Here is a 280,561-nt window from a genome sequence, read left to right on the forward strand (position 1 = left end):
AGGGGAAAAAAGACAGCAGGTACAAGGTGGGAGCTTCATCCCAGCAGGGACCGCTGGGCAATAACTGGGACAAGGATCTCAGAGTCATCTCACCTGAGAGGTGAGGGAGCTGGGACATGTGTACACCAAGTTCAAGGTTTTGGTTGAGGGTTGTTCCAGGAAGCATTTTCCCCCTGACACTTCTCACCTGCCATCTGCCAAATAAGGAGGACTCCAGTGGCAGCTGCTGGCCATCGGAAGTCACTGAAAATGTGAGGACCAAGGATGTAAGCTGGACGTGACCACATCTGCTACACACAGGATTCTATCCTTGGGGTTTCCCTGGTGGCTCAGTGGTAGAGAATCTCCCCACTGATGCAGGAGATGTAGGCTCCATCCCTGGTCCTCGAAGATCCCACAAGCCCTGGAGCAGCTAAGCCTGTGCTCTAGATCCAGGGAGCTGAAACTGCTGAGCCCATGTGCCACAACTACTTAAGCCTGAGCCCCCTAAAGTCCATGCTCCACAACAAGAAAAACCACCACGAGAAAAGCACACAACAGTTAGAGAGTAAGCCCCGCTCCCTGCAACTAGAGAAGAGCCCTCACAGCAACAAAGATCCAGCACAGCCAAATAAATAAATATCTAAATTAAAAAAAATTTTTTTAAGATTCTACCCTTGACCCAAGAGAAGTTCTTAGAATCTGGCAGAAGTTCACAAACCACCTAAATGTAAATGTGTTGTTTGCATGAGCATTTTTTCTTCCCCATCTCTAGTAACAATAACTCCTTCTTTTCCATGATTTGAGCGGAAAACCTTGGAGTCATTCTTTACCCTGCTCTTTCTCTCACACCGAGCATGCAGTTCATCAGCCAATCCCACTAGCTGTATCTTCAAGATGTAGAGTTCTTCCTGCCTTTGCCATTAGCTCCCAGGTCCCCATCACCCCTCACCCGCATTATTGTAACAGCCCCAGGAGAGCCACAGAGGACCATCAACAGAGCCAGAGCCCAGTTCCTTTTCTTCTACCCCAATCCAGGATGTCTGTTCTACCACATCACATTGTTCCTTTCCTAGAACTGCAGTCTGAGGCAAGAGTTACAAGGTTAGAGTTTTCAGGGATAATTCAGGTTTGTAGATAGCCCTTTGAAAGGCAGAAAGTGATATAGAAAAAAATCAACCATGCAAGGCACATCGCTTTGCCAACAAAGGTCCGTCTAGTCAAAGCTATAGTTTTTCCAGTAGTCATGTATGGATGTGAGAGTTGGACCATAAAGAAAGCTGAGCACTGAAAAATTGATGCTTTCGAACTATGGTGCTAGAGAAGACTCATGAGAGTCTCTTTGACTACATGGAGATCATACCAGTCAATCCTAAAAGAAATCAACCCTGGATATTCATTGGAAGGACTGACGCTGAAGCTGAAGCTCCAATACTTTGGCCACCTGATTCGAAGATCTGACTCACTGGAAAAGACCCTGATGCTGGGAAAGATTGAAGGCGGGAGGAGAAGGAGACAACAGAGGATGAGACGGTTAGATGGCATCACAGACTCAATGAACATGAATTTGATCAAACTCTGGGACATAGTTGAAGGACAGAAAGCCTGGCATGCTGCAGTATATGGGGTTGTAAAGAGTCGGACATGACTGAGTGACTGAACAACAAGAAACGCAGAATCCAAATCCCAGCTCTGCTCCTTATCCACTAAATGATGATTGACAAGCCATGAGGCCCCTCTGAGCCTCAGCTTTCCCTGCTATAAAATAGGGCTGGTGATTTTTCCAAACTCAAAGAACCATCATGAAGATTAAATGAAAGCTACTCCATCTATCTAGTGCACAATATATGCTTGATAAATCATGGCTTTTTTATGGCTGGTTTGCATTTTTGTGTGGCAGAAACCAACACAATACTATGAAGCAATCTGCCTCCAATTAAAACCTATGGCTTATTCATGTTGATGTTTGACAGAAAACAACAAAATTCTGTAAAGCAATTATCCTTCAATTTTAAAATAAATAATTTTGTTTTAATTGTGGCTTTTTTTTAACCACCAAGAATGCCCAACCTTTGGTCCTCTGGACCCAAAGTGTTAAAGAAGACCTCCTTCATGTTTTCCTCACTACCTGAAATTGGACAATGGTGAGAGATGCAGAAGGGAGATAGTTCCACTGTGAACCACTCCCCCACAGTGTGACTCAGAAAAGTGACCACAGCCCCCTTGCTTCCCCATTTCTCAACACACGTTTTGGAAGAAACTGGAACTTCCTCTTCTGAGATGGGCGAACTTTCCCTGACCCCAGGTAAACAGTTGCTTGGGCCGATGGTCCCCAGGGTGGAGAGCTTAGAACAGGATGCCCACCCACTCTGAAGTCTCTGGGCTGTTGTTGTTGTTCAGTCGCTAAGGTGTGTCTGACTCTTTACAACCCCATGGACTGCAGCACGCCAGGCTTCCCTGTCCTCCACTGTCTCCTGGAGTTCAAGTTCACGTCCACTGAGTTGGTGATGCTATCTAACCATCTCATCCTCTCCCGCCCTCTTTTCCTTTTGTCTTCAGTCTTTCCCCACATCGGGGTCTTTTCCAATAAGTCACTTTTCGTATCAGGTGGCCAAAGTATTGGAGCTTCAGCTTCAGCAACAGTCCTTCCAATGAATATTCAGGGTTGATTTCCTTTAGGATTGACTGGTTTGATCTCCTTGTAGTCCAAGGGACTCAAGAGTCTTCTCCAGCATCACAGTTCGAAAGTATCAATTCTTTGGCCCTCAGCCTTTTTAATGGTCCAACTCTAAGGGCTGTGTAGAGCATTAATTTTGATACTGATGAGCTAGGGGCAGGTGTGGAAATGGGAGGAGACAAGTACAGAGGGAATAGGAAGTGAAGTGAATGCCAATCCCCTACCCACTACTTCCCCTGCTCAGAATCTGCTTGCCTTAATCACTTGCTCTGAGTCATAACAGGAATGATTGTACTAACTCAGGGCACTTGTTGATCAATACATTGATTGGTTTATACCCACCCCGATGCAGGGACTATCTGAAGAAACTGATGTATTGAGCTGTGCTCAGCTGGGGGTAGTACCAGCTCTCTGGTGGAGGGGGGCTGATTGCCACAGTGACTAGGAGGGGCACCTCTGGAATTTAATAGGTTTCACAGGCTGAATTGGGTCACTCCAAATTCACTTGTTAAAGTCCCAACCCCCGACACGTCAGAATGTTAAGACATTGGAGATAGTGTTCAAAGAGATAATCAAATTAAAGGAAGTCATCAGGGTGTGTTCTAATCCAGTATGACTGGGGTCCTTAAAGGAAGAAGAGATTATGACACAGAATTTATAAAGGGAAGACCTCCTGAAGACATAGAAGACAGCCACAGACCAGCCATGGAGAGAGGGCTCACCAGAAATCAACCATGCCAACACCTTGATCTCAGACTTCCAGGCTCCACAACTGTGGAACTTCCCTTGTGGTCCAGTGGTTAAGAATCCACCTTCCAATGCAGGAGACTCGGGTTCAATCCCTGGTCAGGGAACTAAGATCCCACATGCCTCTGGGCTACTAAGTCTGACTGAGCCTGCACACTCTAGAGCTAGTACATTGCAACGAGAGATGCCCACACTCAGCAACGAAGACCCAGTGCAGCCAAAGATTTTTAAAAATAAAATACATTTCTGTTGTTTAAGTCAGTTGATGACACTTTTTATGACAGTCCCAGCAAACTGACACAGTAGGCAAGGACCACACAATGAACTGATATTTTGAAAAGATCTAACACTGCAAGAGGGCTTCCCTGGTGACTCAGTGGGAAAGAATCCACCTGCCAATGCAGGAGATTCGGGTTCAATCCCTGGATTGGGAATATCCCCTGGAGAAGGAAATGGCAACCCACTCCAGTATTCTTGCCTGGGAAATCCCATGGACAGAGGAGTCTGGTGGCCTACAATCCATAGGGTCACAAAGAGTCAGAGATGACTTAGCAACTACACAACAACATTGCAAGAGCTATTGGAGACAGTAGCATGGAAACATATATATTCCCATATGTAAAATATGCCAGCGGGAATTTGCTGTATGATGCTGGTGCTCTGGGACACCAGGGGTGGGATGAGGTAGGAGGTGGGAGGGAGGGCCATGAAGGAGGGGAAATATATATGCCTATGGCTGATTCATGTTGATATATGGCAGAAACCAACACAATATTATAAAGCAATTATCCTTCAATTAAAAATAAATAATTTTTTTAAGAGATAATAGTCCAAGAAGATCCATCCATAGTAAAATGAATTACTACATCAAAGAGCTTCACAAACCACCTAAAGGCACAAGAGGGTAGGAAGATGTCTCCATTATTGTCCTGAGGATCTCACAAAGTCATGGCCTGGCCTGGGTGAGGAATTTTGACTTTCAGCTGGTCTGCCTTTCTAGAAGTTCCACAGCTCAAGTCTTGGCAGAAGTCTGATTCCACCAACTAGGTTGGGCAAACCTCATCCAGGACATGGAAACAGCTGCATGTCAGGAATTATTGCCCTTATGCTTCCCAGAGGGAAATGGTAAACCAGTCCAGTACTCTTGCCTGGAGAATCCCATGGACAGGGTATTCTGGTGGGCTACAGTCCATGGGGTTGCAGAGTAAGACACGACTGAGCATTGAGCATGGCATGGCTTCCCAGAAGTTGGTTCACATCAGGTAGACAGCAAAGGGTCCGAGTCCCATCACATTATGATCATGGTCCAAAGGAGCCATAGTGCTTTCAGTCCCAGCACAAATAATGTCAGATCTGGAGCTCCTGAAGTCCATATGGTTTCCTAAGAGCCATGATCAGGGACCCAGTGAGTTCCCTCCAGATCCCAGAACTGGGAGACCATTACTAAGACCTGGTGTCCCTCCTGCTCATCTACTCTGGACTGAGTTGTGTCCCACCAACCCCGCCCCCCCCCCAAAAAAAAACTTCCATGTTAAATCCCAAACCCCAATTAGGCCCTATTAGGATGTAGGGCCTTAGGGGTGATTAGGTCTTGGGGTGGGTGGAGCCTTCATGAAAGGGATTAGTGTCTTTATAAAAGGGACCTCAATATGATATGACAGCCCTTGTATGCAGAATCTAATAAGAAATGATGCAAATGAACTTACAGAACAGGAAGAGACTCACAGACTTAGAGAATGACCTTAAGGCTGCCCGGGGGGAAGGATGCAGGGGAGGGAGAGTTAGGGAGTTTGGGATGGACGTGTACACTCTGCTCTATTTAAAATGGATAACCAACAAGGACCTACTGTAGAGCACAGGGAACTCTGCTCAATGTTATGTGGCAGCCTGGATGGGAGGGGAGTTTGGGGGAGAATGGATACAAGTGTCTGTGTGGCTGAGTCCCTTCACTGTTCACCTGAAACTATCACAGCATTGTTAATCGGCTATACCCCAATACAAAATAAAAAGTCTTTAAAAAATAAAAATGGACCCCAGAGAGTTCTCACCCCTCCCAGCATGTGAGGACACAGTGAGAAGATGACATCTGTGAGCCAGGAAACAGGTCATCACTAAACACTGTATCTCCCTGAGCCTTGATCCTGGGCTTGTCAGCTTCCAAAACTTTGAGAAAAAAAAATGTCTGTTATGTATAAGCCATCCAGTGTACAATATTTTGTAACAGCAGCCTGAACAGACTAACACAATGCAACTGAACACGCCCCCAAGTCCTCACCCCAGAAATGATCTGACTCGCACCCCAGAGACCTTGCTGCGTCCAGGCTGCTGGTTCCACCTTGGGTGCTGTCAGTTCCCACTGTTCACATCAGAAGGGCAGGAGGTTCTCACCTCCAAGAGCCGAGGGGCATGGTGTACGGATGGACCTCCACCCAGCCTCAACTCTGGGGTTCAACAGGAACATTTCCGCTCACAAATCCAATACGTAGTTTTGTCGCAGGAGAGGTCATTCCAGGTGCCACCTTTGTTCATGCTGGCACAGTTCTCATTATTATAGAGGTTGTTGGGCTCCTGTGGGTCCCAAAAGCTGGATAAAGGAGAAAGTGGATATAGGGTGAGGTGAATAAATGGAGCACAGCGGATTTTTCAAGGCAGTGAAACTGCAGTTCTATACAATACTGTGATGGTAGATACATGACATCATGAGTTTGTCAAAACCCATAGAATTTTGGGAAGGTCCAATGGTTCAGCAGGTAAAGAATCCACCTGCAGTGCAGGAGCTGCAGGAGACATGGGTTCGATCCCTGAGTCAGGAAAATCCCTTGGAGGAGGTACGGGCAACCCACTCCAGTATTCTTGCCTGAAAAATGCCATGGACAGAGGAGACTGGTGGGCTACAGTCCAGAGGGTTCCAAAGAGTCAGACACTACTAAGCAAGCATAGAATTTTACAGCACTAAGTGTGAACCTTAATCTGACCTATGGACTTAGGTTCATAATAATGTGTCTATATTGGTTCATCAATTGTAACAAAACTATGCTAATGCAAGATGTTAATAATGGGGGGAAAATGTGTGCAGGAGAAAAGGGATGTGGGAAACAGCGCTCTGCACCTTCTGCTCAATTTTTCTAAATAACGCACTACTCAGCCATAAAAAGAATGAAATTTTGCCATTTGCAACCACACGGGTGGACTTGGAGGATATTATGCTAAGTGAAGTAAGTCAGAGAAAGACAAATACTATACAATATCACTTACATGTGGAATCTAAAAAATACAACAAAATAGGGACTTCCCTCCTGGTCCAGTGGATAAGACTGTGCCTCCCAATGGCAAGGGGTGCAGGTTTGATCCCTGGTCAGGGACTAAGATCCCACATGCCTCTTAGCCAAAAAACCAAAACATAAAAAAACAGAAACAATACTAAAAAATACTACAAAATAGTGACTACAGCAACAAAGAGGCAGACTCACAGATGTAGAGAACAAACTAGCGGTTACCAGTGGGGAGAGGAAAGGAGAGAGGGGCGACATAGGGTTAGGGGAGAAAGTGGTGGAAAGTATTAAGTATAAAATAAGGTACAAGGTCCTTGTTGGTAGCACAGGGAACCCTCCTCAATATTCTGTAATAATCTAAATGAGAAAAGAATTTAAAAAAGAATAGGTATACTTATATGTATAACTGAACCACTTTGTGATACACCTGGAAAGCAAATGTAAAGCAACTATACTCCAATATAAAATAAAAGTTATTGGGGACTTCCCTGGCAGTCCAGTGGTTAAGAATTCACCTTCCAATTCAGGGAGTGTGGGTTCGATCCCTGGTCAGGAAGCTAAGAGGCCACATGCCTCAGTGGCCAAAACACAAAACAGAAGCAATATTGTAACAAGTTCAATAAAGACTTCAAAAATGATCCACACCAAAAAAAATCATTAAAATTAAATAAAAATTACTTTTTAAAAGTAAACAATTTTTAAAATAATAAAATTTAAAAATAAGCTTTAAGGATATATTGTACAACATAGGGAATATATCCAATATTTTATAACTTTAAATGAAGTATAACTTTAATAATTGCAAATCACTATGTTGTACACCTGTGACATATAATACTGTTTATCAACTATACTTCAACTTAAAAATAATGATAAAAGGAAAAATAAAGTCTATTAATTTAAAAAAAAATACCAGAAAAAAGAACAAGAAAAGCCTTCATGGCTCAGGGCTCTTTCTTCCACCCGAATCATTCCTTCAGCCTTTCAGAATTACATGAAAATGTTGTGTTGTCCCCGTCACCCCAGCAGCTTGTCTGTGCTAACCCCATGTCCCTGTTCACCAGGAATTCTCCAGGTTCCTGAATCAGTTTCCTGCATCTGGTCAGTTTCTGTTCTCTTCCAAAGAACACTTTTGTTAAACCACATCCCTCTCAACCTTCCAAGTGATGTAGTGTTTTAGGTCATGTTCCCTTTTTTTTTTAATTGGGGTATGATTGCTTTACAGTGCTGTGTTGTTTCTGCTGTACAGTGAAGTCAACCAGTTATATGTATACATATATCCCCTCCCTCTTGGACCTTCCTCCCACCCTATCCCCCGTCCCACTCGTTCAGGTCATCAGAGGGCACACAGCAGAGCTTCCTGTGCTTTATAGCAAGTTCCCACTAGCTATCTGTTTTACACGTGCCAGTGTATACATGTCATTTGTCTGGTTTGTTTTGTTCTGCTTTTATCTCACAATTTGTTCCACCCTCCCCTTCCCCTCAACCACCACTGTGTCCACAGAGCCAGATTTGGCAATTCAGGTGCATGGGATTTATTAAAGGGTGTTCTCAGGAGAGGGGGATGGAAAGAAGAAGGATGAGGCAGGGGATAGAAGTGAGCAAGGATATGGGTTTAGCCTGGTCTAGACTCAGCCTGAACCCACAGGGAGCTCTGGAATTTAAATAGCACAACAGAGTTTTTCCAACTTGAAACAAGGGGTCCAGGCAGCTCTTAGCCTGTCATTGTCTGTGGCATGACTTCAGTGGGAGTGGAGTAACCTCCTAGCTGAACAGGCTTCCATTCAGCTGAGGTCACCTCTCTGGAGAAAGCGTAACTGTGAGCCTTTAGCAGCCAATGCCCCCTGCTGGGGGGTGCCTGCACCAGCCCCCAAAAGGGATCTGAGCTGAGGACCTGCAGTGACACACCATCCCATGCCATCTCTATTTACAGAATTCTACCTCCCTCCAGGAATCTTCAATAAAAAAATAAAACCCGCAGACAAAACACTAATATCTCTAATATATAAAGAGTTCCCCAAAATCAATAAGAAAAAGACCAAAACTCCAATATAAAAAACACACAAAAACCTTTCCATGTGCTGCAAGGAAAGATCCCATGTGCCACAACTAAGACTCAACACAGACCAATAAATAAATATTTATTTAAAATACACAAAAGATATGAATAGATAATTCACAGAAAAGTTAATACATATGGCTATCAAACATATGAAAAGACACTCAACCTCAAGCATAACAGAAATGCAAATTAATACTACATTGGCCTCTCAGTACCCTGTAATGACCAATATGGGAAAAGAATCTTAAAAAGAGTGAATATACGTAAATGTATAACTGATTCACTTTGCTGTACAGCAGAAACTAACACAACATTGTAAATCAACTATACTCCAATAAAAATTAATTTAAAAAAATACTACATTAGTATTCCATTTTTCACCTATGATTAAAACAACAAAATTCCAAAAGTTTGATGAGCGTTTGGGAAAAAAAAAATGTAAGTCAAGCTGGTGAGAGAATAAATTGGTATAATCATATGGGGGACAATTTGTTAATATTTACTTAAAATACAAATACAGACATGGCTGTATTTGTATTTTAAATAAATACAAATTTAATACATACAGTATAAATAAATACAAATTTTCCCTGGTGGCTCAGTGGTAAAGAATCTGCTTGCCAGTGAAGGACACATGGGTTCGGTCCCTGGTCTAGAAAGATCCCACATGTTGGGGAGCAGCTAAGCCTGTGCACCACGCCTACTGAGCCTGTGTTCTAGAGTCCAGGAGCCGCAACTACTGAAGCCCTCACCCCCAGAGCCTGTGCTCCGAAACGAAAGAAGCCAGCACAATAAGAAGCTGGTGGACTGCAGCTAGAGAATAGCCCCCACTTGCCACAACTAGAGAAATCCCGCAGGCAGCAACAAAGATCCAGCACAGCCAAAAATTAATTTGTTAATCAATTAAATTATTTTAATAAATAAAATTAAGTACAAATACATATTCTCCTTAAGAAGATAGAGCATGGTGGCTGACAGCATGGACTCTGAAGCCCGGGTGTATGGCACTACCACCTGCCAGGTGTCTGACCTTGGGACGATCACGTAACCTGTCTGTGCCTCTGTCTCCATGTCTTTAAATGGAGAGGATAACAGTACTTTCCTTATAGAATTACTAAGAAAATTAAATAAATCAGTTAATACAAAGAATGCTTCCCCAAATGAGATCCTGCTCATTCTTTTGGCAAATCAAAAATCTTCCTCTTGGGACTTCTCCAGTGGTCAAGACTCTGAGCTTCCACGGCAGGGAGCACGGGTTTGGTCCTTGGCCGGGGAACTAAGACTCCAAATGCCATGTGGCATAGCCAAAAATAAATAAATAAAAGATCTTTAAAATAAAATTAAAAAGCATGCATCTTTAAAAAAAAAAAATCTTCCTCTTCCTCTCGCCCTATAGCCATGGCATCTTTTCTCTCTTTTTTTCCCCTCAACCATTGGTCTGGGGACTCGATATGTTTGAGCAGTTGTGCTAAAAGGCTGAGATGTTTTAAGGAGGAAAAAAATGTTCAGGCACCAGAAACCCTATCAGAAAAAAAGCACCCTTGTGCTTCCCTTGTCCAGCTCTGCCTGGGATGTGTGTGTGTGTGTGTGTGTGTGTGTGTGTGTGATTGCTTTTGTTTACTGTTTTAATTTTTTAATTTATTTTTAATTGGAAGATAATTGCTTTACAATATTGTGTTGGTCTCTGCCATATATCAGCATGAATAAGCCACAGGCATACATATGTCCCCTCCCTCTTGAACCTCCCTCCCACCTCCCGCCCCATCCCACTCCTCTAGGTTGTCACAGGGCACCAGGTCTGAGTTCCCTGAGTCACAGAGCAAATTCCCACTGGCTAGCTATCTTACATACGGTAATGTATATGTTTCTACTCTGATCTCTCAGTTCAACCCACCCTCTCCATCCCCCACTGCCTCTTCAAGTCTGTTCGCTATGTCTGCATCTCCATTGCCGCCCTGCAGATAGGTTCATCAGTTCCATCTCTCTAGATTCCATATATATGCATTGATACATGAAATTTGGTTTTCTCTTTCTGACTTACTTCACTCAGTATAACAGACTCTAGGTTCGTCCACCTCATTAGGACTGGCTCAGATGTGTCCTTTCTTATGGCTGAGTAATATTCCACTGTGTATATGTACCACAATTTTTATTGAGTGTAGTTGCTTTACAATGTTGTGTTAGTTTCTGCTGTACAGCAAAGTAAATCAGCTATACATATACATATACCCCCCTTTTTTGGATTTCTTTCCCATGAGGTCACCACAGAGCACTGAGTTTCCTGTACTATGAAGTAGGTTCTCATTAGTTATCGATGTTATACATAATATCAATCCCAATCTCCCAGTTCATCCCACGACCCCTTTCCCCCTTGGTATCCGTACATTTGTTCTCTACATTTGTGTCTCTATTTCTGCTCTGTAAATAAGATCATCTATATTCATTTTTTCAGATTCCACATAAATGCGTTAACATATGAATTTGTTTTTCTCTTTCTGACTTACTTCACTCTGTATGACAGTCTCTAGGTCCGTTCACATCTCTACAAATGACCCAATTTCATTCCTTTTTATTCAACCTGGAATTCTAAAGAATCTGCTGGTTTGGACTTCACAAAGACCTACAAGGAAGAGAGACCCAATAAGCCCTGGATACTTGCCTCAGTGTCACGGGTGACCCATCCAGCCACCTCCAGTCCCCTTCGACATTTCTGTCATTCAGCCCCAGCCAGTACACCCGTGGAGATCCGTGAGCCTTGGCCACAAAGTCCTGCAAGTACAAATATCATTCAGCCGTCAGTTCTTCTACATATACCCTGCTTGTCTCACATATATTCAGGGCTTGTGAATGCCACCCCAGTACCCATCCCAAATCTCCATGGCATACAGAACAAGATCAAAACCTTCCTCCCACTTGAGCACCTGCAGTGGGAATAGTCATGCTGCTTTCTCGAAAAACCTATGAGCCACTCTGTGCCTCAGTTTCCACCTCTGTAAAATGGGATAATAGTAGCTACCTCCTTATAGAGTTATTGAGAGGATTGAATGGATTAATATGCATAAAGAATTCAAAACAGTGTCTGACATGCTGCAAGTCCTGTGACATCCTATTTCATGGGAGTATAGAATATGTTCGATGTTGTGTTAGTTTCTCCTGTACAACAAAGTGAATCAACTATATGTATACATATATCCCTTCCCTCTTGAGCCTCCCTCCCACCACCTCCATCCCACCCTTCACAGAGCAGTGAGCTGAGCCCCCTGGGCTCCCTGTGCTGTACAGCAGCTTCCCACTAGCTAGCTATTTTACACACGGGGGTGTATATATGTCAATGCTACGTTCTCAGTTCATCGCACCCTCTCCTCCCCACCCTGTGACCACAAGTCCATTCTCTATGTCTCCATCTCTGTTCTTGCCCTGCAAATAGGTTTGTCACTACTATTTTTCTGTATTCCATACAGTACTGCAACATCTTAACATTTAACGTATAATTTAAGGAACAATTCTAACAATAATAACTGATATCTTGGATTTCCTGGTACTTTCACACTCCCAACCCCTGCAGTCCTAAGCGACATCCAGGCAGAAAAGGAATTCATTGCTTCAGAAAAAGAACGTGGGGGAGGGGAGAAATAGGAGATTCCCAGCTTTGGATTTCATAAGCCCAGGCCTTTGGGAAGAAAGAAAGGACTTGGATCAAAGATGAGAAGAAAACATCATGATTTAAAGCAACTCCTGGAGTTCCTGATGGTACAGTGGATAAGAACCCACCTGACAACATAAGGGACACAGTTCGATCCCTGATCCAGGAAGGCCCCATCTGCCGCAGAGCAGCTAAAGCCCGTGTGCCACAACTACTGAGCCTGCATGCTGCAACTACAGAAACCCATGCACACAGAGCCCGTGCTCCACAACAAGAGAAGCTCCCGCGATGAGAAGCCCAAACATCTCAACGAAGAGTGGCCCCTGCTCAATGGAACCAGAGAAACCCCACATGCTGCCATTTGCAGCAACGTGGATGGACCTAGAGAGTGCCATACTGAGTGAAGTCAGACAGAAAAGGAGCAAGATCGTATGACATCTCTTATACATGGAATCTGGAAAGAAATGACACAACTGAACTTATAAAACAAGAGACGCACAGACTTAGAAAAGGAACTCATGGTTGCCAAAGGGAAGTGACAGTTCAGGAGTTTGGGAAGGTGATGTACACCCTGCTATATTTAAAGTGGATAATCAACAAGGACCTATTGTATAGCACAGGGACCTCTACTCGATGTCATGTGCCAGCCTGGATGGAAGAGGGGTTTGGGGGAGAAGGGACACATGTATACGTATGGCTGAGTCCTCTCACTGTTCCTTGCACCTGAAATTATCATGCCATTGCTAATTGGTTATACCCCAATACAAAATAAAAAATTTAAAGTTTGAAATAAATCAATAAATTTTTTGAAGAGAACCAACATAGCCAAAAATAAATAAATAAAAATTGAAAAATAAAGCAATCCTCTCCAGGTAAACTGATCTATGGTAAGGAAACCAGATGTGTAGTTTCCTGGGGTGGGCGGGGGTGACTGGAAGATGGCATGAGAGAACTCCCTGGGCTGTGGAAACATTCTAAATCTTGGCTGGGTTGACAGTTACACAGATGCCTACATATGCCAAAACTCAGTGAATGTACACTTAAGATCTGTGCATTTTACTCCATGCAAATCATATCTCACTCACTCAATCTTATTCAAGACCAAGATTTCCTAAAAGGTAAAGACAAAAGATGGCAATGGGAAAGAAGCTATGGAGATGTAGACGTGGTGGGTGCCAGGAAGAGGGCTCTGCATTTCATTCTCTGGTAAAGCCCGAGGAGATAGCCAAAACCCCAGATGGATATGAAAACTCTAAAAAGTAGAGGGACTCTGGACCTTGTTTCTTGGGTAAAACCCCAGAGAAGTATCAGGAAATCAGAAAGAGCAAAGTGCTGCTCAGCCCATCAAATCATCATAGTGTCCTGAAGCTGAAACTCCAATACTTTGGCCACCTGATGTGAAGAGCCAGCTCGTTGAAAAAGACCCTTATGCTGGGACGGATTGAGGGCAAGGGGAGAAGGGGGCAGCAGAGGACGAGATGGTTGGATGGCATCACCGACTCAATGGACATGAGTTTGAGTAAACTCCGGGAGGTAGTGGAGGACAGAGGAGCCTGGCGTGCTGCAGTCCATGAGGTCACAAAGAGTTGGACGTGACTTAATGACAAGATAACAATGACACCTAGCACATAGGAGGTGTTCAAAAAATGTTGATTGAAATAACAAGTTAATAAGTGAGCTACACAAGCTTCCCAGGTGGCTCAGCAGTAAAGAATCCACCTGCAAATGCAGGAAACACAGATTCAATCCCTAAGTCAAGAAGATACCCTGGAAAAGGAAATGGCAACTCTCTCCAGTATTCTTGCCTGGAAAATCCCATAGACAAAGGAACCTGGTGGGCTACAATCCATGGGGTCACAAAAGAGTCAGACATGACTTAATGACTAAAAAAGTGAGCTACACACTTTGCACAGGTTATCTCATTTGATCTTCATGGTAACTCACTGAAGCAAGGATTGTTAACCCCATTTTACAGATGGGAAAATTGAGGCACAGAGCAGTTAAGTAATTTGTCCAGGATCATTCACCCAATGGATGTCCCAGTGGATACCAGCTTGGAACAAAGATATTGAGGACCAGATATGCACTCCCCTCCACCTTGACCCCATATAAGCCATCCCTATTCAGAAGAAAAACAGATAATCCCAACTGATTGAGATGAAATCTCCACCACCTTGGTATAATAGGAGCGCAAAGAGGAAGGAAATGAGTTATTTAAAGCAAAGTTATATTTCTTAACTATCTGAGTTTAGCTGTTGTTTAGTTGGAATATGACTTACACCTGCCCCATTCACATCATCTAATCTAATCTCCAAAAAAAAAAAAAAAACCTGTATTAATTACTCAATACAAATGATGCTATGAAACAGAAGGAATTTTTTTAAAACAGAGAAGATAAAGAGGGAAAAAATAAGATGGTAGCCTAAATCTAACCAAATCAATAATTACATTAAATTTAAATGATCTTTTGCTGGGTCATATGGCAGTTTTCCCTTTTTTCTTTTTTTTTAATATTTACTATTTTTATTTATTTATTTGGCTGTGCCAGATCGCAGTTGTGGCATGTGGGAATCTCCAGTTGCAGCATGCGGGATTCAGTTCCAAGACCAGGGCTTGAACCCAGGCCCGCTCCATTGATAGCATGGAGGCTTAGCCACTGTACCACCAGGAAAGTGAAAGTCGCTCAAGTCATGTCTGACTCTTTGTGACCCCATGGACTATACAGTCCATGGAATTCTGCAGGCCAGAATACTGGAGTGGGTAACCTTTCCCTTCTCCAGGGGATCTTCCCAACCCAGAGATCAAATCCAGGTCTCCCTCTTTGCAGTCAGATTCTTTACCAGCTGAGCCACCCGGGAAGCCCAAGAATACTGGAGTGGATAGAAGTTCCCATATGGTAGTTTTATTCCTAGCTTTTTAAGGAATTGCCATGCGTGTGAATGCTCAGGCGTGTCCAACTCTTTGCAACCCCATGGACTGTAGCCTTCCAGGCTCCTCTGTCCATGGGATTTCCCAGGCAAGAATACTGGAGCAGGTTACCGTTTCCTACTCCAGGGGATCTTCCCGACCCAGGGATCAAACCTGCATCTCCTATGCCTCCTGCATTGGCAGGCAGATTTTTTTTTTTTTTTTAACCACTGAGCCACCTGGGAATTGCCATACTATTCTCCATAGTGGTTGTATCAGTTTACACTTGCATCAACATTGTAGATAAATGGATAAAGACAATGTAGTACATATGTACAATAGAATATGACTCAGCCATAAAAAGAATGAATTTGAGTCAGTTGCAGTGAGGTGGATGAACAAAGAGTGAAGTAAGTCAGAAAGAGAAAAATAAATATCGTATATTAATGCATATATATGGACTCTAGAAAAATGGTACTGATGAGCCTATTTGCAAGGAAGGAATGGAGACATAAATGTAGAGAATGGACTGTGGACACAGCTGGGGAGCAGAGGGTAGGACAAACGGAGAAAGTAGCATTTTCATATATACACTATCGCATGTAAGACAGTTAGTGAGAAGTTGCTGTGTAACACAGGGAGTCCAACCTAGAGCTCTGTGACAACCGAGAGGGGTAGGATGGGAAGGGGGAGCAAGGCCCAAGAGGGAGGGATATATTCATATAGTTATGACTGATCTGGGCTGCTCTGATAGCTCAGTTGGTAAAGAATACGCCTGCAATGTGGGAGACCTGGGTTCGATCCCTACAGAACCAACACAACATTGTAAAGCAATTATCTTCTAATTAAAAAATTTTTTAAAAATTGTAAATGATCTTACAATACCAATTAAAAGCCAGAGATTCAAAGATTGAATTAAAAAAAAATAAGACCCCACTATATGCTGTCAACAAGAAATCTTAAAATAATGACATAGGTTGAAATTAAAAGGATGGGGGAAAATAAACCTGGCAAACACTAATAATCAAATAGTGCTGTGAGTTTTATGGTCAAGAACAAAACTAGCTTCCTGGGCTCCAACCCCAGCTCTGACATTTACTAGTTGTAACAAGCAAGCTGCTTGAGTGAAACAAGCCTCAGCTTTGTCCTCTGTGAAGTGCTGATAGGTAATGATATGCACAGCTTTGGTAGTATTAAGTCATTAAAGTTATCTACACTTATTTCAATTCTCCTCGTACATACACACAGATGAAACTGTCTCTTTCTATCACCTTAAAACATAAGAGTGCCCATGTGACTTTCTTTGTGAGTGCATGTAGGTAGAAATTTTGCCTCATACACTTGCACCATTGAGCTATAGGGACTGGCTGTCATTTTAACATAGCATAACCTCTCCTGACTCTCACCTAATTTATAGGTCTGTTGTTAGAATTATGTTAATGCGTGTAAAATATCTGGAATACAGCCTAGAGAATAGAAAGTGCTACCAAAGAGATAGCCATTATTATACCTCCATGTTAGAGAGGAAACTGAGGCTCAGATTAGATAAGTCAGCACAATCGAGATTTGAACTCAAGCAGTAACCTCAATACTAAAAGGTCTAGTGATTCAAAAGCAATTCCAGTTTCTTTACATTCAGGCCAGGGAAGGATGTGTAAATCCTAGGAGAGAGGCAGGCTGGCCCTGCTGGTTCTCAAGGGTGTGGAAGGGACAGCTCACCTGTTCATCAGAGTTACTGATGATGACCAAGTGAGAGTAATTCTCCTGGCAGAACTTCCGGGCTTCATCCCATGACTTGGTGCTTGGAGAGAAGTAGTAACACTTACCCTGAAAAGGGAGCCAGCCTTCAGGGCAGGTGACCCTGGTACAGTCTGGGGACAGGATAGGATTCTGTCAGAGTGGCCCCAGAACCAGAGTAATGTACATGGTATGCCATGTACAGGTGTTCAGGCTGGGCACTGCTCAACTCTAGAGGGGGTTGGGAGGGAACCACGCACATAGATTGCACTGAGAATCACTCCCAAGGATTTGTGCTCTGTACCGGCTCCACCACGCCCCCCCCCACAACTCAGGGAAGTTCCCCAAGTCCCACTTACCTAATAAGCCCCGAAGTTCCAGCACGGACTTGTTGGTGTCAGCTCTTATGCGCTCAATGTCCTTCTTCAGGCCAGCTAACCCCATCATGCCAGTCACTGTTAGCAGGAACGGGCTGAATGGTTAGAGACCCAAACCCCCATCTACCCACCTACCAATTACTGACTACAGACACACCAGACAGAGGCAAGAGTTTTGCTCCCCACCACACCCATGTTCTAGTGGGTGAAACTCAAAAAAACATGGTCAGTGCCCAAGAGGAGTCCTAGAGTTACTCAGAGGAGAGATTAATTCCTGAGGCTTGAGGGAGAGTAGAGATGGTGGACTTCCTGGAGCAGATGGGTTTTAAAGGGAAATGGTGGTTCTGTATTAGTGAGGAGGCTCAACAGTCAGGGGTCACCTTGCCACCTTGGAAGCAAAGATCCAGAGGCAAGCATGTTGGGAAAGGCTCATGCAGTAAAAGTCAAGGAGAATCTCACAGGAGCTTGAGCTCCAAGTGGGATGAAGTCTGGTATCTGGGTCCTTGAATGCCAAGCCAAAAGTTTTGCACTGGACTCTGGGCAGTGAGAAGCTGATGGTTTCTGAGTGTAAGAGTGGCTTGGTCTGAAGTGTGGGGTGAGGGAGTGTGGAATGGAGCAACTTTCAGATATCACCAATCATAGTGAAGGCCTCTTCTACAACTAATGTGTTCCCACTACTCTCAACAAATTGGCCCTCCGCCAATACTCCCCAGGGCCATCAACAGATGATGCTTCAATTAGACAAAATAGAAATATTAGATAGATAACTCAATAGGTAGGTAGATAGATGATCTATAGATGATTGATAAATAGGTAATAGATAGATGCTGCTGCTAAGTCGCTTCAGTCGTGTCCGACTCTGTGCGACCCAATGGATGGCAGCCCACCAGGCTTCCCCATCCCTGGGATTCTCCAGGCAAGAACACTGGAGTGGGTTGCCATTTCCTTCTCCAATAATCTATCTGTCGATCATCTATCTATTATCTATTTATCAATTGTCTATCATCTACCTATCTAGTTTTCTATCATCAATTATCTATTTCTTCATCATCAATAGATAGATAGATGATTGATGAAGAAATAATTGATGAGAGAAAACTAGATAAGTAGATGATAGACAATTGATAAACAGATAATAGATAGATGATTGACAGATAGATAATAGTAGACAGACAGACAGATAACATATATGTTATCCTTGACACTCTTTCCTCTCACCCACCACCATTCCCACTCACCCATCCCCAGGGTCAGTCAATTTTACCTCCTAAACCTTTCTACTCTACCTACTTCTCTTCAACCCCTTGACTTTTACAGCCACAACCCTCAGCTAAGCAACCATTCTCTCTCAACTACCCATCCTCCTCCCTTGTACTTAAATGTTGCCTCCTACTACAGGACCTCTGCACATGCCTGAGACTCTCAACTCCTTACCTAGTTAATTCCACATTTCCTGAGTCTAACAGATTCACTGCATTCCCTGCCCTCATTGGCCATAAGGTTCCTGATGAAGCAGACAGTTCATCACATAACTAACTTATGATAAATGTCACGAAACAGAAATTCAAGAGGCAAGGAGAGACCATAACAGAGTCCGAGCCTCAACTGGAGGCGTGGAAAGGCTGCCCTCGCTATGGTGAGTTAAAGAGGGCTGCAAATTCTTTGCCCTTCCCCCAAGGGGTGGCAGGATTACCTACTCTCCTTCTGAATCTAGGCTGGTCCTGTGACTAGTTCTGACCAACAGAGTGCAGTGAACCTGTGGCTGTGTAATTTCTGAAGCTGGGCCCTAACACCACCATGCTATGAGGAAGCTCAAGTTACGCATGTGGATAGAGGTGCCCCCAGGCACCAGCCATGTGAGTGAAGCTTTCTGGGACCTTCCAGCCCAGCCCAGCTACCCAATGACCCCAGCTCACCCCATAAAGAGTGGATATACCATGCTGAACTGTTCTGAATTCCTTCCTTGTAGATTTGCTGGGATTATAAGTGACAACGCTGGGAGGAAATAAAATCCATGTTTCTTTGCAACCACCCCCCAGAAAAATGACCACATTTCCAGCACTTGACAACCACAGTGACTCTTGGCCACCATACTGAGAAACAGTGGAGGTCTATATACACGCATGTACATGCACACACACACACTCTACAGGGACAGGGACTCTGTCTGTTGTGTTCACCCCTCTATGCACCTGTCCCCCACCCTGGAACCTAGCACAGTGCCTGGCAAACATGGGGTTGGGGTTGGTGATGAAGCTGGATTTGACAGTCATGTTGGTGCTCAACGTGGCTTGAAGGGATGATTGACACCACTCACCGTTCGCTCGCCATGCCATCTGCTGAAAGGTCAACATCCTCAGCTCTTCCACCACCTCCTGGTCTATGAGAAGGAGTCCAGCTTGAGGCCAGGTTGGACTACATATCCTCCCATTTGTTGTTGTTGTTCTTGTTTAGTCACTAAGTCGTGTCCGACTCTTTTGCAGCCCCATGGACTGTGGCCCCCAGGTCCTCCCATACCCCTTTCCCGGTTTCTCTGCAAGCCCCTTTCTCGCCTTACTCACACTTGATCAGGGTCACAACCAGACCGGTGCAGCCCATGAGCAGTGACACCACCACCAGCAGACACAGGCACACCATCAGTCTCTCCTGGTAACACCTAGGACCTCCGAACTTCTGACTGATCCAGGGCACTGGAGTTGCTGCGGGGTGAAGACGGGGACAGAGACACTGACGCTGGTACGTCATTGAGGAAAGGACCCTTGAACTTTTCTCCAAGAGTGGGGATGGGGTGGAGGGGGGCAAAGGATTAGGGTAGTGACTATATCATCAGGTGGGGTCAGCAAGAGAATGTCAAACACAGCAAACCCTGAAGAAGCCCGGAACATTTGTGGAATACATCCTATGGGCCCAGCATTCTGTCACACCCTTACTATCTTCTTGAATCCTCACCCTTATGACAGAGGTTTAATTGTTCCCATTTTGCAAATAAGTAAACTGAAGGCTTAGAGAGGTTGTGCATAACCTGGACCCAGTTCTTCTCTTTTTCATCCTTTTTTTTAATTGGGGTATAACTGCTTTACAACGTTGTGTTAGTTTCTGCTGTACAGTGAAGTGAATCGGCTATACACACAGATCAGTATATGTACAGTATACATCTCCCTTCTCTTGAGCACCCCCCACCCCCCATCCCCACCCCTCTAGGTCATCACAGAGCACCAGGCCGAGCTCCCTGTGCTATACAGCAGCTTCCCACTAGCTGTCTATTTTACACAGGGCGGTGTATACACAGCAATGCTATCGCTCAATTCATCCCACCCTCTCCTTCCTCCACTGTGTCCACGTATCCATCTTCTACACCTGCGTCTTTATTCCTGCCCTGTATATATCTGTACCATTTTTCTAGATTCCATGTATATGTGTTAATATGCAGTATTTGTCCTTCTCTTTCTGATTTACTTCACTCTGTATGACAGACCCTAGCTCCACCCACATCACTACAGATGACCCAGTTTCATTCCTTTTTATGGCTGAGTAATATTCCAGGATATATATGTACCACACCTGCATTATCCATTCATCTGTTGATGGACATTTAGGTTGCTTCCATGTCCTGGCTATTGTAAATAGTACCCAGCTCTTCTCTTTAACATTTAGGATGTATCGTCTTTTATGCTCCAGCAGCCCCCCACCCAAGTTGCTCTGCAGGGGCCCAAACTATGGACACTTGCATCCCCTAACTTACATGCAAACAGGAGGTAGGGCTTGAGGAGTACCTGATAGCCATCCTGGGTCCCTATGGGTCTGGTCTAGACTCAAAAAGGTGGAGCTTCAGAGAGGAAATGTTTCTCTCCAAGGGTCTTACTCCAGAGCTCACACACACTGGCCACCATGGGAGGGGAGACAGAGGCACATCCCCAAAGTACTTACTGGCTATGGGCGGCTGGGATGCAGGATATATTGGATCAGTGCCTAGGAGAAAGGCAAGAGACGTTTATTCAGAAGTTACTGAAAGACTTTGTCTTCCAAGATTAACAACCTCCCCGAAGCCCTCTGATTTGCTCTTTGGTTAGAATTGGGGAATGGAGGGGAGTTCCCTGGTGGCACAGTGGTTGAGAATCCGGCTGCCAATGCAGGGGACACGGGTTCTATCCCTGGTCTGGGAAGATCCCACATGCCTCGTGCACCACAACTACTGAGCCCATGCTCTAGAGCCCAGGAGCCACAACTATTGAGTTTGAGTGTGCCAGCTCCTGAAGCCCACGCACCCTGGAGTCCATGCTCCAGGGCAACAAGAGAAGCCCACCCTTCCCAACTAGAGAGTAGCGCCTGCTCGCCGCAACTAGAGAAAAGCCTGGGCAGCAAAAAAGACCCAGCTGAAAGACTTTGTCTTCCAAGATCAACAGCCTCCCCCCGAAGCCCTCTGATCTGTTCTCTGGTCAGAACTGGGGGCTGGAGTAAAGACTTCCAAGTCCCCCTCTAGGACATCGTAATGGGCTTACCCAGATGAGGAGTCAAGCTGGTGACAGGGGTGGCATTCAGGCCTGGAAGGGATCAGAAAGACAGCAGTCAGGCATAGCAGGATCTCAGCCAAGGGAACAGGATGCTCCCGGCCCTGGATCCTCACCCGTGTTCTTCAGGAGCTTACAGGGAAGTGGGGGTCTCTCCGATTTCTTTCCTGAGGAGGGAGGAACGGTTGCTCAGGCTCAGAGCAGGACCAAGCCAGCACTGGGTCTCTGATACCCCCAGCCCCAGCTCACCTGCCCTGGGAGGTCTTGGTGGAGCCATCCAACCTAGAGAAGAGAAGCTCAGAGTCAGGGCTGGTCCAAGGATGGGAATGGGGTGGAAGTCAGTGATGCAAACAGGAGTGAGATTGCAGTGGAGGGTTAGGGATGGGGTTGTGCATGAGAATGGCTCTGGACTTAGGGATGGGGACAGGGTTAAGATGCAGTGACCAGCGACTTCCTTTGTGGTCCTCCCAATGCAGGGGGCCCGGGTTCGATTCCTGGTCAGGAAAATAGATCCCATAAAAGAAAGAAAAAGGTGAAAGTGTTAGTTGATCAGTCGTGTCTGACTCTTGAGACCCCATGGACTGTAGCCCACCAGGCTCTTCTGTCCATGGAATTCTCCAGGCAAGAATACTGGAGTGGGTAGCCATCCCCTTCCCCAGGGGATCTTCCTGACCAAGAGATTGAACTCGAGTCTCCTACATTGAAGGCGAATTCTTTACTGTCTGAGGCACCAGGGGAACCCACAAAGATTTGGCTTGATGAAACTAAAGAAAGATCCCCTGTGCCACAATTAAGACCTGGTGGAGCCAAAAAAAAAGAAAAAGATACAATGACCAGCCATCCTGAATTACTAGGACATTCCTAATTTTAAAGCTGGAAGTCCCAGATTCCAGGAAATCTTTCATCCCTGGATAAACTGGGACAGTTGATTACTCTAAGTTAAAGACACAAGTGAGGTTGAATATGGGAATAGAGTGAGCTTAAACTTGGGGGTCTTCCTTGGTCCAACAGCTAAGACTCCATGCTCCCAATGCAGGGGCCCAAGGTTCAATCCCTGGTCCGGGAACTAGATTCTGCATGCCATAGCTAACTGTCACATGCCGGAACTAAAGATCCCATGTGCTGCAACTAAGACCTACTGCAGCCAAATAGATAAATAATTTTGTTAAGGTTAGGGGTCTTCCCTGGAGGTCCAGTGGTTGAGAATCTTCCTCCCAATGCAGGGGATACAGGTTAGATCCCTGGTCAGGGAACTGAGATCCCACATGGGGCAGCTAAGCCCACAGACTCTAGAGCCTGAGCACCACAAGGAAGAGACCCACATGCCTCAACTAAGACCCATCTTGGCCAAATAAATTAATTAAAAAATTAAAAAGGTTAGGATTGAGATGAGGGTTTGGATTGAAATGAGGATGGGGCTGAAAGAAGGCTCATGGGAGTAGGGTGATGATTCAGGATGTGGTTGGGGGGAAGAATGCAGTTGTAGCTGCATTTGGGGATCGGAGAGAAGCTGAAGCTGGTTTGTAGTTGTGTGGGGCCTGGTGACGGCTTTGGATCTGGACATAGAGATGGGACGGAACCAGGCCTGAATTTGGAGATGATGGGGTCTAAATCTGGGGAAGAGGTGACCCTGAAAACAAGGACTTCCCTGGCAGTCCATTGACTACAATTCTGCACTTCCACTGCAGGGGGTGAGGGTTCAATCCCTGGTCAGGGAACTAAGACCCCCTATGCCACGTGGCACAGCCAAAACAAATAAACGCATTTTTTAATTTAAAAAAAGACAGGTATGGGTTGGGGGGCATGGAGTTGGGCTTGGGAATCATCTTGGGACCAGGCTGGAGTTGAAGACAGACAGTAAAGAGCCAAGCCCAGGGCACCTCCCAACTCCTACTGAGCCCATGGTGCTCTGGGATCTCCCAGGCTGACTCCTCTCTGGACTCATAAGTCGGGGACATGGATCCACCTGGAATGCCAGCCGCCCCCCCCCTTAACCCCATCCAAGGACATTCAGGGGCCCTGGTGGGAGTTGGTTCAGGGAAACCTCAAAGCCTCCACTTCTTTTTTTTTTTTTTTTTTGGCTGCACCACGTAGCCTTCAGGGCTTCCCTGGTGGCTCATCAGTAAAGAATTCATCTGCCAATGCAGGAGATGCAGGTTCAATCCCTGAGTTGGGAAGATACCTTAGAGAAGGAAATGGCAACCCTCCTCAGTATTCTTGCCTGGGAAAATACATGGACAGAAGAGCCTGGCAGGCTACAGTCTCTGGGGTTGCACAGAGTCAGACACGACTGAGCAACTGAGCACACGTACGCGTAGCTTTCAGGATCTTAGTTTCCCAACCAGGAATTGAACCCAGGCCAAAGCACCAAGTCCTTACCACCAGACTGCCAGGGAATTCCTAAAGCCTCCACTTTTATATACACTTATCAGATTCATGTTGAATCCCCAGCCGGGCGTGGATCACTCAAGTCTAATTTGGGTCCTGGGTGCGAATGGAAAGAGATTGGAGAAATACTGATCCCTGCACAGCTTCTAAAACCCTGTCACTCAGGTCTCAGAGCTTTGCATACACCAGTTCTTTTGGGAGCTTCTTTCCTTAACAAACTCCTATTCACTCAAGTCTCACTCCAATGACCCTCGTCTGACCCCCAATCCTCCCACTAATGCAGGCAGAGCCCTCAATTACCCTTAGGATTTCCCCAATTTCCTACTCCCTCCCCTCTCTGACTTGCTCACCCAAGACTGTACACAGAACTGAGTGTGTGTGTGTTAGTTGCTCAGCGACCCCATGGACTGTAGCCCACCAGACTCCTCTGTCCATGGAATTCTCCAGGCAAGAATACTGGAGTGGGTTGCCATTCCCTTCTTCAGGGGATCTTCCTCGCCCAGGGATAGAACCCAGGTCTCCCGCACTGCAGGCAGATTCTTTACTCTCTGAGCCACCAGGGAGGCCCCTGTGCACAGAACTGCCTCCCCTGTCAGACTGAGAGACCCTCAAGATGGAGGCATGGACGCTCCCACCATTGCGGTGCCCAGCATGAGCAGGCTGACTGTGTGTGTCTGCTATGCCCAGCTAACTCCCCCTGGGGAGTCTGCTCCCCACCCTTCATCCCTCAGGCTGCTCATCTCTTCAGCCGGCCTCAGAGAGGTCCTCTTACCTGGCTTGGGAGGAAGGTCCTTGTAGGGTGGCGTCATGTTCTCGTAGTCATCATCATCCTCTTCCCTGGACCCTTCTAGAGGAAAGGCATGTGAGAGGCAAGCCCACCCTCTCCTCTGTCCCTCACACCCTGGTCTCCAGCCCCAAGGTGGGGACACTGCAACCTGGGTCCTGACCACCCCCGGCCCCCACTCCACGCCTGGCCAGGGCCCTACCCGGCAGGTCTCGGCACCCGGCATTAGTATACAGGGCACACATGGCTACAGCTAGCGCCAGGAGCCTGACGGAGCAGGCAGAGCCTGACAGCTTCTGCTCCTTGTGTCCCCAGCTCAGGTGTCTGGGGCTTTTCTCAGTTCCTTTTTTCTTTTTCTTTAATAGTCAAGAACATGCAAATCCATCTGGAGGGAAACACCCCTAACCACACACACACACACACACACACACACACACACTTGTATTTCCCCCCAGTTTGAATTCATGCATAGAAGTAACAATGACAACAGCCCCTGCATTTGAGTTCCCACAGAGCACCAAGCCCTGGGTGAAAAAGATGGAGAAGCTCCTTTCTTCACGGAACATCAGTTGAGACAGGAAAGACGATACACCTGTAAAGAAATACAGAAATAAGCGATACAGTTTGTTTTTTCATTTTATTTCCAGTAGTAACAAAGTATTATTTTAAAGTAAGATAAAACAGGGTAAAGGGATGGAATGGGGGCTAAAGTAGAGAGGTGATCAGGGAAGGCCTCCCGGAAGCAGTGACATTTGCAACAAGTTGTTAAAGTGATTGGTGCTAAGTACTCCCACATTCCACAGTGAAGTTCTAGGCTCCCTATTGCTACATAAGACATAACCCCCAAAACTTCATGACTGGGCTTCCCTGGTGACTCAGTGGAATCCACCTGCCAATGCAGGAGACACAGGTTCGATCCCTGGTCCAAGAAGATCCTACATGATGTGGAGCAACTAAGCCCGTGTACCACAACTACTGATCCAGCATGCCCTAGAGCCCATGCTCCGCAACAAGAGAAACCCTTGAACAGCAACTAGGGTACCCCCCATTTGCCACAACTAGAGAAAGCCCAGCACAGCAATGAAGACCCAACACAGCCAAAAATAAATAATTTTTTAAAAAAGGCAAAAAAAAAAAGAAAGAAAAAGATGTCCCCACTGAAGCCTCAGACAGACAGTGGTCCTGCTGACCCCTTGGTCTCAGCCACATGAACCAATTTTGAACTTCTGACCTCCAGAACTATAAAAGAATTCATTTTCATTGTTTTAAACCACTACATTTGTGATGATTTGTTTCAGTAGGCATAGCATATTACATACCCCAGAGGGCAAGACCCCAATTCCTCTTTTGAGGGGCTTTCCACTAAAAGTTAAAGGAAATGCAACTCAGATTGGCTTAAACAATAAGGAAACCCCGTCGGTCACATCCTTGTACATGTTAGAATATTGGGCTGGGTGGTCATAACAGAGATTCAGAACAAAAAGGTGACTTAAATGAGGTGGAATTTACTTCTCACCTCACGGTCTCAGAATAAGCAATTCACAGTCTCCGCCAGCGGAAACTCCTCACCAGCACATGCACAGGGGGATGGCCCCAGCCCTACTTGAGGTGGGAGGGCGGCAGCCGAGCGGCCCCCCTCTCCAAAGAAAGCTCACCCCAGGGGCTGGACTTTCCCGTTTCCATGATGTCACACACAGAACCTCTCCCATCTACCTGAGGTGTAGGTGGGCTGTTCCCATTCTACGGATGGGGAAATGGAGGTTCACCTGAGAAGGAAGACCCTGTCTGCCCAGCAAATACCCACTGAGCAATGAGTATCAGATTCCAGATGGATATGGGGGGTCAGGGAGGAGGGGTAAGGAAGGGATGGCTGGAGGCACCAGCCAAGAGGACAGCGAGAATCTCTGGCCATCAAGAGCATCCTTTAAGGAGTGTGAGCCTGGGGAAGGTAAATAAGGTGAAGGCTGGATGGTCTCACTATGTGAGGAGACATACAAGCCAAGGTCCTGCCTTGAGACTTGACACACAGAAGCTATGCAGGAACTGGTAGTGAAATCCAGTCCTATCAACTGGGTATAATGTAAAGCCATGGGCTCAGGCTGACCCAGCTCTGTCCCTCTTGCTGTGTGACTTCAGGGGAGTAGAACAACATCTCTCTGAGCAAAGGTCTCCTGATATGTCCAATGGAAATTGGGAACATTTATCCATTCAACATTTATCCATTCATTTATCCATTCAACAGATGTGTACTGACCACCTACTACATGTTAGGCTCTCTTCTAGGAACTAGGGAGACATTGGTGAACAACAATAACAACAAAAATCCCTACCCTTGGGAGGAGTTGTTGTTGTTCTGACTCTTTGCGACCCCATGGACTGTGGGACGCCAGGCTTCCCTGTCCTTCTCTATCTCCCAGAGTTTGCTCAAACTCATGTCCATTGAGTTGGTAAATGTAGGGTAAGGGAGTTAGAGAAGACAAGGTTCGGAAAAAGAACGAGACCGGCACTTTACGGGAACAGATCACCTTTAATGAGGCGAGAAGGGGCAGCAGTCAGATTAGTGAGCTGTTGCACTAACCCAAGAAAAGAGTAAGTATATATAGGCATATACGTGGAAAGCTACTGTCTTAAGGGAGCCTGTTCTTCTCCAAGGTTGCTCGGAGTAGTTATCTCTTAAAGGGCTGGGGCAAGGAATTCTGGACATCGGCCAGAGGCTGGACTGGCTGGGAGCTGGGTGTAATCAACCTTAATGTCCTTTTTTTTTTTCTTCCTTCGGGTGAGAGAGGTCTTTGTTTTGCTTAGAATGGTGGGGAGGACCTGGAGGGGAGTTTCAGCTCCAGGCTATTTCGAGCCATGTAACTTCCCTTCAGTGATGCCATCCAACCATCTCATCCTCTGCCACCCCCTTCTCTTCCTGCCTTCAACCCTTCCCAGCATGTCAGTGAATCAGCGCATTGACTTATGCTGGGAGTCATGAATCAGTGACTCATCTCTTCGAATCATGTGGCCAAAGTATTGGAGTTTCAGCTTCAGCATCAGTCCTTCCAATGAATATTCAGGGTTGATTTCTTTGGGGACTGATTGGTTTGATCTCCTTGCAGTCCAAGGGACTCTCAAGAGTCTTGGGAGTAGAGATAATGAATAAAATAAATTAATAAGATATCTTGTATCGAGAACAAACTAGTGGTCACCAGCAGGGAGAGGGAAGAGAAGAGGGTCAAGATGGGGTAGGTGATTAAGAGATAGAAACTACTATGAATAAAATAAATTAGCAACAAGTATATATTGTACAGCATCAGGAAATACAGCCAGTATTTTGTCTCTTTTTTTTTTTTGGGGGGGGGGCTGCACTGAATCTTTGTTGTTGCTTGAACTTTTCTCTAATGACAGCAAGCAGGGGCTACTCTTCCTCATGGTTCGCAGGCTTCTCATTGCGGTGACTTCTCTTGTGACGCACAGGCTCTAGCCGCACGGACTTCAGAAGTTCCAGCGCCTGGGCTCAGGAGCGGCAGTTCAAGGGCTCTAGAGCTCAGGCTCAGTAGTGTGGCACTCGGGCTTAGTGGCCCCGAGGCATGTGGGATCTTACCAGACCAGGGATCGAACCTATGTCCCCGGCATTGGTAGGCGAATTCTTAGCCACTAGACCACCAGGGAAGTTCTGTTAAATGGAGTATAATCTATAAAAATGTTGAGTCACTATGTTGCACACTTGAAGTTTGTATAATATTGTGAACCATCTATACTTCAATAAAAAATATATCTTAGAAATGTTGTTAGATAGGCATAAGCAGAAAAAAGAAGAAAAATAAAGCAGGCAAGAGGAATCGAGTGTGCATAGTGGTGGGGCGCATGGCAATAGTAAGGAAGATCACAGAATATAGATCACACAAAACATGGTCTTGGACCACAACCAAACTACACTAGAAATCACAGAACAAGAACTGGAAAATCCACAAGTAAGTGGAAATTAAATCTCACCCACAGAGTCAAACAGAAAGTCAAAACTTGAAAATATCTTTAATTAAATAAAAGTGAAAACATACCATACAAACATGTGGGATATAACTAAAGCAGTGCTAAGGGAAAGGTAGGGAATTATACACATGTTTAAGGTGTTCCTTCTTAATTGGGGGCGTTCCCTGGCAGTCCAGTGGTTAGGACTCCAACTGCCATGGCCGAAGTTCAATCCCTGGTCAGGGAACAAAGATCCCACAAGGTGCATGGCACAGAAAAAAGGAGAAGAAGAAAGAAGTAGAAGGTGGTGACTGGGTATATCTGAAAGTTGGTAAAAGAGTAGATGTTTTTTCTTTTCTTTTTTTCCTCAAGTAACACTCATAGGAACATCTTTTTTCACCTGCATTTCTAGACATTTCTCTACATGCATTACAGAATTATCTACATATCCATTCACTAAAGTAAAACTGTTTACAACTGGATGAGCAAGGAACACTCAAAAAACATGGTTTTTGATTATTTGTTTTTGGACACACCATGTGGCATGTGGGATCTTAGTTCCCTCACCAGGGATCGAACTTGTGCCTCCCGCATTGGAAGTTTGCAGTCTTAACCACTGGTCCACCAGGAAAGTCCCCCCCCCAAATACATTTTTATACATGAGTTTTTAAATATACTTCTACAAGCAATGGGCTTCCCTGGTGGCTCAGAAGATAAAGAATCCATCTGCAATGCAGGAGACCTGGGTTTGATCCCTGTGACAGAAGATCCACTGCAGAAGGGAATGGCTACCCACTCCAGTATTCTTGCCTGGAAAATTCCATGGACAGAGGAGCCTGGTGGGCTACAGTCCATGGGGCCTCAAAGAGTCAGGCATGACGAGTGACTAACATTTTTTTTCACTTTATTTCTCCATGCAATAAAAAATGGTCAGCACATCATTTACTGATGTAACGCCCTTCTAATCTTGCTGAACAATTAGCACTCTTAGAACCACATTTTTTACATGTCTATATGTGTATTACAGTATAGCACATCCATGCCTTGAAATAATATCACTTTCATTGAGTAAGCAGTTCTTAAAAGTTCTCATTACAAGAAAATAAGAAGTGTAGCTATGTGCTGTTATGGATGGATGTTAATTAGACTTTATGCAGTGATCATTTCACAGTATATACAAATATCACATCATTATGTTTATACAAAAAACTAATATACTATCATATGTCAGTTACATGTGCATGCTCAATCGCTCATTTGTGTTGGACTCTTTAAGACCCTACGGACTATAGCCCACCAGGCTCCTCTGTCCATGGGATTATCCCAGGCAAGAATACTGGAGTGGGTTGTCATTTCCTTCTATAGGTGAGCTTCCCAAGCCAGGGATCGAATCCCTGTCTCCTGTGTCCCCAGCAATGGCGGGCAGATTCTTCACCACTTCACCACCTGGGAAGCCCATGTCAATTATATCTCAGTTTATAAAGAAGAAGAAGGGAGGAGGGGGAGGAGAAAGAGGAGGAGGAAGTGGTGAGAAGGAGGGGAAGAGAAGCTGATCAGGAAACACCTGGCAATTGAAATCCACAGAAGGAGGTGGGGGGAAGGCCCTGTAAATATGTGGAGAAAAAGCATTCAAGTCTGTGCAAAGGCCCTGAGGACAGCAAGCTTCTGGTGTCCTGCAGAAACTGGAAGTCTGAGATCCAATGTCTCCTTCTCAGTGAGACTTTATAAAACTCAAGTTCCAAGACTGCCCTTTTCCATACACTCCACTCATTATGTTTTTCCTCAACAGTTATCACCATCTTGTCACACATTAGGTGTCCAATAAGATGACTGTTGAATGAATGAGTGACCGTCCAGCCTACCAAGCCCTGACTAAAGTCAGGCCCCTCCGGACTCACTGATTTCTCCACTACCAGCCAGCCTCCTTCCACGTAGGCAACAGAATTCCAGGGCAGCTCATGCTACAACTGTTGTTGATGTTCAGTTCCTAAGTTGTGTCTGACTCTTTGCAACCCCATGGACTGTAGCACACCAGGCTCCTCTGTCCATGGGATTATCCCAGGCAAGAATACTGGAGTGGGTTGCCATTTCCTTCTATAGGTGAGCTTCCCAAGCCAGGGATTGAATCCCTGTCTCCTGTGTCCCCAGCAATGGCGGGCAGATTCTTCACCACTTCACCACCTGGGAAGCCCATGTCAATTATATCTCAGTTTATAAAGAAGAAGAAGGGAGGAGGGGGAGGAGAAAGAGGAGGAGGAAGTGGTGAGAAGGAGGGGAAGAGAAGCTGATCAGGAAACACCTGGCAATTGAAATCCACAGAAGGAGGTGGGGGGAAGGCCCTGTAAATATGTGGAGAAAAAGCATTCAAGTCTGTGCAAAGGCCCTGAGGACAGCAAGCTTCTGGTGTCCTGCAGAAACTGGAAGTCTGAGATCCAATGTCTCCTTCTCAGTGAGACTTTATAAAACTCAAGTTCCAAGACTGCCCTTTTCCATACACTCCACTCATTATGTTTTTCCTCAACAGTTATCACCATCTTGTCACACATTAGGTGTCCAATAAGATGACTGTTGAATGAATGAGTGACCGTCCAGCCTACTAAGCCCTGACTAAAGTCAGGCCCCTCCGGACTCACTGATTTCTCCACTACCAGCCAGCCTCCTTCCACGTAGGCAACAGATTTCCAGGGCAGCTCATGCTACAACTGTTGTTGATGTTCAGTTCCTAAGTTGTGTCTGACTCTTTGCAACCCCGTGGACTGTAGCACACCAGGCTCCTCTGTCCCTCCACTGTCTCCCGGAGTTTGCTCAAACCCATGCTCATTGAGTCAGTGATACCATCCAACCATCTCATCCTCCATCGCCCTCTTCTCCTCCCTCCCTCAATCTTTCCCAGAATCAGGGTCTTTTCCACTGAGTTGGCTCTTCGAATCAGGTGGCCTAAGTATTGGAGTTTCAGCTTCAGCATGAGTCCTTCCAATGAATATTCAGGGTTAATTTCCTTTAGGACTGACTGGTTTGATTTCCTTGCTGTCCAAGTTACCCTCAAGAGTCTTCTCCAGCACCACAGTTCGAAAGCATCAATTTTTCAGCGTTCAGCCTTCTATATTGTCCAATTCTCACAACCATACATGACTACTGGAAAAACAATAGCTTGGACTACACGGATTTTTGTCAACAAAGTGATGTCTCTGCATTAAATACGCTGTCTAGGTTTGTCATAGCTTTTCTTCCAAGGAGCAAGTGTCTTTTAATTTTGTGGTTGCAGTCACCATCCACAGTGATTTTGGAGCCCAAGAAAGTAAAATCTGTCACTGTTTCCACTTTTCCCCCGTCTATTTGCCATGAAGTGATGGGGAGCGATGGGACCGGATGCTCTGCCCTTATTTGGCTACAACTACAGGCGCCCATCTGGTCGGTCTTGGGCGTCTCCTCGGTGCCCGGCAGGAAGCGCTTTTCACGCACCCATCAAACTGAGGCGAGGTCTTCCCCAGGGACTGTCTAGGACACGCTGACTTATTTCGCCTCCTCCTCCGGAACTGAATTACCCAGAGCTTCCGAACTCCCATCCAGCGGACCGAGGCGAGGCTCAGACTCCACCCAGAATTTTCTCCCCATCCTTGGCCCCACCTGGGGCCTCTGAGGCCGACCTGCCCACAGTTCTAATACAGCCCTGCCTGGGGCCGAGTGGGCGGGGCGGCCGGCGCCGCCGGGGAGGAGGCAGGAGGGGCGGGGAAGCTGTGCGCTCTGATGCAGGGAACACGGGCGAGGAACACCGGAAACTCTCCTCGTCAGATGGCTGGTAGAGAAAAAATAACAGGAAGGCTGTGGGGCACGGGTGACTGAGGCCCGGCCCCTCCCTCACCCCTTAATACCGCAGTCACTCTAATATGGTCCCCCCCAGGTCTCCAACTCTGCGTCTAGACAGACCGGGCTGAAACATTGAGTCCCGGGCCTGCAGGACAGAATGGTCCAGAGTCACCGCCCCCCGCCCCCCACCTCCCCCAACGCCTCACTTGGACCTCCTCATTCTCTAGTGAGACGACTGGTCGTGGGACCCCCCACCTCTGGGGGCCCTTTTAGTTAGAGAAGTGAAGTGTCTTAGAATGGTCCAGAGTCACCGCCCCCCGCCCCCCACCTCCCCCAACGCCTCACTTGGACCTCCTCATTCTCTAGTGAGACGACTGGTCGTGGGACCCCCCACCTCTGGGGGCCCTTTTAGTTAGAGAAGTGAAGTGTCTCAGTCGTGTCCGACTCTTTGCGACTCCATGGACTGTAGCCTACCAGGCTCCTCCGTCCATGGGATTCTCCAGGCAAGAGTACTGGAGTGGGTTGCCATTTCCTTCTCCAGGGGATCTTCCCGATTCAGGGATCAAACCCGGGTCTCCCGCATTGCGGGCAGACGCTTTAACCTCTGAGCCACCAGGGAAGCCTGGTGGCTTAGTTAGAGAGTGAGCGCCAAATTAAAATAATAAGAGGGATAGAACTTCCCTGGAGGTCCAGTGGTTAAGACTCCGCACTTCCAACGCGGGGAGGCGGGGAGTGCGCTTAGAACAACAACAACAACAAAAGTTTTAAATAGAAAAAGTTAATAAACACTTTGATAGATAATAGTAGTGAGCGTGTTTGGGGCACATCCTAGGTGCCTAACAGGAAACTTGCCACACGGCCATCAAACTGACTCCTCCCTACCACCCTGTTCATGTATTCCTGTGTTGGTTTTGACAACTACTTACTAAGCACCTACTGTGTGTCTGTTCCATTCCTGTGTTCCAGTAATATAGCAGTGAACAAATCAGATGAAATTCCCTGCCCCTCAGAGCCGATATTCAAGAGAAGAGACCAACAGGAAATGAGATAAGTCAAATGGATCTCAGGTTAGAGGGTGCTAAGTGCTAACAAGGAGAATAATCATGAAGTGAGGAGGAGCTGTTTAGTAGGGACCCATTTTTCAGGTGAGTAAACTGCATCTTTCAAAGGGAAGTCACTTCCCAAGATCACACAGGGAGAGTGAGCTGGGCACGTGATTTGCCCCTCTGGGTCTCCTTCCTGCTCTGGCCGCTGAATGAGCAGAGAAAGGGAGTCAGAGGAGACACATGGAACCAGACGGCCTGGTACAGCTGTGGAGGCTGTGCACTGCACAACTCCAGGAGTGCCATTCACGAAGACCGGAGTGGGAATGCTGCCCCCTGGCGTCAGGAAGTGCACGGAATCACAAATCTATGCCATGTTCTGGAGACAGGGCACAGGTGGCCCTGGAAAGGACGTCTCAGTCACCCACTGGACTGTCCTCTATAGCTTGTGTTACTGTACTAGGCTTGTCTGCCTGACACACAGCAAGCCAAGCCTGAAACACCAAGATTTGTAGCAGAGAAAGGGTTTACTCACAAGGCAGCCAAGCAAGGAGAAGGGGGAGCAAATCTCAAACCCACCTCCCTGAAGGTGAGGGGCTCAGGATATTTATAAGAAACAGCTGAGGCTTGGGGAGCGAGGGAAAAGTGATCTGAGATTTTTTTCATATTTATTTATTTATTTGGTTGCACTTGGTCTTAGTTGAGGCCATGTGAATCCTTACTTGTGGCATGTGGGATCTAGTTGCTTGACCAGAGATGGAGCCCAGGCCCCCTGCATTGGGAGCACAGACTCTTAGCCACTGGACCACCAGGGAAGTCCCTGGAGCCAAAGAATTAAATTAAATTAATCCAAGACAATCTCATCTCAAGATCCTTAATTACATTTGCAAAGGAATGTTTTCCAAATAGGATCACATTCACAGGTTTCCAAGATTAGGGTATGGACATACCTTTTGGGGGACCATGATTCAACCTGCTGAAGGTCGTATTTAAAGCTCCACATGGGACTGAGTGTGCATGGAGACAGACGCCATCCAGCCCCACTCTGATCTTCTTGTTCACCTCTGTGTCCTCAAGGTCTGATGCAGCTGTTCATAAAAGAAAGATGTAGTAGTAATAAGTAACACTTATCTAATGCTTTGCCAAGAACTGGGCTTCCCTCACGGCTCAATGGTAAAGAATCTGCCTGCCAATGCAGGAGACATAGGTTTGATCCCTGGGAGGGGAAGATCCCCTGGAGAAGGAAAGGCAACCCACTCCAGTATTCTTGCCTGGGAAATCCCATGGACAGAGGAGCCTGGCAGGCTACAGTCCGCAAGATTGAAAAAGAGTCGGACACAACTGAGTGACTAAACAACATGCCAAGAACTGCTGTAAGTACTTCACATAATTAACACATTTAATGTTGCAACATAAAAATTTAATATTTCATCTTACAAAAAAGCTAAATAAACTCACCCAGGCCACACAACTAGCATTCTAATCCAGGACACCTGTTCTCTCAAATAGAGGAAAGCCCCTTGGCCCAAGTGGAGGGATCTGGCTTGCGTTACAGAACCACACATATTACAAACACAAAGTAAACTTACTGAAGGATGCCTGATGCTGCTGTCACCTGAGATCTTGCAAAGGAACCTGCATAGAACAACCATAACTCTAAACATGATATCTATGGGAATTCCCTGATGGTCCAGTAGTTAAGACTCTGTGCTTCCACTGCATGGGACACAGGTTTGATCCCTGATCAGGGAACTAAGACCCTGCATGCCTCGGTGTGGCCAAAAAACAAAACAAACAAATTAAAAACACATGACGTGTCTTGGTATCAATGTCACTCAGGCCCCAGGAGGGCCCTCCTGGGTGTGAGTGTGGTTCTGCATCTGCCAATGCTGGAAACAGGCTGCTTAGGAATGTGAGGAGGATTTAGGCACTAGACAAGTTTAGGTGTTAAGTTTCCCTGATGGCTTAGTTGGTAGAGAATCTGCCTGCAATGCAAGAGCCGTGGGTTCGATCCCCAGGTCAGGAAGATCCCCTGGTGAAGGAAATGGCAACCCACTCTAGTATTCTTGCCTGGAGAATCCCAGGACCAGAGGCACCTGGTGGGTTACAGTCCATGGGGTCGCAAGAGTCAGATATGACTTAGCAACTAAACCTACGAACCAAGTTTAGGTAAAAGAAAAGACAAATAATTGTGTCTCCATGTTCTAAGGCTGCCATAACAGGGTACCACAAAGCAGGTGACTTAAAACAAGAAAAAATTATAGTCTCACAGTTCTGGAGGCTGAAAGTCCAAAACAAGGTGTGAGCAGGGCCGTGCTCACCCCCAAGGCTCTGGGGGAAGAGCCTTCCTGGCGTGGGATCCTTGGTGTTCCTAGGCTTGTAGATGCATCTCTCCAGCCTCTGCCTCCAGCATCACGTGATGTTCTGGGTGTATGTCTGCTTCCACATTTCACTCTCAGGGCTTCCCTGGTGGCTCAGTAGTAAAGAATCCCCGTGTCAAGCAGGAGACGTGGGTTCCATCCCTGGTCCAGGAAGATCCCACGTGCTGAGGAACAACGAAGCCCATATGCCACAACTACTGAACCTGTGCTCTAGAGGTTTAGAGCTGCAACTATTGAAGCCCGCGCCCCCTACTGCCTGTGCTCTGCAACAAGAGAAGCCACTGCAATGAGAAGCCGGAGCACCACAACCGCTGCGACTCGAGAAAAAGCCCACAGCAAGGAAGACCCTGCACAGCCAGAAATAATACACAAAATTACAATTTAAAACATTTCCCTCTTATAAGAAGGGCAACAGTCATTAGATTAGGACCCACCCAAGTCTGCCATGACCACATCTTAACTTGATTACATCTGCAAAACCCTGTTTTCAAGTAAGATCACATTCGCAGCTTCTTCGTGGTTAAGACTTCAAGTTATATTTGGCAGGAGGTGGGGGATCAGAGGGTGGAAGATAGTTCGACCCACAGCACCTTGTCAAATGAAATCTAATCTTGCACAGCCAAGTATCATTTCCCAACACTGACAAGCATCCAGTGAAAATTTTTTCCTTTGTGTTCCAATCCTGTGCTGAGATTCCAGAGATAGTAACAAATTAACACATCATTTGCATTTGTTACAGCTGCACATGGAGGCAGCATTTGGCCCAGAAGTATTAAGCAATATATATGTGTGTGTGTGTATATATATATAATATATATACAAAAAATACATGTGTATATTTAAAATACTTTTAAATATGCACATATAGAAGTGCTAACCTAACAGATGTGAAATGTAATACCAATTCTTTACAGTGGCAAGTAGAGAAATACTAGAATCACAACTTGCTTCATTTTTACAAAGTATTCAGTAGGATTTATTTAAAAGCTCAGTTTAATAGGAACTTCCCTGATGGTCCAGTGGCTAAGATTCTGTGTTCCCAATGCAGGGGCCCTGGGTTTGTTTCCTGGTCAGGGAACTAGATCCCACATGCTGCAATTAGGACCTGGCACAGCCAAATAAATAAAAGTATTTAAAAAAAAAAAAAAACTCAGTTTATAAATAGTGTATTGATAAATAACTTTTATTTGCTTATTTAAATTAAAATATTTAATTTTATTTAAACCTTTTATATTCACTATTATATCATCAGCAACTGTGCAAGCGCTTATGAAAACTTTGAATGTTTTAGAATAAAGCTTTTTAAAATTATGATATAAAATATATTTTTCCTTCGTACTCTAGCTTCAGTAGACCAGTGGAGCCCAGGGAGGGTGAGAGGAGATCCCAGGCTCCTGTCGTCCACCCTTCCCGAGCCAAGATATATTTTCCGAGGCAGGGAGGCTCCCTCTGGCGGTAGCCAGAGTAGAGGGTACGCGCCTTGCTGTCCTCTCCTGGCCGCTAGGCGGCGCCAGAGTTACGTGAACCCCTCTGGAGTCATTCATCTCTATTATCCCTGCGGCGGCGCATGCAACCCGGAAGCCGTAGCTGGCCTAGGGGGAATGCTTCCGGGTAGGAATTAGGTGACCCCGGCTGCCGCTGGAACCTGCGGTGACAGCAGCCATGGGGGCTCACCTGGCCCGGAGATACCTGGGCGATGCATCGGTAGAGCCCGATCCCCTGCGGATGCCCACTTTCCCGCCCGACTACGGCTTCCCCGAGCGCAAGGAACGCGGTGAGGCCCAGTGCGCAGGAGCGGCCGGCGGGAGTGGGGCACGGGTGCGGGAACCCCTGAACCTCGGAGTCTCCACTGCTGGGCTCGAGCAGCGTGCGCTGTGTCTGGGTTCAGCCCTGACTTCGGCCCGGAGGAATTCAGAGGACGTTCGTGACCTTGCCGGAGTGTGGAGGCATTGCAAGCAGAGGGGGCTTTTTGTTTGAACAAAAAGCCTAGGGGGCAAGAGAGCCGAGATGCGGGGCTAATGAGGCGATCGAACCTGGGCTTAGTCCTGGAGTGAGTGGGGAGCCATGGGAGAGTTTAACACGGAAGAGATGTGCTCACTGTACCTCTGGGTAGATGTCACTGCTCTTTTTAGGTATGCCCGGGAAAACAGAAGAGGGGTGGGGGTCGAGCGGCGGGGGGACTCACGTCGCACAAGCTGTCCTGCAGTTTGCTTTTTTTAATGAGTTAATATCACAGACATATCGAGCGTCAATCCTGGACCAAGCCAGTTTGGGCACAGAAGACACAGCAGGCACTGACTAAAGAGAACTCACTGTCCTGTAGGGGAGACCGTGGAACCTGGGGGGTCTTCATGATGGTGCCTGGGAGTATCATGGCGGGCTTCCAGTGGGGGGAGCTATAACTGGAAGCTAGACGTGAAGGGGTTGCAAAAGAGCTGACCACACCGAAACTAAGGAGAGGGGCTCTCCCCTTAGTGCTTCGTGCTTCTAAGCTGAGGAGCCATGCGACCAGATTTGTTTTGTCAAAAGGTCACGTTGTTGGCTGCCTGGTGGGCGATGATGACTTGGAGACAGGGAGACCCCTAAGGGAACGTGCGTGGTGCAGAGAAGTTGGGATTTAGGACAACGTTGAAGGGTGCACTCCTCTCGATTCCTGGTAGTCCGTTCAGCCCCACCAGAACCTGTAGTCCATCAGTACGCCCACCTCCATGTCAGTCTTTCCCACTGCTCCATACACCCTTCTTTCCCTTAATGTTTTGCAGACACCCAGAGCCACCCCCACTCTGCTCTCTCTGGCTTAACAAGAGCCCTGGTTAAGGCCAGCTCTCCTCCTTGGCTCCTGTCCCTGTGCAGCTGAACATCATGGGAGAAACACACTCAGCCTCCCTGACTGGTCTCCTGATTGCTCCCCCACTTGTTCCCTAATGCTACTGGTTTTCTTGTCACATTCCCTGGCCTCTGTTCTCTCTTGCTCCCCCCTCGACCACAATGTCAGGCCATCTCTCTCAGACTCCAGCATCTCCTTTCAGCTTGTCACTTGGCATCCTCTTAAGAAAACAGATGCAGGGACTTCTCTGACATGCCATCAGTTAAGACTCTGCACTTCTAATGCAGGGAACGAAGGTTCAGTCCCTGGTTGGGGAGCTAAAAATTTTAAGAAAACAGATGCAGCCAAAACTCTCTTGGGCTCCCTTCATCCCTGCTTCCTGCTGGACTCCACCTTCTCTCCCGTTACTCAATCTGCCCCAGCTTCAGCTAAACCTCTGCTCCAGTTGAACTCTCTGATGCCCTTCATCCCATCCTCTCACCCACCCAAGCACTGTCCCAACCAGTCTCTCCTCGTTGGACATTGGTTTTCCCATCAGCATGCAAATACACTGTTATTTCTGCTGTTTTTAAAATACTCTCCTGCCCCGCCTCCCCATCCAGCTGTCTCCCCCCACTTCACTGACCGGGCTGTGGTCAGGCTTCCTCCCCACCACCACTCTGCTGTATTGCCAAACCCCATTGTCAGATTCTTAGTTTTAACTCCATTACAGCGGCAGCAGACACAGCCCTTCCTGGGGGCTCTCTTCACATGGTTCCAAGACCCAACAACTCCCTCCCAACTCCCTGCCTTGTAAATGCCCAGTGTAAATCCACACTGCCTTCTGTCTCCACTCACTCTCACCCCTCCCTGGGGGTCTCTGCTCATCCCCTGGTTTCAAAGGGCTTTTGTGAGGGCTGGAGTTTTTGCTTTGTTTTTAATTGGAGGATAATTGCTTTACAGTGTTGGTTTCTGCTGTACAACGTGAATCAGCCATAAGCGTACATATGTCCAGGCTACCCAGGTGGCACTGGTGGTAAAGAACCTGCCTGCCGACGCAGGAGACATGAGAAATGGGTTATTCCCAATCCCTGGGAAGATCCCCTGGAAGAGGGCATGGCAGCCGACTCGGGTATTCTTGTGTGGAGAATCCCACGGAGAGAGTCGTCCTTGGGGTCACAGTCAGGCACAGCTGAGCACGCATGCCCACGTGCAGTACTGAGCATTGCCAAGCATCTTACAGCATTTCTACCTGTTTGTTCAGTGTCTCCCTCCCAGAGCAGGATCCATTCTTGCATAGCATGTTCCCCTGTGGGTCCGCAGCACCTAGCACCGTGGGTGCCCCAGAAATTCTGGCTGCTGACCGATTATGCCAAAGCATCCGGTATGAGTGCCAGCACACTGACATGGGAGCCACCCAGGGCTGCAGGTGGACACGAGGCCTGGGGCTCAGACGAGTTGAGGGTGGAGGGCCCAAGATGGGGTCTAGGTTACAGATTGGAGACCAAAGCCATGAATTAGAATGAGCAGGGAGCTCTTAGCAGGAACCACCAGAAGCCATCGCTTCAGGTTTGGGCATAAAATGTATGGACAGCCATAGAGATGGGAGGAAACCTGGGGAGAATATGGTGGAGATGAGGGCCACGGGAAAAGAATGTTCGAGAAAGAAGCAAGAGGCTGAGGAAGCACGGTGCCCTGGGGTCCCGAGTGGCTCTGGAAAGAGCCAGCGTGTGGGCATTGCTGGGGTAGAGTGTGGACGCTGGTGGGTTGCAGACTCTGGGCCAGAGTGAAACAGAAACTCGGCTGGGAAGCAGAGGGGAGAGGAGCCAGTGGAAGTGGATTGCAGGTAAGCAGTGGACACTTTGTGATGCTACTTGTGAGGACCTTCTGAGACAAGAAAGATGCTGGTGTAAGCTGGGAGAGTGGTTCCCTTGATGCAGGAAGGCTGGTCCTGAGCGCCCCCTGCCAGAGGGCTCGGAGCTCAGGATCACCCACACAGCGGGCACAGGCGGGGGTATGCGCCTACTGTTTCTTAGGGCCCAAACCAGCCCCAGTTGAATGAAGGTTTATTTCAGCCGGGTCAGGTTTTCCGGGTGGGTGGGGCAGCAGGACCTGAGGATTATTAGTTCAGCTCTCCAAGAGGCGGGCACTTAAGCACTTCGGAGCCAAGTCTATGCAGTAGGGGAAGAAGCTGAGGCTCTGAGAAGTTACAGCTCCAACAAGGGCAGAGCTGGGATTCAAGTCCCACAGGCAGCCTGCCCGCCCCGCTCCCCACACACACCGGGTTGTGCCCAGCAGAGGGGAGTGCAGGCTTTGCTGGTAGGACTGTCTGCAGAGTGACCCTGGGGGTGGAGCAGCAAGAATCTCATGTGGGTGTTGAGGGCAGGAGAGGGACTCTGCCCTTGTTGCTTTTGTGCACATCAGAAGGATCCTCCCACCCTGGCTGAGCCTCCCTGGTTCCCCCTCCACCCGCAGAGATGGTGGCCACTCAGCAGGAGATGAATGACGCCCAGCTAGTGCTCCAGCAACGCGACTACTGCGCCCACTACCTCATCCGGTTTCTCAAGTGCAAGCGCGACAACTTCCCCAACTTCCTGGCCTGCAAACACGAGCGGCACGACTGGGACTACTGCGAGCACCTCGAGTGAGCCCCAGCCCGCCCCACACCCCCACCCGTCGGGGCCCTGGGCCCACGACTCCGGAGGCAGAGGACCATGAGCTCACACTGAGTTTCTAGCCAGGCCCCCCTTAGTAGAAAGAGGAGGCCGAGGGGCTGTTGGGTGGGCGGGCCTGGAGGAGTGGCCCAGCCCGGTTCCAGGTGGGAGCCCAGTCCTTGCTCTTGGCTCAGTGGTCTCAAGGTAGGGGGCGAACCCCAGACCTAAACCGCAGGCACACGGGTCTTCCCTACTTGGGGAGAGCCCCCCCCACCCCCCTCCCCAGGCCCATCAGCTCCCGGACCACAGGATGGTTGTCCTGACACTCCTCCTTGTGCTCTGCCTGCAGCTATGTGAAGCGCATGAAGGAGTTTGAGCGGGAGCGGCGGCTGCTCCAGCGGAAGAAGAGACGGGAGCAGAGGGAGGCGGACATGGCCCAAGGCCTGGGGCCCGGCGAGGTGGCCCCCGAGGTGGCCCTGTAGCAAACCTGCCCACCATTCTGTGGACCAGTAAAGAAATAAAAGCCTCCAGGCCCCTCGGCCCAAGTTCGCCTGCCTGTGGTGTGCTGGTCCCTGAACCAACCCCCCAAAGAAACACGGCCGAGTCCGAGTCCAGCCGGGCAGGCAGCTTTTATTCCAGACCCTGGAGAGCAGTGGTCCCCACTCTTCCTCCAGGAGTGGGGGGGAGGGACGGGAGCCGGACCTGGCTGGGCCCAGGTGTAGGGAGCCGCTGTTCAGAGCAGGAAGGGGATAATGGGCATGCGCAGGGGCGGGTAGTCCCGGAACTCCTTCAGGTAGCTGCGGTGCTTGCCTTTAGCCCAGATGGTCATCTGGGTGAAGCCCACCAGGGAGAAGAGGGCCACTGTGGGGTGGAACCGGGGAGTCAGGAAGAGCGGGCTGCACACGGAAGGGACCAGGGGGACCCCAGGGAAGGACGGGGCCAGGGGCTCACCTGGGAGACACTGGGTCATGATGGCAAAGCCAATCCAGGACCCCACCTGTGGGCAGAACGGCCAGGTGAGGGCAGGCAGGGGTGTTCTGTTGCCTCGCCCACCCTCGGGGCCAGTGGGGATGGCAACCGACCTCCAGTGCTAGAGCAGCCAGCAGTGAAGTGGGGGCTGCACGGTGAAGCTGCCCAGCCTGACAACCACCCACCCTAGGCCCCAAAAGGCCACAGTCTCCCTCGCCAAATGTTCAAGTTCAAACTGCAAAAGCAGCTACAGAGCCAGGCAGCGCACCCCCCACCAAAGCTAGCCCTCCCCAGGGGACCCCAAGCCCAGCGCAGACCCTCACCTCATAGGTGTAGTTGGGGCAGGACACCAGCAGGAAGAGCCAGGTGAAGGGGTTCCTGGTCGGGTACGGGATCTTCCTGGTCTTAGACCCTGGGAAGGCAACGCAGGATCAATGAGCCCCCGAGGGCCTGCTCCGGGGGCCACACCCCTGCCCGCGCCGGCCACTCACCAGCCGGCCGAAGGTCCCGAAGAGCCATGTGGATGGAGAAGTTGCCGAGCTGGCAGATCTGAGAGAGAGACCGGGTCAGCTCAGAGCACCCCCCACCCTGCCCCCCTGCCCCACAACCCCCCCCAACCCCCGCTGTCCATCCTGGCTTACTTACCACAAAGATGGCGAGCGCCAGTTTAACCTGCTGAGCTCCGTAAGCTGAAGAGGAAGCCCAGAGGAGAGACCCGTGAGGGGAGAGCCTGGGGCGGGGGCGGGGGGGGCGGGGGGGGGCGGGGGGGGGCGGGGTTCACAGGGGGAGCAGGGTCCCCGGCCACTTACTGGGGGGTGTGTAGAGAGGGTGGTTGATGTAATAGGCCATCCACGCAGCGAAGCCCCAGTAGTAGGTGCAGTTCTGAAAAAGTGGGGTGGGATGGAGGCCCCGTGGAGGGCAGGACCCAGGCGAGGGGCACCAGGGAGGGCGGGGCGGAAGGGCCTGGGCCGATGTGCAGCTGGGGGCTCACCTTGAAGATGTTTCGCAAGGGCATGGTGCCGTGGGAGAAGCGGTGCACGAAGAGCGTCTCCAGCAGGCGCTTGATGTAGTGGAATGAGTGGCAGATGCAGGCGAGGCTGGGGGCGGGGAGCCAGCTCAGCGCGGGCGGGTCCGGCGGGCCCCCCACCCCACACCTCCTCCCAGCCGGCCCCACTCACTGCACCACCGTGTGCCGACTGGACGTGAAGTCGTATTTGTGGCCGTAGATGAAGGGCACCCGGAAGTAGAAGAGCAGGTAGATAAAGAGGGGCCCGGCATACTCTGTCAGGAAGACCTGGGGAGGGGAGGGCGAGTCACCCGCGGGGCACCGGGAGGCGAGACTGCAGGGGAGGAGGGCTCGGCACTCACCGTCACCCAGCTGATCTGGGCCCCCAGGTCCCGGAAGTAGAGTGTGGCCGTGGTGCCCACGGGCAGCTTCTGCAGGACATCCTCATCCTTCAGGGACTTGCCCTCTGAGGAGAGTTGGGCCAGGGCTCAGGGGCTGCTGGGCCTTCGCCCACAGCCACCCTGGAGCCCGGGGGCAGCCCAGCAGACAGCTGTACTCACTGGGGTCCAGGCGGAGGGACTGGCGGGCGGGGTACCACTGTGGGTCTGTAGGGAGAGTGGGGTGTCATGGCACACGGCCTGGTGGGCTCCTCTGGGCCCCGGTGTGGCTCCGGGACACGGACCGGAAGCACAGGAAGAGCGGGATGTTGTCCTTCCGGAAGCCCTGCAAGGGCGTTCCTGCGGGTGGCCACAGGGGGGCGGCGGCCCCAGGCCAACCCCGAGAGGCTTGGGCCACACCAGGGGCATCTCTGCAGGGCCTTGAGGGAGAGGCAGGCAGGATGGGGTCCCACCTGGAGGCCCCTGCCCAGAGGGGTCACAGGGGGCCGTGTGTCTGGGCCCTGGACTTACGGGTCTTGGTGAAAAGGTTCTTGATCTCGGCAATGGTGGCTTGGGGCTCCACCTGGGGGAAGCACAGGCCGGAGACAAGTCAGCTGTGGCAGGGAGTTTGGAGGGCCAGGGGCCCAGGATCTCTCTTGGTGAGGTGGGATGGACTGGGGTCCTAGGCAACTGCTATGGGAGGGGGAGGGTTGGAGACCAGGCCCCCCAACCCATCCAGCAGACACCACAGCCATGGGCCGGAAGGCCATTTTAACCAGGCAGCTAGGACGCCTCTGGACCAGCTGGGGGATGGTGTGAGCATGGAAGCCAAGCCTGCTTTGCCCCTCCTCTCCACCCCACCCACAGCTCCTCCCAGAGTGAAGGCCCTCAGTCTGTTCCAGCCCTCCCTGGGATGGGACCACCCCTCTCCCCTGGCCTGGCCTCAGAAGGGGGCAGGTCTCAGGACCCCACCTCCTTCCCAGGCCCCAGAGCCCTGCAGGGTCCACTGAAGCTGCGCGGCCTCCTCATGCACCATGAGGCCAGCTCCAGACCACACCCAGGGAACAGGGCGCTCTGCCCCAAGGGGCCAGGCGGCAGGGGCAGGCCCAGGCACAGGGACACACCCGTCCTGCACACCCTGAAGGGCAGGGGGTGGGTGTCAGGACACAGGTGGAGGGGCATATCCATCTCCCCAGGGGCCAAGAGCTCAGGAAAGGAGGGGTCCCAGGCCCAGCACCCTCGGGCCCACGAAGCTGGCACCACGGCCGGTCCTACCTTGTCCAGGAAGCACAGCTTCTCCCGGGTCTTGGCATCCAGAATCTCCACCTCAAAGAAGAGAACGGCCTTTTTAGGTTTCTTGGTCGCTTTGGGGGGCGCAGGCCGGGGGAGGCCGTTGAGGCCAAAGACGGGGCCGAGGCCTTGGCTGCTGTCCCGGGCCGCCAGGCTCACACTCAGGTCCATGCTGCCCCGCTCTGCCCACAGCAGCCAGAGTCCCCAGCTGCCGGCCGTCAGCCCCCACCACAGACCTCCCCACGCGAGGCGCTCTGGGCCGGGCCAGTGCGATCAAATTCTGCCGCGGTGCTGGAAGGAAGCCCGTGCCTGCCCTGGCACTGCCAGCTTCTGTGCAGATGTAACCTGAGTGGCCCAGCAGCCACGGCCCAGCTAAATATAAAACTGCCCCACACGGAATCCCCCAGGAGCCACGCCGCAGACCTCCTGGGGAGGGGGGACCTGGGAGCAGCCCCCCCCAGGCCTGGGGGGCTCCAACTGTAAGACTTTCCAGTGGACATGGACCCCCAACAGCACGGTGGGGAGATGCTGAGGATGGGCACCGAGGCGGGTCCCAGCCCAGTGCAGAGCAAGGGCCAGTCCACCAGGAGGAGGGGGAGAGGTCAGCGGGCAGCCCAGGGCCCAGCACAGCCCTCAGCGCTCCCTGGGCTTGGAGAAATCCCAGCTATTCTGAGAATCCGTGAGATAGATCATCTATTTCCCCTTCTGAGCTGCAAGGGACACTATGGATTAGTTTCCTCGTGCATTCATGTTCCCAGGGAAGGTGACAGATTCCAGGGTTCCCGGTGCAGAGAGCCTTGCTCTAAGTGTGGAAAGGGTCTGGAAATGCAGAAGCTTCCAGCAAGCACCCCCAGCCAATACTGAGACCTTGGCCCCCACCTCCCTGGCCCCCATCTCCACCTACTTCTCATTAGGTCCACCCAGGCCTCATTCAAGGCCACCACCAGGGCAGTCCTTCCACCACACCAGCCCAACACGGCATCTTTGTCCAGGCTCTGAGCCCCCAGAGCCCAGAGCAGACATCCCAGGCACCCCCCAGTCTCTGAGCCCCAGGCAGGGGTGCACAGGGGCAATGCTGGGAGGCGCAGGGCTCCGAGGGGGTCTGACCCAGCCACCCTAAGCAGGCAGGCAGGAGAAGGCACGCCAGCCAGCAGTGAAGGGTGCAAACTTGGGGGAGCTGGAGTGAGGCCTAGCGGCCCCAGCCCATCATGAAAGGTCTGAGGGCCCCAGGGCAGGGCTTGGTGCAGATCTTCATCAGGCACCGGATGCGGCAGGCAGGACTGGGTCTGACCCCGTCGGCCCTTCCAGCCTGGTAGGCCCTCGTCGGAGGCAGCATGGAGAAAAGGAGTAGGACGTGGAACCCAGGGCAGGGCCCTGGACGAGGCTCCCTGAGGGCACACCCACCCACCCAGGGACCCCCACCCAGGGAAAGGGTTTCTCTCTGACACCCCCCACTGCCAGTAGGAGAGGCAGGGGGCACAGCAGGCAGCACACAGGGCTGATCCCAGGCTTCTCTCTCAGTCCCAGCCTGGGGGCAGGTAGGAAGGTGTGTGCCTTGAGGGGCTGGCGTGGTGCCTGACAGACCAGACGTACCCCAAAACCTCAGGACGTGAGGAGACCCCGAGGGCCTGCAAAGAGGGAAAGGGGATGGGCCTGGGTTCAGGTCCCGGCTCCCCGTGCCAGCCAGGGGTGGCTGTAGGCCTGTGAGCCATCCATGCTCCACCTGTCCCTCGTCACGGAGCCAGGGCAGGAGAGTCCAGAGCCCAAGAAGTGCTGGCCAACGTTCTTGTTACCATGCTAGAGCAGGAGCCTGCCATCACCTGGGGCACGTTACTGAATGCCTCGGAGTCACACAGATGACACAGACAAAAGGGCCAGGAGGAGGGGGCTGGTTGTGCCCCCCAAGAATCTAGCCCCACCCAGGGGACTCCCGGGAAAGGGGAGGGGCACAGGCGAAATGTGCCAGAAAGGGCACTGACAGCAGGTCCCCGGGCGGGCAGAGGGCCCGCGGCCCCGGGGCTGCAGGCATATTAATAGTTGCCGGGTCCCCGGGGGGCAACACCCACATGTCTTCAGGACCCGTGTGGTCTGCAGGACAGCTGCACCATGTCTCCTGGGAGAGCAGGCCTCCAAGTTCCTGCTGAAACACTCAACAGCTTAAAATACAACCAGCCCCTCTCCTGGCCGGCCAGCTGCTGGGGGAGGGCTGAAATCCTACCCTCTCCCCCAACCCGGGCACCAGACCAGGACCCAGGAGGAGACAGTGGGCTGTAGGAGCCCCAACTGGCTGCTGGGAAAGGAAGCGGGGCGGCAGGAGGGGGCGGCAGGGACAGGGGCCACCCCGCCCAGCGGCCGCCGCTGCAGCGGCCGCCACCACTGCCACCGCGGCGACCGCACCCGGGCTGCAAGGAGCAGCGGCGCCTTGCGGAGGTAAGCCCGCCCGGGGTGGGGGGAGGGGGGCCGGCAGCAAGCAAGGCCCCGGGACTGCTGGGGAGGGGGCGGCCCCAGCTCAGGGCCACTGTGGCTGGTTGTGTCCTTTCTCATGTCCTGTCCCCAAACCTCCACCCCAGAGAGGTCTGCAAGGCTCTGGGAGGGTGGGTGGCGGGGTGGGTACCTATTTTGCAACTGTCTGTGCCTCTGCAATTACTTCAAGAAAGGCAAATTTTTTAAGTTTAAAAGACAGGTAGGAGAATACACACACACACATGCACACACACGTATGCCAGGTAGAATACAGACACACACACACACACGCATGCGCACACACACATGTATGCCAGGTAGGAGAATACACACACACACACGCCAGGTGAAAAAAGCCAGACACAAAGGGGTCGCCTGTTCCTGTGAAATGTCCAGAACAGGTAAACGGAAGCAGACACACAACAGAACGGTGGGAGGGGGAGGGGAACGTCAGCTGATGGGGATCTGTCTCTTTCTGGGGTGACGAGAAAGCTGTGGAATGAGACAGAGGCTGCCCAACACTGTGAATGTACTGAATGCTGCCAAACCACTTACTTTTTAATGGTTTACTGCATGTTATGCGAAATTCACCTCGATAAAGTAGGTTTTTTTTGGGGGGTGGGTGTATAAACCAGTTCTAATTACCCGGAAAAAGAAAAGGTAAGAGACAAGGAGCAGCAAAGGCTCCCCACAACCCCGCCTCACCCAGACTGAGAGCCTAAATGTGGTGAACCCCACCATGCACTTCCAATCTTCAGCTCCTGAGTTACCCCCCACTGCACCCCTCCCCACCCTCTGCTCTGTGACAAGCACGCGCTCACCCCCATGCTTGTCACATACACACCCCAGTGCCCAGGCCTGAAGCCAGCCTGGGTGGGGGGCCCAGGACTGGGGTGAGGTGACCCAGGCGGCTGCCGAGCAGAGATCCTGAGCACAGAAGAGAAGGCAGCAGGCTCAGGACGCTCCCCGCCAAGGGAGAAGGCAGGCTAGGGACAAGGAGGAGTGAGTGGCAGAAGTTCCTGAAGGGGGGGCGTCTCCTTCTGTCCCCATGGAGGGAAGGGGCTGGGGGACGTGGAGCAGGGCGAGAGCTTGGAGGATGAATGAAACAAAGCCCATCAGGCTGACCTGAAGTCTGGGCACTGGTGAGGCGGGGGGTGTGGCCCCAAAGCCTCAGGCACCATGGCCAGGCAGAGGACAAGGGCAGGGCAGGAGTCTGGCCTGGGGCACAGGGGACAGCTCAGCGATGGCGTCACCCAGCCCAGGAGGATTTCTCGCTCAGAGGCCCCAGGCTCTGGGCTCCAGCCAACAGCGACTCATGGGAGCACAAGGTCAGGGCTGGTGGGAGGGCAGGATCGGACAAGGGGCAGGGTGCTGCTCACCCTGCAGGAGGGGTGGGGGTGGGGGGGGGCTGCAGACTTGCCCCACCCCAGGGGAGTACCCAGAGACACTGCCAGGCAGTGGGGCCCACCATTTTCCCTGCCTTCGTGGAAATGGGCAGATGCCGCTGATCAAGGCTCCATTGTAGAAAGGGGCACCCACTCCTTGAGTGCCTGTTTCAAGCTAGCTCAAGGACCACAGCCTCAGGGAGGCAAGGCTCCCGGGGTGATCCCCACATGGCAGATGAGGGAACCAGGCTTGAGAGCAGGACAGACTCGGGGCCTTTGCACATGCAGCTCTCAGTACCTGCGCCGCTCTCCCCCAGACCCCACAGGGTTCTCCCTCGCCACCTCAGCAAGGTCCCTCCTGACCATCACCTTAAAATAGCAACGCAGACATTTACCGTCTGCCTCCCACTGGATGGTCAGCTCCAGGGGGCGGAGACTGTCCTGTCCTCGGCCCTTCCCTGGCACCTAGAACACAGCCTGGGAAGAGCCATGCTCCAGAAACACCTGTGGGAGGCCCCCTGCCCAAGGCCACGGAGCTGGGGCATAAAGCCCCTTCCCCACCAGCCTCTGAGCCAACCAAGGCCTTTCCCTCACCCCTCCGTCACCACACTGGGGGGCGGGGGGGCCTGCCCACCACGCCAGACCCCAGAGCAGGAGCTGCTGCGGGGAGCTTTCCCCAGCCTCGTTCCAAGGAGGCCTCTGAGAGGCCTGCAGGCCACGGCCCAGCTCCGGTGACCCTGCGGGGCCCAGCATTCTGGCTGCCAGACCCTCCTCCCAGGCCCTGGGGCACCACTGACTGAAGCAAAGGGTCAGCAATGAGCCTGCTCTGGCTCCAAGGGAACCCTCTATTTTTCTTCACCAGCACCACCAACACAGAAGGGGTTCCCCGCTGACAGGCTCCACACACCCTGCCTGCAGGCAGCACCACAGGCCCAGCAGCCCCTGACAAGGAGGTGCTGAGGTCAAAAAGACTCACCTATTTTCGGGCTGTGTGGTGCTGGGCAAGTTACCCAACCTCTCTGAGCCTCCATTTTCTCAGCTACCAAGTGGGCCGCCCTCACCTGCTATCTCACAGGATTACTTTAAGACTTACAGGTAATCAGCACCACCATTCTAGTCTGTATGTGCTTGTGGGGGTGCGGGGGGGGGGGGGGGGGGGGCACAGACAACAGGGCAAAGTTTGTAAGGAGATGAGGGGAAAACAGAGAACCGGGGATCAGGAGTGGGGAGGACAGCCATTTTAGACAGAGCGGTCAGGGAAGGCCTCCCTGAGAAAGCACACAAACATGTCCGGTCTAGAATAACTCTCACAGAAAAGTAAATGTTATCAGACCGATACTAACCAAATACAAGTGGCAGACACACGGTGTGTCAGGCCTCTTTCCTGCAAAACCTGACGATGACCCTGAAGGAGCCCGACCACACCAAGGTCAGAGGGGTGGTGCGAGGAGCTGGTGACATTGAGCCCGAACCCTAACAATAGCAAGACACGTGCTGATGGCGGAGGCGGGGCGACCCCAAGCGTCCCTGCTCTAGCTCAGCACCAGCGCTCCGAGTCAGCAGCCGCGAACGCTGCCGCGCTCTCCACTGCCCCCTTGCGGCCACGGCCCGAAGGGTGCGCACAGCGGCCGGCGCTCCAGGTGAATGACCCGGGTACCTCCGTCCACGGCAGGATGAGATCAGGAGAATATGCACTGTTCTCCCACTCACCAGCCAGGCGGCCTTGGGGAGCCACTATCTCACGCTCATTCCTTCATTTGCGTATCCTTTCCCGCCTCCCCACTTCCCGCGGGCACTGCCGTGACCTGCATGCGTTCCGGCGAGGGCAGGGGACAGGGAGACAGATGATCAATAGTGGCATGTTTTAAACCAAGAGTTGTGGAGAAAAACAAAAAGGAGGCGGGGTGCAGGAGTCAGGAGCGGGGACGATGGCCACTTCAGAGTTGTCAGGAGGCCGGCCAGTGGAAGTGGGAACACTCCATGCACATGGCCACGTAGACAAGCGTTCCAGGGAGAGGGAGCAGCAAGTGCAAAGGCCCTGAGGCTGCACCAGCATGTTTAACTCATTGCTGACCGAGGGGTTTTTGCAGAAACTAACGCCTGTGGCTGGTGACCTGTTATGTAAGTGTTACTCATCTGTCTCTGATCAATAACAGGCAACAAAAGCCGTATTAATATGTCCCTGACCAATATAAAGCAAGCAGCAGACCCGGTGTGGCAGAAGCAGTGTGTGGAGGGGGAAAGCAGGAAGGCACAAATGGGGAGGGAAGGGGCTGATCACAGCGGGCGAGGGAAGGCGCAGGCACTGTGGGCCACAGGAGGGACTCTGGCTATTACTGACGCAGGTGGGAGCCACCGAGGGTTCGTTCAGAGGCACCCCCTGCAAAGTGAAAGACCAGGGCGGAGGCACCAATGGGGGCAGGAGCAGGGAGGTGACCATGGAGGGAGTAAGTGGACAGGCTGCGAAGACGGAAGTGACCAGATGTGCTGAGGGTCTGGATGTGGGGGTGAGAAGGGAGGGACTCTGAGGTTCTGACCTGGGCCTCAGAAGGGAGACACACCAAGCAGGAGGGTGGCAGGAAGGGGAGGCACCACCTAAGCCCGGGCTGGACGAGTCTGCAACTGCTGCTTTACCCCGTGGGAGCTGCCACACAGGGCCCAGGCGCCAGTTCCCAGGAGGGCTCCCGAGCCAGAAGCCGGACCCCACTCGAGCTTCCATTTCCCCATTTTCATTAACACAGCCAGGCCCAGTGTCCCTCTGGCCCCTCCTGGATGTAAACAAGACCCGGGGGCCCCGGGGAAGTCTACATCCCAGGCCCAGGCCTGAGAGTCAGCGTGGACTCCAGGTCACCCTTATCACCACCCAGTTCTGCGTGTCCTACAAGGGAACCCTCCCAACAGTAGAGGGTAAGAACTGCAGCTGTTACCCAGACACCTCTCCTCACCCCCCTTTATAGTCCCCAAGGCGGCCGAGGGAACAGGCGCCATTAACTCCATCTCACAGATGGGGAAGCCGAGTTCCGAGGGGTGCTCCCAGCTCATGCAGCAGTAAACTTCCCCCAGACTGCCCACCACACAGACTTCCGGAGCTGTGCCCCCAGCAGGCACATGCCCTGGGGAGACCCCCAGGCGGCAATGGCACAGGCCCCCTGTCTAGCGCAGGCTCTCGCGGACCCAACAGGGGCTGCCTGCCAGAGAAGGGCCCTTCAACCAGGCCGCCTTGTGCTGGGCAGCCTGGCACATCCCATCCGGTGCCAGTGCCTGCACCAGGCAGGACTGTCAGGGTTGGCAGTGGGGGGCTCCTGAGGCTGGGGTACAAGAGGCCTGTGGTGGGCGCAAGCCCTGCTCAGTGCAGCCTCAACTCCGGGTAAAGGGGCAGAGGGCCCCATGGGTCCCTCAGCCACTGACCTGGGCTCTCCCGGCCCCCACAGGCCCCACACGGGGCACAAGAGCGGCCACACTCAAAGGATGGATGGAGGCCTGGCCCTGAGCAGTGTGGGCCTGACCGGCTCACCCCATTCACTAATGCAGAGTCTTCAGCACGTTCACCTAAACTCAGCGGCTCAGCGCTTTCGGCTCCCTCTCCCTTCCACTTTCCAGAAATGTCGAAGTCACACTACTCCTGCCAGGGCAGCTGAGAAAACCTTGGGCTCAGCTGCCAGGAAGCCAGCACAGGCCGCACCTGCTGGGCCAGAAATACCTCCTTCCCCGGTGGCTTCAGCTCTTAACCCCATTTCTCCAAGGTGCCTGGGGGCACTGCATAGCCTCCCTGAAGTGCTGCAGTGGGGAGGCGGGGAATGTCACCCAGGGTAGGAAAGGCACAGAGACTGACCACCCACTCCTAGGGCCTCAAGCGGCCAGACGTCCCACCCCTGCTGGCCAGACGATTAATGGCAGGGTCTGAATGCCAATGTCCCTGGGCTCTGGGATCCAAGGCCAGAAGCTGGTGGAGCCCCCCCACCCCCCCCCCCACAGCCCAGTAGTAGTCAGCCTTGCAGGGCATTCTCTGGGCACCCAGGTGCCCTGGCTGGTTGCTATGACCACAGAAGGCCCAAGATGAAGGAGCTGGAGCAACACGGCAAGACTCTGGGTCTGGGGCCCAAGAGGGCCACCACACTCTTTGACCAGCAGCCCACTGGTGCCCATGGCTCAGACCCCTCCCTGGGCAGTTACAGGCCTCCGGGGCCTCCAGAGGGCGCTGTCCTAGACAGAGCTGCACCTTGAAGGCCCGTTTCATTGGCAGTGCCGCCTCTAGTATGGTCTATCAGATGCTTGCTTACCTTGTGCTGAGATCTTTACCTGCACAATCACCTGGGCCTGTACACTAAAGACTGCAACCCCAGCTAAGCAGCCCAGAAAACCAGGGCTGGGAAAAGGGGTTGCTCTTGCCTGAGGCACAGAACTAGGTCAGAGCCAGCCAACTTGGGCCGAAAGAATCCCACTGCCCACCCTCACACACACAAAAAAAAACCACTTGCATTCTGGAGAACAGGACTAAATGCTAAATAAAGAAAGGGGGAACAAAGCCTGGACCTGATTATCTGGAAAGCACCCTGCTCCTTGCTGATGTTAAGTTCCAGAGGTCTGGATTCTGCAGAACAAGTCACCTCCCCAGGGAGTGTCCTTGGGAGGCTTATCTGTTCGACTCCGGGCCCCCGCTGAACCAGGCCATGCCAAGGGCAAAGGGCCTGTAACCCCAACACCACCCAGAGGGGCACAGGCAGGGTCAGCAGCTGTTTTGCTGTTTTCTGCCACAGGCTAAAGCCACCAATGAGCTTGGAAAACCAGTGCTGTGGGGGCAGAGAGCTGCAGAGACCACAGCCAGACCAGCCTCTGTTCCTGCCTGCGCCCTGACACAGGAATGCTCGCAAGAGGGCCTGACAGAGAGCATCCCCGTGGCAGGTGTGGCAAAGGGCCCCGCCCAATGACCCTGAATCCTGCCCACCTAGGAAGCCCACCTCAAGAGCCCTGACCTGGACAATGCAGATGAGAAAATAGGGACCTCTGATGGAGTCTGGCACCCACAGCTTCGAAGTTCCCAGCGACAGATGGAGGTGGCCAACTCACCCTGGGCTGCCGTCCTCAAATAGGCTCTTGCCCTTTGGACAATGCTCCAAACCCTTATCATGACAGACAGACTGCCTGACTGACTGACTGACATGCCCTCGTTGAAAATCTCAGCCACCTCCCCCCCGCAGTCGCTCCCTACCCAGTCCCTGCCCCCTCCCTCAGCCGTCAAGCAGGGTGCCAGCACCCAGCCTCCACCAGCTCGAGCTGGCTTTGTCACCCCACTTTACAAACAAGGCAGAGAAGGCTCAGGAGTCACAGGCTCCAGGGGCAGGGCCCCACCTGTTTTTGCTCCGTAGAACTGAATGCTCGTCCTCCAGAACCGTCCCTGGCCCCAGACCCTGGGAGAATGGCCCAGATCTGCAACCCTGCACACCCTGGCCAGGTCAAGGTTGGTGATCACATCTGGTCTCTCTGCATCTCTGGCAGGAAGGCGCTGTCGGGCCAGGGACCTGGAAGAGGAGACGCTGGAGCCCTGTGGACACAGGCTGACAACACGCTGACCAGCAGGGGGCGCTCGTCCAGGCTGACTCCTGACCCGCGCACAACACGCCCAGCCCCAGGTGCAGCAGAAAGGTCAGTTTTGCGCGACAGCCCAGTATGAGACCCATGTGGCCGGCCTTAATGCCCACAGTAGCAGCAGCTAACACCTCCTGTATACTCACAACATGCAGGCGGGGAGGCAGGTCCTGACACAAATTATCTCCTTTACTATTACTCCCCTCTTCCAGGTGAGGACACTGAGACTCATTCCACTGTAAAAGCAGTGACTGAATAGTGACTAAATACCTACTACAGGCCAGGCACTGTTAGGGGCTCTGGGGGGGTTCAGCCCTGGAAGGACAGCCCGGAATCCTTGCCCGTGTGGAACTGACATTTTAGCAGGGAACACAGACCATAAAATAGTTATAGGGACTTCCTTGACCTCCAGAGGTTTAGACTCCATGCATACACTGTAGGAGACATGGGTTTGATCCCTGTTAAGGCAGTGGCACCCCACTCCAGTACTCTTGCTTGGAAAATCCCATGGACGGAGGAGCCTGGTGGGCCGCAGCCCACGGGGTCACTGGGAGTCAGACACGACTGAGCTACTTCACTTTCACTTTTCACTCTCATGCATTGGAGAAGGAAAGGGCAACCCACTCCAGTGTTCTTGCCTGGAGAATCCCAGGGATGGGGGAGCCTGGTGGGCTGCCGTCTATGGGGTCGCACAGGGTCGGACACGACTGAAGCGACTTAGCAGCAGCAGCAGCAAGGGAACTAAGATCCTACATGCTGTGCAGCATGTCAATAAATAAACAAAACAGGACCAGGAGTGGCAGGTGAAGGGAGCCGGCAGTTTCACATAAAGTGGTCAAGAAAGATCTCCCCCCAGAGGATGTTGAGCCAAGCCCTGAAGGTGATTAAGGAAAGGGCAGTTGAGAGATCGAAGGAGAGCGTCCATGCAGAGGAATGCCCTGTGCAAGGGTCCTGAGGTGCCACCTGCTCGGTGTGCTTAAGCAACAGAGCCAAGGCTTCTGTGACTGGGGATCGGGGTAGTGGGGGGAGGAGAGGAGGTGAGGACAGGGAGCTGATGGGTCATGCAGGGTCTCCCAGGCCTGGTGAGGACTGTGGCTTCTACTCTGACTTAAGTGGGAGCCATGGGGGTTCTGGGCACCGGAGGGATGTGACCCGACGAGTTCTTAAAGGACCCCTCTGGACTATATATGGGAGAATAAGGATGGAACCCGGAAGACCAATAAGAAGTTATCAAGATAAAAAAAAAAAAAAAGAAGTTATCAAGATAAAGGATGGCTTAAACCAAGAGGCCAGCAAACTATGGCCCACAGGTTAATTCTGGCCCACCACCTGTTTTTGTACAAGCTAAGATGATTTCTACACTTTTAAGTGGTTAAGAAAAAAATCAGAAGCCTATTGCATGGCACATGGGAATTATATGAAATTCAAATTTCAGTATCCACAAAGTTCACTGGAACGCAGCCATGCTCCTTGGTTGACGGATCGTCCAGGGCTGCTTCTGTGACAGCCGCAGGGTTGAGAAGCCGTCAAGAGGCTGTATGGCCAGAAAAGCCTCGGGCATTTACCATCTGGCCCTTCCCAGGTAGAGTCTGCCAATCCCTGGCCTGGGCCTCATGATGGCAGCAGGGTTGATGAGAAGCAGTTATATTCCACAAGTATTCCCAAGGCAGAGGTACATGATTTGCCAATTCCTGGACATGAGGCGTGAGGGAAAGAGCTGAGTCAAACAGCCTGGGGCCTGGTGATGAGAAGACTGGAACTGCCATTAACTGGCAGGCATGGGCGTGGGGAAGTGGGAGTCATGCAGAACATGCAGGCTGAGGTTGGGGTGGGGGGTGGGGGGGAATCCAGGCTCAGTTTTGGACATGTTAAGTCTGAAATGCTGACTGAACACCCCAAAGAGACCCAGCTCACTGAGAAACACCACTCCTCCTTCCTGTAATCACATGGAAGCATCTGTGAACAATCTGGGTGCTCTATGAACACTGGTCATGTATGTGGCTTCCCAGGTGGCTCAGTGGTAAGGAACCCGCCTGCCAATGCAGGAGTCCCAGGAGACGTGGGTTAGATCACTGGGTTGGGAAGATCCCCTGGAAGAGGAAATGGCAACCCATTCCAGTATTCTTACCTGGGAAAATTCCATGGACAGAGGAGTCTGGCAGGCTACAGTTCATGGGGTCGAAAAAGAGTCAGACTATGACTGAGTAAATGAGCACGCACACATATCCCTAAAATAATTTTGCTGATTGAATGTATCCCCCAACACATTTTTAAGTTGACAATACTTTTTCACCTGAGCTTGAACAGTTGCAAAAGATGTCATTTCCGGCCTACTGCAGATATTGCAAATTCTAGATAAAACTTATGGGGCTCTGTTAAATCTCACCAGGGTCTAAATACCTAAGTAGCTGCCTATCTACCATCATTCCACTTAAAAAAAAAAAAGGCTATAAACAAGCTCCTTAATATTTGCTCCTTTTTTGCCTTGAAGTTGAATTCTATTCGCTACCCTCCTGCATTGAATTTTATTCAAATACAGGATCGTGATTGAAGGTTTGTGGGGTGTTTTTTTTTTGCTGTGCTGGGTCTTCGTTGTGACTCACCAGTTACCTCCAGTTGCAGAGCACAGCGGCTACGCTTCGTGGTGCTCGGGCTTCCGACTGCAGCGGCTTCCACTGGTTCCACTGGACCACCAGGGAAGTCCCTGATTGAAGGTTATTTATTACTGAGCATCATATCTACTGCTCAAATTGAAATTTCTTAAAAACATTTTCATGACCTAAGGCTCTAAGTGTAAAGAGAAAATCCTTCAGGATGAGTTATCATTATATTATCAGCTAAACATAAACTATGAATCAACAACCGTCACTAAACATTAACCACAAACAGCAGGTTATCAGCACTGCATCTCTAGATGGCATGGATGTACCATTTTCCCAATCAGGTCATGTAGCCAAGGTGACTATTTCTTATTGCTAGAATGAGATAGAGCTTTTATTCTGACATTTCTTTATTCAAGTAAACACTAAGAAGCCATATTCACATAAATAAGCAGATGAGTATAGACAGGGTCTTGTTAAAGCAAAAAAGTCCCCACTTGCGTGAACCCCTTCTGAGTTACTGGCCCAAAGTCTCACGGTGACCTAGTCTCAGAAGTATCTGTAAGGTCTTCCAGCTACCGTTAGGCACCACTCCACTGTTTTTCTGAAAGCAGTGACTCGTGACCTGGTCCCAGGGCCTGGCACTGCTCACTTTCTCAGCCCCGCGCAGGTCCCCGAGAACACACAGTACGGCAGCCACTGCCCAGTCAGGGTGTGAGAGAAAGAGTCCGTTATCCCAGTCCAGTCTCAGCCCCAGGGGCTGCCCGGCTCCCAGGCAACACGTGGCCCAGAGGAGCTCCGAGCAAGCCCATCAAACCTTCCCGTACGTAAGCCAGAGGGCTCTGCCCCACAGCGATCCCGCTCCCTGTGCTCCTTGCAGACGCCTGGCCCAGGCCAGGAAGCCCACAGAGCCCTGGACCCTGTGTCCAGTGCCCAAGCAGAGCCAGGAAGGGGTTCCTACACAGAGACCTGCGAAGGGCTCAGCCACATATGGAGGGCATCTCAAACCCCCAAGAACCCCTTCTGCTGGCTGAGAAGTTCCCGTTCTTCATCTGCTCAGGCAACACTGACTGGGCCCCTCGCTGTGCCAGGCCTGTGCAGGGTGCTAAGCTCGATGATGAACAGAAAGACCTGTGTGCAGCATGCCGGGCACTGGCCCAGATGCTAGGATACCATGGCCAAGCGCCCCCCCACCCCCCGCCCCAGCCCACTGGGTCTGCTCAGGCTCAAGGGGAACATGGGCAAAGAATCTATTACATAACACGAGGTCAGGATGAACCAGCTGCTGGGAAAAAAAGAGCTGGGCAGGGAGCCCAGAGGACCACAGGAGGCGGTCAGGAAAGACTTCTCTAAGGATGTGTGACTTGAGCCAAAGTGATGGCCAGCATGAGGCTCCCGGAGGAAACTGCAAAGGCCCTGGGGCAGCACACAGGTCGGCAGGGCTCAGGAACATCCGAAGACTGGATGCAGCCCAGTGTGCTCAAAGGCACGCAGCTGCGGGGCAGCCTCGGAGTGGAGGCCGAGACAAGTCCTCCAGGTGTGAGTCCCGGGAGGGGCAGTGGCTCGAGTGCCACAACCTGGTTTGGTTTGAGAAGGAACCCTCTTGCTGCTCGGGACAAGCGTGGAAGCAGTGACCGTCTTGCAGACAACCCAGGCCAGAGACCCTGGCGGCTTTGATGAGAGCATGAAGGTGGCAAGCACTGAGAAAAACGCCCTAATTCCTGGATCCTTAAGTGTCACTGACTCAAAACAAGCTGCTAACTTTTTTTTTTTTTGAGGGGGGACACATATGCCAACATTAGATAAATGGGTGGACAGATACAAATCGTAAGATGCATCCCAACTTCAGGAACATGAAAATGCTGAGGGGGAAAGATGTACATTGTGGGACAAAGAGAGGAGAGTAACTACCAAGTGAAAGAAGACTCTGACGGAGGAGGGCAGGGTTTCTGGAATACTGAACAGGCCTAGCCATGTCCATAAAGGGAAAGGTAGTTTAAGAGAAAATACTCAGCTACAGCTATTGCAGGAGGGGCACTGGAAGCTGCCCTTGGTTGCCTGCCCCCGTCCAGTGCTGCCTGTGAGCAGCTTCACAGGTCAAGATCCTCAGAGCCTCCCCCAACCCCACAGGGCTCGGCCAGCTCAGCTCCAGCAGAGAGAGTGAAATGAAGCAAGAGGAAATCAGCCCCGGAGTCTTCACACAGACACCGCTCCCCACGCTTTCTCCCCAGATGGTGCAGGTTCGCAGGCCCAGCTGGAGAGACGGGAAATGCTGCCATCCACCGAGGCCCCCAGGGAGCCCGGATGCGGTGCTCAGAATGCGTACAGGTGCTCAGAATGCGTACAGTCGCGGGGCCCACTTCTCAGATGGCGCCTGGAGGAGCCTGGCAGGAAACATTACTGGGGCCTGCCCATCACGGTTAGTGCTTCCTGTAGAATTTCCATGTCATCCCTACATGAACATTCAGGATTCAAGCAACTTTGGAGTCAAAAACAGGGGGGCAGAAATGGCCAAGTTCCAAAGTACCAAAAGATAAGCAGGCGCCCACGCTAACGCACCGGAGCTACAAGTGCCCTCAGTTAAATCCACCAGTTCCAGGGAACTGCCAGGCACCCCGCAAGCTGGAGGTCCTCCTGATCGCTGGGTGTGGGACAGTTTGGGGGGAGGCATGGACGATGCAGCTAACTGCCTGAGCCCACCCAGCCTGTTCCCATGGGTCTCTACAGTCAGGGACACAATCACTTGATCCACAGCGCGGGTGACAGAGGACAGCCTCACACTAACAGCTCTCTGCAGGTGCTAAGTGCCACTCGGAAAACCAAAACAGGAGCGGTGAGAAGGTGACAAGTGTGGCCTGGGTGGCTCAGAGGGAGCCTTTCGGAGGAAGTGACATTCAAGTTGAGACCTGAATGATGGGATCTGAGGATGGGACGAGCAGAGCTACCTCTCCAGAATCTGGCCCAGCACTGGGATTTCCCGGCTCAACCCCAGCCTGTCCCTCTGTGGATGCCACCTCCAGCCAGGAGACTGCTGATCATCTGATTCTCCAGAGTGGACTCAACAACACACTGTTCCAGGCTATACGTATCTTCCCGAGAATTCCGCTGCTACCCTCACCACCCCCCACCAGAGACACGCTCTGCCAACCGCACCTCCTGAGAAGCATCAATTCGGCAACTCCCCCAATCCACCCCTCTTCTTCTAGATTAGCTTCCTGAGGTGTCCTGGGAGACAGCTTCTCCTAACAAGAAGACCAGAAGCTACAGCTCTCGGACCCGCTCCAGTTCAGCCTGCCTCCGGTTGCTCTATGAAGCCCCAGATGCTAGCATTAAACTGTGTGTGTGCTCAGTCTGACTCTTCAACCCCATGGACTACAGCCTGCCAGGCTCCTCGGTCCATGCGATTTTCCAGGCAAGAACACTAGAGGGGGTTGCCATTTCCTCCTCCAGGAGATCTTCCCGATCCAGGGATCGAATCTGCATCTCCCGTGTTGATTGGCAAGCAGATTGTTTACCACTGCCCTCCCCACCAGCTTGAAAGACCCACTCACACCCAAAGGCCAGGCAACGTTCCCTCAGGCCCCTCACACAATGGGCATGGTCCCCAGCCATTGCTCCCTGGTCCTTTTAAAGAGGAAAACAAGAATTCAGAAGGCCTTGAGACTGCAAGAACTCTGCAGTCTCCCAGGGTACCTGAATGGCCCATGAGCTCTGCTTACATAAGAGACTGGTTCGAGCAGGGACAGGGCAGGGGCAGGGCTGTGCCGGCCTGCCAGTCACCACAAGCTACTGAGAGGCCCTTTATCCCCCAGAGGACTGAGAGGCTCGTGGCCCATCTCTAACCACTGGACTGGGGGCGGGAGCAGGGAGTGCTGAATACCACCCACAACACAGTTGTCAGTAGTAAGGAACAACTATTGTCACACGTTTATATAACACACACCACAGTGGGAGCACTCTCCAAGGACTCAATTAACTGCTCTCTGAAAGTTAAGCTTTTGGGCAACATCAACAGGAAAAAGGACCTCCATCGCCAGTGAGTCCACAGATGTCGTTGCAAAGCCTGGCCTGATAGCCCCATCACTCATCATATAACCACTTAGCCTGGCCTCCAGACCTCTGCCCAAGCTGAGCTCCTCCCTTCCCGGAAGACTTCTTTCAGGCTTCGGCTTAGACGAAGAGACCCTGAAGGTAGAGGCTGAAGGTTCATTCAGTCCACTTTCCTGGCAATACAATAGGTACACAGAAGGAAAAAAAAAAATGTCAGAAGGAATGAACTAGTAAATAGACAATGGAGGACTTCTCTTGTGGTCCAATGGTTAAGAATCCACTTTCCAATGCCAGGGACCTGGGTTCAGAAAATAAGATCCCATGTGGCTCGGGGCAACCAAGCCCACTCACTGCATCTAGAGAGCCTGGGTGACACAACAAAGACCCAGAACAGCCAAGGGGGAAAGAAAAGGGAGATGGGCTGGAGAACATGTGATTGGAGCCTGCACAGAAAAGTGTCCAGACCAGCAGGAGATGCTAGCAACCTGTGCCAAGACGAGGAGCAGGCCCACAGGCGGGCTTGGCAGGTCCTGGGCTCGTCGTGCCCAGGTTCCAGGAGGAGGGGGACAACAGGGAACAGTGGCCAGGGTGGACCCAGGGCTTAAAAGTAAAGCCAACTTCCCTAGGTCGGGACCATTAAGGATGGGTCACACGGGGCCACCTCAGCCCAACACACGGGACACTGGACTCATCCAGTGCAGCAAGAACCCACTCACCCTCTACACCCGGTGGGCCTGACCCCAGGCAGAAGGTCGCTGCAGCAGGACAGCACTCACCCTTCTGTAGCCCGTAGGCCTGACCCCAGGCAGAAGATACATTCACCCACCCGTTCACAAACCTCCCTCAACCGTCCGGGTGCCAGGGAAGCTGCAGGAACAAGACACCAACAGCCCCTTCCCTCACGGAGCTCACTCTGTCCAGGAAGGAAGGCCATCAAGTTCCCAAATGAAACCACAACCACAGCCCAGGGAGGGCCAGAGGAGAGGAACAGGCTGCAGCAGTCCCTCTTCAGCAGGACAGTCAAGGAAGGCCTCTATGATGACAATGAAGGTAAGCTCTCAATGAGAAGAAAGCAGGCACAGGAAAAACAGAGGGAAGAGCATTTCTGGCCAGGGGAAGGGCTTATGTGCAAGGCAGGAATGTGGCGATAGATGTTCGAGATGAAACCAGCCCAGCAATGAGTGAGGTCAGCAGAGGGCAGAGAACAAGAAGCTCTGAGGGTGGTGTTCTGAGGTGCGGAGTGCTACGATCCTCCCTGCCCCAGAGACCCTCTGGCTGCTGCTGGGCAAGGGCCAAGAACAGACACAGTGGTGTGCCTGTAAGGAAGGAGGTTGTGACAGGCATCAGAGGGGACCAGGTCCATTCTGGGCACCTGTTTCCTGGAATGGTTCTTTCTCGCGATGTTAGAAAGTGGGTTCTGACTGTGCTGTGACTTCACTGACAGTCCTCCCACAAAGAAGGACAGAACAGCTCATTCCAAAATGTGCTTCAAGGTGTGTGACATCAGAACCATCATGGGCTTCTGGGCTTCTTCCTCTATCTCTGGGCATACTGTTTGGCACAACTCCATCTCCAGGAGCCCGCTGGGTCTTGTTCATTAACACATCTGGAGATGTTCTGGAAAGAACACATGCAGAAAGTATTCCAGGTGGCCTCACTGAAACAGCTCTGTCCTTGACCACCTAATGATCTGGACCTTGACCCTGGACCAGTGTGCTTTTGCTGGCACTTCAGATGGCCCAGGGGCTCCATGAGACAGGTGTCTTTTTTGAGGGGGGGGGGGAATATTTATTTATTCAGCCATTCTGGGTCTTAGCTGCAGTATACGGGATTGATGATCTTTGTTGCGGCACGCAGGATCTTTGGTTACAGCAGGTAGGATCTAGTTCCAGACCAGGGATGGAACCCAGGCCCCCTGAATTGGAAGCATAGAGTCTTACCCACTGGACCACCAGAGAAGTCCCAAGACAGGTGTCTTTATCCTGGCTTCACGGATGAGACAATTGAAATGTCCCAAGACAGTCAAGTAACTGTCCTGAGGGTAGAGCTGGTGGCCTGCCTTTAAAGGGCACAGCCACTGAGCCACAGTTCATTCCTTCCACAGCGCGTGGTCGCTTGGGCCCACCCACAGCAAAGCCCACTTTGGGTCTAGTAGAATCCAGGCCCTGCCATTCACCAGCTGTGAATTCACACTGCTTCCCTACTCTGGGTCCCAGTTTCCCCATCTCTCAAATAAGGGTAAGAGTACCAGCTTCACAGGTTCATTTTGAGGAGATGATAGATAAAAAGCACTTAGAGTAAGCACTGTATCAGTAGTGACTTTCCTCACAATGCTCTGGCTGTGGCCAGGTATTAAAACATTCTCAGCTGCCACTGTCAATATCAGGAGGGTGTTAAGATCTAGCTTGAACTTGACCAACCAGCCCAAGGTCTCCGGGCCTTTCTCATCCGGCCAAGCCTGTCAGTGAAAGTACAGGGTTTCCCAACCAAACTCAATTGCATTAACAACGTTACCACACTCACAGCTGTCAACTCTCCACTTTTCTCACTGCTCAGGAACCAGTTACTCAAGAGGCTCTGCCAGGCTCAGGGTTCCCCACCCCGACTCGAGCCCCTCACCAGTCTCTCCAACACCTGTCCCACCCTGCGCCCAGCTGCCCACCCACCACCACCCGCCACCCGTAATGCCACCCTTACCACTTTGGTTCTTCCCACCCACCTGCTCACCTCAGCCCCGCCTCCTCCCCATGCCCCGCCTCCTCCACACAGGCCCCGCCTCCTCCCCCAGGCCCCGCCTCCTCCACCCAGGCCGCGCCTCCTCTTCCTCTCTCAGGCCTCAGGATCACGGTGTAGTTCAGCTGCTGCTGTGGCTTCTAAGTTGCTTCAGTCATGTCCGACTCTGTGCGACCCCATAGATGGCAGCCCACCAGGCTCCCTCGTCCCTGGGATTCTCCAGGCAAGAACACTGGAGCGGGTTGCCATTTCCTTCTCCAGTGCATGAAAGTGAAAATTGAAAGTGAAGTCGCTCAGTCGTGTCCGACTCTTAGCAACCCCATGGACTGCAGCCTACCAGGCTCCTCCATCCATGGGATTTTCCAAGCAAGAGTACTGCGAATGGGGTGCCATTGCCTTCTCCGGTGTAGTTCAGTAGAACTAGTTAAATGTTAGCTGCTGTGCTGCACCCATCCAGAGCAGTAATTCCTTGAAGGGATAACCTGTGAGGTAGGGCCCATTGTGCCCAGAGGTGTGCAGGTCATGAGTAACTTGGGATTGGGGAAGAGGGAGGGTCTGCCTGTAGCATCTGCCTCAGTCCATGGTGTAAATACAACCCCTGCCCACGCCCTCTGCTGATTTCAAGCTTAGCAACCTGATTTCCCTGAAGGCAAGGTTGGGAAGACTGGAGCCAAAGTCAGCCACTGAGGGCACACCGCCACCAGGATCCCCATTTTATAGATGAGAAAATTGGCTCGAGAGGTTACAGAACCTACGGGCTCCATACTTTGTGCTGGGCAGTTATGGATCTGAACCTATCCCTGACCCAATGCTTGGTAGGCTTTTCTGTCTTCCTAGGGAGGACACCACCCCACCCAAAGGGGCCCCGACTGTGTGGCTCTGGGGAAGCACCCCTTATCTGAGAGTTCTAGAACTCACTGAGGCCTGGGGGCAATGAGATTCCAAGAAGCAAGGGGGTGAGTGGCTGAAGTGTAGAGCCACAGTTCTAATGGTCAGAGAAAGGGGCTCACCAGGAGAATCGCCAGTGTAAACTGCCACCTGCTCAGAGCCTGCGGGGCATAGAAAAGCCTAAAAACCACCCCAACCCCACAGGCTCCTGGTCTGACACATGCCAACACAAGAAAGGTCCCGAAAGCTCACCATGCTCTGAAGCTACCCCTTCCCAATCTAATTCACCTCCGGAACTCCAAGGGGCAGCCCATCCAACGTGAGGGCAGAGGGGCTCTGTCTGTCGGAGGACCCCACAGGGCCCCTCCCATCCTCCCTCCAGGGATGCTGGGTACTCAAGAACAGCACAGCACAGCCACCAACCCAACTAGCATCAGCAGGGAATCGTCACAGGGACAGAAACTGGAGTCAGGCAAACAAGAGACCAAGGCCCAGCACCACTGCTTGCTGGTTCCGTGACCTTGAGCAACTTAACTGACTTCTCTGGACCTCAGGTTCCTTCCCTGTTAAGCAGAAGTAACACTGATGCCCCCTGACCAAGTGCTCACAGGCCTCAGTAACCACCAGTGGCTGTTACTACCAGCACTGCCAGCATCCCCAGCATTACCATGGCTCTGGCTCTTCTACAGACAGACCTAGGTCTGGATCCTGTCTCCACCACGATGTGACCTTGGACAAGTTCCTTCACCTTTCTGAGCCTCAGGTTCTTTATCCACAAAATGGAGGAAGGAGGAGTATCCAACTCTCAGGGTTTTTGCAAGGACACAAGAAATGTGACCTGCCCCTGGTATCCAGCAACAAAAAGGAGCCCAGGGGCTTCCCTGGTGGCTTCGTGGTAAAGAATCCACCTGCCAACGCAGGGAACACAAGTTTGATCCCTGATCTGGGAAGATTTCACATGCGTTGGAGCACCCATTGAGCCCGCATGCTGCAACTACTTAAGCACAGGCAGAACCTCTGGTCTGCCACAAGAGAAGCCACTGCAATGAGAAGCCCATGTGCCGCAACTAGAGAAAGTCTGTGAGCAGCAATGAAGACCCAGCACAGCCAAATAAAAAGGAAAAAAAAAGTGACCCAGAAAGAGGCTGATCATAACCAGGCTCCCACCCCGTCTGTAATTAAACAATTAATCCCAAAAGCGTTTTCGGAAGGCCTGCTGGATGCAGCACACAGCAGGGTGTGAGTGAAGAGATCAAGCAGGCCCCATCTCAGAACACAATGCTGCTGCTGCTGCTAAGTCGCTTCAGTCGTGTCCCATAGACGGCAGCCCACCAGGCTCCTCCATCAGTGGGATTCTCCAGGCAAGAGTACTGGAGTGGGTCGCCATTGCCTTCTCCGTCAAAACACAATACCTTCCTACAAACAGGCACCAAATTTAATGTGCAGAAGTCAGAAACCTGCATGTTAACACAGTGCTTGATGGCTACAAAAACCCAAATTATCCCTCACCTTCTACTTCAAAGGGACCCAAGGATTCAGAAGGAAAAAAGTACATGAGACAGCAGACACTTAAGATCCCACCTCCCAGGTTAAACAGATTTATATTTTACTCTATTTATTACAACAGATTCCTTAAAAAAAAGAAAAAGACATAGCTGAAGCCCTCACTATGCCTTTTCCTCCCGTTCCATCCCTCCCCAAGCAATGGTTCCTCTTACTGTGTAATTCCCATACATTTCTAATCTCATATTACAATTTATCCTTTAATTAGGTGTCTATCCACAAAAAACACATATAAATCTCATTTGGTATGTTTTTTTAAATTAAAAAAACCTTTTGCTATTTGCTTTTTTCTACTCAACATGATGTCTGGAGATTTATTAAAAGTGAAGTGAAGTCGCTCAATTGTGTCCAACTCTTTGCGACCCCATGGACTGTGGCCCACCAGGCTCCTGCGTCCATGGGATTCTCCAGGCACGAGTACTGGAGTGGGTTGCCCTTTCCTTCTCCAGGAGATCTTCCCAACCCAGGGACAGAACCCAGGTCTCCCGCATTGCAGGCAGACACTTTACCATCTGAGCCTCCAGGGAAGCTTAAAGGACCAAGTAAATCAAACTAAATTGCTTTTCATATGAAGAAATCATGCACAACAATTAAAATAAATGAACCAGTGCTGTGTGCAGCGCCTCCTCTTCTATAAATACCCCTTATGATATAGTTCCAACAATTTCATAACATTATTACTGGCCTTTGCTGTCACAATTATTTTGCTCTGAGGAGCTCAGAGAGATTAAGTAATCTGCCCTAGGCTATTTAGTGAGTGGCAGAGCCAGGCCTATCCAAGGCCCAAGCACCTCTGACACCATTATACATGGGTCCACATTCTCCTTTACTTCCCCCTTCCTACCCAGTTCTCTGGCTCAAACAATTGCCTCTTGAGCAGAACTCTACTTCCAGAACTTTCACATACTTACTCCTGTGGAGGAAGCTGAAGCAAGAATTATATTATTAACAAGATGAGCACCAACAAAGCTACCCTTTTGAGGGGAGGCATGAAAGAGCAGGAGATTCTAAATGGGGACCTAAATGGGATCCTAAATGGAAGATCCTATTGGGGACCCCAGGAGGAAGAGGCTGCCTTGCCTCCGGGTCTCCAGCTATGGGAAATGAGCAGTGACCCAGGCTCAAGGAAGCTGAGACGGACCCATCTTCCCAGGAATTAGGAGATTCCTTTACAAGATAAGAGCTGAGCTGCTACTGGGATCATTACCTGGAACTCTCATCTGCAATGGCAAAACAAAATTTAAAAAAAAAGAAAAAATTTCCTATAGCTTTGGATAAGCAGTTCTCTTGATGACCTTGCTCTGACCCCAAGACAATCCCAAGGCCTGCTCTGCCTTCCAAAGACCTGCTTGGGAGAAGGCCCATGAGTAAACTGTTCTACCTGCCTCGTCTCAGTGAGGCCGCTGAAAAGTCACATTTTCCTCTGGGACCACAGAACAGAGAATGGTAGTGTCAGCAAACTGTTACCGAAACAGCAGCAAAAATCGCCCCTCCCGGAATCCTACCTGCCTCAAACATCAGATATCAACCCTCATTCACTTCACTGTGTCACTGAGCGAGTCCCGCACCTTTCTGAGCATCAATTCTCTCTCTTGTAAATTACACTCCATAGTTTCCAAGGTCTCTCTCCCAGTCAAAAAGGTCTTTCTGGTGGGTGTTAATCACCCAGTGGTTTAGGGGTTGCTTTGGGGGGGGGGGGGGCAGTGGACAGGTGGAGGGATGTGGAAGAACAGACTTAGTCCCAAATAGAAATACAGTCTTTCTCAAGGTGTTAAATGTGAAGGAAAGAATCTCTGCTATTTTTATTGATCTGCAACAAACACCTGTAATAGAGCTGATCAGCCTGCTGTGCAAACTGGGCTGAGAGATATTTTACCCCTGTACAGAAACCCTGGAGCTACCACCTCAGTGCTTACGTGGCAAATGTCAGCAGAGAATGATAACACAGAACATGGAAATATAACAACTTTATTTTTTTCCTCCAAGGTCACTTTGAACAGTGGGTTTGAAGCTTCTCCTTCCAAGAGGGACAGGGTTTGAGTGTCCTCCCGATCAAGCCATGACCCTAAGGCTGTGACAAGCTTGCAGAACTTAAGTGTCCACCCCAAGGATCCTCAGGGGCCTACCTTATCCGCCTGCCAACTACCAAAATTAACTCCATTTTGTCAAAGGCCACATGTATCGCCCATCCTCCATCTTTCAAACTGAATGTGGTTTTTTCTCCAGGGTTACAGAGAGGCTTTGAAAAGTAAAACTGTATTAGAAAAATGTATTAGAAGAATTTCACTCTACAATCATAAAGTTGAAAGAGGCATAAGAGATTACTAAATTCTACCTCCTCATCTTTGTTCCATGTCAAAAAATCATTAACAACTTCTGGGTTAAAGGTTTCAAAAGATTCTGGGTAAATTATCACAGAAAGTAATAACAATAACAGTAGCAGTAGTAAAGGGAGTGGGCAGAAGCAGTGGTATTTCACTAGCAAACAAAAATCAGACTGTCTCCTTACACTTATATGAACCACCTAACATGGTGAAATTCAAAGAGACAGAAAGTAGAATGACAGTTGCCAGGGGCTGGGCAGAGGAGAGAAGGGGGTTAGTGTTTAATGGGTAGGATTTCTGTTACGCAAGATGAAAACAACAGAGTTCTGGAGGTGGATGTGGATGGTTATGGTGGCACAACAGTGTGAATGTACTTAATGCCATTGAACTGCACCCTTAAAAATGATTAAGACGGTAAATTTTATGTGTATTTTAACACACTTTTTTAAACCCGGGAAGGGGGAAAAAAAAAAGTTTCTCAACTGGCTAATTTTCATTTGGGGACCAGTATGGCAAAGTGGTTAGCAACTGACACTCTGGAGTCCTGAGTTTTTCTCTGTCCTGCATTTACTAACTAGCTGGGGACCTCTGAGCAAGTCATTTGACATCTCTGAGACTGTTTCTTCATATACAGAAACAATAATAATAGTCTCCTATCTCACAAGGCTGTGAGGCTAAGAAAACAAGGTAACAGACACTCACTGGCAGAAACGTAACACTCTCTAAATTATTATTATGAACTTTAATAATAAATTAATCATTTAATGCTACTTATAAGCCAGCAATAATGAAATTATTAATATTATATTATCAGCTAGGTTGATAAGTTCATCAGAACACTTCGTTTTAAGGGTAAAAGAGGCCCCAGTTAGGAGTCAGAAGCCCTGAACTTCAAAAGTGGCTGTGGGTGTGAGATTTCTCCTCGGTGACAAGCAGGGCTGACGGAGATGATCCCTTAGATTAACAGAAAGCAAAGATCAGCTTTGCTATTCAGCAGGAGCCAGCACTGCAGCTACACCTCCTTCACCGCCTAAGCCGCTCAGGGAGCCGTCCCGGGCGAGGGAAGGGGTCCAAAGGTCATGCCAGAGAGGCCTGACTGCAAAGCCCCTTTCTAAGCCCGAGGCATGGTGCAAGGTTTGTGCAAGACACCCTCAAGAATGAGAGCAAGGGTTCCACACCCTCGTTCCTCCCCTACCAAAGTCTACAATTCATCCCGCAGGGGGAGTTGCGAGGAACCTGCAAGCCTCCCAGGTCCTGCAGAGACCCCAAGAAAAGGCACCCCCAAACCAGCCAGGGTAGCAGAATTATAAATACCTCCCCCGCACATGCGCACTGAAATTTACGAGTGGCCCTGGGCACAACGCGTGCCTACTGCGCCTGCGCCGTCCGGCTCTCTTTTCTGGGTACAGGACGTAAAACGGGGAGCCGACTGTCTCACGTAAAAGAAAAACAGGTCTGTGGCAGTCGCTCAATCCCCGTTTTCTCGTTTCTTACCTCATAGTGCTTCATGGCTCCCCCGCACGGCGGCTGCTGCTCCTGCTACCTGCGCACGATACACCACAGAAAACCTCACGCGGTGACGACCGCCGCGCGAGACTAACCGCGGACCCGCATCCGCCCCGCCCCTCCCTGCCGCTCGCGCCCCTCCAGCCAATCAGTGCGCAAGGCGCCCACCTTCGTCCCCGCCCCTCAGAGCCGGTCTGCGCAGGAACTAGCCGCTCTCGCCACGGGGCTAGCCAATCAGCTTCCGGAACCCACCGTGGGGGGCGGAGCACGGGCAAGAGGGAGGAGGATGGAGGAAAAAGAAGGGTCTTGGCTATCCACCAATCAAAGAGGGCCTCCGGTCGCGAGCGACCGTTGTCCCGCCCCTTGGTGGCGTCTCTGTGGAAACCAAGGGAAGCGACGGTTATTGCAAGGCGGGGGGAGGGAGCTAGCAGAAGGCAACATCCACATGGCCGGCAGCTCGACTGGGTGAATTCGGAGGTGGACGGCCCCCGGGGAGTACCGGGGAGCAACGGGAGATAGCTAGGGGTTGGAGGCATGGGCTGGGGCACCTGGATGGAGAGGCTGCTCCGGCGAGGGAACCCCTATCACGAATGGGAGGAAAGTAAAGGGGAAAGAGGTGGGGAAAAGCTCTCAGGCACACACCCCGCAACTTGTAACCTGAGCTCTCTCACTATTCTGTGGGTGTCTTCACTGCCCTTTCTAATGCACGCCCCCCCCCCACCTTGCTAGACCCCATAGGCAGGGAGCCCGCTTTTGTCTCTACCTGTACTGCCCGGTATGGTCACCTCTGGCCACATGTGGCTACTGAGTCCTTGAAACGTGGCTGATCAAAATTGAGATGTGCTGTAAAGGTGAAACACACAGGGACTTAGTATGAAAAGGAAGATGTAAAAAAAAAAAAAAAAAAACTCATTAATCAACTTTTATGTTGATTAGTGCTATTATTATTGATGATATTATCAACAATAATGTTATTAGTCATGTAACTAATGGTATGCTGAAATATTATTTTGGATATATTGGGTAAAAATACATTATTAAAATTAAATTCCTGTTTATTTTTACTTCTTTGATATGCCTATTGGAACATTTAAAATCAGACACAGCTTGGATGTGGCTGGCTTGGCAGTTGTGTGTCTCACACTGGACAGTGCTGGTTTGGGGTCATGTTGTGCTTTTGTTCCATTGATTGTTATGAGCAGGCTGGGGAGGTTGGTTGCCACTACACACACATACAGACTCAAGCAGACACTTAAAACAGGACTTGGCACCCCTCCTTACCTTATCTCCTTTCTCCTGGTTCCAGACCCCACCCCTGAGCCTTCTTCAACTGTTGAGCGCTCCAGAACTCAGAGGCCTGGCATCAGAGACATGGTGAGAAGTCCTCAAAGACAGATTGTTGGTTCACCGGAGAGCAGGGCGGGGAGAAGGTGAGTCAGTGCTCAGCACTTACTCATCCAGGTTAGGCTCTAGAAATTTCTGAAGCTACAACTTTTGGGGACCCCTGTCTCAGAATAAAGGAAGCTAAGTCATTTCCTTTTTCAGGACTTCCCTGGTGGTCCAGTGGTTAAGACACTCTGCTTCCACTGCAGGGGGCCCAGGGTTCAATCCCTGGTTACTGAAATAAGACCCCAAAGAAATTATCTTTTTCCTCGGGCCTATCTGGGCAAAACAGAGGATTTTTTTTGTCTTGGCTGCGTGGGTCTTCGTTGCTTTGTGCGGGCTCTCTCTAGTTGCAGTGAGTCAGGGCTACTCTTTGTTGTGGTGCTCAGGCTTCTCACTGTGATGGCTTCTCTTGTTGTGGGGCATGGGCTCTAGGTGCATGGGCTTCAGTAGTTGTGGCACACAGGCTCAGTAGTTGTGGTGCACGGACTTAGTTGCCCAGAGGCATGTAGGATCTTCCCTGACCAGGGATCAAACCCGTGTCCCTTGCATTGGCAGGTGGATTCTTATCCACTGCGGAAAGTGTTTTATACTTGTACTTTCCAAAGCACAGATCTTTTCCTGTTGGCAATTGTGGAGCTCATAGTATCATGAGACCCTTTGTGTACCAACAAGCCTTGTTTCCTGGCTTCATGGAGAAGGGTAGGAGATTACTCACTCAGAAGCCACAAGTTTAGCCACTTCCCTGGTGGTCCAGTGGCTAAGACTCCATGCTTCCAATGCAGGGGACCTGGGTTCCAATCCCTGGTCAGGGAACTAGATCTTACATACTGCAACTGAGGCCCAGTGAAGCCAAATAAATAAATAAATATTAAAAAAAAAAAAAAAAAAAGAACAAGCCACAAGTTAAAATCCTACCAGGTTGAGTTACTTGAAGCATCTACTTCTGAGATGCTGAGGGGGTAGGGTTGAACCCCTAAAATCTAGCCACGTTTTGCTAGCAATTTCCAGGTTCTCCAATGTGGTCTAAGTAAGTAGGTCTTCCCTATGGGTGGGTTCCAGCTAGGTAAGGCATGTTGTGTCCAAAGGGACGTCATTTTTGGAGATTCCACACACATTCCTACAGACTTGGGACATTCTGGAATTTCCCTTTGGAGGCTGCTTTCCTGAGCCCTGAACTCACTCAACAGGCACCAAATAATTTTGTGAACTGTGTGCCAGCTGGGGCATACGAATAGTTTCCACCCGCCTCCTCACCTACAAGAAACTGATAGAAAGGCATGATCCAGCCTGCAGAGGGGAAGTCCTCTTTGGTTTTGATGGGTATTACAGGTGGAGAGGTGGATTTCCCAGGTGGCTCAGTGGTAAAGAATCTGCCTGTCAGTGCAGGAGACGTAGGAGACTCAGGTTCAATCCTTGGGTCGGGAAAATCCCCAGAGGAGGAAATTGCAACCCACTCCAGTATTCTTACCTGGGAAATCCCATAGACAGAGGAGCCTGGTGGGCTACAGTCCATGGCGTCATAAAGAGTCAGACATGACTGAGTTACTGAACACACACAAGTGTGAGGACCCCTTGTTGGCCTCATCTGGCTTCCAGTAATCAGGCTGCCAGCACGAACAGAATTCATCCTCGGAACAAAGCCTGACCACTTTGTTCAAGCCATTCATGACACCATACCATGGCTCTGTCTGTACCTGTTGATAGGGACAGCTAGTTTCCCCAGCACACTGGCTGATTCCTAATGGTGACAAGTAAATACATTTGGTATTTGCTGAGCCAAATGTAACAGGCCCCTTAAAGCAGTTTCCAAAGGGGGAATTCCAGAAAGCTCTTATGCTGTGGCACTGTTGAAGAGTGAGCAGGGCCTCCTTAGGTCTCAGATTCAGGCGAACCCGTGATCGTTTGGACCTGGAAGATCTGGTGTGTTTGGTTGTGTCAGTCTCACAAATTCTTTTTCTTTTTTTTAATTCCAGAGTAATTGCTTTACAATGTTGTGCAGGTTTCTACTGTACAACAATGTGAATCAGCTAAAGTATACATATATCTCCTCCCTCTTGAGCCTTCCCCGCAACTCCCATCCCAGCCCTCTAAGTCATCACAGAGCACCGAGACAAGCTCTTTTTCTATTTCCCAGGTGCAAGTAAGATAGGATCTTGATTCTTCCAGGAACCTGGCTTGGCTTGTTTCGGGGTTTGTGATCAAACTGGTTCAGAGCTGTGTGAGGGAAGGTAGAGCCTACAGCAGACAAGCCAGGGCTGATTTGCAACTTTCCCCTGTGTCAGGAGCCCCGGAGAGAAGTTTCCCAACCTTTCTGCCTTTTGAATTTTTAAATTCATGGGATGGATTTTCTTTCTTTTTATTGAGATATAGTTGACATTCAGTAAAAATCACCTTTTCTGCTGTACAGTTCTGAATAAATACAGACATGTAACCACCATCGCAGTCAAGATATGGAACATTTCCATCATCCCCCCAGATTCCCCTGTCTCCCTTTGTCAAAGATCCCAGCCCCTGGCAACCACTGATCAGTTTCTGCATCAATACTTTTACCTTTCCCAGAAGTACCTTAAAATGGAATCACACAGTGCACAGACTTTTGAAACTGGCTTCTTAACATAATGCATTTGAGGTTCCTCTGCATTGCTTCCTATGTCAGTAGCTCAATCCTTTTTTATGACTGAATAGTATTCAGTTTGTTTACATTTCACCCATGGAAGGACATTCAGGTTTTAACGGCTGTTGGTAATGACAAATAAAGCCTTGATAAGTATTTGCTCACTGGTTTTTATGTGAACATAGGTTTTTATTTCACATGGGCATTCCACCAGGGCAGATTGTTAGCTTAGATGACTGTAATGCTTTTGAAGTTCTTTTTGATGAAGAGAGGAAGGGTTGAAAAGAGTGGTGATGCTTTTTTTAAAAAAAAAAATTAAGGCTTTATCATCATCTGAATCACATCTTACACAAGCTTACCATAAACACTCAATATGCTAAACAGTTTACACCTCAGCATTTTATTCACTAAGTGACCTCAGGCAAGTCACATAACCTCTCAGAGCCTTGGTTTCCCTACCTGTAAAATGAGGTCAACCTCATAGGATTATTTTTTTAAATGAAGTTCTTTTTGGCTGTGCTGGGTCTTCATTGCTGCACTCGGGCTGTCTCTAGTTGCAGAGCTTTGGCTTCTCATTGTGGTGGCTTCTCTTGTTGCAGAGCACGGGCTTTAGGCACAAAGGCTTCAGTAGTTATGGCTCTCGGGCTTAGTTGCCCCACGGCACGTGAGATCTTCCCGGACCAGGGATGGAACCCATATTCCCTGCACTGGCAAGCAGATTCTTAACCACTGGACTACCAGTGAAGCCCCTCACAGGATTATTGTCAGGATTAAATGAGTTCATACACATTGAGTGTCTGGAACCGACTTGACACAGAGTACGACCTTGTCAATGTTAGCTATTATTATAAGGTTTATTGCCTGGGCCCTCTCAAATTCACATAGCAACCTTGGGAGGTAAGATCTACTCTTATCCCAATTTTATGGAAGACATACTTAGCAATTACAGAGAACAAGTTGTGCAAGAGCACATGGGCAGTAAATAAGAAAAAAGCAGGTCCAGGTTTTCAACTAAGGCTGACTGACTCCAGACTGACCTGCTTAGTTCTTATATTCTTAGTTCTTAGTTCTACCAATGAAACAGAAGCAATAGGATATATGTGTTTGTGAATGTGTCTGTGTATTAAGAGACTTGTTTCAGGCATTGGCTCTCACAGTTGTGAGGGCTGGCAAGACAAGTGTGAAATCTGTAGGGCAGACCAGCAGGTCTTGGCCAGGAACTAATGCTTCATTCTCAGGCAGACCTCCATATTTGCTTCTAAGGTCTTTCAGTGTTTGCTTTTAAAGCCTTTCAAGTGACTGAATGAGGTCTACCCACAAAAGCAAGGGTCATCTCCTGTACTTAAACCCAACTGATTATAGATGTTAACCTAACCACATCTGCAAAACACCTTCACAGCAGCAGTTAGATTAGTGTTTAATTGAATAACTGGGTACTATTGCCTAGCCAAGTCTATGCATACAGCTACCCATCACATCGTCTCCTCTTCTCTGAGTTGATAGCTCAAACCTCTGCCAAGTTTCTGTGAAAGTCACTTTTCCAGTAACATTCCAACGTGCCTGGTGACAGAATTCCCTGGAAGTCCATTGGCTAGGACTCTGCACTTCCATTGCTCAGGCACAATCCCTGGTCAGGGAACTAAGATTCCACAAGCCACTCAGCCTGGCTGGAAAAAACAAAACAGTGCCCAGTGAGTATGTGTTCAGGTCAAAGAACATAATAAGAGAAGTTGAGTTTGGGCTCTTTTGGTTTTTTTTGGCGGGGGTGGGGGTTAAACAATTAAAACTTATGAGTATGATCCAGGCTTACTCAAGGAAGAGAGATTTCCCAGCCCTAAGGTTGCCCCCAAACACAAGGACACCCCTTGCATGATGTTTTTGGTCCACTCGAGCTATGTGAAGACCTTTAGAGGCCTCCACATCTGTTGACTTTTTTTTTTAGGGTGGGTTTATTAGTGGCATGTGGAATCTTAGTTCCCCGACTAGGGATCAAACCCACGCCCCCTGCAGCAGAAGCAGGGAGCCTTAACCACTGGACCACCAGAAAAGTCCCCACATCTGTAACTCCTTTTTTTTTTTTTTTTTTGCCACACAGCATGTGGGATCTTAGTTCCCTGACCAAGTACTGAACCCATCCCCCCTGCATTAGAAGCAGAATCCTAACCACTGGACTGCCAAGGAAGTCCCCACATCTGTAACCCTTAAATTTATAAGTGTGAAGAAATCCACAAGCTCTGGGTTTTTTCCCCCATGATGACTCCCCCACTATCTATGTAACTTTATAAAAAAAAAAAAATCAAACTCCCTCCCCTCCATGATTGGTTCAGGACCCCTGCAGTGCTGTGCCCCTGGGTATCCAGCCTAGACTCATCCTCCCAGGTTGGCTGGTGTGTGTGGCTTAGTCCAGAGTCCTTTGATGGTGGTGGTTTAGTCGCTAAGTTCTGTCTGACTCTTTTTGACCCCATGGACTATAGCCCACCAGGATCCTCTGTCCATAGGATTTTCCAGGCAAGAGTACTGGAGTGGGTTGCTATTCCCTTCTCCAGGAGATCTTCCTGACCCAAGGATCGAACCCGGTTCTCCTGCACTGCAGGCAGATTCTTTACCAACTGAGCTACCAGGGAATCCCTTCCTGACACGGTTACACTGGGGTCAGGGAGTGGCCAGGGATGGCCGGAAGGCCATGGCGTCTTTCTCAAGAGTTCCAGTTTGCATAAGGACAGTGGTTACCAGAAATGTTTTGCTGTGTCCTGCCAGGAAGGGGGATCCTCAGCAGCCCACCATTCAACTGGATGGTTAGTCACCCCTTTGACAGAACTTCCTCTAAGCTAGGTCTGTCCCGGGCACTTTACAAATGTTGATTCAATGCCAACTTCAAAGCCCTATGAGGCTGGTACAACTACTACCCCCATTGTACAGATGAGGAAGATAAAGGCCCTGGAAGGCTCAGTAACCAGCCCAAGATCACACAGCCAGAAAGTGCTAGAACCAAGAATGAAACGTGACTATTTGGCTCCAGCACCAGTGTCACACCGCCCAGACTTCCCAAGCAGTTCTTCCAAGAACCTTTCCCCACTGTAGGCCGCCACCACCTACTCCCCTCTTCCCTTCTCAGGTGGTACCTCTTTCTGAGCCTCCTTTCCACGTCAGCCCTGTCCTTGACCACAGACACCCCAGACTATAGGAGCCAAAAGGGATCATGTTGCCCAGAGATGAAGATACTGAGGCCCTGAGAGGTGTATTGCATGCCCATGTCTCCCCCACATCATGAACATAGTGGGGCGGGGGTAAAGAACCAGGTGCATTAAAAACAGCCAGGACGTTTTAGTCCGTGGATGGAGAGGGGCAATTGAGTCTGGCCTGGCCTGAAAGGTCGGGCAGGTGGAAATCAACGAGAACTTGCCCGCCAGAAAAACATGAAGAAATCCCAGGAAATTAGTAAGGGAAAAAGAAAAGAGGATAGCCTGACTACCTCTCAGAGGAAGCAGCGGGACTCTGAGATCATGCAAGAAAAGCAGAAGGCAGCCAATGATAAGTCTATGCAAACAAGAGAGAAATAATGACTATGTGGAAAACCTGGGTGCTACTGCAAACTAGTTGTATCATAAGCTCTATGATCAAGATTTTGTAGAGTGAACAGTCAGTACTTGCTATGCTAAGTCACTTCAGTCGTGTCTGACTCTGTACGACCCCATAGACGGCAGCCCACCAGGCTCCCCCGTCCCTGGTACTCTCCAGGCAAGATCACTGGAGTGGGTTGCCATTTCCTTCTTCAATGCATGAAAGTGAAAAGTGAAAGTGAAGTCGCTCAGTCGTGTTCGACTCTTAGCGACCCCATGGATTGCAGCCTAACAGGCTCCTCCGTCCATGGGATTTTCCAAGCAAGAGTACTGGAGTGGGGTGCCATTGCCTTCTCCGATGTTATACCTTATAAAACTATTTTAAACTTTTCCTTTCAACCTGACTTAGTGTGAGGTTTCAGAACCATTCTTCAAAGAATAAAACACTAACCATACATTTGAAAAAAAATAAATAAAAATAAAAACAGCCAGGAATATTTATGAAGCTTTGGTTCCAGACACTTCCTGGCACTGGAGACTCAGCAGTGACAGGACCCAGTCCCTGACCTTATGGTGATTCCAGGCTAGGAGTGGGGGAGACATTTAACATGAAAACCAAGGAACAATTTCAGATTTCAGTGGCAGGTGTTCTTGAGAAAACGGTAAAGTGAGAGGCTTGAAGGGCTGGACTGAGAAGACCTCTGCAGGGAGGTGAATTTTGGCTCCCGGTGCTCACCTCACTTTGCAGGGTCCTTTATGACTGAGGACGCAGATAGTACTGGAGCTCCCACCTTCATTCTGCTCGCAAAGAGTTGGATATGACTGAGCATACACACACAGCTGGTAGAACAGGGCGGGTGACTATTTTTATTTCCAGAAGGAAGCGGGTGTTTGGGGCTGGGGAAAATTAGGCAACTCCTGGAGACACCTGGCAAGAACTCATTCCTGGCCCTGTGAGATAGGGGCGGGCATATTTGCATCTGCTAGTGAAGGGGCTAATAGATGGGGAAACAATGGAAACAGTGAGAGACTATTTTCTTGGGCTCTAAAAATCACTACAAATGGTGACTGCAGCCATGAAATTAAAAGATGCTTGCTCCTTGGAAGAAAAGCTATTACCTACCTAGACAGCACATTAAAAAGCAGACACATTACTTTGCCCACAAACGTGCATCTAGTCAAAACTATGGTTTTTCCAGTAGTCATGTATGGATGTGAGAGTTGGACCATAAAGAAGTTGAGCACGGAAGAACTGATGCTTTTGAACTGTCGTGTTGGAGAAAACTCGAGAGTCCCTTGGACTGCAAGAAGATCAAACCAGTCAATCCTAAAGAAAATTGGTCCTGAATATTCATTGGAAGGACTGATGCTGAAGCTGAGGCTCCAATACTTTGGCCACCTGATGCGAAGAACTTACCACTGGAAAAGACCCTGATGCTGGGAACGATTGAAGGCAGGAGGAGAAGGGGACAATGGAGAATGAGATGGTTGGATGGCATCAACCACTCGATGGGACATGAGTTACAGCAAGCTTCGGGAGTTGGTGATGGATAGGGAAGCCTGGCGCGCAGTGAGGTCGCACAGAATGGGACACGAAAGAGCGGCTGAACTGAACTGTGAAGGGGCGGTGTCTTCCCCAGACCCGCCCCTTCCTGGAGTAGCGCGTCGTAACCTATTGACCCAAACAGGAGGCGGGCCGCAAGGCCGGCCCGGATGCAGGAAGCAATAAAACATGGTCGCTATTGGTGCCCGCTGAGGGTGGGCGGGGCCTCCGTCGCCCGGGGCGCGCGCCGCTGAGAAGCGTTGCCCAGGACGGAGCGAGAGGGGGCGGGGCCGCGCGCAGGCGGCCGTTGGCGGCACGACCCCGCCCCGGATGTCGCGCGTCGCAGCCTGGACGACGGGGATTGGCCAAAGCCGCGTGGGGGGCGGGGCGGAAGGTTCTGGAGGGGGCTGGCGGGCTCTGGAAGCTTCCGCCGGACGGGTATATAGAGTCCGGGACGGGGCGGTGGCGGAGCCGGGGGACGGCGACAGCTGGGTGGCGGGCCGCAGGCGGGGGCAATGGGAAAGGACTATTACCAGACGCTGGGCTTGGCCCGCGGTGCGTCGGACGAGGAAATCAAGAGGGCCTACCGCCGTCAGGCGCTGCGTTACCACCCGGACAAGAACAAGGAGCCCGGCGCTGAGGAGAAGTTCAAGGAGATCGCCGAGGCCTACGACGTGCTCAGCGACCCGCGCAAGCGCGAGATCTTCGACCGCTACGGGGAGGAAGGTGCGTGTGCGCGCGCAGCCAGGGGCGCGCCCTCGCCGTTTGACAGGCGGAGAAACCGAGGCAGGGCGGCCTCGCTGCAGCATCTCCGGGGGGCGCTTCGGACGCAGGGGTTGAAGCAGCCCCGGTCCTCTGGCCACACGGGCCTCCGCCTTCGGATTGGCGGCCGCCCGATGGGAGGAGGGGCCCTGGCCGCGCTGCTTGTTCAGAAGCTTCTAGTATGTCTGGGGCTGCCCCTCCCTGGGCGCTCGCCTCCACCCACGTCCGCGATCGGTCCGGGGGTGCGGGTGCGGAAGGAGAGGATTTGGAGGCCTAGCTTGGCTGCTGGCGTTGCGGGCCTGGGCTCACCTGGGCGAGGTGGGGGGCTCTGCCACCCCGGGGTTCAGGGCAGGGCCTCTGGCTGAACCCTGGGCACAGGCTGCGAGTAGTGAGCCTGCAAATGAGGTGCCAATTAGCGCCGAGCGACCTTCCGCGCCTCTCCGAGGGTGGAGTGAGGTAATCCTTGTAAAGTGCTTACCTAGTCGGCCGTCAAAGTGCAGGGAACAGTGGGGCCAGCCCTCTTCAGGGTAAAAGAAAGAAGCTTTCTTGTCCTGTCTCCCATTGATGACTCAGGCAGGTTGCTGGGCTTGGTCCTCAGGAAGAAGCGGCTTATTATATGAGAATGGGGGCAGTTAGTGCCAGGGTGCGAGAATTTGAAAGGCTGCATTTTGCAGTTTCACGTTCCTTTTACTCTCCCATACGTCTCTAGCAGTAGGGGATTTAAGAGGAAGCATTTAGTGAAAACTGATCGGGGGTTAAGCATTTTTTCATTGGATCTCTTAGTGAGTTTTTCGTACTCATTGTAACAGTGCAAGGGGAATGAGTTCCTCAGATGTGAGGACCTGGGTGGCCCCAAGAGATGCCCGTCTCAAAGCTTGAACCCTTCACCGCTGTCTTGCCACAGTGGACTACCTGCCATAAGTGGGTGGGGGTTCTGTTTCTGCTGCTACAAGTGGGAGGTAAAAGCTTGGAGTTCTTCCTTGTTCTTCCCTGACAGGCTAAAAAAAATTCCTCCCCCAATGGCTCCTAAGTTTTTTTCCTTGAAGGAAAGTTCCTGGAGAGTTAAGTTCCCAGCCCGCCATCTGATTTCTTCTGCTTTTGCTTTTCAGGCCTGAAGGGCAGTGGCCCCAGCGGCGGGAGCAGCGGCGGTACTAACGGTACCTCCTTCAGCTACACATTCCATGGAGACCCTCATGCCATGTTTGCTGAGTTCTTCGGTGGCCGAAATCCCTTTGACAACTTTTTTGGGCAGCGCAACGGGGAGGAAGGCATGGACATCGATGACCCGTTCTCTGGCTTCCCCATGGGCATGGGTAGCTTCACCAACATGAACTTTGGCCGCTCCCGCCCTGCCCAAGAGCCCACCCGAAAGAAACAAGATCCCCCCGTCACCCATGACCTTAGGGTCTCACTTGAAGAGATCTACAGCGGCTGTACCAAGAAGATGAAAATCTCTCATAAGCGGCTGAACCCTGACGGAAAGAGCATTCGCAATGAAGACAAAATCTTGACCATCGAAGTGAAGCGGGGGTGGAAAGAAGGGACCAAAATCACCTTCCCCAAGGAAGGAGACCAGACTTCCAACAACATTCCAGCCGATATTGTCTTTGTTTTAAAGGACAAGCCACACAATATCTTTAAGAGAGATGGCTCTGATGTCATTTATCCAGCCAGGATCAGCCTTCGGGAGGTAAGGCACTAGGCAGGGCAGCGTCTGGGGAGGGAGAAGCTGTTTTGTGATGCCGTTCAGTGTTTGTTTGACCGATGTTTCTGGGCACTTGGTGCGGCCAGGCTTGGACAGTGCAATGGCGACAAGACCGTCCAGGGCTCTGTTTTTCCGGAGCTTCTGTGCTGGTGACCTGGGTAGATCTTAAGGCGGGGTCTTAGCTGCAGAGGCCTGATGGCATTTACCCTCCAGTCAGCAGCCTCTGGGCAAGATGTGAGCTTCCTAAGCTACTCTTTCTAATACTGTCCCTTTGCTTTCCAAGGCTCTGTGTGGCTGTACAGTGAATGTCCCCACTCTGGACGGCAGGACCATACCCGTTGTGTTCAAAGATGTCATCAGGCCTGGCATGCGGCGAAAAGTTCCTGGAGAAGGCCTTCCTCTCCCCAAAACGCCCGAGAAACGCGGGGACCTCATTATTGAGTTTGAAGTGATCTTCCCCGAAAGGATTCCCCAGACGTCAAGAACCGTTCTTGAGCAGGTTCTTCCGATATAGTCAACCCGTGTTCCCCAAGGACTGACCAGGGACCTTTCCAGAGCTCAAGGATTTCCGGACCATTCCACCAACTTGGACCCGCGAGAGGGCGGGAGGGCCCAGGGAGGGCTTTCATACTGCTGAATGTTTTCCAGAGAATATATTACAATCTTTCAAAGTCGTGCACTAGACTAAAGTTGTTTTTCGAGCGGTAGGGCGGCAGGTGGTGGGGACAGCAGGCAAAGGCAGTGCAGTCTGCCCCACTGGGTCCTTGCAGCCCTCCTGGGTGGGCAGCACCCGCCTCCTCCCTCTCCAGGCCCTGCCCAGGGGGAGAGGCAGACCGCAGACCCACAGTTGGACTTGATCCCCGTGTTGTAGTCCCTCCGCTTGTAGACGTCCTGTGGTGTGGACCTGCCTTCATGGTTACCAGACCCTGTACACTCCTCAGTTTCTATTGTATGATCAGTTTGTGTTTTATTCTGTATTTGTCTCCCCCATCTTGCCCTTCCCCTAAGAAACCCCGTCTTCTCTTTTGCCATCTCAAATTGAGAATCTCAACTCTGGTTGCTGAACTGCCTGGCCAGCTCCCACAAGCAATACCTCCCTTGTTCCAGCTGGACCAAGGGAGCCGGCCTTCACTGAGTAACTTGTGCAACTGCCTCTCCCTCGAGGGTCGGGGACCTTGGCTGGAGTCCTGACCCCGGGCTCCCATACAGAGATTTTCACCTTCCTTTGCTGTGAGGCAATCTTTTGGCACACCTGGGATTTCCCCATGACCCAGGTCATTTTTTTTGTTCAATGGACTCTGGACTCTCTCAAAAGGATCTGATCCTTTTGAATTTTGCACAGGCCTAGCTATAATCCCTTTTGATAAAAGGGTCTTTGCTTCTGATTACAGGAGCACTGTGGAACGTCTGTAAATATGTTTTTATAATTCTGTGTAAAGTTGGTGTGCAGTCAGACGAAACTGGTCCACAGCAGCTGCTGCTCTCTGTATAGGGCCATGATGGAACTGAGAAAGAACCTGGGGGTGGGGGGTGGGGGGGGTGTTGGAACAAGTGTTTGTTCCTTGCAGGTCAGTCTGGTGCTCAGACTTTTAGACTCATTGTAAGTTGCCACTGCCAACACAAGACCAAAGCGTGTGACTTGTCAATGTGCAGCGTGACAGCATTAAAGACTGATGCTAAACCTCAGGGGAGCGGTCCTGCGACTCTGTTTGAGGGTTCTGCTGACGGGATGGGGTGGGGTCGGGGCAGCCCTCCAGAGGCAGCCAGGGTGGGTGGGAGGGAGGGGCAGGCAGGAGGTAGGAGTCCTCTGCAATGGAAAGAGAAGTTGCCCTCCTGAGCTAAATGTGGGGTGAACAAGAGAAACCCGCCAGACTGGATCTGGGCATCGGAAGAGCCCAGTGGATTCAGAGCTTGTTTTTTGGTGAAGGTTGGGGCCAAAGTTAAACAGATCCCTTCCCAGTCTTGTAAGATCTGGTTGCTAGGGCCAAGGAGATGTGTGTGCCCTACTCTCTTAATCTCCACCCACCCCCCAACCCCTGCTTTCTTGCTAGAACAAGCTGGTGTCAGGCAGGCCCTGGCCAAACCAGATTAGGATTCCAGCCCAGGGCCACCCCACCCTGGTTAGGACCTATTTCCTGCCCTCCCTTTATTTACAGGCCACTGAAACTGCTTTTACTTTGTAACTTTTTTTGAAGGAACTGGTTTTATTATAAGGTAAGTAATTACACAGGCCAAAAACCGCATTGCTATTTTGCTACAAGATAATCGGTGTAGAAACTTAAATAACCATATTTAACATAACCTTGGAGGGCTTTCCCTTCCCACTGAAACAGTTTAACCACTGGAAGCAATCTAAGTCCAGTGCTGTCCCAGAGAACCTTTTTCAGGGATGGAAATGTTCTTTTTAAAACAAATTCTTTAAGATTCAACAGAACACAAGTTGCTTAGTAGCTACAGGCACATTTCAAGTGCTCAGCACCCACCCCTGGTGGCTAGCAGTGACTATTGGACAGCACAGATCTTAGACGGCTTTTCACCCAAACCTAAGCCATGGGTCTCAGAGGAGTAGCTGCTTCAAGCCCAGAGAGGCCATCCTCGTTCGGAGGTGACCCCTGGAGTATTAGAGCCAAAAGGGACCCTATCACCACTTCCAGGATGAGGAATGATATTTACTGCAGAATTGGCCCTGGCCTCAACTGGGGTCACAGACCTCCTTGAGCCGCCATCCGCCTGCCCTAGCCTCCCTCATTAACATGGCTGGTCTGTATGGGCTTCTTATCCAAGGGCTGTGGACACAGATGAGCACAAAGCTTCAGTGTGTCACACGCAATCCTGGTAAGTTGGAGAAATAACCTTCCTGTGGTGGTGGATGGGACAGTGTCACTCTTCAGGAAAATGACAAGGACCCTAGTAAACAGCGGCCTGTCCCTCGGATGCACAGCCTTTGCCGACACAACCTTGCTGCACATGTGTGTCACGTGTTTGGTTTGTCCGCAAGCTGGCTTCTCCCCTCGCTCCCTTAGCTCCCCTCTAACGAATTTATTTTCCCACGATGCCTATCTGACCACATTTCAGAGTTGGCTCCTTCCACAACAGTGTGAGGGGAGCTGCCTCTGTTTTGCACCCACCTCATGGGGTCGCAAAGAGTTGGACACAACTGAGCAACTAAGCACAGTATCTTTATCCATCACACCAGGAGCGCTGCATTTTTCCCTGATTCAAACAGTAGAAAACAAAAATTCATGTTCAGCCTGTGGTGAGTAGTTTCCTCAGGACCACTGTAGACAAGCCATGGCATTAGAAATTTTTTTTTCTCCTCTTTTAAAAATGTTTTTTTGTGCAGCCTCCTAGAGACAATCTGCTTATATAAGCATAAACATAATTTCTAAATTTCCAGTTTCAATTTTTGGCTATGTAATCACAGTACTGAATTTGTAAGGGCATATAGAGTTAAAAATTCTCCTTCCCATGCTGCTTTTGGGTCCACCGCCAGGAAAATTTTCCCAGTTTTCTCCTGTGCCTTTCCTTCTGCAATGTTGCATGAAGACATTTTTCTTTTTTTACACAAGTGGTACATACTGTATGCTCTGCCCGCCCCCTTTTTTTCTTCTCATATGGAAATAGCTTCTCTTCTGTTTTTCCATATGTTGATTCTACCAGACACGTGCAGGTGGATGTGAAGATCTAGTTTCATGTTTGGTGGCTCCTATCTCTCCTCTATCATTGCTCCTGCTTCCAGGTTTGAATCTCAACCACTTTGTAGCTGTGTGACCTTGAGCGAGTGACTTGACTAATCTGTGCCTCAGTTTTTTCAACTGTAGAATAAGCACAAAAATTGTACTTCTACGGTCGTGAGGATTTTCAGGTATAGATACATAGAAGCACACAGCAGAGCCTGACACAGAACAAGTGCTGTGTGTCAGTTACTGTACCGTAATGTGAAAACGTCCCTCAGCCCACTCCAAGGAAACCTCTGAGTTGTGTCCACAGTCTTTCGGGTCTGTGTTCCTGGCTAAGCTCCAGGAACCAAACCCCCAGGCAAGCCCCTGAGACCCACAACTCCACCCTGGCCTTCACCCCACTTAAGGCTCACTCCGAAAAAAAAAAAAATAAAAAATAAAAAAAAAAAAGGCTCACTCCGGAAATTCTCCGCTGGTCCAGTGGTTTGGGCTCTGTGCTCAAACTGCCAAGGACCTGGGTTCAATACCTGGTCGGAACTAAAATCCCACAAGCCATGCAATACAGCCAAAAAGAAAAAGCAGGCTCACTCCCATGCTATTTGGTCACAGCCTGCTCACTTGACATCAGCAGTGGAACAACAGGCCCTAGGAATGAGCAGCCTGGGTTTGAGTCCCAGCTCTGTCACTCAGCTGCTGTGTGTTCTCAGGCAAGTGACTTCGCTTCTGTGAGTCTCAGTGGCCACCTTTGAAAACAGGGGGACTGAAGTTACAGACTTCATAGACGTATTGTGAAAACTGGGCAAGGTAGGGCACTGGGGAGGCAAAAGAACATGGCATTAAGAACTTGGTTTCCCGAGACTTCCTGGTAGTCCAGTGGCTAAGACTCTGAACTCCCAACTGAGGGGGCCTGGGTTCCATCCCTGGTCAGGGAACTAGATCCCATATGTGACAAGACCAGGTGCAGACAAATAAATATTTAAACAAGGAACTTGGCTTCTGAACAGTGACCGTGCTGAGTTCAAGTTCTGCTCACTGCATTCCCCTGGACAAATGAGAAACCTCTCAGCCACCGTTTCCTCTTATGTGAAACAAGACTAAGCATAGCCACTCCTACCTTCTCACAACCCCAGAGCCACAACTCAGAAAGCTAACCCCTGAGAATTTGACACAGGCCCAGCACAGGACAATTGTGAATTAACATGAGGAAAGAAATACTCATTCATTTTGATATTTGGCAAAACTAATACAATTATGTAAAGTTTAAAAATAAAATAAAAACTAAAAAAAAAAAGAAAGAAAGAAATACTAAGGAACTTCGGGAAAAATTTGCCCCAGGTCTCCTTAAATATTGGTTATTCTCATTAGCTGTTAATTATTGAAAAACATAGTATAATGCCTGATACATAATAAGCATTATCCATTCAATAAACATTTATTGAATGCCTCCAGTGTGTCCAGTCCTGTTCTTTTTTTATTATTTTTTTTTATTTTTGGCCACACCCTGAGGCACGTGGGACCTTATTACCCCGACTGGGGATTGAACCTGCACCCCCTGAAATGGGAGGTGGATTCCCAACCACTGGACCACTTAGGGAAGTCCCTGTTCAGTACTGCTCCTGATGCTGAGGAGACAGTATTAGACAAAACTGGCAAAAATTCCTGCCTTTGCAGAGCTGACAGTCATGTGGGGTGAGAAAGAATAAAACCAAAAATAAATGGTGGTGCTAGTGGTAAAGAGGGCTTCCCTGGTGGCTCAGACAGTAAAGAATCTGCCTGCAGTGTGGGAGACCGGGGTTCGATCACTGGCTCAGGAAGATCCCCTCTAGGAGGAAATGGCAACATACTCCAGTATTCTTGCCTGGGGCATCCCATGGACAGAGGAGCCTAGTGGGCTATCCATGGGGTCGCGAAGAGTTGGACATGACTGAGTAGCAGCAGCAGCGGCAGAGAGTGATGGAGAAATATGTAACAAGTAGGTAGAGAGTGTTGTGCTGTGTGCTTAGTTCTCAGTTGTGTCCGACTCTTTGTGACCCCATGGACTGCAGCCCACTAGGCTCCTCTGTCCATGGGTGTTGGGTGCAGTTTTAAGTGACACGGTCAGTGAATGCCTCACCCTGAAGGCAACATTTGAACAAAGAGTTGAAGGAAATAAGAGGAGAGCCACGTGAATACTGAGGGAAGGACTTTTCAGGCAGAGGAAACAGCCTGTGCAAAGGCGCTGAAGCAGGAGCCTGAGTTTAAGGAACAGCCAGGGGACTTCTAATGCAGGGGGTCTGGGTTCCATCCCTGGTGAGGGAATTAGATCCCACATACCACGATAACAACAACAAAAGATCCCACATGCTGCAACTAAGATCCTGCACAGCCAAATAATTTTTTTTTTAAGGAACAGCTGGGAGTCCAATGAGGCTGGACCAGAGTAAATGAGGGGTGCTGCTGCTGCTGCTAAGTCACTTCAGTCATGTCCAACTCTGTGTGACCCCATAGATGGCAGCCCACCAGGCTCCCCCGTTCCTGGGATTCTCCAGGCAAGAACACTGGAGTGGGTTGCCATTTCCTTCTCCAATGCATGAAAGTAGAAAGTGAAAAGTGAAAGGGAAGTCGCTCAGTCAAGTCTGACTCTTTGCAACCAACCCCATGGACTGAAGCCCACCAGACTCCTCTGTCCACGGGATTTTCCAAGCAAGAGTACTGGAGTGGGGTACCATTGCCTTCAAGTGGGAGGCAAAGGCAGACAGTACAGGGCCCATGGGCCACTGGAGACTTTTGACTTTTCCTGAATGAGGCAGGAGCTTGCAAAGATTTGGGGTTTTGTTCTGTCTTAATATTCCTTCCGGAGGTGGGGGTGGGAAGGGGAGAGAGTCATTTGATTATATAACAATTAAAAGTACCTGAGCTATATATATGATCAGTCTCTTGAAATTTCAACGCACCAACCTATTTCCAACTAGCATAACACAAATCTATTTTCTATTAAAATCTACTCCTTAAAGTACATGTTCCCCCCACACAAACCTGAGAATTCTTTCACAGTCTGCTGATTCCATGTTTGGTGGCGGAGAGGAGTGTGGTGGTGTCTGATTTCTTCTGAGTTCTGAAACTCTCTTGATTACTCAGATGATTTCCTCTTTGTCATGAAGAGAGGAGAGAGCCTCAGGAACACTTCAGAAGATTCTCCTCCTGAGCAACCCCAGTTTCCTTGAGATTACTGGGTCTGACTCTTTGTGACCCCAAAGAGGTCACTCTTTGTGACCGCCAGGCTCCTCTAGGGGTTTTCTAGGAAAGAATACTGAAGTGGGTTGCCATTTCCTTCTCCAGAACATCATCCCTACCCAGGGATCGAACCCATGTCTCCTGCATTTACAGGTGGATTCTTTACCACTGAGCCACCTGGAGAGTCCAAGGTCACCTACCATGCCCTAATAATTGTCGCATCACTGGTATCCAGGGTAGCACTTGACCCAGAGCTGCCCCTCTGAATGTTTGTTGAAAGAGTAATTGAGTGACAAAGTGATTCAGACAAGAGGACCTGCAACATTTGCCCTGTCACCGCTCATGTCAGGGAGTGTGCCAAGGAAGAACAACCCAGCCTTGAGGTCTGCTGGTGGTTCCCCCAAGAAAGGGGTCCCCCACACCCCACTGCCTCCAACTCCCACCTGGGAGAAATGGATATTCTGTCTGGCTCCAGGAAAGCCCCTTTTTCCTAGGATCCTGTTCCTACAACATGATTCATGCATCAGTCATTGGACACAGTTCCTGAGGGCCAGCTCACTAGCCCCAGGGGATCCAGCTAGAGGCAAACAAAGCAGCTGGGGGGGAACTCGTGGAGCTCATAGTCTTCCAGGAAACAGAGACTTCTGTTTTAGTTTCCTGCGGCTGCTGTGACAAAGTACAACGAACTGGGAGGCCTAAAACAACAGGATTTATTCTCTTGCAGTTCAGGCAACCACAGGGCCAAAACTAAGGTCTCAGTAGGGTTGGCTTCTGCTTTAGGCTCTGAAGGAGCCTAAAGTGAGTTCCACACACCTCTCCCAGTTTCTGGGGGCTGCCAACAATCCTTGGCCTTCCTTAGCTTGTAGCTACATCACTCCAATCTCTGCCTCTATCTTCACAAGAAGCCATCTATCCTTCCTGTCTCTGTGTTTTCTTTTTATTTTATTTTATTTATTTATTTATGGCTGCTCTGAGTCTTCATTGCTGCTCATGGGCTTTCTCTAGTTGCAGCAAGCATGGGCTTTCCATTGCAGTGGCTTCTCTTGTTGTGGAGCTCAAACTTTGGGACATGCAGGCTTAGTTGCTCCTCAGTATGTGGAATCTTCCCAAACCAGGGATCGAACCCATGTCCCCTGCATTGGCAGGCAGACTCCTAACCACTGGACCACCAGGAAAGTCCTCTGTATCTTCTTTTCTGTCTTTTAAAAAGGACACATTGGATTCAGGGCCCATTTAAATCCAGGAGGATCTCATCTTGAGATCCTCAATTTATTTAATTACTTCTGCAAGACTTTAATGCCAAATAAGGTTATAGTCACAGATTCAGGCACACGGGCATGTCTTCTAAGGGCCCACTATGCAACCGACTGTAGTGGGCAAAGTATGGTACTTCCCATCACCAGAGAGCTTGGAGAGAGGACGCATGCGTGGCAGGTCCTGGGCACACCATCCAAGGTACAGGAACTTGTCAGGGCTCAGAGATAGGCCATTGGAGCAGCAGCCCCATGGATAAAGCTCCAAGGAAGACCAGGGGCATGCATAAAGCAGGTCTGAGCTGAAGAACATGAGGCCCTGGAGGCCTGGTGTGGGTGGAGCAGAGAGAACAGGAGAGAGTAACGTGGGGTGTGCCCAGGAATGAGACAGGCCCAGAGTCAGGGCCCTGCTGAGACAGGCCCACATGCCTGAGGCAGAGGAGAAGCCAGTTGAGAATTTGAGTCAGGAGGGACATGGCATGATCTGCTTTTACCCAGAAATTTGAGCTGAGGTCTGGGTGGTTTGTCTCAATGGGGGCCCAACTTTCCTTGGGAAAATAATGCTGGACAGTGTGGCTGGGCCTGACTCCAGATGAAACATTTCACTGAAGTATTTCAAAGGCACATGGCCTCTTGGTGTGGGGGTCATCAGCAGTGAAAGAATGGGATCAGACTTGGGTGCTCACAGGTGCCCTCTGGCTGCCATGGGGGGAATAGATTGGGACAGGGCGGGGGTTGGGGGGGGTTGGGGGGGGCGGTGATCCAGGGTGGAGCTGGGAGATCAGGGAGAAATTGGTTGGGGCTGGACGAGGTGGGGGCCAAGGAAGTGGTAGGTAGTGACTGAATATGTATTTTGAAAGGAGACCTGCTCATTGTCCCTCCAGAAAGTAGTCCTACTGATTTAGGAGTTGTTGTTTATTTCTAAAATATTTATTTACAAACCCATTGGAAGGTTGCCTTTGGGGATGGGAGGAGAGTAGGAGTATTTGTTTCAGATATTTATTTTAAAAATTTCAAAGCTAGGGCTTCCCAGTGGTCTAGTGGTTAAGAATCTGCCTTGCAATGCAAGGGATGACACAGTTTGATCCCTGATCCAGGAAGATCCCAAATGCTGATGGGAAACTAAGCTCATGGACCACAACTACTAAGCCTGCACTCTAGAGCCCTCGAGCCACAACTACTGAAGCCCACGTGCCCTACAGCCGATGCTCCGCAACAAGAGAGGCCACTGCAATGAGAAGCCTGTGCTGTGCTTATTCACTCAGTCGTGTCTGACTCTTCCCAACCCCATGGACTGAAGCCTGAGTATCACAAATAGAGTAGCCCCCACTTGCCACAACTAGAGAAAGCCCATGCACAGCAACAAGACCCAGTGCAGCCAAAAAAAAAAAAATATATATATATATATATATATTTTTTTTTTTTTTTAATTTCAAAGCTTAGAAAACTTACACGAATAGTAAAGTGATACCCATATTCCACTCTCCTGGTTCAGCAGCAATTGTTATTATTTTGTTACATTTGTTTTCTCTGTCTCCCTATATGTTCATAGGGATGTATACAATATTATAATATGGTATATAAAATGATTTATACGTGTATAATTTTTTCTGAACCATGTGACAGTTGCAGGCATCGGGACTTTAACACTTAGTAATTCAGTGTTTGGACTTCTCAGGTGGTGCTAGCAGTACAGAATCTGCCTGCCGATGAAGGAGATGTAAGAGACCCAGTTTCAATCCCTGGGTTGGGAAGATCCCCTGGAGGAGGGCATGGAAATTCACTCCAATATTCTTGCCTGGAGAATCCCATGGACAGAGCAGCCTGGCGGGCCACAGTTCATGGGGTTGCAAAGAGTTGGACACGACTGAAGCGACTTAGCACACAAGCAAATCAGTGTGTATGTCCTAAGAATAAGAATATTCTCTTGTGTAACCCAGAGAAGGCAATGGCACCCCACTCCAGTACTCTTGCCTGGAAAATCCCATGGACGGAGGAGCCTGGTGGGCTGCAGTCCATGGGGTCGCTAAGAGTCGGACACGACTGAGCAAATTCACTTTCACTTTTCACTTTCATGCGTTGGAGAAGGAAATGGCAACCCACTCCAGTGTTCTTGCCTGGAGAATCCCAGGGATGCCGGAGCCTGGTGGGCTGCCGTCTGTGGGGTCGCACAGAGTCGGACACGACTGAAGTGACTTAGCAGCAGCAGCTTGTGTAACCACAACACAACACTCACACTTAGGAAATTTAACGTGGATATGGTATTATTGTCTAATATTCAGGCAACATTCAAATATCCTGGATTATCCCAAGAATATCCATCATAACTCTTTTACCATTCTTTGAAATTCTTATCAAGGATCCAATCAAGAATCAAAGACTGATTTTTGTTGTCTTCTATCTTTTATCTCCTTCAATCTAGAACCATTTACCAGTCATTTATTCATTTAATTAATGGATTGATTTTACCTTTCATGACATGGATCTGTTTGAAGAGTCCAGACCATTTTGTTTTTGTTTTTTAAAGAATGTCCCTCCATCAGGTTGTGTCTATTGTTATTGTTGTTTTCCCTAGTAATTAATTTGAGCAAACTCCGGGAGAAGGTGAAGGACAGGGAAGCCTGGCATGCTGCAGTCCAGGGAGTTGCAAAGAGTCGGACACAACTAAGTGACTCAACAACAACAATCAGATTCAGGTTAAACACTTTGGGCAGGACCAAGTTCTTCGAAGGTGATGTGTCTTTCTGAGTAATACATCACAGCAGTAATAGTGAGACAGCCTATTCTATCAGAGGTCATATCTTTTTATCACTTGGTTACGGTGGTGACTGCCAGCTTTCTCCACTGCACCTTTTCCAAGGTAACTTTTTCACCACTGAAATTAACAAGTGATATGTGGGCTGGTTCTTTGACAGTGAATATCTACTGCCCCATTTAACAAAGAACTGTCTGAATCAATCATTCCTCTGGTGGATGAAAAATGGTGCTTTTCTAACCTGATCTTTCCTTCTGCATCTATTAGTTGGCATTCCAGAACTCCACCCCCAACTCCCCACACACAAGGGTAGAGGCAGCATTCAAATCTGAGCTCCTGACAAGGGCGTGGGGGACGAATTGAGAGAGAAACACGGAAACATATACACTATCATGTGTAAAATAGATAGCCAGTGGGAAGCAGCTGTATAGTACAGGGAGCTCAGCTCAGGGCTCTGTGATGACCTCGATGGGTGGGATGGGGGTGGGTGGGAGGGAGGCTCAGAGGGGGATAATATATGTATACTTACGGCTGATTGTTGGACAGCAGAAACCAACACAACATTGTAAAGCAATTATCCTCCAATTTAAAATAAATATTAAAAAAAAAAATCTGAGCTCCTCGCCAGCTGGGCCTCCCAACCTCTTGAGCTATAGAATCAAGAAGGAAGGAGATACCCAGTGTTGCTCTGTGCCCTTGGGCAACCTGCTCACCCCTTCCTAGGCACTTCCTCATCAGTCAACAGGTGGCTTCATGTGGATTCTGCTCAGGACTCTGTTATCCCCATGTCTCACATACCATCTCTCCAGGTGTGTGGAAAGAAGCAGCTCAGATGTCAGGCACAAGCAGCACAGTGGAGACAGTCCCACAGAGGGCACTGGCCTAGCCAGAGGCAATTGATAGCTCAGTGGGGGTGGCAGAGGTCAGCAGAACAGGAAGAGAAGGACAATAGCTGTGCCCGCTGCCACAGCAGTTTCAGTATTTGCCAGCTGGGTGGGGCTGGCCAGGCAGCCCTCAGCAACAGCCCAGGGCCCACTCTCCCCTTCACTTTACCGCTCTGCAGGCCCTAGCCCAGCTGGAATGTGCAGCAGCTCACCCAGGGAACTGCAAAGACTCATTCCATGAGGCTTGAACAGTTGAAGTCTCCAAGAACTACAACTCCCAGAACACACAGTGAATCCTTGATCTGGCCCCAGCTGTCCGAGTGGCTGTTGTTCCTAGAACAAGGAAATGTCATCTGTCCTGGGAACTGACAGTCCTGGCCTATTGTTGTTCAGTCACTAAATAGTAGCTGACTCCTTGCAACCCCATGAACTGCAGCACGCCAGGCTTCCCTGTCCTTCACTCTCTCCCAATAGTGAGATAATCAAAATTATGATTTGCTCAAAATCATGTCCACTGAGTCGGTGATGCCTTCTAACCATCTCATGTTCTGTCGCTCCCTTCTCCTCCTGCCCTCAGTCTTCCCCAGCATCAGGGTCTTTTCCAGTGAATCAGCTGTTTGCATCAGGTGGCCAAAGGTGGAGCTTCAGTATCAGTCCTTGCAATGAGTATTCAGGGTTGATTTCCTTTAGAATTGACTGGTTCAATCTCCTTGCTGTCCAGTGGACTCTCAAGAGTCTTCTCCAGGACCACAGTTCGAAAGCATCACTTATTCGGTGCTCAGCCTTCTTTATGGCCCAACTTTCACATCTCTACATGACAACTGGAAAAACCACAGCTTTGACTATACAGACCTTTGTTGGCAAAGTGATGTCCTTGCTTTTTTTTAAATATGCTGTCTAGGTTTGTCCTGGCCTGGGAAGGGTGCATTTGTGTCTTTGTTTCTTGTACCTGCTTCTGCCTAAGAAATCTCAGTTACAAGCCAAACCTGGAGATGGTGAGATTACCTAGTTCTTTCATCCACATATGTATACTGAAACCCCGCTCTGTGCCATTCTCAGGACTGGAGGGTCGGGGACAGAGGGGCAACAGAGATGAAGGAGACAGACTCGTGAATGTCAGCTCCCTGAGGGCTGAGACTTGGGTTGGCTGGCTATCCTTTGCAATCTAGCACAAAATATGTGCTCAATAAATATTCGCTGGTCAACCAGCAAGCGAACAGACCGTTTTGCCCTTGTCTTTCGTACCACTGCAACCTAAAGATGCTTTGGTAGCTGCTTTGCAAGCTCCTTCGCTATTGCCCTCTTCTAAAGTGTGCTGTATCTCTCTGTCCGCCCTCCAAGCCTTTGCATGCCCTGTTCCCTTTACCAAGAGCACATTCATTCAGCTTACTCGTAGACGTATCTGTTGAGATAGGACAGAGCCTGGCACGGAGCAGGAGCGCCTTAAATATTTGATGAGTAAATGAATGAATGAATGAATGCCCTTGTCCATTGTCCATCCAGGACGCCGGACACGCGGGACCCTCCCTATTCATCTCAGTTCCCCGCCCTCCCGCCCAGAATGAATACATCTTTTTATCCGCCCTGAGGATGGCCGAGCTGGGGCATGGGCAGGCCGAGTGGAGGACTGGATTAGGGACAGCCCTTGGCTCCCTCCCGGTATCCGAAAGGGTTCCATTTTCTGGGCTTTGGAAGTTTGTATCCTTTTCCCCCGCACCCCCAAACTCAGTATCGGTCACCTGACTTCCACGACTGGTCCCCCGCCTCTTAGCACCCACAGCACCCCACACGGACACTTAGCCAAGAACACGTGGTCCGGGGCCCCCAGCTTCCCATTGGCCGCTGGCCTCCTTCCTCCCAGAGATTGGCTCGGGCTCGGCCTCAGCTCCCCCTTCCGCAGCCTCGCGGTGGTACAGCCCGCCGCGGCTTAGGAGGGGCGGGAAGGTCCAACGCTTCGCGGCGCGGGGGAGGTGTCGTGAAGAATCGAGTGAAGCGCAGGGATCCCTCTGGAATGTTTCCTTCGGGTTCCACCCGAAGGGGGGCGGCGTGGAGTGGATTGGCCGCGAGCGCCGGGCGGCCGCTTCTGATTGGCCAAATGTGGGCGCCAGCCCCGCCCCCTGGCGGTGGCTGCGGGAGAGGCCCGGGCCAGAGTTTGCCGAGAGAAGAGCTGGGCGAGCTGGGCGGCGGCTAAGGAAGCTCAGGTGAGTATACCCTGCAAGGAGGTGGGGAGAGGGGGTCCATCGCGACCGCTCGCGGGGACCCCGGAGCAGACCCGCGAGATCGCGGACCCGCGGGGATTAGGCCTATCCTGCGGGGTGGGGCCGGCCCCATGGACGCAGCTGGAGGTCTAGGCTGAGTTGGGTGGAGGGACGGGACGGGGGGAAACGTCCGAGTCCCATTCCGGGAGGGCCGCCTGCCTTCCCTCTAGGGTCAGGGGTGAACGCCTCCCGGCGCCGGGATGGCGTCTCCAGCCGCACCCCAGCCCCCTGCACCTCTGGAGAGTTCCCGTCCCCGTGGGGACAGGCGCAGAGTCGGTATTTCGGGCAAGTCCCCGAAGCTGGCCTTGTCCCAGAAGCTGGCCTTGTCGCAGAAGCTGGCCTTGTCCCAGTCGTCCAGGGCCTGGGGAGGGGGTGGGGTGCTTCTTGGGAGGATCGAGGTCCCGATTGTAATAATGAAAAAAATCACCCGGGCTAGCATTCATTGAACACTTCCGTGTCAGGTATTTACCATGCGGATCATTGAATCACCCCTCATGGAAGTTGCTGTTACTTCTTTCAGAGGTGAAGCAGCAGACCCAGAGAGGTGGAGTGTCTTGCCTAAGGTCACACAGCGAGTAAGTGGCAGATCTGGGACTCAAACCCATGCCTCAGAGTCCAGAACTGGAATCTCCGCCACTAGACTAGGTAACCAGTGGCTTCAGGGCTCAGGTGTTTCTGACCAGCTCCTCCCACTCCATTCCCTCCAACCAGACAGCCATCTGGGGCACACCTGCTGGTCTTTGCTTTCACCAGCTGCTCAGACAGGAAGCTGCCCCCATGTCCCTTTTCACCAAAGCTGGAAAAGCAAGACCAGAATACTGGGTCCTGAGAAGAGAGGGACATCTGTGGGAGAGATAGGTGGGTGGTGGGGACCACTGGGGTCCTGTGGCTGCTGGGCCCCTGGGGAGGCCTGGGCCCCGGACAGTAGGCGTTCTCCCTGGAAACACCCATGAGCCGGTTTTTCAAGACTGATTCAGAGGCCTCCCGCCCTCCTCTTCCAAGCAATACACTGCGGAAAAGGGGAGCATGGGCGTGGTGTCCCCTTCCCTATCTTGCGTGAGCTCTCAGGAACCCCCTTCCCCATTTCCTGCTCCTCCCATTGCAACTCTGTGTGGCTGTAGGCTTGTTAAGTTACGGGCCCTTCCCAGTGAAGAGAGGGTAGGGATGTGGGATTCCAGCCAACCTGCTCAGTGCCACTAGCTGACTTGAAGCTCATTTCCTCCATACCTGTGTTCAAGTTTAAGAGGAGACTGGGAGTGTGGTAGGGAGGTGGCAGTTTGAAACTGTACAGTAGGCATGTTCTGAGGATAGGGGGGCTCGGAGAGTAGTCAGAATGAGGGCATAAGACACATTATTCATTCGTTCTGTACATATTTATTAAGTATCTACTATGTGCCAGGTGGGCTTCCCTGGTGGTTCAGTGGTAAAGAATCCTCCCGCCAGTGCAGGAGACACAGGTTTGATCCCTGGGTCGAGAAGATCCCCTGGAGAAGGAAATGGCAACCCACTCCAGTGTTCTTGCCTGGAAATCCCATGGACAGAGGAGCCTGGTGGCCGTCGCAAGAGTTGGACAAAACTTAGCAACTAAACCACCACCACCACCACCACAGGCCAGGTACTGTTCCTGGCACAGAGGGTACAGTAGTGACCACAACAGAAATCCCTGCTCCTGGGCAGCTGCCATTCTACTGCGGGGTGAACAGGCAACAAACAAGTTGTTCAGTTCAGTTCAGTCGCTCAGTCATGTCCGACTCTTTCCGACCCCATGAATCGCAGCACACCAGGCCTCCCTGTCCATCACAAACTCCTGGAGTTCACTCAGACTCGAGTCCATTGAGTCAGTGATGCCATCCAGCCATCTCATCCTCTGTCGTCCCCTTCTCCTCCTGCCCCCAGGCCCTCCCAGCATCAGAGTCTTTTCCAATGAGTATGATGAGGTGGCCAAAGTACTGGAGTTTCAGCTTCAGCATCATTCCCTCCAAAGAAATCCCAGGGCTGATCTCCTTCAGAATGGACTGGTTGGATCTCCTTGCAGTCCAAGGGACTCTCAAGAGTCTTCTTCAGCACCGCAGTTCAAAAGCATCAATTCTTTGGCGCTCAGCCTTCTTCACAGTCCAACTCTCACATCCATACATGACCACAGGAAAAACCATAGCCTTGACTAGACGGACCTTTGTTGGCAAAGTAATGTCTCTGCTTTTGAATATGCTATCTAGGTTAGTCATAACTTTCCTTCCAAGGAGTAAGCGTCTTTTAATTTCATGGCTGCAGTCACCATCTGCAGTGATTTTGGAGCCCCAAAAAATAAAGTCTGACACTGTTTCCCCATCTGTTTCCCATGAAGCGATGGGACCAGATGCCATGATCTTCATTTTCTGAGTGTTGAGCTTTAAGCCAACTTGTTCACTCTCCACTTTCACTTTCATCAAGAGGCTTTTTAGTTCCTCTTCACTTTCTGCTATAAGAGTGGTGTCATCTGCATATCTGAGGTTATTGATATTTCTCCCAGCAATCTTGATTCCAGCTTGTGTTTCTTCCAGTCCAGCATTTCTCATGATGTACTTTGCATATAAGTTAAATAAGCAGGGTGACAATATACAGCCTTGACATACTCCTTTTCCTATTTGGAACCAGTCTGTTGTTCCATGTCCAGTTCTAACCGTTGCTTCCTGACCTGCATACACATTTCTCAAGAGGCAGGTCAGGTGGTCTGGTATTCCCATCTCTTTCAGAATTTTCCACAGTTTATTGTGATCCAAACAGTCAAAGGCTTTGGCATAGTCAATAAAGCAGAAATAGATGTTTTTTTGGAACTCTCTTGCTTTTTCCAGGATCCAGCAGATGTTGGCAATTTGATCTCTGGTTCCTCTGCCTTTTCTAAAACCAGCTTGAACATCAGGAAGTTCACGGTTCACATATTGCTGAAGCGTGGCTTGGAGAATTTTGAGCATTACTTTACTAGCATGTGAGATGAGTGCAGTTGTGCGGTAGTTTGAGCATTCTTTGGCATTGTTAATAACAAGTAAATAAAGAAAACACTTGCAGAGGTTGATAAATGCTATGAATAAAATATGAGGGAGTGGCATGGTAGAATCTGTAAGAAAGGGGGATCTCAGAAGAGGTAACTTTGGAGCCAAGATCTGAATGACAAAAAGAAGCCAGCTTTCTAAGGATCAGGTAGGGGGCACAGCCAAGGCAAAGCCTCTGAGGCTGGGCCAAGCTTGGCATGGTATGGCTGGGGCAGGAGAGAACCCAGAATGTGATTCTGTGGGGATCTGTGGGTCACATTAAGGAGTTTAGAGCTTTTCTTCTATCACATGGGAAACCGATGTAAGATTTGAGGCTGGGGAGCAACACAATCTGGTTTATGTTTTAAAATAGAGACATGAATTTAAATAACAGCCTAAGACTGGAAGACAAGAGTTCTGCCAGAACAGCATGTAATTAAGTCCATGGTCCTGAGTTGTCTGGACCACAGGGGTGGTTGTAACAGGCAGGGACAAGTGGAGGAGGCTGCTTGGAGGAGGTGGCCAGGAGTAAGCCTTGACAGGCAGAGAGGACTGGGATGTTCCTGGGCAGGGCAAGGGAAGAGGCAGTAATAACAGTGAGAGTAATAATTTTCTTAAATCAAATGTCAAGCAAAGTGCTAATTGAGTTACTTGCATAAACTCTTTGGATTCCTATAAGCACTCTGAGAGACAGTAATTCTGCCCATTTTTCAGATGAGGAAACTGAAGCCCCATCAAGTGAAGTGACTTGCCCACAGCCACTCAGCTGGTAAGTGATGGGTGGGATTTGAACCCAGGCCACTCTGCCTCTTCTGGCCTGGAAAACAAATTCATAAACCACCCACTTACCACCATTATTTCCCTGTCCTGGGTAAGATATGAAGCCAGCCTGAACCAGGGCATCAAGTGTAGGCAGAGTAAGGAAGTTGGGAGTTGGTGAGCAGGATGTAGGGGCCCTAGAAAAAGAGGGAGTTTGAATCTTGGCAGCTGACTAAAGATGGTACAGATAGAAATAGTAGTAATTGTCACCAGCCTTTGTGGAACTCTTACTGAGTCCCAGGAGCTGTTCCAAACACATGTATGATTTCTTTGGAACTCAGAAAGGTTAAAACATTTGCTCAAGGTTGCACAACTAATAAGTGGCGAATCCAGGTTTAATATTTATGTTCTTTGCATTCTGCTAAGATGTACGGGGAGTGGTAGGAGGGGAGCCAGGGGAGGTGATGATGTGGGGTTTTTTGTTGTTTTTGGTAGCATCATTAAGGGAGTATAGTGAAATAACTTGACAGAGCAGTACCAGTTTATTCATTCAGAATGTATTTTATTTCTAGTATCTAGAATATATAAAGAGTTCCCACAAATCAATAAGAAAAAAGACTAGGCATTGCAATTAAAAACAGACTGTGCAGTTTTAGAGACTTCCCTGGTGATTCAGTGATTAGGACTCTGCTCATTCACTGTTGAGGGCCGGGATTCAATCTCTGGTCAGGGAACTAAGATCCCATGAGCCACATGGCATGGCAAGAAAAAAAATTGTGGTTTTTAAAAATGGGCAAAGACTTAAGTAGTTTACAAAAGGGCAAATCCAAATGGTTTCAAATGTTTTAAAGGTTGTTTAGTATCATTGATTAGAAGGGGAGTAAAAAACAAAATCTCAGTGTCTTCATGGTTAGATGAAGCACCTACTTTGTGTCCAGAATTATGCTGGGAAGCAAGGAATAAGGGACCCCAGAGGTAGGACTTATACTGTTGCTGGGGAGACAAGATCCTACTGAGGGCAGATGCTACGGCCTGTGCTTCTTTGTCTCCCCAGAACTGGGCATAGAGACCGGTGGCTGGTGACTATTAGATTCATTAATCCATCCACTCATTAATTCCCCAAGTATTTAGTAAGCAGCTGCCCTGTGCCAGGCCCTGTGTTCTCTGAGCTAATAGAGGAATGAGTAAGACAGGCAAAGTTCCCTGCCCTTTTTGGAAAACAGACAATGAACAAGCTAAATGAATGAAGTATGGCTTCCACCTGAAAGAGGTAAGAGAGTGAGTTGGATGGCTACCAGAGGGCACAGCCAGTGCAAAGGCCCTGAGGTTGAACTTCATCCAGTGTGTTGAAAGACCAGGGAGGGGGCCCTTGTGTCTGCAGGGAATGAGCAAGGGGGACAGAGGCAGGGAGTGAGGGCATATGGCTGATGTGGGCTGGTCATTTGGGGCCCATGGGCCAAGGCGAGGACATTGACTTTTACTCCAAGTGAGGTAGAAGCCCTGGGAGGGGTTGGAGCGAGGACAAATGTGACCTGACTTATGTTTTACAGGATCACTCTGGCTGCTGTGTTGAGAGACCATTGAGGGCAAGGGCAGAAGCTGGGAGACTCAGAGAAGGCAGCCGCAGTCGTCTAGGTGAGTTGTTTTTGCTTTTAAGATTTATTTATTTATGGTTGCTCTGGGTCTTCATTGCTGTACTGGGGCCTTCTCTAATTGTAGTGTACAGGCTTCTCATTGCAATGTTTTCTGTTGTTGTGGAGCATGGGCTCTAGGACATTTGGGCTTCGGTAGTTGTGACTCATGGGCTGAGTTGCTCCATGGCATGTGGGATCTTCTGAGCCCAGGGATCAAACCCATGTATCCTTCATTGGCAGGGGACTTCTTTACCACTGAGCCACCTGAGAAGCTCTAGGTGAGTGTTGATAGGACTGGACCAGGTGATGTTAGAGGAGGTGTTGGAGAACAGATGAATGAATGAAAATGGGTACAGCTCAGGGGCTCTACTGAATCCAGGAAAGCCCTAGGGAAGAGGTGATCTGAAAGGAGGGAGCAAGAAGTCCCCCTTACATAGAAAAATATAATTTGGCATAATCTGATCCTTACCACAACCTGGCCAGGTGGATGGAATGTCCCCATTTACAGGTGAGGCATCTGAGGCCCAGGGAGACTGAATCACCTAGGGGACAGCATCACTGTGATGAACTTGGGCTTGGGAGTCAGACCTGAGGGTTGGGGCCAGTTTCTGTGACTTTGGACTTAAACATGAACTCTTTGCTAGTCTATAAAGGCCTATACAGTTGACCTCCATTGCTTCTTTATTTTTTTTTTCTTTTTTAATATTTATTCATTTGGCTGCACCAGGTCTTAGTTGGGCATGCAAACTCTTAGTTGCAGCCTGTGGGATCTATTTGCCTGACTGGGGATCGAACCTGGGCCCCCTGCATTGGGAGCATGAAGTCTTAGCCACTGGACCACCAGGGAAGTCCCCCTTCATCACCTCTTTTACCTGCCCTCTTCATGTTCTCCCATTGCTCACTCCACTCTAGCCACACTGTTTGCTAGCTTAATTGTGAATCTGCTCAGAATCTCCCATGACTGCCATTTCACTCAGATCAAAAGCCCAAGTTCAGCCTCTGGCCCACAGTGTCCAGTCTGCCTGTTACCTCTCAGTTCAGTTCAGTTCAGTCGCTCAGTTGTGTCTGACTCTTTGTGACCCCATGGACTGCAGCACGCCAGGCTTCCCTGTCCATCACCAGCTCCCAGAGCTTACTGAAACTCATGTCCATCAAGTCAGTGATGCCATCCAACCATCTCATCCTCTGTCGTCCCCTTCTTCCTCTGCCTTCAGTCTTTCCCAGCATCAGGGTCTTTTCCAGTGAGTCATTCCTTGCATCAGGTGGTCAAAGTATTGGAGTTGCAGCTTCAGCATCCGTCCTTCCAGTGAATATTCAGGACTGATTCCCTTTAGGATTGACCAGTTTGATCTCCTTGCAGTCCAACGGACTCTCAAGAGTCTTCACCAACACCACAGTTCAAAAGCATCAGTTTTTCGGTCCTCAGCTTTCTTTATGATCCAACTCTCACATCCATACATGACTACTGGAAAAACCATAGCTTTGACTAGGCGGACCTTTGTCGGCAAAGTAATGTCTCTGCTTTTTACGTCTCTGCCCTCACCTTTTCCCACTGTCCCTCTTACTTGGGGATCCAACCACACAGGCCTTGCTGATCCTCAAGCATGTCAAGTAAATCCCCACCTCAGGGCCTTTGCACTAACTGTTCTCTCTGCCTGATGTTCTTGCCTCATATCCTCCTATGGATATTTCCTGCTGTATTTCAAGTCTCAGCTTCGCCTGCTCAGAGAGGCAGGTCCTCTGTGACCTTGTCTGTAAAACTTGTTTTATTGTCTTTATAGCACTCTTAGAAATTATATTGAATATTTACACATTTGCTTGCTCACTGTACAGCTTCTCTGAACTGTATGCTTCTGGACAGCATGGACGGAGCCCCAGCTAGCTCACCTCTGCAGCAACTAGGAGTGAATTCGAAAAATGCAACCCTGGGTCTGGTGCTTTGGCACAGTGAACAACCTGTGTAACTGCTCATGATGGCCCTAGTCAGGGACCTTACTGCTTGTCTTTTTTTTTTTTTTTTTTAATAATTGAAGTTATTTTAATATTTGCAGCATACATTTTGCTCAGTGGTTCAGTAATGTGCTTGAGTCATTCACAGGGGTTTTCTCTTACCTTCACAGGTATACTGTTTAGCAAACTTTTATGAAATTATTAATTACAGCTTTGAATTATTAAATAAAGCATTTTTTTTTTTGACTGCACCACATGCTTGTGGGATCTTAGTTACCCAACCAGGGATTGAACCCATGCTGGGTCTTAACCACTGGACTGCCAGGGAATTCCCTAACTAAAGCTTTTAAAAACATATACACACACAGACACACACACATGTATCCACTTAAACACATACACCCATGGTGTATACACACACACACACACACATACATATGTATGTGTATTTGTAAACTCTTAGAATTTATCCATATAAGATTGTTTTCTTCATCCATTAACCCTTCATCACAGGCTCCTTATTTACTCTGGGTAGGGAAATGTGGGACCTTGCTTATCTTATTGAAGGCAGTATCTACAGTGGTGCATGAAATATAGTTAGTGCCCAAAACATATTTGTTTGAAGGGAGGGACGGAGGAAGAGAGATAGAAAAATAGAGTGGAGGGAAAGGAAAGAAAAAACATGTATCAGTCAGGATAAGTTTTGCTGCAGTAATAAGCATCCCCCAGAATCTTAGCAGTCATACTCTACAATGGTTTATTTTTTGTTCCTGCTGCATGTCCATTGCAGCTTAGCAGGGGGGTTTCATTCATTGTAGTCACTCAGAGCCGGCCTGGTGGGGCTGCCACCACATCAAATGTGGCTGGTCACCCTACTGGGAAAATTAGATCTGTGGAGGTTCTTGCTCCAGTAATTAAATGCTTCAGCCCAGAAATGTCACGTGTCACTTCCTCTCACAACTCATTGTCCAGAACTGGTCATATGCTTACCCAGTCATAAAGAGGCCAGGAATGCCATCTGCTTACATGCTTGGAAAGGGAAGAGTCAGAAATTTTTTGTGCACGATTGCAACCAATAGAAAAATAGAGAAACGTAGACCGTGAGCCTCCATTTTCTCATCTATTAAATGGGCATAATCACATATTATGGTACATCATGTAATCACATCAGGACAATAATATGGTCCCCATGATATGATGTGAGGATAAAGTAAGATCACAGAGCAGTTAGCAGTTATGGTAGATATTAGCTGATATTATTTCTGTGCAGGTGTGTAAGTGCTAGGACCAGGTTTTTTTTGTTTTTGTTTTTTTTTAAGTGAAACAAAGTATTTATTAGGAGGGAAAAGAGTGTGAATAGGCACACATGAGGGACTTAGAGTGTCATGCCCTCGTGGTAGTTTGAATCACTTATATGAGGCATTTTTCCCAGGTTCCCTTTGGCCAGTCATCTGGCTGGGTGATTGCCTGGCTCTGAGCTGGCACCCGATTTTGAACTGAGGCCAGCCTGTTCTCTGAATAACTTCATTGGGCCTGTAGGGGCAAGGCGGCGTGAATTTCAACGCAGGCCCTGAACACCTTTTCCTGTCCTGCAGATTTCCTGGGCGCGCCCCCTCCTCTCACTGCTCATGCCACTAGGACTGGGGCGGCGGAAAAAGGCGCCACCTCTGGTGGAAAATGAGGAGGCTGAGCCAGGCCGTGGTGGGCTGGGCGTGGGGGAGCCGGGGCCCCTGGGCGGAGGTGGGGCGGGGGGCCCCCAAATGGGCTTGCCCCCCCCTCCCCCCGCCCTGCGGCCCCGCCTCGTTTTCCACACCCAGCTGGCCCATGGCAGTCCCACTGGCCGCATCGAGGGATTCACCAACGTCAAGGAGCTGTATGGCAAGATTGCTGAAGCCTTCCGGCTGCCAGCTGCTGAGGTACCTACTGGGGAGCTGGGCACTGGGGTTCCCTGATGGTGAGCTAGAGAGAGGCCGGAGTATGCATCCTGTTTGTGAGCTGTGGCTCAGGTGCTGAAGCTGCAAATACTGAGGCTTTACCCCAGTGACTTATGGGGAACTGGAGGCAGGGCTGGATGGTGAATTTCATCAGGCATTGGGAGGCCTATGCCCCAGTGGATTATGGGGGCTGGTGGCCACAGCTGGATACTGAGTTCCAGTCAGGCATGCATTAGGAGACCTGCAGCCCAATGTATTGTGGGTAACTGGAGACCAGAACTGGGTGCTGAGTTCCCGTCAGCACTGGGAGGCCTCAGCCCCAGTGGATTGTGGGAATGGACAGCCAGGGGTGGATGCTACATTCCCATCTTACATTGAGGGGTTTGTAGCCCAGCGGACTGTGGGAGCTGGAGGTCAGATGCAAGATTCACCCCGCTGTGATTCATTGGGAGGTCCAACCCTAAGGATTTCAGGGGCCAAAGGAATGGAGGAAGCAAGGAGGGTGACAGTGAGATCTTGCAGGAAGTAGATGCAGGGGTCTCAGTAGGCAGGATGGGTATCTGTGCCCCTTCATTCATTCCAAAAGCATTTTCTGATCACCCACTGCATGCCAGGCTCTATGCCCTGGAACCAGTAGGGAGTTTTTTCTAGGACAGAAACCCAGCCCTAGCAGAGCTGACATCCTAGTGGGGACCTTGACTGAGCTCTGGGGTGGTCAGGCACTGGGGGGATACCTCTAGGCCCTTCCCAGCACCCCTTCCTTCCCCCTCAGGTAGCAGTTGGCAAAGGGCATGGGAGAAAGGTGAGGGTTTAACGTTTCCCACTCCTGCAGGTGATGTTCTGCACCCTCAACACCCACAAAGTGGACATGGACAAGCTCCTGGGGGGGCAGATCGGGCTGGAGGACTTCATCTTTGCCCACGTCAAGGGGCAGCGCAAGGAAGTGGAGGTGTTCAAGTCGGAGGAGGCGTTGGGGCTCACCATCACAGACAATGGGGCTGGCTATGCCTTCATCAAGGTACCTGGGGGTGGGGCACCCAGAGTCTGGAGGGTAAGGCCTAGCCTATGATGGTAGGACCCAAGGGTGGCACCACAGGGGCTGACAGCTCCTTTCCCCACAGCGCATTAAGGAGGGCAGTGTGATCGACCACATCCAGCTCATCAGTGTGGGTGACATGATCGAGGCCATCAACGGACAGAGCCTGCTGGGCTGCCGGCACTACGAGGTGGCCCGGCTGCTCAAGGAGCTACCCCGAGGCCGCACCTTCACACTGAAGCTCACAGAGCCTCGAAAAGCCTTTGGTGAGGGGCTGCTGCCTACCCCCTTGCCAGCCGCCACCCGCCACCCCCCACCCCACGCCCGCTCCTGCATGCAGTACCAAAGGCCACCAGCAGGTGGTGCCCAAAGCCCAGCTGGTGGTAACGGGTGGGAGAGGGGGTGGGGCAGCCCCACCCTTTCTGCGGGGAGAGGGTTGGCTCTCTGCCCAGCTCAGGAGGAGGATGGAGGCAAGGAGGAAGTTGCCCCCACACCCAGCTTCCAGAAGCCATTAGCCTAGCCAAGCGCCCCCAACCTGGCCAACCCCCTAGCCCCAAGAAGCCAGGCTTGGCTGCCCTATGCCAGCCCCCCTACTTTTCTGTCCAGCTTCATTAACTCTCAGGAATGGGCTCAAGGTCCCTGGCATGGGGGTGGGGGACTCTAAAACACTTTCCCAGGCAGATAAGGTTGGTCTGCTGCCCAGCAGCTAAACCCCCTTGGCCTTGGGGAAAGTAGCTAAAGACCCAGGACCCATTCCCTTCCCGTCCCTCTGGCCCCAGGGACAGGAGTGGTCCCCTCCAGCCTCCCAGCCCTTTTCCATTCCTAGCTCCTGGCTGTGCCTCCTACACCCCGGCCAAGCCAGAGTCAGGAGACCTGCCCTCCTGGGGTCACCTCAGCCCCCAGCACCCCAAAGCCTACAGAAGCTTGGAGAAGGTGGAGGGCGGTCTGAAGCCGGGATGTCTGGGTTTCTGCCCAGAACATGCTGGAACTGGGCTCCTCCAGTCCTCACCCCTTCCCCCTATCTCCCACAGACATGATCAGCGTGCGTTCAGGGGGTGGCCGCCCTGGCTCCGGTCCCCAGCTGGGCACCGGCCGAGGGACCCTCCGGCTCCGATCCCGGGGTCCAGCCACAGTAGAGGATCTGGTGAGTGTTCCAGCTGAGCCTAAGTCCCTCCCCACTCCCCACCCCCCCCCACCCCCCCCCCCCCACAACCACCACTTTCCTGTGAAATTCATAGGTGGCAGCATCACTCTTAGCTGAGGGCCTCTGGGCACTGGATGTCCGTCCACCTCTGCCACCTCCCAGCTCTAGGACCTTCCTTGAGCAAGTGGACCTCAGTTTCCTAATCTGTGAAATGGGGCTAATAATACTGCCACTTTTGGGGTTGTTGTGAGGAAGAACCATGGGTTTCTATACCAAAAGTGGTGTTAAAAAAAAAAACTGCGCTCAGCGCTCAGTATAATTACAGGTATATTCACATTATCATAATGTCGTCATCCCTCTTCCCACCCCCAGCCTTCAGCCTTTGAGGAGAAGGCCATTGAGAAGGTGGATGACCTGTTGGAGAGTTACATGGGCATCAGGGACACAGAGTTGGGTAAGTGAGGAGGGGGTCATCAGGGTCTGGGGATGGGTGGGAGTGTGGGAGAAAGGGGCTTGTAGGTCCTGTGGGGCCGAGTCTGCCCTGAGTCCCTCTGTCATCTGTGCCTCCATTCTGCTCCCCCGTCCTTCCCCCTCCAGCGGCCACCATGGTGGAGCTTGGAAAGGACAAAAGGAACCCGGACGAGCTGGCTGAGGCCCTGGATGAACGGCTGGGTGACTTCGCCTTCCCGGATGAGTTTGTCTTTGACGTCTGGGGGGCCATCGGGGACGCCAAGGTTGGCCGCTACTAGGCCTTCCGCTGGACCTCAAGATGACTTGGGCCAGTGGGCCAGGCCCGGTGGGAGCCTCTGGGGCAGAGACACCGTAGCCGGGACCCCAGCGTCTGGCTCGGGCCCAGCTCAGTAGCCCGGAGATGATGCGGAGCGGAGGTGGGGCCGGGCCTCTGCCCCTCCTCCAATCGGTACCACCCCCTCGCCAGTTCCCAGCCTGGCTGGGGCGCCCAGCCCCCTGCCCCCGCCCTTCTCCCCACCTACCTCAGCCAGGGTCAGGCACAGCGGCGGAGAGGGACCAGCCAGATTGGGTGGCCACCCCCACCTCCCCGCCCCCAATACTTTCCGCCTCAGCTGCCAAACTGGTCCCTCCTATCTCCCTGGGGCCTCGGGTTCTGTTTGGGGGTCGTGACCTCCCTAGTTTCCTGATGCAGGGAATGCAGGAGGGGGTGTGTCCCCCCCTCAGCAAATGCAATAATACCCTCCTCTTCCACTCCCCACCCCCCACCCCCATCTCCCCAGAGGAACCCCCTCACTGTGGAGTCTGTTACCTCCACATTTGAAACACTAGTCTGCTGTGAAACCCCCCCAAACTCCCTCCCTCCCCAGCCCCCCTCATGTCTCCCTCAGCTCAGCCCCAGACTGAAGGGGCAGGAGGGAGGGATGATGGTGGTGGGCTTTTGTACCTGAATTTGCTGTCTGGAACATAAAGAATCTATCTGCTGTTGGATCTGTGTGGTGGCTTCGGGGTGGGAGAGGAGGGTGGGTCGGGGCTGGGAAAGAATGCAGCAGCTGAAATCCATCTTCTTCAGGCTCCAAATTGAATTAAGAGCTGGCCCCAGCCACCCACCCCCTCCCACCCGTTCCGCCTGATGAGGCTCTTGGCTGCAAGCCACCAGGCTTCCAGGCAAGGCCGGAGCTTCTTCGCCTACTCAGGGTGCAAATCTTGCTCCCTTTTGAACAAAGCTTCCCGCCACCCTCTGGCCTGATGTAAACAGTGGGCAAGAAGCAGTGGGCCCTTGTCTGTTCCGACCCAGTGGCCCGGAGAGCCCCCAGGCCAGAAAGGGAAAGTGTTACTCGCTCAGTCCTGTCCAACTCATTGTGACCCCGTGGACTGTATAGCCCGCCAGGCTCCTCTGTCCATGGAATTCCCCGGGCAGGAATACTGGAGTGGGTTGCCGACCCAGGGATCGAATCCCAGTCTTCTGCATTGCAGGCAGATTCTTTGCTGTCTGGGTCAGAAGGTATGGAGAAAGAAAGATGAGGTGGGCTTCAGATGGGGTCTCAGCCTGCCCCAGTCAGTGCTGATGGGGAGGAGCCCACCCCAAGGCTCTGCGTTGTGGGGGGAGCAGTCACGATGCACCCTCACTCACCCCACGCCCCCTGCTCCACCTAGGCTGACTCTGGATGTGTGGGGTCTGCCAGCGTCCAGGGCACACCATACTTCTGTGCTGGATGTAATAAACCTGGAGTGCTTGTTCTGACAACCCACTTCATCCTTGAGGATTGAGGGGGGACCAGGGCAGGGGTGGGTGGGACCCTCGCCAGACCTGGAGGGAAGAGCAAGGATTGAAGCAAAGGGAACCCAGCCAGAGGTCCCCACAGAGGTGAGCTGAGAGGCAAGGTGTGAGCCTCCCTGCTCCCCATTTCCAACATGCAGGCAATGGGTCCTGGGAGGGGGGCACAGGGACAGAGGTTACTCCAGGATTCCCCGGGCACCTGTGCGCACTTTGTATGTCTGTGTTAATTGCTCAGGTTGTGAAGGGGTGAGCCTCTGAGTCTGGGTGTTGAGAGGAGTAGGACTGTCTCTCGGTGTTGGTGGTTTGTACTGTGTTGAGGGAATAAGGTGTGACAGCTGTCTCTGCATTCCAGGGTGTTTGTAACTGGCAGGGCTTGTGTGTGGAGTGTGGCTGTGTGACTGCATCTTGGGGTGTCCAGTGCCGTAAGCAGGCTTCTCTGGGTGTTGCTGTTACTAGGGGTGTGACCAGCTAGATCTCGGAGTATCTAGGGGGTTACCATCCTTATGTCTCAGGCATATACAGTGTGTAACCTGTGGGGCCTGTCTTGGACTGTTAGGGGGCATCTCTGGATGATTTTGGGTGTGGCTGGGGGGCTCTGTCAGTGTTAGCGGTTGTGAGCACTGCTCAAGGTGCTGGGTCAGCCTATTTGATGGCACTAAGGGGTGTGATGGACTTCCCAGGTGGCTCAGTAAAGAAACCACCTCCAATATAGGAGTCGGGGGTTCAATCCCTGGGTCCGGAAGATGCCATGGAGAAAGAAATGGCAACCCACCCCGGTATTCTTGCCTGGGAAATCCCATGGACAGAGGAGCCTGGGGGGCTACAGTCCATAGGGTTGCAAAAGAGTCAGACACAACTTAGTGACTCAGGAACAAGGTATGTGATGGTCCCTTTCTCAGGGGCCTGTATTTCAGGCTGTTGGAGTCTGTAACTATGGGTGTATCTGGTGTTGGGGGTGACACTGTCTCAGGGTGACAGAGGCTGACGCCAAGGGTCTGAGGAATGTGGCTGCTGCTGGGCTGGAAACAGGCCATGATGGTGGCGGGGTCTTGGAATGTTAAGGGATACAATTGTGTATGTTTGGGTGTGAGACCATTGTGTGTGCGCGCGCGCATGCATGCGCACATGTGCCCCTGCAGGATGTGATTCTGCTTCTTGGGGCAGGAGGTGAGGATGCAGCTGTGTGCCCACAACTGTGGCTGTGTGTGTGACTTGGGACCGCATCCTAGAGCAGGATCTAGGAGACCGCTTACCAGTCACCACACCTCCTGGTCCCCCTGCCCCGCTTCGGCCTCCTCCTCCCTCTCCCTTCCTGGGGGATGACTGGCTGCACGCCTAGGCTTTAAGCCCCTGTGTAAATAATGGGCGGATCTCCTAGGCTGGCTGGACCTGATCCAAACTGATCCACCCAAGGCTCTGCCCACCACCACCCACCCAGCATCCAGGAAGGCACTGGCAGGGCAAGGGGCTGCCACTGGCCCCACTCAGGGCTCGCTCTCCCACCTCACAGCCCTGCTGGGGGTAGCGGCAGCCCCCCTAAGCCACTCCCGCCTGCCCTGGGCGACACTCACATTTTCCAGTGTTTAGATTTTATCCGCTTTATTAATGAGGCAGGCAAGAGGCCCACGCCTGGGGGGCGGGGAAGGGGGCTGCTCCCGTCCCACCAGGGGAAGAGGGTCACGGGGCAGGGAGGACAGGCCAACTTCCTGGAGGCCCCCACTTACTCAGGAGGGGAGCTAAGGTCTGGGAGTGGTCCCTGACCATTGCCAGGAGCGCGGGGGGGTGGTGGTCCCTGCCAACCCAGGTCCCCCGAAGGCATACACCGAGTGGAACGGCCCCTGGAGGCTGGAGTGGGCAGCGGGAGGAGGCAGGGAGCGGAGGAGCCGCCCCAGGAGGGAGGGAGGGGGGAGGGAGCGGCCTGCCGGAGAGCAGCGCAGCAGGCTGGGGTGCAGCTGGGCAGCGGAGCAGCAGGGGCCAAACGGCAGGCGATGGGGACCCTGCGTCCAAGGCAGCACTGGGTAAGAAGGCTTGGGCCTGAGGACCGTCACTGGGGGAGGCAGGCATGGAAGGATGGGGTACCCCCAGCCTGTGCTTCCTGTGTTCTTTGACTCTCAGCCCATCTGTCTGTCCCAGTTGATCTTATCCTCTGTCTGGCCTCTCTTTCCAGAAGACCTAGCAGTTCTGCCCTCTCAGCCCTCACCAGGGGGTATCAAGGAAGGGATGGTGATGGGTCAGCCTTGAGGCCTCTGGGGCAGGGGGTGGGGAGCCAGCAGGAGGAAACTGGGCAGCCAAGGGGTGGCAGCAGTGGTCAGAGGTAGGGTCTGGGTGGGAGACAGCAGGAGAGCTCAGAGGTGGGAGTGTGGGGCGCAGGGCTGGGGCTCTGAGGACAGGCCAGAGGTGCCGAAGGGGCAGGTCTGTGGGCACAGAGATGGGGCCTTGAGGACAGAGATGGAGTGATGGGGACAAAGATGGGGGCTGAGGGGACAGGGAATTGGCCCGGGGGGTAGTGTGGGGGGAAGCGATGTGCCCATGGTGGGAGAGGTGGGCTGTGAGCATGTAGGGTGGGGACAGAGTAAAGGGTGATGGTCAGAGATGGGGCAGTGAGGTCAGGTGGGGCCCTGGGATCAGAAATGGGTTAATGGTTACCAGAGAGGGCTGGGGGCCCAGGAATTTGTGGTGGTGTCAAAATGGAAGGTGGGTGTCTGGTGGGTGGGTAAGGCTCAGAAGTGGGGTTGGAGACAGGTGGATTGAAGCCAGGTGAGCCCTGATGATCAGAGAAGGGGTGCAGTGGGGGCCGACTGGAGCCTGGAGCGAGAGATCCGCCGATTCGGGGCAGCGGAGGAGAACTGGATCAGGCTTCGGGCAGCCAGAGTCATTTAGAGTTGCCATGGGTACAGGGTCCCTAAGAGAACTCTTATAAAGTCAAATGGGTCGGGATGATCTGGGAGGGGAGAACCAGCTGGTCCAGGCCAACGGCAAGACTTCACCTTCTCCTTCTCTCCTCTTCCCAGCCCCACCCCCAGCACCTGACATGAGCCCTTGTGGGCCCCTCAACCTGAGCCTGGCGGGCGAGGCGACCACGTGCACGGCACCCGGGGCCCCCAACACGTCCGCCGGACCACCGTTGGGCTTGGCGGGCGCATCGCCCGCGCTGCCCATCTTCTCCATGACGCTGGGCGCCGTGTCCAACGTGCTGGCGCTGGGGCTTCTGGCGCAGGCCGCGGGCCGTCTGCGGCGCCGCCGCTCAGCAGCCACCTTCCTGCTGTTCGTCGCCAGCCTGCTGGCCACGGACCTGGCGGGCCACGTGATCCCGGGTGCGCTGGTGCTGCGCCTGTACGCGGCGGGGCGCGCGCCTGCTGGCGGCGCCTGCCACTTCCTGGGCGGCTGCATGGTCTTCTTCGGCCTGTGCCCGCTGCTGCTGGGCTGCGGCATGGCCGTGGAGCGCTGCGTGGGCGTCACGCGGCCGCTGTTGCACGCAGCCCGCGTCTCGGTGGCCCGTGCGCGGCTGGCTCTGGCAGCGCTGGCCGCCGTGGCCTTGGCCGTGGCGCTGCTGCCGCTGGCGCGCGTAGGCCGCTATGAGCTGCAGTACCCCGGCACGTGGTGCTTCATCGGGCTGGGCCCGGCGGGAGGCTGGCGCCAGGCGCTGCTCGCCGGCCTCTTCGCCGGCCTTGGCTTGGCTTCGTTGCTCGCCGCGCTCCTGTGCAACACGCTCAGCGGCCTGGCCCTGCTGCGCGCCCGTTGGCGGCGCCGCCGCTCTCGACGGCACTTCCCAGCCGGAGGAGGCCCCGACAGCCGCCGTCACTGGGGAGGGCGCGGACCCCGCTCGGCCTCCGCTTCGTCCGCCTCGTCCGTCGCTTCAGCATCCGCCGCCCCGGGCGGCTCTCCGGGCCGTGGCTCCTCACGCAGAGCCCGCGCCCACGACGTGGAAATGGTGGGCCAGCTCGTAGGCATCATGGTGGTGTCATGTATCTGCTGGAGTCCCTTGCTGGTGAGGGGCGCACAGGTCCACTCCAACCTTGCTCCTTCCCACGCCCTCCGTGACCCCTCCCACCCTTTTCCATTGTGTACTTTCTCCCTGACCCAGCCAGCGCTCTGCCCTTTTGCCCCCACCTGCCAGAGTCCACCCTTTGTTCTCTCCCTCTGACGTCCCACTCTTTCCAGGCCCCTTGTCTTACTCCTTCCTGGGGTCTGTATAGGTCACCGGATCCAGGCAAGCCTCCCCTTCCAACCCCACCCTCCTAAGTGCCTTCATTCCCTAGCTCCCTTCTAGCATCACCACCTCTTTCCTTTTTTTCCCCTATTTTATTATTGGCCGTGCTGGCTGTTAGTTGCTTCTCGGCTTTTTCTCTCGTGGTGTGCGGGCTTCTCTTTTGCCCAGTGTCTTATTGCCTGGTGCGGGCTCTAGGATGCATGGGCTTCAGTAGAAGAGGCATGTGGGCTCAACAGTTGCAGCTTCCAGGCTCCAGAGCACAGGCTCAGGGGTTGTGGTGCTCTGGCTTAGCCTCCCAGCTGGCATGTGGGAAATCTTTCCAGACCAGGGATCGAACCCGCGTCTCCTGCATTGGCAAGCAGATTCTTTACCACTGAGGCACCAGGGAAGCCTTTTCTTCCATCCTCTGTCCTTTGGGGTATCTGGGACTTCTTTCTCGCCTGAGCGCACACCCAATGAAGGCCTTTGCTTCTGCCATGCTCTGTAAGGCCCTGCTTGCCCCCACCCCCCTCTCCATAGCTCCTTCCCAATTAGACTCCCACTTACTTTTACATTGCGTCCCTCCTCACAGCCCCCTTACTTCCCAGGCACACTCCCACCCATCCCAACCCTACCCTTCCCCAGACCCCTTTTCTTACACCGCCCCACCGCTCACACCACCTTTTCCCGCAGGTGGTGGTGGTGCTGGCTGTCGCAGGCTGGGGCTCCAGCTCCCTGCAGCGGCCGCTGTTTTTGGCCGTGCGCCTCGCCTCGTGGAACCAGATTCTGGACCCCTGGGTGTACATCTTGCTGCGCCAAGCAGTGCTTCGCCAACTGCTTCGCCTGCTGCCTTCAAGGGCAGGCGCCAAGGGCAGCCATGGAGGGCTGGGCCTAAACAAGAGCACTTGGGAGGCCAGCTCGCTGCGCAGTTCTCGGCACAGTGGCCTCAGTTCTTTTTAGGCACACCCGGTGTCTAAGCCAGACCACCCGGGACCGGCCTCAGGTCCGCAGGGCAAAGACTTCGGGGAATGAAATCTTTTTGCCGACAAGCCCAGGGCGGTGGGTCCTGTCTGGGCTGCAGCACCCTGGTGGCCGCGCGGAGGCGGCAGAGGCGCTGTGTAAGCCTCCGGGGTGTGCAGTTCTTGAACTTGCCACGCGGGGGCACAGAGATGCAGAGCGGGAGTCGCAGGAGCATGCGCGAAACGCCATGGTCGCAGTCCTGGGGGGAGCTCCGCTGGGAGCAGAGCAAGAGGGTCTGGGGACGCTAGTCGCCCCTGTCGCCATCAGGAATGACTCCCACAACCATTCACTCATTGTGGCCCTGAGGTCCCCCAACACAACCCCAAGTCCCTACCCACAAGTCACGCCCCATCACGGGACTCTACACAACTCTGAACCCTCTCCCATCGCAGCCCACCTAGGCTCTCCACCCGTCACAGGCCTGAGTCTCCACCATCCCTTGGCCCCTCTTCATATGACCCCCCACCAGGGCATCTCCCCATCACTCCCTACACCGCCAGCCACCCATTGCTTCCCTTCCCAACTCTTCCCACCTCCAAGCACTCCTCCCCGCCCCCATCATCACTGTGCACAAAAAGAAACAGGATGCATGGATGGGGCAAACCCCAAAGGCCTTTTTAAAAACTACTAACAGCTCGGTGAGGGCAGGGGTGGGGGAGGGGGCTAGCAGCTCCCAGCCACAAAGTCGAAGTCCCGGAAGGCCGCCTGTTCAGTGGCTGTGAGGGGCCGTGCGTCGCGGGGTGGGCTCAGCGTGGGGGCCTCCCCTGTGAATTCCTCGTCAAAGTTGCTGACATCAGTGCGGCCGGCCAGCGTGGGTACGAAAGGCGGCGGCAGGCGCCGGGCCAGCAGGGCATCCCAGCCCAGGGTCTGCAGGGTGAGGAAGGGGAGAGGTCACCAGGGGAGGCTCGGGGCAGACCACAGGAGTGTCTGCTCCTTGCGACGTAAGTCTGGGTCTTTGAGAATCAACATAGAGTCACACGACAGAGGTGGGGGGGGGAGGGCATGCTGGGAGCTCAGGAAGGGTTACAGCATGAGTGTATGGGGAGGGGCGGCAGCTGGGCTCCGACACAGCAGTGCTCCCAACAGGCCAGCCTGCAGTTAACTTGGGTGGGTGTAGGAAGGTCAGTGGGGGTAAATGGGAGGAAGCAAAGGCAGGTGGGTGTTGAGGGGAGGTAACAACGTTGGACGTGCAGCCACTAGGTCTTGGGCATGGGGGAATGGGTCCTGGGGGTGGGAGACTTCACCCTGAAGAAAGGCTGTTTTTTCACATCCTCAGCGTCCCTCTCACTGGATCCCAACCTCCGCTCTGGATTCCTCCGCAGCAGCTGGGTGGAGGGAGTTCCATGTTAGCGTTCCCCTTCCCAGCCCCAGGGTCACTTCTCCTGGCTCACCCCGAGTTGGGCAGGGGTCCTTACCCTGCGCATGATGCCAATGGCTTCAGCTGACAGGAAGCGGGGGTAGCGAACCTCATCATTGACAATGCTGTCAAATACCTCCTCCTCATCGTCCCCTGGGAATGGGGACTGGGACAAGGAGAGCTTGGATGAATTAGGCCCCTCTGACCATACCACACCTGGTTCCATTCACCCAGGGCTCTAGCTGTACTTTGACACGGCTCACTTGAGAGGGGAAGGACCCCAATTTACAGATGCAGAAACTGAGGCCAAGGAGGCAGAGCTACTTGTCCTCAATCAGCCAGCCCATAGTGGAGGGTGAATCTGACACCCTCCTCCTACTGGCCCCCCTGCTGGATCAGCAGCAAAGAACCCGCCTGCCAATGCAGGAGATGCAAGTTTGATCTCTAGGTCAGAAGATTCCCTGGAGAAGGAAATGGCAACCCACTCCTGTGTTCTTGCCTGGAAAATCCCATGGGCAGAGGAGCTTGGCAGGGTACAGTCCACAGTGTCACAGAGTTGGGCATGACTTAGTGATTAAACAACCCTCCCACCTCACCAGCACACACTCAGGTTACCAGGGACAGGCAGGGTGGAGCGCCTGGGATCTCACCTCACCAACCAGCATTTCATAGAGTAACACACCCAGTCCCCACCAGTCCACCGCACGAGTGTACGACGTGTCCGTCAGCACCTCAGGTGCCAGGAACTCTGGGGTCCCGCAGAAAGTGCTGGTCCGGTCCCCATAGCCCATCCCTGGGGGGCGGGGGTAGCAAGGCCACGTGAGGTTATGGGGGAGGTCACAGCTCTAGCCCAGCCCAGCATGGGGTGGTCTAGACAGCCAGCCCTAGGAACCCAGTAAGGTAAGCCAGGTGGGGCTGGGGGGCTCCATTATCTCCCCTCTCTGTCTGAACCCCAGAAGTCAGCCCCGCAGATCCGAACCCCGCCTCTCACCCTCCTTGCAGAGGCCAAAGTCTGCAATCTTGACATAGCCCTCGGTGTCCAGAAGCAAATTGTCCAACTTCAGGTCCCTGTGAGAGGGGGTGGAAGAATGTAAGGAGGGATGAGTGGGGATGTGGGTTCTGCCTGAAGCCTGAGGGCCCCCCAGTGGGCAAAGCGGGTATGTGCATGTATGCACGAGCCCACAGGCGTGAACCCACACACGCACACACACCTGTAGACAATCTTGTGTTCATGGAGAAACTGCAGCCCCAGCACCACACAGGCCGAATAAAAGCTGCAGAGAGAGGCTGGTATGAGGGAGCCGGGTCTCCAGGCAAGGTAGGAGGGTCACAGAAGGCTCCCACATCGTCAAAAGCCCCCCGCAGTCCCCCGTAACTCCAGGAGGTGTGGGGAGGCAGGGTGCCGGGCTCACACAGCACGGGGCTCCGAGAACACATCACTGTGGATGTGCAGCATCAGGTCCCCGCCAGCTGAGTACTCCATCACGAAGCATACATGCTCTGGTGTCTGGAAACAGCCAAACAGGTTCACCAAAAAGGGGTGTCCCGCATTGGTCACAGCTGCCAAGATCCGCTTCTCACACATCAGGCTGGGCAGGGCAGGGGGGAGGGGGATGGGGGTCAGAGAACACAGCAGCTCACTACCCCGGACTCCTGTCATTCCCTAGTCTTCAATCATCAGATGTTTGCTCAAGGGCCTTGAATGGCTGTGCACACTTGGGCAAGTTGCTTAATGCGTCTGAACCTGCTCAAGAGGCACCCAGAATCCATCCATTGTCCTAGTAACAGTCCCCTGACTTCCTTTTGGGAAACCACCAGGGGAACTGTTACTTCCCTTCAGAGCACCCCATCTCCCAGGCCAGGAATGGTTCATGAACGGGCAAGCCAAGCCAATGGGTTCAAACTCAAGATTTCTGCTAGAATGAATAAGGGAGAAGAGCCAAAGCTGGCAGATGAGCCCTAAAGTGCTAAAGCAGGAGGTATCTCTGACCCTATGAGGGGAGTACAAGCAAAGCCCACACAGATAAAAGCAGAAGTGAGAGACGTCAACTGAGCACCTGGATACAGCCATGCCTGAAGGTAGTCCACCCCTGGACTTTTCTGATCCAGAGCAATAAATTCCTCTATTTGCTTAAGCCTGTCTAAGTCGGATTCCTGGTTAATAAAGGGATGTCAAGAAGACTGGGACTATCTCAGTGCCTCTACTGGGCATTTACAGGGCGCAAGGCACTCTGCAGAATGATCTAGAGGCATCCTCCCATTCAATCCACCCAGCAACCCTGCAAGAAAGGATTACTCCCCTTTTATAGATGGGGAGGCTGAGATTCAGAGGGTAAAGTGAACACTCAAAGGTTTCTATGCACATCTGTAGCAGAGGCAGGATTTGAACTCAGGGTCCTGACCCCAAAGCAGAGTCAGTACATGGCACCATTAATAGCACAGGCTTCAGAACCCAAGTCCCTAAGTTCAAATCCCAGACCTGCTGCTTACTGGCTATGTGACCTTGGGCAATTGGCTCAATTTCTCTGTGCCATCAGAACTGGGACCATAACAGTGTTGACCTCTTAGAGCTGTTGTGAGGAAGGAGTTACTGAATGTAAAGGACATGATGGGTGCTTGCTAAGCGTCATTAAATACTGGTGGCTCAGTCGGTAAAAGAATATGCCTGCAATGCAAGAGACTACCTGCGATGCAGGAGACCCGGGTTCGATCCCTGGGTCGGGAAGATCCCCTGGAGAAGGAAGTGGCAACCCACTCCAGTATTCTTGCCTGGGAAATCCCATGGACAGAGGAGCCTGAAGGGCTACACGGGGTTGCAAAAGAGTCAGATACAACTTAGCAACTCAATGACAACTAGCTTAGTAAGTAGGAATGATTGTTATGAATCATTCTCACAGAACTCCCAGGAAGGGAGTGCTCTGTCTCCCACTTCCCAGAAGAGAAGACTGATGTTCTCAGAGGGCATGAGCAGGCTCCCCACCTCTCCACCTCGTCTCGGGCCACAATGTCCCCTTTCTTCAAAGCCTTGATGGCGAACAGCTCCCCACTGGGCCGGAATTCAGAGAGCAGCACCTGAAACCACAGTGGTCACAGGGGTGGCCTTAGTGGCCAGTCTAAGGACCTGGGGTGTGGACCCCCAGCCCCCCAACTCCTTACCCCCCCCATACCTCACCTTCCCAAAGTGACCCCGGCCCAGCACTGCCAGGAACTTGAAATCCTCGAGGGTCAGGGGTGACTTCCTCAGAGGGCTGCAGAAAGACGGGACTGGTGGGGAAGGGACAGTGGGCAGGGGTGGTGGGTGGTGGCCAAGGGAGGGGTGTCACCTGCACAGCATGGGGCCTGGCGTCTCCTGGGTCTCTGAAGGCAGCTCGGGAGTGGTAGTAGTTGCCTGGATCGGAGAACTCTGTGACAGAGAGAGGAGGTCAGAGTACAATAACCCATAACCACAATGGATATGACCCATCTCCAGTCTGACCTCTCATCTCCGTATAGTCAAAACTATGTGTTTTCCAAGAGTCATGTACAGATGTGAGAGCTGCACCATAAGGAAGGCTGAGCGCTGAATAACTGATGCCTTTGAATTGTGGTGCTAGAAAAGACTCTTGAGAGTCTCTTGGACAGCAAGGAGATCAAACCAGTCAATCCTAAAGGAAATCAACCCTGAACAATCATTGGGAGGACTGTTGCTGAAGCTCTAATACTTCTAACCTATTGCCTTTATTGGTAACAGCCTTATGGAACAACCTAATTCTTTACATCATATGAATATATAATGAAGAATCAAAATTAAAAATTAAATTGGAGAACATTTACCTACTGGTCCATCATTCCCACTATAGAGATAGTTTTAAAAGCCCAACCAGTGCAAACAGGTAAACAATAGGAAATACAGTTTTTCCTGCCCCAGCTGCTCTTCCCAGAGCCAGCTGCTGTTAATGATATCGTGGGTACCTTTCTAGATGTATTTTATACTCATTCAAGCATTTTTGTGTGCATGTGTGTGAACGGCCATCACAGATATCCAGGAGTGGAACATCTAGGTCAAGATAACACCCATTTTTATCTCAACCAGCTTGCCCTCCCAAGAAGATGTAGTGATTCACATGCCTCCCACTGACTGCCTGCCTGTTCTCCCGCATCCTCTCCAGCATTCAGTGTTAGTCAACTTCTGGATTTTTTTTTTTTTGCCAAATTCATCTATTTAATGATCTCATTTAATGCCATGAAGCATATAATATTATCGCTGCCATTTTTTAGAAAATGAGGTATAAAATGCATTCAGTGGGGTGGGTAATGGGACCAGCTCTTACATATGTGTCTACCCAGATGCCTGTAAGCTACACCAGGGGTTGGTAAACTCCGAGTTTTGTACAGTCTGTAAGCTAAGAATCATTTTTATGTTTTTAAAGGGTTGAGGAGAAAAATCAAAAGAAGAAAAATAGTTTATGATTCCTGAAAGGGATATGACACTCAGTAAGGCTTTCCCAGTGCACAGCCACACCCCTTTGTGTCTATATCACGTTTTGCTGCTTTCTATGAGAGTGGTATTGACGAGACATCACTGTGACCCATCTGACCCACAAAGCTGAAGATACTGACGATATGGTCCTTTCCAGAAAAAGTGTACTTGCCCTCTGACCTAGATCAAGCTTCAGAACATTTTCATCATGCTGGCAGGCTCTCCTGAGTCCACCCTCCTGTCAATAAACTGCCTGGAGGAAACCACTAACTTGACTCCTGTCATCGACATGAGTTTTAAACTTGATCATTTTACAGGGTGGTGTGCTAACCGCCAAGAGGTAAAGCGGCTTGGCGTGGGTCACACAGATAGGCAACAGAGCAGGAGTGGGGCCCACGTGGCCTGGCTCCCGAGCTCATGTGTTTGTCTGGGATAGAAAATGAGACCCCAGCTCTGGCAGAGATGAGCTGTGTGACCAAGGAAGTTCCTGGTGAGAGCTTGGAACCTGAGCTGGGCCAAGGTGGGGTGCTCACCAGACTGGATGGGCTGGAAGGAGGACCCAGAGGGCTCTTCTGGGGTGAGCTGTCTGTCTCAGTCCCAAGGTTCAGCTTCTCCACAGATATGTCACTGCGGCACAAGGAAGGAAGGCGCATCTAAGACCTGGCACCCAGGAAAGCAGGCAGGGGCAGCGGGCCTCCCAGGGCCCCGCCCCCGCTTACCCTGTGGACCGAGCCTCAGGTCCTGGTGAAGCCCCCGGGCTGAAGGTACCAGTGGCTGTGGCGTTGGGGATGAGCCTGCGGAGCAGCCGTACCCAGGTGGCGACGTCAATGTTCATCTGCCTAGCGCGCTGAAATGCCTTCCCTGGGGAGGGGCGAGGGAGGGGGTGGACGTTAGCCTCCGTGACACGCGCGGCACCCCTGGTCTCTGCCCTGCCCCAGTTCACCCCCTCACCTTGCTGCTTGGAGAAGATCTTCTTCTGTCGTCGGAGCCGGGGGATCCTCTCAATGACAGGGTTGCGGAAGGTGACCTGAGGGGAGGGGCTGGCGTGAGGACCCTGGCCCTCCTCTAGCATCTCGCTGGGGGAAGCTTCAGGGTCATAGGTGTGCACACCCGTACATTTCCAGGGTTCCAGTCACTGTGGCATCGCATCCAACCACAGAGTACCATGCAGCGTATTAAGGGGTCACAAAGCCAATCCATCCTTTGACGGGACCACCTCTTGAAAGCCACCCTGGAAAAGCAAGAAGCAGGCAGGCAAGCAGGCCCTCTTCTAGGGGTGGGGAGCAACTCTGATCCAACAAGACCTACGGACGACTCCAACAAATGGGAACTACCCTTCCTCTAGTGTCCTGCCTCCCCACCTGTGTTCACAGACCAGCATCACCAGCATCACCTGGGAACCTGCTGGAAAGGCAGATTCTCAGCACCTCCACCCACCCTGGACCCACTGAATCAGAAACCCTGGGGGTGGAGCCCAGGAGTGTGTGTTCTAGCAAGCCTTCCAGGTGATGATGCTGGTGTCCACTCATGTGGGGAAACCACTGGTCTCCTGGAATTCTCCCAACTGCATCACATCTTCTGGAAGGTGCTGAATTCATAGAACCGTGTGACTTTATGGGTGTCCCGGATCTGGTCACCTCTAGCCACGTGCGGCTACTGAAATGAAGTAAAATGTAAGCTGACTGAAAACGTCAGTCCCCCAGCCACACTAGCCAGACTTCAAGTGGCTAGCGGCTACTATATAGGAGGACGCAGACACGGAACAATTCCATCTACGATAGAACTCAACTATTGTAGGCTCATCGACAACAGAACTGCAGAAGGTTCTACAGGATGGTGCTTTGGGGAGGACAAAATAGAATGTTGTAAGTAAACCCTGGGGGCTTCTCTGGTGGTAAAGAGTTCGCCTGCCAATGCAGGAGACACAGCTGATCCAGGCAGATCCCACATGCCGCCGGGCAGCTAAGCCCATGAGCCACAACTACTAAGCCTGCGCTCCAGAGCCCGTGCTCCGTCACTAGAGAAGCCACGGCGATGAGAAGCCCGCCCGCCACAACTAGAGAAGAGCCCCAGTAGCAACAGAGACTCAGCCAAGACAAAAATAAAAATAAGTACCATTTTTTTTAAAAAGAAACAACAATCTTTCTTAAAAAAAAAAATAGTAAGTAAATCTTGAAGACAAGCAGGACTGCCTCAGCACTCTCACCCCTGGCCACCCACCACTACTGTCCACTTGGGTTTTGGACAGTCCTCCTAACAGAAGAATAATTTCATGGCCCTGTCGTGTGAAGTCAGCTCTTCTCTGCTCCTTTCCTTCTGTGGTCCTGGATTACGAGATCATGTAAGAATTTTTACCCAGATAGTAAGATAGCCCTTGACTATTTCAAGAATTTTTCTAGATATTTTTAGGAATTAGTAAATTAGTTAGAAATTAGTGAAAAGTGACTAATGTTTTGAAATTCTGAAAGCATTTTCTAGTGAAAACTTAGAGTAATATAGATTTTTGGTCTCTACAGGCTTCCCTGGTAGCTCAGCTGCTAAAGAATCCACCTGCAATGCAGGAGACCTTGGGTGGGGAAGATTCACTGGAGAAGGGATAGGCTACCCACTCCAGTATTCTGGCCTGGAGAATTCCATGGACTGCATAGTCCATGGGGTCGCAGAGAGACACAAGTGAACAACTTTCACAGCCAAGGAAAAGCTTCTTTCATGTTAATCTTTAAACTCACTAGAACCCAATGACTCTCTTGATATTTATCCCATTACTGAAAACAGAGTTAATTATACAGATGTTTTTTATAATACTGTGCACTGGGAATTTTTTATACTAGGGTTTCCCAGGTTGAGCTAGTGGTAAAGAACCCGTCTGCCAATGCCAGAAACATAAGAGATGCAGGTTTGATCCCTGGGTCAGGAAGATTCTCTGGAGGAGGGCATGACAACACACTCCAGTATTCTTGCCTGGAGAATCCCATGGACAGAGGAGTCTGGTGGGCTAGACTTGCAAAGACTCTAGCATTGCAAAGAGTAGGATATGACTGAAGTGACTTAGCATGCCTACACTGGGAATTCTGTTTCTTTTTCACATTTCTGATCTTTTTCACATGGTCTGATCTTTTTGCAAAGAAAACTGGTATTTAAAAATCTAAGCAAGTGGTGGGGACTTTCCTGGTGGTCCAGTGGATAAGACTCCACACTCTCAATGCAGGGGGCCCAGGTTTGAGCCCTGGTCAGGAAACAAAGATCCCACATACAGCAATCAAGTCTACAAATTACAACAACTGAACCCAAGCACTCTAGAGCCCAGGCGTCACAACTAGAGAAGCCCGAGAGCTGCAATGAAGACCCAGCACAGCCAAAATAAATAATAAATTAAAAAAAAAAATCTAAGCAAGTAGCAAAATGAAAAAAAAAAAGAATTTTCCCCTAGGGTTAAGGACATGGGGAGATATATCTATACATACATACATACATATATGTATACACACACACACATGTGAAATGAAAGTGTTAGTCACTCAGTCGTGTCTGACTCTTTGTGACCCCATGGACTGTAACCCACAAGGCTCCTCTGCCCATAGAACTCTCCAGGCAAGAATACTGGAACGGGTTGCCATTTGTTCCCCCAGGGGATCTTTCCAACCCAGGGATTGAACCCAGGTCTCCCGCATTGCAGGCGGATTCTTTACCATCAGAGCTACCAGGGAAGCAATTTATATACGTGTGTGTGTGTGTACTGGATTGGCCAAAAAGTTTTTATGAGTTTCTATAAGATCTTACAAGAAAACCCAAACGAACTTCCTGTTCAGCCCAATACATAAAACAGGGTACATTAGTATTTTAGGGGCAAATTTAAAGAATTTCTGAGAATAATTCTGGTTAAATGAGGGGGCCAGTGACTTTCTGTGTCTCAGTTCCTCCTCTGTCAAGCGTAACTAGTAGCGGTCCCTCTTGCACGGGTTCTTGTGAGGATTTATAAGTCAGCGCCAGCAGAGCACTTAGGACAGGGCTTGGCCACGCGACAAGGGGTCAGCTAGGAATGTCATTTAGACTATGGCTCTCGACCAGGGGCTGCTGGCCATGTCTGGAGGCATTTTTAGTTGTCACAACTTGTGCGGGGTTGCTACTGGCATCCCGGGGGTGGGGGCCGGGGATGTGACTCGGCACCCCACAGTACACAGAGCAGCCCTGCAACCAAGACCTACCCAGCCCAAATGTCCATAGTGCCGAGGGTCGGGGGTGGGCTCCCCTGATGAGGACCCTCACCCAACAGCACTGGGGAAGGAATCTCTCTGCTCAACTGTGGCTCTCATGGCAATCCCCATAATACGTTGCTTGGTTTTGCTTTTCTTTTCTGGCTTGACAACATTTTGCTATTTCTTCTTCTTTTTTTAATATCTTGTTTCAGAATGAAACCAATCCCAACTTTAGTCATACATCATGGGACTAATTAAATGTACTTTCCTATCAAGGTTCAGAGACTAAGGGGAAAACACATCCTCCCCTTCTAGAAAACCAGGAGAAAGAGACACAAAAAGCATTTTTCTGGGCTTTCCTGGTGGCTTGGTGGTAAAGAATCCGCCTGCCAAGGCAGGAGACAGGTGTTTGATCCCTGGTCCGGGAAGATCCCACATGCTGCAGAGCAACTAAGCCCATGTGTCCCAACTGCTAAGCCTGAGCTCTGGAGGCCAGGAGCTGGAACTATTGAGCCCATATCCTGCAATTACTGAAGCCCATGCACCCTAGAACCCGTGTTCCACAAGAAAAGCCAACGCAATTAGAAATCCACATGTGCCGCAACTCAAGACTAGCCTGAGCAGCAACGAAGACCCAGCACAGCCAAAAAAAAACAAAAAAAAAAGCATTTTCTCAGGGTGGGGGTCAGGCTGTATGTACCTCAGCCACCAGGCAGCCCTGAGGTTCCATGTCCAGCTGCACCTCATGCCTCTCGTTGTCCAAGAAATCCTCCAACTTCAGGAATTTGAGGGCACACAGGCCCCGCTGGTCCCGCCAGAACACAGCCAACTCCAATTCCCGTGCCTCAGGGAAGAAGAGGGCTGTCACTTGGGGTGCCTGAGGCCCCAGGCGCTTCCTCCTCCCAGCCCTCTCACTCGCCCACCTAACTCACCCTCTCCAGTTCCAGGGTAAAGCTCTGGTCCCAGGCGTTGGGGCCACACGGCTTCCAGGATGTCTGTCCCACCACTGTGTTATCCAGCTTGAGCACAGTGCTCACCTCATCTGGAACAGGGGTGGGGGGAGGGTGTCAGGAGATTCTGGGGAGGAGGATAATCTCTTATATCTTATTAATAAAGAAATCCTCTCTTCCCCTATAATATTCTGCTTTGCTATCTGACCAAGCTCTACAGTCCTGCCTTTCACATTAAGCCCTTCAATCCATCTCCAGTTGATTTTGGTGTGTGGTGTGAGGCAGGGATCCAAATTCACTTTTATTCTATATATAAATCCCAGCAATATATTCCTAAGTATTCAATCTAAAAAAATGCCAGCAAGTATACATTGGGAGATGCATAAATATGCTTACGTAATAGCTCTAAACTAGAAACATCTGCCTATGAATTAACATATACATGGTAATATAGGGTTATTAGCTAAAGCATGAAATCTCTTATATTCAACTATTTTTTACCTAAAAAAAAAAAAAAAGACAGCAATTTGAAATGGCTCAGTCTAAGACAATTAAACCGGGCTAAAAATGAATGAAGTATAATTTCATGCAACGGTATGAATAAATCTCCCACACAACGTTGAAGAAAAGAAGCCGTTACCATGGAATACATTCTGTATGATTCCACATATGTGCAGTTCAAACACAGACAAATTAAACTGCATTGCTTTGAGATGGTACATGGGCGCTAAAACTACAAAGAAAAGCGAGGAAATGATAGCGGTAAGAGTGAGGAGAGTAGCTACCTCTAGGACAGAGGAAGGGGCTGGAATTGAGGAGGGGGCATGAGAGGGCTTCCAGAGAATTCTATTTCTTGACCTGGGTGGTGGTAACATAGGCGGTTACTCTATTGTCATTCTTCTTTTATCCATACTTTTACACGTGTGCATTCATTTCTTTTCACATTGTGGTAAAACTCACATAAAATTTACCATCATTATCATTTTCAAGTATACAGCTCAGTGGTACCAAGGACGTTGATACTGTTGTGTAATCATCACCACCGCCATCTCCAGAACTCTTCATCTTTCCCAACTGAAACTCCGTCCCCCTGGGTAAACAATAACTCTCCATTTCCCCTCCCCCTCAACCACTAGCAACCACTATTCTTTCCATCTCTATGAATGTAACCAACGTAGATACTTCGTATAAGTAGACTCCTATACTACTTGTTGGCTTCCCAGGTGGCTCAGTGGTAAAGAATTTGCCGACCAATACAGGAGGCGCAGGCACATGGGTTGAACACAGGGATTCAATCCCTGGGTGGGGAAGATCCCTTGGAGAAGGAAATGGCAACTCGCTCCAGTTTTCTTGCCTGGGAAATCCCATGGACCGAGGAGTCTGGCGGATTACAGTTCATGGGGTTGCAAAAGAGTTGGACACAACTTAGTGACTAAACAACAACAAAAAGACAAGAAGTATCCCTCATGCTAGCTTCTAAGTCATATCCGACTGTTTTGTGACCCCATGGACTGTAGCCCACCAGGCTTCTCTGTCCATGGGATTTCCCAGGCAAGGATACTGGAGTGGGTTGTCCTTTTCTTCTCCGGGGAATCTTCCTGACTCCGGGATCAAACTCGTGTCTCCTGCACTGGCAGGCGGATTCTTTACCACTGAGCCACCAGGGAAGCCCACTTGTCATTTTACAGCTGGTTTATTTCACTTATGTACTCAAGTTCATCCATGTTGTAGCGTGTTTCAGAATGTCCTTTTTTAAGGCAGAAAAATCCAGAGAATTCTATTTCTTGACCTGGGTGGTGGTAACGTAGGCAGTTACTTTAGCGTTATTCTTTTTCTACTCATACTTTTAAACGTATGTATTCGCTTCTTTTCACATTGTGGTAAAACTCGTAACATAAAATTTACCATCATTATAGATGTATTTGTATAGAATAGAATCGATTTCTATAGAATAGACTTCTCTGGAATCCACTGTGTGGATGGACCACAATTTTTTTATCCGTTCATCCATCAACAGACACTGGGTTGCTTCTTTCTGCCTTTTGACCACTGTGAATAATGCTGCTATGAACATGGGTGTATACCAAAATCTCTTGGAGATCTGGCTTCCAACTCTTTTGAGTATTCATTCAGAAGCAGGAATACTGGATCTATGGTAGTTCTATGTTTCATTATTTGAGGACCTGCCATGCTGCTTTCCATGGTGGCCACACAATTTTACATTCCCGCCAACAGTGTAGAAGCCTTCCAGCTTCTCCACATCCTCCCTAACACCTGTTATTTTATCTTGTTCTATTTTACAGTATCCATCCTAATGAGTGTGATGAACGACTTTTTCAGAATGTTACCATTGTGGGAAATCAGGGACCACCCCCAGCCTACCCCACCTCATCCCTCCCGGACATCAGTGCCACTCACTGGTGTTCTCGGCTTCCGCTTTGAGGCTGCTCCTGCCACTGAGACTTCCGGTTCGGCTGTAAAGACCTCGGGCTGGGCGGCTCAGGAAGGGGGTGCGGCTGTCAGGGGTCCCAGGCCCCCCCACCGAAGGTGAAGGGTTCCAAGGGATGGTCTCTGGAAGGTCTCTGCAGCCCACCACACGCACCTCCAGGGTCCCTGAGAGAGGGGCAGGCTCATGGGGTGGGTTACATCTGGGGCAGGACGAGGGCTGCAGGTGAAGTGGGCATGTGCAGAAGTGGCCAGCGTGCAAGTGGGAGTTGGTGAGGGACAATTGGGGTGAGGCAGGGGGTCTGCTGCAGAGATGGCTGTGCCAGAAGAGAGAAACAGGGGACAAGGGGGAGGGGTGGGGCAGTCTGGGGAAGAGCTCTAGATGCTGAGGTTCAGTGACAGAAGAGTAGTTCAGAGTGCAGGCCGGAGGTCCAGGCAGGGGTGAGCCAGGTAGGACTCGGGGGGTCCAGGGTAGGATTCAGTAGGCTAGTCTGAGGTCTGACCCTGGGGCTGGGGTCTATGGTAGGACTGGTCTGGGGAGGTAGTGGCTGACGGATCTAAGAAGGGAGGGGCTGGCTAGTCTGGGGGTGGGGGGTCAGAGGTTCAGGACTGAGGATTCTGCGAGTGAGGAACTATGAGACTGAACTCTGGCTGGAGAGAGAAGCCAGGGCCCTTCAGGGAGGGGTGGGGAAAGTGAGGATGGGACTGTTGTTGCTGCTGTTGTTTAGTCACTCAGTTGTGTCTGACTCTTTTGCGACCTCATGGACTACAGACTACCAGGCTCCTCTGTCCATGGAATTTCCCAGACAAGAATACTAGAGTGGGTTGCCATTTCCATCTCCAGGGAATCTTCCCCACCCAGGGATCAAGGATGGGGAGATGAGGGCAAAAGTCTCTGGGAGGGCAAGGTAGGGTGGGAAGTCTAGGGTCCATGGGTCTGTCTGGCGTAGGGAAATGGGGCGCAGGGCTACAGGGTTGGAGTGAATGGAGAAGGGAGAGGACAGTGGAATGGGAATCCAGGACTGGGGAGAATGAAGATCCCAGTTGCAGGTTTGGGGCTGGGGGCTCAGAGGGGCAGGAGTCTAGAGCCAGGAGGGTGGGGTCCTGATTTGGGGCGGAAGCGGGGAAGGACAGGGGAGGTGTCGGGACCCACCTGTGAGTGGTGCAGGCTTGCTCAGGGTGCTGTAGTGCGTGGCGGGGAACGGCCCGGCCAGGCGGGCGCTAAAGGCTGCGGACGAAGCCGCGGCAAGCTCTTCGCGCAGCAGCCGCCCCTTCGGGTGGTCAGCGGGGAGCTCCCCAAGCCGCCGCTCCAGCGCCTCCCGAAGCAGCCCCAGCTTCTGGTTGGACTCGGTCAGCTTCTCCTGGGCCTGAGGTGGGAAAGCCTGGCCGGGCTGCGGGCGGGATCCGGCACGCCCCTCCCCCAGGCCGGCTAAGTCCCACCTGGAGCTCCTCCCCAGAAGCCCAAGCCCTCAAATCATCTAGGTCCGACTTGACACATGAGTCCCCATCCCTCGCCGAAGCCCCACCTCTCCGGGTCGACGCCCCGCCCCTCACCTCGCTGACGGCTTTGCGGTCCGGAGCCTTGGCGGCGCTGAGCAGGCGCAGCACATTCTTGGCACCCTCGGCCACCGCATGCTCCACTCGGAAGTGGTGACGCAGCTCCTCGATGCGCAGCTCCACTGCCCCCAAGTCCGGACTCCCTGTGGGCGTAAGACACGAGGCAGTGAGGCCAGCTTGAGCCCCGGCTCCAACCATCCTGGTTCTAGAGACATGCACCCATCTGTAGGAACAGGCACTGGCCAGGGACAGATAGCCGTCAACAAGCATCACTCCCTCCCAAGGTAGGGGGTCATGGGGACAGTCACACTGTCACCCACGGGTAGACAGCCACACATGCACCCGGATGCTGTCACTCTTTTATCCAGACACCATCACCCACAGAGCCAGTCCCAGGGATGTAGTTAAGCTGCCACCCAGGGGCAGACTTATATACAGACACACAATTAACACATACTTAGGGGAACTTCCCTGGTGGTCCAGCAGTTAAGAATCTGCCTTCCACTGCAGTGGATGAAGGTTCGATCCCTGGTGAGGGAACTAAGATCCCACATGCTCCGGAGCAACTAAGCCCATGTCCCTGCAACCACTGAGCCTGCGCACCACAACTGGAGAGTCTGTGCACCGCAAGGAAAGAACCCACATGATGCAATGAAGATCCTGTGTGCCACAACTAAGACTCAATGCAGCCAAATAAATAAAAATAAAACACACACTTAAGAACAGATACGTTGCTGATGGGGACACAAGTTGCTTTCCAATGGAGGCAGTTTGGCGATTTCTGTCAGAATTATAAATATATCTACCTTTTGATTTAGCAATCCCAGTTCAGGTACTTTATCCCATAGAAACAACTTTGCACTTGATGTATGTTGTTTTGTTTTTGTTTGGCCGTACCATGCAGCATGTGGGATCTTAGTTCCCTGACTAGGAATTGAATTGCACCCCCCCACCTCCCCTGCAGTGGAAGTGCAGAGTCCTAACCACTGGACTGCCAGGAAATTTCCCTTGATATATGTATTATACGTGGTTATTCATAGTCTTTTTTTTTAAGAGCGAAAGATTGGAAGATACCTCATTTCCTCTAGTAGGGGTCTGAGTAAATGAATGGTGACCACCCACACCGTGAAATACAACGTAGTTGGAGGAACAGGAATGGTGTCAGATAGATGTCATCAGACTGTCTCTCAGAGGGTGACAATGAGATTGTCACTTTGTCATTAGTGTAGGCCTTAGAACACACATACCCACACACTCTTACAAAGATGCCACCACACTGCCACACACGGGTAAGACCGATATTACAGACACAGATATATACCTTGTCTGTGCTGTGCTATCATTTCAGTCGTGTCTGACTCTGCAACCCCATGGACTGTAGCCCCCAGGTTCCTCTGTCCATGGGATTCTCCAGGCAAGAATACTAGAGTGGGGTGCCATTCCCTTCTCCAGGGGATCTTCCCAACCCAGGAATCAAACCTGCAGTTCTTACGTCTCCTGCATGGGCAGGTGGGTTCTTTACCACTAGCACCACCTGGGAAGCCCTATGCTGCTGCTGCTGCTGCTAAGTCGCTTCAGTCGTGTCAGACTCTGTGCGACCCCATAGACAGCAGCCCACCAGGCTCCCCGTCCCTGGGATTCTACAGGCAAGAACACTGGAGTGGGTTGCCATTTCCTTCTCCAATGCAGGAAAGTGAAAAGTGAAAATGAAGTCGCTCAGTTGTGTCTGACTCTTAGTGACCCCATGGACTGCAGCCTACCAGGCTCCTCCATTCATGGGATTTTCCAGCCAAGAGTACTGGAGTGGGATGCCACTGCCTTCTCCGGGAAGCCCTATACACCTTGTCAACTCCCGGCAAAAGGAAAGTGTCACAGGAACAGAGGGAAAGTCACAAAACATAAACACCCTAATGGGACAGAATCAGTCAGTCAGTTCAGTCGCTCAGTCGTGTCCGACTCTTTGCGACCTCATGAACCGCAGCATGCCAGGCCTCCCTGTCCATCACCAACTCCTGGAGTTCACCCAAACTCATGTCCATTGAGTCGGGACAGAGTCACACAATGGCAAAACTCCCAGGGCTCTAATTCCAGCCCAGGGAGGATCACGGCAACACAGGCACACTGCCACACAGATAAGGCACAGGGACAGGCAAAGAAATGCCCGCACAGGACTTCCCTGGCGGTCCAGTGGTTAGGACTTCGCCTTCCAGTGCAGGCGGCACAGATTTGATCCCTGGTTGTGGGGTGAGGGTCCCACGTGCCTCACAGCCGCAGAATCAAGGCATGGAATGGAGGCAGAGTTGTAGCAAATTCAGTGAGGACTTGTGGACACAGTCGGGGAAGGACAGGGTGGGACGGATAGAGAGAGTAGCACTGACATATATACACCAGCACGCATAGCACAGCCAGCCAGCGGGAATTTGCTGTATGGCGCAGGCAGCTCAAACCAGTGCTCTATGACAACCTAGAGGGGTGGGATGGGGTGGGAGGGAAGGTTCAGGAGGGAGAAGACGTATGTATATACTTATGGCTGATTCATGCTGATGTATGGCAGAAACCAACACAATATTGTAAAGCAATTATCCTCCAATTAAAAAATTTTTTTTTTTTGAAGAACAAAAAAAATGGTCCACATTGAAAAAAAATCTTTAAAAGAAATGCTGTCATGATGTCATACAGTCAGGGCAGCATGAGCAATAATCATAGACACACAGACCCAATGTCACAGGGAAACAGGCTGGCTTCACACTCAGAGTGAAGTCCCAGGGATGTAGCCACAGCCCAACAGAGGACACAGCACAGTCACCCAATGGAACAGGGAGTAGGTGCAAGGACACACTGTCACCTAGGTGCAGGAAACCTGTCACCCACAGGCACAAGGTCACAGTCGTGTTTATCCACGGCTGTAGACTTCAAGGACAGTCTTGCAGTCCCACATGATGACCTAGACTCAGACTCAAGCATTCCTACAGTCACACTCGCCCACAGCTGTGCGGCACCCACCAAGACTTTTGTCACATGTGCCCAGGTGGTTGTCAAGACTTTTACACTTACAGGGGCAAGATTAGGCTGTCACCAAAAGTTACAATGCGAGGACAAAGTAAGGAGACAGCCATCTATGAATCTGGAAGAGGGCTCTCGCCAGACGCTGTATCTGCCAGCGCCTTGATCTTGGACTTTCAGCCCCCAGCACAGTGAGAGATAAATTTTGTTTACATGCCCCCTCATCCCTAGTCCGTGGTATTGTGGTGGAGCAGCCCAAACACACTAACACCCACCAACAGCTGACACACTCTCATGGTGACACAGGAACTCTCATAGTTACGGGGCATGTGTACAAACTCTGGTCCCCAGGGCAAATACCACCTTAACACTGACAAACGTTCACTAATACAGTCACCCCTGCAGGTGAAACCTGGAGAGCTGATGCATACAATACAGCCCGTCTCAAATTCAGGATGACAATTGGGTTGAGACGGCCTCAGGCATTCAGACACTGAGATACAAGGGAAACACACACAGGCTGTGGACACCCACCGTTTCATATTACGGGGGCCAACACGGCAAGGCAACTGCCGAGCCCAGGGGTCCACACGTTTTTCCCATCAAGAGCCAAAAGGTAGGACCTCCCTGGTGGTCTAGTGGTTAAGAGGCTGCCTGCCAATACAGGGGACGTGGATTCAACCCTAGTCCAGGGAGATTCCATATGCCGCAGGGCAACTACGCGCCTGCTGCACAACTACTGAGCCTGCGATCCAGAGCCCGTGAGCTGCAGCTACCGAAGCCCAAGAGTCCATGCTCGACAATAAAAGGAGCCACTGCAATGAGAGGCCTTCACACAACAACGAAGGCCCAGCACAGCCAAAACTGAATTAATTATTTTTTTTAAAGAGCCAAAGGGTAAATATTTTTGTCTTTGTGGACCACAAGCTCTGTTGCCACTACTTGGCCCCACTGTCACAATGCACAAGCAGTCCTAGGCGACAGTAAACGAATAGGCATGGCTGGGTCTTCAGTATTTCCAAAACAAACAAAAAAAGGCAGTAGCAGATTTGGTCCAAGAGCTGTAGTTTGCCAATAACTGATCACGTGCAAATCTCGAGTGGGACAGAATGGGAAACTGGGGCCCAGAGAGGGTCAGGAACGCATTCTAGCATGGTGAGTCACAGCACCCATCTCCCTGCCTTAGAAAGGGACCCCTTGTGGGGCTGGGAGCTGAACTCTGCAAGGTGGAATGCAGGGGAGGCTGTCTCAGGGTGATGGACTCACCTTGAGCCTCGTCTGGGGCCGCCTGGCTCTCCAGCTGGCAGGCCTGCAGTGCCCGGCGCAGTTGCATGCGGATGATATCTATCTTGGTCTTACTGTCTTGCAGCATCTGCTGGGCTGTCAGCAGCAGCTTCCGGTCCTGATGGCAGAGACAGGCCGTGAGGGGAAGACTGGGCAGGTGGGGGCCTGACCACCCGTCCTGGTGTCTACCCCAGGCAGGCTCTGGGTGACAGAGCATTCATGTGTGGGTGTGAAAGAATGTGTTCCTGGGTATTGAAGGGAGATGGAGCCTTGGCATGTGAATCCTGACAGCTGCCACCTAACAGCTGTGTGACTTTGGACAAGCTGCTCAACCGCTCTGGGTTTGTCTGCTCATCTGCGGGAAGGGGAGAGTACTAACAGCACCAACCACCACTGGGCTGAGGATTAAAGCAGGTAATCTGTGTGCAGGGCTCACAACTGTGCCTGGCACCAGCAGGCACTGTATTTGTGTCAGCTGTTAGAATGGCGTATGTGTATGTGTTCCCCATGGTGGGCGTAGCCTTGCCTGTAGCCACATGGGTGAGTCCAGGGGTGACTGGGTGTGAGACAGCTGTAGGCAGTTGCAGGGAGCAGGGTCCTGATGTTGGTGTGTGCAGTTCAAGCTACAGGGTTGACTGGACATAGCCAAGGACCCTATGTGTGTACAGGTGCCAGGAACTGGTGGTGGATTTTTCCATTGACTTGGTGCTATGTTCAAAACCAGGCACTGACAGACTTCCCTAGTGGTCCAGTGGTTACGAATCCACCTGCCAATGCAAGGGACACAGGTTCGACCCCTGGTCCGGGAAGATTCCACATGCAGCAGGGCAACTAAGCCCATGTGCCACTACTGAGCCTGCGCACCCTAGAGCCTGTGCTCCATGACAAGAGAAGCCACTGCAATGGGAAGCCCATGCCCTGCAACTAGAGAGTGGCCCTCTATGCTCCACAACTACAGAAAGCCTGAGCGCAGCAATGAAGTCCCAGAGCAGCCAAAAATTAAAATAAATAAAATAAATTTTTAAAAAGCCAGGCACTGACAATCTGTGATAAAAGAAGACTGGGTATTGACTGAAGGGGGCAGGAGGGCACTTCTGGGTGACAGGAAAGGTTCAGTAAGGGCGGTAGGTACCTAGATCAAGATTCACTGGCTGTACACTTAGGTTTTCTGCACTTGATGTCCATCTGTTACACCTCAATAAAAGGTTAAGAAAAATGCTGCACGGTCTGTGTCCTCCGGTGCAATATTCACGTTTGTGTGTGCACTCACGGGCATGAATGCTCTCTGGGTCTCTAGCTGTGTAGGTCTAACTCTGCCCGTGGGTGTAACTGTCTCTGGGTGTTGCTGCCAACCTGTGACTGTGTACTTGGTGTTGGTACAACTGGGGGTACATCTGTGTGACAACGCTGATATCTGGGTGTGAAAAACTGATGATGTGTGTGTCTGTGAGTCTAGGTGTCCTGCTGGCCTGAGCTGTGTGTCCTGGGTGTTCTATGATGGTGTGCGTCTATGTCTAGAGGTGACCGTGGTGGTTATCCTCCACGTGCTTCCGAGAGTTGTTACTGCTGTGAATCTAGATGTTATGACGGTATGTGTATGTGTCGCAATGGTGATATGCCACTGTGTGTCTCTAGAAGCTGTTATGACCATGGGTGTGTCTCTAGATATTATGATAGTATATACATCTGGGCTTCTCCAGTGGCTCAGTGGTAAAGAACCCGCCTATCAACACAGGAGACATGAGTTTAATCCCTGAGTTGGGAAGATCCCCTGGAGAAGGAAATGACAACCCACTCCAGTATTCTTGCCTAAAAAATCCCATGGACAGAGGAGCCTGGTGGGCTACAGTCCACAGGGGTGCAGAGTCGGACACGACTGAGCCACTAAACAGTCACGTGTGCATCTAGGCGTTGATCTGTGTGTACATGTCAGAGATGCCACCAGCAGTGAGAGGCTGCATGTTGCCCCGTCTCCGGGGGTAACTGAGTATGGGGGGGGATTCTCTGCCATGTGTCGATCTGACATCACCCACAGTCATCCAGTTTCCTCTCTGCCCCCACCCAAGCTGCCCACACTCCAATCCTGCTGCAGAGTCACTCAACAGCCCTCTGTCCCCAACCCAGAGCGCTCCAGCCTCCTAGGGGGCAGATGGAGGTACCAGCCCGGCCCCACTGCAGGCTCCAGCCTGTGATGCGCCCGCAGGTGTACATGCACACGGGGGGGTGTGCACGCATGCTGCTCCCACCTTGGTGCTGCCGTTGCTGTATGTCTGGATCATGTTCTCTGCCCCCTGCTTCACCTTCAGCTCGATGGCCAGCTGCTTCTCCAGACCGGCTACGCGGCTCAGGTTGGTGGCTGAGCAGGCGGAGTCGCCTGTGCCAGGGGACTGGGGGGCATCTGGAGGGGTGGATGGGGCAGAGTCACCGCAGCCCTCCTCTCCAACTGCCCAGGTGCTTTTGCGCCAGCTGAGAGGATCCACCCCTGGGCCTGGGAGGAGGAAGAGCTGGGGGCCAGGGGCCACAGGGCCCACTCCCCACCAGCCCTCATAGGGAAACCCTTTCAGGGCTGGGGCGGGACCAGTGTGAATGAACACAGGTGTGTGTGAGTCCTTGGTGTGACCGTATATACCTTTGTAGAGAAGGTATATACACCCCAACAATGTACACGGTTGTGTAGGCGTCAGCCGGTGTGGCTGCGGTTAAGTCTGTGACCTTCAGAGTGCTGGCATAACTGAGTGTGTGCCTCCCCAGGTGCTAGTGTAACTGCGAGATGTGAGGTGTTAGAATGACCTTGTGAGATTCTGGGTGATGGGGATGACTCTGTGCACATGTTTGTGACTGTCAGCACAACTGTGCAATCAGATCTCCTGGCACTGGCGTGACAGCGTCCAAGTGTTGGAACAGTTGGACATGTGTGTCTCTGGAGGTTGGCACAGCTCTGTGTGAATCTCCAGAGAGTGGTATGACCATCAGAGGGACTCTGGGTACAGCTGTGACAGGATGAGGTTTTTGAGCGTTGGCTGAACTCTTTTTCATCACCTGCAAGTGTTGATCTGATAGTGTTGCTGCTGCTGCTAAGTCGCTTCAGTCGTGTCCGACTCTATGCGACCCCACAGATGGCAGCCCACCAGGCTCCTCCATCCCTGGGATTCTCCAGGGAAGAACACTGGAGTGGGTTGCCACTTCCTTCTCCAATGCGTGAAAGTGAAAAGTGAAGTCGCTCAGTCATGTCTGACTCTTCGCGACCCCATGGACTGCAGCCCACCAGGCTCCTCCGTCCATGGGATTTTCCAGGCAAGAGTACTGGAGTGGGGTGCCATTGCCTTCTCCGTCTGTTAGCCTCCAGCTGTTGACACAACAAAGAGGTGTGTGGGTGCTGGGCTAAGTGGTGCTGAGTCTCAGGTCTTGTCCAGTTGTGTGTTTAAGTCTCAGGCTGTTTATGGGTTGGTAAACACCTGTGACAGCAGCTCTGTGTGTCTGAATCTCTGGGGGTTGGTGTGAGCGTGTGCGAGTCCTTAGGTTTCGTGTATGTGTTGGTGTGATGGAGTGTGCATTTAACTGGGTCCTGGTTGGCAGTATGGAAGTCTCTGGGTATTCACAGAATGCTGCTGCTATTTAGTCATTCAGTCATGTCTGACTCTTTAGCAACCCATGGAGTATAGACGGCCAAGGCTTCTCTGTCCATGAGATTTCCCAGGCCAAGAATACTGGAGTGGGTTGCTATTCCCTTCTCCAGGGGATCTTCTCGATTCAGGGATCGAACCCACATCTCCTGCACTGCAGGCAGATTCTTTACCGCTGAGCCACAGGGTAGGCCCTTGGAGTTGTCTGGGTGCTGGCGAGACTGTGTGTGAGGGTCTCTGGCTACTGATGTGATGTGTGTTACATCTTTGTTTTTAGTTGTAAGATGAAAAAGTTCTGCAGATTCCTTGCACAAAAATGGGAAAATACTCAATACCACTGAGCTGTATGCTCAAAAATGATAAATTTTCTGTAACATGTTTTTTTCCAAAACATTTTATTTTATATTGGAATATAGGTGATTAAGGGCCTTCCCTGATGGCTCAGTGGTAAAGAATATGCCTCTTAAGCAGGAGATGCAGGTTCAATCCCTGGGTTGGGAAGATACACTGGAGAAAGAAATGGCAACCTATTCCACTATTCTTGCTGAAAAATCCCATGGACAGAGGGGCCTAGCAGGCTGCAGTCCATGGGGTCACAAACATGGGGTCTAAACAGAAGCAATAACAATAGCCAGCTAACAACGCTGTTATACTTTCAGGTGCTGTTATGTGTTTTTTAATCACAATTAAACATTTTTTTTAATCAGCTGGAGCCTTTAGGTGTTGTCCGGGTGTGGGTGTGACTCTGAGTCTGGATATTTGTGTGATACCATGTAAGCCCTTTGGTGTTGCCCAGCTGTGGGTGTGAGTATGTGTACCTTTCCCTGGGTGTCGGTTTTGGCCTTTGGTCTGCCTGTATTTGGGCCTCCCAGATGGCACTACTGGTAAAGAATCTGCCTGCCAATGCAGCAGACGCAAGAGATGCAGGTTCAACCCCTGATCGTGAAGATCCCCTGGAGAAGGAAATGGCAACCCACTCCAGTATTCTTGCCTGGGGAATTCCACTGGACAGAGGAGCCTGGCGGGCTACAGTCCATGGGGTCACACCGAGTTGGACACGACTGAGCACTTGCAGCAGTAATAGCAGCCGCCTGCATTTTCAGGTTGGACACTGCCATGACCGAGTGTGTCTCCCTGGGGGTCAGTGGCAATGGGCTGGCTGGCCTTACTTTGGGACACAGTGGGTGAGCCCTGGGCAGTGGAGGCCCCCAATCCCGCATCCCCCACCCCCCACCCCAGGGAAGCCTGGCTTACCGTGCACGCCCACCGCAGGGTCGGGCAGCACCACGTGGGCATGCAGCTCCTGCAGCTGCTGGTGCAGCAGGTCAAGCCTGCGTGTGGAGCCGCGCAGCACCAGCTCCACAGGGCCCAGGTTACGGCCCAGGTCGGTGGTGGCTCGCCGCAGGTTCTCTGCACCCTCTTTCAGCTTCAGCTCCTTGCGGATCTCCCGCCGCAGACGCTCCCGCTCCAGCTCCAGCTGCTGCTGTACCCCAGGGGCTGCCAGGTCGGCACCTGCCAGGCCCAGCTGCTCCAGCAGGGACCAGCTGCGCGGCTCACTCTGCGGGGGACGAAGCAGGGTCAGTGGGGCCAGGGCAGCTCTAGGGGTGCAGACCACGTTCAGCCGGCCTGGCCCGGCCTCCTCCGGGGGGGCACTCCTGACACAGGGCCTGGTCCATGGCCTCCGACGGTCCCCCAAAACTGGGAGGTGAGACAAGGCCCTGTGCCTGCTTCCTGACACCTCCAAACTGTGAGGTCCCAAGGGCAGGGCCTTCTCCTTGCCATCCCCTCAGACAAGAGGACCATAGGTACAGTTCAGTCTCGCCCCGTCCTCATGCAGTGGGATCCTGCAGGGCAGATTGCACTGCCCCATCACTGGGTCCCCACCGCTCGGGGTCCCCAAGGTCAGGCCCTATCTCTCCTTCCACTGTCCTCCCAAATTAGGGGAGCCCAAGAACAGGCTTTGTCTCCCTCTGTTGCCCGCAAATGACCAGGTCCTGAGGGGAGACCCCCTCTCCCCTCTGCTGCCCCCCTAAACTAGGAGGTCCCAAAGGCAGGCCCCATCTCCGCTCCCTTATGCCCCACATTAGGAGGGCCTGAGGGCAGCTTTCCTTCTGCTGCTCCCCAAATGAGGAAGTATCAAGGGCAGGCCTGTGATGCCCCCCAAACCACAAGGTTGGGGTTACAAGAGCAGGTTCCTTCTCCTCATGGCTGTACCCTTGAACCAGGAGGACCCAGGGACAGGACTTGTCTATTTCCTGTTGCACCCTCAAACTAGGAGGACCCAGAGACAGGCCTCATCTATTCCCTGCTGTACCCCAAAAGTAGGAGGGTATGGAGACAAGCTTTGTCTATTCCCTGCTGTACCTCCAAACTAAGAAGACCCAGAGACAGGCCTCATCTATTCCCTGCTGCAACGCCAAACTAGGAGGATCCAGGGACACGCCTCATCTATTCCCTGCTGCAACCCCAAACTAGGAGGGCCTGGAGACAGGTTTTGTCTATTCCCTGCTATACCCCCAAACTTGGAGATCCTGGGGCCAAGCGCCATCTCCCCTCCTTTTGTTGTCTACAACTGAGACCCTAAAGAAAAGAGCCCTGTTCCCTTCCCCTTCTATTTCCCCAATCTGGAAGCCCAAAGGGCCCCAAACAGTTTCATCTTTCAAACAGAAAACTCCAAAGCCAGCACCCCACCTCCTCCCCTCAGTCCAAAACCGAGAGGTCCCAAGGGCAGGGCCCCTCTGTCCTGTGCCACTTGGGGTCCTCTTCTGCTGCCCCTCCCCCACAAGGACCCCAGCCCCCACCTCCAGCTCCCGGTCCAAAGGGGGATCAGCCTCCGCCATCCTGGGTCCCGGCTGAGGGCCCCGCCCTCTTCCTGAACCTCAGCCCTGCCAGGGCCTCTCGCCTGCTACTTCCTCTTTCCTGCGGGCTCCCAGCAACCCCTGCGAAGGCCAGCTCTGGGGCTCTGGGGCATCAAGAGGACCTTCCTCTCAGCCCCGACTCAAGGGCTGAGCCTGCTTCTCTGGGGTCATCCCAGGGGTGGCCCCTCTGCTCCCTGTCCTGAGGATGCCCAAGGTGTACACAACAGGCACACACACACGGGCCCACTAGTGTGGACATGAAGAGCAGCCTTCCCCACATATACAGCTTTCCTACAACACACTCTTATACACCTACAGGCATGTGCAGGTATCACAGGCTGGCCAGTGTGTGCCCACCCCCCACCCCCTGTATATACTTATAAACACCAACACCCACAAGTGCTTACATGGGCGGCCCAGCCCCCTTCCTGTCCCAACTTCCGGCTTCTTCTCAGCTAGGTTGCCTGCTGCTGCTGACCATAGCTTGGAGGCCTGGGGGCCCGGCCGGCCCTGCGGTACCTCCCTGAGGCCCCACATCATGAGGAGACAGCTCTGCAGGGCTGGGGTGCGAGTGTCTCCACTCAAGCTCAAATATGAATATTAAGAACCATGGTGGTTACTACAAGCTGCACGCCAGGTCAACTAATGCCGTTCCAGGAGGTGCTATTATCACTCCGTTTTCCAGATGAGGAAACCGAGACCTGGGGCGGTGACCTAACTTGCCCAAAGTCCCACAGCCAACAGGAGACAGAACTGAGATTTCCTACAAGAGTGCCCAGAATCGGAGCTAGTTGTCAGCCAGGCAGGAAGAGCCCCACGTATATTATCTGCCACCATGGTGAGACTCGACTTTAGAGATGAGGAAAGTCAGGGTTTGCTCTCCATCAACTTCAAGGGCAGCTGCCCCCAAGGAAGATTTACTTCAGGCCTAAAGTGTCACTCCCATGATCCTCCTGACCCCTCAATTTTATCCTGAGCAGCTGCCATATTTCCCCTCCCACTTTACAGGTAAGGAGACTGAGGCTCAGAGGGATGGCAGCAGCAGTTCTCAACGGCAGAGGGGATTGCCAACACTCCCACCTCACTTCTAGGGGCAGTTGGCAATATCCAGAGCCATTCTGGGTTGGTTGTCATAACTGGGGCTGCTACTAGGCTCTATGGGGTTGAGTTCATGGAAACTGCTTGACATTCCACTGTAAACACGAGAGCCTCCACCTCCAAGAATGATTCAGCCCCAAATGTCAATAGTGCTGAGCTTCAGAAACCCTGGATTAAAGGACACAGACTCACACCCTGAACTGCTGACCATGACCACTGGTAAGGATTTCACAGCAGCCCCACCTGCAAGGGGCTGACCTGGTCTACATCCTTCCTCACCGTGAAAACCCTCTGGGCTACATTTTCTTTTTTTCAATTTTGATGGCAGAAACCAAGGCTCAAAGAAGGAATGGTGAGGGCCTAGGACACACCGTGAGGAAGTGACAGCTCTGGAATTTACACCCAGGGTCACCTCCTACCACCTGCTATCAACCAGGTCCCACCGGCCACCCAGCCCCACCCTGTCCCCAGCAGGCAGAGCAGCGGTGCAGCCAGGAGCAGGGCCAGCTCGAATGAGGGGAGTCCGGGTGGTGGGGAGGAGCAGGATCCCTCAGCCCCACCTCCTCCAGCAGCTGAGGGCTGAGAATATGCAGAGGGAGAGAGGGAGGCTGGGCCTCCCAGGTTCTCCTTCCTTGGGTGACTCACTCTTATCCAGGGCAGAGGTCACCTGAGGGCCAACCAGATGAACCCATGAATCAGGAGCCTGGCCTGGCCTTGGGGAATCCCCAACACCCTCCAAGAAGCAGAAAACGCCTCCCCCGCCCCAGGTCCAGAGGGTCCACTTCCCAGAAATTCCCTCTTCCTAGAGTGACCAGGGATCTAGACCCCATGTCCGGAGATTTCAATGCATTGGGCGTTTCTGGAATCCGGACAGGACATCCGTTTGCCGGACACAGAACAGACAGGCACACACACTGGGACAGACAGAGGGACAGGGGTAGCAGACCCAAGCAGCCACGAGAGAGGAATGACCAGGACAGGGTGGGGGTGGGGGTGGGGTAGGGAGAAGAGAGCAGGCAGGAGACGGGAAAGGGGACCAGGGCGCAGGTCCAGCCTCGTTCCAGGAATCACAGTCTTCGTCCAGGCCATGTCTGCTACATGCCAAACGCATGCATGTGCCAGGGGAGTCCTACACTGTCCTCCCAGGGCTGATGGGGTAGAGGCAGGGACCCAGGCCCTCCCCAGCCCCCAAGGTCTGACCTTGTGTGATCGGCAACACCAGATACGCCCAGCTCCTCGGCAAGGCTGGCAGGCCATCAGCAGGACTGGGGCGGGGGACAGGGGGTGACGGGGGAGACACAAAGGGGATGTGGGGGCAGGTGCAGAAGGAGATGAGAACCCAGTTACACAGCAACCACAGGACGATGGAGAGCTGATGAGGCACTGTGGGGGCACCGGAGGTACAGGACATGTCTCAGATTTGGGTCACTGACCCAAAGAGGTTTCAGCAGTCACTCCGGCCCTGCTCACCACAGGCAGGGAAGGTGAGTTCCAGGCTGTGATGTCCACAAGATGGCACAGGGAGAACCTGGGTGGGTGGCACTTCGGTGTCAGTCACCTGTGCCTGTGTGTGTGTTGATGTGTGGGTTGTGGGGTGACCCGGTCCAGGCAGGATTCCAGGTAAAAGAGAATCCCCAGTTCATTGACATGGACACTCCCCACCTGGAATCCTGGGATAAGGTTCCACCTGGCAGCCGAGTGGCTGGCTGTGTGGGTCCCTGGTCCCCAGACCTAAAGAGGTGACTCTGGCACTTCCGCCAACAGGTGCCAATCTGCAGCGTCGCGACCATCGTAAAGCTCAGTCCGGAGGTGGGGGTGCCGCCAGAGCTTTGTTGTGCGTGGGGGAGGGTGGGGGAAACGGGGCGAGTGGCCTGCGCCCTTCCTGGGGCATCGCGCCAGGCACCTGCTCAGGTGGAGCGGCACCTGCAGGAGAACCGAACGCTGAGGAGAGGGAGCGAGCGGCAGGGTCGACTGGCACCGGGATGCCCAGCTAGCCACAGACACCCGAAGTCGAGCCTTCGCTGGCCCTCTCTAATTCTCAGAGAAGGGCGGAGCTGGGAATGCTGTAGGACACCCCTCGCTCCCGCACCCTCCCCTGTGCGTACCTCCACCTGCCGAGGAGACTGCGTTGGCTCCACAGTGCCGGCCCAGGGAGGGGGCGCCTAGCGCTCGGGGGAGGTGGGGACCCACCCTGGCCGCCCGGATCCCGGGAGCTCCGGCGGTGCGCGGGCGGGGGTCCCCAGCGCCGGCTGGCCGCTGGGCGGCTGCAAACGCAGGTGCGCCTACCTGCACAGCGTCGCTGGCCATGTCCACACGCAGCCCGCCAGGGGTCCCCGCGCGGAGGGAGGGGCGCTGAGAGGAGCGCGCGTGCGCCCCGCACGGGGCGGGGCGGGGGGCGGGCGCGGCGCGACGCCCCCGACAAGGCGCAGGGCCGGCTCCGGCCTGCTCGGCTCGGGCCGCGCCTGGCCTGGCCGCCGAGTCCGCGCGCCGCGCCCTCCGGCCCCAGCGGCCGCAGGGCCCGGTCACGTGACCACCGAGGTCGGCGCCCGGGGAGGGGGCGGGGCCGAGGGGCGGGGCTCCCGACGGCCCCCGGGGCTGCGGGGTCCTGGCCGCAGTGCGCCCCCCTCCGGAGCGGAAGCTGCCGGGTCGGTTTCGCTCGCCTTTCCTTCTTTCGGATTTCTCCCTGTTCCCACGGGTCACCCGATTGAGCGCGCGGGAACCAAAGGAAAAGAGGGAGCCACGTTAAAGCGGGGAGCTGTGGAGGCCTTTGGACCTCCCGGGACCTCCTCTCAAAAAAACAAAAACAACTCATTTTCTCCCTGTGTTTGCAAGTTCAGGCTTTCTTGGAACGGTCTGTCATTCAAGGGCACCGGAGCTTCCCCCACAGGCTTGAGACAAGCTCTGAGCAGACTTGTGTTCAAATTCCAGCACCCTATGCCTTGGGGGAGTCCCCCAAACCTAACAGCCCCTTATCTGTATAAAAAAAAAATAAAGAAGAATTGACCTACCCACCCTTGGAGGTGTTGACAAATGAAATGAGACAATGCATGCCAAAGTGCTGTGAACGCAATAAGCGCTGGACAAAGGTTAGCTGCTGTGATTTTTAGTGTTTTTGCCGTTGTTATGTAAAGAGATTTGACCCCTAAATCCGTCACGGACTCGCTGTGGGCCCTGTAGCGTCTAATCCTCAGTTTTCGCCTCTGTAAGATGGGAACACGCCTCTTCTTCGGGGCTGCTGCGTGCAGGTGGCGCTCTACGGTGCAGACTCGTGCCGGGTCGGAGGCAGAAGGTGGAGACCTCTGAGGAGCTTCTCCAGGGTCTCCGGAGTCCCTGGAGCATGCAGCCTGGCTCGTGGCAGACCGGGCACTCCCTTTCAAACCCAGTGACTGAACCAAGCTGCGGTCCCTTGGGCGCGGGGCAGAGAGCGCTCCTCCGCCTTGGCGCCCTCCTGGGACCCTCCAGAGCGCGGGAGGCTACCTTGGTTACCCGCAGCTTTGCATGGTATACGCGGTCCCAGAGATCGGGGCGGGGTGTTTTCTCTTTCCCTTTGGGCGACTCTTTGGGGCTGGGTAGTGGTGGTGGTGAACAGAGGAAGAGGAAGAGGAAGAAGAGAAATTATACCAATCTACAATCTGCCCACTTCTCCCCTCCACGGTCTCCACCAAGTCCATCTTCATCATCGTTCACCTGGACCAGTGCAATCGCCTCCTGTCAGGTCCCTGGGTTCCTCCCTTGACCTCATAGTCTCTTTTCCCCACAACAACCCAGGGATGCCTAGGAATGTCTAAGTCAGGTAATGTCCCACCTCTGCCTAGATCCGTCTTTGACTCCCAACTTCCCCAGAGGAAAAGCCAAAGTCCTACCAGAAACCCACAAGGCCCTTCACCTTCCTTCTCTCCTCTTTTCCCACCTCTTCACCTTGCTCACTCTTTGCAGCTCTTTTGCTTTTGATTTAAATATGAGGAAACTCAGGCCCCTCACCCTCAATGAGCTTCCCAGGTGGTGCTAGTGGGAAAGAACCCAACAGTCAATGCAGGAGACTCAAGAGACACAGGCTACATGCCTGGGTCGGAAAGATCCCCTGGAGTAGGGCATGGCCACCCATTCCGGTATCCTTGCCTGGAGAATCCCAGGGACAGAGGAGTTGGGAGAGGGGACTACAGTCCACAAGGTCATGAAGAATCCAGACATGACTGAAGTGACTTAGCACCAATTATAAAGTCTTCCTCTAATTTTCCAGCCCACCCATTTTACAGATGGGGATGATGGGGCCAAGCAAGGCTGAGAGCCAGTCTACCACCTTATCCAGGGAAGGGCCCTCTGCTGCCTGACAGGTTTCCAGGCTGCTTCCCTGGATAGAGCTGGGGAATCCTGCCAAAGTCGCACTCCAACCTTCTGGCATTCATTTACTCAGTGAATATTTATCGGCACCCACTGGGGACTTCGGTAGCACTGGAAACAAAATTTCACTCTGGGCTTGAAACACCAAGGACTTATTGTATAAACTCAGCCAAATATGATAACTGCACCAACACCTCCCTGTGCCTCCTCTGGCCTCTTTCCAGTCCTCTCCAGGGCCTTAGAAGCCCTAAATCACCCCCAACATAACCCACCACTGCCTGCTGGAAAACCTGTTTCTGGCACTCTGGAGCTCTTAGGAAAAACACCACTCCTCATATGGCCTGCAAGGTAGTCCAGTCCAGCCTCTGCCCACCCGTCCAGCCACATCCCCCTCCACTTCCCTCACCCCCATCTAACAAAACTGGCCTTCTCTCCATTCCGCAAATAATCTCACCTTACTTCCAACCACAGGGCCTTTGCACTGGCTGTCCCCCAGTCTGTAATGCCCTTCCCTCACATCTCCCCAAGGCTGGCCTCTTCTGATCATTTAGGTCTCGGTTTGTATGTCATCTCCTCTGAGAAATCTTCCCAGAGCACCTCCATATCCTGTCATCTCTGGCCCATGGCTCTACTTTTTTTTTTTTAAGATTTTTTTTTTTTAAATGTGGACCATTTTTAAAGTCTTTGTTGAATTTGTTACAATACTGCTTCCATTTTATGTTTTGTTTTTTTGGCCACCAGGCATGTGGGATGTTAGCTGCCCGATCATACCCACAACCTCCTGCGTTGGAAGGTGAAGTCTTAACTGCTGAACCACCAGGGAAGCCTGTTTTCTTTCTTTTAAATATCACTTGTCTCTGAAATTTCCCAGTAACTGGCCTAAGCTCACTCAGTCTTTGTGGAAGGAGTAAATGCACTGAGTGTGAGCTGTCAGGAGAAAGGTAACCCAGCCAGTGAATGCCTTGGGAGGACAGCTGCCCAAGAGGAGGCAGAAGGGCTGGCACTAAGGGACAAATTAGGAAATTGCCAAATAGAGAAGAAAAGGGTGTGTGGTGGAAGGAACAGCAGAAGCAAAAAGGCCCAGAGGTGAGTGAGGTAGAACCTGGTATATCCTTCTTCCTCTGCCCTAGTCTCCCACTCACATCCCCTCATTCATTCCACTCTGGCTGCATAGCCTCCTCATCCATGCTGATTCTTACCTCAGGGCCTTTGCACTGGCTGTTCTCACTGCCTGCAACGCTTTTCCTTCTCATCTTGGCATTCTCTCTTTCTCACTTCATCTCCATTTTTGTCTAAATGTCACCTTCTTAAGGAAGTCTTCCCTGACTGCATCTCCACCCAGAACAAGGCCCACCCCATCTCTACCAAGCTCCACCCCTCACATACTTTTTTCATCCTTGCAAAATTTTAATAAATTTGACGACTATATTCTTTCTTGTCAGACTTTACCAGGAAGATGTCAGTTCCCAGAGGGAAGGAGGGGCTTCCCTAGTGGCTCAGTGATAAAGAATCCACCTGCCAAGCAGGAGACATGGGTTCGATCCCTGGGTCGGGAAGATCCTCTGGAAGAGGAAATGGCAACCCACTCCAGTATTCTTGACTTGAGAATCCCATGAACAGGGGAGCCTGGCAGCTGCAGTCCACGGAGTCGCAAAGAGTCGGACACGACCTAGAGACTAAACAACAACAAAATAGGATACGGATTTTTGTCCTGTTCACTGCTGGGTCTCTGGCTCCTTGTTGTTGTTCAGTCCCTAAGTGGTGACTGACTCTTTGTGACCCCATGCACTGCAGCACCGCAGGCTTCCTTGTCCTTCATCATCTCCTGGAGTTTGTCCAAACTCATGTCTATTGAGTTAGTGATGCCATCCAATCATTTCATTCTCTGTTATCCCCTTCTCCTCCTGCCTTCCATCTTTCCCAGCATCAGGGTCTTTTCCAGTGAGACGGCTCTTCCCATCAGGTGGCCAAAGTATTGGAGCTTCAGCTTCAGCATCAGTCCTTCCAATGAATATCAGGGTTGATTTCCTTTAGGATTGACTGGTTTGATCTCCTTGCTGTCCAAGGGACTTTCAAGAGTCTTCTCCAGCACCACAGTTCGAAAGCATCAATTCTTTGGCGCTCAGCCTTCTTTATGGTCCAACTTTCACATCTGTACATGACTACTCTTGCTCCTAGAACAGGGATTAGCACACAGAAGGTACTCAAAAAACAGCTGTTGGATGAAAAGATGAACAAACCAGGTCTCATGAAAGCATGGCTGGAGTTGGGTTGTTTTTTTTTTTTTTTTTTTTTTTTTTTTTTTTTGCTGATGAAACTGGAGTAGAGAAAACTCCAGATGTTGCCCATAGTGGGAGTGGAATTCAGATCTGACCCTGAGGACTGTGGGAACCACTGGTAGATTCTTAGCAGGGGAGGAACTGAATCAGGATTATTTCTCAAAAGATAAGGCTCTTTGCAAAGCAGGTCTTCACCAGCGGGGGAGCATAGGGGGCCTGAGAAAAGAAATGGGAGTAGATTCATTTGCCACCAGAAGAACTACATGTATCAAGGAGGCTAAACTCAAAAACATCATGTGGAGGGAGGGGATAAAGAAGCAAGGTTAAAAAATGATAGTTTGCTATTATTTATATAAATTACAAAAAAATCCAGAAAGGGATATTATGTATCAAGTTTGTGGAGCAGTTCAGAGTAGTGGGCAGTATGCCTGGCATCCTGGCTGAGGTTTGCCAGGCTGCATGCGTGCTAAGTTGCTTCAGTTGCATCCGAGTTTTTGTGACCCTGTGGACTGTAGCCCGCCAGGCTCCTCTGTCCATAGGATTCTCCAGGCCAAAATACTGGAGTGGGTTGCTATTCACTTCTCCAGGGGATCTTCCCTACCCAAGGACAAACTCACATCTCTCATGTCTCCTGCACTGGCAGGCGTATTCTTTGCCACCTGGGAAGCCATCTGGGTCCAAATTCTGGCACCACTGCACAGGGACGGTGAGACCCTGGGCAAGTTTCTTTTTTTTTTTTTTTAATTATTTTTATTTATTGAATGAATTTATTTGACTGTACCAGGTCTTAGTTGTGGCATATGGGATCTTAGTTCCCTGACCAGGGATCGAGCCCAGGCACCCTGCATTGGGAGCATGGAGTCCTAGCCACTCAGCCACCAGGGAAGTCCCTGGGAAAATTTCTTCACTGCTCCATGCCTCAGTTTCTTCATCTGTAAAAAGGGATGATCATAGTGCCATCTCCCTCATAGGGTTGCTGGGAAGTTTAAATGAATTAATTCTCATAAAGCTTAGCATGTGTGTGCATGCTCAGCTGCTCAGTCATGTCCAACTCTTGGCATCTCCATGGACTGTAGTCCACCAGGCTTCTCTGTTCATGGGGTTTTTCAGGCAAGAATACTGGAGTGGGTTGTCATTTCCTACTCCAAAAGCACGGAATAGGGCTGCAGTCATTGTTCAGTTATTTTTACTTAAGCTGTTTCTGTAGTGGGGGAGGGGAATGGAGTTGGGGGTGTGAATAGAAGTGACTTTCACTTTAACAATAATGTTATGTCTTTTACTTTAAATTATTGATTATTTTGATTGAGGTGCAACTTACATATGGTAAAGTACACAGATCTTTTGGCATGCAGCAACATGAATGTGTATATATGCACCTACCTCTGTGGCCCCCACTCCCCTTTTGCATAAGTTTTACTTGTGCCCTTTCCCTGGCAAGCTCCTCATGTAGATTCTACATAAATTAACTTTACCTGTTCTTGAGCTTCATACTTCATGGAATCATTTTATGATTTTTTTAAATGGCTGGACTTCTTTTCTCTTTAAGTTTTTTTTTTTTTTAATATGGACTATTTTTAAAGTCTTTATTGAATTTGTTACAATATTGTTTCTGTTTTATGTTTTGGCTTTTTGGCCACAAGCATGTGGGATCTTAGCTCCCAAAGCAGGGATTGAACCCACACTCCCTGCATTGGAAGGTGAAGTCTTAACCACTGGACCACCAGGGGAGTCCCCAAATGTCTGGATTCTTTCCCTTAATATTTATTTTGTTTTCTGTTAATGTAAAATTCACCCTTTTAAAGTGTACAATCCAACGTACACTAGATTGTACACTGTACAGTGTATGTTTGCAAAGAACATGGTGTTTTTAATATTTATCCATCATGTTGTGGATGGCAATCATTCATTCCTTTTTATTTCTAGTGGTATTCCATGGTGTGAATGGGCCACAGTTTCTTTCTTCATTCATTTGTTGATGGACATTTGGGTTGTTTCCAGTCTGGATCTGTTATGTATTAAGATAACTTTTTGACCACACCGTGAAGCATGTGGGAACTTAGTTCCTGGACCAGGGATCAAGCCCACAACCCCTGCATTGGAAGCATGGAGTCTTACCTACTGAACCACTAGGGAAGTAAAAGTGAAGTCGTTCAGTCATGTCCAACTCTTTGGGACCCCATGGACTATAACCTACCAGGCTCCTCAGTCCGTGGGATTTTCCAGGCCAGAATATTGGAGTGGGGTGCCATTTCCTTCTCCAGGGGATCTTCCTGACTCGGATCAAACCCGGGTCTCTGGCATTGTAGGCAGACGCTTTACCATCTGAGCTACCAGGGACTGCGCTGAACCAGTTCATATCTTTTTGTGGACAAAAAAAAAGTTTCCTTGGACTTCTCTGGTGGTGCAATGGATAAGAATTCACTTGCCAATGCAGGGGACACGGGTTCAACCTCTGGTCTGGGAAGATTCCACATGCCAAGCAGCAACTGTGTCTGCGCCCCTTAATTACTGAGCCCATGCTCTAGAGCCCACGCGCCACAGTTACTGAAACCTGCACGCTCTAAGACCCGCAAGACACAACTAATGATCTACTAATCAGTCGCTCCTGTGCTGCAGTTACTGAAGCCTGAACACCTAGAGCCTGTGCTCGGAAACAAGAGAAACCACTGCAATGAGAAGCCTGCACACAGCAACTAGAGAGTAGCCCCCACTTGCCGCAACTAGAGAAAGTCTGCGTGCAGCAATGAAGATCCAGTGCAGCCAAAAATTGAAAAAATAATAACGGTGTGTATATGTAAAAAAAATTTTTTTTAATGTTTCATTGATTGGTATGAGGACAGCTTAGTCATGACATAGGTGCCTCTTCAATGCAATGGGTCTGATTGGAGATGATTTTTTCTGTCTTCAGGGGTTGGGGGTGGACATTAGCAATGTCTGGAGGCATTTCTGGTTTGGAGACATTGAGGCATGGGTGTTACTGGCATTGAGAGGCCAAGAATGCTCCTAAACATCCTACAAGGCACGGGATGGCTCCCACTGCAAAGAAGGATCCGGCTCAGATGTCAAGAGTGTTGGGCTCAAGGTTCCCTAGTTAACCTTATTACAAACTGCCAAATCATTTTCCGAAGTGGTCTTCTTACTTCTGGTTCCTTCACAGCCTCTCCTCCAACCTCGGTACTGTAAGTCTTTTCCTTTTTAGCTATTTGGGTGGGTGTTTAAAAATCTTTCCTATCTTAAAATAATTCTGAAATGAATCAGGCCAATATGACAAATGTGAACATTTTTTCATCTTGGGTGGTGGATATACTTTAGCTGGCTCTAATCTTTTCTGGATTTAAAGTTTGTGGGATTTTTGTTTGTTTGTTTCTTGTGGCTTTCTTGTTGCTTGTTTTGAATAGTAGAAGCTCCCCCTGGCTGCATAGATGGTGAATGCCCTGTTTTTTCTTTTCTTCCCCCTTGTTTTCCAAGACTTCTTTACTGGACTCAACTGGCTCCAGTCTCCTCCTTCTCCGGCATCATCTCAGATAATCTAATTCCTCCAAGGTCACCTTTCACCTGCTTTCCTGGAGCTCCTCTTCTTTCCCCAGGAACTGGTTTTCTCCAGCTTTCCAACTTAGCTGGCTTTGGCCTCTATCTCCACCTATAGACATTCTGTTGTTCCATCACTAAGGTGTGCCCAACTCTTTGTGAGATAGAGGTTTTGGCTAATAAAGAGAGCTGGCTTTGTCTTGAATTCCTGCCAGCAGTGTGACTTTGGGACCGAGATTAACTCTCTCTGGAGCTCAGGTCAACCACCTGACAATAGATATGAACAATGGATGTGCTAATACACACAGCTCATCTATTCCAGGTGAGAGTTAATCTGTTGATATATTTAGATTTCTCAGAACAAGGCTGAGCACCAGGACAGACACTGGGGTGAAAAGTAGGGGAGGCACTTGCCTCCAACACAGCATTTAAGGGGGTTCCCCCAAATTAAATATAAACATGTTTTATGTGTTTTTATGTGCAATTTTCGGAGAAGGCAATGGCACCCCACTCCAGTACTCTTGCCTGGAAAATCCCATGGATGGAGGAGCCTGGTAGGCTGCAGTCCATGGGGTCGCTAGAGTCGGACACGACTGAGCGGATTTCCCTTTCAACTTTTCACTTTCATGCATTGGAGAAGGAAATGGCAACCCACTCCAGTGTTTTTGCCTGGAGAATCCCAGGGACGGGGGAGCCTGGTGGGCTGCTGTCTCTGGGGTCGCACAGAGTCGGACACGACTGAAGCGACTTAGCAGCAGCAGCAGCAGCATGTGCAATTTTTAAAAAATCAAAAGTAATCCAAAAAAAAAATCCAAATAAAGACAGGATCAGGGCTTCCCTGCTGGCTCAGTGGTAAAGTATCCACCTTTCATTGCAGGAGACACAGGTTCAATCCCTAATCTGTGAAGATCCACATACCTCACAGCAACTAAGCCTGAGTGCCATGACTATTGAGCCTGTGCTCTGGAGCCCTAGAGCCACAACTACTGAGCCCACATGCTGCAACAACTGAAGCCCGAAAGCCCCAGCGCCTGTGCTCCGCAGCAAGAGAATCCAACAAAATGAGAAGCCCTCTCATCACTACTAGAGAGCTGTCCCCGCTTGCCACAACTACATTGCCCACACAGCAACGTGGACCCAGCACAGTCAATAATAAATAAGCAAATAAAATCATTATTATTTTTTTTAAAAGACAGGATCAGTAGTTCTGAACGTTTCCTTTTGCAGGTGCCAATATGGCTTGACGTGGCACTGTTATGGCAACCCACTCTAGTGTTCTTGCCTGGAGAATCCCAGGGACGTGGGAGCCTGGTGGGCTGCCGTCTATGGGGTCGCACATAGTCGGACACGACTGAAGTGACTTAGCAGCAGCAGCAGCAGCACTGTTACTGACCCTGTCTTTACTTAAAATTTTGATATTTTGCTCATCAGATATTTTAGAGAGATTTTAAACATTAATTTCAACTTTAAAATACTGCATTCAAATATTATTTATCTTGATGACTCAGTTTTTTAAGATTAAAAAAATTATTTTTTTAGTTTTGGCTCTGCTGGGTCTTCGTTGCTATGAGTGGGCTCTCTGTAGTTGCGGAGAGCAGGGGCTACTCACCGTTGTGCGTGTTTCTCATTGCAGTGGCTTCTCTTGTTGTGGAGCACAGGCTCCAGGTACACAGGGTTCAGTAGTTGCAGCACTTGGCCTCAGTAGCTGTGGCTCTCGGGCTTAGTTGCTGCACTGCATGTGGGATCTTCCCGGACCAGGGATGGAACCCACGTCCCCTACATTGCAAGGCAGATTCTTAACCACTGAACCACCAGGGAAGTCTCATGAGTCTTTTGCTTTGTTTGGTTTGGTGTTTGGTGCCCCCCTTTAAGTTTGCATGCCTCACCCTCATTCTGGCCCCGCTTCCCCACTTCCGGGTATAGAGGAAGTGCTCTATCAGTGTTCTGATGTAATTATTACACACAATATCTACCTTATGTCATGTAAAGCCTCCCTCTGGATTGACTGGTTGCTCTTCATTGGGCTTTTTGACTGAAGTTATACCTGTGATGACTTTAGCTCTGAATTTGTCTCAGACATGGACTCTGAGGTAGCTTTATACTAAATGAAAACGGAAATGCCTGAACCTCTTTGGAAAACTGTGGAGAAAGATTTAATTGTGTCAAGGGCTTAGGGAGACTGGAAAGCTGGAGCAGGCTTATGGAGTTTGCCCTACTTATTTTCCTTCCTCCTTCCGACCCCCCAAATCTCTCATAGCTGAGAAAAGACTGACAGTAGCAGGTATGGCAAGAATTAAGAATCACTGGAACTTTCACAGGGCGCTAGTGAGAATGTAAAGTAGAACAACCACTTAGAAAACTGCCAGGATCTACTAAAGCTGAACACTCACATGACCTTCCACTCACCATTTCACTCCCAGGTATTTGCCCTAGAGAAGTAAATTCGTTTTCACAAAAATACTTGTATATGATTTATTGATAATGGCCAAATATTGGAGAAAAAATGTCTATCTATAGGTGAATGAAGAAACTACATTGGCTATATTGTGGAATAGCCACACAGTGGAATACTACTCAGGAGTAAAAAAGCAATATGCTGTACATATTGCTATGTACAGCAATGTGGAAAATCTCAAAACATTTTGTTGAGCAGAAGCCAGACACAAAAGACAATCTACTGCATGATTCTGTTTATATTAAATTCAAGAACAGACAAGATTATAGTGATAGAAATAAACACAGTGGTTGCCTGGTTGGGGCAGGAGGGAGGAAAGGGGTGTGGCTGACTTGAGAGGGACACAACAGAACTTTCTGTGGTGATGGAAATGTTCTGTAACTGCACCAGGCAATTGTCACTCGGGTATCAATCATCAGAACTCATGGGAACGCTCAACTCGGTAAAGCACTGGCGGGATAAAAAGGCTAGGAAATTTTCATACAAAGAAAACTAAAAGTAACAACAACAACAAAATTTTTATAACGAAAACATCCTGGTTTTGGTTTTTTCGGCCTGAACCTGCATGGCCACTCGCACAGTGTCTGACCAGGACTCGACTTTCAGCAAACAGGAATTGTGGCTTAGGACCATTTCTCTCACTCCCATGCCCTGAGGGGCCCCTTCTCTACTAAAGTTGCAAAATGTCCCTCCACGCTGGCATCATTCCAAGCTCCCTAGCCTTTTCAGAACTCTTTCAGAACCTCTACGCTGCAGGACCACTTCAAAAACTTCTTTCTTCGGCGTAGAGACCATATTTCATAAGGGCGAGACACTCACCCTGGGCCCACATCACGGCTTCGGTTGCCTGTACTAAATATGGTGGCACACGAGCCGGTTACAACGTCGACCACGTGACGGTACGCTCGCAGACGCCCGCTTCGGTCAGCCCACTCCGGCGCCTACTTTTAGATTGACCAATGAATCGGAGGTATGAGGCACGCCCTTTTCCCCTCTCCACCAATAGCCTCCAGACGCCTTCCGCAGAATCCAATCATCGCTTCCGCCTCTCTTGAATGAAAAGCGAGCGGTCCAGTGAGCTGTGCCGCAGTCGGACGCAGGAGACAGGAAGCGCTACAGCGCGTGTCGGGGCTCGAGAACGGTAACTGGAGTCGGGTGGCTCTCTTCGCAGCACGGGGAAGCGAACGAGGAATCAGGTGAGCGGCTGGCCCAGGCGCGGGGTCGCGGTGCGGAGACGTCGGATCTGCGGGCGAGCGGGAGATAGGAGACGCCAGGAGTTGAGGGAAGCAGTCCGGGCGCGAGACAGGGGGAGGCGGGTCGGTTGTGGTGTCCCGAGCGCGCGTTGGCGGCCGTTGGGCGTTAGGGCGCATGCGCGAGGGGTAGCCTGGCCGTTGGAGCGCGGGTACGGGTCCGCTTCCGGGAGGGGCTGTCATGGCCGTCTGCAGGCTGAACCCCACCTTGGGGCAAAGTCTGCCTGTTCTTGGAAGCCCGAGGCGATTTGGGGAAGGGTCAGGAGGCGACGCGGGGATCTGGGGCCGCGGAGCGCGAAGCCGGAGCTTGTAGACGTGACGATGTTGAAGATCGAAACTCTTCCTCCGTTCTTGCTTTGCGTTTCAGGGGGTGGATTCGTAGTTCCAGAGATTTAGGGCAAAAAAATGATGTTCCAGTAAGGAACAAAGTCTTAAATGAAAATTCTCTTGGGGGACACCTCAGGGTGAAAAGGGTACGCCAAAGGGTCTGAGTTGTTACTTAGTCGTCTGTAAGCTTTCAAGTTGATCAGCTCTTGGGGTCTCTGCCACCTTCTCTGGGTGGAGCAAACAGCGCCAAATCCTTTCCTGATCTAATTTGTTTTGATTTTTAGGTTCTGCCTAGCCAGTCCCTAGAAATTTTTGTGTGTCAATCTTAGTCTGTCATTAAATTTGTCTCCCCATTAACACAAAAAGAGTTTCTTCGAACTCTTCTCTTATTTTTTGGAATGCACATCTCCTTCCGGATTTGAAGCCCAGAGTAGACGACGCTGCCTCTTTTATGTCCAAGGCTCCCCGAGGGGTTGGTCCTTCCCTGTAGGGTGATCCATCCTCTTTTCCCTCTTTAACAATGCTCCCATCGTGGTTAACCCTCTTTCATTTGGTGTCTGGTTTTCCCTGCTGCTGGTCCCTTAACTTACTCCATCTTCTCTGGAGTAACTTGGTCTTGAGCAAATCCTGATTGAGTCACAGCTAAAAACCTAATCAGCGATTTCTTATTGTTCAGCGAATTAAGTATGAATGCTCTGGGCCTAACCAGCTTGGTTTTCTGCCTCTTGCTTCAAGCAGCCAGTTCTTACCAACCCCTGAAAGGGTTTGGACTAGTGGTTTCTGGACTGCCCTTTGCTGGTGCCTTTTCTTCTCTTTGATGCTTGAAGTGAGCCTTCCTGTTTACACCAGTAGGAATCCTCAGTACTTGGATTGCCTCTTTCAAGAATCCAATAAAGATACTTGCTTAGCCCCTAAACTCTGCCTTGAGGCCCCGATTCTGATTCCATTCATTCAGCCATTTGCTCTTGAGTGCTTACTGTTATGTACTAGGTCCTGTTCTGGGTGCTGGGCTGGCATGACTGGAGGGGGTGTTTTTTTAGTTGGACCCAACTTTAGAATATGCCTTTTTGGAACAACAGAACAGCTTCCCTGATGTTCAGTGGGTAAAGAATCTGCCTGCAGTGCAGGAGACACAGAGATGGGGGTTTGATCCATGGGTCGGGAACATACCCTGGAGGAGAAAATGGCAACCCACTCCAGTATTTTTGCCTGAAAATCCCATGGACAGAGGAGCCTGGTGGGCTACAGTCCATGGTGTCAATAAGAGTTGGAAACGACAGGGTGACTAAACAATGGAAAATGCCTTTTTGAAACAACAGAGGTTTGAAAAAAGTGGGAAAAGCAAGTTGAAAGGTGCTGAGGCATGTTTGAGGCTCAGCAGCAAGGCCTGTGTGTGCGGGTGACGGGGGTGACAAACTCTGCATATAGAGGGAGTCAGGTTGTGCCGGGCTTGATAGGCTGTGGTGAGGACTCTGTTTTACTCTGAACACAGTGGGATCCTGTGGAGGGGTGTTGAGCAGAGGAGTGGCTTTCTCTGACTTAGCTTTTTTAGGCTCCCTTCAGCAGCTGAGGGGCATTGAGGGGGAGTGGGAGATGGAAAGCAAGGAGCCCAACAAGGCGGCTTTTGGCATAATCCAGGCAAGAGGTGACAGTGCCCAGGTGCCCCTCAGCTGACAACGGCTAAAACGAACTGTAGTATTCCAGTAAAAAGGAATATTCATCAGCCACAAAAAGGGATGGTGTACTGATAACATGGCCACAATGTAGAGGAACCTTGAAAAATTATGTGAGTAAAAGAAGTCAGACTGTCACATGTTGTATGATTCCATTATATGAAATGTTCCAAATAGGCAGATTCATAAAAAGAAAGTAGATTAGTGGTTGCCAAAGGGAGTTGGGGGACACAGGATGGCAGCCTAAGGATTCAGTCTTATTGACATGAGGAAATGTGTGCTAAAGATGATTGTGGCAGCAGTTGAAAGTATTTGTGACTGCACAAGAAACCAATAAAATGTGCCTTTTAAACAGTGCCTTGTATGGCATGTGAATGTCTCCATAAAGCTGCTCTAATCTAAAAAGAAAGGTGATGACAGCCTGAGAACCAGTGACGTAGCAGGGGTGAAAAGTGGCCTGATTGACCTGCTTGACTTTATTGGCTGGTGGGACAGGAAAAGAGAAAAGACAGAACAGTTCAGAGAATGGAGTTGCCTTTTCTCAGATGCGGGTTGAGGGGAGAGGTTGTCCATAGAGAGGCTGCACAGAGGTGGTTAAGGCCCTGGGGCTGCATACTCAACAGAGGATGAGTGGCAAAAGGGCCACAAATTGGGCCTGGGACCATCAAAATCCATCTCAGGAAAAGGGACTATTTTTAGCACTTCCACCCCCTACACTGGGCTTCCCTGATGGCTGAATGGTAAAGAACCCGCCTCCCAGTGTGGGAGACATGGGTTCAGTCCCTAGGTGGGGAAGATCCCCTGGTGGAGGGCATGGCAACCCACTGTAGTATTCTTGCCTGGGAAATCCCATGGACAGAGGAACCTGGCCAGCTATGGTTCGTGTGGTTACAAAGAGAAACGACTTAGCAACTAAATGACAGCAACAACCACCCCCTTGACTGGAGGCTGGGGTGCAACAGGGAGGACAAAAGACAGTATTCTCATGTTTGGGTCCCTTGTAGCCTGCACCCACTAGGTGCTCTGTGTGTCTGAATTAAATGAAGCCAGGAAGTGATAGCACTTTGTATTAATTCTTTTTACCATCTTGGCTGTATTCTTACTGGCGCCAAGCCCAATGGGAGGTCTTTTCATGAGAGCACTTAATTATTCCCTTGTGCAAACCACAAATAGCAGGAGCAGCTGGGGCTGGGTAGACACTGGCGAGCTCACAAGCTCCCATCTCTCCAGCATCCTGGCAGTTGCATCTCCAGGCTCAGGGTGGGGTCCTTGGGGAGTGAAGGGGGAGGGGAGTCCTTGAGACTAGGTGGTCTGAGGCTATTCAGTAGAGCTGAGACCTTGAAGCTGGGAAGGAGGCATTTATTTGTTCAGAGACCAGAAGTAATGCAGCAGAGTCATGTCTGTGGGGCTGGGCGACCTGAGCTAGGGTAGAGGCTCAGTGAGTATCAGCAGCCAAATGAGGCTGGGGGTGGCATGGAATGGGGTGGGTAGGGGCCAGAGAGGGAGGTTGCAAGTGGAAAGGAATTGGGGTTTCACTTGGTGCACCTGTGGTTGTGGCCTGAAGGGTCCCAGGGAGAAGTGAGGCAGCTTGGTGGAGGGTGGTGGAGATGTGGGCACAACAGGTGGAAGCTGGGGAGTGCTACACAGGTAGAGTAGTGGGACCTGCTGTTGGAGTCAGTGGTGGAGGTGAGTTAAAGACAAATCAGAGAATGATGTCCAATCTTGGCTTCAGTGGCTGGGTGGCCAGACCTGACCCCAGGACCTCACCCACCTCGGACTTGTGTCAGCAGCTTGCAGCTTCTGTGCAGCCGGCTCCCTCTTCCCCCTCACTCTGGGAATTTTCCTGCCTGCGTCAGTCACCGTTATTGCTTCACTGAGCCCTGTTCCCCCTCCTCTGTTCTCAGCAGCATGGCGGAACAGGATGTGGAAAACGAGCTTCTGGATTATGAGGAAGATGAAGAGCCCCAGGCACCTCCAGAGAGCGCTCCACCTCCCCCCAAGAAAGACGTTAAGGGTTCCTATGTTTCCATCCACAGCTCTGGCTTCCGGGACTTTCTGTTGAAGCCAGAGCTCCTGAGGGCCATAGTGGACTGTGGCTTTGAGCATCCATCAGAGGGTACGCACCCCTGGGTCCTCCCTTCCTCGGCTCTCCTCTCACTGCTTCGGCATGGTCCCCTCGGGTGAGGGGCCTGCACGGAGGGAACGTCCGTCCGGTTTCTGATAGCTCATGTGCTCTCTTCCCTCAGTCCAGCACGAGTGTATTCCACAAGCCATCCTGGGCATGGACATCTTGTGCCAGGCCAAGTCAGGGATGGGCAAGACAGCGGTTTTTGTGTTGGCCACTCTGCAGCAGATTGAGCCCGTCAACGGACAGGTGGGTGGACACCCTTCCTGCCAGGCCCCAACTTCCTGATGCAGCAGGAATCATGGGTCCTCTTGTTAAAAATCCTTGTTCCTGCATCCTCTTTGTGGACTTTTAAAATTAACTACGGTAATTAGTTCTACTGGAGTAGGAGATGGCAACCCACTCTAGTATTCTTGCTTGGAAAATCTCATGAACAGAGGAACCTCACAGGCTACAGTCCATGGCGTCACAAAGAGTCAGACGCAAGTGAGCAACTTAGCACGCACACACTTAGTTGTTACCAATATCGCCCCCAAAATGATAAGCCAAGAGGAAAAACTGAAAAGTGCCCAGTCTGACCACCCGGCAAGATGGCTGTTATTTCCACGTGTGCTTTTCTGGATCGTGCACATACAGGAAGGTAGTCTTACACCGAACATGGTTTTGTTACTGCTTTTATTGCCGACAGAACACAATTGTCTTCTCATGCCTTGAATGTTGTAGTTCACTACTTTGAGGGGATAATTGCGGCGCTTGCAGGTGTCCTGTTCTTGACATGCTGGGGCACACCTCCCTGGGTGGTGTGTGGGTGCATGAGCCCTTGTTACTGACCTTAGGGTGGGTGGTCTCAGAGGGAAGGTTTCATGGGAGGCCGTGGTGTGGTCTCAGTCCTTGGCATTGTGGGCCAGGAAGGTGTGGTAGCCTTCCCCTGGTGGTCATAGGCCAGCCAGAGGGCAGGCTTGGGAAGCTGTTAGCATGGAGGGTGTCACCAGCTAGGGGTCTCCCTGGCCTAGGGGGACACACCTGAGTAGCTATAAGGAGATGTAGGGAGGCCTTTCCTGGTGGCTCCAGTGCAGGAGATGCAGGTTCAGTCCCTGGGTTAGGAAGACCCCTTAGAGGAGGAAATGGCAACCATGGACAGAGGAGCCTGATGGGCTACAGTCCATTGGGTCGAAGAGTCAGACATGACTGAGGGACTAAACAAAAACAACAAACAGTAAGTCTTATTACCTGCTAGGGAAAAAACTAAAAATGAATATACAGGGAGTGAGCAGCAGCTGATAGACTGGGAGAAGCTGGGGCCATGTGGACTGGACCTTCCAGGGGACCAGCACCAGGGTGGGCTCTGGCCAGGGGAGGACTTCTGACATTGCCTTAAGGGTCTGTACCCCACCTGCCCCACAGGTGACAGTCCTAGTGATGTGCCACACTCGAGAGCTGGCCTTCCAGATCAGCAAGGAGTACGAGCGCTTCTCCAAATACATGCCCAGCGTCAAGGTGAGTCCCCAGACCGAGGGGGGCGTCACGTGACCCTCTGTAGCCTTGCTGGCCGTGGCGCTGGCCCAGCCGGCATTAACCAGGCTTGGCTGCAGTGGCTGCCTTTGAGGTCTGTGGTGGTTTACGCTCCTTAAAAGCCTGATGAATTATGAATGGCCCCCAGAGGCCTGTGCCAGTCTCAGTCCTGGGGCTGCTTTTCAGTGGAGCTGGGGCCAGGCTCTGAGGCCTCTCCTGTCCCCAGGCACCAGGTCTGGCGTGTCAGTGGGGGCTTCGCAGGGTCGTGAACTGAGTGGCCGCAGTCACTGGAGTTGGATGTGAGCTTTCGGCCACCAGATGGTTGACGGCAGCTTTCTGCCCACATAGGTGTCTGTGTTCTTTGGGGGCCTGTCCATCAAGAAAGATGAGGAGGTGTTGAAGAGGAACTGTCCCCACGTGGTGGTGGGGACACCGGGCCGGATCCTGGCGCTTGTGCGCAATAGGAGCCTCAACCTGAAGAATGTGAAGCACTTCGTGTTGGATGAGTGCGACAAGATGCTGGAGCAGCTGGGTGAGTGTCTGCGCTGGGTCTGCAGGCTGTGGAGGCCCCTTGCAGCATCCCCCAGACTTCAGAGCCAGGCCCTGACAGGGCAGGCCAGAGGTTTCCCCAGAGTGGGGTCGTGTGGGTGGCCGGCAGGCAGGTCTCCTGGAAACAGATTTGCGGGCAAATCCTGGCATTTGGCAGAGTGAACTGCGGCTTCAGAGCTAGATCTTGGAGTGGGACCACAGGGCCCAAGATAAGCCGTGTCTGGGCACATGTCCATGTTAGCCGAGGACTGTGGCCTTGCCACCTGCTGGTTTAGCTCTAGGCCCCCGCCTGCGCTCAGGGAGCCCTGACAGGGCTGGTGGGAACTGGGGCTTGTGCCTGGGAAGCGGCTGCAGCTCTCACTCCAGTGGCTATCTCTGCCTCAGGCTCCCCACCCTGAAGCGTGGCTGGAGGTGCGCTGGCACGGCTGCTCCGCTCTGGCAGCGTGTAAGTGGATTGCCGCTCCTCCCGCGCCTGTGCTTATTACCCTAAGTCCGGGCCCTCAGGCACCTGGGGCTCCCCCCCTCAGGCCAGTCTGCACTCACACCGCCCTTGTCATGGGGCCAGCGGCTCCCTGGCACAGGTTGGGAGGGACAGGATCCAGTCTTGGGTGGGGGTCATGGTCTGGCAGGCGCTCACGCCCCATTTCTTGCCAGATATGCGGCGGGACGTGCAGGAAATCTTCCGCCTGACCCCCCACGAGAAGCAGTGCATGATGTTCAGCGCCACCTTGAGCAAGGAGATCCGACCTGTGTGCAGGAAGTTCATGCAAGATGTGAGTAATGGCGGAGAGCTCAGTGCGGTAGCTTCAGCCTCCGAGGGTGCAGGCTCTTGCCGCTCCCCAACATCCACGCTGCCCTCATGGCACAAGCATGCTGGAAGGCCGGCGGAGCCTCTTCCTCTCTTGTCAAACTGGGAGCTGAGAGCTTGGTCTACACCTGAACCGTGCCGGACCTTAGATCCAGCTATTGGGAGACAAGTATTGGGGGTACAGAGGCCTCTTTGAAGTATTGCAGCCATGGAGTCACTTTTGGAAGGTTCTGGGCAGGCAGAAGGCCCAGAAGTAAGCCCCGCCTGGCTCTTCCTGCTCTCCTCCCTGCACAGCCCATGGAGGTGTTTGTGGATGACGAGACCAAGCTCACGCTGCACGGGCTACAGCAGTACTACGTGAAACTCAAGGACAGTGAGAAGAACCGCAAGCTCTTCGACCTCCTGGATGTGTTGGAGTTTAACCAGGTGATGCTTCTGCACTCCCGTGGCCTGTGCTGGGGTTCCTGGCCTCGGGGAGGGACTCTGGCCCTGACCCAGGTCTGCCCCTCCCTCCCTCGCAGGTTGTGATCTTTGTGAAGTCAGTGCAGCGCTGCATGGCCTTGGCCCAGCTCCTGGTAGAACAGAACTTCCCAGCTATTGCCATCCACAGGGGCATGGCCCAGGAGGAGCGGTGAGTGTGGGCCACCCTCAGCCCCTGGCAGGCCCCGTGGAGGGGATGCCACCCAGGGTCCCTGTATCTGATGGCCACCCCTTGTTCTTCTCGCACCTAGCCTGTCGCGCTATCAGCAGTTCAAGGACTTCCAGCGGCGGATCCTGGTGGCCACCAATCTGTTCGGCCGAGGCATGGACATTGAGCGCGTCAACATCGTCTTTAATTATGACATGCCTGAGGACTCAGACACCTACCTCCACCGTGTGAGTGGCCCACGGGGGTGTCCCTTCCCCTCCTGCCCCTTTCTCAGGGTTGGTGTTGGATGGGGACCTCTGTCTGTTCTCAGCCTGACCCTTGCTCCTGTCTCCCTGCAGGTGGCCCGTGCGGGTCGCTTCGGTACCAAAGGCCTGGCCGTTACTTTCGTGTCTGACGAGAACGATGCCAAAATCCTCAATGATGTCCAGGACCGGTTTGAAGTGAATGTGGCAGAGCTTCCAGAAGAAATTGACATCTCCACATACAGTAAGTGGCTCAGACAGGGCTGGGGTGTTGGGAGAGGTGGGGGACAGTGGTGGGGCCTTCTGTCCCCACGCCCCCTCCTCACTGGCTTCCCCCATCCCCCGTGTGTGTCTTACAGTTGAGCAGAGCCGGTAACCGCATGCCCTGACGACCAGAGCCACTCTACTTCCCACGTGCTGCTTCAAGTCCTCTTTCTAGGCGACACTGGGCCTTTCATTTTACTGTTTAAAAGTTGTAGATTTGTGCAAGAATTAAGTTTGTATTATGGAAGTCTGGCTCCCACAGTGTCTATTTCTGTCAGCTCACTGCATTTCATGGACACCAGGGGCCCGTGGCCTGGTCAGTGAGCCTCTGGCCAGCAAGACATGCCACCTTCTGTGTCAACATGAAATTTAATTCTTGAAGTGTCAACACTGAAAGGTTTATACAGATTTTTAAAAAACAGACAATGTCCACAGCCTTCACATCATTTGAACCCTCTGCCCTGGGGCAGATGGGCCTTAGTACCATGAGCTTTCTTTGGCAAGGGGCTGAGAAGGGCCCTGCCCCTCTCCCACCCAGCCTCAGTCTTAGCTTAACCTAGAAGCAAAGTCTCAGCACCTTGGCCTCTTGTTCTGTAGCAAAGACAGATGACGGGAAAGGGCCAGGATGGGCACGAGTCCTCATTCTGTCCTGGCCTGGTGTACTTGAGGGGGCTGTCCCTACCCTGGGTGCTGACCGGGGTGGAGCTGAGAGGCAGCAGGAAGTAGGTCCGACCCTCCACCCTTGCTGGGTGTTCAGGGGTTCGGTACCAGACGGCTGTCACCCTCCTCTCCGTGGTGTGTGTGGGGCCCGAGGCAGGAGGGAGCAGAGCAGAGAGGGAGGAGAGGAGGTCATCTGTGTGTGCAAAAGCTGCTGAGGCCACAGGAGATGCTGGTTGGCCAGATCTGCACCTTCACATGCCAGACTCTGAGGGCCTGAGGGCCTGGAGAGAGAGGAGCACAGCGTGAGAACGGAGCCCAGAGACCCGGGGGCCTTCTGTCCTGTACCCCCAACCCCAGGCTCAGCCGTTACCTGAGTCTGATTGTGGCTAGAGCCAGACCCAGAGGTGGTTGTGGCGAACTCGGAGTACTTGTTCCCAGCAACCATGCAGGCCCACTTGCGGTACTCCTCTCTCACCTGTGGGGCACAGAGGCCAGGTCAGGGGAGGACAGGCCCCAGGATAGGAGGAGAGGCCCGGCCCCGCCCGCAGCCTGGCCTGCGGCCCACCTTCTTGTTAAGGAGGCAGTACAGCACGAAGAGGAAGAAGCCCTGCAGGCAGTTGAGGATGCTGAAGATGTAGGACAGCACCCAGCTCTCCGGGTCAAAGAGGAGCAGGCCGAAGACCCAGGTGCAGCCCAACACGAAGAGCTGGGCGATGGCCGTGATAGTCAGCACCCTGCGGGGAGGCAGCCAGTTGCAGCTGGGGGCCCCACCTCACACACCCACCTCTTCTGTCAGCCCCCCTCCCTGCCTGTCTTCTCACCTGGCTTTCTTTAATTTCTTTATGTCAGGGTTGATTTCAGAAAACTTCTGAGTGAGTTTCCAGACAGTAATCACAAAGATGATAGCATTGCCCTGGGCAGGGAGCACAGAATTCAGATTAGGGGGTATCCTTGGAACTTGCAGGGAGAAAGCTGGTACAGGGGCTCAATGTGGAGCCGAGTGCTTCAGATTTTCAAGGGTGTGGGGTGGGGCGAGGTGAGACAGTTACCAAAACGATGAAGGTCACAGGTCCCACAAAGCTCCAGAGGAAGCCACCCTCGAAATTCAACCAGCAGCTGGGCAAGAAGGGAGGGTCTGGTCAGCACCCAGTAAGCCCAGAGGGGAGCAAGGGCTCCGTGCAACCCCCAAGCCCTGGCCCTCCCAGCACCTCGCGCTCACAATTTCTCGCGGCCATAGCCTTTGCTGTAGGCGCCTGCTGAAATGCCCACGATGATCAGGGGCACGCCGTAACCGATCAGGCAGAGCCAGAGCTTTCTCAGGCCTTGGCCCTGGAACACCCGCACCACGAGGAAGTAGAGCTCCACACCCTCGAGGCTCATCCAGCAGAAGGCGGCCAGGAAGCAGTAGTGCAGCAGCACGGCCACCAGGCGGCAGCGCGTCCCCACCTGCGGGGACGAGGGCGGAGGGACGGGGCGGTGACGTCAGCGGTGGGCGGGTCTGGGACTGGACGCAGAAGCAGTGAATGGGCGGGGCCGTATGCTTCGCTGAGGGGAGGCCGACCACCCTACCCAGCTGGGAGTAGGCGGAGCTATTCCATTCCAGGCCCTCGCAGGTCTAGCGCCCAGGTGAGAGTGGGGCACTCCACGGGGCGGGGCCTCACCTCGCCGCCTTCGTTCTCTATGCCCGCCAGGAAGATGGCAGAGCCCACGAAGAGGCAGATGCAGAGGTGCAGGTGCACTGTGGTGCGCGAGCCCTGGATGGGCCGCACCAGCAGGAAGGTGAGGATGCACAGCAGCAGGCAGGCCAGCGACAGCGCCAGTCCCACCTTGGTGATTAAGGCCAGCTTCGGGTCCTAGATGCAGGACGGGACGGGTGGGGCTCCATCAGCACCCTGAGGCCTTCCTGCCCTCCTTCTTGTACCCCACCACCCACACCCACCTGGGACCTGGCCTGCAAGACTCTGATCAGGTGGCTCATCTCCGTCCACCTCCTCTACCATCAACATCTGAATAAACCTACTATGTCTCTCTCACCCTAAATACCACCATCCCTGCACCCATGGGTGCAGCAGGTATCCCCAATTTCTCTGGATGAGTGCCCCCACTACACACACCCAGACAGTTCTTAGAAGGTCCCCCGTGTATCCTCAATGGCTGCAACCTTCTTTCCCTACACTGATGAGCCCACCTCTCTGACCCTCATCTCCATCTCATCTCTTGCCTCTCCAACACCTTGCTGCAACTATGAGCTCATCAAAACCCACATTTGTGTCCTTCCTGGGCCTTGGGCCTGGACCACCAGCCTCCCCTACTCTGCCTGACCCATTCCAGGTATTCACATGGCCCAGTGTATCTATGGATCCCTCAGGAGCTTTTAGTGATATTTAACAACTTGATGGAGCTTCCCCAGTGGCTCAGTGGTAAAGATTCCACCTGTCAATCCACTAGGAGATGCTGATTTTATCTCTGGGTCAGGAAGATCCCCCGGAAGAGGAATTGGTAGTATTCTTGCCAGGAGAATCTCATGGATAGAGGAGCCTGGCGATCTACAGTCTGTGGGGTCCTGAAAGAGTTGGACACGACTTAATGACTAAACAACTTGTTGGGGGTGGGCCATCAGAGGGGCACTGGCTGAAGTAAGGCCCGCAGTGCCAGGCCACTCTGTTTAGTTGCTGAGTCATGTGGAGGTCTAGGGGTCCCAAGCAAGGGGCTGCATCTGGTCTGTGCAACCATGCGGAACCTCTTGGACCATTCCACTGAAACCAGCTGCTTGTCCCGCCTGAGCCAGCCATGCCACAGTGGGTTTCTGAGGATGGCCCCGTCTGCTCACCTCCACATCATAGTGGGCCATGAGGATGGCAAAGCTGCTTAGGTGGCTGCACTGGCAAGTGATGCTTCCGTTGCCTCTGCCCATCTTCCAGCAGCCTGTGGTGGCCCAGGACCCATTCCCATTGCTGTCCTTCTTCCAGAAGGCACAGATCAGCTCCTGCCGTGGCTTGAGCTCAGGCTGTTCCTAGGGAGAGGCAGTCATAGAAGTTAGCCTGGAACCCTCTTGTGGGTACTGGGCTTGGGTGGACCCCAAAGAGGGCTGCTTCTCCTTTGACACTTGTCTACTGAGCACCGATTGTGTGTGCCAGGCCAGGGGACCTGGGAGTGAACTGGGGAGACAGAAATCCCTGTCCTTCTGGGCTGACATTCTAGTGGGGGAGACAGATAGAAAATAATACACCTAATAAGTAAACTAGATAGTGTGTTAGCAAGTGCTGAATGTGAAAGAAAAGAGCAAAGGGGAAAGGTGGGGTGTGATTACAGATTGTAATTTAAACAAGCAGGTCCAGGAAGACCTAGATGAGTAGGTGACGTGTGAACGAGCTGACAGGTAAAGGACTGAAACATGGCAGAAAGGTGCCCCAGGCAGAGGGCCTGAGGCACGTGTGAGGAAGCAGCACAGTGGATGGGGTGGGGAAACGAAGGCTGCTAAGAGACCACGGGGACCTTGGCTATGGGGTGAGCAGTGTGGCTGACTGTCCTCCCCACCCCAGGACTCACATGGAGGGCGAAGGCAAAGGAGACATTGGAGTCGAGTTTCTCGGTGTTCGTGTTGCTCAGAAAGACAGAGCTGACCGCTGAGAGAAGCATGACCTTGGCACCTCGGACAGGACTCTTGTAGGTCTCTTTCAGCTTCTCCAAGTCCAGTTTCAAAGAGGCATTGGCCAGCAATTTTTTCATGTTCTGACTGGAGAGGATGCCCACCACGGTGGGGCCTAGGGGACAGACATGCTGGCTACCTTCTGCTCTGCTTGCTTCCATGCCCCATCCTTCCTCTGAAGATGTCTAATTCAAGCTTGCTGGTCTGCCATGATGCCCAGAGTCCCGCCCCAAGGCTTGGTTTCCTGTGGCTGCACATTCTGAAGCTGTGTTGCTGTTGTTCAGTCCCTCAGTCCTGTCCGACTCTTTGCGACCCCATGGACTGCGGCTCGCCAGGCTTCCCCGTCCTTCACCATCCCCCAGAGCTTGCTCAGACTCACATCCATTGAGTCAGTGATGCCATTCAACCATCTCATCCTCTGTCGCCCCCTTTCCTCTTTCCCTCAATCTTTCCTGTATCCTAGCCATATCCTAGCTTCTCCCTCCCTGTCCCTGGAGTGCCCGCTCTGGTTGCCTGCCATTACCCGACTCCCCGCCTGCAGCTGCCACGGCCCAGTCCAGCAGCATCCGTGCGTGGCTCTGGCCCACGGTGACGTTTCCTTTCCCCTGCTCCTGGACCACCACGGACAGCTCTGAGAAGAGAGGGGGCAGTGATCGGGGGCTCCAGGTGTGGGAGGGGGTCCTAGGGGGCTGGGGTGGGGCAGGACGTGGTCTCACCTGTGTCGTCAAGCGAACGGTAGGTGAAGGAGTCTTTAGGTATGGCTTTGGCCAGGGTCCTCAGGATCCGTTCAAGTTCTGAGAGCAGGTGAGTGACTGTGACGTGCTTGGAAGACTGATCCAGTGACTCCAGGTCTCCTGAGTTTTTCAACAGGTCATCCACTGACCCGACGAGGTCCTGTGGGTGACGAGTGACAGCTCCTGGGTTGCTGCACCACAAGAGCTGCCCGAAGGACCCTGGTATCTCGTCTCCCCTTACCCCACCCCCACAACTGGGGTACACACTGGAGAACCAACTGGGTTGCCTGGGGGACAGAACCAGGGGAATCATCAAGACACGGCAGTAGCCAGAAGATGAGTAAGGGGGTTGAGCATGTGCCTATGTGCACATATTATAACAGCAACAGTGTTTAACATTTATCACGCACTGCTTTTATGTCAGGCCCTGTTCTAAAGTCTGAGGCTTTTCTGGTGGCTCAGTGGTAAAGAACCCACCTGCCAATGCAGGAGACGCGGGTTCAATCCCTGGGTCAGGAAGATCCCCCAGAGAAGGCAACGGCTACCCACGTCAGTATTCTTGCCTGGAGAATCCCACAGACAGAGGAGCCTGGCAGGCTACAGTCCATGGGGTTGTAAAGAGTTGGACATGACTGAGCGACTGAGCACACATGCAGGCACTTTCTAAGTCTGCACTGCCTGAAACAGTTGCCCTGAGCCCCAGATGTCACTTGAAATACAGCTCCACGTTGAAATGATAATAGTTTTAATCTATGGGGTTAAATGCAATTTTCACCTTAATTTCACTTGTTTACTTCTTTTTTTAAAAAATTAATTTTTTAATTGAAGGATAATTGCTTTATAGAATTTTGTTGTTTTCTAGCAAACCTCAACATGAATCAGCCGTAGGTATACATATATCCCCTCGCTTTTGAACCTCCCTCCTATCTCCCTACACATCCCACCCTTCTAGGTTGATACAGAGCCCCTGTTTGAGTTTCTCTGTCTGCTTCTCCATTGCTGCCCTACCGTTTTTTCTAGATTCCATATAGGTTAGTATACGATATGCATCTTTCTCTTTCTGACTTATTCTGTATAATAGGCTCTAGTTTCATCCACCTCATTAGAACTGACTCAAATGCGCTCCTTTTTAGGGCTGGCTGAGTAATATTCCATTGTGTATATGTACCACAACTTATCCATTCATCTGTAGATGGACATCTAGGTTGCTTCCGTGTTCTAGCTATTGTAAACAGTGCTGCAATGAACAATGGGATACATGTGTCTTTTTCAGTTTTGGTTTCCTCAAGGTATATGTCTGGGGTGGAATTGCTGGGTCATATGGTGGTTTTATTCCTAGTTTTTTAAGGAATCTCCATACCTTCTCCCATAGTGGCTGTATCAATTTACATTCCCACCAACAGGGCAAGAGGGTTCCTTTTCTCCACACTCGCTCCAGCATTTATACTTCTACTCTTTAAATTTATTCTTTACCTTTATATTTTAAAAATGCAGCTACTGGAAAAATTCAAATGACATAAAGGGCTCACATATTTCTCTTTTAAAAAATTTATTATTATAATCTTTTTAGAGGCTCAGTATTTCTACCAGGCCAAGCGCATATGACATATAGTATTTATATTGTATGCCAGGCACTTTTCTTTGAGATTCACTCCTATCAGTTCATTTAAACCTTTCCCCAACTGAACAGAGGTTCAGAGAGGGGGAGTCACTTGCCTGAGGTCACACAGCAAGAACTGGCAGTGGGTGGGATGAGGGGTATTTGAACTCTGTGGCCTTGCTCCAAAGGTGAATTCTCAACTGCTCCATTCCATTGACATTATATTCCTCTCAAACACGTGTGTGTTTGTGTGTGTGTGTGGGGGTGCTTCCCTGGTGGATCAGTGGTAAAGAATCCACCTGCCAATGCAGAAGACACAGCTTGGGTCAGGAAGATTGCCCTGGAGAAGGAAATGGCAACCCACTCCAGTTTTCTTGCCTGGAGAATTCCACGGACAGAGAAGCCTAGAGGGACTGAGCAACTAAATAATAGCAATCTGTGACTTTTGTATACAGATGTATGCGTTTGACCAGAGGCCTCTGCTTGGGCATCTCCATTCACACTGAAACATCCTCCAGCCACCCCACACTGTCCTGCCCTTACCTGCATGGATTTCTCAGCCATGTCTGGTTTAAAGTCTCTGCTCATTTTCTGGACTCTTTCGAAGAAGGCAGAGAGACTCTGGAGAGAGGGGAAAGGTGGGGAAGTCAGCGAGTTTCATCCTGGGTTGGGGAGCTTCGGGGAAAATGAGTGATTAGGGTGAGCTGGTTGGAGGGATTTTTTGCCGCTGGTCCCCACTGGGGCCACTCACCCGGCTCTTGATTCCAGGGGGAGCGGTCCAGGTGGGGAAGGAGATCTCTGCAGGGGACAGGACAGCAGTTCATTAGCTGTGGCAGTGTCTGTGTTTGCTGTGGGCGGGGCCTGGGGTCAGGGCAGGACAGGTACCTTTACAGATGGTGTTCCTTTGCTTATCCTGGAATCCAGGTTTAGGCTCCCAGCCTCGGCGGCAGTGGCACCTGTATGAACCCACAGTGTTGACGCAGACGGTGGAGTTGTGGCACTGATGCCACCCGGAGCTGCACTCATCCACATCTGGGGGCAAGAAGGAGGGGGTCAGGCTCTGCCCCAGCCCTGTGAGGCCCCTGTCCTCCTCGTGCCCCTCTTTTTCCCATATTAGTCCCCCAGGAGGTGACCACCTGGTGTCCGCACATCCTCGAGTGGTGGACACTAAGGTTATTTATGGGAAGTGTGCAGAGTTCTGACACACAGCAGATGAGCCCCGCACAGATAGGCAAGTTGTGAAAATACTGAAGTATCTTTTCTCGTGATTAGAAAAGACCCTGATGCTGGCACGAGGAGAAGCGGACGACAGAGGATGACATCACCTACTCAATGGACATGAGTTTGAGCAAACTCCGGGTGATAGTGAAGGACAGAGAAGCCTGGGGTGCTGCAGTCCATGAGTTGGCAAAGAGTCCGACAGGACTTAGCAACTGAACAACAATTAGCTGCTTCCCAGAGTCCCTGGGAGCCTTCCCCTTCGTACCCCAGCTCCTTCTCCAGGACCCCCCAGATCTCACATTTAATTAACACATTAATCACATTCAATTAACAAGAATTAGTGCCTGGCATAGCAGGACACATCCAGCATTCATTGTTTGGTTTGTGTGGGTGCCACTGAATATGTGATCGGATGTTTTGAGTGTGGGTCTCCAAGAGTGTGGGCTTCCCAGGTGGCTCAGTGGTAAAGGCTCTGTCTGCCAGTTCAGGAGCCCCAGGAGATGTGGGTTTAACCCCTGGGTCGGGAAGATCCCCTGGAAGAGCAAATGGTAATCCACTCCAGTATTCTTGCTGGGATAATGCCATGGACTATAGTCCATGGGGTCGCAAAGAGTCGGACAAGACGACTTGAGCATGCACGCACACTCCAAGAGTGTAGCATCTGAGCTCCGAACCTTCACAGACAGTGTTGTTTGGGCCATTGGGGGATCCAGCAATAGGCTTCCAGCCGGGGCGGCAGCGGCACTCATAGCTGCCCACGGAGTTGAGGCAGTGGGTGGAGCTGTGGCATGGGTTTCTCCCAGAGGTGCATTCATTCACATCTGAGGACAAAGCCAGAGGGTCAGCGCCACCGCCACTTCCGCTTCTCACTGCCCAGTACCAAGGACCCCACTGTGACTGCATGTGTCAGCACCTGGTGGCCTTCAACTTGACTCTTAAAAACACCTGTAAGATGGGCGTGGTAGGGGCCATGGTCCTCAGTTTATAGGCAGAAAAACTAGGAGTGAAACTGAGTCACAGGGGCTGGACCTTCCAGACCAAGGATTCTTGCCTCTGGGGCCCTGGACCAAGGTTCCCCTTCTAGGAACCGGAAGTGAGAGCTTCCTCTGCTCAAATGTGGCAGATGTGGAAGGGGTGAGGTCTGGGAGATGTTCACAGAGCCAAGTTTGGGGCCCGAAGTCTCTGCTGTCTCCCTGGTCTGTGGTGGGACCATTCGGGGAGGCGATCCTTAGGCAGGGCCCTGGCAGACCCTTGTCGTCACAGGAACTCGAGTCTCTTCTCTCTGCTGCTCGGGCTCTGGGAACTGCCTCGGCTCCTTCCCCAGCTCCAGGCCCGCCTCACCCTTTCTTCCTGGGGTCTCTACCTGTGCAATGCCTCGGGTCCTCTGGGCTGAACTCCAAGCCAGGTGGGCACTGGCAGGTGTAGTTGCCCTCGGTGTTGATGCAGACGCTGCGGCCTTTACAGACTCGGGGTCTGTGCTGACATTCGTCCACGTCTGCAAGGGGAAGGAGAGCGTGATGGATACCTGCTGTTGTGGACAGCCTTCGGGCCTGGAGTTTGGCCACGTTTTCTGGTATAGAAGGATCCAGAAGGGCCCACTGTCTCTCCCCTGGTGAGTGGGGGCCTTTCCTCATTCACACGGAGGCATCCTATGGCGAGCATGGTGGCCCAGACGTTCTGTTGTCCAGACGTGGCCAGAAGTGGCCCAAGTCCTCCCCGTCTGCCAGTTCTGGCTCCCTCAGCCTCCCTGGGAAGCTCCCAGCTTGGATGGGAACATCACAGCTGCCTGTGTCCCAGTCTGAGGATTTGGACGAAGGACTGGGTGGGCCTTCCTGGAAGCTGAGTGTAGCTGTGTTCCCTCAGCAGGGCCCATCTTGGCTCCTAGTGATGGACTTTGTCCTGACTCCCCCAGGGCGAGTGCTGCCATCTGAGTTCTCCTTGGATCCTGCTGACTCGGGCAGGACAGCACTCTCCTGTCCGTGCTAACTCTGAGGCTCCAGCTCCATGAAGATGGACCAAGATCCACCCTTGAGTCAGGCAGCTCAAGGACAATGTTTTGGGGCAGTGGCATGGAAGATGAGGATGACAGAAAAAGGTCAGGGCCACCTGGGCAGTGGGCACCAGGCCATGCTCAACAGTGGGGCTGATGTCTGGCCAGGCAGCCTTGGGGCTATGAAGGTACCTTTTTCTGATTTCCATGAAGGCTTCCCCCAGGCTGGCAGGAAGTGGTAAGAATCCATATCTGAGCAAAGTTCACAATGAGCAAAGGCTAGGTGGCTGGAGCAGGGGGCAGGTGCCCTTGGGTGAAGGGTGGCAGGTGTTTCTGCCATCTTGGCACTTGGCCTCCCACTAGAGACATAGACCTGTGCATCCTGCTGGGTGGGGCTCAGCCTCCACCTTCTGGGTCACTGTGGGGCCTGGATTGGTCTCCTCAGTAAAGGGTCAGGCCAGGGGAAGTGGTCTTTAACGACGTCTCATCATCTGGTCCAGATGGAAGCCTCTTTGTTCAACTGACTCTTGCAGTGGGTTGGGGGTTGATGTCACCCTGGGACACCCCTGACACAACATCCTCCCAGGCCTCGGTCATCAGAACTGCCTCAGGTCTGTGAACCGGAATTACTGGGGAGGGTCAGGGTGGAGCCTTGGATGGGGCGGGGAAATAGATGGAGGCTGAGAAGCTGAGATGTGGGGTCAGGGTGACAGAAGGCGTCTTCTCCAGGCAGGTTGCTGGGCCAGGGCCATGGCCAGCCGGGGACAATGGACTGTTCCTTGAATCTCCTCCTTCAGCATTTCTAGACAGGTCCCCAGAGTCCACCACGACCCAGGGTGTCAGAGGCCCCAGTGGGGGCAGGTCTCCTCCCAGCAGTCATTAACAATGGCAAAGAGGACAGATATGGTTCTGGGACACATGGTGCTGTGACCGCACCGAGTACCTTGAATGTCACCCCCATGACAGTGGGGTGGATGTTCTGAACATTCAGAAGAGCCCCTCTGCAGAGGTTCTGAGCCTTGGGGTTCAGAGAGGGCTGGGAGACCAGGTAGATGCACAGGATGGCCCTCTGATGCCGGAGAAAGTGGGATGAGGAAGCCAGGGAGCAGCCCCTGTCTTCTGCCCATAGCAGACCCCACGGCCTGGACACGGATGGACACGTGCTCAGGTGCAGCCAAGGCTGGAATGCTGAGACGGGGTTGCACAGACAGTCCAGCTGAGCCCGCCAGAGAGCTAGGTCTTCAGGCGGCAGGCTTTAGTCCCAGTCAGTAGGCTGCTCTCTGCCTGGCACCCTCCTTGAGGCCCTTGGAAGTCCCTCTCCCAACTCACTCTTGTTCATGCGTGTCTCTAGAGGAACTCACAACAGTAGGTGGGCGGCACACCCAGGCCAGATACTGAGTGGGATCCACGACCACCATGTACTGCTGTGCAGGCTGATCACTGCACAAGGGTATCCAGCCAAGGAGGCAGGTGAAAACCAGCTCACACTCCATTCCCCAAACACACAGTTCAATGGGATGACAGGGAACTTTTCCCTATTCACGTGAAGGCTCTGGCCAGGCCACATGTTTCAAGCACAACATCCACCCACAGAGCACCCTGTGAACCAGCAGAGACCCCACAGATGCAGGACCCCTCTTCCCTCCTACCAGGGAAGCTCTGCCGCCCTCTATCTGCAGGGCAGGAGGGAAGGGGCTGGGACCAAGGTTGCGGGCTCTTTTCTGTGCAGAAGAGTGGGTCAAAGGACCCTCCTCAGAGTCCTCTGGATCCTGGGCTCAGCCCCCTTCTCACCTCCCACCTTCCCTTTCCTCCCCTCCCCATCCTCTGTATTCAGGTCTAACCATCTCCATGGAGCCCTCTCTGCCCACTGCTGGTCTCCTCTGCCCCTTCCCCTGCCTATCTTCTCCCACTGGAAAGGGGGCAAAGCCTAGCGATGTATGGAGGCCAGGCTCCTCCTGGGTCCCTGGTGAGGGAGTGGACAGGACAGCTGCTCCTGAGCACCCACCCTGGGGCACAGCCCCCAGGGATGCCCATCCTGGAAAGGGTGAGTTAGATCATGATGGCCATAATTTAAAACGCCAACAGCCCTCACTGTTTTGTGCTTTGTTATTCTTCTTCTTCTTATTTATACCCTAGCAACTCTATGAGGTAACCACCATTGTTACCCCCTTTTACAGATGGGTAAACTGAGGGACAGGGCAGTGAAGTAACTTGTCCAAGATCACACAGTTAGTAAAAGGCAAAGCTACTTTTGTTGTTATCCGTAAAAGACACTCTTTTTGTTTGTTCGTTTAAAGCATAAACTCACAATTATATTATGACATCTCACATGTTAATGACTTCTTTTTTTTTTTTTTTTGGCTGAGCTGTGCAGCATGTGGGATCTTAGTTCCCTGGCCAAGGATTGAACCCATGTCCTGTGTATTGCAAGGTGGATTCTTAACCACTGGACCACCAGGGAAGTCCCAAACAGTGATTTCTGAATCAGTATCCTGGCTAAGGTCACACGCAGAGCGATCAGAGGGCAAAGCCAGGACTTGGGCCCCTGGTTCATCATGCCACCCTGCCCCTCTGTGCAAGTGGCAAGGCATAGGTACACCTGTCTCAACGCAGACCTGGGTGCCACACCTGTAACCAGGATGCTGCAGGAAGGACTCAGCATTTGAGGCCCCAAACCTCAAGAATGAGAGGCGGGAAGCGCAGCCTCATTCTTACCTCGACATGTGTTCTCACTCTCATTCCGGAAGATTGTTGCCCCAGAAACAGGCTCGTATCCTGGGCTGCATGTGCAGTGGTAGCCCCCTTCTGTGTTCTGGCAGTCTGCTGAACTTCCACAGTACACTGGTGAGGGTGGGCCACACTCGTTGATGTCTGGAACACAACAGGATAAAGGTCACCTCCCAAAGGCACGAGTTTGGTTAGTGCAGCGATTCCCAACCCCTACCTGACTCCCCAGCTTTGGGCCTGAAGTTTAATCAGTATCCTTTTAGAAAGAATTAAGACTCTCAGGCCATACTGCTGAGACTGGGCTGTGGCTGGAGCAAGCCATTCCTAAAGCTTGTGCAATCAGCTCTGTTCTTCTTGGCCCTCTGGCTGTCACCCTGGATTTAGACACAGTGGGAAGTGCTGAACTGGGGTGTGGGTAGAAGCCCTGTGTCCCCCTCCTCAGTCCTGAAAGGACAAACTGAGGCACAGACTCCAGACTCCTGGAGACCCAGCTGTGCTCTCTCTAGGAAGCCATGTGTATTCATGTCTCATCTGTCCATCTTCATATCTTTTCCTTTCTCTTTTTTTCTGTTCTTGATGATGGACCTGAGGACAAAGGCTGAGGCCCCCAAGCAACAACCATGTCCCCCAGAAACACTGGACTGTACCCCACAATATCTGCATGTCACGCCATCACCCCCAAGCCGCCGTACCGTCACAACTCTCCAAGGGGTCGGTGAAGATCTCCCCAGAAGAAGAAATGAATCCTGGAGTACAGCGGCAGGCAGTGCCATTGACACATGAGGAGTTCGGAGGGCACCGCAGAGCGCAGGCTGTGGGGATGGAGACCTTGGTCAGAAGGTGAGGGCTGAGCCAGGGGCTGGGGATGGGGACAGGATCAACTCCAGGAGATGGGGTGCTGGGGAGGCGTGACCCTGACCTTCCCCCTGTAACCGGTTTGTCTCCTGCTTGGGCTGAGCAGTGCGGGCGGAAGTCTAGGGCCCCTTCCCCAGGCTCCAGCTGTGGACCACGTTGCTCCCAGCAGACTCACCCTTGCTGTTCTGGGATCCAACTTCCGCCAGAGTCAGCAAGAAGCACAACACTGGAACAGAGAGGGCGGGGCATCAGAGGGGCCACCAGCAGGGAAGGGCAGATGCAGTCCCCAGAGTAATGCAAACGAGGAAGAGGGGGCTCTCAGCCCCTCCCAGGCTTGGGCTCTGTCTCTGTCTGTTGCTCAAGGAGAAAGTGGGTACGTGGCATCTGCCTGCGAATGAACACCCACGGCCAGGGGATCTGCCACCTGTCACCTGGAGGTGGGTTTCAGAAACTGAGGGATGGCAGGCTTCCCTCGGGGCTCAGTGATAAAGAATCCACCTGCCAATGCTGGAGACATGGGTTCAATCCCTGGTCTGGGAAGAACCCATATGCCACGCAGCGATTGAGCCCATGTGCCACAACTACAGAAGCCCGAGAACCCTAGAGCCTGTGCTCCACAACAAGAGAAGCCGCCACCATGAGAAGCCCACAAACCACAGCTAGAGAGCAGTTCCCGTGAGCCACCACTAGGGAAAGCCTGTGCCCAGCAACACAGACGAAGCACAGCCAAAGAGAAAGAAACTGAGGGATGAGGAAGAGTTCCAAGCACCGAGGGGTCCCGGCTCCCGGGGACAGGTGTGGGCAGCAGCTCAGTAATCAGACTGGAGCCAGGCGGTCCCAGGTCTCATCCTGGACTGTGGTCAGGCGACCTCATCTCTCAGAGCCTCAGCTTCCCTTTCTGTGGAGTGGGGATGATGACAGGACCCATTTCCTACAATACTGTGAGAATTAAGCCTGCAGATATCGCCTGGTGCACCAAAGTGTACTATCATCAACGTTTCTTTTCTTCAAGTCATATTGGAGTATAGTTGACTTATAGTGTTGGGTTAATTGCAGGTGAACAGCAAAGTGATTCAGTTATACGTGTACATATATTCATTCTTTTTCAGATTCTTTTCCCATAGAGGTTATCACAGAATGTTGAGTAGAGTTCCCTGGGTAACGTTTCTTTACGTAAGGAGGGGGCTGGATCAGGCAGTTTTCTCAGATTCCACCCCCAACACTGAATCTAAGATCCTCTAGCTCCCATACCCTTCCTCAGGGACACAGGTTCACCCACCCCACACCTGTGTCGGTCAGTCCTGATGGCTGTCTTGGGACCCAGTGGCGACATTTAACCTTGGGGTCCCCCTGCCCCCACCCCAGCGCACAGGAAGATGCTGTGGGTTCACACTGGGGGTGTTGCTGGAAGGGGGTCCTCTCTGGCTGTACTTACCACCCAGGGGCACCCCACTCTAAGGGCCTCTTCAAGTCATCAGGGCCTTTAGAGATGGGGATCTCCTTACAATTCACCAAAGAGAGACAGACAAGAAGACATGGAGAGAAAATAGAGATGAGAGAGAGGGAGAAAGAGAGAGATGGAGACAGAAGAGGAGAGACAGATGGAGAGAAACACAAAGGCAGAAGTTCAGGCAGTGATAGAGAGAGATGGTCAATCCTAAAGGAAGTCAACCTTGCATACTCGTTGGAAGGACTGAAGCTGAAGCTCCAGGAACTTTGGCCACTTGAGGGGAAAAGCCAACTCATCGGAAAAGACCCTGATGCTGGGACAGACTGAGTGCAGGAGAAGAGGGTGACAGAGGATGAGATGGTAAGATAGCATCACTAACTCAATGAACATAGATTTGAGCAAACTCCGGGAGACTTTGGAGGACAGAGGAGCCTGGCGTGCTACAGTCCATGGGGTCGCAAAGCGTGGGACACGACTTAGTGACTGTGCAACAAGAGAGAGATGGACAGAGAAATAGGGAACTCCGCAAGAGAGAAACAGACGTGGCCAAGATTGGACAAAGAAACACAGAGATGCGGAGATTGAGAGGGAGATAGGGAAACAATTAGGAGGCGGGGATGGAAACAAAGGGGGAGGGAGGGGGAGGACAGTTCAGCCACAGGGGGAAGCATGGAGGGCTTGGGGGAGGCACCCAGTCCCTGCCCACCTGGGAATGCTGTAGGAGGCTGCACAGACCCCAACAATCCAGGGAGACCCAGAAGGGGGCAGTGGGCGGACGGATGGGGCAGGAGGAAGGGCAGGAGTGAGTCACTTCCTGGGCCAAGGGAAAGCATGACTCACACACAGCTCGTTGCCCCTGGAGGGAGCTTCCAGGGGAATTCTGGGGTCTGTCATTGTGAGCCCGGCTTGAAGGGCTGTGAGGGGTCAGCAGACCGGAGGGTCCCCTGGCCACTCAGTCCCTAGGTCCAAACTTGATATCCTTAGGTTGGCGGTGGGCATGGAGTCCCTCCCAGAAGCCCTCTCAGCAAGGATAAACTGAGGTTGGGATGCCCTTCCCCTTCCTCGTTTGAGGATTTCTCTCGTCCTCCTCTCGGGTCACAGGGCTTGGCTAGCTCCCCCCTCGGCTGGGACTCAGTTCCTCTTTGCAGGACAGACCCAAAATTATTGCCGCACCACCCCTCCCCTTCCCCACCGCAGCAGGATTATGCAGCCTGGGCTGATTCGCCCCCATTTCCCAACTTCCTGCTCACAAATGCCCTGTTTGTGTCCATTCTGCAGATGGACAGATTGAGGCCTGGAGCCTAGAAAAGGCTCAGGAAGAATCTGGTGAACAGAGGAGCTTGGGAAAGGTGGGACTGGGACTTTCCTGGTGGTTCAGTGATAAAGAATACACCTGCCAGTGCAGGAGACATGGTTTTGATCCCCGAACTGGGAAGATCCCACATGACGAGGAGCAACTAAGTGCGCCACAACTTCTGAGCTTGTGCCCTAGAGCCCGGGAGGTACAATTACTGAGCCCGCGTGCCTCTAAGAGCAGCCACTGCAGTGAGAAGCCCGTGCACCGCGACGAGAGAGTAGCCCCGGCTGACAGCAACTAGACAAAAGTCCTCGCAGCAGTGAGGACCCAGCAGAGCCAAAAATAAATAAAAAACAAAAAGTGATAACACTTAAACAGAAAAGGTGGAATGGGGTCAAGTTTCCCAGACCCTGTGTGGGGGTGGGACAGCTCTTCTGAGCCCCATGCCCTCCGCCAGGGCGAGGTTGGGCTCTGCTCCCCCACCACAGAGGCTCCCAGGCCACAATTTCTCCATCTGGGTCCTTGGAGGTCGCCCAAACAGGAGCTGGGAGAGGCGCTGCTGGTCATCTGCGCCCAGTCCCATCTGGTTTGCATTCCCCCTGGCGAGTCCTGAGCGGTTACATTCCTGGGGTGGGGGCAGGACAGGCAGCCTCTCTTTGCTCCTCCTCAGACCCTCCACTCTCCCCACAGATCCACCAGTAAAATAATAACGTGTGTGTGCTCAGTCGCTTCAGTAGCGTCTGACTCTTTTCAACCCTTATAGACTGTAGCCCACCGGGCTCCTCTGTCCATGGGATTCTCCAGGCAAGAGTACTGGAGTGGGTTGCCATGCCCTCCTGCAGGGAATCTTCCCGACCCAGGGATCCAACCCACATCTCCTGCATCGCAGGTGGAATCTTTACCGCTGAGCCAATAAAAATATTGTTTACTTAATTCTTCCTGTGAACTAGGAATAGTTTGCTTTGGAACTCACTTAACACAGCCCAATAAGGTGAAGATTGGTCTTACCCCATTTTACAGATGTGCAAAGTGAGGCTCAGAGGCAGTGAGATTCAGCTCCAGTGACACACCGCTTCCCCCTCCATCAGGTGTGCCCCACACAGACTCCTCTTTCTAGCTTCCCCGCCCGGGAGCCACTGAGCTTATGCCTGCCAACGTGGGCCAGCACGGGGAATCCCGTCCCAGGGCGACCTGGGAAGCCCTGGTTGGCACCCCAAGGGCCATTTCTTCATTCTCTTTGTTGCTTGGTTGCTTAGGCAACCAGCTGCCCAGATAACCGTTAGAGCCACCCTGGGTGGGGCGGGAAGGGAGGCCCTGGGGAAGTCACAGCAAAAGTTCAAACCTGCCACCAGCGCCGGTAAAATCTTTTCCACCCACCTGCAGCTGAATCCCAGCTGGATCCGGGGGAGCGAGAATGAGGGTCTCTGGGGCTGATTTTGCCACTGAGACAGTGTGGGACATGTTGGGGGTACCCCCACCTGGCAGTGAAGAGGTCCAACCCCCCAGTCCTCCAGCCCCCTAGGATCTCCCTAAAACCTGTGTTAAGAGCCGCCACGTGTGTGTGTGTGTGTGTGTGTATGTGTGTGTGTGTGTGTGAGAGAGAGAGAGACAGAGACAAAGACAGAGACAGAGATAGGGAGGGTCTCAGCACTCCTTTTTGCCCCTCCTCCTTCCCCAAACCTGTTTCCCACTTTGGGAGCAGTTCAAAGAGTTCAGAGATTTCTTTGGGACAGGGACAGACTCTAGAAAATGCCGGGGGATCCTGCCACCGTGTGGGGGTGCCTGGCCCCTGGGCCCAGGCCCCCTCAGCACCCGCCCCCACGCCCGGCCATGTGACTCCCTTCCAGGCTGGCCCCAGAGCTGCCAGCTGCACCTCGCATTTCTCCAAGGAAAAGAGGGCGCGGGGGCACCACAGGGTGCTTCCGGGGGCTCCCTGGCCGCTTGCCCCGACCCCTCAGGGCCCCAGAGCGCTCACCGTGAAAGAGAAGAAAGGGGCCGCCGTGGGGGCCTCCCATGGTCCGAGCTGCCGCAGGGGAAGCAGAAGATGGGGCAGGGCTGTTTCTGCCGCCGAGCTGGGCAGCTGTGCAAGCTTTCCCAAGGCCCGCCTGGCCTTTATAAAGAGGGGCGGGGGAGCAGCCGCGGGCCCAGGGCCCTCCCCGGAACTGGCGGGGCAGCTGGAAGCCAACAGGAAAGTGGAGCGAAAACACAGACCCAGGGGCGCCGCACCCGCGGGCGCGCACACACACACATTAAGGTACAACCTGCCCTTTGGGTGTCTGCACTTTCTGGCCCCTGTGTAAAACGGCTGGCGGATCCCAGGGGCTAGGGCAGGGGGAGGAGTCTTCCCAGGACCTGCTTGCCTTGTTTGGCCGGAGGCGTGTAGGCTGGGGAGGGGCCGCGTTCAGAAATAACTCGGGGCTCCCACGTTGCAGGGACCACCCTGTGTTGGCTGCCTTGTCTTGCTGAATCTCCAACGCCAGTTTCCCGCGCTAACAGAAACTTCCTCCTTTGTTTTCCAGATGAGGAAACTGAGGCCCAGAGAGGCCAGAGTCCACATGAGAGCTGTGCGGGGGGTGGGGCACAAAGGGGCCCTTCGTGGAAGCCAGGCTGGCTGGCGCCAAGAAAGCGGAACTGCGGGGCCCCAGGGCCGAGGAGGTCCGAGGTCCAGGAGCTGGCCTTTTCTGGGCCAGCGTTTCACCTGGCGGGAAACTTATATTTCAGGGATTCATGGACACTGCGTTAATCAACAGAGAAATCATATCATAGGAGAGTTGTTTCCTTTTCTAATTAATCATGTGACTGACTTGTCTCTGAAACCATCTCATCATTTAAAACAAACAAACAAAAAAAACACACTAGTATTTGTAAAGCACTTAATCTGAGCCAGGCCAGATTCACCTAGAGAAAGTGAAAGAAAGTGTTAGTGGCTCAGTTGTGTAGCTATAGCCCGCCAGGCTCCTCTGTCCATGGAATTCTCCAGGCAAGAATGCTGGAGTGACCATACCCTTCTCCAGGGGATCTTCCCGACCCAGGGATTGAACCCAGGTCTCCTGCATTGCAGGAAGGTTCTTTACTGTCTGAGCCATCATGGAAGCCCTCTAGAAGATTCAACTAGAGTTATCTATTTCAATTCACTGACTCCTCAAAATACCTTTGAGGCAGATGTTGCTATGATCCCCATTTTGCAGAAGGGGAAAGTTGAGGCACAGTTCACAAGTAGCTAAACGGAGATCCACAGGCAGGCAGCAGGGTCCCCAAGTGTCTGCAAGGAGCCCAAGCTCCAGCAGAAAGTCTCAGTTGGGTGCTAATGTGTCTTTAACACCCTGGTAGCCCTGAAGTTTTTCCAGCTAGAATCCATAGCTTTATGTTCCTTGTGTTATTATATATTTGTTAAGCTTACAGACTATCTGAGGCAATGAGAAGGGTTTTTGAATTAGGACATCAAAATAAAAGATTCTTTTAAAGGAATGGATTCAAGAATGCAATAGCATAGACAATTAAATAAAACATTAAGTACATAATAGTCTAAAAGGAGGAGGATTGTGGTCATGGAAAAAAAAGGTCACCCTCGGCCAAAGACAGACAAACATTATCCCAGGGGTAGTGGAGCACCCCAAGTTGTAAACTTAACCCTTTCCTGCCCTTGCTGTCCTTTTGATCTGGACAGGGTATGGGAAGGGGGCCCCATCAAGGAAACTGGGGCCTCTCTGGACCTCAGTTTCCTCAGGGGGAGGGGAGTGGATATGAGAGGAGACTGGGAGGGGAGAGGGCTAGACCAGGCCCAAAGTGGATTTTTGGCTTTTTTCCCTTAAAACTGGAAACGCCAGGGCTGGACATCCTCCCATCCCCAACAGGTCTGACAGCTGGTGCTTACAAAAGCTGGGGGTGGGTGGGGGTGGGGGTTCCAGCCTAGGGAGCCACTGCCCTCCCCCCAACCCAGGGATGTGTCTTGGGCCCTTGGAGCAGGTGTAACCAGCTCAGGACTCAATTTTCCTTTCTGGAGAATGGGACTATAATGCCTGTCTACTGGCTTCACACAGCAGGTTGAGTGATATGAGAGAGAAGGCTTGGGGAAGGCATGAAGGGGGACATTACACTCCCCAACCCTGACCCTGGCTCCTCCCCCGCCACCCCCTCCATAATCTGGCATAATCAGCAAGTCCTACAGCTCTGCCTTGAGATAGACCCAGAATCTTTGTACTTCTCCTTCTTATTGGACCCCACCCTGGTCCAGCCATGTTATCTCCTGGGTCTGTGTTCCAGCTTCTGCCCCCCCAACCCCCACTCCTTTCCCCTCCGAGAGGCCCAAGGGTGCCTGAGTCAGGTCTCATCTCTCCTCTGCTCAAGAGCACTCCATGGCTCCCTCTTTCCTCGGAGTAAAACTGCACGTCCTCTTTCAGCCCATAAGACCCTGCCTGCTCTGCTGGGCCACCTCCCTGCCCTCACCTCCTCCCACTCTCACTTGGCTACAGTTTTTCTTTTGGAAAACACTGGGAGTGACCACAGGGCCTTTACACAGGCAGTTGTCTCTGCCTGGAGCACTCTTACCCAGAGAACCAGATCACCTCTGTCTCCTCTCCCTCCTTGCCCAAACATTCCCTGATCTAACCTCCACCCAGGCGTCCATGTCATAAATCTAATTCTCTGGATACTCCCTGCTTTCTGAGTCTGTCACAGTTCACCATCCGCCCATCATAAAATCTACCTTCTTAATTTGTCTACTGTCAGACCCCCACCCCCACCCCCCACTAGACTGTCAGCCTGGAGGGCAGAGCTTTGGTTCATTTGCCTTTCTTCAGAAGCAGAGCTTCTAGGGTAAAGAATCCACCTGCCAATGCAGGAGATACAGGTTTGATCCCTGGGTGGGGAAGATCCCCTCAAGAAAGAAATGGCAACCCACTCCAATATTCTTGCCTGGGAAATCCTATGGATAGAGGAGCCTGGTGGGTTACAGTCCATGGGGTCGACTTAACAACTAAACAAGATACAGAGCACAGCCTGCACCCAGTAGGGCTCCACTGAAGGAAGTCCCCTGCAGCCTTCCTGATCTGGCCCCTGCTGAGGTGTCCTGGTGTTTCTCCCCCACCCTCTGCCCTGAAGTCCCAGCCCCAGTGCCCCTGGACAATCTCATGACCTCTGGTCCACAACTGTGTGGGGCAAGGAGGGAACATGGGTCCCTGTTGATCATCTGGAAAACCAGCACGTGGGTGAGGTGGGGTGGGGTGTGATCGGGCCGCTGGCCTGCGATTCCTCAGCTAGGAAGTAACTGATCCAGGACTAGTAAACCAATCAGAATGATAGCTGAATATATTATATTTTTAGTATTGTAGCTGCCATGAAACACGTCATTGGGCTTCCCAGGTGGGGCTCAGTGGTACAGAACCTGTCTGCCAGTGCAAGAGATGCGGGTTCTATCCCTGGGTCAGGAAGATCCCCTGGGGTTGGAAATGACAACCTACTCTAGTATTCTTGCCTGGGAAATCCCACAGACAGAGGAGGAAAATGATGGGCACAGTCACAGGGCACCCCAATCTTCTATCGGAGGTCTGAGGCAAACCCAGTCTCTTCTGCTTTTCGACTGTGTGGTCTCAGGTGGGTGATGTGGCCATTCTGGGCCTCAGTTTCCCCATCTATGAAATGGTCGGAATCTCGCAGCAGGGCTGATGGGAATCATAACGGAGTGAGTGAATTGTAGGGATGTAGCTGACAGTAGGGACTTCCCAGGTGGCTCAGTGGTAAAGAACCTGTCTATCAATGCAGGAGATAAGGGTTCCAATCCTGGGTTGGGAAGATCCCCTAGGGGAGGGTATGGAAACCCACTCCAGTATTCTTGCCCGGAGAATCCCATGGACAAAGGAGCCTGGCCAGCTACAGTCCATGGGGTTGCAAAGAGTTGGACACGACTTAGTGGCTAAACAGAGGCAGCAGCAGTAGCTGAAGTTATACAGTTAGTGAGCACATCAGGAGCTGTTAGGATGATTCCCTTCTCTTTGGTACTGTCTGGGGTGGGGAGGCAGGGGGGACCCCAATATCCTGCCCCCTGGCTTCTGGCGTCACCAGCCCATGCCCAGCCACACTTGCAAGCCTGGGCTGAGGCAGGGGGTCAGATGGGGTCTTTGGGCGGAGAGGGGCATAACAGGAAGCCCCCTGTTAGGGAGACAATGGCAGAGGAAGGGGTGGGCCAGCCCCCACACAGATGAGCCCAGCTGCCGGCTCCAGGAGGGCGGCACAGCTATTGTGAGGCCAGACAGCTGTCCCTGCGCCAGGAAACCCCAGGGAGCAAGGGAAGGGGGTTGGAGGCCGAAGGCCGAGGGCCAACCCTGACCCTCCACCCGGGGGAAAGAAAGGCCCAACGATGGGTCCATTGTCTCCTCCTGCAGGCTGGACACCTGGGTTCCCTTGAGGCCAGCCCTCCAGAATCCACCTGACCAGGGACTCCTGGCACAGACCCTAGCCAGCCCCAGCTGGCATCCTCCTAACCCCTGGCCCCCACCCGGCCTAGCCCATGGTGTTGGGAGCTAGCAGCTGAGCTGGGCTGTATTTATAGTTCCCTGGCACTGCTGAGCAAACCCCTAAATATAGAAGCTGAGCTATTTGGGGCCACGGCCCTGGGGCAGAGTTGGGTGGGGGGGCCACGGCATGTGTGCCTTTTTAGCCTGGACCCCCAGGACTGCCCAGGCCTCTCAGTCTCCTAGGACTGGGGTATGGGGACGGGGTCTCAGGAGCACTCTGTTGTATCCCATTTGAGTGGGGGACAGAGAGAGATGTGGTGGAGGAGCTCCAAGCCAAAGAGGGGTGAAGCGAGACGAGAGGCTGTGATGCCTCAGAGAGGCCCGTCAGGGGCTCAGGATCGGGTATGGGGTTCCCAGCGCCCTGTTCCACCTCCTCTCTCACCCCAAACCAAAAAGTGGGTTGAGCTGTTGCTTCAGTGTTCTCAGCTTCTAGGAAATGAATGCCTACAGGAAACTGCACGGGGACATTCAAACCCCAAACAAACCCCAGAGCTTAGCAACCTCTTCCCCTTCCCCATTAGCACTGAGCTCACTGGTGGCCCCAGGGTGCAGGGGCTGGTGACGTGGGCTGGGGGAGGTGGGGCTATAAATAGCTGATTTATAAGCAGCTGCAGGGACATCAGGGCAGGGGTTGGCCATGGATCCAGGAGCGCTCTTCAGGGTAGCTAGACCCCAAAGTTTCTCCTATGTCACCCCCCCACACCCAGCAGCCAGCAATCCCCAAGATTTGGGGAAGAAGAGGGAACAGAGGGGCGAGCTGCCTGAACAACACCAGTGGTTTGTTAAAGGCAGCCCATTATCACAATGGCTTTTAAGAGATTCCACAGCAGGAGGCACCATTTCGATCCCCAGTCAGGGAACTGAAATCCCATATGCCTCGCAGAGTGACCAAAAATAAATAAATAAAAGAAATAAAATACTGTAATGGAACGTTAATGCTTACTCGGCAGCAACTGGAAAAACAGTGGAATATTACACAGCTGTGACAAAGAGCCCCAGAGGGGTCGCTGCCAGGTGGCTGGGTCCTGGCAACACATTCTTTCCTTCTTAAAAACTGAGTGCAGTGTGCCATGCTGTGTGTGCTGCACTTAGTTGCTCAGTCGTGTCTGACTCTGCTGTCCCATGGACTGTATCCCGCCACGCTCCTCTGTCCATGGGGATTCTCCAGGCAAGAATACCGGAGTGGGTTGCCCCTCTCCAGGGATCTGAGTGCAGTGTAGATCTTAACTTGCAGCTGGACAGATTTCATAGTAGATTCTTTAATCTCTGCTCCCACCCCAGCTTTATTGAGGTATGACTGACAAAACTGTAATATATTTAAAGCCTATGACTGGATGATTTGATCCTAGTCGAATCTTCAGCTTGGAAGAAAAGCTGTCGCCAATGTAGAATGCATATTAAAAAGCAGAGACATTACTTTGCCAACAAAGGTCCGTCTAGTTAGGGCTATGGTTTTTCCAGTGGTCATATATGGATGTGAGAGTTGGACTGTAAAGAAAGCTGAGCGCCAAAGAATTGATGCTTTTGAACCGTGGTGTTGGAGAAGACTCTTAAGAGTCCCTTGGGCTGCAAGGAGATCTAACCAGTCAATCCTAAAGGAAATCAGTCCTGAATATTCCCTAGAAGGACTGATGCTGAAGCTGAAACTCCAATACTTTGGCCACCTCATGCAAAGAGTTGACTCATTGAAAAGACCCTGATGCTGGGAAATATGAAGGCAGGAGGAGAAGGGGACGACAGAGGATGAGATGGTTGGATGGCATCACAGACTCGATGGACATGGGTTTGGGTGAACTCCGGGAGCTGGTGATCGACAGAGAGGTCTGGTGTGCTGCAGTCCATGGGGTCGCAAAGAGTCGGACACGACTGAGCGACTGAACTGAGCTGAACTGAATCTTGAGCAAAAAAGAAGTCCCCAAAGACTATACAGAAACCGCTCGCATCATAGAGCTCAGACAGAAAATGAAACAAGTTTTCAGATGTGTAAGAAAACAAAAAAAATAAAGGAGGAGTGAGAGAGTAAGAAACAGAATTCAGAATGGTGGAGGGAGGGAGCAGGGCCATCTCCTACTTCTTGTTGGAGGTTTGTGGGTATACCTAGCAAAAAAATTTTTTTTAGTTAATGAATAAAGTAAAGTAAAACCGGTCATGGATAGACCTGTGGTCATGAGAATGACGTTTCATCACTTCTGTGAACTAGGCCCCATCAACAGGTTTATGAAATTGAAAAATATTTAAAGCATTTCACGAGAAGCAGTTAGAAGAAACAAAGAAAAGAGAGACGACCAGAGGTGGCCAGAGGTGGGGAGACCCAACTGGGAAAGGGGCACAGCTGGTGGTGGGGTGCGGTGGTCGGGGAAGGGGAACTGGCAGCCGCCAAGCGGAAGCTCTGCAGTCCAGAGCTGGGAACACCGCTTAACTCCTGCTGGTGTTTCTGCCTCTTGCTCTCAGGTCTCAGCTTCTTCCCCATTCTGCGAGGGCTCTGGGACCCCCAAGCTGGGGGCTGACAATGCCCAGTGAGGGTGGACACCAGCCTTCCAGGGGCTCTGCAAGGGGGTTCCAGAATGTGGGGCGGGGGAGGGGAAGGAAAGGGGGTTAGGCTGAGGGCCCTCGTCCATCTCTCCCCCAGCCTCAGTTTCCCTATCTGGGTGCCTGCATGACAGGTTTCCAGGGTCCTGGGTAGTCAGGCCATGGTGCTGCTGATGATCATGACCAGTGCTAGAAAGAAGTGCTGTATTCTGGGCCAGGGGCTTTGGGACAAACAAACCCATCTCCAGGACTCTATCAGACTTAGTCGCTAAGTCATCTCTAACTCTTTGGGACCCCATGGACTGTAGCCCGCCAGGCTCCTCTGTCCATGGGATTTCCCAGGCAAGAGTACTAGAGTGGGTTGCCATTCCCATCTCCAGGGGATCTTCCAACCCAGGGATCGAGCCCATGTTTCCAGGATTGGCAGAGTTCTTTACCACGGAACCACCAGGGAAGCCCATTCTATCAGCTATGGGTCTGCTTTCCACAGTTGTGGGAAATAGTCTGGCAGTTCCTCAAAAAGTTAAGTATAGAGTTGTGTTATGAACAAACAATTCTTCTTTTAGGTCGATACACACAAAAAAATGGAAAGCAGAAACTCCAACACACACTTGGACACCCACATTCATAACAATGTGATTAGAAACTGCCAAGAGGTGTAAACCACCCAGGTGTCCATGGACAGATGAATGGATAAACAAAATGTCCATCAGCCTGCTGGAATATCATTCAGCCATAAAGGAGAATGTATTTCTGAGATGTCTACAACATGACTGGAGGTGGTGATCGAACAGCATTGTTCAATATACTACATGACACTGGGTTATTCATTTGCAAATTGTTGTTGTCGTTCAGTCTCTAAGTCATGTCGGACTCTGTGACCCCATGGACTGCAGCAAGCCAGGCTTCCCAGTCCTTCACTATCTTCACTTGCTCAAATTCATGTCCATTGAATCTGTGATGCCGTCCAACCATCTCATCCTCTCTTGCCCCCTTCTTCTGTCCTCAATTTTCCCCAGCATCAGGGTCTCTTCCATTGAGTCGGTTCTTCGCATCATGTGGCCAAAATGTTGGAGCTTCAGCTTCAGCATCGTTTGCAAATAATTAACTTTATATCATGTGAATCTCACTCCAATTTTAAAAAATTCTGAGTGGGTCACAGCAGTGTCCCCCAACCCAACTGTGGGCATCTCTCCTTTCACTCTCCTTTGGGGCTCATAGGTCTCCCCTCATTTCATTTCCACTGCCCTGAGATGAGTTAGGCATTGTCTTCTTCCTTTTATGGATTTGACAGTCATACATTCACTCAACAAACATAGCATGCCAGGAATTCCCCAGTGGTCCAGTGGTTAAGACTCCATGCTTTCAGTGCCGAGGGCCGGGGTTTAATCCTTGGTCAAGGAACTAAGATTCCATAAGCCGAGTGGTGGGACATAATTAATTAATTAATTACAAAGAAAACACAGCCTGCCAGTCACTGTTCTAACACTGGGGAGCCAGGTGGTGGTGGTGGTGGAGACGTGAACGAGCCGGACTGTCTGTCTTATGAGGCTGATATTTCATGGCAGGTGAACCCTGTGAATATGATAAATAAGAACATTGCAGAGAATGTTAAGAATGGGAATATTAAGCAAGTTAATGAAAGAGGTCCCATCACTTCATGGCAAATAGATGGGGTGGGGGGAATGGAAACAGCAACAGATTTTATTTTCTTGAGCTCCAAAATCACTGTGGATAGTGACCGCAGCCATGAAATTAAAAGACGCTTGCTCCTTGGAAGAAAGGCTATGACCAACCTAGACAGCATATTAAAAAGCAGAGACATTACTTTCCTGACAAAGGTCCATATAGTCAAAGCTACAGTTTTTCCAGTAGTCATGTACGGATGTGAGAGTTGGACCATAAGGAAAGCTGAGCACCAAAGAGTTGATGCTTTCAAACTGTGGGTGCTGGAGAAGACTCTTAAGAATTCCTTGGTCAGCAAGGAGATCAAACCAGTCAATCCTAAAGGAAATCAACCCTGAATATTCATTGGAAGGACTGATGCTGAAGCTGAAACTCCAATACTTTGGCCAAGTGATGTGAAGAGCCGACTCACTGGAAAAGATCCTGAAGCTGGGAAAGACTGAAGGTGGGAGGAGAAGAGGGTGACAGAGGATGAGATGGTTGGATGGCATCACTGACTCAGTGAGTATGAGTGTGAGCAACTTGGGGAGATGGTGAAGGACAGGGAAGCCTGGTGTGCTGCAGTCCATGGGGTCACAAAGAGTCTGACATGACTTAGCGAGTGAACAACAATGAAAGAGAGGGAGATGGGTGGTGGGGAGGTTGCTGAACTGAACAGGGCAGTCAGGGAAGGCCCTTCAGAGAAGTTATTTGAGAAAAGACTTGAAGGAGGTGAGGAGGGTGGAACTATGGGGAGATCTGGGGAAGAACCTTCCAGGCAGAGGGAACAGCCTGTGCAAAGGCCTTGAGGCTGGTGTGGAAGAGCAAGGAGGCCTGTGTGGCTGAAGCCGAGTGAACAGTGGGGAGAGAAGCAGGAGAGAAGGCCAGAGAAAGCATGGGGTGAGATTGTGTGCAGCCGCTAGAAAGTCAGAGGTGATATTTAAAATACGTTTTAACACCTAACAAGTGTGGAGGCCAGCTAGTGAGAACAGAGTTAGCCCCATGTGGGTGCTCTCCTGTTCCCCTTATCTCTGAGGGCCTGGGGGCACCGGGATCCTCCATAGGTTGTATCCGTCATGCACTGTCCACGTCCCTCCAGCACACGTGCTGCGGTCAAGGCCATGTCCCTGTATCTCACAGAGTGCATGCTCCATGGCTGTGCTCAGTAATGGCTGCCGGGATGAAGGTGCACGTCTGAATTTATTGTGGCTGTATCTTGACACTTATCCCCCTTTCTTTCTTAAAAATTGAAGTGTATTTGATTTACAATATTGTGTTAGTTTCAGGGATACAGCAAAGTGAGTCAGTTATACATACATACGTATGTATGTATTCTTTTTCAGATTTTTTTCTGTTGTAGGTTCTTATAAAATGGTGAGTATAGTTCTCTGTGCTATACAGTAGGTGCTTGTTGTTTACCAGTTTTATATATAGTAACGTTGGACACGACTGAAGTGACTTAGCAGCAGCAGCAGCAGTGTGTATATTGGAGAAGGCAATGGCACCCCACTCCAGTGCTCTTGCCTGGGAAATCCCATGGACAGAGGAGCCTGGTAGGCTACAGTCTGTGGGGTCGCGAAGAGTCAGACACGACTGAGCGACTTCACTTTCACTTTTCACTTTCATGCATTGGAGAAGGAAATGGCAACCCACTCCAGTGTTCTTGCCTGGAGAATCCCAGGGACAGGGGAGCCTGGTGGGCTGCTGTCTATGGGGTCGCACAGAGTTGGACACGACTGACGCGACTTAGCAGCAATAGCAGCAGCAGCAATGTGTATATGTTAATCCCAAACTCCTAATTAATCCTCTGCCTCCCCCTTTCTCCTCAGGTAACTATAATTTTGTTTTTCTATGTCTGTGGATCCGTTTTGTTTTGTAAAAAAGCTCATTTGTATAATTTTTTATTAAGTGATATCACGTGATATTTGTTTTTCTCTGTCTGGCTTATTTCTCTTAATGTGATCATCTCTAGGTCCATCCATGTTGCTGCAAATGGCACTATTTCTTTTTTTATGGCCGAGTAATAGTCCACTGTCTGTATTTAAACACCACATCTTCTTTACTCATTCATCTGTCAATGGATATTTGAGTTGTTCCATGTCTTGGCTCTTGTAAATAATGCTGCAGTAAACACTGGGATGCATGTATCCTTTTGAATTATGGTTTTCTCCAGGTATATGCCCAGGAATGGGATAGCTGTATCATATGGTAACTCTATTCTTAGCTTTTCGAGGCACCTCTGTTCTATTCTCTGTGGTGATTGTTCCACTCTACATTCCCACCAACAGTGTAGGAAAGCTCCGTCTCCCCCACACCCTCTCCAGAATGTATTGTTTGTATGCTTTGGATGGCCATGACCATTCCGACTGTTATGAGGTGGTACCTCACTGCTGTCTTGATTTGCATTTCTCTAATTAGTGATGCTGAGCATCCTTTCATGTCTGTGGGCCGTCTCTGTGTCTTCTTTGGAGAAATGTCTATTTAGATCTTCTACCCATTTTTTGATTGAGTTGTTTGGTTCTTTGATTTTGAGATGCATGAGCTGTTTTTGACATCTTTCAACACCTCAGTAAACTCTTTCCATTTTCCGTTATTGTCTTTTTTTTTTTAAAGAAAGGAAACAGTCTTTGATTCATGGCTGGACTGTAGGATGAGGTCAAGGCTCTCAGGCCCCTGGGAGTGAGGCCCAGCCCTGAGAGCCAGCAACCTTTTAAATTTTGCTCCTGAGTGCCTCACTCTCCTCACCCTATTCCCAGCTCTGAGTCTTAAGAAGGCAGTGGCATTAGCTGATTTAATATGGCCTCCACACTGTCCCTGCCAATGTCGTTCTTTTTTCTGCTGTCCTCCACTATGAAAATGGCCTTATTTTCCTTTAGTGGCAGTGGCATCAAGGTTCTTTTTCTTTAAAATTATTTTTTATTGGAGCAGAGTTGACTTACAATGTTGTGTTAGTTTCTGCTATACAGCAAAAGTTTCCTTTCAAGATAAATTCACTCAAGAATTAAAAAAAGGTGGTGGTCCAATGGCTAAGACTCCGCGCTCCCAATGCAGGGGGCCTGGGTTCCATCCCTGTTCAGGAAACTGAATCCCACACGCCACAACTAAGACCCGACGCTGCCAAATAAACAAACAAAAAAATTAATTTGAAAAATATCTTTTAAAAAGGATTAAAAAAAGGAAAAGTTGCTTGAAGGAAGACTCTGTGGGCAATGGAGAGAGGAATGAATGGTGTTTGGGAGCTGTGAATCAACTCCATGCTGCAGGAGGTGAGGGTGGGGCAGCAGACCTGGATCCCGTGCGCAGGAGTGATGCTGCCTTGGCCAAAAGTGTCTTGTAGGTGATGCTACTCTGAGACAGGGTGAGAGAGGGGCAGAGGGCCCCCCCGTGGGCAGACAACATACTTTTCTGAGTGGTCGGAGAAATGACTTTTCTGAGATAATTTCCTGTTGGCATCCCCGTGTCTGGGGCCAAGGGTGTCCCTGGGATTTCCAGGGTGCCAAGTGACAAAGTTCAGCAGGACTTCCTTTGTGGATATGCCACCACAATGTCTGCCTCTTGCCCCTAATTTCTGTCTGGCTTAAGGAGCCAGCCCTGGGCACCCCACAGGCTGCCTGATGCCCATAAGACCGGGAAGCTCTGGCATTGACAAGGAGACTGGCACCCATGCCCTGAGCTTTCTTTGAAACTGACTCGTTAAAATCCCTGGTGGGAGACTTCCCTGGTGGCACAGTGGATAAGAATCCACCTGCCAATGCGGGGCACACCAGTTCCATCCCTGGTCGGGGAGGATCATGCCTCAGAGCAATTAAGTCCGTATGCTACAAGTACTGAGCCCACGTGCTGCAGCTGTGTAAGCCTCCGCGCCTAGAGCCTGTGCTTCAAAACAAGAGATGCCACCACCATGAGAAACCGGCCCACTGAAGTTAGAGAGCAGCCTCCGCTCTCCACTAGAGAAAGCCCAAGCGCAGCAATGAAGACCCAGTGCAATCAAAAAAAAAAAAAAAGAAAATCTCTGGTGGGGTAAATGACCATTAAAAGATGCTCAGGATCACTAATCATCAAGGAAATGTGAATCAAAACCACAGTGAGATACCACCTCCCACCCATTAGGATGACTACTATCAAAACAGAAAATAACAAGTGTTGACAAGGATGTGGGGAAATTGGAACCCTCATGTACCATTAGTGGGAACGTAAAATCGTGCAGATGCTGTGGAAAACAGTATGGCAGTTCCTTTAAGAATTAAACAGAATTAGCATACCACTTCTGGGTGTATAACTTCCCCAAACTGAAAGCAAGGTCTCAAAAAGATATCTGTACATCCATTTTCATAACAGCATTATTCATAATAGTCCCAAAGGGGAAGCAACCCAGTTTATATAAGTGGGCGAATGCATAAACAAAACATGCTACATCCACGCAATGGAATATGATCCAGCTTTTAAGAGGAAGGAAATTATAACACACAGGTGAAGACATAACACTGAGTAAAATAAGCTAGTCACAAAAGGACAAAAATCCCATGATTCTACTCACATGAAGTGGTCAGATTTGTAGAAGAATGTCACTGCTTGCTGAGGGCTGAGGGGAGGAGGAGGGGAGTTGTTTAGTGGGTACAGAGTGTCACTTTTGCAAGATGTAAAAGTTCTAGTGGCTGATTGTACCCCAGTGAGGGTTACTTAACATTCACTGAATGAATACTTAACACTGCTGAGCTGTACACAAAATAGTTACGATGGTAAATTTTATGTTATTTGTTTTTAACACTTAAATTTTTTTTTAAAAGGAAATATATTTAAACACATAGTACAATTTGGATGAAACTTGAGGACATTATGCCGAGTGAAATAAGCCTAGCACAAAAAGACAAATACTATACGATTCCACGGGTTCGCTCTCTGGTCCGAGAGGATTCCACACTCCCTGAAGCAGCTAGAAGCACATAGCAACATGGAAGAGTCAAAATCTTGCAGAAAGAAGAAAGGTGGGTGCCAGGGGCTTGGGGAGTGAAGAATAGGGAGTTATTAATGGGGACCAAATCAGTTTGGGATGATGCAAAGGTTTCTGGAGATGGATAGTGGTCATGGTTGTACAATACTGTGAATGTACGTCATGCCACTGAGCTGGTCACCAAAGATGGTTAAAATGGTAAATTTTGTTATGTGTATTTTGTCACATTAGTTAAAAACTCAGGGTGGGAGGTTAAGATGGGACTGAGGCTGGACCCACCAGCCCATGAGGCTGTTGGACAGATGATGGACCCCCATGGAGTCGATACCAATTATATCCTGAAGCCTCATGTGTTTCTGTTCCCATGTGGACCTTCCAACCTAGATTCAAACACCCAGCTCCTCCTCAATCTCGCCTGGGGCTGCTACAGTGGCCACTGGGTTCTGTCACTACCATTCCAGCTTCTCTACTTGCAGGCGGATGGGAAGAAGGAGCTGCCCCGCCCACTCATGTGGTCATATCACTTGCTTTGCCCAGTGAACAGTGAGCAGTTATGACACATGTCATTTCATGGTGGAAGCTTTAAGAGCTGGGGCTGGCCCTGCTGTGTTTCTTTTGCTTCGGCAACGGGCAGCCTGCAATGTGCCAGATGGTGGCCAAGTGTGAAGCAAGATCTGTGATGTCTCAGATCCCTGAGATGTGGGGCTCACATGTTACTGCAGCAGAACTGAGGTTGCCCTGCCTCTGACACAGTGACTGGCATTTGAGTCATCTCCTCTGTGTGCTGATGACCTTGGACCATGAACCCCAGGGCTGGAACAAGGGTGAGAAGTGAGGCTTTCACCACAGATAGCAAAATGTAAGGGGATGACAAAGAACTCTATTGTCAAGATGAATATTTTTTAAAACTTTATTTTTATTATTATTATTTTTTCTTTTGGCTGCGCCATGCAGCATGCTTTAACCAGGGATCAAACCCAGGTCCTCTCCATGGAGTCTTAACCGCTGGACCACCAGGGAAGTCCCAAGGTGAATATTACTTCAATGCAATGTTCTGAATAATTGAAATGAATGCAAAACGTTTATGATGAATAAAAAGGTAAAATTTTAAATGAAGATGGGATCTGTCCAAGTGATACGCCAAGACATATTGAAGCTTATCGTTGTTGGTTAGTTGTTAAGTCATGTCTAAATCTTTTGCAATCCCATGGACTATAGCGCACCAGGCTCCTCTGTCCGTGGGATTTCCCAGGCAAGAATACTGAAGTGGGTTGCCATTTCCTTCTCCAGGGGATCTTCCCAACCCAGGGATCAAACCAGAGTCCCCTGCATTTGGCAGGCGGATTCTTTATCACTGAGCCACTAGGGAAGCCACCAGAGAAGAAGAAGAGGGAAAAATCAACCTGTTCACCTCACTCACCTTACTCTAGTCCCATCCCTGATAAACACCCAGGATGCTCTGCCTGGGAGCTTTCTCCACAGGTTTCTCCATGGACCACAGGTCTGGACTGATAGGACGTTAACATGCCTGGGAATAATCCTTCATCACTTTGGGTGGATCGGTATACCAGCTCCCTCACCCCTCATATGGGATAACTAAAGTGTGTGTTCTACACACTCTGTCAGAGGTGCCCCACAGGGACTGAGTCCCAGGTGTTCAGAGCAAAAATGTGCTCATTCAGACTTTCAGCATTTCCTGTCCGCCCCTCTGTATCTCACTTCCCTTTTTCTCCACTCATGCTGTCCAGGATCCCCTTCTAATGAAGCACCTGCACTCAAATCCTTGTCTCAGGCTCTGCAACTGGGAGAGGCCAGTGATGATTTTTTTCAACATGGCAAGCACTATAATTCCTGGTTCCCCTCCTAACTTCTGGCCGAACCTGCTGCTTGTTTTTCCATTGCTCAGTCGTGTCCGACTCTTTGAGAACCCATGGACCGCAGCATGCCAGGCTTCCCTGTTCATCACCAACTCGCGGAGCTTGCTCAAACTCATGTCCATGGAGTCAGTGAGGTCATCCAACCATCTCATCCTCTGTCACCCTCTTCTCCTCCTGCCCTCAATCTTTCCCAGCACCAGGGTCTTTTCCAATGAATTGGACACCGAAGCTGGGGTACGTTTCCCTGGTTGGCAATACTCCATGCATGTTGTCGCAATCCTTACTGGCAGAACTGAGAGCTGTCAGCATGACCCAGAGGGGACAACTGGAAACTCGTGTCTAGTCTCTCGAGAGACTGACCCATGCACCGCTGTTTCTTGCTGATGTTAATCTCGATCTTTTTTTCCTGCGATAAACTGCAACTACGAGTGTAACAACTTTTCTGAGCTCTGTGAGTCCTCCTAAATCACTTACTCCAAGAGAGGTCTGTTTTGTGTTTTTGTTTAATATTTATTTATTTATTCGGCTGCATTGGGTTTTAGTTACCGCACACAGTATCTTCATTGCGTCATGCGGAATCTTTTGTTGACGCGTGTGAATTCTCTAGTCGAGGCCTGGGGGCTTAGTTGCTCCATGGCATGTGGAATCTTAGTTCCCTGACCAGGGATCAAACTCACATCCCTTGCATTGCAAGGCGGATTCTTTTTGAAAAGAAATTTATTTATTTTTTGGCTGTGCTAGGTCTTCGTTGCTGCGCGGGCTTTCTCTAGTTGTGGCACACGGACTTCTCACCGCAGTGGCTTCTTTTGCTGCGGAACAGGGGCTCTAGGGGGCTTCCCTGGTGGCTCAGAGGTTAAAGCATCTGCCTGCAATGAAGGAGACCTGGGTTTGATCCCTGGGTCGGGAAGATCCCCTGGAGAAGGAAATGGCAACCCACTCCAGTATTCTTGCCTGGAGAATCCCATGGATGGATGAGCCTGGTGGGCTACAGTCCATGGGGTCCCAAAGAGTGGGACACAACTGAGCGACTTCCCTTCCACTTCCACTTCCAGGAGCTCTAAGATGCCTGGGCTCAGTAGTTGAGGCTCCTGGGCTCTAGAGTGTTAGCTCCATCGTGGTGGCACATGGGCTTAGTTGTTCAGCAGCATATGAGATCCTCCTGGATCAGGAATCAATGAACAGTGTCTCCTGAACTGGCAGGCAGATTCTTTACCACTGAGCCACCAGGGAAGTTCCCCCGAGGGTGGTCTTGGGGGAATCTCCAGCCCAAGCCTCCATTCCCCAACCAGCTGTCCTCTTTGAGATCTTCATCACCCTTGTCACTGAAGGATATTCTTGCTCACTTGCTATTTCCTGTCTCTCTCGCTTGGATTGAGAGCTCCTGGAAGGTCAAGACCTCATTTGTGGTCAAGAGATCGTCCCTGCTCAGCCACTTTCTGGCCCTGTGACCCTGGGCAAGCAACATCTCCTCCCTTGTGTGTAAATGGGAACAGAAACCCATCTTGTTCCTTCTTAGAGTTGTCGGGAGATGGATGGGCTGATCTAATAATGGCCAGAAAGGCCTCTTTACAAGTATTAGCTTCTAAGCGTCGGCCAGTCTGTCTCCCCCATTATAAGAGCTCAGTTTGGCGGCTTAGTGGTCAGCAAAGGGGCAATGAATTAAAGCGACCTCTCCAAAGCCTTTGACATGGAGAGGGAGGAGGGGACCAGAGATCCCCAAGTGGTGGGGAGGAGGAGGGAACACAGAGGTCAGAAGATGGGGGAGGGTGTAATCCCTGCCTTGTGGCTCTGGCCACATAATGGCCCTGCCACAGCTATTTGGGGCTGCTTGGGGAGCCAGGCCCACTGTGGCCACCAGGGAGGCAGCCTAAGGAAGTGGCAGAGCTGTGTAGAGATGGAGAGGGTGGGGGAACCAAATCCCATAGTCATGGCTCTTAGGAGGAAATACGTGGGAGGCCTGGGGGGAAGATCTGGGCAATTGAAGCCGGGGCTGTGGGCCAGTCCCCAAAGAAAGCATGTGCCGGGCGGCAGTCGGTCTGGCCCAGCCTGGGAAGATGCCTCCTTTACTGCTGGATGCCTGGGAGATGCCTCTGGGCTGCTGGACACAGCCCTGACCATCCCCCACTCCCCGGGAGGAATGTGCCCCCTCCCCCGCCACTGCCTCTACACTCTTCCACATAAGGCTTTCGGGGGGCAGTGAGCGGGGCGGGGTGCTCACACCATATGAGTTCAGGACAAAGGAATCAGAAACACATGGACTGGATTCCCCAAGGAGGAGAAATTCTGGAAAGAAGACTGAAATGAAGAGAGTAGAGCCTGAAGGGGTGCTAGGATGGGGACCTGGGAGGAAGCAGGGGTAGGTGCCTGGCTCTGCCCGCGGTGATACGCACACCCCCAGGGCTCTCAAATCAGCCTCACCTGGGGATGAGGTCCGTCCCGGACCCTTGTGCAACCTGCTCCATCCCCTACCTCTCTGAGCCTCAGTTTTCTTCTTAGTGGCCCAGAGGCTCAGGTCAAAATTTTGGAAGTCATCCATATCTCTCTGGGCTATTTTCATCTTCTTCTCTTTTTTCTTCTTCTTGCTCCACATGCCGCACCACCCCCCAACCCCGCCACCTTCTTCCTCCTTTCCCCTTCTCCCCCTTCTCTCTCTCTCTCTCCTGCATCAGCAAACCCAGTGGTCCAGGGGTTGCTGACCACCAACTCCCCATTATGCATAATTCAACCACATTTCACCTCCTTCCCGGCCTCAATCATCTCCCACTTGGACCAGTGCCATCACCTCTGCCTGGATCTTCCAACTCAGACTCTCACGTCTCTACAGGCTGCTCCCCCAATAGTGGCCAGAGGACACCCTCCCCTGCTCAAGAACCCTGCTTGGCTCCCACTTCACTCAGAGCAAAAGCCAAAGTCTTCCCCAGGACCACCAGGCTCTGCACACTCTGCCCCGTCCCCTCCCTGCCCTCACCTCCTCCACTCTCCCCCTGGCTGTTCCTTCTGCCCCCCACTGGTTTCTTCACTGATCCTGGCATGCTCCCACCACAGGGCCTCTGCACCTGCCATTCCCACTGCCTAGTACCTTTCTACCCTAGATTTCTGCACGACTTTCTCTTCACCTCCTTCAGGTCTTTCCTCAAACATCACCTCCTCAGAGAGCCTTCCCTGACCCCCGACTTAAAATCGCATAATTTTTGGTAACACATCAGCATCTGACAACTCTGTAGATTTTCGTTTCTGATCTTGCTTCCTGTCTCCTCGTGAGAACATCAGTTTCACACAGGCAGGGTTTTGTGGGTTTTTTTGGTTTGTTTTCTTCCCCACTGGGCTCCCAGTGTGAAGAGTAGCTACTTGTTGATCTAACTGACTGAATGATGACAATCCCATCTGAAGATGGTTGGGGCAAGTTTTTTTCCTAGCTTTCTTGAAGTCTAATTTATATTTTGTTTAATTCACCTGGTATCTGCAGTCAGGTGATTTTTAGTAAGTTCAGGGTGTTATGCAACCACCACCACAATCTGGTGTTTGGGAACACTTTCGACAGTTCAAAAGTTCTCTCCTTCCCTTTTGGGTTTGTTTTGTTTTCTTTTCTTAAATTTTGTCTATTTGGCCACACGCCTGGTCTTAGTTGCAGCACATGAAATCTTAGTTCCCAGACCAGGGATTGAACCTGGGCCCCTTGCATTGGGAGTGCAAAGTCTTAGCCACTGGACCACCAGGAAAGGCCCCTCTCTCATTCCCCTATATAGTCTTTTCTCCACTGCCCCCTAGTTTAGGCAACCACTGATCTGTGTTCAGTCTTTTAAGCTTTGCCTCTTCTAGAAATTTCTCAAAAATGGAATCATACAAAATGTAGTATTTTGTATCTGGCTTCTTTCACTTGGGGTAATATTGTTGGGGATCCATCCATGTCGGTGTGCTTATCAATTCTTTGTTCTTTTTCATTGCTGAGTAGTATTCCATTGTATGGATCTACCACATTCTTTTTATTCATTATCAGACTGTATATCTGATAAAAGTCTTGTATCCATAATATATAAAAAGCTCTCAAAACTCAATAATGTCTCAATATCCACTCATATTTAAAACTCTAAGCAAGGTAAAAAATAGACGGGAACTTCTAAACTCGGATATAAGGTGCCTACCAAAAGCTCATAGACATTTCGGTCATTGCCACCGTTGGGCTATTACAGATAAGGCTGCTCTGGAGACTCGTATGCAAGTTTTGTGCAGAGTCTACTTTCATTTCTGGATCATATGGGACACAAATGTTTAACTTTTTAAGACACTGCCAGATGGTTTTCCAAAGCGATGGTACTATTTCACTTCAACACCAGAAGCAATGGAGGGTTCCAGTCCCTCCATATCTTAATACTAGGCATTATCAGTCTTTTTTATTTTACCTCTCCCAAATGGTGTGTGTGGTGGTATCTCATCATGGTGGTTTTAATTGCACGTCTCTAACCACTAATGATCTTGAGTATCTTCTCCTATTTTTATTTGCCATCCAAATATCCTCTTTGCTGAATTATCTGTTTAAAAGCGTTAAAAATTGTTTTTAAAAACATTTATGTATTTGGCTGGACCAGGTCTTGGTCGCAGCACACAGGATCTTCTACCTTTATTGTGGCGTGTAACATATTTTAGCTGCAGCACTTGAGATCTTTAGTTGAGGCATGTGAACTCTTAGTTGCAGGATGTGGGATCTAGTTCCCTGACCAGGGATCGAACCGGGGCTGTCTGCATTGGGAGCACGGAGTCTTAGCCATTGGAGCACCTGTGGTTGTTCAGTTGCCCAGTCGTGTCTGACTCTTCATGAGCCCATGACTGCAGCATGCCAGGCTTCCCTGTCCCTCACCATCTCCTGGAGTTTGCCCAAGTTCACGTTCATTGCATCAGTGATGTCACCCAGCCATCTTATCCTCTGTCGCCCTCTTCTCCTTTTTACTCTTAGTCACCATCCAGTAGTTTCCCAGAGCTGCAACTTTTGTTTTTTTTTTTTCTTTTCTGACTGTGCTGCAGGGCATGTAGGATCCCAGTTCCCTGACCAGGAATTGAACCCACATCTTTTGCATTGGAAGCTTGGAGTCCCAACCACTGAACCACCAGAGAAGTCCCTTAATTGAGGTTTTAATTCTTTTATTGAGTTTTTTTTTGTGTGGAGGGGTTTTGTTGTGGTTTTGGTTTTTTGGCCATGCTCTACAGTTTGTGGAATCTTAGTTCCCCAACCAGGGATTGAACCCAAGCTGCAGCTGTGAAAGTGCTGAGTTCTAATCACTGGATGACCGGGAAGTTCCCTGTTTTTGTTTTTTATTGAAGTATAGTTTCTGTACAATATTATTTGTTAGAGGTATACTATGTAGTGATTTATAATTTTAAGGTTATACTACATTATAGTTATTATAAAATCTTGCCTCTATTTCCCATGTTGTACAGTATCTTATTATTTAGTTTTTTAAAAAGTTATTTTTCAATACCTTGTTGCTGATATATAGAAATAGAATTTATTTTAAAGTATTGATCTTTACTCCAGTAAAAATTAGTTATTAAAAAAATTGACCTTGTATCCAGGGATTTTGTTAAAGTCACTCAGTTCTATTAGTTTAGCAGTAGATTTTTTTTTAAAGCATTTTTATTTTACTTTGTTGGGCTGTGCTGGGTCTCTGTTGCAGCATGCAGGCGTCTCTAGTCATGGTGCCAGGGTGACATATGGGATCTAGTTCCCTGACCAGGGAGTGAACCTGGACCCCCTGCATTGGGAGTGCAGAGTCTTAGCAACTGGACCACCAGGGAAGCCCCTAGCAGTAGATTTTATTATTTATGCAATGTACATAATAGTGTCATTCACTGACAGTGAAGGTTTTAGTTACTGCATTTCAATCTTTATGGACTTCCCTGGTGGCTCAGATGATAAAGAATCTGCCTGCCAATGCAGGAGACCCAAGTTCGATCCCTGGGTCAAGAAGATCTCCTGGAGAGCAGAATGGCTACCCACTCCGGTATTCTTATCTGGAGAATCCCATGGACAGAGGAGCCTGGCAGGCTACAGTCCCTAGGTTTGCAAAGAATCACACACAACTGACACTTTCACTTTTCAATCTTTAAATCTTCTATATTCTTTCTTTATTACCTTGGCTAGGTTCCCTATTGCAATGTTGAAGACGAGTGGTGATAGGGGCCATTTTCTCTTGTTCTAATCTCAGAGGGAAATCTTTCACTATTTCACAACTAAGTTTGATATTTGCTGTGACGTTTTGGTAGGTACCTTATATCAGAGTTTAGAAAATCTCGTCTATTTTTACCTTGTTTAGAGTCTTAAACATGAGTGGACATTGAGACTTATTATTGAGGTTTGAGAGCTTTTTACATATTATGGATACAAGTCCTTTATCACATATGTGATTTGCACATACTTCCTCCTGGTCTGTGACTTGTCTTTTCATTTTCCAAACATTTCACTTAAATGAAGTCCAAGTTATTCATATTTTCTTTTACAAAACATGCTTTTGGAGGCATAGTGCTAAAATTTTTTTGCCTAAGCCAAGGTCACAAAGATTGCCCCGTTTATTTTCTCCCAGAACTTTTATAGTTTAAGGGGAATTTTTGTTTTTGTTTTCTTTTGGATTTTTTTAAATTTTTGTTTGTTTGTTCTGGTTGCACTGTGCGGCTTGTGGGATCTTAGTTCCCCAATCAGGCCCAACAGTGAAAGCACTGAACGTCCTAACCTACTAGATCTCCGAGGAATTCCCTATAGTTTTAGGTTTTATATTTAGGTCTATGGTTTACTTCCCAGGTGGCTCAGTGGTAAAGAACCTGCCTGACAATGCAGGAGATGCAGGAGACCTGGGTTTGATCCCTGGGTGGGAAGATGCCCTAGAGAGGAAATGGCAACCCATTCCAGTATTCTTGCCTAAAAAATCCCCTGCATAGAGGAGCCTGGCGGGCTACGGTCCATGGGGTCGCAAAGAGTTGGACATGACGGAGCGCACATGCATGCTCTGGTCTATTCAGAATGACTTTTTGTGTAGAACGGGAAATAGAGTGTAAGAGCTCCCCCCATCCACTCTTCTCCTTCCTCTTCCTTTTGCATGTGTATATCCTATTCTTTGGACAATTCAAACGGGGGTTATTTTGGTTTCTGGTTGAGTGGGTACTTGGCTCCTGCTTGCCTGTCTGTAATTCTCCCACCAGGGTCAGGGCAGGACTGCAGGAGAGAAAACCATAGACAGGATGCCCAAACAGGATGTTGCCCAACCTCTCAGGGCTGAAATCCAGCTCAAGGGTCCTTATCGGCCCTTCCATCAACAGCTCTACTCGAGCCAGACCACAGGGCTTGCCACCTTCCTACAGCCCCTGGCTTGAGATCCAAACAGAGCCCGGTGCCAGCAAAGCCTGAAATAACCTCTGGACCCCTGTGCCTTCTCTGAGGGGGCAGACCCTGTGTCCGTAGGACTTCCTGGGTTATGTTGGCTTCTCAGTGATCAGCTTCCTTCCCTCTTGCCCTGCTCCAGTCAAGCTAGGTCACGTGCCCTTGTTCCCCGAGCCACTCCTGTTCCCACCAACCTGCAGAAGGCAGAAAGCAAACACTTTCCCAGAAGCCTTGCCCAAGTGCCCTGGATCAGGGTGGGGCTGGGGGCTTCCGGGAATGAGAAGCTCGAGGTATTATATTGTTCTCCCAGCCCTTCACCCAACCCATACCTCCCCCTGTGGGTCATGGGAGAAGGTCACAAACCCAACTGAAACCATTCACCTCAGATTGGGACCTGAACCCACATGGCCGGGGCTCAAACCTGGCCAAAATCCACAGTCTTCCAATAGAGATCACACAGCTGGTTTTGGGACCTAATGGAACTCAGGTTCTTGATGTCTCCTTGTAGAAAGAATTCAGTGAGAGACAAAGTGATAGGTAAGAAGTTGATTTATTTAGAATGAAACACGCTCCACAGAGAAAATGTGGAATGTCACAGAGGGCAAGTGCAGCCTCGAAATGTGGTGTGGGGCTGGGTAATTTCACAGGCTAATGAGTAGGAAGACCGTGAGCTCAGCTGCTAAGTCGTGTCTGACTTTTTGCAACCCCAGGCTCCTCTGTCCATGAGATTTCCCAGGCAAGAATACTGGAGTGGGTTGCCATTTCCTCCTCCAGGGAATCTTTCTGACCCAGGGATTGAACCCGAGTCTCTTGGCAGGCAGATTCTTTACTATTGGCACCTGGCGGGAGGATTATTCATCTATTTTGAGGAAGGGGTGGCAACTTCCAAGAACTGGGCCACCTCCCACTCTTGGGTCTTTGAAGGTCAGCCTTGGAAGTGCCATGGCACCTGTGGGTGTGTCACTTAGCTTGCTGATGTGTTACAATGAGCATATACTGAAGTTTAAGGTCTAGTGGAAGTCCACTTGTCTGCCATCTTGGACCCATTTGGTTCCAATCGGTTTATGTTGAGGTCTTGGGCTACGTCGTTCTTTTCAGTGTTCTGCCTTGCCTTCTTCCTTCCTGTTTCAGAACCTCAGGGAAACACGGGGAGAGGATGGTAGTGGGCAGATCAGCAGGGATCACGGTGCGTAGAGACCCAGCCTCTCTGTGTGTGTCTATGACAGCTGCTTTGTGGGTCTGACCATCTATTCTTTCCGTGAGTCTGGTCAGGTCCCATCTTTCCTCTGCTCAGAACACTCTGTGGACCCCATCTCACTCAGGCCAAAATCCAAAGTCCTCGTGGCCCACAAGGCCCTGAACAATTGGCCCCATTGCCTCCCACCCTCCTCCTCACGCATTTCCTCCAGCCACACAGGCCTCCTCACCGTTCCTCAAACACACCCGGACACAGTCCAGACTTGGGGCCTTTGTACAGGCCGTTCCCTCTGCCTTTCCCAAATATTTTTACTCCTTTTGCTTCAAGTCTTTGTTCACATACCATCTCCTGTTTAAAAAGATCTCAGCTCCTTAGGACTTCTCTGGTGGTCCAGTGGCTAAGACTCCCCGTTCCCAATGCAAGGGGCTGGGGTTTGATCCCTGACCAGGGAACTAGGTCCCAAGTGCCCCAACTAAGGATTCACATGCCTCAAATAAAATCTGGTGTATACTAACTATACATTAGTGTATAGTTTAATGAAGAAAAATAAGGTGTGGTATAGAGAAATTAAAGCAGGGGGAAAGGATAGAGACATTTGAGGAAAGGGAACTGAGTTGTTTTTATTTTTTAATATTTATTTATTTATTTGCCTGCACCAGATTTTAGTTGAGGCATGTGAATCCTTAGTTGGGGCGCTTGGGACCTAGCTCCCTGACCAGGGATCAAACCCCAGCCCTTTGCATTGGGAACGGGGAGTCTTAGCCACTGGACCACTACCAGTGGGGTGAGGAACGGTGAGGAGGCCTGTGTGGCTGGAGGAAATGCATGAGGAGGAGGGTGGGAGGCACTGGGGCCAATTGTTCAGGGCCCTGTGGGCCACGAGGACTTTGGATTTTGGCCTGAGTGAGATGGGGTCCACAGAGGGTTCTGAGCAGAGGAGAGGCGGGACCTGACCAGACTCAGGAATTTATTATTTTGGCTGTGTTGGGTCTTTGTTGTGGTGCACGGGCTCTCTAGTTGTGGCATGTGGGATTTTAGTTGCCCGACCAGAGATCAAACCCACGTCCTCTGCATTGGAAGTGGATTCTTAACCACTGGACCACCAGGGAAGTCCCTCTATACCACACCTTCTACTGTCATTATAATTCACGTCTTTACCTGGAGTATTAACTCCATGAGCACGAGGGGTGTTTCTGGTATATTTCCAGCACCTAAAGCAGAACCAGGCATACAGTAGGTGCTCAATAAATTCATTGAGTGAGTTGTCTCTTTCTCATTCACACTTTGTCCACTTAGGCCTGGTGGGGCCAGGCCCACCCCCATCACCAGGACCGAGCACAAGATCAGACCTGGTTCGTGGACACACTCCACTTTTTTCTGGCTACTGTGATTGATTCCTAAATGACACGGATCCCAGTCTGTCCAAAGCCAGGCAGCCCCAGGACTTTTGCCAGAGCTATTGTCAAAGTAGCTGTCTTCCCTAGAGTTTCAGGGCTGATAAGATATAAACCAGGGATTGTGAGGCCATTTAAACCCCATGGAAAATGGCTGTCTGAGTGTGAAGCTCACTAGAGGACAGCTCATTTGAGAGAAGGGCTTCCCTGGTGGCTCAGACAGTTAAGAATCTGCCTGCAATGTGGGAGACCGGTGTTCAGTCCCTGGTTTGGGAAGATCCTCTGGAGAAGGCAATGGCAACCCACTCCAGTATTCTTGCCTGGAGAATTCCATGGACAGGGTCCATGGGGTCACAAAGAGTTGGACATGACTGAGCAACTAACACACACACACACTTTTGAGAGGGGAACATTACTTTGTTTAAGCCTCTGGATCCAGTTGTGCCTGAAGCCAACATACCTTAGACTTTTCAGCTGTATGAACCATTAAATTATTAATATTTTTTGTCCTTAAGTCAATTTGGGTTTGAATTTTCACTTGCCACTGAAATAGTTCTGACCAGTTCCTTCTCCCTGCTCCCTCTTTCCATTCCTTTCCTTTCCACTTCCTTTTTTCTCTTTTTTCCTTCCTTCCCTTCTTCATCTTTCTCTCTCTCCCTCCATCTCTTTCTTTCTCCCTCCTTCCCTTTTTCCCTTCTTCCCTCCTATCCCTAATTTAATCCTTACCCCATTCTGGTCTAAACCATCATTCTTGCCACCCCTCCCGCAATGCAGCTGACACAACTGAGTCAAACTGCACTTTTTACCTTCCCTCCTAACAACCCTCCTCCCATCACCGCCTCCCCAGCCTCACCCCTCCCTAATTCAGTGCCTGTGTGTTAGTCACTCAGTCGTGTCCAGTTCTTTGCAACCCCATGGACTGTCTGTACTCCACTAGGCTCCTCGGTTCATGGAATTCTCCAGGCAAGAATACTGGAGTGGGCAGCCATTCCCTTCTCCAGGGGATCTTCCTGATCCAGGGATCGAACCTGGGTCTCTCTCATTATAGGCAGATTCTTTACCATCTGAACCACCAGGGAAGTCCCTACGGGACTCTGCCAAATGTGGGTCTGAAATCCAGCTCTCCCACTAGAGGGCTTTGTGCCCTGGGTAACTTCCACCTCCTTAAGCCCCAGTTTTCCCACCTGTAAAACAGGTGAAAACAGCCTGATGATCGTTCTCAGGTCTGCCTCCTTTCTAACTTCTTCTAATTGCTCACCCGAACTTCACTTCGCCTGCCCTCAACTCACTACCCTTGAGCATTGCTCAGAATCTTCATCTCCTGGGACCCTGCAGAAGGATGTCCCAAATCACCCTGAGCCCTGGGCGTCACCACAGTCATGGTCCAGGACTCTGATGGGACTGCTGACGTCATCCCTACTTTACAGATGAGGAAACGGAGCCCCGGGTCACCCAGCCTGCGTATAAACAAGGCAGTTTCTCAGAGGAGTAAAGCATGCTAGCCTGGAGAACTCAGGGGAAAGGAGCGGTGCCTGGGGAGACAGTGGTCAGGGAGGGTTTCCTGGAAGAGATGACATTTTGGGGTCAGAACTTCCCAGACACAGCATCATGGTGGGGGGCGGGGGAAAGGAAGCCAGGTAGAGGGCCTGCCAGGGCCTGAAGTGGGAAGCAGTGGGTGTGTCTAGGGGCCTGGGAGGGCATCAGGAGAAAAGCAGGGAGGGGGGCAGTCCTTGATCTCCTGAGGCCAGCAGAGGGCTCTGGGAGGAACAGAGCGGCCCCAGGTGCTGAGTGAGCCCCCACTGATGGAGCCCCCTCTGGGCCCACTGGGTCTCTTTTTTGCCTAGAAAGTGGATTCTCTGCCAGCAGACTGGTGGCTTCAGACCCTCCCTGTCCCACCGCTCTGATCTGCCCAGCCCACCCCGCATCTCCATGCAAGGAAATTGAGAAGATTCGAAGTAGAGGAGGGGCTTCTGGGAGGGGAAATATTTGGATTCTCCGAAGGCATGAGAATTGCCTGATTCCCAACCGATTAGGGGTAATTAACCCTTCGCAAGGCAGTAATTAAGTCTGTGCCTCTGAAACGGTAATTAGGAGCTCCAAGAGGCTCCGCCCCCCTCCCAAGAGGCAGACAATCCCCAATGCTGAGGCCAGCTGGGACTGGGGGCAGGGCTCTCTTTCCCTGGCAGGGTTGCAGGGTACTCACAGCCTGCCAGCCTCCCTCAGCACCACCCCATCCCATCCCAAAGCAGGGATGCAGGGACCAGCGCCCATGGAACCCAGGCATTTTCCTTTTGGGGTTGTCAGGCCACACAAGGAGACTTTGCTTTTGCGGGGCATGAAGTCAGGGAGATGAGGCTGGGCAAGGGGCCTGGGGTGTGGGGCTGGCAACAACCCTTAAGGGTTTTCCTCTCTGGCCAAGGGGAGCGAAGCGGAGATCCCAAATCAAAGTGGGTGAGGACCTCAGGGACACGGGCTGGCCACAGGGAGGATGGGGGCAGTCTTAGGGGGCTCAGTGAGGACAGGAGATGCCCACTCACCACGGCCAAGAGGCATTGGCCTCAGGAGTCAGGCTGACTGTGTGCTCTCCGGGTCTCCCAGGGAGGTGGCCAGGAGATGAGGAGCAGAGATGCAGAGTTCCTGGTGTGGGGCAACTGGTGCACAATGATCCCTGGGACACTCAGGTCCACAGAGACCCCCTGCTTTGCCCCTGCCCCATCTATCTAGCCCCCGGCATCCACCAAGCAGACTTCTTTTTAAAAATAATTATGAATTTAAGCTGTCTGGGGTCTTAGATGTGGCATGCAGGAACTTTGATCATTGCAGCTTGCAGGATCTTGGTTCCCTGATAGTGATTGAACTCAGGACCCCTGCATTGGAAGCACGGAGTCTTAGCCACTGGATCACCAGGGAATTCCCCCTCAGCAAGCTTTCTGAGGCCAACTCTAGGTCCCCACGTAGAGTCCCATTCCTCTCCACTACACATGCTCTTTGGTGGTATAACTGGAGTCAGTATCCTCAGAGGCAAATGCCTGGGAGAGGGAGGCAGGTCACATGGTCTGGGGTTTTTTCTCTGGTGTGTGTGGGGAGGTGGGGGGGCACTTGCTCACTTGTTCATGGTGGGTTGGGAGGATGGTATCTATGTGGAGCTGAGTGGTGATAGAGGGCTTTCAACTCAGTCTGAGGTTTATTCTTTTCTTCTCCAGCTCTTAGGAGACGACACCTCAAGGAGGGGCACGGAAGCAGGGAGACCTGTTGGATAGGGAGTGTAGGGTGGGATTTGTCTCCAAAAGAGTATTTGACATCCCACCTGACCTCTCCCTCCACCGCTCAGCTCTGGCCACCCTGATCCTTTCTTGTCCAGTACCTCAAGCTCCTTTCTCTCTGCCCCAGGACCTTTGCACCGGCTATGTCCTCCACAGATGCCTTGCCCCGGTCTTGGGGTGGCTGGGGCTTTATCCCTCTCAGTGCATGTTTAGTTGCTTTGGTCGTGTCTGACTCTTTTCGACCCTATGAGCTGTAGCCTGCCAGGCTCCTCTGTCCATGAGAATACTCAACTGGGTTGTCATGCCCTCCTCCAAGGGATCTTCCCGACCCCGGGATTGAACCCAGGTCTCATGTCTCCCGCGTTGGCAGGTGGGTTTTTTACCACTAGCGCCAGCCACCTGAGAAGCCCATATCCCTCTCAGGCCTCAGTGCAAACGTTGCCGCCTCCGAGAGCCCCCGCTACTCCGCTTATTCAGAGCAAGCTTCCTGTCCTCTTACATCCTTATGTTCACTTTCACCTTCAGAACACTCATCCCAACCAGGAACAGGCTCCTGGGTGGCTCTCCCCTTCCTCATTTGTGTTCCGCGAGACTGAATGTTTCAGAATAGCAGGGAGTTTTACCTATTATGTTCCTTCTGTGTCCTCTGAACCCAGAACAGAGTTCGGTACAGGTAAGTGCTGATAACTGCTGGTGATGGGAAGTAAATGGGCGACAAGATTACAATGTGGAAACAGTGGCTGGGAAAAGCGGAACGTGGAGGAGAATTTTGTAGACGGACGGCAGGGGCTGCATCCAAAACTGTTGAGCGGCCTCCCACCCTACAAGTCCTGGGTGGGGAGAGATGGGAGGGGCGACCCACTTTCCGAGTAGTCGCACGCACCTCCCCCCGGTGGCCCACAGGTGGCGCTCGCTCCGCGCACTTTTAGCGGCGGGAAGCACAGGTGGGAAAACCTGAGCTTTTGGTGGCTGAAGAGGCACCTGCTGATTTAATCCCCGCCCCTATCTTCCTGGGGTCAGCCCCTGGCCGCAATTTGGACGCCACCAGGGGTCTCAACTTCTGGGGGTGTCGGAGGCACGGGGACGGTGGGTCTGAGAGGAGCTGAGGGCTCCGCCCCACGTTTGGCTCTTGCTCACGCATAACGAGTTAAGCAGCCTGAGGAAGGGTACCTTGAGGGTAGGGGAAGTGCTTGCTCTGCGCATGTCCTGTCTTAACCCTTTATAAACTGGATCTGAGTTCCGTGCTTGGCCTTGGTGGGTCCTCAGAGCCTACTTGTTGAATACTGAATGGAGGGATCCCCACTTTACAGAAGGGAAAACTGAGGCTCCAGGAGGCCCGGGTTCACAGAGTTGGAAAATGGTGAGGCTGGGGTTAGAGCCCTGCTGCTGCTAAGTCACTTTAGTCGTGTCCGACTCTGTGCGACCCCATGGACGGCAGCCCACCAGGCTCCCCTGTCCCTGGGATTCTCCAGGCAAGAACAGTGGAGTGGGTTGCTATTTCCTTCTCCAATGCATGAAAGTGAAAAGTGAAAGTGAAGTCGCTCAGTCGTGTGTCCAAACTCCAGCATCAGATGGTCAAAAAAAAAATTAAAGAATGGATTTGTTAGTTATCCACAGGGATACAGGAATCCCTTTAGAAAGTCGAAATCTTCCCTGAACCTCATCTCAGGCCCCAGATGGTGATGGGGAAGGTTCCCTCCCACCTTGCTTTCTGTCCTCACAGGTGCCTACACATACCACCGGGGGCCCCTATATTTCTAGCTGGGGCCCCGGGCGTAAACTCCTCTCTCAGGGCCTCAGTTTCCTCACCTGTAAAATGGGCTTAATTGTCAGGGTTTTTTTGGGGGGGGGGTTGTTTTACTTTATTTCTTTTTTTTTTTTTTTTTTTTTTTTTGCTGAGCTGTGTCTTCATCGCAGTGCATTAGCTTAGTTGCTCTGTGGCATGTGAGATCTTAGTTCCCTGACCAGGGATTGAACCTGAGTCCCCCACACTGGAAGATGGATTCTTAAACACTGAACATCAGGGAAGTCCCAGCTTAAATGGTCACTGAGCTATCTCCCCAGATGGCTGTGAGTGTCCAGTGGATTATTCCCATGAAAAGCTCTCAGAGCAGTGCTTGGCACGTGGGCTGCGTCCAGACTGTGCAGATCCCCTTTGGCAATGCACAGGGGACCTGTGCGTCCTGTTGCCTAACACATCATTCTTGAACGTTCCTGCTATTTGCCTACTATGAGGGCCTGGTGCCTAGTGCATCTCTGTGGTCTGAGGCTGCCTGTGAACCCCAGTGCTGTCTGCATTGGATATGTGTGCATTCAGCTGCTTCTACATGGAGGTCAGTTCTACGTGGATGCCAAAGTATGCAAGGCAGTTGGGTTCCCATGGACTAGAGTTTCTCAGTCTCAGCACTCTTGACACAGGGGCTGGATCTTGCTTCGCTGTGGGGGAGGGGCCGTCCCGTGCACTGTAGGGTGTTAAGCGGCTTCATGTGCCTTGACCCACTAGATGCCAGTAGCACCTCCTCAGTTGTGACAACCGAAAATGTCTGCAGGCTCTGCTGAACATCCCCTGAGGGGCGCAACCACCCCCATTGAGACCTACAGCTGTATACCCTTCTGGTAGGTACCCACCCAGTCAGTGTACAGATGTGCATTTCTGCTTCTCTGTGAGTGCCTTGGGCTGGCTTCCCTCAGAAGCAGACTGTGACACAAGAGGGGGAAGGCACAGGGCTTGTTTGGGAGATAAAATGGATGCTTGTCTTTCTGCCAAATTTCTATGTTCAAATCCTAACACTCAATGTGATGGTATTAGGAGGTGTGGCCTTTGGGAGGGATTAAGTCATGAGGGTGGAGCCGTCGTATAAAAGGGACTCAGAATGGACATGAACACACTGCTGTATTTAAAATGGATAACCAACAAAGACCTATCCTATAGCACATGAAACTCTGCTCAGTGTTATGGGGCAGCCTGGATGGGAGGGGAGTTTGGGGGAGAATGGAGACATGTATATGCATGACTGAGTCCCTTTGCTGTCCACCTGAAACTATCAAAATATTGTTCATCGGCTAGACACCAATACAAAATAAAAAATTTTTAAAAAGGCACCCAGAGAGGTCCCTCTTCCTCTTTCTGCCACGGGAGGACAGAGCATGAAGTTGGCCTTGTTTGAACCTCAAAGGGAGCTCTCACCAGAACTCCACCATAATCTCGGTCATCCAGTTTCCAAAACTGTAAGAAGGAAATTTCTGCTGTTACAAGCTACCCAGTCTAGGTATTTTTGTTAGAGCAGCCAGAACAGATGAAGACAGGAGATGAGGGGGAAAACTTGACGGGGTGGATAGAGTGCAGAGGGGTGGGGAGACAGGCCTTGCAGATGCTCCAGGGGCGCCTGGAGGCCCATGGACCATGTAGCTGCGAGGAGAGGGAACAGAGGTATTTATCCGCCAGCTCCTTTCCCACTTGGACTAAGGCCTGGTTGCTGGGGGCGTGCATTGGTGCACGTCTGGCTCCTGGCCACAAGCACTGCACTGGTCAGGGGCCTGGAAGTGGGCCAGGCTTGGCAGCATCTGCGTGGGGGTGGGGGTGGGGTTTCTTTACCTTCCCGTGTGGCCGTTCCTGGGGGAGGGTGTGGGCTGCGGGCTGACTGGAGCCGGGCTGTGCGGCAGCCGGCTGTGTGTATATTTGGTGTGCCAGTGTGTGTTTATCTGCCGTGCATGTATTTGCGTCTGTATTTATCTGGCGGTGAGTGTGCGACGTCTTTGTTTTCCCTTCTGCTCCGTCTCCGCGTACGTGGGGGAGACTTCTGTTTTTAATCAGGGGCCAGGGAACCGTCTCGTCGCCACGTTTGTGATGGCGATATTAATTTAAGGCCTATTGGAAGCGATCTTTCTGAGTCTTCGGTGAAGTGGGACCCTACCCTGGGAGCCTTCTAAAGGGAGGGGCAGCAGAGGGGAATCTTCCCTGCTCTTTGTGTGCAGAAGAGGGGAAACTGAGGCACGTGGCTGCAGAAATCTTCTCCCTAGGCAGCCAAGGAAAGGAAGTTTGCAAGCAAACCATTTTACAGGCATAAAATCTTTTTATTTATTTATTTATTTATTTTTGGCTGCATTGTCTTCCTTGCTGTGGCACAGGCTTTCTCTGGTTGCAGCAAGTGGAGGCTACTCTTCCTTGCCCTTGGTTAGCTTCTCGTTACTGTGGCTTCTTTTAGTCTAAAGCACAGGCTCTAGGTGGTTGGGCTTCAATAGTTGTGGCTCACAGGAGCTTCGTTGCTCTGGAGCATGTGGAATATTCCTGGACTAGGGATTGAACCTGTGTCCTCTGCATTGGCAGGCAGATTCTCATTTACTTTACCACCAGAGAAGTCCAACATGCATACACTCTTGATGATTCTCCTTGCATGTAGAAGAAAAAAAGACTATTGGCCCCATTTACAGATGATAAATGGAGAAGGAAATGGCAACCCACTCCAGTGTTCTTGCTGGGAGAATCCCATGGACAGAGAAGCCTGGTGGGCTATAGTCCATGGGGTCACAAACAATCGGCCATGACTGAAGTGACTTAGCACGCATGCACAGATGAGAAAACTGAAGCTCAAGGGATGGGACCCAGAGCTCACATGAAGCCAGAGGTTCTTGGCCTCTTGCCAAGGCTGGTCGTGTTCTTTCAAATGAAGGGACTTCCTCGGTGGTCCAATGGTTAAGACTCTGCCTTCCAATGCAGGGGTTTGTGGGTTTGATTCCTGGTGGGGGAACTAAGATCCCATGTACCATGGGATGCAGACAAAAAATAAAAGAGAAAACAAAACAAATGGCAAATCCCTTCTGAAGCTGTCCAGGGCTGCTTGCTCTTCACCTGCGCCTCTGTTTCCCTGCTGGTCACCAGGAACCCTTCCCTGCCTGCCTGCCCTTGGCAGTCTGAATAATCCCCATTTCTAGGAAAAGTGCCAGCTTTCTCATACTTCTCTTCCTTGGATGCTCCAGGCCCAGGGGCCTGGATGGCTCTGTGAACACAGATATTACTTAGCATTAATTAATTACCCCTTGTGGGGTGAGGGTGGTGCCTGTGGATGCCCAAGCTCTGAGACACCTAGAGGTTGACTTGGGTCCCTGGTATGGGTGCTCTAAGCCTGGAGTGGGAAAGGGCTACCCGTTCCAAGATGCTCCAAGTTGTTGTTGAGTCACTAAGTCATGTTTGACTCTTTTGTGACCCCATGGACTGTAGCCCTCCAGGCTCCTCTGTCCATGGGGATTTTTCCAGGCAAGAATTCTGGAGTGGGTTGTCATTTCCTCCTCCAGGGAATCTTCCCGACCCAAGGATTGAACCTGCATCTCCTGCATTGGCAGGTGGATTCTCTACCACTGTGCCACCAGGGAAGCCCACACCAAAAACAAAACAAAACCAAACTAAACTAAACTAAAACCGCCTAGTGATGCCACATTCTAGTGGAAACAGAGCTTCTGTGTCAGGGAGAGCTGCCGAAGCTTTCTTCACCCATCCCCTGGGTGCTGAGGACTGAAGTGATTCTCTCAGGGATCTGGTTTCCCTGGATCCTAAGGAGGCTGGGAGATCCAGGTTGTGGTTGATCTGGAAAGTGACCCCAGGAAGCAAGGTTAGGGGAGAGGCCGAATAAGGGAGGGAAGGCATTGGATGAAAGTGTCTTCACGACCAAATCTCCACTGCAGGCAACTTCGGCTCAGTCCTGCCAGGGAAATGCTGAGACACCAAGTAGAACACACCTCTCAGAGTTTCCCCACCGGGGGCCATGGGAGCTGGGGTATTTGCCCCCCGCTCTTCCCCCATCACTGGGCAGGGACTGGTCCAGCAGTATGCTTGCTCTCCATCACCTTCTGCCCAGCCTGGCAATAGTGCAGCAGCCGGGGGTGGGTTGTCGGAAGCTGTGGGGTCAGTGTGCCCAGAAGTGGAGTCCGTTGGGGATACAAATGGGCGCTGATGTTCCAAGGGAGCAGAGACAGACAATAAACAGTACAAGTAAACCACAGGGCATGTTTGGAGGGGTATGAGTTGGAGAGAAGAGGGGCAATGAGGACTTCCCTGATGGTCCAGTGGTTAAGAACTCGCCTGCCAATGCAGGGGACACAGGTTTGATCACTGGTCCGGGAAGATTCCACATGCCACAGAGCAACTAAGCCCATGTGCCACAACTACCGAGCCTGCACCCTAGGGCCCATGCTCTGCAACAAGAGAAGCCACTGCAATGAGAAGTCTGCACTGCAACTAGAGAGTAGCCCCCACTCGACACAACCAGAGAAAGCCCAGGCGCAGCAATGAAGACCCAGCACAGCCAAAGATAAATAAATAAAATTTAAAAGGGGGGAGGGTGCAATGAGGTAGAGCAAAGCGAAGTCGAGGATGCTGTGGGTGTAAGTTACTGACTCCGAGCTCGGCCTCCCATCAGTTCAGTGCAGTCGCTCAGTCGTGTCTGACTCTTGCGACCCCACGGACTGCAGCATGTCAGGCTTCCTTGTCCATCACTAACTCCCGGCATCCCATAGGCGACTAATAAATGTTCTGTGATTCTGTCTAGTCCGTGAAGATGGAGAGAGAGGCGAAAGGGTGAGGGAGAGAAGCTGGTGTGGAATAGGCACCTGGGCAGGGTGGGAAGGGAGGGAGGGAAAGGCTGGTAATGATGTGAAAAGTAATCGGCCCTTCTCTCTGGGAGGCGGTGAAACTCTAATTAGAATGAAAATGTGGTTTAATGAGGATGAAAACGGTAATTGTGCTGGGCAGCACTGTAGTCCCCATGGTGCCACTTTCCCAGGGGGCCCTTTCTGGGCCTCTGAAGACAGAGATGTGGATGAGGGGGACTCGGGGCTGCGGAGGGGTGTAGTTGGGACCCCATCCCCACTCCCAGAGGGTCCTCCCAGGTGACACCAGGTAAAGACACCACGCAGAGCCCTACCTGCCCCCGGGGCTGGTTCCAGGTGCCCTGGGGCCCTGCTTTTCCATCTAGCCCCTTATCCTCAGTGGTGGGCTTCCCTGGTGGCTAGACTGTAAAGAATCTCCCTGCAGCGCCAGAGACCAGGGTTCGATCCCTGGGTCGGGAATATCCCCTGGAGAAGGAAATGGCAACGCGCTCCAGTATTCTTGCCTGGAAAATTCCACGGACAGAGGAGCCTGGAGGGCTCCAGTCCATGGAGTCACAAAGAGTCGGACACGACTGAGCGACTAACACTTTAACACTATCCTCAGTGGTAACACAGTGGAACTGAGAAACAGTGATGTTGTTTATTGAAGACCTACTATGTGCCAGGCACCGTTCCAATCCCTTTATAGATGCTGACTCATAGAATCCTTAAAATTCTCTCCATTTTACATATGGCAATACTGAGGCACAGAAAGGGACTTCCCTGGTGGTCCAGTGTTTAAGAACCTGTCTTGCAAGGAAGGGGAGGCGGGTTCGATCCCTGGTCAGGTAACTAGGATCCCACACTCCGCAGGGTATGCCACAATGACAGACCCGCATGATGCTGCTAAGACCTGGTGCAGCCAAATAAATATTAAAAAACAAAACAAAAGACGCACAGATAAGAATATACTGAAGAGTGGTCGGTTCAAGCAGCCAAGGCCATTCTTTCTTCCTTAACCATATGTTTGCTGGGGGCGCCAAGGGATTGACTGCCATCAGGGTCAAGGGACCCGTCCTGCCTGCCTCCTTCCTTGTACAGTTTTTCCATAACTATGTTTGAGGGACAGCCATTTCTATTTTGGGGCTTCCCAGGCGGTGCTAGTGGTAAAGAAGCTGACTCCCAGTACAGGAGACTTAAGAGATGTGGGATCAAACCCTGGTTGGGGAAGATCCCCTGGAGGAGGGCCTGGACACCCACTCCAGTATTCTTGCCTGGAGAATCCCATGGACAGAGGAGCCTGGTGGGCTATATTCCATGGGGTCGCAGACCTAGCACCCATTTGTGTTTATCTGCTGCTTCGACTCTTCTAGAGGAGATGGACGTGGCTGAAGAGGGAGACTTTGTGTTCAATGGGCGTGGCTTGGTGGAGAGGTGGGTGTGGCTGGATTTACCAATCACTGGGAGCCCAGAGGGTAAAACTGCTGCTGCTGCTGCTGCTAAGTCGCTTCAGTCGTGTCCGACTCTGTGCGACCCCATAGACGGCAGCCCACCAGGCTCCCCCGTCCCTGGGATTCTCCAGGCAAGAACACTGGAGTGGGTTGCCATTTTCTTCTCCAATACATGAAAGTGAAAAGTGAACGTGAAGTCGCTCAGTCATGTCCGACTCTTAACGACCCCATGGACTGCAGCCTACCAGGCTCCTCCATCCATGGGATTTTCCAGGCAAGAGTGCTAGAGTGGGGTGCCGTTGCCTTCTCCATTTGCCTGCAATGCAGGAGACACGGATTTGATCCCTGGGTCGGGAAGATCCCTTGGAGAAGGAAATGGCAACCCACTCCAGTATATTTGCCTGGAGAATTCCATCGACAGTGGAGACTGGTTGGCTACAGTCCATGGGGTCACAAAGAGTCAGACATGATTCAGGGACTAACACTTTGATTTTCACACTTTCCAAGCTCGGAAGAAGCAGAAGCTGAAAATTGCCCTGTAGAATCTGGACAAAATGCTGGGGGTCCTGACTCCGAGGCCTGAACTTTCTTGCCATGAAAAAAGCCAAGAGGTTTTTCAAATGTTGGTCTGAATAAAGACTGAGGTTTGTAAGATCTCACTGGTCCCCACTTTTGCTTCTGAAGACATCACCAATAAAGTACTGCCTGTTATGAGGTCTTGTTGGAAAAGAAACCTTGGAGCTTCACTGGTGGCTCAGTGGTGAAGAATCCCCCTGCCAGTGCAGGAGACACGGGTTCGATCCTTGATCCAAGAGGCTCATACATGCCATGTAGCAGCTAGGCCCCTCATGCGCCACAGCTGTTGAGCCTGTGCTCTGGAGTCTGGGAGCCCTGAAGCCTGTGCTCTGCAACAGGAGAGGCCACCACAATGAGAAGCCCCTGCATGGCAACTAGAGAGTAGGTCCCGCTCACTGCAACTAGAGAGTAGCCCTCACTCACCACAAGTAAAGTCCGAGTAGCAACAAAGACCCAGCACAGCCAAAAATAAATAAAGTAAAAACAGAAACATTTATTGAGGCCAGAAGTGCAATACAAACAGACTTGTGTGGCTTTTCAAAATCATCCCAGGTCAAGGGAAATTAGGTTTTTGACCACATGTATGGCAGACAAAGCATTAACAGCCTTAATATATAAAGAATCCTTATGGTTCAATAAGAAAAAGACAAATGTCCCAGATATGATATTGGCATAGGGCTCACAAAGGAATGAAAAAAATTCAATAAACCTCTGTAAAGATGTGTCACCTGATCAGTTATCAGTTAAAGGATCTCTTTTACTTGTCAAGTTTACCAGCATGTGTGAAATTTTGAGAAGACACACTGGTGCACTCTCACGGGAGTGTAAAGTGATACACTGGAGGCCAGTGCAGATATTTGTAGTAAACATTTAAGTCTGTAAAACTCTCTGACCCAGGAAGTCCATGTCTAGGGATATGCCAAGATTTATAAAGAGGAATGCAGAGTGGTTAAGTGCCCCAGAGTCAGATGGCCATTGTTCCATTCCTGGTTCCTTCACCTACAAGCTATGTGACCTCAGGCAAATGACTTGATGTCACGGAGCATATCGTGAAGATTCCCTGAGGTAATGTGTGCAAAATTCTCCTACTAAGCACATGATAGGTGCTTGCTATTATTATCATCATTGCAAAACCTTTAAGGAAAGCTATTAAACTGTGGAAGAGTCTTTGCCTAGAAAGATGCCCACATATTGGGTTGGCCAAAAAATTTGAGTTTTTCTATGATGTTATGGGAATGGGAAAGACTAGAGATCTCTTCAAGAAAATTAGAGATACCAAGGGAACATTTCATGCAAAGATGGGCTTGATAAAGGACAGAAATGGTATGGACCTAACAGAAGCAGAAGATATTAAGAAGAGATAGCAAGAATACACAGAAGAACTGTACAAAAAAGAGCTTCACAATCAAGATAATCACAATGGTATGATCACTGACCTAGAGCCAGACATCCTGGAATGTGAAGTCAAGTGGGCCTTAGAAAGCATCTCTACGAACAAAGCTAGTGGAGGTGATGGAATTCAAGTTGAGCTATTTCAAATCCTGAAAGATGATGCTGTGAAAGTGCTGCACTCAATATGTCAGCAAATTTGGAAAACTCAGCAGTGGCCACAGGACTGGAAAAGGTCAGTGTTCATTCCAATCCCAAAGAAAGACAATGCCAAAGAATGCTCAAACTACCGCACAATTGCAGTCATCTCACACGCTAGTAAAGTAATGCTCAAAATTCTTCAAGCCAGGCTTCAGCAATATGTGAAACGTGACCTTCCAGATGTTTAAGCTGGTTTTAGAAAAGGCAGAGGAACCAGAGATCAAATTGCCAACATCCTCTGGATCATCAAAAAAAGAAGAGAGTTCCAGAAAAACATCTATTTCTGCTTTATTGACTATGCCAAAGCCTTTGACTGTGTGGATCACAAGAAACTGTGGAAAATTCTGAAAGAGATGGGAATACCAGACCACCTGACCTTCCTCTTGAGAAACCTATATGCAGGTCAGGAAGCAACAGTTAGAATTGGACATGGAACAACAGACTGCTTCCAAATAGGAAAAGGAGTACATCAAGGCTGTATATTGTCACCCTGCTTATTTAACTTCTATGCAGAGTACATCATGAGAAACACTGGGCTGGAAGAAGCACAAGCTGGAATCAAGATTGCCGGGAGAAATATCAATAACCTCAGATATGCAGATGACACCACCCTTATGGCAGAAAGTGAAGAGGAACTAAAAAGCCTCTTGATGAAAGTGAAAGTGGAGAGTGAACAAGTTGGCTTAAAGCTCAACATTCAGAAAACGAAGATCATGGCATCCGGTCCCATCACTTCATGGGAAATAGATGGGGAAACAGTGGAAACAGTGTCAGACTTTATTCTTTTGGGCTCCAAAATCACTGCAGATGGTGATTGCAGCCATGAAATTAAAAGACGTTTACTCCTTGGAAGGAAAGTTATGACCAACCTAGATAGTATATTCAAAAGCAGAGACATTACTTTGCCAGCAAAGGTCTGTCCAGTCAAGGCTATTGTTTTTCCAGTGGTCATGTGTGGATGTGAGAGTTGGACTGTGAAGAAAGCTGAGCGCCGAAGAACTGATGCTTTTGAGCTGTGGTGTTGGAGAAGACTCTTGAGAGTCCTTGGACTGCAAGGAGATTCAACCAGTCCATCCTAAAGGAGATCAGTCCTGGGTGTTCATTGGAAGGACTGATGCTGAAGCTGGAACTCCAATACTTTGGCCACCTCATGCGAAGAGTTGACTCATTTGAAAAGACCATGATGCTGGGAGGGATTGGGGGCAGGAGGAGGAGGGGACGACAGAGGATGAGATGGCTGGATGGCATCACTGACTCAATGGACATGAGTTTGGGTAAACTCCAGGAGTTGGTGATGGACAGGGAGGCCTGGTTTGCTGTGATTCATGGGGTCGCAAAGAGTTGGACACGACTGAGCGACTGAACTGAACTGATGATGTTATAGAAAAACCCAAATGAAATTTTTGGTCAACCCAGTACATAGTAGAAAATGAAAATGATCAAACCTATATGTATTGGCACCACATGACCACTGCAGTATATTTACTGAACAAGAAAACAGGTTTCACATGTTGTGTGTGCTGTGCTAAGTCACTTCAGTCCTGTCCAGCTCTGTGTGACCCTAGGGACTTTTGGCACCAGACTCTTCTGTCCGTGGGATTCTCCAGGCAAGAATACCGGAATGGGTTGCTATTTCCTTCTCCAGGGAATCTCCCTGACCCAGGGATTAAACCTCTCTTACATCTCCTGCATTGGCAGACGGGTTCTTTACACTAGCGCCACCTGGGAAGCCCCAAATGTCATATATTTCAAGCATTTTGATCAGGGGTCAAGGAATTAATTTGTCACTTTGCAATGTCATCTACCCAGGTTCAAAACTGACAGGAAAAGTTTATGAGGTACTGTTTGTCCTTTCTCTATGCAGTGGGTTCTTTTTAAAAACTATTTCTTTCGCTGCCCCAGCTCGTAGTTGGGTCACACGGGATCTTTAGTTTCAGGATACAAACTCTTCATTCTATGAGAGAACAAACTCCTGTTGTTTAAGTCGCCCCAGTTTGTGGTCATTTGTCACCGCAGCCATAGGAAACAAATAACGTCTATTTTTCTATATTTTAGCTTAAATGTTGTCAAATGTAAAGACAACTTGAAAGACTTGTCCAGTGAATACACACCCACCACCTAGAGTCTACAAGGGACGTCTGGCTCCATTTGTCATGATCTGTCTTTCTATCCATCTATCCACCCACCTTTTTTCTTTTCCACTTCAGTTTATTACAGAACATTGAATATAGTTCCCTGCGCTATGCAGTAGGTATACATATTGTTGCTTATCTGTTTTATACACAGTAGTTTGTATCTGTTAATTCCAAACTCCTAATTTATCTACCCCCCACCCCCTTTCCACTTTGGTAACTACAAATTTGTTTTCTATGTCTGGGAGTCTGTTTCTGTTTTTATAAATAATCTCACTTGTGTCATGATTTAGATTCCATATATCAGTGATACCATATGCTACTTGTCTTTCTGACTTCAACCACCTCTTTGAATTTTTTTTTCTAATTAATAATTTATTTTTTAGAGGGATTTTAGGTTCACGGCAACATTGTGGGGAAGGAACAGAGGTTTCTCATATACTTCCTGCCCGCGTCCCCAGCATGCATAGCCTGCTCTACTTTCAGCATCCCCACCAGCATGGTGCAATTGCTACAATTGATGAACCGCCTCTTGGTGCTGTTCATTCTGTGGGTTTGGACAAATGTATAATAACGTGAATCCACCATTACAATCTCATGCAGAATCGTTTCCTTGCCCTAAAAATTCCCCGAGCTCCACCTACTCGTTCCTCCCTGCCCCTCATCTTTTTACTGTCTCCATAGTTTTGCTTCTTCCAGAAAGTCATAGAGCTGGAATTATACTGTATGTAGCCATCACATATTGCCTTATGTTACTTAGTAATATGCATTTACGTTTTCTCCATGTCTCTTCATGGCTTGCTAGCTCATTTCTTTCTAGCATTGAATAATATTCCATGTTGTGGATGCACCATAATTTACTTACCCATCCATCTACCTCACTTTTTAATGCATTTCAAGGTAAGACCCTGCTTCTTCCCCATTGATTTTAGCACAGCACCCAAAGCGATCTTGTAACAAATCAAGTACCTGTCCTGTTCAAAATCTTCCTGGGGTCCTCGTCTCACTTGAGTGAAACCTGCACAACTCCCTGTGCTCCCAGGGTCCCCTTATCCCTTTTGCCTGTTCCCCACCATCCTCTCACGCTACATCAGCCCACATGGTCACCATTAGCCACATATGCTTCCTCAGCCCTTGAAAGTGACTGATACAACCTAAGTGTGCATCAACAGATGAATGGATAAAGAAGATATGGTATACACATACGTTGTTGTTCGGTTGCCAAGTCGTGTCTTACTCTTTGTGACCCCATGGACTGTAGCCTGCCAGGCTCCTCTGTTCGTGGGATTTCCCAGGCAGCAATACTGGAGTGGGTTGCCATTTCCTCCTCCAGGGGCTCTTCCTGACCCAGGAATCAAACCCGTGTCTCCTTCATTGGCAGGAGGATTGTTTCACTGAGCCATATACACCATGGAATACTACTCAGCCATAAAAAGAATGAAATCTTGCTATTTGCAACACGGGTGGACTTGAAGGGTATTAGGCTAAGTGAAATATGTCAGAGAAAGACAAATACTGTATGAGATCACTTACATGTGGAATCTAAAAAATTAAACAAACTAGTGAATATAACTAAAAAAAAGATTCACAGATATAGAGAACAAACTACAAGTTATCAGTGGGAAAAGGGAAGGGGAGGGGCAATACAGGGGTAAAGGATTAAGAGGTACAAACTATTACGCATGAAGTAATTCACAAGGATATATTGTACAACAAATGGAATATAGCCAACATTTTATAATAACTATAAAGTAGTGTAATCTTTACAAATTGAGAATCACCATACTGTGCTGTACTGTGCTTAATCGCTCAGTCGTGTCCAACTCTTTGTGACTATAGTCCCTGAGATTCTCCAGATAAGAATCCTGGAGTGGGTAGCCTTCTCCAGGGGATCTTCCCGACCCAGGAATTAAACCAGGATCTCCTGCATTGCAGGTGGATTCTTTACCAGCTGAGCCACCAGGGAAGCCCTTCACTATACTGTACACCTTTAAATTATATAATAGTGTACATCAATTGTATTAAAAAAAAAAAAAAAGTCCCTGGGAATTCCCTGGAGGTCCATGGTTAGGATTCGGCACTTTGACTGCCAGGGCTTGGGTTCACTTTTTGGTCGGGGAAGCAAGAATGCCAGTGAGAAGCAGCAAAAGCAAACGAACAAACAAAACCATTCCAAATTGAGGTATGCTATAACTGAAAACGTACAGGATCTCAAAGTACTTAGTACTGGGGAAAGGATGTAAAATATCTCATGATTTTTAATATTGATTATATGTTGAAATAATATTTTGACTGTATTGGGTTAAAATAAGATATATGATGACAATTCATTTCATCTAGTTCTTGTTGACTTTTTAAAGAATGTGGCTACTGGAAAATTTTAAATTACATATGTGTCCTCCTCATTTGTGGCTTCATCATATGCTATTCCAGCAAGCTCCTGGAGTTGATGATGGACGGGGAAGCCTGGCATGCTGCAGTCCGTGGGGTCGCAAAGAGTTGGACACGACTGAGCGACTGAACTGATGATTCCTGTTGTGGACTCCAGGAGAGGAGGTGATGCTGGTTTTGATCTTTAGATTTTACACTCAGTAAATACTTGTTGAATGAATGAATGCATGCATGCGCGAAGGAAAGAACAGGAGCCTGAATGACTTAAAAGAGGTGGGTCTACGTCAAGATTGATTGGCGGCTCCCATAAGGAAGACCTTACCTTTCACCTTTCATGGGGCCACTCGGGCTCTCTGTGCCTCTAGTGAGTGGAGCGGGGATTAGGCGTAGGGGCGCAGGCAGGCTCATCGCAGTGCAGCCCGCAAGGGTGGCTGCCTGGGTAACCCTCTCCAGTAACTGGACGAGATCAAGTCACCGTGGCTGGGATTTCTGGGGCTAGAGAAGGAGGGGCATCTGAGGAGGGGGACCTGAGTCAGACGTGGGGCTGGGCGGAGCAGGCTCCACCCCAGCCCAGGTCCCTTCCCTGGAGCTGGGCTGGCGGGAAGGGGTTGGGCTGCCAGGCAGGCGGGAAGGAGCCGGGGTGTCTGCTATCGACCGCCTGGGCCTCTGCAGAGAAGCTTTTAGACCTGCTAGCGCATCCCACCCGGGGAGGGGGGCGGGGTGGGGGAAGGGAGGCCTGGACTTCCCCAGCTCCTCAAGGGCCCCAGATCCTGCCCACCAGCAAGGCTTGCAGGCCTTGCCTTGGAACTGAGTAGGAAATCCCATTTGCTTCTCACCCCATTGTTATCACGCCAGGGTTGCAACTATTCCTCACCCACCCCTCCCTCCCCTCCTACCCCCTGCCCTTTATTGAGAGATTATGTACATCCTGTGAGGTCGGATGACTGCTGCATCTCACGTGCCTCTGGCCCCTGGGCCCCCACCGCATCGAAGCATGGAACATTCTCATCCAGATGGTCCCAGAATTTTCACATCCCCCTCATCCCCAATCCTAATCACTATTCTGGTTTCTGTCAACATGAGTTAACCTAGCCTTTTGGAGAATTTCATACAAATGGAACCACACGAGGAGGCCTCTTTTGTCTGGTTGCTTCTCCTCAGTATCTAACATCCTGAGATCTTTATCCACATCCCTTACAAGTTATAAGTAGTTTGTTCCTTTTTATTGCAGCAGAGTATTCCGTGGTGGGCTTCCCAGTTGGCTTGGTGGTAAAGAATCCACTTGCAATGCAGGAGACATGGGTTCCATTCTTGGGTTGGGAAGATCCCCTGGAGGGGGAAATGGCAACACACTCCAGTATTCTTCCCTGGGAAATCCCATGGACAGAGGAATCTGGCGGGCTATAGTCCATGGGATCCCAAAAGAATCATTCACAACTTAACAACTAAACAACAATGACATTCCATGCTATGAATGGACCTCATTTTGGTTTTGTTTTTCTTACTTTTTACTTTGTATTTATCTATTTGGCTGCACCAGCTCTTAGTTGCAACATGCAGTATCTTTTTAGCTGTGGCATGCAAGCTCTCAGTTGTGGCATGTGGGATCTAGTTCCCCAATCAGGGAACCCACACACCCTGTACTGGGATCTCAGAGTCTTGGCCCCTGGACCACCAGGAAAGTCCCTGGACCTCAATTTGTTTATCCATTCTCTTGTCCTTGACATTTGGGTTGTTTCCAGTTTTTTGGCAATAACAAAAAAAGCTGCTGTGAACATTTGCCAACAGATCTTTGCACCAACGTATGTCTTCACTTCTGTTGGATAAATACCTAAGAATTGAATTTCTGGGCTGTATGGTAACTGTGTAACTTTATAAACAAACCAAAACAAACCTGGCATCTGCTCTGACAGGCTGGCTGAGGATGAGCGTTCCAGTTCCTCCCCGTCTTATCAACACTCGGTATCATCAGCCTCTAATATTGGCCAGCGTGTTGATGGCTTGTAGCCTGGACCATTGCAGTCACCTCTGTCTCAAACCTCTGCTTCTCCTCTCACTCTCCCACAGTTTTATTTCCATTTTTATTATAGAAAAATTTCACACATGTGCTAAAGTAGAGAGAAGAGTATGAAGGGCCCATATGGTCCTGTCCCTGACTTTTATGATAATCCACATTTTGCCCATCTTGTTTCATCTCTCACCCCCCACCCCAATGTGTTTTTAAGGGAGTCTTTTAAAATCTCTTTTTTAAAACTGAAGTGTAGCTGATTTACAATGTTGTGTTAATTACCGCTGTATAGCTAAGTGATTCAGTTTATACATATATGTATACATTCTTTTTCATTTTCTTTTCCAGTATGGTTTACCACTGGATATTGAATATAGTTCCCTGTGCTACACAGTTAAGACCTTGTTGTTTATCCAGTTTCTGTATACCAATTTGCATCTGCTAATTAAGGGAGTACTTTAAAGCAAACCCCAGGTACCATATTACTTCCACAAGTATCATAGGAATCACCTCAAACTATGAATTAGATGACCTATGCCTTGCCTTGGAATTGGCTGGTGGTTTCTCAATGCTTTCAGAAAAAAATTTCCGATTTCTTCCCATGGCCCTCAGGATGGCTTCTGGCCTCTCTGCCTTCATGCTGGGTCCTTTTCCCTTACTTAGTCCCTGCTCCAGGCACATTGTCCTTTTCCCCCCAACCACAGTCCAAGGTTGTTCCTGCCTCAGGACTTTTGCACATGCTGTTCCTTCTGCCTTGTATATTATTCCCAGATATCCACATGATTCCTATAGTAGGCAGTGTCAACGAGATGGTCTTCCATGGTCCCTGCCCTTCTATAATTTTTTTCATCTTTCGTGTCGACTGAACTGCTCACTTCTAATCAGTAGAAGATGGCCAAAGTGACGGAGTGTTACATCCATGATTAGGTTTTAAGGCTGTGACTTCTGTCCTGCTGACTCCCCCTCTTGCTAGCACTCTTGTCTCTCTCTGATGAAACCAATAACCAGGATGTGTGCCATCCTAGGGAGAGATCTGCTGGATGGAGAGTAGCCTTCAACCAATCACTGGTGGGGAATTGAACTCTGCCAAGGCAATGGCACCCCACTCCATTACTCTTGCCTGGAAAATCCCATAGACGGAGGAGCCTGGTAGGCTGCAGTCCATGGGGTCACTAAGAGTCAGACACTACTGAGCGCCTTCACTTTCACTTTTCACTTGCATGCATTGGAGGAGGAAATGGCAACCCACTCCAGTGTTCTTGCCTGGAGAATCCCAGGGATGGTGGGGCCTGGTGGGCTGCTGTCTATGGGGTTGCACAGAGTCGGACACGACTGAAGCGACTTAGCAGGAGCAGCAGCAGCAGCAACAGTCTTGTGTGTGCTTCTCCCCATTTGAACCTTGAGATGACTATATAACATCAGTGGCTGCCTTGACTGCAGCCTCAATGAGCCAGAGGACCATCTAAGTGGTACCCAGATTCCCGACTCCCAAATCAGTCATCCATGTTGTTGTTTTTTATTATTTTTAAATGGTTGAATGCAGTATTTTTTTTTTTTTTTGGTTGCACTGAGTCTTTGTTGCTACATACAGGCTTTCTCTAGCTGCAGTGGTCGGAGGCTACTAAGTTGCCGTGCACAGACTTATCATTGTGGTGGCTTCTCTTGTTGCAGGGCACGGGCTCAGAAGTTGTGGCACTCAGCTTAGTTGTCTGGTGGAATGGAATCTTCCTGACCCAGGGATTGAAACCACATCCCCTGCATTGGCAGGCAGATTCATAACCCCTGGACCACCATGGAAGTCCTATGTTGTCCAGAGCCGTTAGATTTTGGAGTGATTTGTTCGGTTCAGTTCAGTTCAGTCACTCAGTTGTGTCTGACACTTTGCTACCCCATGAACCGCAGCACGCCAGGCCTCCCTGTCCATTACCAACTCCCAGAGTCCACCCAAACCCATGTCCATTGTGTGGGTAATGCCATCCAGCCATCTCATCCTCTGTCATCCCCTCCTCCTCCTGCCTTCAATCTTTCCCACCAGCAGGGTCTTTTCAAATGAGTCAGCTCTCCGCTTCAGGTGGTCAAAGTATTGGAGTTTCAGCTTCAACGTCAGTCCCTCCAATGAACACCCAGGACTGATCTCCTTTAGGACGGGCTGGTTGGATTTCCTTGCAGTGCAAGGGACTCTCAAGAGTCTTCTCCAACACCACAGTTCAAAAGCATCAATTCTTCGGCACTCAGCTTTCTTTATAGTCCAACTCTCACATCCATACATGACCACTGGAAAAACCATAGCCTTGACTAGACGGACCTTTGTTGTAATGACCTATGTTGTAATGACCAAGTAATGTCTCTACTTTTTAATATGTTGTCTAGGTTGGTCATAACTTTTCTTCCAAGGAGTAAGCGTCTTTTAGTTTCATGGCTGCAATCACCATCTGCAGTGATTTTGGAGCCCAGAAAAATAAAGTCAGCCACTGTTTCCACATCTATTTCCCATGAAGTGATGGGACCAGATGCCATGATCTTAGTTTTCTGAATCTTGAGTTTTAAGCCAACTTTTTCACTCTCCTCTTTCACTTTCATCAAGAGTCTTTTTAGTTCCTCTTCACTTTCTGCCATAAGGGTGGTGTCATCTGCATATCTGAGGTTATTGATATTTCTCCCGGCAATCTTGATTCTAGCTTGTGCTTCATCCTGCACAGCATTTCTCATGATGTACCCTGCATAGAAGTTAAATAAGCAGGGTGACAATATACAGCCTTGACGTACTCCTTTTCCTATTTGGAACCAGTCTGTTGTTCCATGTCCAGTTCTAACTGTTGCTTTCTGACCTGTATACAGGTTTCTCAAGAGGCAGGTCAGGTGGTCTGGTATTCCCATCTCTTTCAGAATTGTCCACAGTTTATTGTGATCCATGCAGTCAAAGGCTTTGGCATAGTCAGTAAAGCAGAAATAGATGTTTTTCTGGAACTCTCTTCCTTTTTCAATGATCCAGCGGATGTTGGCAATTTGATCTCTGGTTCCTCTGCCTTTTCTAAAACCAGCTTGAACATCAGGAAGTTCACAGTTTACATATTGCTGAAACCTGGCTTGGAGAATTTTGAGCATTACTTTACTAGCGTGTGAGATGAGGGCAATTGTGCGGTAGTTTGAGCATTCTTTGGCATTACCTTTCTTTGGGATTGGAATGAAAACTGACCTTTTCCAGTCCTGTGGCCACTGCTGAGTTTTCCAAATTTGCTGGCATATTGAGTGCAGCACTTTCACAGCATCATCTTTCAGGATTTGAAATAGCTCAACTGGAATTCCATCACCTCCACTATTTGTTATATAGCACTATATAACTTAAATGGCTCTCTCACCTCCTTCAACTCTTTGCTCAAAAGTCAACTTCTCCATGAGATCTTCCCTGGCCACCTGATTAAAATAGTAACCCATTCCTGGCACTCCTCATTCTTCTCTGCTTTACTTTCCTTCCAGAATTTGTCACCTTCTATATTTTAAAAAATATTTATTTATTTATCTGGCTGTACTGAGTCTTAGTTGTGGCACTCAGGATCTTTGATCTTGGTTGCAGCATGCGAGATCTTTTGTTTCCACATATGAATTCTTAGTTGCAGCATGTGGGATCCAGTTCCCTGACCAGGAAATGAACCTGGGCTCCCTGAATTGGAAGCGTGGAGTCTTAGCCACTGGACCACCAGGGAAGTCCCATCACCTTGTATTTTATTGAACTAATTCATTGCCTCCCTCTCTGTTGGAACATGGGCTCTGGGAGGACAGGGACCTCTATTTGTTTTGTTCATTGCTGCATCTCCAGTCCTAGAATACTGCTGGGCACATAGTAGGTTTTGCTGGATCTAAAGACATACTTACTACTGACCCACCAAACCCACTTCTGGGTGTATACCCAAAAGAATAGAAAGCAGTGTCCCAAAGAGATATTTGTGTACCCATGTTCCTAGCAGCATTATTCATAGTAAAAGTGTTAACCCATCAGTCATATCCGACTCTTTGTGACCCCATGGACTGTAGCCCACCAGGCTTCTCTGTCTATGGAATTTTTCAGGCAAGAATACTGGAGTGGGCAGCCATTCCTTTCTCCAGGGGATGAGGGGATCTTCCTGACCCAGGGATCTAACCTGGGTCTCCTATGTTGCAGGCAGATTCTTTACCATCTGAGCCACTAGGGAGACCATAGTAGCTAAACCATGAAAGCAACCCAAGTGTCCATCAACTGATGAATGGATAAATATACCAAATGTGATGTATTCATACAATGAGATTTTATTTGGCCTTAAAAAGGAAGCTTTGCAATATGCTACAACATGGATGAAACTTGAGGACATTATGCTCAGGGATAATCCAGCCACACAAATATTGTATGATTCCACTTAGGTGAGGATCTTTGATTAATCAACATCAGAAAGACAGATGGTAGAATGCTGGTTGCCAAGGTCTGGGAAAGAGGGAGTGGGGATTTATTATTTAATGTGTATACAATTTCAGATTTACAAGATAAAAAGACTTATGGGGATGGATGGTGGTGATGGTTGTACCAGGGTGTGAATGTACTTCACACCACTGAACTGTATGCTTAAAAACAGTTAAGATTAAAAATGGTAAGTGTAGGACTTCCCTGGTGGTTCAGTGATTAAGACTCCATGCTTCTAATGTAGGGGGTGTGGGAGGATTCCCTGGTTGGGGAACTAAGATCCCACATGCTTTGCAACACGGACAAAAAACCTGGTACATGCTATGTTATATGTATCTTAACACACATACACACAGGCTTCCCAGGTGGTGCAGGGTAAACAACCTGCCTGCCAATACAGGAGATGCAGGAGACCCAGGTTCAATCCCTGGGTCAGGAGGATCTGCTGGAGAAGGAAATGACAACCCACTCCAGTATTCTTGCCTGGAAAATTCCATGGACAGAGGAGCCTGGTGGGCTAGCGTCCATAGGGTTGCGAAGTGTTGGACACGACTGAGTGTGCACACACACACAGAGATACACTTATACATTCCGTCCCCCTGGGGGTGAGGCTTGGTTTCCAGCTTCGGGTTTTATAGTCAGGTGTCACAGGTTGGGGTCCTGGGTCTCCCCTCCTCCCTCTGTTGAGCTGAGCAGCGTGTGTGTCTTTCCTGCCTCCCATCAGCTCTGCATGCCTTTTATGTCTTCCCAGCTTCTCTGGAATGTTTTAGGGATGAGAAATCCCCTTCCTGCCCAAATATAGAACCAGAAAACATCCATCTATGTCTACTGAATGTGAACTTGGAAAGCTGGAGACCTTGGCTTGGGCCCCATGTTTTGTCTGCTCTGCAGCTGCCTCTGACCAGCCTTGATGAGCAGAGGGGTCTGAGAACCCGTGTGTGTGTGCATGTGTGGGGTCATCAGCTCTGGGGACACTCTCCTGCATGGATCACACTTTGGAGAGGGCTTTGACAGCCTACCCTCATGCCCCATCTGTGGATGCATCAGCCACTGCAGGGCCCAGCAAGCCCCACTCAGTCTTCCTGCTCTTTATCAACAGCCCAGATTCACAGAGTGGCTGCGAGCCCAGCACCAAAATCTCTGGGAGCTCACAGTCTGGCTCCATGCTAGATGTTCCTCCATTTATCTTCTTATGGACTGGATTATGTTCCCCCCAAATTAATATGTTAGAGCCCTATCCCCGCCCTGTGACTGTCTGAGGAGACAGAGCCTTTAAGGAGGTAATTGAGGTTAAATGAAGGCTTCCCCAGCCTGTCCATGCTGGAAGTGCGGGTTTCATCCCTGGGTCGGGAAGAAGCCCTGGTAAAGGAAATGGTTATCCACTCCACCTGGGAAATCCCATGGATAGAGGAGCCTGGCGGGCTACAGTTCATGGGATTGCAAAGAGTTGGACATGACTTGGCAACTAAACAACAGCAGCAGCATAATTTTAAAGAGGGAGTTCCCTGGTGATCTAAGGATTTGGTGCTTTCACTGCCAAGGCCCTGGGTTCAATCCCTGATCAGGAAACAGATCCCACAAGCTGTGCAGTGTGGCCAAAAAAAAAAAAAAAAAGGTTAAATAAGGTCATAGTTGTTGTTTAGTCATTCAGTCTTGTTCGACTCTTTGGGACACCATGGACTATATAGCCCACCAGGCACCTCCTCCTCCTCTGTCCATGGAATTTTCCAGGCAAGATTACTGGAGGTCATAAGGGTGAAGCCTGATGATCTGATATGACTGGTGTCCTTATAAGAAGAAGAGGCTGCAGAGACCTTTCTCTCTCAACGCACACACAGAGGAAAGGCCACACGAGGACACAGTGAGAATGCAGCTGTCTGCAAGCCAGGAAGAGAGGCCTCATCAGAAACCAGCCCTGGGACTTCGCTGGTGGTCCAGTGGCTAAGATTCTGCATGCCCAATGCAGGCGGCCTGGGTTCAACCTCTGGTCAGGGAACAAGATCCCCATGCCGCAACTAAAGACTGTGCATGTTGCAAATGAAGATCCATAAGCCACAACTAAGACCTTTGTTGTTGTTCAGTAACTCAGTTTCCAACTCTGTGACCCCATGGACTGTAGCCCACCAGGTTCCCCTGCCCTTCACTATCTCCCAGAGCTTGCTCAAACTCATGTCCACTGAGTTGGTGATGCCATCCTACCATCTCATCCCCTTCTCCTCCTGCCTTCAATCTTTCCCAGCATCAGGGTCTTTTCCAGTGAGTCAGTTCTTCGCATCAGGTGGCCAAAATATTGGAGCTTCAGCTTCAGCATCAGTTCTTCCAATGAATATTCAGAGTTGATTTCCTTTAGGATTGACTGGTTTGATCTCTTCGCAGTCCAAGGGACTCTTAAGAGTCTTCCCTGGCATCACAGTTTGAAAGCATGACACAGCCAAATAAATAAGTTAAAAAATATTGAAAAAAAGAAAGAAAGAAAAAGAAACTAACCATGCTGGCACCTTGATCTTGGACTTTCAGCCTCCAGAACTGAGAAAATAAATGTCTGTCACTGAAGCAATCTGCTCTATGTTATGGCAGCCTGAGCCTAAGACAGGGTAACAACAGCTCCCAGCTCCTGGCAGCCCTGGGTACATCACCACCTCCTGTTGATTTCCCTGGATGTGGCCCACACCTTCACTGAGACCTCCTCCATGGCCCATTTTGGGTGCATCACCTGTCTCCTGCTGCTGGTCTCAACCTTAGACGCCCACTGGGTTCACCTGCGGAGCTTTAACAGTGTTCTTGGGAATCCCCAGGTGGTCCATTGGTTAAGTATCTGCCCTCCAATGCAGGGGCCACAAGTTTGATCCCTGCTTGTGGAACTAAGACCCCACATGCTGAGGGGCAATGAAGCCAGCACAACTGGCACCTACAGAACCCACAAGCCGAGACCAGAGAGAAGCCCGAGTGAGTCCACAAAATATCCCTCCTGCCACAACTGAGACCTGATGCAGCCAAAACTAAAAAAATAATTAAAGCAACATCAGCAAAAAACCCAAAACAAACAGAATGAACAATGTTGACCCCTGACCTCACCCTCGGAGACTCTAAGGCAATTGGGTGGGGCTGGCTTTGGGAAGCTTTCAGACTCTTGCTGCTGCTAAGTCGCTTCAGTCGTGTCCAACTCTGTGTGACCCCATGGACTACAGCCTACCAGCTCCATCTATGGGATTTTCCAGGCAAGAGTTCAGACTCTTAGGTGAATCTAATATGCAGACAGGGTGAAGAATCGCTGACCTAGAACAGAGTTTCTCAACCAGAGGGGATTCTGCCCACGCCTGACACCAGGAGGCATTTGGCAATATCTGGAGACATTTTTGGTTGTCACACTTAGGGTGTACCTGCGTGTGTGTGTGCGTGCTAAGTTGCTTCAGTCATGTCCGACTCTGTGTGACCCTATGGACTGTAGCCTGCCAGTCTACTCTGTTCACGGGATTCTCCAGGCAGGAATACTGAAGTGGGTTGTCATGCCCTGCTTCACGACCCAGGCATCGAACCCGCGTCTTTTACATTTCCTGCACTGGGAAGCGGGTTCTTTACTATGCTGCAGCTTCCCTGGTGGCTCAGACAGTAAAGCGTCTGCTTGCAATGCGGGAGACCTGGGTTTAATCTCTGGGTCAGGAAGATCCCTTGGAGAAGGAAATGGCAACACACTCCAGAACTCTTGCCTGGAAAATCACATGAACAGGGGAGCCTGGCGGGCTGCAGTCCATGGGGTTGCAAAGTGTTGGACACAACTGAGTGACTTCACTTTTTTTCTTTATGAGTGCCCCCTGGGAAGCCCCACTTAGGGGGTGGGTGCTACCAACTTCTAGCGGGTAGAGGTTGGGAATGCTGCTAAACATCAATATTGCCAAAGTCCAGAAACCCTGCTTTAGAAGTCCATGAGCCAAGTATTCTTCCTCTTTTTTTAAAAAGATTTATTTATTTATTTATTGACTGTGGTGGGTCTTCGTTGGCTTCCCTGGTGGCTCAGACGGTAAAGAATCTGCCTGCAAAGCAGGAGATCTAGATTCAATTCCTGGATTGGGAAGATCCCCTGGAGAAGGGAATGGCAACCCACTCCAGTATTCTTGCCTGGAGAATCCCATGGACAGAGGAGCCTGGCGGGCTACAGTCCATGGGGCTGCAAAGAGTCGGACAGAATTGAGGGACTAAGCACGCATGCGTGCACAGGCCTTTGTTGCTGCACGAAGGCTTCCTCTAGTTGCAGCAAGTGGGGGCTATTCTTCATTGTGGTGCACAGGCTTCTCACTGCAGTGATTTCTCTGGTTGCAGCCCACAGGCTCTAGCTGTGCAGGCTTCAGTGGATTCAGCTCAAGGGTTCTAGAGTACTGGTTTAGTGATTGTGGTGGATGGGCTTAGTTGCTCTGTGGCATGTGGGATCTTCCTGGACCAGGGATTGAAGCGATGTCCCCTGGTGCATTGCAGGGAGGATTCTTAACCACTGGACTACCAGGGAAACCACTCAAGTATTCCCTTCATGAAGGTGCATGACACCACGTCGGGGGTAAGTTCTATTATACACCCATTTTGCAGAAGGGAAATCAGGCTCAGAAAGAGGAAGTGACTTGGCCATGCTCAGAGAGCAGAGCTGGTGCTCACACTGGCCTCTAGCAGGCAAAGCAGGAAAACATGCCCATAATGTACTGCAGAGGAGATTAAGCTGGGCAGTAATAAAGCCCAATGGTTGCGTGAACAGATTCAGCAGCCAGTCTAATTACTCTCTGGTTCTGTGCCTCCAGCTCAGTGCTTTACCTCCCAGTGTCTCAGTGATCCCACTCATCAAATACGGATATGGCAGTAATGACATCTGCATGGTTAGCCACCACAGGGGGCTCAGACGGTACTGGACTGCTTAGGGGGCAGGGCTGTCAGGAGGATGGGATGGGGTTTGCTCAGAGTGAAGTTGTTGTTCAGTCATTAAGTCATGTCTAACTCTTTGTGACCCCACGGACTGCAGCACGCCAGGCTCCTCAGTTCTCCACTATCTCCCGGAATCGCTCAAATTCATGTCCACTGAGTTGGTGAAGTGAAGTGAAGTGAAGTCACTTAGTCGTGTCCAACTCTCTGCGACCCTATTGACTGTAGCCCACCAGGCTCCTCCATCCATGGGATTTTCCCAGCAAGAATACTAGAATAGGTTGCCATTCCCTTCTTGGTGATGCTATCTAACTATCACATCCTCTGTCGCCTCCTTCTCCTTTTGCCTTCAATCTTTCCCAGCACCAGGGGCTGTTCCAATGAGTCAGTTCTTTGCATCAGGTGGCCAAAGTATTGGCGTTTCAGTTTCAGCATCAGTCCTTCCAATGAATATTCAGGGTTGATTTCCCTTAGCATTGACTGGTTTGACCTCCTTGCAGCCCAAGGGACTCTCAAGAGTCTTCTCTAGCACCACAATTCGAAAGCACTCAACTTTCGTTATGGTGCAGCTCTCACATCTGTACATGATCACAGGAAAAATACAGCTTTGACTCTGGGGAAGTTATGGTAGGGAGGACTCAGTTACTATTTAGAGAAAAATCATGCCAGGCCAGGGAACAGTGAGTGCAATGGCCCTGGGATGGAAGGAAGGCAGGAAACCTGCTTCACCTTTCTCCTTTTCCTCTCCTTTTCTTGAGCCAAAATTGCAAAAGGACTAATTCCAGGGCAGGAGATGACACCCAGTGGTGTAGCCCGGTTGGATCAAACTGGCTCACAAGAGACATTAGCGTCCGTCTTTTCCTAGCTCGTGGCTCAGGGATATCATATTCACAGCTTGAAATCTGCCAAGTTTGGCCATGGGCAAACACTATAAGGCATGTGCCTTCCCCCCAGCTGGTTTACAAGCACACTGTAGCTTATGCCCACCTAGCGACCCCCTCGTACTTCCTGTCTGAGTCCACTGGGGCTGCTATAACAAAATTCCATAGACTGGTGGCTTATAAACAATAAACACTGATTTCCTACAATTCTGGAGGCTGAAAGTCCAAGATCAAGACCCGGGCAGATTCATGTCTGGTGAGAGCTCTCTGCTGTTTCATAAATGGCATTTTCTTACTGTGTCCTTACATGGTGGAAGGGGTAGCTCTCTGGATCTCTTTGATAAGGGCACTAATCCCATTCATGGGGACTCTGCCCTCATGGCCCCATACCTTCCCAAAGGTCTTACCTCCAAATATGATCAACTTGGGGATTAAGATTTCAATATGTGAAATATTGTTGTTGGTTTTTTTTTTTCAATTTCTGACCACATCCTGTTGGGACCTTAATTCCCCAACCAGGGACTGAACCCACACCCCCTGCATTGAAAGGTGAAGTCTTAACCGCTGGACTGCCAGGGAAATGTCTCAACATGTGAATTTGGGGGGGTAATAAACAGTCAGGTCCATCTAGTCAAAGCTATGGTTTTTCCAGTGGTCATGTATGGATGTGAGAGTTGGACTATAAAGAAAGCTGAGTGCCAAAGAATTGATGCTTTTGAACTGTGGTGTGAGAAGACTCTTGAGAGGCCCCTGGACTACAAGGCGATCAAACTACTCAATCCTAAAAGAAATCAGTCCTGAATATTCATTGGAAGGACTGATGCTGAAGCTGAAGCTCCAATACGTTGGCCATCTGATGCAAAGAACCGACTCATTGGAAAAGACCCTGATGCTGGGAAAGATTGAAGGTGGGAGGAGAAGGAGACGACAGAGGATGAGATGGCTGGATGGCATCACCAACTCGATGGACATGAGTTTGAGCAAGCTCCGGGAGTTGGTGATGGACAGGGAAGCCTGGCATGGTGCAGTCCATGGGTTCACAAAGAGTCAGACATGACTGAGTGACTAAACTTAAGTGAATAGCACCTCCTCCTTCTCCTCAGAGACAGCACTTTCACAGCTTGAAATTGACAGAGGTGGGAAAATCTACACCCTGGAAATTGGCAAACATTATAAATCCCAACTGGTTTACTAGTACACCATTGCTTACATCCTGAGGACAACTGCCCTAGCTAATACCTTCCCACCCACCTTTCAAGACAGGCAAAACCCCTTACTCTCAAGTGGGGCAAGGCAGGAGGCCAGCCTGGTGAAGGGAGCAGATGACACACAAGTATCATGTCAGAGAGTGACAAAAGAAAGGACATGAATTCAACTATGATGGGTAGAGAGAAAGTGAGGGACAGGAGCTGCTGTGTTGTTGTTTTTTTTTCCTGCCCATGTAGCATGCAGGATCGTATCCCCTGACCAGGGATGGAATCTGTGCCTTCTGTGTTAGGAGCCTGGAGTCTTAACCACTGGACCACCAGGGAGGTCCCAGGGGCTGCTGTTTTAAATTAGGCACCCTTCTCTGCCCCCTTTGGGCTTCTCTGGTAGCTCAGCTGGTAAAGAATCTACCTGCAATGCAGGAGACCCTGGTTTGATTCCTGGATTGGGAAGATCCCCTGGAGAAGGGATAGGCTACCCATTCCAGTATTCTTGGGGTTCCCTGGTGGCTCAGATGGTAAAAATCTGCCCACAATGCAGGAGACCTGGGTTCGATCCCTGGGTTGGGAAGATCCCCTGGAGGAGGGCATGGCAACCCACTCCAGTATAATTGCCTGGAGAATCCTCATGGACAGAGGAGCCTGGTGGGCTACAGTCTATGGGGTAGCAAAGAGTTGGACAGGATTGAGTGACTAAGCACTATCTTTGCCCTTTATATAGCTCCCCCACCTCTCAGTCTTGCATCTTCCAGCACCCACCCCTCCTCCATCAGCCACTTGGGTACCACACATGACTTTGAATGCCCTTAATCTTTCCTTTTAGCCCTTCCACCCTCTCCCCATCCTGGGTCCTTCTTAAAGCCCTTACCCAGATGCCCTGAGTCTGTCCTGCTCCCTGGAATATTCATCACACAGAAATTTGTCAGGTCCAAGCCCATTTCTGCCCAAAGAACTCATCTTCACTCGAAATTGGCTTTGCTGCCTGTTCTGGGAAGGCTCTTTGCTCCTATTTGAATGGACGAACATGGCAGTGATGAGAAGGTCACTCTGCCCTTTTGCAAGCTACGTGGTCATTGCCTTACTCCATCACCAACATCATAGCCACTGAAGGGGCTCCTTAAACTGGTGGTAGCCCCCTTTTTCCAACAGCCACTGGGCAGACTCAAGGATGATTTGTGAATGAGAGTAGTTTAGGGAGAGCATCAAGTACACACTCTTATGATCCTGGCTTCCTTGCCTTTCCCAGCCTGTTACCCATCTGCTCATCCCAGCCTCTCCAGGAGGAGGCTTTGCAGAAGAATTCCCAGACACGCAAGGATAAGGCAATACCACCTCTCCACTCTTCCTCCTCTTGACAGTGTGGGCCGCTCAAGACGGCCTAGGGCATCAGAGAATTCTACGTTTAGGGTTTCTTTTTTCTTATACCCTTTGACTTGCAGAATCTTAGTTCCCTGACCACAGATTGAACCCCAGCCCTTGGCAGTGAGAGCATGGAGTCTTAACCACTGGACCACCAGGGAATTCCTGAATTAGGGAATTCTCAGTCTTTCTCAGATCCACTGTTATCAATCTGGGCACCCAAATGATGGCAATTCCTGCTGAGCTTTGACCTGACTGCTCCCATCTTCCCAGCAGCTGGGAATCCTCCAAAATCTTAGAAGCCCAGCTGAGCCCCCTTCTCTGGCTGTGCCCACCCTGAACCCCCAAAATCTCGCAGCTGAAGCCAGAAGCCAGATCTTCTGTTTATAGATCAGTGAGGGGGGAGGGGGCACTGGCAAGTTTTAAAAGCTCATTAAGGCCTGAGTTCTTTTTATAGATGAGGTTTCCTGCGCCTTTCCTTTCCTCCTCCCCCCACTCCGCCCCTCCCGGCCTTCCAAACGCCGTATTTATTTGAGTTAGAAAAATAATGAGGTCCCTGAGGTCGTACACAACACATCAGCTCTCTAATCAAAGTATTGCTGTGGAATTAAAAACATATAGAAATCTCTGTGTGTTGGCTCGCGGGCCGCCAGCCGTGGACGCAGGGCACAGTCACCCAGTGCCAGCCTAGCCCCAGGAGACTGGCTTCAGGGGAGGGGCATAATTAGCTGTTTTCCAGCAAAGTCTCTGGGAGTGGAGAATGGGGTGGAAATGCCCAGGGGGCCAAGGGATGGAGTGTAACCCACTCAGAAGGCATCAGGGCCGAAAGGAAGAAAGATCAAGGTGCTGGATCCACCAGGCTGGAAGTGGTTTGAGTTGGGGCCTCAGGGGACAGGAGTCCCAAAGGTGGGGCGGAGGCCAGATTGGGTGCAAAAGGAAAGGAGATTGTCAGAGAGGGAGATCACCCAGGGGTGCATCTAGCCTGAGAGGCCAAGGGACCCCACTGTTTAAACTCCAGGGTATCAGATTGAATCTGGTTTCTCTCCTGCCCAAATTCCCGTCCAACAGGAACCTCAAAATGCAACCTTATCTGGGGGCTTCCTTGTTGGCTCAGTGGTAAAGTATCCACCTGCCAATGCCGGAGACTCAGGTTTGGTCCCTGATCCAGGAAGATCCCACATGCCGCAGAACAGCAAAGCCGGTACGCCACAGCTACTGAACCTGGGCTCTAGAGCCCAGGAGCCGAAGCTACAGAAGCCCACGCGCCTAGAGCCTGTGCTCTGCAACAAGAAGCTGCCGCCATGAGAAGCCTGCACACAATTAGAGAGTAGTCCCTGCTCACCACAATTAGAGAAAAGCCCACACAGCAACGAAGACCCAGTACAGCCCAAAATAAATAAATAAATTTTTAAAATAAAAAAAAGAAACGAATGTGGTTTTATTTGGAAATAGGGTCTTTTTTTTTGGCTGCCTTTGGTCTTCGTTTCAGCCAGGAGGCTCAGTAGTTGCTGTGCTCAGGCTTAATTGCTCCACCATGTAGGGGAACTTAGTTCCCTGACAAGGGATTGAACCCATGTTCCCTGCAGTGAAAGGCAGATTTCTTTTTTTGTTTTGTTTTTTAAAATGTTTTTATTCATTTATTTGGCTGTGCCAGGACTTAGTTCTGGCATGCAGGATCTTTAGTTGTAGCATGGGAATTGTGCAGCATGTGGGATCTAGTTCCCTGACCAGAGATTGAACCTGGGCCCTCTGCATTGGGAGAGTGGAGTCTTAGCCACTGGACCACCAGGGAAGTCCCTGGAAGACCGATTCTTAACCACTTGACTGCCAGGGAAGTCCCAGAAACAGGGTTTTTGCAGATAAAATCAGTCAAGGATCTAGAGATGATCCATTCTTGAGCAGTGGGCCCTAATTCCAATGACAGGTGTATTTAGAGAAATTAGAGGAGTATTTGGACATAGAGAGACACAGAGAGGAGGCCATGTGAGGACCCAGACAGAGACTTGAGGGATGGGGCCACGAACCAAAGGCATCTGCAGCCACTGGAAGCTGAAAGAGGCCAGAAAGGACCCTCCCCTAGAACCTTCAGAGGGAGCATGGCCCTGCCCACACCTTGAACTTGGACTTCCGCCTTTCAGAACTGTGAGAGGATACATTTCCGTTGTTGTAAGCCACATGGTTTGTGGTTATTTCTTACAGCAGCCGCAGGCCATAAAAACCCAGCTAGAACCCTTAAAGCCCTCCACGGACCCAGATCACTTGGAATTAAACGCTGACCCCCAGCAGTGGGCCCCAGACCCATCCCAAAGCAGGTGGCTTCTGCCTTCCGTTGGCCTCCTCGTCCCCAACTCTGTCTGTCCCTCCTCTGCCCCAGACAGGTGAGTTTCCCTGCTGGCCGGTTGGACCCCCTCCTCTTGGCCTTTGCCTGTGCCGCTTCCCCTGCTCTTCCCTGGCCCTCTTCACTCAAATCAGCCTACAGATCTGGCCTTCCCTCCACCACGGTCCATTCCGGCTTTATTTTCCTCTAATATCCCTTATCGCGACCTCACACACACACGTGTTTGTTTAGTGTCTACCTCTCCAGGATGTCGGCCCCCGTCAGGCAGGGATTTTTATCTTGTTCACCCGGGTGCCCCCAGAGCACAGCGCAGGGTCAGACAGAGGAGACGCTCAATCAAATATGCAAAGTGAATCCAGGAAGGAACAATGACAAAGGATCTCAGTCGTCCTCATCGTGGCCCGACCCCCTCCAGCCCATGGGGCTGGTCCTTCTTCCAGCCGTAGCCTGAGGCCCGTGAGGTACCGGGATTGGCCAGTTCTGGTTACAGAAAGGTGGCTCTCTCTCTCTAAATCTGCCCAGTCCTTAAGCAGAGGGGTCTGGTGGGGAGCTGAGGGCATCAGGACTCAGCTCACTGTTCGCCTCTCACCCTGGCCTCCCCCCAGCCTGCCTGGGCCAGAGCATCACAGCCGGTGACATTTACAGAGTCTTAGGGTGGCTTTGGTGGAGGGGAGGGGGGCTCAGTCAGGGGAAACCACGAGTGTTTGTAGAGCCTGTGTGTATGTGTGTGTGTGTGTATACACATGAGCCTGTGAGGATGTGTGAGTGTGTGCAACTGTTGTGACTGTGGGTGATTGCATGAACATGAGGTGTGAGAATTTGAGGGTGTGTGAGATTTTGCATATTTGGCTGAGCACTTCCTGTGTATCTGACCCAGTTCTGGGGACCAGACTGAACAAGATAAATCCCTGCCTGGGGCTTTGCTGGTGGCGCAGTGGATAGGAATCCACCTGCCAAGGCGGGAACAACAGGTTCGATTCCTGATCTGGGAAGATCCCGCATGCTACGTGGCAACTAAGCTGGTGCACCACAACTACTGAAGCCTGCATGCCTAGAGCCTGTGCCCCGCAACAAGAGAAATAACTACAGCAAGAAGCCTGCACACCGCAGCAAAGAGTAGCCCCTGCTCACCACAATGAGAGGAAGACTATTTGCAGCAACAAAGAACCAGTGCAGCCAAAAATAAATAAGTGAACATTCTGCTTGCATTGGGCTGATGTCCTGGAGACAGACACGAACCATACAATTGTGAGTGCATGTGTGTGTGTGTATGACATAAGCAGACTGTGTGAGTGGGATTGTGTAAGAGTATGTGTGTGTGAATGTGTGTGAGTATATAAGAATGTGTGTGAGAATGTGAGGTGTGAGAGTGTGTATGGGAATGTGTATGAGTATGTGTGAAGATGTGTGTGGACGTGTGACAGTGTATGAGAATTTGAGAGGGTGATTATGTGTGTGAGAATTTATGTGAGCATGTGTCTGTGTGAATGTAAGTAAATAACTGTGAGAGTGACTATGAGCTTGTGAGGGTGTGAGGAGATGAACCTGTGTGAGTGTGTGAGGATTTGTGTGTGTGAATGTGTGTGGCTGTGAGTCAATCTGTGTGAGTGTGTGTGTGTGAATGTATGTGAGTGTATCACTGGTCATGTGTGACTTATGAGAATTTGAGGTGTGGGAGGGTGTGTCATTGAGTGGGCAATGTGTAAGTGTGTGGGGCTGTGTGGGAACTTGAAGGAGGGGGTGCGAGGGTGTGAGCACGTGACTGGGTGGTGGTGGAGTGTGTGTGTTTGGGGGTCAAGGTAACCTGCTTGCCCTGGATGCACATGGACACTGGGCCTGGGCCTCCCTGGACAGACCCACAGGGCTCACTCCATTTCCGCCCCTCTCTCATCACATCCATCCCTTTCTCCTTGGGGCTTAGTTCCTCCGTCCCCTCAGCCTCTATTCCCATCTTATAATTTCAGCACCCACACTTCACACTTAGAGCTTGTCTCCCCCATCCGCCACCTCCATGCACCTCAGGAGGGTCAGGAGGCCAGGGCCCTGTACCCAGGGAGGTCTGGGGACCAGGGAGGTGGAAGGAGACCCCGGCCCAGGCCAGCGTCTGTGTTTCCGCACACAGGTTCTTCCTGGCCCTTTGCTAACAGACTTGAGAGCCCTGTAGAGGAAAGAGGGAGAGAGGCCTGAAAACCAACCCTCCCCACGTGGTTCTTGGCTGCACATTAGCAGCATCAGGGGGGCTTTCGAAATGTCGCTGGTGTAGTGTCGGCCCTCCACCCGGCTGCGCTGCAGTGGGAAGGCTGCACCCCGAGTCTGGGAGTAGAGTCTCACTCTGGGAACTGCTGACAGTTGGGACCAGATCGTTCTTTGCTGGGATCCCTTGCCCTGGAACGTGTTTAGCAGCATCTTGGCCTCCGCCCACTAGCTGTGGGGTAGCAACACCCTCCTCCTGGAGTTGTGACAACCAAATAGGGCTCTAAACATAGCCAAGTTGTCCCCAGAGGGGCAGAATTGACCCCTGTGAGCCCCTCTGGGCTGGGGGGACAGGAGGGTCTTGGATGGTGCCCAAACACAGTACCCCCAGAAAACTCTGGCCCTTGCTTGGTGTGGGGATGGGGGGAGGGGGGAAAAGTTGGGGGGGACAGGATTCTTCTTGCCACATCCTCCCCCAAAGCCCCTGGGTCAGGAGAGTAAGTGGGTGAACAGAGAATAAGCAGGACCCGGCTTGGCAGGGGCTGTGGGCCCAGCACTGCGAGAAACGGGGGGTGGGGGCTCCCCCTCAGATGCCCTTAGCGCCGGCTGGCACTGAAGGAAATGATTTCCACCTGCCTTCTCAGCAGCGCTGCCCCAAGGCTGCAGATTAAGAATCAATTAAGAGCGGGAAGGAGGATTTGCCAGGCGGAGGTGGGCGGTGAGAGCTGGGGGCTCTGGGCCGCAAGATGGATGGGGGTGACTGGCAGCGGTGGGAGTGAGGGGCTCAGTGGGCCCCAGGTGGTGAGGAGAGGGTCCCTAAGACTGCAGTCTTGAGTGGTGGTGAAAACAGCGCTTGTTTTGTAAGTTACTGTGAAGATTTAAATGTGTACAGATCTTAGATCGGTGCCTGGCATGCTAAAAGATGAGAGATAAGTATTTGATAAACAAAAATGAGATAAATGATGGGGCTAAACTGCTCACTCCCTCTGCCGGCTATAAATGGCTGACAGCCATTTCCGGAGACATTGCTGGTGTCCCCACCCAAACCAGATTCCCTTTTCTGGGTCAGCACACCCCTCTCCTTCCTGCTTTGGTGCTGGCTGCGAATGGCTGTCACCTGGCCCTTTTCTGGGGACTGTCTTGTGCTTGTGAAAGCCCCCTTCTCTAGAGATGCGGTGCAACCCACACCACCACCACTGGCTGTCTGACTGAGGGGTGCTAAGGGCCAGCGCCCTCGCCTCAAGTTGAACCAACTCTATGGGGCAGTTCACAGCAGGCTGTCCCTCCACCCCATGGAGCTGGACCACATCCTTCCTGCCTCTCTCACCCTCTCTCTCTCTCTCCCGAGAGTCCTTCCCCCACAGAATTACAGGTGTCTAAGTCCCCATTCAGGATCCGCTTCTAGGCAGGTGCTTTGGGCTGGACCGTATGTATGTGTCCCTCCATCAAATTCACACATCATTGTCTATTACTACCGGGATGAATTACTGAAAAACATAGCAGCTTAAAACAAACAGTTATCTCACAGTCTCTGAGGACCAGGGATGTGAGAGTGACTTAGCTCCGGGTTTCTCATGAGGTTGCTATCAGGATGTGGCGGGGACTAGTCATCTGAAGGCTGGAGTGAAGTTGGAGGGTCCTTTTCCAAGATGGCGCACCCACATGGCTCTTGGTAGGAGGCCTCCGTCCCTCACCTTGTGGGCATCTCCAAAGGGCTGCTCGAGTGTCCTCACAGCATGGCCAGTGGCTTTCCCTAGTGATCCAAGAGGGAGGCTGAAACTGTCACATGTATCCCTCTATTCATTAGAAGATGGTCACTCAGTCCAGCCAATACTCAAGACGGGATTGGAGGGCTTGGATGAGCCTTCATTTGTTTGTTTGATTAATTAGTTAACTTTTGACTGCTCCGAGTCTTCATGGCTGCGCTCAGGCTCTCTTTAGTTGCTGTGGCTGTTCTTCATTGAGGTGAGCGGGCTTCTCACTGCAGTGGCTTCTCTTGTTTCGGAGCACAGGCTCTAAGCTCACAGGCTTCAGTATTTGTGGCACAAAGGCTTAGTTGCCTATTGGCATATGGGATCTTCCTGGACCAGGGATTGAACCCATGTCCCCTGCATTGGTATGCAGATTCTTAACCACTGGACCACCAAGGAAGTCCTTTTGTTGTTTTGTCATTTTGGCTTCTCCTTGTGACTTGAAGGATCTTAGTTCTCCTCCCAGAAGTTGAACCCAGGCCCATGGCAGTGAAAATGCCAAGTCCTAACCACTGGCCCAACAGGGAATTCCCAGGGGCTCCAGTTTTTGAAAGGAAGAGTATCAGAGAATTTGTGGGTATATTTTATTTACTTATTTGTTTTAAATTTTTTTAATTAATATATAATTGACATATAACATTATAATAGCTTCGGGTATACATACAACTTTTTTCCAGTAGTTATGTATGGATGTGAGAGTTGGACCATAAAGAAAGCTGAGCACTGAAGAATTGATGCTTTTGAACTGTGGTGTTGGAGAAGACTCTTGAGAGTCCCTTGGACTGCAAGGAGATCCAACCAGTCAATCCTAAAGGAAACCAGTCCTGAATATTTATTGGAAGAACTGATGTTGAAGCTGAAACTCCAGTACTTTGGCCACCTGATTTGAAGAACCAACTCGTTGGAAGAGACCCTGATGCTGGGAAAGACTGAAGACAGGAGGAGAAGGGGACGACAGAGGATGAGATGGTTGGGTGGCACCACCGACTCAATGCACATGAGTTTGAGCAAGCTCCGGGATTGATGATGACAGGGAAGCCTGGTGTGCTGCAGTCCATAGGGTCGAAAAGGGTCGGACACGACTGAGTGACTGAACTGACTGATATATGCAACTTAATGATTTGATATATGTATATTTTACAAAATGATCACCACAATAACTTAGTTAACATCCATTACCACACAAGTTACAATTTTGTTTTTATGTGTGAGGGGAAACTTTTAGAATCTACTCTCAGCAACTTGCAAATATACAGTATGTGATCTCTGACTATGGTCACCATGCTGGACACTCTATCCTCGGGCCTTATTTATATTATAACTAGAAGTTTATACCTCTGACTACCTTCACTCATGGGTGAAATGGAAGTAGGGGGACATATTTTAGACGCAGACGTAGAGAACAGACTTATGGACAAGGGGGTAGGGTAGGAAGGAAAGAGTGGGATGAATGAAGAGAGTAGCATGGAAGCATATACACTAACATATGCAAAATAGATCGCCAGTAGGAATTTGCTGTGTGACTTGGGGAACTCAAACTGGGGCTCTGTGACAACCTAGAGGGGTTGGAGGTAGGAGGTGGGAGGGAGACTCAAGAGGGAGGGGACATAATGTATGTCTATGGTTGATTCATGTTGATGTATGGCAGAAACCAACACAATATTGTAATTATCCCTCAATTAAAAACAAATAAATTAAAAAAAATACAAAAACTCCAAAAAAACCCACCAGGACTTTCCTGGTGATCCATGTTTAAGAATGTCTTTCAATGCAGGGGATGGGGGTTCAATCCCCAGTTGGGGAACTAAGATTCCTCATGCCTCAGAGCAACTAAGCCCGTGCTCCACAAGTACTGAGAAGGTACACCACAGCTAGAGAGCCTGTGCGCCACAATGAAAGATCCTGAGCGCTGCAACTGGGACCGGATGCAGACAAAGAAAGAAATGAATATTTTTTAAAAAAGCAAAACCCCACACCCAGGAATTTGTTGGGAGTTCAGTGATTAGGATCCTGTGTTGTCACCGCCGATGGCCTAGGTGTGATCTAGGTCGAGGAACTAAAATCGCACGAGCCACATGGTACTCCTAAAAAAAAAAAAAAAAAAAAAAGAAAAAACAAAAAGCTCACCACATCCTATTGTATTTTAATTCTCTTTCCGTATAGACACCTAAAATTTTACCTATATATAAAAATTTTATATATACACATAGATACATAAAGATAGCTAGATGATAGCTAGCTGGCTAGCTAACACTCATTTCCTTATTTGTGGGCTATCTCGTCTGCAGCTGCAATGTAAAGTCGCCAAGAACAGAAACTGTCCTCTTTGTTCTCCAGCACAGAACACCTGCTTAATAACCAGGTTTTAATCCGGATTTCTCAGAGCAGAGTCTGAGATAGTGGTTCAGAGGCAAGTAATTTATCTAGGCGGTGACCCCAGGAAACATCCGTCGGGGAGAAGGGAAGGAAGGAGTTGGTGATGGGTGTGTCCTCAAGCCAGTTACCGTTGTGATGGAGCCCTCCGGGAGGTGGTGAAGGACACTGCCCGGAGCGAGAGCGCGGTGGTCCATTTGACCGCCTACTCCCATCCTATGGAGAGGCGCTCCTGGGGTAGGGAGATCCCCGCCTGGCGCTTTCAGCCCGCCGTGCTCAGGGCAGAGAACTCTTCAAAAGCTTTGGAGAGAGCCCTCCGGCCAAAAGCTGCTGCAGACAGCGGCAGCTGGACCGCAGCAGGAGCCTGTCGAAATGGTGAGGCCAGAGGGATGTGAATTGGGCATCAATAGCTTCTGCTACAAACTATTAGTTGAATAATTGAATAAAAATTTCTCAATTGTTCCCCATAGCCTAAAGGACAAAATCCACACTTCTGAGCTGGCACATAAAGCCACTGTGACCCAGCTTTATGTCCCAATGCTACATCAGGGATGACAAACTCAAACATCTGCAGAAGCCACTAGGCAGGAAAGACAAAGGATAAAGCCAGCTGAGGGTGAGAAGCACATGTGCTTAGTTGCTCAGTGGTGTCTGATTCTTTGTGACCCTAGGGACTGTAGCCCTCCAGGCTCCTCTGTCCGAGGAATTCTCCAGGCCAGAATACTGGAGTGGGTTGTCATTTCCTGAGAAACATGTAGTTCTCCTGGATTTTAAAAAATCTCCCCTTTTAAATTTGTATGTGTATTTAGGCTGTGCTGGGTCCTTGTTACGTTGTCTAATTGCTGTGTGCAGGCTTCGCATTGCTGTGGCTTCTCTGGTTGCAGAGCACAGGCTCTAGGCATGCAGGCTTCATTAGTCATGGCTCACGGACTCAGTTACCCCATGGCAAGTGGAATCTTTCCAGACAAGGGATCGAACCCATGTCCCCTGCATTGGCAGGCGGACTCTCAGCCACTGAACCACCAGGGAAGCCCTCTGTTTTTACATGGAGACACGAGTATGGCTGGTCTTGCTCTAGGGAAGGCAGCCAGTGCTGTGAATAAGATGGTAACATGGTAACGGGGCCTTCACCACAGTGTTGGGAGGCAAAGGACTGGTGGGGACTGTGGGAAATTGGAAAACGCATTTTCATCATGCCTTGTGGGAATGAAGGCCCAGAGCTACCAGATTTTCTGATTTTTGTAGAAAAACCAGGAATCTAGATTTTTATACAAAATCATTAAATGTTTAGATCTTGGCAATCAATGTGTTTCTTAAAACAAAGAACATCCATGGGCTGGTTTTGACCAGTTCACATCCTCTACACTAAAGCTATTTTACAGTTAGGAAACCTGCCATACCCTTTAAAAACTCCAAGTCTTTATATGTGCTGTTCCCTCTGCCTGGTCTGCCTTCCTACTCTCACAGTAAACCCCTATTCATCCTGCAAAACTCTACTCAGAAATTACCCAGGGCGTCCCCGGTGGCTCAGTGATGAAGAGTCTGCCGGCCAATCCAGGGGTCACCGGTTTGATCCCTGATCCTGGAGGATCCCACATGCCTCAGAGCAGCTAAGCCCGTGTGCCACAGCTCTTGAGCCTGTGCTCTGGAGCCCAGGGGAGTCCTTGGACTACTGAGTCCTCATGCCATGCCTGCTGAAGCCTGCGCGCCCTAGACCCCGTGTTCTGCAGCAAGGGGGCAGCCACAGGGGGAAGCCTGCACACCGCAACCAGAGAGAGACCACCACTCGCCACAGCCGGAGAAAGCCTGGGCAGCGACGAACACTCAGCACAACCAAAAATAAAACAAACAAACAAACAAATAAATAAATCTTTTTTTTTTTTTTTTAAAAAAGAAGTTACCCAAAGCAAGCACTCTTCTGGAGCTTCTATTGAGTATTTTATTTTGCTGAGGAGATTTATTTGTCTCTTTCCCCCAACAATGTATGAGCTCTGTGGTGACCATCTCGGTGATGCGAGTGGAAGAGGCATCTTAAAGTGTAAATTGAACCAAAGGCCTTTATGACTCCCTGTGGCTTTTAGAATAAAGTCCAAACCAGCATGCCTTTTGGCCTCTGTTGGCCTTTTCCATCTCCGCTCTCGCCACGCTCCCTTCCTCACGGCTCTCAGGCCGTTTTCACGTTAGCCCGCCTCCAGGCCTTCTACTCAGTGTTTCTCCCTTGAAGGCTACACCCTCCATTCTGTGTTTTTGGCTGTACCGGATCTTTGTTGCTACATGGGCTTTTCCTCTAGTTTCAGCAAGTGAGGGTACTCTTGCAGCACATGGGCTCAGGAGCTGCAGCTCCCGGGTTCTAGAGCACAGGCTCAGTAGTTGTGGCTCACGGCTTACTTGTTGCTCCACAGCACATGGGATCTTCCTGCACCAGGGATCGAATCCATGTCTCCTGCATTGGCAAGCAGATTCTTTACCGCTGAGCCTGCAAGGAAGCCCTTACACCCTCCATTCTTCACTGGTTAACTTCTACCTCCCCTTCACTCAGCTCAAATGCAAAGTATTGAAGACAATCCCAACTTCCCTTCCAATCTAAATCAGCCCCTGGGGTTATTCTCCTAGCTCCCTGTTCTTTTGCTCTGAGGCATTTATCACAATTGAGTAGCGACAAATATGTGTAATTTAGGTATTTATTCCATCAATGTCTAGTTATCAGTCATGTTCTATTTCTTAACCAGGGTTGCAGGTATGTAAGTGCTTGTCTATCAAATTATACATTTTAAAATATGTTGAACACATATATTGCCCTTAACTCTCTGTTAATCTAATCAGTTTCAAATATGAAGTCCTTTAGTTTAGGTGAATTCATTTCACTTTTCAATTATTATGAGATGAATGAATTAATTTCAATTTTCAAATATTAATTCATTTCACTGGATCTTTGAAATAGTCTTATGAAGTAGAGTCTATTATCCTATTTCATAGATAAGGATATAGAGGTACAGAGACAGTATCTTCTTCCCAACCTCAGAGGCTCAGTGTCCTCTCCTGCATCCTTCACATCTGATTGGCTAACTCATGATGAGAGGGTCCTATCCTAGACACAGAGCAGTCACTTCCTCTGTATCTTATTGGCCAGAACTCGGCCATATGACCTGCTTAGCCACAAAGGAAGTTGGGAAATATAGTCTCCCTTATGTGTACAGGAAGAGGAGACAGGTTTGGTGAGACCATGATTTTGTGGTTGCCATATTTCATGAGAACCTATTAAACGCCAGGCATCTTATCCATGTTATCCTGTTCGGTGATGGTCAATACATGAATAAATAAAGTGACAAATAAGCAAATCCATAATAATAAGTCATTTAAAAATAAAAACATAAGTAAATTTTGAAATAAATTATAATAAAGTAATTACATAATTTGCATGTGTGAAGTAGAGCATCGGGGGTTATGGATTGGGGATGATCTCGTCCCTCTACATGGGGCCAGTGGTCCCAGATGGCAGATCCCAGTCCCAGATGGAAGAGATTCACCCAGCAAGGTGAATACTATTCATAGTTGCCCCCAGCATTCATTCTCCTCTTTCCTTTTAGTATTAGAGTGTTCTGAGTTTTAACTGGGCACATGGCTTCCTTGCTAGAGACTGGATTTCCAAGTCTCCCTTATAGCTAGGTTTGGTCATGTGACTAAGTTCTAGCTTATGGAGTGTGAGCATAAGTGATTTGTGCCGCTTCCAGGTATGTCCTTCAAAGGAAGCTTTGCCCTCCACTTCCTTTTTCCTGGTTCCTCTGGGATGTGAGTGGCAAAGCTGTCCCACAATGCCTAACACCTACATGAGTAAGAAATAAACTCTCAAACACTGTACTCTCAGGGACCATTTCTACATTTACACAACAGAAATTGAGTCACAGATGTAACAAGCAAACTTATGGTTACCAGGGGGAAAGCAGCAAGTGATGGGAAGGATAAATTGGGAGATTGGGATTGACATATACATACCACTCTAGCTAACATAGATAACTAATAAGGACCTGCTGTACAGCACAGGGAACTCTTCTCAATACTCTGTAATGACCTATAGGGGGAAAGATCTAAAAAAGAGTAGATATATGTATAACTGATTCACTTTGCTGTACAATAGAAAATAACACAATAGTGTAAATCAGCTGTAGTCCAACAATTTTTTTTTTTTTAAAGAAACTTTTATCTTGTTGTAGTCACTGAATTTTGGGGCCTCTTTGTTACAGCATCTCGGCTTGTGCCAGACTAATGTGACATCAGTCCTCCCCTCCAGGCTAGTCCCTTGGGTCCTGACCAAGCTCCTAGAGTCCTAGCTCCTAGAGTCCTAGCCCCACAGTATCTAACTCCCTCTCTCTGACTCTGATGTCCTGAACAATAATGCACAAATCTTCCTAGACCATGTTCTGTGTAAATATCATTATGTAAGAGACAAGAGTCAGACAGAGAGGTTATGTCTAGACTTCATTTGTTCAGGGTCATAATGCTCTGGGCTGATGGCAACTTTCAGTTTCAATTACCAACCTACACTGAATCTAGGCTCATAGAAGTCTGATGCTTTTGCTTCTCTGGCATCTCGTTCTTTTTCTACAATTTTCCTTTGATGAACCACCTCTAAAATCACTTTTGGTCAACGTGGAACACCATGGCAGCGTTGGATTCCCTTCACTTCTATTAGCAAATGTGTGGTCCAAGATGGGTCAGTCATAACATTCTCTCCCTCTTGATTGGTTCAAGGACGGGCCTGTGACCCAAGAAGGGTGGATGAGAGTCAGCCCTTACACTTTTTACTGCAACTGTTGGGAAGGAGATGTTTTCTGTCTGCTAAGGTTTGCAAGTTACAGTCTCTAGTCAGGACAAGGGGGACTATCCTGCCACCACTTGTTGAGAGCTTGTCTGAGAGAGAGGCTAACATGGGAAATCTGAGTTAAGAGATGGACAGAACTGGACTCCTGGTGACATCACCTAAGCACCTGGATCCAGCCATGCCTGAAGTCACACTACTGTTGTGCTTTTCAGCTGTATGACTCAATGCCTTCTCCTTTTAAAATTAATTATGACAATTAAGGGTTCTGTCATGTGCAAACTGCACTTTTGGCTACTGAAAAGACTTCTCCTCAAACCTCGCCTAACCAGAAGGGTGATAGCCCATTGTTTACCCCAATAGAGTCATCATGCCCCTCCCACTCCAGAACTCACCCTCTATCAGAAAGGAAGAAGAAAACCCACTGCTCAAGCCAACATAAACAATAATAGTCACTCTCTAGTTGAACAACAAATTCAGAGTCAGGGCATTTCCTGGGTTGGTTGTTCAGTCACCTGACGACATTAACAACTCAGGTTCTTTCTACCTTCTCTTCATCTCAACTTTGTCCTAAGGTTGACTCTCCTGATGGTGCCAAGACAGCTTCCCAAGCTCCAGGCAACACAAGCAGAAATAACCGATTCCAGTGGAAGAAGAGATCATCTCTTACATATGTCTTTTTTCAAGGGACCCTTTCCTGGTTCTCTCTAGCCTGAAATTTGTCACATTCTTTCTGAGTTTGGAGTCCTCTAGAAGTACACTTGGAGGTATGAATTTGAGTGCAAGCAGTTTTTCTGGGAAGTGACTCCAGGAAACACTAACGGAGAGAAGGGAAGTGAGATGAAAGAGGGAGGCCAATGAATGCAAAGTGTAAACGTGGATATACTGCTGAGGGCAACGATGGCTCAGTCCCTCTGGGGTATGCTGCAGAGAACAGGTAGGACACACAGCTCAGGAGTGTTCCACCCAAGTGGAGAGGGAGCTGGGGAATGTGTCCTTCTCTTCCCATCCATTATAAACAAAAGGCTGTTTGTAGGGCCACTTCCGACCTATCCCACCTGTGAGGCAGAAGAATGCTCCCAGGTGGAGAGTTACAGGTAATTAAAAATCCCGTCATGGAAACCCCCTGGTGGTCTAGCGGTTAAGACTCTGCCTTGTAATGCAGGGAACACGGGTCTGATCTCTGGTCAGGAAACTATCATTCCACATTCCTCACGGCAAGTTGACCCAAGCACCAAACTAGAGTCTGTGCACCGCGGCCAAAAGATACACATGATGTGAGGAAGATTCTTTGTGCTGCAACGAAGATCTGATGAGGCCAAATAAATAAATAAAAACTTTAAAAGAATGCTGTCAGCATAAACTTGCCCAGCGGTGAACAAACTCTGTAAAGGTCCAGACAGTAAAGATTTTCAGCTTTTCTAGGGTTGGACAGTCTCTGTTGCAACTATTCAACTCTGCTATGTAGTTGTAACAGGTAGGGCAAAAGCAACCATAGACAATTTAAAAATGAACATATGTTCATGTTTGAAACATGTTTTGCACACATGAGTGCCAATAAAACTTTATTTGCAAAGAGGATACTTTGCCCAGCCTTGTGCTAGAACAGTGCTGAGTGGAGCCTACAACTCCTGCGGCTGTGCCTGACCAATCATCAGCCAAGGCGAGAGAATGCGGGATGGATCTGTACCAATCAGGACCAGCCCTTAAATCAGTCGTGTCCGACTCTTTGCGACCCCATGGATTGTATAGTCCATGAAATTCTCCAGGCCAGAATACTGGAGTGGGTAGCCTTTCCTTTCCCTTCTCCAGGGGATCTTCCCAACCCAGGGATCGAACCCAGGTTTCCCGCACTGCAGGCTGCTTCTTTACAAGCTGAGCCACAAGGGAAGCCCAAGCATACTGGAGTGGGTAGCCTATCCCTTCTTCCCAACCAGGAATCTTCCCGACCCAGGAATTGAACCGGGGTCTCCTGCATTGCAGGCGGATTCTTTACCAACTGAGCTATGAGGGAAGCCCCCTCTAAATCACCTGACTACTCAAAACGGAAATGGATCGACCTCCCAGCACCTCCCTAGGTTGTTGTGAGTCAGGGGTGTGCAAGGCCGGGGAAAGAAACCAACTGCCCATGGTAATGATCATGTCCACAGAGCCGGCACTTGGCTCTGGGATTTGGTTTGGCTTTTTTTCTCTATGGACTGTCAGCGGCTGGAGCAGGAGCCTGAAATCCTCTCACTCTGACTCAGACACAGCCTGTTTGTCCCCGCTCTGGTCGGACTGACCAAAGACCATGCAGGTTTCCAGGAATTGGAAACAAGAGGAATTGGAGTGTGGTCTCCCATCTCATTAGTTCAGGTCTGGGACTTCCAGGCGGAACATTCCAGAAAAGTATTTTCTTCTTCTTCTTCTTCTTTTAAAGCACATCTTCCAACGCTCTGCAGCCATTAAGCAGAATGAGGCGGGTTTGGATGTGCTAATTTGGGGAGGGTGTCCAATGTATGTAATTAACTGGAGAAAAAGCAAGTGAGGAACAGTGCATCTGCAACGATCCCCATTTGTGAAAGGAAAAGAGAATATTTTCATACAGATGCTGGCGTGTGAATACAAGACGTCTGAGTGGATACAACGGGCGGGACTTAGCAGGGCTATATCAAGGTGAAGGGAGCGGCATAGAGGCAGACTCGGCACGCCCCCTTAATTCAATCGGAATCGAGTACCTTTTCATTTTATCATGAGCGTGTATTGCCTTTCTGAGAAAAATTCTGTTCATTCTCTCACTTATGCTTTGTTGCTACAAGGGTAGGAAAGAGGTTATAGTGGGAATCCCGTAGGTCTTAGGCTAAGTTCCCCTAAGGCAAACCCCGAGGCAGCCACTGAGGTGCAAGAAGTTTAATCTGCAAGGTGATTCCAAGAAACAACGAGGAGAGAGGGGAAGGGAAAGCAGTGGATGCAGTTCCACTGGGGACCTCTGGGAGGCAGCGGAGAGCACATACTGCGAAGTCATCCCACCTGTAGGCCAAGAAACTGAGGTATTTATCCTCCAAAATTCTGTCTCTTGTTAGTAACAGTCATATCTGTGAATGACAGCTCCAAGCATTTCCTGCCTGCAAGACGCATAAAAACTCTCAGGCAGAGAAACACACAGTAATAGAAAACAAAGTTAGTAGCTGAGGAGATGTGATGGTTAATTTTATGTGTCAACTTGGCTGGGCCATGATGCCCAGATATTTCATCAAACATTATTTGGGATGTTTCTTTGAGGGTGTTTATTAGAATGAGTTGTTGTTCAGTTGCTCAGTCGCGTCTGAGTCTTTGTGACCCCATGGACTGCAGCACACCAGGCTTCCCTGTCCTTCACCATCTCCCGGAGCTTGCTCAAACTCATGTCCACTGAGTCGGTGATGCCATCCAACCATTTTGTCCTCTGTCATCCCCTTCTCCTCCTGCCCTCAATCTTGCCCAGCATCAGGGTCTTTTCAAATGAGTCGGCTCTTTGCATCAGGTGGCCAAAGTATTGGAGCTTCAGCATCAGTCCTTCCAATGAATCAGTTCAGTTGCTCAGTCGTGTCTGACTCTTTGCGACCCCATGGACTGCAGCATGCCAGGCCTCCCTGTCCATCACCAACTCCCGGAGTTTACCCAAATTCATGTCCATTGAGTCAGTGATGCCATTCAACTGTCTCATCCTGTCGTCACCTTCTCCTCCTGCCTTCAATCTTTCCCAGCATCAGGGTCTTTTCCAATGAGTTAGCTCTTCTCATGAGGTGGCCAAAGTATTGGAGTTTCAGCTTCAACATCAGTCCTTCCAATGAACACCCAGGGCTGATCTCCTTTAAGATGGACTGGTTGGGTCTCCTTGCAGTCCAAGGGACTCTCAAGAGTCTTCTCCAACACCACAGTTCAAAAGCATCAATTCTTCAGCTCTCAGCTTTCTTTATAGTCCAGCTCGCACATCCATACATGACTACTGGAAAAACCATAGCCTTGACTAGACAGACCTTTGTTGGCAAAGTAATGTCTCTGCTTTTTAATATGCTGTCTAGGTTGGTCATAACTTTCCTTCCAAGGAGTAAACGTCTTTTAACATGGCTGCAGTCACCATCTGCAGTGATTTTGGAGCCCAAAACATTAAAGTCTGACACTGTTTTCACTGTTTCCCCATCTGTTTGGCCATGAAGTGATGGGACCGGATGCCATGATCTTAGTTTTCTGAATGTTGAGTTTTAAGCCAACTTATTCTCTCTCCTCTTTCACTTTCCTCAAGAGGCTTTTTAGTTCCTCTTCACTTTCTGCCATAAGGGTGGTGTCATCTGCATATCTGAGGTTATTGATATTTCTCCAGGCAATCTTGATTCCAGCTTGTGCTTCATCCAGCCCAGCATTTCTCATGATGTACTCTGCATAAAAGTTAAATAAACAGGGTGACAATATACAGCCTTGACATATTCCTTTTCCTATTTGGAATAAGTCTGTTGTTCCATGTCCAGTTCTAACTGTTGCTTCCTGACCTGCATACAGATTTCTCAAGAGGCAGATCAGGTGGTCTGGTATTCCCATTTCTTTCAGAATTTTCCACAGTTTATTGTGATCCACTGGCGTAGTCAATAAAACAGAAATAGATGTTTTTCTGGAACTCTCTTGCTTTTTCGATGATCCAGCAGATGTTGACAATTTGATCTCTGGTTCCAATGAATATTCAGGGTTGATTTCCTTTAGGATTGACTGGTTTGATCTCCTTGCAGTCCAAGGGACTCTTGAGCATCCTCTCCAACACTGCAGCTCGAGAGCATCAACTCTTTGGTGCTCAGCCTTCTTTATGGTCCAACTCTCACATCCATACATGACTACTGGAAAAATCATACCTTTGATTATATGGACCTTTGTGGGCAAAGTAATGCCTCTGCTTTTTAATACACTGATTAACATTTAAATCAGTGGACTCTGTGGAAATCAAATCACCCACCATAATATTGGTGGGCCTTGTCCAATCAGTTGAAGGCCTTAACAGACCAAAGACTGATGTTCCCTGAACAAGAAGGAATTCTGCCAGCATACTGCCTTTGGACTTGAGCTGCAGCTCTCCCTGCATCTCCAGCCTGCTGGCCTACCCTAGCGAGTTTGGACTTGACAGCCTCCACAATTGCGTGAGCCAGTTTCTTAAAATCAACCTCTCTACACACACACACACACACACACACACACATATCCTGTTGGTTCTGTTTCTCTGGGGAACCATAATATAGCGGAACTTTATAAATTGTCTCTCTGGTCTACATCTACCCATTACCCCTACTTTATGGATGAGAAAATTGAGGCCCATAGAAGGGAGTGATTGCTCAAGGCTTCCAGAGACACTGTCTGTCCCTAGGAAGAGTTTGACAACATTCTAGCTTTCATTATATTTATTTTACACTTTTAATATATTCATGACCACTCATGGTAGTTCTTTCTTTTTAAAAAAAAATTTTATTTATTTTTGACGGTGCTAGGTCTTCACTGCTACACATATGCTTTCTCTAGCTGTGGAGAGTGGGAGCTATTCTCTAGCTGCAGTGCATGGGCTTATCATGGCAGTGGCTTTTCTTGTTGCAGAGCACAGGCTCTAGGGCATGTGGACTCAGCAGTGGTGGTACACAGGCTTAGTCGTCCTGTGACACGTGGGATCTTCTTGGACCAGGGATCAAACAGCTGTCCCCTGTATTGCAAGGCAGATTCTCAACCCCTGGACCACCAGGGAAGTCGCCATGGTGGTTTTCCATTCATGGCCCTGACAGTTCCTTTCATGAGTGAATTAGTTTAAACTTAGAACAGAGTAAAGTCGATTTTGTAAATAAAATTTTAAAAAATGCGAAGAGGCATTCCTTCTTGCCCAGGAAACATCATCTCTGTTTGCTTAAGGCCTTCAACTGATTGGATAAGGCCCACTCACATTATGAAGGGTAAACCTCTATCCTCAAAGTCCACCAATTTAAATAAATGTTAACCTGGTTCAAGATGCACCCTCACAGAAGCATCCCCAATAACGTTTGATAAAATATCTGGGCACCATGGCCCAACCACACTGACACATAAAAAGCAGCGTGTCTCCACCATGGCATGTGGGTGACTTTGCACATATTCCCACAGACCACGCCAGCAAAGGCTTGAATCTCAATGAATCAGCCTTCTGTTTCATTCTTACTTCTTTTATTCTGGAGTGTGGGACGGGCTATCAGGGGACTTCTCCTCCTTTCACTATTCATGTAAACAATAAGAACAGAATTTTAAAATGACTTCTTGTGTTTTTACCAGGTGAATCCATCAGGTTGTGCCCATTGGGTGCTTGACAAGGTGGTGTGCAGAAAGTGGAGGTGAGTGGCTGAACTTTGGGGGACACTGGGGTGCCCACCTGGGCTACTTTAACCTCACACCTACTCCTGCTCTTTATCCCAATCTATTTCTGTCCAGTGTGGGTGGACATGGCCTTTAAATGCTTTGCATTCAGGCTTCCAAAATTTCCCACCCCTTCCTCTCTCCGCATGTTCTCTTTTCCTTTGTTACCTCCAGGCTGTACAGAAAAGGTCACATGGAAGGTTGTTGTTGTTTTTATCACACTTCAAAGCATATGGGATCTTGGTTCCCTGACCAGGGATCAAACCCACACCCCCTGCATTAGAAGTACAGGATCCTATCTACTGGACCACCAGGGAAGTCCCCACATGGAAGGTTCTGAGGTGTAAGAAGGAGGTGGTACCACAGTCCACAGGAAGGCAAGGTTTGCAAGTGGACAGAGTCACCTGCCACGTGAGTGAGAAATAAGCCTGGAGTGTAAGTGGCTGGGATTTGGTGATTACTTGTTACAGCCACTGGGGTGTACTTATTCTGACTAATGCCATATTTGAACTTGCTTAATCCTCAAAACAGCCCTCCAAGGTAAATGCCATGGTAATCCCTGGCCAATAGACAAGAAATTGAGGCCCAGAGAAGGTCAGCTATATACTTGAGGTCATACAGGAGGTGAGAAAGCTAGAATTCTAACCTGGACTCACTGACCCACCACAGTAACCAGACGGTACAACTCAGAACAAAGAAATTTCTCTTCCCTGGTCCCTGCAGTCTCTCCCCTTACGGTGGATGTCCTGTTTCTGTAGGGGTGCGGCCCTAGCCTCCAGCCTTGTCCTTCCTGTTGTATCAATGTGCAAAGGTGCTTTGACCTGCTCTTCTAAAAGGAACCCACCTTGATCTGATGTGGGTGGGGGCCTGGTGCAGTGCTGGTGGACAATAAACTCTCAATAAATATTTGAGATTATTAATATCATTGACAGTGGCAGGGCATTGACCAGGGTAACTCAGTGCTTAAGCCGGAGGAACTGGATTCAAATCCCATCTCCATCATTTGCTAGCTGTGTGACCTTGAGTAAGTTGCTCAGCCTCTCTGTGCTTGTTTTGGAAATGGAGATGATGTTTTCTGTTTCACAGGTTGTTGCAAGGATTAAGATATAAAATGCTCCAACAGTGCCTGCCACTGATATTTTAGGTTTTACTATCATTCTAACATTTCCCCTATTCAGTCTCATCTCCCAGGTCCCCAGGCATGGCAACAGCTGGTTCGGTGACCAGAGCCTCCCCAGACTGCCCACTCCCAGACTCCCCTGCCTCCCTCCTTCCTTGGCTCCTGGGCACCCCTGCCCCCAGCCTAGGTTCCAACACCATGTCTTCCCCTGTCATTTGCCCCTCAGCCTCGGGGTGACCAGAACCCCTGCCTCATGGGACAGCTTTCCAGCACTTTCCCCCTTTTAAGAGATTGACTGCAATTTCTATAATAACATCACATTAGCAAGAAATTAATGTCCTCATTAAGACAGCAATTAGGCACATTAGCACAGCAATAAAAGAGAAGCTTATGAAATAATTGCTGGTTCCAAAATGCCTTTAATTTAGTATTTTATATTGTGCTGTGTTATTAATTTTTTCCTTCGGCAAAAGATAATAAGAGAAACATTTGAATTGTGGGGAGGTTTAAAAATGTTTTTTAAATGTTTAAAGGAAAGCAATGTTGATACCTGGGCTTCCCAGGTGGCACAGTGCTAAAGAATCCATCTGCCAATGCTGGAGACATGGGAGACTAGGTTTCAATCCCGGGGTTGGGAAGATCCCCTGGAGTAGGAAATAGCAACTCACTCCAGTATTCTTGCCTGGAAAAATGTCATGGACAGAGGAGCCTGGTGGGCTACAGTCCACAGGGTCACAAAGAGTTGGACACGACCAAGCAACTGAGCATGAACACACTCAATGTTGATACCTATAGACAGACGATATTTTTTCTCCCAAAATCCCCCTTCAGTTCCCGAGCCTATGGATGGTACTGGTGATGGAGGCGCACCAAGGGTCAGGCTGTGTCCTGGGACTTTGGGCCAAGCCTGGAGTTCAGAGGAGGCTAGAGTTGGGTAGCCTTGGATCCCAGAAGCAGGAGTGGCACCACATTTCTTTGCCTTAAACAATGAATATCTATTTGATTTTTTTTTCCCCCAATGGGCTCCATCTTCCGAATTCAAATTCTTTCAGCCAATGTTTCCTTGGTATCTGGTGGTCCGTCTCTGGCAATGTGAGGTTTCCAGCCTAATGAAGAAGACAGATGCATCAATGGGGAAATGCACCAATAGACTGGAAATAGCAGTTTTGCAACTGAAAATGAAATCATGGGTCTGGGACATGATCATCCATGGATGGTGACATCATTAGGGGAAAGGCAGATGAAGAACATATTCCTGGTGGGCTCTTTTGCCCCATGGGAAGTCCGGGGTTGACCTTAGCATCCCTAAGTATGATATTACTGGAGGTGAACTGGCTTCCAGTAGGATCAACAGATGGTACCTAGGACTACTGGGTGTCCTTGACCCAAACCTAGAATCTTCTTTAGCTGTCTTGGATTGGTTAGGATAACTTTGAGACAAGGATTTGAGGGCAAGTATTTTGTTTAGGAATTGACCAGAAAGTGCATGGTGAAGTGAGACAGGGAGGGGAAGGAAATAATTTCAGGTAGTGTTAAGTTCTGGACTTCTCAGGTGGCGCTAGTGGTAAAGAACCCACCTGCCAATGCAGGAGACATAAGAGACATGGCTTTGATCCCTCAGTTGGGAAGATCCCCTGCAGGAGGGCATGGCAACTTACTCCAGTATTCCTTCCTGGAGAATCCTATGGACAAAGGAACCTGGAGGGCTATAGTTCATGGGGTCACAAAGAGTCGGATGCAACTGAAGCGATAGCACATACACGCAGCGTTAAGTGGTGTCAAAACAAAAATTAAAGGAAAGGGTGGAATTTCCCTGGTGGTTCAGTGGCTAAGATGCTCCCAATGCAGGGGTTCTGGGTTTGATCCCTGGTCAAGGAACTTAACCCTGTATGTCACAACTAAAAGATCCTGCCTGCTACAAATTAAGATCCTGCATGCTGCAACAAAGATGGAAGATCTCATGTGCTGCAATTAAGACCCAGGGCAGCCAAATGATTTTTTTTTTTTTTAAAGGAAAGAACTGGGGGAGGATCAGAAGACAGCATACTTTTCTGAGTGAGGAAGGGCCTCTCAGTGGAGTGGACAGAGGAGGGATCCATGTGAAACTCTGAAGAAAGAGGGTTCCAGGCAGGGAAGCAGCAGGTGCAAAGGCCCCTGGGGTGGAAACAAGTTTGGCAAGTATGAGAAGGTTGATGTGTCTGAATGGAAGTGAGAGAGGGAGGGGATGCAATCAGAGAGATGTCAAGTAATGAAAGAAGCGGGAAGGATTCCTAGCGGATATGCAGATAATGGCAACCAAAACAAGAGTACCCCAGGATGTGAGTCCAGCGCTTTCCCGAGGAGGGACAAGTTGTGCCCAATGAACCTGTCAGTTCCCTATTGGCCGCTGTGCTGTGTAACAAACAACCCCCAAATTCGGTGGCTTAGACAATCAACAGTAATTATGGTTCCACAGCCCACGGGTGAGCAGGACCATTTCTCTGGTCTTGGCTGGGCTCCTTCGTGAGTCTTTGGTCAGCTGTGAGCCAGGGAGGAACATTCTGTTTACCCATGTTGGGCTCTCCACATGTTTGGGGTTTGGCTGGTCTAGAATGGCTCAGCTGGTGTAACAGGTTTCTCCCCCATGTCCCTCCTCCACCAGCAAGCTAACTCCAGCTTTGCTCATGCGGCAGAGGCAACATTTTTGTTTGGTTGGTTTCTAAGCAGCTAGTAGAAACATGCAGCATCACTTGAGACCCAGATTCAGGACCGCCCTCGTACTTCTGTGGCATTTGATTGGTCAAAGCGGGTCACAAGACCAGCTCAGATTCCAGGGTGGAGATAGACTCCTCCTCCCCATGGGAGGAGCTACCCAATGAGGAGGCAGAGAGCAATGATGTTGAGAGTGTAGAACTGGGTGCATTTAGCTGTCAATCCACGCCAGCTCTGTTATGTCTCTGGGGGCTTTTAATATTCACTCCCTGTCCTTCCTTCTTCAGCCTGTCAGTCTACAGTCCTTGACGCCAACCTTGCCCCTTTTAGAAGTTACTCCTGCACGTGTTTGCTCGCTAAGATCCTGAAGGATCTGTAGCTTGTGTCGTTCAAAACCCCAATGCTGTCAAGTCTTCTCCTCCTCCTCAGTTTTGGGGGTGTGACCAGAAACGGATTTTTTAAATTATTTATTTATTTATTTGGCTGTGCCACGTCTTAGTTGCAGCATGTGGGATCTAGTTCCCTGACCAGGGATTGAACCCTGGCCCCCTGCATTGGGAGCATGGAATCTTAGCCACTGGACTGTCAGGGAAGCCCGGAATTTTTTATTGACATAGTTGGCTGTCTTAATAGTGAACTCTAGAGTCGGTGTCACCTAGGACAGGGCAGAGGTTAGTTCATAGGGTGCTCCCGAGCAAAAGAGAAATGGGCACTCGTAGCATGGCTTGAGCTCACACAATGTCCTCTTGTGCAGTGCACAACCTGCACAACCGTACCAACCCACCTGATTAGGGGATTGAGGAGGTAAAGAGAAAAAAAAAAAGAAGGGAAAAGAAATTCCACTGGGAACCCGGGGCACTATTTAACTTTAGCCCTCTGGCCAAGTAAAGGACCTTCCTCAAACTGATGAGGGACCACGAGGGACACCGGGGGAACCACAACCCAGCAACCCATCCAGATAGGCTGCCTGGCCTCCATGAAACAAGGCTGGCTCAAGCCCTTCGGGGAGGGGCGGGGGACCAAAGGGAGGAAGGAGTAGGGCAGAAAGGTCCCAGCTAAGAGGAACGTCGTCTGTTTCCCATTCCCCACGCCCCCACCCCATCCAGTATCCCAAGGAAATAAAGTGCAGCTGGGTTCTTGGTTGCCATGGAGACTGACACAAAGAATTTGGGGGGAAAACACCCCGGGGGCATGAAGAAGCAATTTGCTCTCAGCTCTGGGAGGCAGGGGATTGGTGGGGAATAAGGATCAGCATTTCCTGAGGAGGAAAACGCGCTGAGAGAGAGCCGGACCAGGGTACGTGGTGTCCAGAAGCCTGGAACCTTCTGTGGCCTCCGCCACCAGCCACCCAAGGGACAGAGGGCCCGGGGCTGCTTTGGCTCTGGCGTGGAGGTTTTTGAATCTAAGCTCTCACTTCCGAGGCTCACCAGGGCAGCCGCAACCTCCCCATCCTAAGCCTTCTATAATACACACCTCTACCAGGGAGCGGGAGCGGGGCAAGGGCGGGACCTCCATACAGATTTCTTTCTTTTTTAATTTGCAATTCCGCCTTGGGATAGGGTACTGACTAGGGGACTGCAGAAGCCTGATATCCATCAAATTCCCCCAAATCCCGCAAGGGGCCCCAACCTCTCTCCCCAGCACCCCCCTCTCCCCCTTCAGGTTACGATGGAAAGGTCCAGACATCCTCGGATGTAGGGAGGAGGGAGAATTTTTAAACCCCCAGAGGGAACCTGCAGCCTACTTCTCCCTTCTAGTTTCCCTAAACCTCCAAGAAAACAGTGTGGTGGCAGCTGTGGGTTTTTTTTTTTTTTTTTTTTAATCTGTTAATAAAACGCAAGTGAATCAAATCAGCTCCGAGGGAAAGGCGGAGGGGGGCAGCGAGGCAGGGGCCTTGGTGTTTGCAGAAGTTGGAAATTTAATAAGAAGGAAAAATAAAAATAGCCACTGTGCTGGAGAGACAAGAGAGGGTTGGAAGGAGTAGGCGGGTGTGGGACTCCAGGCTAGGCGGAGATGCAAGCAGAGGGGAGAGGGAATGAGGCTGGGGACAATGAGGGGCCCCAGAGTCTGGAGGGGCAAGGAAGGTATAGCTGAAGGCAACAGGAAAGGAGAGTTTGGGGCACCACCCAGAGTGGCCCAGTTCCCTGACAGATTTTCCCCAGGGCTAGCTGGGCACAGAGATTGGGGATTGGTCATCTGAAAGCCTAGGCAAGGGGGTACAGCTCCTGATTTCTTGGTCTTCACAGTGCCCCTTACCTCCCCCACCGTTCAGATGAGGCACCACACAGACAGGGTTGCCATGAACAGCTGTGTAGTTTGTGCACTGCACAAGAGTGCCTGATAGGGACTTCCCTGGTGGTCCAATGGCTAAGACTCCATGCTCCCAATGCAGGGGCCCAGGGTTCAATCCCTGGTCAGAAAACTAGATCCCACATGCTGCAGTTAAAGATCCTGGATGCTGCAAAGAAGACCAACTATCCCATGTACCACAACTAAGATCCAGCACAGCCAAATAGATAAATCCTTTTTTTTTTAAAGAGTGTCTGACAGAAGTCTGAGCAAGGGCTGATACCATCTATTCCCCTTATGTCCCCCAGAGAAAGGGGTGCCTTTTTAAGATCCACACAATAAAGGTGGAAATAACCCAAACATCCATTAACAGATGAACTGATAAGTTCATGTGGTCCATCCAGACAGTAGAATATTATTCAGCCATAAAAAAGCAATGATGTACCGACACATGCTACAATGTGGGTAAAACTTGAAAACATCATGCTGAGGGAAAAGAGCCAGGCATAGAAGATTGAATGTTATATGATTCCATCTGTATGCAATGTCCAGAATAAGTAAATCCATGGAGACAGAAAGCAGACTGCTGGTTGCCTGGGACTGGGGATGGGGGAGGGGAAGATTGGGGAGTGACTGCTTTCATGGATACAAGTTTCCTTTAGCGGTGATGAAAAATTCTGGAACTAGGTAGAGGTAATGGTTTCACAACATTGTGAAGGTACTAAATGTCACTGAGTTGTGTAGTTGTATAGTCCAATGGTTAAGACTCTGCACTCCCAATGCAGGGGCCCAGGTTCGATCCCTGGTCAGAGAACTAAGATCCCACATGCTGTAACTAAGACCCAGTGCAGCCAAATGAATATTTTTTTTTAATTTTGTTTTTAAAACAGTTGTAAGGATGATAAAGCTTAGGAAAATAATAAAATGGTTGATTTTACGTTAGGTGAATTTCACCACCTGCCCCCAGCCAACAAAAAAGAAATATCCATGCAAAGATGGAGGACATATGGCTGATCACACCCACCCCTCACCCCTAGAAAGCCCAGGATTGCTGACAGGCCCAAGCAGCCTTGGGGGCCCTCTGGGAATAGCTAAGTGGAATTCATTCATTCATTCACTCCACAGATATTTACTGAATTATTTCATGCCAGGTGCTATGCTGGGTGGTGAATGAATGAACCTGTGCCCTGGGGCTGATCCTCCAGTGGGGCAGACAGACAGACCCAACAAACACAGCCTACAGTACCTGTAGTGGTGGTGTGTGCTGTAAAGAAAAATATTGCTGTAGAGAGAAATATTCCATAACATCTCATGGAAAAATGCAAATGACCTTTTAGGCCAACCCAATAAAAGCTGCAGGGGTATAAGCAGGCAGGGGTACTGCCTGCAGCTTTAACTGGCTGAACTCACTGAGGAGGTGGCATTTGAGCACCCAAAGCGGGCTAAGAAGAGTCAGTCACATGACTATGTGAGGGAAGAGCATTCCAGGCAGAGGGAACAGCCCGTGCAAAGCACTGAACATTGTTACCTGAAATGAGAGCCTCGAAATGTGAGTTGGGCTTCCTTGGTGGCTCAGTGAAATCCATCTGCCAATGCAGGAGACCCTGGGTCAGGAAGATCCCCTGGAGAAGAAAATGGCAACCCACTCCAGTATTTTTACCTGGAAAATCCCATGGACAGAAGAGCCTGGCAGGCTACCATCCATGGGGTCTCAAAAGAGTCGGACCCGACTTAGCAACTAAACAACAAACAACAAATGTGGGTTATTTAATCATAATTGAGGTTCCATTAGGACTTTATTTTTTTTTCCCAATTTTTAAAATTAATTAAGTAATTTATTTTTTGGCTGCTCTGGGTCTTCATTGCTGTGCACAAGGCTTTATCTAGTTGCGGTGAGCAGGGGGATACTCCCCAGTTGCAGTGCGCGGCTTCTCATTGCAGTAGCTTCTCTTGTTATGGAGCACAGGCTCCAGGTGCATGGACTTCAGTTCTTGTGGTGCACAGACTTAGTTGCCCCGAGGCATGTGGAATCTTCCCAGACCAGGGGTCGAACCCATGCCTCCTGCACTGGCAGGCAGATTCCCAACCATGCGACCACCAGGGAAGTTCAAAAAATTTTCAATTCTGACTTGGATGAGGCACCAGCAGGGAGATGGCACAGGCATGACCGCCATCAAATCTCCTGGAAAGCCAAAAGCCTTGCATTTCTACCACCAGTGGATGACCCACGTCTATGCCAGGACCAGAACAGAAGTCACAGCAGCAAATCATAGGTAAGACTTACTGTCTTATCTGCCTCTGTATTTACTCACTTAACCTTCACAGGGAACTTCAGTGACGTCAAAAATGTTACCTCCGTTTTTGAAGTGCGGAAATGGACTTGAAACTGAGAGATGAATTGTCTCACCCAAGCTGACAAGAGCTCTGGATTCGAACCCAGGACTCCTGTCTGCAGATCCAGATGGGTGAGGTCTGTGCGTTTCTTCTAAGGCCGGACCTTGATGGGGTCCCCAGGCCTCCAGTCTTGCTTTGGAGCTGCCTCTGGGTCCTGGGGCTCACAGATGGGCCAAGCTCGGCAGAGGGTCCCCAAGCGCGAGGGAGTTAGCGTGGGCGGGTGATTGATGGTTTAATATCTCACGCTGCGACCCGGGCCCCTCAGAGAGGCAGCGATGGGATAATTCAGTTACGGGAAAGAGAACGAAAATTCCAGAGAGAGAGAGAGAAGCGTGCACACCAGGAGCGAGCTGGGAACTGGTTTGGCTGGGCTCACAAGAGAGGGAGGAAGCAGGTCCCCGATCCTTTTTGGGGCTGGAGTCTCCCAGCCCGCCCCCCCCACGCCCCCCCAACCCCGTCCCTCTCCCACCTTCATCTGACTTCCGGTCTTCCGGTCTTGAAGAGAGCAGATGCGATGAGTGAGAGGCCTTGAGGCAGGATCAAAGGCTCAGAGGAGAAGGCAGAATATGGCCTCCACTTGAAAAGGCTAAATCAAGGCTGGGGGGACAAGAAGGGGAGTCGGGTGCTGGTGGAGCTGGGAGCGGGAGGGAGCTGGGGGTTCCAGACGCTCAGGTCAGAAGCCTCCAGTCAGCGCTGACTTGATTCCTTGCTGCAGGGGATCATCCTGACCCAGGGATCGAACCCAGGTCTCCTGCATTACAGGCAGATTCTTTACCATCTGAGCCACCAGGAAAGCCCCTCTCTCTCTGTCCACTCACATCCAAATCTTGGACTTCACATCTCCCCACCTCCATGGCCCCAATCTGGTCCAGCCCAGCTTCCCTCACCTGGACAGTGCAGCGTCTCTGCCCTGGTCCCAGGCTCCTGCCCTCGCTCTGACGTCTACTTCTCCCGCAGCCCCCAGGGGGCGCCGGTGAACACCTGAGCCGGGTCGCCTCTGTCTCTTGCTCAGAACCTACCTGGTTCCCACCTGGTTTGAGTTTCCTGTTGCAGCCATTCTAATTCCCATAAATGTAGCAGCTTAAACAACACGCACATGTATCATCTCATGTTCTGCAGGTTAGAAGTTTGGTTCAGGTCTTGGTGGGTTAAGATTCAGGTGTGGGTGACTGCAAGGTTCTAGGGAAGGATCCTATTAACTGCCCTTTCAGGTATTGGCAGAATTCAGTTCCTTGGGATTGTAGGACAGAGGTCTCTGTTTGCTTGCTGGTTGTCAGCTGAAGCGGTAGCCTGGTACTCACTGGCTGATGGCCCCTCCATCCAACTTCAAAAACAGCAAAGGGGAGTCTTTTTCATATGGCATCTCTCTGATCCCCCCTTCTGCCTCCTTTTTCTTAAAAATTAATTTTTACTGGAGTGTAGTTGCTTTACACGGAGAAGGTGATGGCACCCAACTCCAGTACTCTTGCCTGGAAAATCCCACGGACAGAGGAGCCTGGTGGGCTGCAGTCCATAGGATCGCTGAGGGTCAGACACAACTGAGCGACTTCACTTTCACTTTTCACTTTCATGCATTGGAGAAGGAAATGGCAACCCAGTCCAGTGTTCTTGCCTGGAGAATCCCATGGACGGGGGAGCCTGGTGGGCTGCCGTCTATGGGGTCGCACAGAGTCGGACACAACTGAAGCGACTTAGCAGCAGCAGCAGTTGCTTTAAAATGTTGTGTTAGTTTCTGCTGTACAGCAAAGGGAATTGGCTATGTGTATACATACATACCCCCGTTTGTATTGCCTTCCCACTGAGGTGACCACACAGCATTGAGCTCCCTGTGCTATATGTAGGTTCTCGTTAGTCATCTATTTCATACATAGAAGTATATGTATGCAAGTCCCAGTCTCCCAGTTCACCCAGTCTCCCCTTCCCCACCCCCTTGGTAACCATAAGTTTGTTCTCTACATCTGTGTCTCTATTTCTGCCATGCAAGTAAGTTCATCTCTACCATTTTTCTAGACCCCAGACACAAGCGATATTATTCGATATTTGTTTTTCTTTTTCTGACTTACTTCACACTGTAAGTCAGTGTGATTGTTTAACAACATACATTACAATCACAAATCACATTACAATGTGATTGTGATGACAACAATCTCTAGGTCTGTTGTGTCTCTGCAAATGGCACTATTTCATTCCTTTGTATGGCTGAGTAATATTCCATTGTATATACGTACCTCATCTTCTTTATCCATTCCTCTGTTGATGGACATCTAGGTTGCTTCCATGTCCCGGCTATTGTAAATAGCGCTGCAATGAACATCAGGGTGCATGCCGCCTTTTGAATTATGGTTTTCTCTGGATATATGCCTAGAAGTGTTATTTCTGGGTTGTATGGGAGCTCTATTTTTAGTTTTTCAAGGAAGCTCCATACTGCTCTCCAGGCTTCCCAGGTGGTACTAGTGGTAAAGAACATGCTTGCCACTGCAAGAGACATGAGGTGCGAGTTTGATCCCTGGGTCAGAAAGATCCTCTGGAGGAGGGCATGGCAACCCACTCCAGTATTCTTGCTTGGAGAATCCCCATGGACAGAGGAGCCTGGTGGGCTACAGTTCATGGGGTCGCAAAGAGTCAGACACAGCTGAAGCGACTTAGCATAATACTGTTCTCCAGAGGAGTTTTACCAATTTACATTCCCACCAACAATGTGAGAGGGTTCTCTTTTCTCCACACCCTCTCTGGCATTTCCTGTTTGTAGAATTTTTGATGGTGGCTATCTGACCGGTGTGAGGTGATACCTCATTGTAGTTTTGATGTGCATTTATCTAATAATTAGTGATGTTGCGCATCTTTTCGTATGTTTATTGGCCATCTGTCTGCTTCCTTCTGCCATACTTAAGGACTTGTGTGGTTAGATTGGGCCTGCCCTATAATGAGGATAACTTTGTCTGAAGATCCTTAATTACAAAGTTCCTTTTGCCAGACAAGGTAACACATTCACAGGGCCCAGCGATTAGGACATCTTTTGAGGGCCATTATTCTGTCTATCAAGCTCCTCACTCAGAGTGAAACCCCAGATCCTTACCAAGGCCATGAGATCCTGCACACTCTGCCCCCGTCGCCTCCCTGCCCTCATTTCCCTCCACCTCCTCCCCTCTCTCCCTCCCTCCCGTCACAGGGCCCACTCCACTGTTCTCCAAACTCATCAGGCACATTTCTGCCACAGGGCCTTTGCACAGGCTGTTCCCTCTGCCTGGATCAGCCTCTCCCAGATATCTGCCTGCCTTCTCCCTCACCTCTTCCAAGTGTCCCCTCACCTGTCCCCTCCCCAGGGCAGTCTTCCCTGTTACACACAACTCCCCTACCACTGATTTACAACCATTACCAACCCCTATCACAGCTTTGTTTTTCTGTATCACACTCACCACCTTGAGATACAGCCAGAGATGTTTACTCGTTGTTTGCCTTGTCTCTTATCTGTCTCTCCCACCTATCAGAGGACGTCAGCTCACCAGGGGAAGTACTGGTCCATGGCCCAGGGGTTGGGGAACACTGCTTTAACATATGAATGGTGGAGGAAGCATATTCAGTCCATAACACAGGATTACAGAGCTACTGAGTGCTGGAGCTGAGATTCAAGCCCAAGCTCCTACCCACTGATTCTTATAGAGGATGGAGAAGCAGAAAGCTTGCAGAGGGAAGAGAGAACAGATCAGAGAGCCAAGAGAATGCCCTGATCTCTACCCAAGAAACCTGAGCCCACTTGGGGCCAAGAGCACCCTAAGGTTTTTCAGTGTGAGTTGTTGCTTTAAACCCTAAATTGGACCTGGTCATTCTTTTGCGCAAACCCTCCATTGGCTTCTCATCACTCTTAGAAAAAAGTATGGGCTCCTCCCCATGACCAATGAGCCCCTGTCACCTCCCTGCTCTCATCTCTTGCCACCATCCTCCCTGACTTCACTCCAGCCCCCTTGATGCTTCTCAAACACACCCAGTGAGTGCGAGCCTCAGGGCCTTTGCACATGTTTTTGCTGGCATTTGCAGGGCTTGCTCTCTCTTCATTCAGGTTTCAGCTTCAGGCATAGACTGTTTCCTACATTTCCTTTTTCCTTATTTTTTTTGGTAAGGAATTCTTTTTCATTGTGATAAAATACCCATAGAAAAAGTTTAGTACGTGAAGTATATTCACAATGGTGTATTCAACCATCACTATTGTCTAGTTCCAGAACTTTGTCATCACTCTCAATGGAAACTCCATCCATGCTCATTGTTCAGTCATTCCCCATCCCCCCTCCACTTTCCTTTTTTTGGTTTTGTTTTGTATTTGGCTGCACTACATCTTGATTGTGAGATCTTCAGCTGCAGCATGTGGGATCTTTCCCTGACCAGGAATCAAACCCAACCCCCCTGCACTGGAAGCGTGGTTTCTTAGCCACTGGACCGCCAGGAAAGTCCCTGCACTGGGTCTTTGTTGCTGCACTCAGGCTTTCTCTGGTTGCCCTGAGCGGGGACTACTCTTCGTTGCAGTGCACAGATGCCTCTCTGAGCTGGCTTCTCTTGTTGCAGAGCATGGGCTCTAGGCACTTGGGCTTCAGTAGCTGTGGTGCTCGGGCGTGTGGAATATTCCCAGGCCAGGGATTGAGCCTGTGTCCCCTGCATTGGCAGGTGGGTTCTTAGCCACTGGACCATCAGGGAAGACCCTGTCTTTGTACTAATAGAACAATCCCATTTTTTAAGCTAGGTGCACAGCCATCCAAGAAAAAGACTACATTTCCCAGCCTCCTTGAAGCTACGGCAATGTGACTTTATTCTGACCAACGACACGTGAGCAACTGGCAATGAGTGCACCCTCTGGGCAATGCCCTTGAAGGGGAGGGGTGGAGCCTCCTCCTGACCTTTCCCTGTGCCCTTGGCTGGATGTGATGAGGGATCATCTTGTCCCACTTTAGAGGTAGTAGAACAGAAAACAGAAAGAGCCTGTGTGGCTACCACAATGTTACCAACTATTCCAGCCCTGGACCATTTATACCTAGCTTAATAAGTGAATGCTTAATAGACCTATTTCTTATTTGAGCCACTGTAACATTGGGTTTCTATTCTAGTAGCCAAAATATTTTTTTGTTTGTTTTTAAAAATATATTTATTTGACTGTACTCAGCCTTAGTTTTGGCACGTGGAATCGTCAATCTTTGTTGCAGCATGTGGGATCTCTTAACTGTGGCATGTGGAATCTAGTTTCCTGACCAGGGATCAAACCCAGGCCCACTGCATTGGGAGTAGGGGATGGTCTTAGCCACTGGACCATCAAGGAAGTACCCAAAATGATATTGTAACTAATACAGAATTTGGTAGTAGAATCTAAACTAGGTGGAATTTCCTTGGCAAGTGGGCAACTGGTGATGACTGAGATATGCCAGGTGAGGAAATGCATGGCCTCTGTTATGCAGAGACAAAACATTTGGGAAGCCTACTGCTATAGACAGAATGTATGAGCCCCTGCAATTGAGAGATTGAAACCAAATCACCAGTGTGATGGTATTAGGAGGTGGGGGCTTTTGGGAGGTGATTAACTCATGAGGGTGGAGCCCTTATGAATGGGATTAGCACCCTTATGAAGAAAACCCTGGAGAGCTCCTGGCCTCTTCCACCAAGTGAGAACATGGGGAGAAAACAGCCATCTATGAAGCAGGCCCTCACCAGACACCAAATCTGCCAGGACCTTGATCTTGGACTTCCAACTGGGATAAATAAATGTCTGTTGTTTATAAGCCACCTGGTCTGTAGGATTCTGTTATAGCTGCCCAAACAGACTAAGACACCTGCCATCTGTCCTATCCTTGAAGACAGTGTGTAGCTCTAGGGAGAGTGGTTGTCTTTCCAACACAAACCATGCACCAGTTATGACTATTACGTGAGTCAGAAATAAACTTGTATGTCCTTGAAGCCATGATAATGTTGCCCTCAGGCTTCCCTGGTTGCTCAGCAGTAAAGAATTCACCTGCCAATGCAGGGGACATTGGTTTGATCTCTGGATTGAGAAGATCCCCTGGAGAAGGAAATGGCAACCCACTCTAGCCTTCTTGCCTGGGAAATCCCTTGGACAGAGGAGACTGCCAGACTACAGTCCATGGGGTTGCAAAGAGTCGGATAGGACTTAGTGACTAAAGAACGACAACATTGCCCTTGCTCTCCATGTCCATTCAGCTTCTGAGTTCAGATGGCAAGAGTCTGGATGGCCAGTTCAGATAGTGATGGATTTGCATTTTCCAAATAGCAGACTTCTGGGCAGGGAAGGGTACCTGCTTTTGGGGGCCTTGTTGTTACAGCAGCCTAACATTTGCCTTCACTAATACTCATTCACAAAATGGACTGCTTCCTTTATTGAGTATTACAAGGATTCAAGGAGGGAATACACACACAGCACCTAGTGTGTGCCAGGCACACAGTAGGTGCTTAGTAAATGGTCATTGATTTTTCCCCACCATCATCACCTCTGGTTTAGGGAAAGAGATGTTCCTTCTCAAACTTCTGGGGAAGATGCTTTGGTATCTCTTGTTTCGAGACAAAAAGACTGGTCCCCAGACTGGCTTCCTCTCCAGCCACAGCTCCCATCTGGCAGCCCCCCTCCCCACAGCTCATTCACTCTCCTCTCTCTTCTTCTAATAATGCTGTTCCCTCCCGGTACTCCTTCTTGCCTGATTATTTCCTTTCACCCTGCCCTTATTCCTTCCTTGAATTCCCCTCAACCAAAGCTGTAAGCTCACGGCCAGCAGCCAGCTGCACAGATGAGGGCCAGTTTCTCACAAAACTTTTTATGAACCTCCCTTGACTACTAAGTGGTTAAAAATATCCACTCCGCCCAGGCAATTTTGCTAAGCTGGTGTCAGGGGGAGAAAGGGAGACGCAGGAGAGCTCACAAATGAAGCAAATTGCTGAAAATCGGATTTTTACTGTCTTATCTAGGAGCCACATGAGAGGAGAGGAGATTGCAATTTCTGCCGGAACTTTCTCACATCCCCGTGTCTGAGGCGAGAAAGTGGCAGAGAGGAGGGGAGAGGCGAGTGAGAGAAGAGAGAACAGAAGGAAAGAGAGAGGCTAGGGATTTCCCTGGCAGCCCAGTGGTTAATGCTCCACACTCCCACTGTAGAGGGTGTGGGCTTGATCCCTAGTCAGAGAACTAAGATCCCACAGGTTGTGTGGAGCAGTGGAGGAGAGAAAAAAAAAATTAGAGGCTCAAGAGGGAGAGAGTGAGAAGGTCTGGATGCCGCAACCCCAACCTGGGGCACTTACTCGGGCTGCATCTCTCTCAATGGCTCAGCAGGTAGAGAATCCGCCTGCAATGCAGGAGACACAGGAGACACAGGAGGTTGAATCCCTGGGTCAGGAAGATCCCCTGGAGAAGGAAATGGCAATCCACTTCCTTCTTGCCCGGAAAATTCTTAAGTATTTTCAGTTAAAAAAAAAAAAATCAGTATTTTTTTCAGTATTCTTGCCTGGAAAATTCCATGGATAGAGGAGCCCGGCGGGCTACAGTCTGTAGGGTCACAGAAGTCAGACACAAGTGGGCACACACACAGATCTCTCTCAAAGCCCCTTTGGTCACAGCATCCAATTTTTAAAAACTTTATTAGTATTATTATTATTTTGGCTGCCTGGCATGTGGGGTCTTAGTTCCTCGACCAGGGATCAAACCTGTCCCCCTGCATTGGAAGTACAAAGTATTAAGCACTGGACCACCAGGGAAGTCCAGCATCCAGTTTCAACTGCTCAAGTTGGTATAATAGGGAGGAACCACTCACCCACTTTACTGATGAGAAAACTGAGGCTCAGAGAAGGAAGCCTTTGCTCAATCATAGAGCTGACTTGCTCGATGACTAAATGAGAGTCTAGAACAGGGGTGGGGAAATTTTTTCTGTAAAGGATCAGAGTAAACATTTTCAGCTTTGGAGGCTACATGATCTCTATAGCGAAGACTCAACTCTGCCCTTTTATGGTGCCATAGACAACAAGTAAAGGAATGGGCATCTCTGTGTATCAATAAAGCTTTATTTACAAAGCCAAGTGGGGAGCTTCCCTGGCAGTCCAGTGGTTAGGGCACCATGCTTCCACTGCGAGGAACACAGGTTCAATCCCTTGTCAGGGAGCTAAAATCCTACATGCCACTGGACGTGGCCAAAAAAATAAATAAAACAAAACCAAGTGGCCCACTGGATTTGGCCTGGGGCCTTAACTTGCAAACCTCTGGTCAAGTGCTGTACTGTTCAAGATGGTAGCCACCAGCCACCTGTGGCTACTTATACTTAAATTCATCCGAAGTAAACAAAATTAAACATTCAATCCCTCAATCATGCTAACCATGATTCAAGTGCTCAATGGCTGGACTTCCCTCGTGGCTCAGTGGTAAAGAATCTGTCTGCCAAGTCAGGGGACACAGGTTCAATCCCTAGTCTGGGAAGATTCCGCATGCCTTGGGGCAAACAAGCCAGTGCAGCACAATTACTGAGCCAGCGCTCTACAGCCTGTGCAACAAAAGAAGCCTCCACTCGCTGCAACTGCAGAAAGTCTCATGTAGCAACGAAGACCCAGTGTGATCAAAGAAATAAATAAACTTTGTAAAAACGGAACTCAAAGACTGCGTGTGGCCATGCATGGGGGTACTCTTAGATAGCCCAAAAGGGACCATTTCTATCATCACAGAAAGTTCTATTGCACAGTGCTGCTCCAGAGCTTCTGTCTCTAGACCAGGGGCTTCTCTGGTAGCTCAGCGGTAAAGAATCTGCCTGCCAATGCAGGAGATGCAGGAGGTGCGGCTTCGATCCCTGGGTCAGGAAGATCCCCTAGAGGAGGCAATGGCAACCCACTCCAGTATGCCTGCCTGGGAAATCCCATGGACAGAGGAGACTGGCGGGCTACAGTCCAGGAGGGTCACAGAAGAGTCAGAGACGACTGAGCACACACACAATGGGCTTTTTACTTTGCTTCCTCACCTCCCCACACATCTCTATTCTATAAAATAGACATGACTGAGCATGCATGCATGTGTTTTCTATTAATAGTAGTTGAAGAAATGATATCTGGGTCTGTGGAAAGGCCTTTATACTTTCATTTATTCAAACAACAAACATTTTGCCCACTGTTCTCTGAGTGCCAGACCCTGCTGTTGGTGCCAGGGGCACAGAGAAGATGGAGACAGGCCCATTCTGGATTCATTCATTGCTTTTTTTGTCTCTCTGAATCACCTTCCACCCACATATCTGTGTGGCATCCTCCAATGCTTCATTCAGGTTTTCTCTATTGCCACCTCCTCCAGGAAGGCTTTCCTGACCACAGAAGCTCAAAAGAGAGCCTCTTTCTCATGCTCTTTACTCTGCTTGATTTCTCTTCACAGCTCTCCCTGAAGCTGTGTTATATATCCACTTATCTGCTTATTTGTTTTCACCTTTTCCACCAGAACTGAAAATCCGTTAAAGCAGGAGTTTAGTTCTGCTTTCTCTTTGACAAGAAAGGTGGCTGTGAGCCCAGGTTTTGGAACTGACTGCCTGGGTTTGCATACTTCCCTCCCTTCTTGCAGGCTGTATGATGTTCAGCCAGATGCTTGGGCTTTGTCCATCTCCGTTTCCTCACCTATAAAATGGAGATAATAATAGTATGTTGAATGGTGGCCCCCAAAGACACACCCATATGCTAATGCCTGGACTCTATGAAGTGATCATATTTTGAAAAAGGATCTTTGCAGAGAATTCCCTGGTGATTCTGTAGTTAGGACTCGGTGCTTCCACTGCAGTGGGCATGGGATCTATCCCTGCGGGGAACTAAGATCCAACATGCCTCATGGCACAGCCAAAAATAAGAAAAGAAAAGGGATCTCTGCAGATGTATTAAGTTAAGGATTCGAGATAAGGTCATTATCTTGGATTATCTAGGCAGTCTCTGAATCCAATGACAAATATTCTTATAAAAGAAGAGAAAGGGAGACAGGTAAGGACATGATCCAACCCAGAAGTGACACACGTTGGTTCTGCTCAAAATTTATTGGCCAGAACTCATCATGTGGACCCAGTTAATTACAAGGGGGCCAGGAAATGTGATTCTGCCTAGAATGGGGAGAACTGGAAATATTTGGAGAACAGCAGTCATGACTTAAACACACGGCATGGAAGGGTGGTCTGGAGAGACAGGGAGAACTCCAAACCCAACATTTAGTGACTGGGTGGATAAGGACCCTGTAAAGGAGGTTATAAAGGTAGGAATGAGGTGGGCTCTGAGACTTTTCTGTGTGTTGTTCTGATGGCTGCTACAGGCAGAGGAAAGGTGACCCCAAAAAGGGCCAGGAACTGAGTGATGAGAGCACATGAATGGCCAGGCTGGAGATCTTCCCTACAGTGGTCCAATAGTCCATCCTCCCCAATATCCCACTGCATTAGATAGGCTCAGGCTAGGAAGACAGAATCCGCTCTAGGTATTACAACAAGAAGGGATTTAATGCTAGAAATCAGCCTGCAAAACAGCTAGAAGGGTTAGAGGAAGACCTGCCAGCATCCAAGAAGGCAGAGCCCACAGGAACCAGGGAGAATCGTTGTTGTTCAGTTGCTAAGTCATGTCCAACTCTTTGCAACTACATGGACTGCAGCACGCCAGGCTCCTCTGTCCTCCACTATCTCCCAGAGTTTGCTCAAATTCATGTGCATTGAGTTGGTGATGCTAAACATCTCATTCTCTGTTGCCCGCTTCTCCTCCTGTCTTCAATCTTTCCCAGCATCAGGGGCTTTTCCAATGAGTTGTCTCTTCATATCAGGTGGCCAAAATATTGGAGCTTCAGCTTCAGCAACAGCCATTCCAATGAATATTCAGGGTTGGTTTCCTTGAGGGTTGACGGGTTTGATCTCCTAGCACTCCAAGCGACTCTTAAGAGTCTTCTCCAGCACCACAATTCAAAAGCATCCATTCTTCAGCACTCAGCCTTCTTTATGGTCCAACTCTCACATCTGTGCATGACTTCTGGAAAAACCATAGTTTTGACTATACGGATCTTTGTCGACAAAGTGATATCTCTGCTTTTTCATATGCTGTCTAGGTCTGTCATAGCTTTTCTTCCAAAGAGCAAGCGTCTTTTAATTTCATGGCTGCAGTCACTGTCTGCAGTGTTTTTGGAGCCCAAGAAAATAAATTCTGTCACAGTTTCCACTTTTTCCCCTTCTATTTGCCACGAAGTGATGGGACTGGATGCCATGATCTTAGTTTTTTGAATGTCGAGTTTCAAGCCAGCTTTTTCAACTCCCAGCCTCAACATCAAACCGGGTGTTTGCAGGATGATGCCCAGAAGAAACCTCACAACTGTCATTTGCAAGCCCTGAGTTATGGCTCAGAGCATCTCCAACCAGAGCAGGGATGGCTCCTGTTTCTCTCCTGTCTCACCAATCTTCCATGAATGCCTCTTAATTGTAGACTGCATTCTCTAACCCTGCTGACAGTGGAGTTTTAGATGTGTAGTTCCCAGAGGTGCAGAGTTGCTAGCAGACACCCCAGCACACCCCAAAAAGGTGAAACATGGAGATGGTGACGAGAAGGATTCAGAGCAAGAAGTTGGAAGTGATCCTGAGCCATGGTGGGGATCGGACCCCACTCCAGATGTCCAAGACAGCCTCCTTATTCCATGAGGTTTTTCCTCCCCAGGTGTCTCTTAAATTGGGGTCTTCCCTACAAAAGCAACAAACACTGGGCAACAAAATAGAGCCCTGGTGATGAAGGAGATGTTTAAAAGTAAAGAATGGAGCCATATTCATTGGTCAAAAGAAATGAGCTACCAGAGGACATGGAGGAAACTTAAACGTATTACCGAGTGAAAGAAGCCAGTTTAAAGAGGCTGCAGACTCTGATTCCAACTATATGATATTCTGGAAAAAGCAAAACTATAGAGGCAGTCCAGAGAAACTTGTTGCCGGCAGTTCTGGTG

General features: G+C 50.5%; 10 protein-coding genes, 4 long non-coding RNA genes and 1 other non-coding gene across 29 annotated transcripts; 8 read left to right on the top strand and 7 right to left on the bottom strand.

The window, feature by feature from the left end:
* Positions 1-5,767: 5,767 nt before the first annotated feature.
* Positions 5,768-25,326, bottom strand: CLEC17A (C-type lectin domain containing 17A). The gene is made up of 12 exons (XM_055539048.1): positions 25,284-25,326; positions 25,070-25,144; positions 22,159-22,191; positions 22,026-22,076; positions 21,901-21,942; positions 21,144-21,194; positions 19,963-20,100; positions 19,719-19,781; positions 17,384-17,479; positions 17,007-17,158; positions 11,397-11,506; positions 5,768-5,987 (listed from the first exon to the last, which is right to left on the bottom strand). The coding sequence occupies exons 1-12, from the start codon at positions 25,324-25,326 to the stop codon at positions 5,852-5,854; spliced, it is 990 nt and encodes a 329-aa protein (XP_055395023.1). The 3' UTR covers positions 5,768-5,851.
* Positions 25,327-37,843: 12,517 nt separating this feature from the next.
* On the top strand, positions 37,844-42,271 carry NDUFB7 (NADH:ubiquinone oxidoreductase subunit B7). Its single transcript, XM_055542936.1, has 3 exons — positions 37,844-38,040; positions 41,548-41,716; positions 42,076-42,271. The coding sequence occupies exons 1-3, from the start codon at positions 37,929-37,931 to the stop codon at positions 42,206-42,208; spliced, it is 414 nt and encodes a 137-aa protein (XP_055398911.1). The 5' UTR covers positions 37,844-37,928; the 3' UTR covers positions 42,209-42,271.
* Positions 42,272-42,330: 59 nt separating this feature from the next.
* Positions 42,331-70,589, bottom strand: TECR (trans-2,3-enoyl-CoA reductase). 2 transcript variants are annotated; one of them, XM_055542854.1, is made up of 13 exons: positions 70,455-70,589; positions 45,354-45,404; positions 44,610-44,661; positions 44,262-44,306; positions 44,064-44,167; positions 43,874-43,989; positions 43,687-43,792; positions 43,505-43,577; positions 43,341-43,384; positions 43,187-43,244; positions 43,019-43,107; positions 42,678-42,723; positions 42,331-42,587 (listed from the first exon to the last, which is right to left on the bottom strand). In XM_055542854.1, the coding sequence occupies exons 1-13, from the start codon at positions 70,467-70,469 to the stop codon at positions 42,460-42,462; spliced, it is 927 nt and encodes a 308-aa protein (XP_055398829.1). In that variant the 5' UTR covers positions 70,470-70,589; the 3' UTR covers positions 42,331-42,459. The 2 variants fall into 2 exon arrangements, with proteins under 2 accessions (XP_055398829.1, XP_055398826.1); XM_055542851.1 differs by lacking the exon at positions 70,455-70,589 and having other exon boundaries at positions 45,354-45,623.
* Positions 47,647-73,979, top strand: LOC129624719 (uncharacterized). The gene is made up of 4 exons (XR_008701115.1): positions 47,647-47,798; positions 54,713-54,859; positions 71,773-71,896; positions 73,826-73,979. It is a non-coding gene; the product is annotated as an uncharacterized LOC129624719 (long non-coding RNA).
* Positions 73,980-77,665: 3,686 nt separating this feature from the next.
* On the top strand, positions 77,666-79,196 carry LOC129622383 (small EDRK-rich factor 1-like). Its single transcript, XM_055539098.1, has 2 exons — positions 77,666-77,702; positions 77,839-79,196. Exons 1-2 carry the CDS (start codon positions 77,666-77,668, stop codon positions 78,024-78,026), a joined length of 225 nt encoding a protein of 74 aa, XP_055395073.1. The 3' UTR covers positions 78,027-79,196.
* Positions 79,197-80,012: 816 nt separating this feature from the next.
* DNAJB1 (DnaJ heat shock protein family (Hsp40) member B1) lies at positions 80,013-82,717 on the top strand. The gene is made up of 3 exons (XM_055542865.1): positions 80,013-80,295; positions 81,441-82,021; positions 82,320-82,717. The coding sequence occupies exons 1-3, from the start codon at positions 80,085-80,087 to the stop codon at positions 82,548-82,550; spliced, it is 1,023 nt and encodes a 340-aa protein (XP_055398840.1). The 5' UTR covers positions 80,013-80,084; the 3' UTR covers positions 82,551-82,717.
* Positions 82,718-95,826: 13,109 nt separating this feature from the next.
* GIPC1 (GIPC PDZ domain containing family member 1) lies at positions 95,827-108,991 on the top strand. Of its 6 annotated transcripts, XM_055542901.1 has the most exons (11): positions 95,827-96,022; positions 96,600-96,724; positions 99,802-99,856; positions 101,397-101,481; positions 101,721-101,758; positions 105,026-105,346; positions 106,197-106,382; positions 106,486-106,666; positions 107,432-107,544; positions 107,917-107,998; positions 108,142-108,991. In XM_055542901.1, the coding sequence occupies exons 6-11, from the start codon at positions 105,059-105,061 to the stop codon at positions 108,291-108,293; spliced, it is 1,002 nt and encodes a 333-aa protein (XP_055398876.1). In that variant the 5' UTR covers positions 95,827-96,022; positions 96,600-96,724; positions 99,802-99,856; positions 101,397-101,481; positions 101,721-101,758; positions 105,026-105,058; the 3' UTR covers positions 108,294-108,991. The 6 variants fall into 6 exon arrangements, with proteins under 6 accessions (XP_055398876.1, XP_055398850.1, XP_055398859.1 ...); XM_055542875.1 differs by lacking the exon at positions 101,721-101,758 and having other exon boundaries at positions 95,829-96,022; XM_055542884.1 differs by lacking the exon at positions 101,721-101,758 and having other exon boundaries at positions 95,829-96,022; positions 96,600-96,654.
* A 3,825-nt stretch (positions 108,992-112,816) lies between these two features.
* PTGER1 (prostaglandin E receptor 1) lies at positions 112,817-114,941 on the top strand. Its single transcript, XM_055542945.1, has 2 exons — positions 112,817-113,780; positions 114,675-114,941. The coding sequence occupies exons 1-2, from the start codon at positions 112,824-112,826 to the stop codon at positions 114,939-114,941; spliced, it is 1,224 nt and encodes a 407-aa protein (XP_055398920.1). The 5' UTR covers positions 112,817-112,823.
* Positions 114,942-115,595: 654 nt separating this feature from the next.
* PKN1 (protein kinase N1) lies at positions 115,596-144,350 on the bottom strand. The gene is made up of 22 exons (XM_055542786.1): positions 144,118-144,350; positions 139,130-139,433; positions 136,499-136,650; positions 134,235-134,370; positions 129,963-130,108; positions 129,562-129,775; positions 128,382-128,576; positions 125,946-126,055; positions 125,714-125,857; positions 121,769-121,844; positions 121,537-121,678; positions 121,351-121,444; positions 119,682-119,761; positions 119,531-119,606; positions 119,339-119,430; positions 117,771-117,947; positions 117,570-117,632; positions 117,350-117,426; positions 117,009-117,151; positions 116,417-116,524; positions 116,246-116,326; positions 115,596-115,868 (listed from the first exon to the last, which is right to left on the bottom strand). Exons 1-22 carry the CDS (start codon positions 144,136-144,138, stop codon positions 115,665-115,667), a joined length of 2,835 nt encoding a protein of 944 aa, XP_055398761.1. The 5' UTR covers positions 144,139-144,350; the 3' UTR covers positions 115,596-115,664.
* Positions 144,351-148,497: 4,147 nt separating this feature from the next.
* On the bottom strand, positions 148,498-155,598 carry LOC129624748 (uncharacterized). Its single transcript, XR_008701142.1, has 3 exons — positions 155,254-155,598; positions 153,589-153,755; positions 148,498-148,667 (listed from the first exon to the last, which is right to left on the bottom strand). It is a non-coding gene; the product is annotated as an uncharacterized LOC129624748 (long non-coding RNA).
* On the top strand, positions 155,521-164,080 carry DDX39A (DExD-box helicase 39A). 2 transcript variants are annotated; one of them, XM_055542832.1, is made up of 11 exons: positions 155,521-155,630; positions 159,589-159,800; positions 159,931-160,058; positions 161,214-161,306; positions 161,670-161,853; positions 162,525-162,643; positions 162,973-163,104; positions 163,200-163,309; positions 163,410-163,554; positions 163,666-163,813; positions 163,929-164,080. In XM_055542832.1, the coding sequence occupies exons 2-11, from the start codon at positions 159,593-159,595 to the stop codon at positions 163,943-163,945; spliced, it is 1,284 nt and encodes a 427-aa protein (XP_055398807.1). In that variant the 5' UTR covers positions 155,521-155,630; positions 159,589-159,592; the 3' UTR covers positions 163,946-164,080. The 2 variants fall into 2 exon arrangements, with proteins under 2 accessions (XP_055398807.1, XP_055398813.1); XM_055542838.1 differs by having other exon boundaries at positions 159,592-159,800.
* Positions 164,081-164,183: 103 nt separating this feature from the next.
* ADGRE5 (adhesion G protein-coupled receptor E5) lies at positions 164,184-182,288 on the bottom strand. Of its 4 annotated transcripts, XM_055542794.1 has the most exons (20): positions 181,992-182,288; positions 177,445-177,495; positions 177,107-177,226; positions 176,403-176,558; positions 173,061-173,192; positions 172,372-172,518; positions 171,362-171,508; positions 171,228-171,274; positions 171,020-171,097; positions 168,859-169,036; positions 168,666-168,773; positions 168,043-168,257; positions 167,324-167,506; positions 166,155-166,346; positions 165,713-165,939; positions 165,543-165,609; positions 165,315-165,406; positions 165,059-165,227; positions 164,864-164,968; positions 164,184-164,774 (listed from the first exon to the last, which is right to left on the bottom strand). In XM_055542794.1, the coding sequence occupies exons 1-20, from the start codon at positions 182,029-182,031 to the stop codon at positions 164,745-164,747; spliced, it is 2,484 nt and encodes an 827-aa protein (XP_055398769.1). In that variant the 5' UTR covers positions 182,032-182,288; the 3' UTR covers positions 164,184-164,744. The 4 variants fall into 4 exon arrangements, with proteins under 4 accessions (XP_055398769.1, XP_055398773.1, XP_055398780.1 ...); XM_055542798.1 differs by lacking the exon at positions 173,061-173,192; XM_055542805.1 differs by lacking the exon at positions 172,372-172,518.
* Positions 182,289-201,196: 18,908 nt separating this feature from the next.
* Positions 201,197-201,269, bottom strand: TRNAG-CCC (transfer RNA glycine (anticodon CCC)). The gene has a single exon. It is a non-coding gene; the product is annotated as a tRNA-Gly (tRNA).
* Positions 201,270-208,731: 7,462 nt separating this feature from the next.
* Positions 208,732-241,663, top strand: LOC129624737 (uncharacterized). 3 transcript variants are annotated; one of them, XR_008701136.1, is made up of 5 exons: positions 208,732-209,543; positions 210,712-211,444; positions 225,536-225,658; positions 236,404-236,482; positions 241,349-241,663. It is a non-coding gene; the product is annotated as an uncharacterized LOC129624737 (long non-coding RNA). The 3 variants fall into 3 exon arrangements; XR_008701131.1 differs by lacking the exon at positions 236,404-236,482 and having other exon boundaries at positions 210,712-211,141; positions 211,297-211,444; XR_008701126.1 differs by lacking the exon at positions 236,404-236,482.
* Positions 241,664-261,642: 19,979 nt separating this feature from the next.
* Positions 261,643-269,721, bottom strand: LOC129624728 (uncharacterized). 3 transcript variants are annotated; one of them, XR_008701124.1, is made up of 4 exons: positions 269,637-269,721; positions 269,087-269,368; positions 267,752-267,845; positions 261,643-262,349 (listed from the first exon to the last, which is right to left on the bottom strand). It is a non-coding gene; the product is annotated as an uncharacterized LOC129624728 (long non-coding RNA). The 3 variants fall into 3 exon arrangements; XR_008701125.1 differs by lacking the exon at positions 269,637-269,721 and adding an exon at positions 269,505-269,589 and having other exon boundaries at positions 269,087-269,214; XR_008701122.1 differs by lacking the exon at positions 269,637-269,721 and adding an exon at positions 269,505-269,564.
* Positions 269,722-280,561: the final 10,840 nt, after the last annotated feature.

This window comes from Bubalus kerabau, chromosome 1, assembly GCF_029407905.1.
Source record: "Bubalus kerabau isolate K-KA32 ecotype Philippines breed swamp buffalo chromosome 1, PCC_UOA_SB_1v2, whole genome shotgun sequence".
Classification (NCBI taxonomy): Eukaryota; Metazoa; Chordata; class Mammalia; order Artiodactyla; family Bovidae; genus Bubalus; species Bubalus kerabau.

Coding starts and splice junctions, on each gene's coding strand:
- ADGRE5 (XM_055542794.1), bottom strand. CDS start 182,031: ATGGGAGGCCCCCACGGCGGCCCCTTTCTTCTCTTTCACG. Junction 171,509..172,371: donor AAACAACACTGTCTGTGAAG/GTTCGGAGCTCA, acceptor TCTTGCCCCCAG/ATGTGGATGAGTGCAGCTCC. Junction 165,228..165,314: donor AAGAAATTAAAGAAAGCCAG/GTGAGAAGACAG, acceptor GCCTCCCCGCAG/GGTGCTGACTATCACGGCCA.
- GIPC1 (XM_055542901.1), top strand. CDS start 105,059: ATGCCACTAGGACTGGGGCGGCGGAAAAAGGCGCCACCTCTGGTGGAA. Junction 107,545..107,916: donor CAGCCACAGTAGAGGATCTG/GTGAGTGTTCCA, acceptor TCCCACCCCCAG/CCTTCAGCCTTTGAGGAGAA. Junction 107,999..108,141: donor CATCAGGGACACAGAGTTGG/GTAAGTGAGGAG, acceptor TTCCCCCTCCAG/CGGCCACCATGGTGGAGCTT.
- CLEC17A (XM_055539048.1), bottom strand. CDS start 25,326: ATGTGTGCCCTGTATACTAATGCCGGGTGCCGAGACCTGCCGG. Junction 25,145..25,283: donor CGGGTGCCGAGACCTGCCGG/GTAGGGCCCTGG, acceptor CCTTTCCTCTAG/AAGGGTCCAGGGAAGAGGAT. Junction 21,195..21,900: donor CAGCTTGACTCCTCATCTGG/GTAAGCCCATTA, acceptor CCAGACCCATAG/GGACCCAGGATGGCTATCAG.
- TECR (XM_055542851.1), bottom strand. CDS start 45,539: ATGGACCTGAGTGTGAGCCTGGCGGCCCGGGACAGCAGCCAAGGCCTC. Junction 44,168..44,261: donor GTCCCTCCGCCTGGACCCCA/GTGAGTACAGCT, acceptor AACTCTCCTCAG/AGGGCAAGTCCCTGAAGGAT. Junction 43,385..43,504: donor CCCTCTCTACACACCCCCCA/GTAAGTGGCCGG, acceptor CTTCCTCTTCAG/CTTACGGAGCTCAGCAGGTT.
- DNAJB1 (XM_055542865.1), top strand. CDS start 80,085: ATGGGAAAGGACTATTACCAGACGCTGGGCTTGGCCCGCGGTGCGTCG. Junction 80,296..81,440: donor CGACCGCTACGGGGAGGAAG/GTGCGTGTGCGC, acceptor TTTGCTTTTCAG/GCCTGAAGGGCAGTGGCCCC. Junction 82,022..82,319: donor CCAGGATCAGCCTTCGGGAG/GTAAGGCACTAG, acceptor TTGCTTTCCAAG/GCTCTGTGTGGCTGTACAGT.
- PKN1 (XM_055542786.1), bottom strand. CDS start 144,138: ATGGCCAGCGACGCTGTGCAG. Junction 119,607..119,681: donor CCAGGCCCCATGCTGTGCAG/GTGACACCCCTC, acceptor GTCTTTCTGCAG/CCCTCTGAGGAAGTCACCCC. Junction 117,427..117,569: donor GAACACAAGATTGTCTACAG/GTGTGTGTGCGT, acceptor CCCCTCTCACAG/GGACCTGAAGTTGGACAATT.
- NDUFB7 (XM_055542936.1), top strand. CDS start 37,929: ATGGGGGCTCACCTGGCCCGGAGATACCTGGGCGATGCATCGGTAGAG. Junction 38,041..41,547: donor CCCCGAGCGCAAGGAACGCG/GTGAGGCCCAGT, acceptor CTCCACCCGCAG/AGATGGTGGCCACTCAGCAG. Junction 41,717..42,075: donor GACTACTGCGAGCACCTCGA/GTGAGCCCCAGC, acceptor CTCTGCCTGCAG/CTATGTGAAGCGCATGAAGG.
- PTGER1 (XM_055542945.1), top strand. CDS start 112,824: ATGAGCCCTTGTGGGCCCCTCAACCTGAGCCTGGCGGGCGAGGCGACC. Junction 113,781..114,674: donor TCTGCTGGAGTCCCTTGCTG/GTGAGGGGCGCA, acceptor CTTTTCCCGCAG/GTGGTGGTGGTGCTGGCTGT.
- LOC129622383 (XM_055539098.1), top strand. CDS start 77,666: ATGTTGCCCAGAGATGAAGATACTGAGGCCCTGAGAG. Junction 77,703..77,838: donor AGATACTGAGGCCCTGAGAG/GTGTATTGCATG, acceptor CTGGCCTGAAAG/GTCGGGCAGGTGGAAATCAA.
- DDX39A (XM_055542832.1), top strand. CDS start 159,593: ATGGCGGAACAGGATGTGGAAAACGAGCTTCTGGATTATGAGGAAGAT. Junction 160,059..161,213: donor TTGAGCCCGTCAACGGACAG/GTGGGTGGACAC, acceptor CCTGCCCCACAG/GTGACAGTCCTAGTGATGTG. Junction 161,307..161,669: donor AATACATGCCCAGCGTCAAG/GTGAGTCCCCAG, acceptor CTGCCCACATAG/GTGTCTGTGTTCTTTGGGGG.